Below are 288,358 nucleotides of genomic sequence, written 5' to 3'. Positions count from 1 at the left end.
ATTCCCCCAGCTTCATCCCACCACACATCTACTACTTGTGAGACAGCCAATGCCACTTTCCAAGTGGCAGCATGGAGGAGCTGCTACTGTGTGTTGTGATCCTCATGGTGACAAATACAGACAGGCGTGGGTTAGCATGACTTCAGGCTGTGACTTCATGGCTGGGGACACCTCTGTCAATGCCTGAAATGAAGCAGGTGTTCCTCTGGGACTTTTTTTCTGGGGAGCTCCAACTTTAGAGCCAAGCCAAGATACTACTCTTTAAGGGCAGGATGCTGTTGCTGGCCATCATGGCCATGATGATGGAGCAGCCACTACAAGCTTCACTCCAGGTGCCAGATGCACATGGCCATCCTTGCCTGGAGACTTGTCGTACCACCCACAGCGAAGCTGTTACTTCAGCCTTTCGAAGAGGATTAGCTTACTGTCTGCGTAAAGACCTCTCACAGCATGTTTGGATAGCAGCAAGGGGATTTTGCCATACCCACTGGTACCCGGGGGCCTGAAGGATGGATTGAGGAGTCCGGTGTCAAAGCTGATGGGTGGCAAGAAGTAGATGCATCTCATTGCAATGGCTCCTTTTGCTTTCCAGAGCTTTGGTAAGCCTAGGAGTAAGACTTTCTGTGTATCCAAGAAGGGAAACTGGAGGAGATGCTGAGCAACTGGAAAGGAGACTTCGATGAAATGCCACCACTGCTCAGAGCATACAGCTGAGGATGCATTGTGCTGCTATGTTACAGCTGATGACGACTGAAAACTACATATGTTCCTTTGGTTTTGGCTTTAATCCTAAATCTGTTATATGTACTCTTTATATGTGAGTCTAACAGTGTCCCTGTTACAGTTCATGTAGGGATTTTTGTTTACTTTGTCAGAGGTTTTATTGCACTAAAGGCTAGTGTTTTAATGAACAGCTTAGCATGTGGACCCATAATTCTAAATATGTTTTAGAAGATGTTTTAACTATAAAACATGATGTTGTGAGCAGTAGAAAAGATGAAAAAGAAATAACAAAGCAAAGTGGAAAACTCTATCATCTTTATACTAAAGATTTCATCATAATTATTTTGATTTAAGCTACACAATCCAGAGAAGCAAATGCTTTCAAGGTTAAAATTACATCTGTGTAGGATGCTCAGGAGTGTCCTCTGTTTCTTAAGGTTTTGGGATAATGGGAGAAGGAGCTGTTTCTTCTGGCAGAGGGAGCAAAATCCCCCTCAACCATACTCAGAATTGATTTTGTTTGTTTGGTTGGTTGGTTTTTTGTTACTTTGTGCAGCTAGCAAATAGCCTATCCCTGGTCACTATGGCAAAAAATGTTCATCCTAGTCTCTGAAGGCATCCAAAACAGGGGACAGAGCGCAAGGAGTTCATGGCAAAGAACTTGACTGAACATGAGGAAGCAACACAGTTTCTGTCACAACATAGAAATTACAGTCTGGACAAAAGAGATGTTGTTTTTTCCTTCTCATTTTTCCCCACCAGCATCTGCGGTGTGGTGGGTGCTAGCACTGAGTTAACACCTGTCTCCATCCTCGACTGAATGAAAGGGGACTCAAGAGATGACATGTCCGAGGAATTTGCCTGTGCATTCCAGGGGTGGCTCACACAGTGGTGGGAGAGGCGGCTGAAGGGCCAGGCAGGGTGCCTGGGGAGGATAACGCCTCCGATCTCCGAGCCCCGGGTGCAGGGGGTGCTGCAGAAAGCCGGGTTATTTGAGAATCTTTGCCTTAAACGCTCCGTTTGCAGCACTTCCGCAATGAATACAATGTGGGCAGTACGCTGTGATAACAAAGAGGAGCGGGGTGGGTGGCTGAGAAATTATTTAAAGTCCTTTAAAACAGGTTTGGAAGAAAGGAGGGAAATATTCTTATGGAGTAGTCAGGTCTCATAACATTTCACATTAGCTCAAAGCTGAGGGAACTGGTGAATCTGTGAGACACACAAATGATCTTTGTGCTTTTACTTTTCTGTACCTATTGCTACAACAGAAGCTCTTTCCTGTCAAACTCCTAATTAATCTGCATGATGTCACTGGTCTTGCTAGAAGTAAAGTTGGCAAAAAATGGTTGAAAAACAGAACTGGAGAGACAGAGTCCAAAAATTATCAAGAGTTGTATAAGTGTGTGTTGTTGCTGATACCACAGACTTACTCAGCTATGCTATGATACTTTAGAGAAGAAATAGATGGAGAATCTATGCACTGTCTGCATTTTGAACTACACGTATTGAAAGCATAGCAGTTAGGAAGAGGCTAAATCAACATGGTAGCATGCTGGCTGTTCCCTGGAATAAAGTGTTCCTGTCCCCTGTGGCTATAGTGCATCAATATAATACTATGAGATCAATAGCTCAGGACTTTAACTGTAGACCTAGTTAAGGCAGTACTTGTATTAAACACTTTACTATTATTAAAGTTTACTATTGCAGCTCTAAACTCTGAGGCAAACTTCCACTACTCTACTATTTATGTCAGCTGAACTCTCCACGACCTGTAGCCTAGTTAACTCCTTTTCATGTTTCTCATGTCACTGACAAAAATCTTTCTTGTTCTATGGTGTGAATAACTGTTCTTGCTACAGAATCACAGAATCACAGAATCACAGAATAGTAGGGGTTGGAAGGGACCTCTGTGGGTCATCTAGTCCAACCCTTCTGCCGAAGCAGGGTCACCTACAGCAAGCTGCACAGGACCTTGTCCAGGCGGGTCTTGAATATCTCCAGAGAAGGAGACTCCACAACCTCCCCGGGAAGCCTGTTCCAGGGCTCCGTCACCCTCAGAGGGAAGAAGTTCTTCCTCATGTTCAGACGGAACTTCCTGTGCCTCAGTTTGTGCCCATTGCCCCTTGTCCTGTCACTGGGCACCACTGAAAAGAGCTTGGCCCCATCCTCCTGACACCCACCCTTCAGATATTTGTAAGCATTTATAAGGTCCCCTCACAGACTTCTCTTCTTCAGGCTGAACAAGCCCAGTTCCCTCAACCTCTCCTCGTAGGGGAGATGCTCCAGTCCCCTCATCATCCTCGTAGCCCTCTGCTGGACTCTCTCCAGTAGCTCTTCATCTTTCTTGAACTGGGAAGCCCAGAACTGGACACAGTACTCCAGATGAGGCCTCACTAGGGCAGTGTAAAGGGGAAGGAGAACCTCCCTCGACCTGCTGGCCACACTCTTCTTGATGCACCCCAGGATCCCATTGGCTTTCTTGGCAGCCAGGGCACACTGCTGGCTCATGGTTAACCTGTCGTCCACCAGGATGCCCAGGTCCCTCTCCGCAGAGCTGCTCTCCAGCAGGTCCACCCCAAGCCTGTACTGGTGCATGAGGTTGTTCCTCCCCAGGTGCAGGACCCTGCATTTGCCTTTGTTGAACCTCATCAGGTTCCTCTCTGCCCAGCTTTCCAGCCTATCCAGGTCACGCTGAATGGCAGCACAGCCTTCTGGTGTATCTACCACACCTCCCAGTTTGGTGTCATCAGCAAATTTGCTGAGGGTACATTCTAACTCTTCATCCAGGTCGTTGATGAAGAAGTTAAACAAGAATGGGCCCAGTACTGACCCCTGGGGGACACCACTTGTTACCAGCCTCCAACTAGACTCAGCGCCGCTGATGACAACCCTCTGAGTTCTGCCATTCAGCCAGTTCTCTATCCACTTCACTGACCACTCATCCACCCCACACTTCCTCAGCTTCCCTAGGAGGATATCATGGGAGACTGTGTCGAAAGCCTTGCTGAAGTCGAGGTAGAGAACATCCACGGCTCTCCCTTCGTCTACCCAGCCAGTCATGTCATTGTAGAAAGCTATCAGATTGGTCAGGCATGATTTCCCCTTGGTGAATCCATGCTGACTACTCCTGATAACCTTCTTTTCTTCCACTTGCTTGATGATGGCCTCCAGGATAAGCTGCTCCATCACCTTTCCCGGGATGGAGGTGAGGCTGACCGGCCTGTAGTTCCCTGGGTCCTCCTCTTGCCCTTTTCGTAGATTGGAGTGACATTGGCCTTTCTCCAGTCCTCCGGCACCTCTCCTGTCCTCCAGGACCTCTCAAAGATGATGGAGAGTGGCTCAGCAATGACATCCGCCAGCTCCCTCAGCACTCGTGGGTGCATTCCATCGGGGCCCATGGATTTGTGGACATCCAGATCACTTAAGCGATCCCTCACACATTTTTTCCTAGTTTATATATTTATTTGTCACTTTAAGGAAAATGAAAGAAGATTCCTCTTCTATTTGTTGTCATGGGTGCTATTGTGCTTTTTGTTCCCTTCTGCTTATAAAATAAGGAGATAGAAATCAGGAAGCAGTTCAGGATTTTTGTAGTCAATAAATGGGGTATACATTTTGATAGATAATCCTTCTGTCAACAGAACTTATTCCTTTCTCAGCTGGTGTGGCACTTGTATTTAAACCAAGACATAAGAATATTGTAACTTTGTTTTGTTAAATAGTAGTGATCTTTTGTGTTTAATAAATTGAGTGAGCTGAGTCTGATTGCCTCCTCTTTCTTCTATTTAACATTGATTTTTAATAGTCAACAAAATATGTAATAGGACATCTAGTCCCCTGTAAAGCTTGGGTTTATTTGAGACTCAGGTAATGCCTCTGGCCATGACTTCAGATGTTCATGGGGAACTTCTGGGCTCCCTGTAAGCCATTAAGTTAGCCAGGTCAATCCTGGGCTTACTGTTTTCAAGGACTGGCTATGCAAAGGCTTTAGCAGCTGAGTGACGTCTCCTGAGGGTGTCGCTGGCACAGCAGATGAAGAGCTGACAGCCTGCTAGGGTGTTGTAAGTACTTAACAAAGCATTTCAGGACAGTGGTGAGAAGCTAGAGTTGGCCATGGAAAGGGATGCCTTCACATCTGTTTTGTGGAAGGCAGCTCATACCTCTGAAGCAACCACCACTAGCACCATCCAATTTAGAAGTCCAGGCACCTGGCATAAAAATATCCTGATGCTCAGCTGCCTCAACGGAGCAAATGTAATGCTCAGTGTTTCATCTAGGCAACAAGACTCATTCATCGATGACAGCTTTTTTGCAAGACACAGTATATCAGAAAGACCTGCAACTGTAAATTCTGCTCATGTGTTCAGCCTCACTAGATTCAGATATGTTTATGGGACCCATTTGTTTGGATAGGTAAGGATCCCAGTTTCACTCTTGAGAGGTAATATACTCCTTTCAGAGTATGAAATTGCTGACACTTTTTTGATGATGCCCTAGTTAGCTCTGGAAGAGCATGTCCTTTACAAGGGAAAATGGCAGTTCCCTTTCTTTGGGCCAAGAGAAGAGAAAAACTTTACTTGTGTGGAAAAGTAAGTAAATCATGTGCTCAGTGAGATTTTAGACCCATACATTTGCTGTGTGCATGGGTCTGCAGAATGATGTGTAAATAGCTGAGCAAGTATTATCCCTCCAAGGCAAAGCTGTCATCCATGACACAGTTCTTCACTTCCTTTGCTCTTATCTATTTGTGTGGAGGGTTTATTTTGGCAGACAGTGGGTGGTATAGACCATTGTGACATCCCTAGCCCTTCCATCTCTGTTATCTTGTCAGAGATTGTGTGAGAGAAGCAGAAGCAGCCACAAGTTTGATCTACGCAAACTTAGATTTGAACTCTGGGGCACACAGTACTGTAATAAATACCTCACACAGCTAGAGATAACTGTCATATCATAGCAACACACGTCAGAAAGACTACTTGTTCTAGCAGGAATTTCACAATGAAACTGAGAAATATAATCAGAGGAATCGTCTTACAGTATTGCTTCTCTCCAACTAGAGCAGCAAACCCTACCCAAAGAGACTTGGACGACAGAGCCACTGAAGGATGGGTTGGTTTTGAGGGGCCGATTCTTCACTTGGTCACCCTCCCCCAAAAACATTTAAGTAAATAGAAATTTTTAGAAATTGATAGACATTGTTTTGGGTGCTTTGTCTCTGTTCAGCCAAGAAAGAGAAAATACGAATCAATCAGAGAAAGTACTTTAGAAAGACATATGTCTTTAAGAATAAGCCTAGTTCCTGCTTTAGACTGATTGCACTGCAAAAGTCACTGACCTAAACTAGAATATCAGCTTCAGAAAAAATCAGTTTAGTAAACCAAATCATATAATTGTTCTCTTTCAGTTTTTCCTTCTTTCTGTCTTTTAACATTTGGGCTAAAATATGTTGAAGTTAATTAACTTACCTGTACCAAAACTAGGGAAATATATATTATTTCAAGGATTTCAAACCATCCAGGGCTTATTCTTGGATTCTGCCTGGGGAGAAATATTTCACTTTCCTATAAGTTTATACAGCCAGAGACAGTATCTTTCCCTTCTCTGTTTAGACATGAAGTATACATTTAGTCAATTAAACTTTAGACCAGAACTTTAAGTGTTATAATTGAGTGTACTTTCACTAAAACTACAATGGTTTATTCCAGTGCAGTATCTAATGCATTGCACAGTCATCTTGAGATAAATCCATCAACACTATACTTTTGTTAGGATTACACATGAAGTCTAAGGTTAGCAGAAGACCATTGCATTGATTAATACTTTGCGATCTTGTTCTGGAGGGTGTTCGGCCTCATCTCTCTGCTCCCATCTGCCAAATATGAATCACTGCTCCTTGGTGGAAGTGTTTGTGGAGCCAAGAGTTGTGTATGTTGCCATGAAGAATAGACTATCCAGCTTAGAAACTTTTATAAATTTCCTCTCTGTGCCGCAGCACCTAAACATGTTTAATACATTTATCCTTGCCAGCATCCTGGAAGGTTGGAGACTGTTCTCTCTACTTCATGGAGGAAGAACTGAGGAGCAGCGATAGCATGGAAACATTCAGGAAGTCAAGGATGGATAGCAATTAGATCCCTGTCTCCTGGGCACATTTCAGAGCCAGGTACTTTCTCCTAACTATGCTAACATCCTTAATGGGTCACACTGCTTTCAGGAGGAAAACTGCAACAATGTTATATGATCCATTTGCTTTTTATGGGAAGAAAGAGCTTCATAAAGAGCGTGTATTTACTAGATTTATCAGTGGCTTTTTTGCAGGTGGGAGAAACATTTGTTTAAATGAGATTTGGATTATTGGCAGAGCCAAAGAATGTGTACTTTTCCACCAGTTCATGAAAAGGAATTGCAGTTGAAAATGTGGATTTTTCTCCATTGTCTCTGAATTATCTAACACAAGAGAATTCATTTGAATAATTCATGTTTCTAAAAACCTATGTTAGAACAGGTGCAAACCTTACCCGTTCGTAGAAAGTCTTCCTGCTGGGAAAAAAAAAACAAACAATGTTGGCATTTCCAGCAGCTTTCCTGCTGCTACCTGGCAGAGGGTAAGCAGAGCAGCTTTCCATTCACTGGTGGTTTGCTGAGCTGCACCCCTCAACAGCAGAGGATCCATGCCTTGGCTCTTCCTCTCTCGCATCACGTTTTGAGTCAATACCACCAGTTTATCACCAGCTCCTCCTACTCAGTTATTGGCAGCTTGCTCTCCTGGACTATTACTGCAACCGATCTTCGGGGCAGAACCTCGGTCTGAGGTTCTTTTATTGTAATATACTTCCTACTTTATAACTACACTATTATGAGAAAAGTGAGGGAAACACAGCGAGAGAAAAGGCTTGTGCATCTCAAGCAAATTCCATCCAAGAAATAGTGAACACACAGGCAGGTTAATTGTGGATTAGCATGAAAGTTATGTTGATACAGCAAGAATGTATCTTGACATCAACTATATATTCTATTTCTTTCTTACACAGTAATAACTTACCAGTCTATTGAAGCAAGTTGCAGCTACATTGCCAAAATGAATCAAGCTTGTCTCCCCTGGAAACTGCAGTGGCAAATGTATAGATACCACATGCTCTTTCAAGAAGACTTCCCTTGTGAATACATGTACCTTCTGTACCACCAAGAAAGAAGATTCTCTCTCTCTGTCTGAATGGGCTAATTGAGTCAAAACAGTGATTTCAGGTGCTAGAAAACAAGTACAGTCATGTCATTTTTCTCTATGCAAAGGCAATTCTTTTTTTCTCAGAATCTGCGACATGTTTCCAAGGAGGTGATTCTGACTGCTACCGTCACTCAGAAGAACATAGACAGGCATATGTTTAAAAGAGCTTTTGCCTAACATATTTTCTTAGCCTGTTCTTACTAATTGTTTGACAGATTAAAGACCAAGAGAAAAAGAGTCTCCATGAACCCAGTTATGCAACACACATGACCAAGCCTGAGTTTGTACAGAAAAAGATGCTGGACTAGCTTTAGGTTGGTTAGTTCAGCATCATCTTTTTAATTAAATTGACACAGTTGTCAGGCTCTTGTAAGAATAGGTGTCCTGAATTAATTTATACGCTGATGCCCAGGCAGACATTATAGCATTGGGTTTATTTGTGAAGTTCCTAGAAAGACAGAGGAACTGATACATATCTATCTACGTGTGCATCTATCTATGAATCTATCTATGCATCCCATGCTATCTATGAAGAAACACCACAGACATAATAATGAAGAGAAAAAAAGATAGCGTTCTTCAAATTAGCAAAGTAAACCAAGAAATTCAGTGTGGTTTTATTTAACTGACAAGACAGACAGAGAGACAGATAGCTAGCTAGAGCAATCTGAATGTAGGGGGCTTCTGTTGTTTTTTTTTTAAATTCCATTAAATGTTTCAGTGTAAAGTATGGTAGCACTTTGGTGACCAAACCTTTCCCAGCCCTCCTTTAAGAAAAATAGCCCAGCGAGAGTCCCATTGAGCCTGAAAAGAGTTTTTTTGACTATCAACCAAATCATGCTCAGGTTCAAACTGAATATTTCCTAGGCTGCCTTGTAACAGCCTGATTTTACTGTCATTGATGTCAGCATCAAAATTAGGATTCACTTTACTATAAGAAGTCCAGTTCAAAGGTTGAAATGGAGAGGTTCCATGTCAAGCAATACTTTTTCCATTAAACACTTTAAGAGCTGCATTATGTGTTCCTACAACTTTTTGTAGAAGAAACCAGAAAGGACTAATCTACAGTGTAGAGGCATTGCTTTTTTTCTGCTTTGTGATATACAGATTATACCTGCTCACACTCAGTGCTTTTCCACATGGGGAAGTTAATGCACAGTGATGGACATACTAGGCTCCCAGGTGGTCCTTATTGACTTCTGCTTTGAAAGCAGTGGAAGGTACAAGTGGTACTAGTTAAAGTGATGAATTAACAACATAATCTTTTCTAGGTCAGTTGTCACCTGTTTGTTTGCTCCTTTTTGAACCCACTGGCTTCCACAACATCTCACAGTGATTTCCACAGTATTGTTATGTCTTGTGGAGTAAAAAATATTTATATAAGTTTGCTTTAAATTTACCATCTGATCATTACTCAGAGTGTTTTGTAGAAAATATTGAATAATCATTTCCTGTTTGCCTTCTCTATACCATCCATGATTTTCTACATCATAATTAAACTAATTGTCTGAGTATTTGGATTTGATCTTATTCACTTTTTCTTCTTTGCCCTTATCTTTTCCCATCCTGTATGCTGATGTAACTGCATTCTTTGACCTTTCCCAAATAAAGCCCATTGATCAGCTCCCCTGCTGCTTCTTTGAAATGTAACTTTCTGTCCCCTCCCCAAGTCCTTGCATGCCAGTGCTCAACAAAGCCAGTCCTGGGCTTGTACCAGCTTCCAGAGATAAATCCTCATTGCTCAGCTTGCCCATAGAACTTCTCAGGACCGTCTTCAAAAACATCTGAACTTGTCCTGAGACCAGGATCTCCCCCTCTTACCTGCTCTTTGCACTGCAAGGAGAAGGATAACTTCCATCCCACACCACCCTTAGCATCCCGGCTCCTGGCACCCCTATGGTGTAGCTGCCCTGCCTAGCCTGGGTTCTGGCGAGAGGTAGGTGTTCAGCTCTGTGCTCACCCAGTGGAACCCAGCCTAAGCTGGATGGTTTGGTCCTGCTTGCTTCTTGTCTCCACAATGCTGCAAGACAAATGTTGTACGCCTCAAACAACTACCACAAAGGAAAAAAAAACCTACTGTGGACAAGAGAGGTGAAGACAGACAAAAGCTACACGGAGCTTTCCTAGAGTTTCTGTCAGCCTCTAGGACATGTTCATTACTACCTTTTCCTGCTCCCATTGGAGAGGCCCCTTCCTGCTATTTGCTGTGTCATATACTGGCTCCATCATCTCATTTTCCATGTAGAAATGTCCTGACCTATTTACTCTCTCTCATTTCCCTGTGATTCTTCTCAGTATCTTTCCTGATGTTAGAATATCCTTTTTCAAAAGAGGTAACTAAAATTGCCATTAGTACTCAAGATGCAGACACACCATACAATTACATAATGTTACAAGGATGCTCTCGGTTCTATTTTCAGTTCCTTCCCTAATAATTTCCAATGCACTATTTGCCACTTCCCTGCTATGGAGCACTATCCATAATGACTTTCAGATCTCTTGCTAGGCTGGTAATAACCAATTCACCTAGCTAATAGCTAATTTAGAGTTCATCACTGTAAATATAGTTATGCAGATAGTTGTTTTCTCTCCTTCATGCACCTTAGTTGCATTTACTGACATATCATTTATGATTTTCATTGAATTTCATGTGTGATTTTATTGCCTCATGACTCAGTATTGTGAGATCCTTCCATACCTGTTTGCAGTCAATTGCACATTTCACTGTCCCAAATAATTTTGTGTCTTCTTCAGAATTCCTTGTCTCATTTTTAACCTTCTTGTCCAGATTACATTTGACAGTTTTGAAATGCACGCATCCCAGAACAGATCGTAAGGTATTCCCCTGGTAACATCTATCCATTATGAAAACTCTTACTTTATCTTTGCTCTTTTCCCCTTATTTTTCAGCAAGCTGTTTATCCTTGCCGGGACAAATGGACTTTATCTTCTTAGCTCAGTTTATCTGAACCTTTGGTGAGGGACTCTCCCAACAGACACCTCCATTATATCTTTCCAGCTGTCTTTGAGCTATATCTAGTAAACTTGTACCCTGTGGCATGCAGGCCAAGTTCCTGGGCCGCCTTGATCTCTGGAGAGTGCTAACGGTTGAAGAAACCCGTGACTCGACATGGGGAAGACTGTCTGGAGTCTCAGCACAGTGGTGATACTGCAGGGTTGCAGTGCCACCATGCAGTGCCACAAAGAGACCAAGAGGACCACAGGGATTAGATCCTGGTATCTCTCTATCCCCAAGCACTTATTCATGCCGTGAAGAACTGAATGGCTTTTGGAGCAGGGTACCAGCAAAGATTTTCATCTTGTTTTGGATGTGGCTGGTGGACCAGAAAGTGCTGCTGTTACAGTAAGTGTAAGTAATTCTAAAACTGAATTCATAGCTCATGAGGATTCACTAAGTTTCTGAAACCTTTTTTTCAGTATACACAAACATGACAGAAAGAAGTCGGTAAGGCTGAGGGGAAAAAAATGTCTTAGGTGTCTATGCTGTATTCAGGTACAAGTAAATACGTGACTCCTGGAGTCTCTTTTCTAGAGTATATGGAAACTGCTGCAGCTATGCTACTGGGACAGACAACATATTTTCCTTGTGCAAATGCCATATTTTTTTTTCTTCTACTGATGAACTAACAGCCCAGCTCAGTCTTTTTCTGAATTCTTTGTTTTATCAATATGAGAGTCAACTGTACAAAAGTCAACACAGTCTAGAAGGAAGATAAATTATTGTGTGTGTTGAGATCAATTGCAAGACAATGTGAATTACACATTCTAGCTGCTTTGGACCTCTTTACCAATGGGCATCATGCTGCAGAAACAGCAAGTTTTAAATCCTGGTAGGATTAGTACGTTATTTTAATACCTGTTAGCTTTCCCCTCTCAGTACAACTGATTATTTATTGTCCCTTTTCCAAAGTAAAAAAGTATGTCATCCAAAATTTGGCACATTAAAAAAACTCCATCCCATAACCTCCCACCCTGCCTCAGCTAGTCATTCATGTAAGGATTCATAATGATAAACATGTTTAAATGTTTAAGTGAAACAGGACAATAAAGGACATTTGGCCAACCTTCTAGGGCATATAAACCCAAATGTGGGACTTCTGTTTGCAAAAAAAACAATGATTATGTTTCACTTAACTTGACCTTTTAAGCTGCCAACCTTTTAATATATAAAACATCTTTATATGGTGGAGCTATTCTCACTGTGCTTTCCGAACACGTGTAATGTTTTAAATGAGGTCCTAGATGAAGGGCAAAGAAAAAGTAAACATCTACAGCACAATCTGAGTGCAATAACATGCCACATGTTTTCACAAAAATGTCCAACAATGATCTTACATTAGGCTGGAATTCCCAAACCATTTTGACTAACTATAATGGCCTGCATGCATTAGCAAGGAAACCTCCCATCTAGATAAAATGCAACTGCATGTTCTGGACTGGTAACCTTTCCTCCAAATGTACTGGCACAGCTCAGAAACAGCCCTTCCTTGAAATGGCATAATTTTCCATAGCTCTTTCCCCCCTGGGGTCAGTTGGGTCAAAAGTGGTTGGAAATGTACTGAAAATGCTACTAGTTAATTTTTTCAAGGGGGAAAGCAGTCAGTGATGTCAGGATATGACTCCATTAGTGGTCTTTTTTCCATGTGCCTCCAGAGACATATGCCCAAATGATATTCTGCACAATCACCTTCTGAATTTTGTCATGAAAGCGACATAAGCATGGAGGATGAATAATGGTCTCAGTATCAAAAAAACATGCCTTGGCTATTTGTGCACCATGCCCAGCTGTATATCCAGTAAAGGCAATAGAAAACCTGTTAACACTGGGGCAAGCAGCAAAGGCCTCAGAGTAATTCCTAATACTGAAGCGAATTAAACACTACCTAGCATTAGTAATAAAGAAACATGTGGCTTTTGGGAAAGATTCCCAATGCCCTTACGCCAGTTTATGGCCATCTCATCACCAGGTAACTGAATGGAGAGAGGAGCTCATCAGGAGTTTCCATGGCTGCCTGAAGCAACTACTGGTTTCTGAGAAATGCTGGCATTGAAGATATCTTGCATAGGAAGAAGGGAGATAATTTTCATGGGCTTTGATTTGTCTGCACTTGTATTTTGATGTATTTATCTAACCGTCTCAGAATCAAACAAATCTGGGACTGAACTGCTGGAAAATGGAATGTAACTCCCTTGAGTTCAGTGCCCTACGTAAGAGGCTGGTTTTCATTGCTTCAGTGAGAAATTTGTGTCCTTTGGGTTTGACTCCACTCAGCAATTTCTTTCCACACAAGCTTCTTGCTAGAGTCCTATGCCTGATAAAACTTAGTCCTCCATTCACACACTTCAACAGCTGATGTATAACCGGGATGTACTATAAACAGCTGCACCCATATGTGCATACAGCATCAGTGGCAGCATGGATAATTAGCGCTAGAAATTATGCTGCATTTTATGGTACAGCAACACATAGAGATCAAGGGCATGGACCTGGCCTGTCATTGGTGTGCAGTGTAGGAAGAAAAGCTGGAGTACAACAAACAGGGCTCCTGGCTTCAGGAAGGGCAGACTGCTCCGGGTCTCAGGTTGTGCATCAGCCACCACAGATTTCCTTCTTCCAGCAGTTCCTATTCTCCCCTATTGCTTTGTTGCTTTTGCTGAGGCCTGAGCTTTTTAAAACAAGAGAAGAAACAAAGTAGACTTTTGTTGAGAATGCCCTTGGAAATAGTAGTCAGAAAAAAAAACAACCAACATTTAAAAATATGTTCCTGCTGTCTATCATTTGGCCAAGTTAAAAGCTGGCCTGGGCCCCAGAAACTTTTCTCATTTTAGTCACACAGATAGTACCAACAACTGTGCTGGAACTATTTGTGTAAATTAGGGCAATAGGGAGGTATCTCAAGCTCAACCTAAAGCTGTATTTTAACATGTTACTCCTTCTGTATGTACGTGTATGCACTGTATACCTTTCAACTTGAGTAGCTGACATTGCTATAAATAGATTAATATAAACTCGCCATCTTGGTGCAAAAGACTTCATGCTTCCAGTCCCTTGCAATAAATTTGCCTGCAGCTTCCAGCCTCACCAATTCCTGCTTCCCTCCCACATTTTACTAAAAAATTACTTTTTTTTATCCTTTGCTTATAGCTTTTAATTTATCTCTATTATTTAATTCTGTAACTGTTGAATTTTGCTAGGTGTTGCAAATCACACAGCCTAAAAACCTTCTGAAGCTTGGACTAATAACTTATTGTCATCCTCAGGGATACTTGTGTTTTTCCTTCCTGTAAATGAATAATACCTTTTTTTTTTACTCCTTTCATGTAGAAGGCAATATTCTGCTGTGGATAAGACTTGGGAAATTAGGGAGATTTGAATTTTTTTCTAAGCCATTGACATGCTCTGACCTTGGGTGAGTCATCTGGACGTTGTGTGCTTCTGTTATCCCAGTGGTCAAAAACGAATATAAAACCCACATGTATTCAACTCTTCATATGAGTGAGTTACATGGATGGAAAGCATTAGACAAGTGCTTTGAATATCTGCTAATTTCCTTTTAAAATCTGGTTTATTACAGGAATAAATGATCTTATTTTAAAAATATTTAAGAATAGATCAAAGAAAAAAAGGGAGGACAGAAACTGAAGGCCACTCAAATCAACGAGGAGATGCACCCAGATTTCAGCAGGTTTGAAACAGGCTCTCACTGCCACATGTATTAAACAGATACTGCTGTAGGTCGAGCATTGTATATCACAATATTCACAGTCCACGTTACGGTAGGACTTACGTGATCCCAAACAAATGGCCTGGCGGAGTCCTCTTCCTGCACCAATCTTCACTGAATTCATGGAGGGAGGGAACCACCTATGTGCATCTCTTTCCAGGACCAGGGCTCTATTTTTCTTCCAACACACGGATTGGAAGAATGTCTCTTTGGAAGAATCTGAGTGTTTAAATATCCTCAAAAGCGGAAATACTGTAATTCAGAGAGCCATTGTTTTAATTAGCAAAGCACTGAAGAGCACGCTGCATCCTCCTTTAGCTGAGCTGTTCTTTGGCTCTTTGTTTAATTCTCTGAATGTTCAGTCTATGAACATTATAAGCCTGTGTGTCCTTATCCTTACTTTAAAAGCTTGTTTGTGGTTCATTACGAGCTATTAGGGAGCACACATCAAGCAATTGTTTTGGCAGGGATACAGGAATTGTTTCACATTCTGGCAGGAACAATTCTCTCCTACTGAGCATGAGACTTTGTGGTTGCATCTGCTGCTCCCTTCCTCGTCCTGAGCCTAATTACGCCAAGAGACCACCTCTTTGAAGGAGAGTATGGCAAAGAGTCAGTCTCAAAGGGTCAACTGTAGCATTAATGTGCAAGGTATTTTTCCATTACCCCACATTTTCAAAAATAACAGCACAAAAATCACTTCAGCACATCAGAAACTCAAGAACTGGAAAGAGGTGTAGGTATTAGGATATTTTAAAGTAAAGGTGTGTAAAGGTGTTGTCAGCAACCTCCAGGCTTGGGAGAAGGGCTGGCTGAAAAACATTACAAGTGCAATGTTAGGAAGCTTATGTGTGGAATTTCTAAGCTAGATATTTGCAGGCAAAACCACCCATTATACGGTGCTTCTCAGAGTGACAGCAGGTAGAGATGAACAGAGACCAACACGAGCACTAAGGTATGAAAAAGCAGTGGTTTCAGTTCTTACGTTCTCCGTCACCCCTTGCAGATGGGACAAGCTCCAAAAGGCATGGAGATTTGTCAGAAAACTACCATAAAATCTTACGAGCTTTGGTTCTGGTAACTGCTACTTTTTTGGCTGATATACCCTACTCAGAGTATAGATGCCTTCCAGATCTTTCTGTATTCCCCCAAATGATTTGCTTTCTTGGTTATTCTGCCTGTGTCCCAGGCAGAGGCTGTAGTTTCCCCCTCCGAAGGTGGTATGGTGTGAAAGACTAGCTTGGCAAGGCAGAAAGTGCCATGCTCTCTTTCTAATCAAAAAATCGTAAATGTAAAATTACCCAGCAGAAAATAGTAAAAATGTATTAAGTGGCCCTGGTATAAATTCTTGACAGTGAGTTTCCTGAGGGCAGAGACACTATCAGTGCTATGTGCACGTCTGGTGACTGGCCCAGGAGAGAGCTGATTCTCCGCTGGGAGAAAAGCAATAACTTCTTGGAAGGCTCCAGACCGTAACACTCCTGCTTCTAGAATGTCTTCATCTCAATCCCATTGGCTGAGGAGGACACCAAGGCTGCAGGAGATGTCGTCTGAGACACCCATCGCAGCACTGACGATGAGACTGCGAATACACACGGACACAACCACCAGCTGGAGCAGAGTGAGAAGGCCCCTGGGGCAGCCCAGAGCTTGGGACAGGCTAATGCCACCCAGCCTTCTCTGACGGCTGAGGGAAAAAAGAGGGACAGGGCCTAGGTCTTTGCTGCTGTCCGGCGATGTGCCACGCCTGGGAAGTTCACACTTTGTGCTGGAGGAGTCGAACCGTCCTGTTGTGTCAAAACTGTGCCTGTGATGGCAGCGGTGGCTTCTGCGCACCGTTTCCCAGCCTGGGGAGTGGGGGGGGGGATAGCTGCTGTTGCACAAAACTGTCTTGTCTAGGGGACCCTCACCTGCTGTAAGTCAGACAACCACGTAATCACGTAATACATGCAGGTAATTCTGAACAGCTATTTCAAGTCTCCAGACCTTGACTGAAACTCACTTAAGCCAGCTCCTATTAACTTCAGCCAGATTTGAAGCAGGCACTAGGATATTATTTTTAAACCTATAAGAAAGTAATTTCAGCTTTAATATTGTTACAAACATAACAGAGAAAGGCACTAATGCCTTCAAAAGCTCCCAGGTAATTTACAGAAGCTGCAACCAAGCCAAGGAGCTGAGCACTGAGACAAATCTGATAACTTGATGCAATACAGGTTTGTATCTGTTAATCCAGCATTCATGAACTGCTGCACTTTGTCAGGGCTGACTTCCGTGCAAAAACCATCCGCTGTGCCCCCTTGTTTCTTTGCACTGGGAAATGTTGCAAAAGCTGCATGCAGACTATTCCTTCCACACGCAGGCAATTTCTGTGACCAGTCTGAACTCTGGCTTAGTCCCACGTCTATGTCTCAAACACAGAATTAGTTTAAATTGGTCTAATCTGCCCTTTGTACTATTTCTGGTCATTTCGAGCCACTCCGTTCTGGGAAGCGGGAGCCTTGCTCCCTGCCCTGGGGCAGCCCAGCAGTGGGGAAAAGGGGGGTTTGAAGCAGGGCAGCACCCATGCAGGGTTGAGCACCCTCAGAGTATTTTGGCATGGCAAATATTTGGTGCAAACTGAAAAAAAACCACAACCCAAACATCAGGCATTTTTCCAACAGGATAAAAAGAGACTCAAATCTGCTTGAAGAGGCCTGTTTAGATGAAGTCCTATATCATGCTGATAATTACCCAGACCCTGCTATCACGGTAACTCACTGCCAGGTGAAAAGTCCCATGTAAAACTACTACACTTAAAACCACGTACTTATGCAAGGCAAGGCAGTGGTAGCAAACACTTCGTCCCTCTGGCTCAGAGGGCCAGACTGCTCTGTAGTGGGGTAACAAATGCAGATTAAAACCACGCAAGATAGGCATTCATATATGCAAACCTAGTCTGAGTAAGTAAGAAGTAGCAAATACGACCCATTGCTGACTGCAAACAGCTATGCATCGAAAACACACATAAATGCTTCAAATGTATGTGTGGACTTAATAGGGTAGAGCCAGAAATTAGATAGTAGGGGAGGGGGGTGGGCTGCAGGTAAATATGCTTATCAGTGATAAATTATCTGCCAAACCACCCTGATCCTTGTTTACAGTAAACAGCCAGTATTTAGCATTCAAGGCATTCAATTTGCAAGAAGACCTTCACTTGCAGCCAAGCTGTTGGCTCTTTTAAATTCTTAATTTTGCCACTGCTTGAGCTGAGATAAATGCAAATAGCAGGCAGAAACTGCCCTCTCTCCAAAACAGCAATGTTCTCAAGAAATGGCTGCATAACATATATATTGCCTGTGTTACTAGAAGAATATGAGAAAGACATCTGTCCCTCCCTTTCTGCAGTTTTCCCCAGAAGGAACTTAGGCACAGAATTAACATGCAACATCTCTGCAGAGAATTTCTTAGGTCCAGAGAAATGGTCCAGGGAAATGGGGAAAGCCTCTGTAAGTATTTGCAACTGTTTCACTTAGCAACCCTTGAAAGACAGGAGCAGAAAATTCACTTTGATACAAGGTATTGGAGTCCGATATTCAGACTCCTTCCCAAAATACATGACAAAATTTGCTATGTGGCCTGCGTGGAAATCAGCATGTAGTTTTGTTATTTATCTTTCTGACCAGGCAAGTAGCTGGTTTGTGGGCTCACCTGCTGAGTTTGCACACGGAACAGAGATGCTCACCCGCTGCGTACAAAACCAACGACCTCCGTGTCGCTCTGTTCCCAGGCGAGCCTGCAGCTGATGGGCAGGCAGCACTGGGGGAAGATGCTCATCAGCCTGGTTCTGCAAGCATGGCTACCACGCGCTCTGCTTCACTGCCATATTTTTCAGCTTTTTTCTTCTTTTGTTCTTCACAACTCTCAGTATTCAGATGCTCACTATCAATTTGGTCTGGAGCCATTCCATGGAGGCCATCAGGTCTGCGCGCAGGAGGTGATGCATTCAAAGTGCTCACCCAGCTGTAAAACCTCTCTGTACTTCAAGGTTGCCGGATGGCATACTTTCACAAGTGTCATGACTTTGGAGAAATTATACTTCGTTGTAATATGCAGGCAAATTCCTCATGTCTGAAGACTTCAGACCAAAACCTTCTCGATTTAAAACAGTGCTTGAGCCATTAGATGCTGCTCTTGGTCACCATCAGTCTAGACAGCGCTGCTAAAACTTCTTCCAGCTCTCTTCGTACTATAGAGGGCAGAAGGATGCTAGATGTGGTGTCAAAGTGGAAGCTCTTACTCATTCCCCTTCAGCTTCTGAAGGCCAGCAGCGGTGACAACGAAAAACATGTGCCCCATGCCTTGACACAGTTTAGAGCCTATTGCACTTTCTTCTGCCAGCTTGTCTTGCTAATGCAAAGGTACTGGAGAAGGTGGAATTTGGTAGGACTGGAGGCAGAGGTAATATAAAACAGCTTGATCCCAACAGTGTTAGGGAGCAGTGTCCAAACACGGAAAACACCCCAGCCCTCCACCAGGAATCAGAGAATCTCTTCACTCTGATTCTGGTGGATTTTAGTGAAAATTTTCCCCTTCAGCAAAGAGTAATGAAGGAGTAAAAAAATAATAGTAATCCAGATGACCAAAATATAATGAGGTTTCAAAAGAAAGTACAACGATCCCACAGGATCCTTTGAGTGGATATCCTGAGTTTTCAACCTGCAAGCTTTGCAGTATTGATATTCCATTAGCAGATTTCTAAGCTTTCTAGATGCTTACTCCCAGCCAATCAATGTCCAAATTCTCTGGAGTAGCTCAGAAAGCACACATCTTTGATGAGGTAAATGCTATCTTTATCCCAGTTTCCTTTCTCCTGCATGAAGCAGTGCAGTAGGACAGAGGCACAGGTAAGACTGTGTGAACATGTCAGAGAAAAAAACATTTAAACGGAGACTGGAGATGACAGCAGTAAGTGGTTTTCTTGCAATTAACATATAGTGTGCCCAATCACTGCCTCATGATGCATCATGATTCAGGATACAATAATATCTCAGTGTACTTAATCAAGCCAATGTCACACTTTACCAGGGTTACCACTAATAAAGCTGGACCTCAGAGCTCCTCAGGTGGAAATCTAGTGGCAGCCAAAGAGAAGCTGACTCAGAAAATGAGTCAGTGGTTGCTGCAGGCTGTTGCATCTTCATCTCTGCCTTTGTTGCCGAGATGAGGTTTTTTCAAAGCAGGGCAGCAAAGCTTCAGGACGAAGCCAACATCAAATAAGCACATAGAGAGCTGCTTTCTTGTACCACTGATCAATGAACAGTGTCAGAAGATGGAGAAACAGCACTGCTGCTAAAACAGCTTTGTCTCTGGGCCTCATCCCCAAGCCTTGATAAGGATGCTTCCCCGCTCCTTTCAACCCCTCACTTCCTGAAAGGGTTTCCAGGGAGCAGGCTGGAAGGTCCCATCTGGAGATCAGATGCACAGCAAAGACCTGGCTTCTCTGATCTGCATGGTCCATTTGACACTCCTCATCCAAAACAGGAGAGACTGGGGAGCTGCTGGGCAGGAGGGCCTGGAGACGTGGCGCAGAGCTCGGCAGCTGTTACTGAAGCTGCAGCGTTTTGCCGTGGGCAGAGTTCCCTAGGTCCTGCATGCTAACTGACGGACCTCAGAGGAGCATCTCTTGCAAAACGAACACCAGAGTTACTCCCTAAGGACCTTTTTAAAAAAATAAAAAAGGATGACCTCTGTGTGAATAAAATGCTTGTTTACAGCACAGTGCTACAACTCTATGTGCCAAGTTTCATAGCCTTACTGGGTTATAACAGCTATATTATAGATACACATGATATAGAAGATACAGAAGATATAGGTAATACAGATTATATGGACAACAAAGATAATAACACCCACTCCACAAGATTTTACAAACAGCCGCCCTGACATTTAATTTTGTGTTATGCTCCCAAAATACAGAACTCAGCAAAAATTTAGTCAAGATACAAGTGTAATAGCTGTACATAATAAAGCCAAAGTGTGCTCCTAATCTGTTACATTATTGCTTCTTAATTACTCCAAATATTTAATTAACTAAGGGTGACAATGCTGCAATTATATCTAAGCCTTTGCATCTGTTGTCACATATTAGATATAGAAACTGCCTTCTCTATACACATAAAGGGAGGGGTAGCCATAACTGGGGTTATACAGCTTAATATTTATAGAGAGTTTAAAGATGATCTGAGAAGTGCCTGAGAACAGCCAAGAACCTGGATTTGGAAGTATAAAACTAGCATCTTAGAGCAGTTTAACGAAGGGAAGAACAAGTCAGAGGATATACTGGTCTCCAGCTGACCTTGATGAAAATAGCAGAATGAAAAGCAGGTACGTAACAGAGGGTTTCTGGGCATGTTTTCCACTTGTGATGCTCTGCAAGAGACCTGGAAGGAGGAAAGGGACACTGACTGCAGGATGTCAACAAGGATCTCGGAAGAAACTGTTCCCCAACCTTTGTATCTGCAAGCTTTTTCATTGCCTGTCCTCCCATACATCACTTTCTCTTTGTTGTGCACTGCCGTTCTGTTTCTTCAGGCCCCAGGGCAAAGCTTGTGATTACGCACAGATAAGTGAAATTTTCTTAGTTATTACCTGTGCAAAGAAGAGAGAAATCTGAAGCTGGAAATCAACAGAGTTTGTGTTTATACAATGCTCATTTGTCTCATACAAAGGGGATCAGTCTGGCTAATATTTGGGTTTCTGCAGATGTTTCACCATCCTCCTGGGTTAAAAGTTGGCGCATTGGAATGGCAGGAGTTGAAAAGATGTTGTTTAAGTTAAAGAAACCAACCCAAACAGCATGTAAAGCAGTTTCATTTCACTACCAGAGCAAAAAAAAGGCCAACAATACTTTTATGTATGCAGTACTGAGTGATGTATTCTAAACACTACCACTGATTATGAGGATACATTGGCATTTTATTGAAAAAGTGGGAGGAAGAAAAGTCACCTTTCAAATTGTCATCTTAGCTAAACAAGTTTAGTGTAACAGTGCAATGTCCAAAACTTTTGAAGTCTTTTTTTAAAATTATTTAATTTATAGTTACAGTTTCTAAACCAACAGTTCCATTAAAAACATACAATATCTAGGCACACAGGTAACAAAGAGGCTTTGCTCCAGTTGGTAACATTCCATTACGAGTCTTGTAAAATATCACTTTTTCTTCAAAGACAGAGGAATGTGCTGTTTATTGAATAGGAACACCTCATTGTTATGTGAGTTTCTAGAATGCTTTTGACATTTCCTCTAAAATACTAATGTGAAGACTTTAATCAACAGCAGCAGCTCGTGCCTGCCCTGGACTTCAGGGTCTGCCAAAACAGACTGCTGCTTCTCCCTGCCATGGCACCCAGCAGAACTCAAAGCTCCCCACATCCTTGCACAACACTGTGGTGCTGCATCATCCGCATTTCCCTCCATCTCCTGCTTCAGTAATATCCTGCCCCCAAAATCTTCCATCTGAAAGCCTTTCATCTGGTGTTCTCACCTATTAGTTTGCAAATTTCCCGTGTGTTTTACATTTCTTTTTCTGTGGGCCTCAGAATGAAACTTGTAAATAAGCACAATTTCAGCCCTCTACTTCCCTCTCTTCTCTCAGTGCTCACCAGCTTGCTACCAAGTAAAAGGAAATTCCTTCGCAATCAAAAGAAAATGGCACTGTCATTGATGTTGGACATCAAGTTACCATGATACCGGATGTCTATTAGGAAACTGTCATATCAAGATAGCCATACAGTCAGGGCCCGTCCATATTCAGATGTTTCAAAGAGAGACAGGATAAGCCAGTGAGATAGAAACATGGGAATCCCAATAATTATGAGCTCTCCAAATGATCACCAGAGCTATAAGTGAACAGATCCCTCTCACACAGTCCTGCAGGTATTTGCTGTATCCTAAAGTGGGTGGTGGAGGAGGGACAAAGATTTTTGTGAGATACATGCCTTTAACAAAGGTTCCTTCATATTTCTAAGAAGACGTGCTTTGCTACCCAGGCATCTCTCCATTATGGCTGTAGAAGTTCATAAATTTACTGTAGCCCCGACTGAAATGGTGTATACAAATGGGATTTCACGCTCTCTTTCTCTTAGAATTAATTTCATGTGGAAGTTGCTTTTATCCTTAATTTCAACAGAATCAAGACTTTTATTGAAATTGCTACTTACTTACAATAAACCATTCACTAAATGGTTTCACTAAAGTCAGGGTAAACTGACTTTATTTTAAAACAGTAGAACACGGTGTCCTAGAAGTAAATACCTTTTCTTCTGACAAGAAGCTGAAAAATCAGGGGATGTTTCAGCTTACAAATATGAGCACTATTGTTGTTGAGTAGCCAAATCCAAATTAAACTCATTTGCCACCTAGCTTAAACAGGTGGGCCAAGAAGATGGAGGAATCAGAAAGAATTGTCTTCCCTAATTTGTCAGTTATCTGCACCTACATACAGGTACAGAAACTCCAAGGTTAGCCCCAAAACCCAGCTTATATCACTCTTTGAGGCAACTATCAGACAAGAAAAGAGAAGAAAATTGCTACATAAGAAACAAAGCCAACTTTCCTCACCTCTTAAACACTGTATCTGAGGATCCAGCAGAATTGGTCCCAAGCTGTTATGCTGTTCTGCACTAGCTGCACTTTGCTTACGTTAAGCGAACCAATGCTTTGGAGACTAACATACTTCTATTAGTCATTCATATCATCATAATGGCAGTAATTTAACTCCTTTGGGGTTTCTGTAAGATCTCTGCGAAAAACAAGTGGAAGAAAGTCTATGGCTTCTGCCTTAGGCCTTCTGTGGGTGTTAAATACATGTAGGCAAATAGCTGACAAACCACATATTCAAACTAGCACTTGCATATTCATCCATTTTACTCAGGTTTGCGTAGGACTGATTTTAACTTGGTCAAGAGAAAAGTGTTCTCCCTTCTTCTGTCTGTTAATCCTACCACTCCTGACTGTAAGAAAGTAGCACCCTAAGCTCTACTAGGTCGATGTGGCCTAAAGGACAATGAACAAGACGGGGAATATACATACCTACTGTGTGTATGTACCTCTTGTAGGGTCAGATCCCCAGCACGCCTCCTCTGCACCTGGTGCTTTTTAGCCCAGGAAATGAGCAGTGCTTTCAGCAAGTCCTCTGCAGCATCTCTTTATTCCCACATTAACTCCTGTAGCTAAATCCTCTCAAACACAGTGGAGATGGACAGCCTCTGTCAGTGGGGAGACTGAAATGTAAGGTAGTTCACAGCAGAACTGTAGTCTCTGCACCAGAGTCGTTCCAGGAGCATGGCAGAAAGGAGAGCTCCTGCACACCCTGAAGGAGTGGGTGATCACCACAGGTAACCCTGAGATGGGAGATGGGGCCACAGCTTCAGGAGCAAGCATGGAAGAGACCAAGACTCATGATCATGTGGTAGGCTCCCAGGCCATTTTTGTCATCTCTCCATAACTATCTTCCGCTCAAATAACATCATGATGATAAGCCACCAGAAGTATATGGGGCTGGAAAGGTAAAGGAGCCTCCCCCTCCATCCCCAGTGAATCAGCAACAATGCCAAAAGGATTTAAAACTACTGGAGTGTGTTTCTCAAGTTCACCTGTTCATGAGTCCTACCTGGATTGAGAACAGAAGAAGCTGAAAGTTGGTGTTGTCCCATTAGTGACCAGAAAGGGGTCCTGGCTCCTGCTCTTCAGTCTCACCTTTTCAGGAAGGTTTTAATTCACTAGATATTCGGCATTTGTGGTACCTTGTTTCACACTTTCCTTCCGTATCTGCCCTGGGGTTATTCTAGGACCCAGGCAGCACTAATAACCAGGACTCAGGTATATTTGCCTTATTTTACTGTGTGCTGAGATGGGCTCTGCAGTACACCCTGCTCATGCTTGCACTGGATGTGATCGGCAGTCTTTGCAGCTCTTCAGGCTAGTGGTGACCTGTGTCACCTTGCTTCGTGCTGCAACGGTGAGAACATCTCCTGCCTCAGTGAGATTTAATCAAGTCAGACTTGTTCTTACCTCCCTGCTGCTGCTCCTTGGTGGCTCTCTCTTTTTTGTTGACCCCGGCTGGCCCTGTTCATCTTCAGCAGGTACCTCCTCACTGTCCCTTCTCTTTTTCTTCTGTTCCCAGTCCTCACTTTCCCCAGTTCCTCCCCTCCTCTTCTATAATTCTGCTCCAAAGTATAGTTAGTTGTATACACACAGAAACGAAGACAGCGTTTCCTTTTATCTACCATTTGTCTACCTTTCAACTGGAGTAATCTTTTCAAAGAGGGCTAGTGAGTATTATGTGTAACACATACTGTTATTTCTAACCCGCATATAGAATATCTAACACAATGGATCCTCAAAATAAGATGTGACCTGTTGCTGTGTGTTTAATATAAGCAAGCATTTAATAATTGTTGAGCTCTTTTGACACTGGAATAATTTTATTAACATTTTTCCCCTTCCCTTGTATTTATACATGGATACACATATATATCTATCTACAGGGAGCCCAGAGCCAAACGATTTTTCTAAGTGCAGCCTCTTTGCTGAGTAGTAAATCAACCCTGTGAGTGGTCAAAGCTTATTCTTGGCTTCTGTGGACATTTCTCAAGCTTATTCTGTTCCAGTATCTGTTTCAAGTCATTGGATTAATCATCACGAACTTTCTTAGACTTTCTAGTTCTGATACTTTGATTGAACCTCTCCCTTGATATATGCTGCAAAACTTGCAGTAACTTTTGCTCTGAGTGGCCTTCCTGCTATGTTCCTGCCTATCACTCCAGTAAGGATTGCTCAGCAGAGGTCCTTTCAGATCTGGAGACTGTATTCAGCAGTCAAGGTCTGCTGCATACTTACTGCCTTGTACTGGCACCCAACCAGAACCTGTGGTGCTCACAGCTGCTGCACCTTTTTTGCCTGCAGCACATTCTGAATTAGCATGTACTGAAAATATTCATTTCGCAGATGTTCAGCTTCAAATTCCACTGTTTGGAAGACAGAGTCTATTAGAAAAAGAGCAGATTTTCAGAAAAGGGTCTTCCCATGGACAAGTGGAACTTCACATGAAAGATCTTACTTTGCTTTCTTTCTGGAGTAGTCTAACACAGCAAAATGTTATTACCTGGAAAAGTTTATTTAATTCATGTTAATTGTTGCTGTGTGTGTCTTAGGTTATGCTTACACTTGCACTCAGTGTACTAGTCCTGAACTAATTAGATCAGCCACAGTAGGATCTGAGCAGGGTCACCCGTCTATATTAAGCCCATATATTAAACTTAAGACTGCTGTGGTGGGATGGCTACTGATACCCATGTTCTGTATCCTCAGTCTCCTGATGCCCTTCTGATATAAAATCCTAGAATAACTGAATTAAATGGGTTTTGCTATCTATTTCAATGGAATCAGGATTTAACTTCTAGTTTTTGTTTTGCCTTTGGTGCAAGGCTACAAAATCTCAAAGTAGTCTGAAGATGTCTTTTTCCTTTCTGTTGCACAGCATAAATTTTACTTTTACCTTCATCACCAGGACAGACATTACCAGGAGCTATCCTTTGGACAGAAAGAACATGAAAAGAACTGCAAAATTCCAGCTTGATGAATGCTTGTGAGGAATATTTTCAAATGTGTTTTTCCTCAAGGTTGCTGCTTCTGTGTGCAATGGTTGTTCGTTTAATTCAGACAGCACCTGTCTGATCATGATTTTTTGAAGAGTTCTAGTAATCCATAAACTTAATCTAGAAAAGAAAACATCATGTTGCTAAAATACTCTGGTGGAATTGCACTCCTGTTTTGATTATTCCTTACTAAGGTGCACGCACTGAAGCTTTTTCTTCATTAGACGTGTATAGTCTCTTCTGTGCCTTGCTGTGGTCTTCTTCCTCCCTCTTCCTAGTTTGGCAGTTACCTTTTCTTTCACTGCTTCAGAATTTCCTTACTGTTCTCAAAGTGAAAATTCCTCTAATCCTGAAATATCAGCAGCTAATATGAGCAGTGAACATGGTGCCTTTTTATTTAAGGCCCTGTCCCAGATTGGATTGTGGCTCTGAATGCCATGAGGCACTGCAGGTGGATAGGCACGTAATGCTGAACTTCCTCTATGTCTGGAGTTATAAATGGTGTATGTTTGTCTTCTCCTGACAGCTTTTATACTCTCCATCCACACACGCTACTAAAATTGGCATTATTTCCCAGCTTTCTGGTGGTGAATATTTGCCATGAAAAGTGCAGTTGACTACTCCAGAAATGAAAAATGCAGCCACAGATCCTCCCTTTTTGTTCTTTTGATTAGGAATGCTGGTATGGACCTGTTGACCTCTGCTTCCAGTGTTCCTTCTGCCTACTGGGGTGATCATTAGAGTTGGATCTCTGTCTCAGCCATGGTGTCCTCAAAGACGTGTGTCAGACGAAGAGAGGATCTTCTCTCTTGAGTCTTCTTGGGTTCCTCCTATTTTCTCCCTGTCCTGTGGGAGGGGAGAGTGAGCAGGTTCTGGTTGGGTGCCAGTACAAGGCAGTAGGTGTTCAGCAGACTGGACTGCTGTATACACTCTCCAGACCCGAGAGACCCTCTGCTGATCAGTCCTCACTGGAGTGACAGGCAGGAACGCAGCAGGAAGGCCACTCAGAGCAAAAGTGACTGCAAATTTCTCAGAGCACTGTATCAGGGGAGAGATCCAGTTAGAGGGGGGACTGAGTGAGCAGCTGTGTGGGTGTTTGGCTGTTGGTCAGGGTCAACCCATGACAGTGGTGGTGTAGACAGCACTTCAGTGCTATTGTATGAAGGGTAGGTAATGAAAACCACTTTATGTTTTTACTCATTTGGGTTAAGGAGAAGTTTTGATGCCTTAGACTGTCTTCTGAATAAACTTACAATGAATTGCAAAATCTCATGGAAAACAGAATAAAGGAAATCCCATTATTATATCTGGAAAAGCAACCTTTCACAGCTGTGTTTCCATACATAAGAAGATTCACTTATTTTGTTACTACTGAAGCTTTAATTCTTAGGACAGAAGTGATACACAGCTATAGGTAGAATACACTGTAATATTTTACAAACCAGAGTATTTTGATTCCTTACTTTTAGGAAATGCTCTGGTGTACTCCAAAGTAGCAAAGTTTCTGCTGTTAAACTGCTATGAACTGGCCAAGTCACTACTGGAGTGTGAAATAATTATCTATATATATAGACACACACACAGAGTTTTCCAATGGAAGATCTCTTCCCTGCAGGTCGGGGGGGAGGGTGGGGGAGAGGGGAAAGACATGAGAAGAAAATTTTCATGAATTAAGCAGAGTTGTAAGACAGTGAAAAAATTGCTCTCATCATATTTAGTAATCAGATAACAGTTTGCTTAAAATTACTGAGTTTTTCACCTAAGCAAAAAGCTGAATATTTAAGTTCTCTCTTTAGAAATGCAGCACTCCCGTAACTGCAAGTGCTGAACTGTGTTTCGCTGTTTACAGCCTGGGACATTGTGGGAGAATTTAGGTGTAATGACTCCTTTAGCTGTGACCTGTGACGGCTAAGGAACAGGCTCACCCTCCTTTTTGCCACGCCTTACACAACATGGTGTAACCTGCTACAGAAAAATGTGGTGGGCTGCTGGAAGCAGTAGTTCAGTTACTGCAGTTAAAAAGACCTGAGATCAACTATTAATACCCATTAAATTTCATTGCTAAATTTTGCAAATCTCTAAGAAATAAGTGTCATAAGCACACAGACAAGCAGTATTTCCCGAGCTTTGAATGTAATTTTCCTTTCAACACTCCCACAGTCTTGGCATTTATAATGTTTCCTTTGGTACTGAAGTTGTGGATAGAAGAATGGAAGAACATATGTGCACACTTAAGATATTAATCCCAGATTATTTGAAAAAGTCGGCACTTAGGTAACATTAAAAAGGAAAGAAGTAATGAAGTGGTATGGTTTTGGTGTTTCTAGTCATGAACTAATCATGCAGCATTTGCATTTCTGCTCTTAAGGATGGTGATTCTTCTAGAAAAGGCAGAGACAAAGTAATCCGATCATTCAAATATGAGAGTTCTATAGATTTACACTCTAACTGACATGTAGCTCGAGTTAAGTATTTGTGTTGGCTGAAATGATGGGTGATGAACTTTATTAGCAAAAGCTTTGAAAAACAATATGGCCCACCATCTTTCTTGTCTCACACAGTAGCTCTCTTACAGTGTTTTAAGAACTAGGGCATTATAAAAAGTCATACCTCTAATAGGGCTGAAGCAGAAGTTATCTCTCAGTACAAAACCACAACAGCACCTATTTCATTGAATCCAGCCAAGTAGTGACTGCAGTTAATTCAGTTACACTGACAGACTGATCCCTGACAGCTTTCAGACTCCACAAATAAAAAGCATTAACTTGTCTTCTGAAGCCTCTGAACTTGTCTGAAACCTGTCCTCTTGCCATTACCCAAGTGAGGGCCCTCCTCCATGTCGTACAGTGTCACGAGTGTCAGTGTCCCCTAATTGAAGCTGCAGGCACTGAGATCTTCAGAGAGGGTTCCCCAATATGGGGGAAAGTGGGAGAATCAGGATTTCCTGAAATTGGTTCCCTTGACACTCCAGAAATGCAAAGGAGTCTCTTTCTCAGGACAGCATAAAGAGGTGACATCTCCTTCCTTAAGAGGGTGTAACACTCTTTTTCCCTTTCTACCTCCATTGCTTTCTGCATAATCGCCTGTTCTTCCTCTCTGGAGGCCCAGAAACAAGCATATAAGAACACTTTTCATTTTCTTTGGCCTTGCTCCATTGCTTCAAGTCCTTTTGCAGGTTTTGTTGCCAAGCTCTCACTTGACTGCTGTCTCTCTATTACTGTTCTTCCTGTATGAAACATGTTCTTGTAGGAGTGGCACTGGGTGCTAGGACAGCTCTGAATTGTTTGATACTAGAGGTAGTGAGTATTAAACATAATTAATTTCCCTTCCTCCATCAGCCTTTCCCTTTTACCTGTCTAGCTGCACTGCTGTTGTATTTAGGTAATTCAGTCACACAGTCACTGGCATGTACCTCTGTAAGCTGGTGTCTCCATGAGCCACCATCAGAACGGGCTCTTTGGTCAACCAGGAGACCACAGTGGGCAATTACTGTCCCTGACCAGACAAACCGGCTATCTGCAGCACCGCTGAACATTGATGCTGACAAACGTTCAGCTGGGTTACAGCAACTTTTGCCCTAATCAAGATGCTAACTCTGAGGTTTCCCTAGCAACAGGAGCTAGAAGTCCGAACTGACATCTTATTTCTACTAATTTTTTATTTCATTTTCAGTAGGTAATTGCAGGTAAATCCTCCAGTAGCTGTTCCAAAGCAGGATGAAGTAGTCAGTATGTTTCATTCTGCTGCCTGCAAATAGGAGTATATTAGGGAACAGTGTCAACAGACTTTCATCTGAGCCATTTAATCTCTCTGTGAACAAATATTATCTGAATAGGCAGGTGCTCTTTCTTTGCAAAATTATGACATGCACCAGCAGTGAAATATCGGTCTTTTCAATTACATGACTAAATAGAAGTGCAACTCACATTACTGAGGTTAAGGTATATCATTTAGATAAGAGACCCAAAAATCAAACTCTTATCATGTGTCTCAGTAGCACTGTGGACTTCCCTATCACTCAAGTGGTTTTATCCCTGTTACTATTAGCAGAAACAACAAAAGAAAAAGGGCTATTTAACTCCCCTTTTCTTTCTTGCCAGCATTAGCTAAACAGCACCCTCGGTCTTTGAATGCTGTAACAGATTTGGAAAGAGGAGTTAATGTTAGATGGGAGACTTACAGAACATTTGCAAACATCTGGCAATAATTGCAGGAGTGAGATGTTGTAAAGCACAGCACTGCTCATTCCACATTAGATCAGCTCTCTGTCATGCAGTTGCCTTGCAAAGGGAGCACTTTACAATATCTGCACTGTCTCCAGTTAGTTTATTGGGAAGTGTCAGGTATAGATTGAAAGACTGTGTCTTGTGCTCTGGGTGATAGCAAGCAGTTGTGATTAGCAGCTGTGCTAGGGCTAAAAATCTTAACAGACATGTGAAAAGGGGGTAGGAACTTTTTCCTGTGTTGTCCTTAGCACTGAAACTCATGTTTCTTGCTAGGACTAACAAAGCTTGGCTTTGTCTGAGGGATTTGACTTGGGTACGGCAGAGGAAGCTTTCATGAGGAAATGACTTAAAAGACACATGATGGTCTGCTGTAGGCAGTTGTCACTTTTCAGAGTATTCCATAAGCATGCTCTTTCTTTTTTAGGAGAGATAGATTTGGTTTTGAAAGGGTAAATGAATCTTGATAGACTTGATACTTCACTTATATTCTCATTTTGTAGATTTTTCCAAGGAGTAGAAGCCTTGGTGCAGTGATTTAAAAACTGAATCTAGAGACAAAGAGACAGAGCAGCAGGGGAAATGTTAGGATTCATCTTACCACTAACTAAAATGAGGAGTTTGTCCAAAACTGATCTCTGCTAATTTAGTCAGCAAAAGACAAAAGAACCATTTTGCTTTATTTGTCACTGGTTTGCAATTAAGGGTGAGTTTTGAACTTCCTGAATGCTATTCAAAGGGATGGAGGAGGAGCAGGGGGAAGAGAAGGCAGGGAGTGAAGGACACAGAGCTTGTATTTCTAATCATCATGGTCTTCCAGGAATAGAAGTAGCACATTTCAAGCTGCTTGCCGGTTCCTTTCAGCAGTGGGAGTCCCCTCCGGCATTTGTGTCTCAAAAGCTCCCTTTGGCGGCTCAGCCTGAGACTTAATAAGCAAGGACACAGCCTACTAACAAAGGAAGAAATGTTCCACTTGTTATTCAATCTTAGAGCAATACTTAGAGCACTTTCTTTGTTTATTTAACACAGGTAAATGTAGCGCAGGCAAAGCCAAAATAGCAGATACATCAATCCCACCCTCAGAACATTATTCATACAACTCTTGGGCATATGCCCGGGTCCTTAGCACAGCCAGTGAGTAGCTGCCTGGAGTATCCCCTGCTAAGGATTCAGACAGTCTGTTTAGTTTGTCTGAAGCTACCCAGATGGCATCTACCTATCTTTTTTTTTTCCCTACACATTCGGATTTCCTCTACATATCTGCTTCCTGACCAACTTAAATGTCTAGAAAAAGCGTGCAAACCCAAATCATCCTTTTCTGTCAAAGAGCACAGAACACAAAAGCACCGTGCTGGCAAAGACATCAAAAAGTCATCTGGTCCTTTGCCCTATCCAAGACAGGATCAACTGCCATTTCTGACAGATCTTCCTCTCACCTGTTCCTGACGATCTCCAAGCATATCTACTTGGAAAACTCTCCAATCAATGCATACTTTATCCTTATAATTTTCAAACTTTTCCTAGCATTTCATATGAATTCTTTGATTGAAATGAAATCCATTATTTCCTAACCTTTCCATCACAGAGGACTCTGTTTTACATATCTGTCAATATTGTCTTCCAGGTATCTCTTCTGGAGACTAAGGATTATTCAGGTTATTCTTTCCAGCACCCAGTTTTCCAGATCTCTGTTCTTGTTGCTCTGCTGTGGACTGTCTTCACTTGGCCTACCTCCTTCTGGAAGTTCAGTACCCAAACCTCATAGCACTCTGAGTAGAATGGAAAAAAACCAGTTTCCGTCAAGTTTTATTTTTCAGGAGTATCATGAAGAAGCTTTCTGCCAGTTGCTCAGAAACCTTTTTTCCTAGAGAATGCTCCAGCTGCAGTCCAGTGGGAAGCAATCTGCAGGGCCAAGCCGCTAATAGAGCTTGGTCTGTGGGGCCCTCTGCAGAAACTAACGGACCCTGCAGGATCAGGTAGGCTGGCTAATGGTTTCTGATGCAGCCAGTGAAATTTGCAGTCTATTATATATATCAGCAGTGATGCCAGGCTGTACTCATTTTACAGTGCCCTGCTTTACTGTGTTAGCTAGAGAGCTGTCACAGTAAGGGCAGAGCAAATGCCTGTGATGGGCAGAGTGAGCAGGCAGAGGAGAGGAAAAGCCAAGCATATTCCTTGTTTCTGAGCACTCGCAGGGACAGAACTGTGTACAGGGGAGCCTTTTGCCCAGGGCAATGGGTCCTGCTTACAACCATGTGAAATTCAGGGACAAAATAACTGGTCTGTCAAGAAATTTAGGCAGTGGAAGCACAAGCAAGCAGCTACCAAAGGACCTTTGTATTCTCTAAGGTCATCGGTAGAATCAGACTTTTCTCACAAAATTGTTTGTACATCCATGTCTCATTTGGGCAGAAAAGGGAAACATTCCAATCTGAAGGAACAAAAGCTTTACTTGATTTGCTGGTTGTCGTCTTGAAAGGCTCTTGTCAGCCTGACTTTTGCCTAGGGGGAGAGAATTGCCATGGTGCGAGGCTTCCAGGCAGATGGCTGGAAGCAAGCGCCAGGCTCAGCGCCTCCCCGTCAGCCCAGCTGTAGCTCCCAGATTGGAAGGATCTCACGCTCTTTGCCTCTAGGTAGAAAACGTGAATGATAACAGCCTGCCAGAAATGTCAGCTCCCAGCTGTGTGACAATTCCTCCCCAACACAAATTTAAAATAAGAGTCAGGTAAAATTGCAAAATTTCAAAGAAAGATTATCTGATGGACACTTATTAAAAGGGCATTTTCTACAGAAAAGAATGACATCCTTTCCATCCTGACAGGAAACTGCCAACTGTTTCTACTCGCTGGTGCCTCAAAACCTTCCAGTTCTTTTCCAGATGCTCTTTTCTCATCAGAGAGCTGTTGGCTCTGATTCCCTCTTGTGACCCCTCTCACAGCCTCTCCTGCGAGCCTCACCCTGCTTTTTCTGCCTGCGGTTTTCCCCTGCAACTCTTTCCCCTCTTGCCACTGCCCCTCTGCTTTTCCAGCAAGAAAAAAAAGGGAGCAAATGGCAGAACTTACTAGTTGGGTATCTTGATAGTAGTGTTTGCAAATGATAGCACTACCAGTTCAGTGATGCCAGCTTTCATGTTTCTTTCTTAATTCTTTTGCTCTATTCAGAGTTAAAATTTGTTAGGTCACTTATAGTCCCGTATTTATACAGCATCTTGCATTTTGATATTTCAGCTTCAGCAGGAGTCTCTAAATCCACACTTAGCTGAACAAAGGGAAACTGAGGAGGGAAGGCAGTGAGAAGAGGGAACTGTAAGGAAGCTGTAGCTCTCCACTACTTCTGTCCCGGCAGTAAATATGCTCATAGAGCTTACACAGCCACACCTGCACAAGTTCTGTTTCAATGAACACTGGTACTGGATCTCTGCTGCTCTTAGATGACATAGTTCTGTTGAAAACAGCCTAACAGCCATTTTTCTGAAATGCCCTTTACCTCTGACATGTTCCCTGGGAAGCACATTGCCAGCCCCCAGACCCGTTAGAGGTACGGTTCCTGGATAACCTCCCGCTTGCCAGAACATGCACTCCATTGAGACATCGGGGTTCTTCAACCACAGCTGCACCCTGCTGGGTACTCTGTTCAGCTTGGCTGTGTTTTATTGACAAAGCCATAAGCAACCTGCTGTCTACTGACTGCATGTTGCTGTTCACGTCTGTTGACAATTATTGACTGGCATTTAGGGAGATGCTGAACCCCAATGCTGTCCTGTCAGCTTGCCAGGAACTCAGCTAACGTCCCAAGATGCTGTAGCATTCATTGCCTGCACTGGTGCATCTGCCTGCTTTTTGCAATGCTTTCCAGTGCTAATGCTCATGGAGTGGAACCCCTCTTTAGCAGGGTGAGAAATGCAAAACCGAGACCTGTACTCAGCCTCTGCGGTTGCAGGCGGAGCAAGGTGCCACACTTTTCCTTCAGATTCCCTCTGAGTCTGCACCAGCTTCTCTGGGCCCCCTGCTGACATCTTCAGTAGGAATTTTTAATGTGTGCACTGCAGGCCTCACCTTCTGTATTTCTACATCTGTGTGTGTATTTATGAGGTCAAGTAACGTGACATTCAGCTGGGGAGGCAAGTGCCGAACACAAATAGCACGTCGGCTGGCTCTCGCTCGGGGGTTGGAGGGGTGAGCAAAGCCAGCGCACGAGCGCTGTTTCCTTCCCCTGTACATCCAGCTTCCCAAAAACAATCTACTGCAGAAGTCACAACTTTCTGCCAGCTAGCAATACCCTGTTACCAGTAATTGCAAAAGCCATTAATAAAAGAGGGGAGGGGGGAAGCAAGACACAAAAGGGAATAAATACTGTACATAGCCGGGAGGCCTTTCCCTCCCACACATATGATTCACTGTTGTTCCTTGCCTCACATGGGAAAATGTTGTCCTGCTGAATATGTACCTTAAAGGCATCTCTGCCTCAGAGACATCACATATGCATATTGATAACATGCACTTTGTAGTGCCTAGAGATGTTTTTAACGAGGCTTGCTGAAATGTACCAACAACTTTCTCTCTTCTCCTTCTGTGTGCCACAGATGATTTTTAAATGTGTTTCCTGGTGGTCTTTATCCCCTGTGAGAAAGCAAAGATGGCACAGACAATAATTCAGGATGGCAGGAGAGGGGAGAAATGGCTTTCTATCTTCCCCAGTCATTCAGGCTGGCATGGGCCCCAGGACCTCAGTTCCCCTGAAACCTCCACGTAAGCTCTTGGGTTTTCCACAGAGTGACTAGAGAGACACACCAAGCACTGCTTAACCAGATGATAGGGAGAAAGCCAGGAGAGAGGCCGCTCTGCCTGCAGAACCACTCTGTGCAGGTCACCCCATGGGGCTCACGCCATTAAACTCCACCTGCCTCTGGCTGACCTTAAGACGTGATCAGAAGAAGTCAGGTGAAGCTTTCCTGCGATCCCAAGGTGTTGGGAAGAGCAGTGACATGTGCATGGAGTCCTTCCAAGCTTTCAGTCTCCTTTTGTGTAGCCCTTTTTAACTAACACTATTCAATTAACATAGTTGATTTTCAACATTTGCCTCGTGGTGTCAAGAGCAATTAAAGCAGAAATTCAGAGACATTATAAGCATGGCCACAGAAACACTGAAATCCCACACACTCTATTCTATCCACTGTGGAATAACTGGTACTGTTGTACCCAGAAAATACTTTTCTGGTCCCTTTCCACCACCAGAAAGTACCTACAGTTGTAAATCCACTGCATTCGTGCTCTGCAAAAGGTTACGCAGATATTGTGCCTGCTCCAAAGCATGTGCCTCTGGAGAGCAAACCCACAGTGCCCACCAGCACACCACTATGGACATTCGCTGCTCAAAGCTACCAAGAAAGGCATGCTTGGTGACAGACAGGCAGCATGTCACATCTGAAAACAGGGGGAGGATGGCTCTTCTTGCCCAGGACTGTATACAAAGAAGAGCAAATACATGGCAAGATTCACACCCCCTAATGACCAGCTGCTGGGGAGCATGCTGCCAGTCATCATCGGTAGTGCACCACGTGCTGAAGCTACCCCTTCCCATGTCTAAAGCAAAGAATGTGTCTATACCACACTTGAAAGCATTATGTAAAGGTATATGAGCAAGCTTTAAATAACTTTATTAAGTCATTGGGATCAGCTGTTTGCAGTGGAATAAATTCACAAGAGTGCTGCTCTTAGACTGTCCTCATCACCAGAGTTAGTTCATTTAAAACTTGTTTCTGTGTCCCTCCACTGGGACAGGCAGGATGGAGATGGAGAGGTGGAGGGACTGCATGTGGCCTTATCTATCCCTCATCAAGGGAGACAGTTACACCAAGAAATGTTAACGGAATACTGTGAAGCCTCCACACTCCCTTATTTACCCACAGAAAATCTGTCCCACACATTTTCTTAAAATTTTGGTCAATTCTTGCTTTTAACTGCAGAACCAATGCAGATAGGGTGCTTTAAATATCTTACAAACAGCTGCTGTGATGGCTCACATATTATGATATAATTCCTGGTTGGTAGTGGAAATCAGAGAACTTGCTTAGAGTGATAGTTCCAGAACTTAAATGTAATGATTCATTCTTGCCTGAACCCCCGCCACTTTAATAAAATCAGTTACTACACGTTCCACAACTTTGCATTGTGGTCATAATCAGATTTATATGCCCATTATAGCAGGGTATTTTCCTCTTATCTGAGACATCTTCCTCATGTTGAGCCAATTTAGAAATCTAGAAAATTTCAAATATGGTTTAAAATATTTCTGAAAGACAATATTCTTCCTTCCTTCCTTCCTTCCTTCCTTCCTTCCTTCCTTCCTTCCTTCCTTCCTTCCTTCCTTCCTTCCTTCCTTCCTTCCTTCCTTCCTTCCTTCCTTCCTTCCTTCCTTCCTTCCTTCCTTCCTTCCTTCCTTCCTTCCTTCCTTCCTTCCTTCCTTCCTCTCCTTTACAAAATTAAGAAATACTTTCCTCTACTGAAATAAACTTTTGGACTTTCATTTTTTATTGTCACTGCAGATGACATTTTGCTTTCTAGGTGTATCCAAATCCACAGAGTTTATTACTAATGGAAAGGAATTTTGCAGGTAACCTCAGATAAATTATCATAGTCAGCATCATGAATGAACACACATCCATTACATCCGTTATATGATTTTTCACAGCAAAATGTCTTTGGGGGAAAGCAGATCCTTGCTTGAAATGAGCATGCACAAGTGGAACACACACATAGGGGCATGCTCCAGACTTCATTGGTTGTGAAGCACACAGGTGCTTCAAGGTGTATCTTCTCCAGCAGGGATTTATCCTTGGGCCACAGTCCCTTCAGAGGTATACCTGCTGCAGCACAGACATAACCACAGCCACAGATGCTTTGAGATGTACCTACTTTGCTGTGGACTTATTGATGGCCACAGATACTTTGGGGTGTCCTGCTCCCACATGGGCTCATCCACAGGTGACAGTCCCTTTGACTTGAGTTCACGCTGGAGTTCCAGCCTGTCTGGTACAGCAGCAATGCCGTGGCCACCTGCCAGCCCAGGCACATGGCCGTTGCTGTTATCAAGATGTTCCCAGCCACAGCCGAGTAAGACGATAAGCAGTACAACAAGCAGTGAAAGCAAAAAGCAGCCACCAATGAGCACTGGACTCTAACATACAGTAAGGCAAGCAAGCCCCATCGTAAGCACAGAAGCCTGTTAGTTAGTGTTAGTAGCTAAACAGCAAGAACAGCTATTAATTTGAACTAGCACATTCCAACCAAATCTGTTGATATCTTGAATCCTTCAAGCCCCATGCTGGGCGCCAAAAAGAACTGTCGTGGTTTAACCCCAGCCAGAAACTAAGCACCAGACAGCTACTTGCTCAAACCCCTCACAGTGGGTTGGGGGAAACAATCGGAAGGGTGAAAGTGAGAAAACTCACGGTTTGAGATAAAGACATTTTAATAGGTAAAGCAAAAGCTGTATGTGCAAGAAAAGCATAACAAGGAATTTGTTCACCACTTCCCATCAGCAGGCAGGTGTTCAGCCATCTCCAGAAAAGCACAGCTCCATCATGTGTAATTACTTGGGAAGACAAACTCCATCACTCCAAACGTCCCCACCTTCCTTGTTCTTCCCCCCGCTTTATATTCTGAGCAAGACCACATATGGCATGGGATACCCCTCTGGTCAGTTGGGGTCAGCTGTCCCGGCTGTGTCCCCTCCCAATTCCTTGTGCACCCCCAGCCCACTCGTTGGTGGGGTGGTGTGAGAGGCAGAAGAGGCCTTGGATCTGTGTAAGCACTGCTCAGCAATAACAAAAACATCCCTGTACTATCATCAACACTGTTTTCAGAGCAAATCCGAAACATAACCACTTGCCAGCTACTATGAAGAAAATTAACTCTATCCCAGCCAAAACCAACACATACAGAATCACAGAATCACAGAATGTTTGGGGTTGGAAGGGACCTCTGTGGGTCATCTAGTCCAACCCTCCTGCTGAAGCAGGGTCACCTACAGCAGGCTGCACAGGACCTTGTCCAGGCGGGTCTTGAATATCTCCAGAGAAGGAGATTCCACAACCTCCCTGGGCAACCTGTTCCATTGCTCCGTCACCCTCAGAGGAAAGAAGTTCTTCCTCATGTTCAGACGGAACTTCCTGTGCTTCAGCTTGTGCCCAAACATAGGCGCTCAGTTTCAGTTTGGGATAAAGTTGTTTAGTGGACTATGTATGCATATTCTGCAAAATGTACTTCAACTCTCATAGAACATACCCATTTGAGTGTTACCCAGAATCAGCTCATTTATATCCCTGCAGATATATGGAGATTTTCCCAGCCTTGAAAGCAAAAATCAAGAGACTAGAATTGGCAGCTGTTGGCACTCATTTGGGTGAGAGTTATTCCTGTTCCTTGCACAGGTCTATATTATTTTTATCCTTTTAAAATTCATTCTTTTATTTTAGGGACGGCTGAAGGGGAAGTTAAGAAGAAAACCAGAAGCCTTAAGGTAATTACTCAAGTAAGAGTGTTCACACCTTCATTTTCTACCTTTGTTAAAACTAGAAGGGAAGAAAAAAGGCAGGCAAATGCAGTCTGGGAAACTAGTAAATGCCAGCAGAGGCGAGAGCAGGGTGATGAGCCTCCTGGTTGAGACACAGTGCCTTCCTTTCATCACTGGTGTCATCAGTGGTTGTCACACAGGTCTGACCCCTGGGAAGGAGAGGGGTGAAGGGCTGTGTTTTGTGCAGGAAGGATGGCACCCCCAGGCAGTGGGTGTGTGGGCAGGCTGCAGGGGATGGCAACTGACAGGAGGAACTGAGGATGAAGGGGTTTCACTGAGAAGAATGGGGAGGGTATGATGAAAGAGAAGGAAGATGTGGTATTGTAAACCAGGGTCTGTTGGTAAAGAACAGGTGAGCATAAGCTATCCATGAAAAAATTCAGGCTGGAAATTAAGAGTAGTTTTCTTGCTTTGAGAGCTGTAAGCTCTGGAGCAACCTTCCAATTAGAGCAGCCTATTGAAAAGCCACTTACCATAACATTAAGAAAGGTTGATGTGTTGGGTAGAAAGCATTGTGTTTTGTGGTTACTGCAGACGGTAAAGGACTGGGCCCTGTAGCCTACAAGATCCTTTGCTGGTCTGTGTTCCTAATTATATGAAGCATCTTTTTGCTGCGTATCAAGCTAGGGGTATGTGAACAAACAACTCAAAGGCATGGTAACCTCTCTGTTCCTCTTAGAGCTTCCCCACGAGCAGTCTCCTCCACAGAACAAACCTTACTGTAAACAGTAAAATAAATGTGAGGCTTGAAGAACAAACAAGTACGCACCAGAGGGAATGATACTAAACAGTGAAACTCAACAGCTTCTGTGCAGGTTAGTAAGAAGGGCCGCATTCTGACATCCTCACTCCCTGTCTACCAGAAAAAACATTTCTTGAGACATAGAAAACTGTAACTTGGTGATGGAAGCAGACTTAATTACAAAATTGCTGTCAAATTATCAAACAGAAAGTACAAAAGGAACATTTAAGGGTCATTGAATTGTGTTCCCAAGGGCTGGGCAGAAGTGGTGTAACTCTAGACAGCATCACCTTACACTCCTCATTTCTAAGGCAAGCAGGGCCAAGATAATTGTCACCTTTTGGATAGTTGTATCATAACTTTTTAGCACCATTCCAGTGGGTTTTTGTTCGGTTGAAATCCAAAGTGATCCTGCAGTTTCTAGTTTCTAAAGACTGCTTCACCTTTTTGTAGTAAATATCATCAATCTTAGTGTCAATAATCAGAGGTATTGTAACTGCCTGATTTTTGTATTATTATAATGAAGGATAGGTTTTAGGAAGATTAACTGCAGCAGAATGAGCTGCAGCAGAAGCTGCCTGATTGATAGAAAAAAACATTTAGACTGTTTTCTTACGTGTTTTTTTTTTAATGCTAAGGTGAATGGGCATGCTGAAGTAAACATAAAAGGCAATGAGCCAGAGGGAAAGTAGGAACACAAATACACTGCAGTCAGAAATGTCAGGGTGTGCGTGCATGGCTCCTGGGCACCATTCTGAACCTGCACCCCAGGACAACAGGTCATCCCAGGAATAGTCTGCTCAGAGCAAACAGTGTCATCAGTGAGGACTTGCATGTACTGCCATGTGGTGCTAGGTTTTATTGTGATGGAGAAGCCAGGCGCCTGACAGGGGAATGCATTTCTTTTCCTCATGCACATGACATTAAGTAAGCTTTGGAACTGGAAACCTGAAGTGGTCAGAGTACATTGGATCTACAAGGCTGACCGGCAAATTGCGGAAAGGTGGAGTTTGTTCCATGCCTTTTTTTTTTGGACAGTGCCAACACACTGCAGTAAAAGACATTAGTGCCAGAGTCATAACTCTTGCCTTCAGCTCTCAGTGATATCTGTGTGATTTTAAACATTCAATGAGCAAAGGGCCCATATCAAATAAGCAAGACTGATGTGGATGTTCTCATACAAAACTGTGAAAGGATGAGCTGTATGAGTCCCAGAGTACTCCAACTATGATTTTGTGGGTTGGAAAATGCCTTGAGACTGGGAGTATCCTCAGTGAGCAGAGCAGGAGAGTCCTGCTGGGAATGCAGGGGAGCTGTGGGAGTGCTGCACTGGAACGGGGGGCTTCAAGGAGACAGGGGAGGGGGAAGGTTTGAGAAGTAAAAAGGGCAAAACGTCAGAGGCGAACAAGGTACCAGAAGCAGAGGGAGAGGCAGCCATGGGAACACACTTTTCAAAACAGGTCCAGTGACAGAATATTGATAAAATAATGTGAATACGTTCGTCATTCTCTTACTCAAAATGCTGTAGCAATACAGAGGAACATATGCAGAAATGGAGCCAGAACAGAAACATTCAGTCAACTAACTTGATGTTATCTGTTAAATGCAGTGCCTTTAACCAACAATCCTCTTTCACTTTACATTTGCCTTGGCATGAAAGCCATCTTGTCATCAGCAAATGCTAAACCTAATGACATTTAGTCTCTCTTTTCTCCCTTTTAGTTTTGTTCACTATTTCATCTTCTTTGGCAGATGAGGCACTCCTTGACTCTCTGGACATGAAGCTCAAGCCTGTTTTATAAATGTGCCACGGCATATAGAGGTAATGCTTTCTTCCCACGTTATCTTTTCTCAGGCAAAAGAAAAAGAGAAGAAAAAAAACATCTCAGCAACCCCCACCTCCCACCGCAACACCACTGTGCAAAACAGAGAGCGAAAGCAACTGGTGTTGCCGTAAGAGGGCACACTGCAGCTGTAGCTTCAACACAGCCCAACAAATCTCTCCCAGGAATGAGAAGTGCCAGTTGCTTCCCGTCTGAGACTGTACAGTGTTTGTGTACTGAAGAAAATGCAGGAGGCTTTCTGTTAAGAGTCCCAAATTTTTTTTCATCTGCTGGCTTCTCCCTCCCCACCCTGCCTCTCACCCTTGCAGTCTTTCTTTGAATTGCTTTTAAGTGAAAATTTCAAAGCTTGCAGAACCGCTGCATTTAAAGTTAGTATTTCTGTCCACAGTTTTAATGAATCTGCAATTTCTCTTGCTTAGTGTATTACATGCAGGGAGCACACAGCACTGCTTTGGAGAGTGTACTGTAGTAAGTGAACAGAAGAGAGCAGGTACATGCAAAGACATCCTACCTTGGGGAGAAGAGGTGTATGTCTCTCATAGCGTATCACAGAAGCCATGCCAGGAGAGTTTTGGGACGAGTCCCAGGCCTTATATTGCTAAAAAGCTTCTAACACTATCATTATCAGGAGTGCAGACAAAAATAAGAAAAATGATTGATGAGCTGAAGGGATCAACATGTAAATCAAGAACAGCAGGTGTTCTTTCGTTTAAATCATATTAACAAAAACCCACAGTATTTGAAAGACCCAAACTTACTAGATGGAGACAAACTAAGTAGCTCAATAGAAACAGGGCACTGGAAAACAGAAATAAGCAGAGGCTACTACAAAGCTACTCCTGACTTTCAGAACAAGAACAGCAAAGTCCTTTTGCAGGTAGGGCTGAAAAATACTAATACATCAACTGTGGGAAAAAATCTGTCCCTGACAGAGGGGTACCTTGGGTGTACTCAGAGTTCTTTTTCCCTACTTAGTGACTTCGAGAAGTATACAGGGAAGAGATTAAGGATGAATTACCTTTGTATTCAAATGGTACTTAGATTAATGATAAAGGATTTTTTTTTTTTTTGTAGCCGAAATCCCAAACACATACTGTGTCGTTCCCCTTCCTTTTTTAAAAAGTTTGGAAGCATACCAAATTCTCCTGTGTGTCCATAACATACACACTGAACTTACAGTGGAAGTTCAATCTATTGGAAGATTTCTTGTATCAGTGAGGCATTTCAGAAACCTAAAGAGAATCTCCTGCAGCTCACACTTGGTTTGACGTGATTCTTGTTTTCCTGGCTGCCTCTCCACTGTTTCGTGTTCCCTCCACTCCCCAGCACTGTTTATTTTTTCGCCTTTCTAGCCAATAGCCCTCTAGTTTGGGTGCCAGGCTTCTGGGACAGAGATAATTTCTTATTATATCTCTACACTTTCTGGCACAGTAAAGCCCTGACCTCCAGTTTACCATATTGTGGTTAGCTCCTAATAATGATAATCTGACCTGCTGGTACAGAATTGCACGTAATAAAAAGTGATAAACATTTATGTCAAAAGCAAAACTCACAGCCTTCCTAAATAAGTTGTCAAGGCTATTACCAAATCTCTGATTGGTAGAAATGCCACAGCTCCTGTGTGTTGTCAGCATGGTTGTTGTCAAGAAGATGAAACTATCTATTTTCAAGTATCAGATTCTCCTCCCCCTCTACTCTGCCCTAGTGAGGCCCCATCTGCAGTACTGCCTCCGGTTCTGGGGTCCCCAGTTCAAGAAAGATGAGGAACTACTGGAGAGAGTCCAGCAGAGGGCTATGAGGATGGTGAGGGGACAGGAGCATCTGTCCTACGAGGAAAGGCTGAGGGAGCTGGGCTTGTTTAGCCTGGAGAAGTCTGCGAGGGGACCTTATAGATGCTTACAAATATCTGAAGGGTGGGTGTCAGGAGGATGGGGCCAGACTCTTTTCAGTGCTGCCCAGCGACCAGACAAAGGGCGATGGGCACAAATTGAAGCACAGGAAGTTCCGTCTGAACATGAGGAAGAAGTTCTTCCCTCTGAGGGTGATGGAGCACTGGAACAGGCTTCCCAGGGAGGTTGTGGAGTCTCCTTCTCTGGAGATATTCAAGACCTGCCTGGACAAGGTCCTGTGCAGCCTGCTGTAGGACACCCTGCTTCGGCAGGGGGGTTGGACTAGATGACCCACAGAGGTCCCTTCCAATCCCGAACATTCTGTGATTCTGTGATTATGACACTAGTGTTCTATACCAGGGGTCACCTAAAAATACTTGGATAAGAGTTGCTGCTTGCAGACATCGCATGCTATTAGCACACACTGCATGTTGCTTTTCTATCCATCTGACTGTGGGAATGGTCAGAAATCCTCTTGAAGAAGAATCTAAGAGTTATTGGACATCATGGGCATGTTGCCCCTTTGCTACCTGCTGAGCAAAGTTCCCAGGACTGATCACGTGAATGGTCTTCAAATGTGTCAGTGCAAAGTCTGTCAGCTTGGTATAAATAATTATGGTGATAAACTGCTTAACCAAGGTTGCTTTCCACTGAGGAGCACTCATTTTCTTTTTTGCAGGTTCTGTGGGATACAGGTAATCTGGAGCAAAGTGACGGAACAGGATGATGATACCCAAATCTGCTCCCACTAGATCTCTGCAAACATGTCCAACTATCTGCTGAAGTCCCTTAGTAGCAATTGCCACTCCTACGAACACTGGAACTATTTCAATCTTAGGCACAGCAAGTGCACTCAACAGCAGCATACACAAAGAGAAATGGCTTAACACCAGTTGCCTGAAACCCGTGCAGGTGAGCATAGACTGTGCTTGTGAGAAGGTCAGTCATTGAAAACACGCATGTTGATAGTTTCTTCATAAGATCCCACAGTCTTTGCCTGTGTTGATGACAGAGGAAAGGACTTGCAGACCTTTGGGTCCAGAGCCCTGACATCTAGATTCCAGAGGTTTGCTTCTTCCAAGGAGCTTGGCTGCTTTATGGAGCACACTTCAATTGACTAACCTTAGTGATGGTAACGAGGACTCAGAGCACATCACTGTGTTATTTGAATATTTTATTTTTGCTGTCACTGGACAGGATACTGACTTATCCTCGCAGCACAACACTACAGCTTTGTTTTCCATACATCAGTTCGACTGAGTAGGAGCAGCAGAAAAAGGAGGTTTCATTTCTTAATAGAGGTTAGAACAACTTCTTGCTGCCTCTGGGACTCTGAGCTAATCTTCAAGTTGGCCTTACTAATTAGCAACATAAACTCCTGCTTCCTTTATGTGATTGGTTTGCAACTGGATTTTGACAGAAGCTCTGAGGGTCACGTAAGGAATGTTCTGAGGGACAACTTGGGGTGATAAACTGAAGAAAAAGTACTAAAATACAGCGCAATCCCTAATGTGAGATATTGCTTGGTCTGAAATATCTTTTGAAGTACCTACTTTTGTGCTCTTTATTTCAGCATCTATTTTTGAAACAAATTTTATTCTTAACACAAACATTTTTCCCATAGTCTCTTTGAATTTATGTTAGCAGGGTCACACTGCACAGAACACACCACAACTACTGCAGCATCTCTGGCAATTTTTGTTAACCATTGTCTGAGACAGCTTCCAAGCCACCTGAGGCCACCTAATATTATGCAGATCAAGGCTTCTGGTATCAGCAGATCTAGCCCGGTCCAGAGGTTTTTCGAGCTCCCCTGCCTTGCTGTGAGAGGTGTAATCACCCTAATCCCCTGGCAGCATTTAATCCCTGCGTCATTCCCAGTGGAGATACTTCGCATGCTTCATTTGTTACAGAACCACAGCATCATTAAAAAGAAAGGGCTAATGCAAGTTTGTAACAACTTGCTACTGGTAAATTGCTTCATTATCAGCCTGAGTGTATTCTTTAAGCCCTGGAGTCTCAGATCATGACGTTTCCAGCTCTCACAGTTGTAACAGATGACTACATGAGGTTCAAAAAAACAAACAAAATTTTTTTTTAATTTAAAACTTGTTTGACTTTAAAAAGAGAAGGTTGTGATTCTGAGTCTTACTGCACAAAAGGTAGTATTTTGGAATTGGCACATCAATTATTGTAAAGCTTTCCCAATGTTATTGCAAATCTGGTCTTCTTGTTTTCACCAAACAGACAACGCAAACCAAATCAAAGTAAACCTAACCTTCCCCCTATATAATAGCAGCCATATGTCCCCAGGTACTCGTCAATGATCTCCTTCAACCCCAAACTCGAATTTGTGGGTCTGGGGCAGCTGAAGAATATCAGACCACTCATTGCAGCCTTCTCAGTGAAGAGAGCTGGCATTAGTGAGCAAGGGGAAGGGAGCTCTGTCTCATCAACTAAAAAGCTATGACATCTCTGGCTGAGCAGGGTTTTTTTCTAGCCCTGCTTCTGCTAGTAAGGAGGGACAGGGAAGGCACAGCCACAATGTAATTTATATGATCAAGACAGTACTTTTGGCACTACCCTTCCTGTAGGCTCATATGTAGGCCTGCAGAAGAAAAATAGCTGACCAACAGAAATTACATGCCTGGGTTATACAGACGGCTTTCAAGCATCAACCTCACTAGTAAAGTTTAGTCTGTAAAAACAGGCATTTAAAATATCCCTGTTGTTATTTTTGTCAATGGATTATCACTGCCAGAGTCTCTCTGAGTAGACAGAAGGATCTACATACAAGAAGAAAAAAGAAAGTAGTATCTGTATTAGATAGTTCAGTTGATGTTCTGAAGGAAAGTGTCTGGTAAGACCTACAGCCATGGTTGGAAATGAACTGATTGATCTTCAGGACTTGCTGACCTGGTTTTCTTTCATGAAGGTACAAAGCAGACAAGAGAAAACCATCATGTTTCACCAAAAGCAAGTTGTATTATCTTTATTCAGTGTAGGTGTAACAGTTTGGTACTTACAGAGGACATTCATAGCTTCACGTTAAATCAAACCACAAGAAAAATACTATCCGTGTAACAACCACGAAAGCAGACAAGGCTTCCCCTTTTCAGACTTATCTGCAGAATAAACACTTTATGTTGGCTGGAGAAATGTTAACACTCATAAGAGAGAAAATACTAATGTTTAGAAATGAAGAATGGGAGTCAGGCTGCTTGCGTTTACTGTTAAATCTGTGGGGAAACCAGAGCGCTTCAAGATTGCTTAACCATTTGTAATATATGCATATATATAATTTACATACACAGACATGTATGTGTATATAAATATAAACATACAAACATATATATTATGCTGATATTATACATAACATATATATACATATATGTAAATGTAAATATTATATATATACAGGCATATTGAAATGTAACTGTAAAAATAGTTTTAACCATTTCCTAGAACTGCAGGACTCAGTATTTGAAAGCTGCTTTAGCTATAGGATTTCCTTCTGGGAATTGGAAAGCTTGTTGCTGTTTAGGTCCTTCTACCACACCCTTTCTTGGAGATGGAGGTAAGAACTCTGTTCGCATGGCTCTACAGGGGCTCTCTGGGGAGTAGCCCAGAGCAGCACAGCTCATTTCTTGGTTTGTCAAGTGCTCATCCCCTTCTCTGCCTGCCCTCAGTTTGCCTCCTTGTCAACTCTAGCCACACATGCCCCTCTGTCTATTTTTCCACCGTTGCATTAAACCCACACATGAGCTCAGACACGCGAAGTCCTGCTTGCTCTGAATCAGACACCTGGAAGGGAAAGTACCTCTGGTCTTGGTGATGGCAAAGTAACATTTAAATGTTTACATAGATGTAACTAGCGACAGGACGAGGGGCAATGGCCTCAAGTTGTGTCAGGGGAGATTTAGATTGGATATTACGAAAAATTTGTTTACTGAAAGAGTGGTCAGGTGTTGGAACAGGCTGCCCAGCGAGGTGGCGGAGTCCCCATCCCTGGAGGTGTTCAAAAAATGTGTGGATGTGGCACTTCGGGACATGGTTTAGTAGGCATGGTGGTGTTGGGTTGATGGTTGGACTTGATGATCTTAGAGGTCTATTCCAACCTATGATTGTATGATTCTGTGATTCTATATATCCTCTGAGGTGACTCAGCCCCAAGCTGTACAAGGCAATTTTTGTACATGACAAAGCACTTGGGAGCCATTCCAGGGCTGAAGAATACGTTGTGGATTTCCTATGCTCTGACAGCAAAGCTGGAATTTAGTATTCAGGTTTTCACCTCGTGTTGTCAGGATTATACACCTCCCAGTTAACTCTGAAACCTATGAGATGTTTCACTGTTGACTAGAGTTTGTGTTTGCAGGGGTATAAAATACCAAATTTTTAGGATACTTCCAGCACCTGAGACTCCATCTATGCCATATATAAATGCCAGAATATGAGTTTTTCTCTCTTTACACAATGTTTATATGTTGTTGGCACAAAAACTGCTGGCCCCTCAGGCACCGAAAATGAGAAACAAGTGGAAGGGAATACATGAAACACAAACGTTATGTAGGTGATTGTCTCAAATATGGAGCTTTAAATGATAAATCCTAAATAATTAGCCAAATGTTGAGAAAACTGATAGAAAAGGTCTGGACTTGGAAGAAAAATTTAAGTCCATCATGAAAAAAGGTTCATGGAAACTGTGTGTTTATAATATATAAATAACATCTGAATATAATACATAAATACCATCTGAAGTGAAAATGAAAAATCTGACTCATAAAATGAGATGCTTGAATCTCCATCGTAAAAACCTCAGCAGTCCCCATAGGGTCCCAAACCCGCTGAAGGGACCGCTGTCTATGCAGGCAATATAGAGAAATGGAGACCATGTGGTGGAGGTGCCATCACATCCTGCAGAGCAAAGCCATCAAACAGCCAGAAAAGTTACAGCATCCTCAAGTGACATTCTTTGACAAAGGAAAAAAAGAACAAAAAAGGATAGTGAAAGACTTTGCCAGATAAGAAAATTAATTGTTCAACTTGGTTTCATAAAATGTTTGAGGATTCAAACTGTAGGAAAGATAAAATACAGTGTGGACATCCTGAAAGAAACAGAGCTACGCAAGAGGCAAAAAGACCACCCCCCCCACTCCCCCCTCAAAAAAAGAAATAACACCAAACTCAAACACACAAAGCAATTTTTCTAACTGGGGAGAGACTAAAATAATTTTGCTTTGACTTTTTTCCTCACCACTCAGACACAATAGCAATAATTGCTATATATAAACCTTAGATGCTCTTCAGCTGCTCTCAACCAAAGGATATTTATTTTTACTTAGAAAGGCTAGTGGTAAAAGAAGTTGGGGGATATTTTATTTGCACAGTGATAAATTAACCTGTGGATCTCTTCTCTAAGGGTAGCTCTAGGAATGACTAGGATGCAGAGGGATCCAGATGGACTTTTTGACCTCCTTTGTTAAAGCTCCCTCCATGGTATTTGCTGGGCTTTTTCAAAGCTAAAGGTTGGCGGACACAAAGCTTTATTCTCACATTTTAGTCTAGAGGCTAGAGAAGCTTCTGAATTTATGCCCTAGCAATGCTTGCCTCCAGTAAATCTGAAGTATGCTGGGCAGCTGTGGAAGGAGTGAGAGAAACAAAAAAGCCCTGTGTCTAAAACATTTGTGTTTGTGTGCATCCTACCCTGTGCAGCTGGTCTGACTCAGCTCGGAGAAGATGCTGTGCAGCTGTTTCTCTGGAGCGATACCTGTGGGCAAACAGCAGCAGAGTCCAACATCTATGTACATCATCCTCATCTCCAGAGTTCATTTTGTCCCGGCTCTGTCATGTTTAATCATGAAGCATTAGGCTTTCTTTTACTGGATGTTCATGTGCATATGTTCAGAACTTACAGGGTGAATCGACCATTGTTCCAGTTTTCCTATTGATGTTTTTCTTGCAAATCAGGGCCCAAGGACTTGCCACAAGCCCAAATCCCGTCTTTTCAAAACTGATTACTTCTTTGCCGGGACACTGTTTACTCTGCTGCAATTGTCTAAGGCTGGATTTGGCTGGTGCAAACTGACTTTGTCTCTTCTGTGAAGCTAAGGCAGGATTTTGCCTGTGTACTGCACAGCTCTGGCAAGTCAAGGCACACAAGAAGGCCCCTCCCCCCCCCCGGGGCAACTCTGCTGACGCCTAGAGAAAGTGGCCCCATCCAAAGTGGCAGTAGCAGCTTGAAGAAACTCAGAGCAGGAAGCTCTAGACACGAAACCATCTCATTCCAACTCTGATGAGCTCATTCAGCTGGAAATGCAGGGAATAAAGCAAAAGAAAACAAAATATGCATGCATTCCTGTCTGGAGATGGGACCACTAGGCAGCTGGGCTCTGAGCTACCATGCAAATGGAATTAATTAAGCACTGGTACAGAATAGTGGAGATATTGCTGGAATTATCAAAGTATTTTTTTTGAGGAAAAAGGAATGAATCTCCAGTGCCCTGAGATTTGCTTTTCCAAAGTAAAGTAATAATCCCCACAGAATAAATGGTGCTAACCCTAAGGTAGAATGGGATAATGGTAAAATATTTCTCACACTAGAAGGTTACAAAATGTGTAAGGTAATCAGTTTTTAAGTGGTTCAAGTGTGGAAGAAAAAGCCTTATGGCAAATGGACCTTGAGAGGAAGAACAGCAGAACCCACCTGGCTCTATGGCAGTAGGAGACAGTCATGCCCTCTCTCCAAGCTGAAAGCCATCTGGCTCAGGAACAAATGACCGAGTCGTTAGGATCCCAGCGGGGCATGCAGCAATCTCAAATGACAGCCAATCTCCCATGGTTTTACCTACTGATGTCCACTGCTAGGAAGGAGTAAATTCAGTGGCTCTGCAAAGTTGTGCATCTCCGTGCATCTTTCATACACAGGTGTGGGCACACATAAAGTCAATTAATACAAACTTTTAGACACACTGTGAATTCCAGAGATTTTTATGAAGATTCATATCAAAAGGGAAGTAGAGATGAAACGTCATATGAATGTCATTGCTCTGCGTGAGTGGAGAGGACTGGATGGGAACTCTACTTGTCAGACACACTCTCAGAAAAACCTCTGCCTCTCCCCATCACACATGGCAAGGTGAGAGACAAAGAATACAAGCTGCTTTCACCTTTCAAAAGGACCTTGTGGTATTTTTTAAAGCCAGATTATTCCACAGTCTTTGTACCTTTAAGGACTGCTTTTCTAATGAAGTAAGAAAAGTCAAAAGAAATTAATAGCCAAGATAACAGTTATCAGTCTGATATAAATCAAGCAGCTTATGATGCCTGCAATACACCACAATCTGCAACAGATAAAGGAGTCTAAAGCCAAAAGAGGGATCAAGTGGAAACTGGTATTGGGAATACCTACACTAAAAGAATTCTCTGTTTAAGCAGATGACTGAGCCACAGTTGCTGTTTGCAGTTGTCGCTGTTGAAGCCAGTGTTGCCACTGAAGCTTAAAGACATCACTCACCCAGCACGGCTCAGCCTCTCCAATCCGGTGGCTTAGGTGTGATTCCACAAGCTTATGTGCATGTCCTCATACAACAGGGACCACGTTTTTATCACGTAAGTGATAAAGTCAGTAACCATTGGCTAGGAGGTATGCTACAAAGCTCTCCCTTGCCCCCACTGTTGCTTTCCTGTTCTTCCCAGGACCCTGCTGCATCTTAAGCCTGGAAACAGTAACATCACTACGTGTTTGTCTTTCTGACTCTCCAGACACCTAGATTCTTGTTTTGTGAGTCTCCCAAAATGTAAAAGTAGTTCCTACCTTATGTGTTTGTGACCCCAAAATAATTTCACTAGTTCTGCCTAAATTCCCTTGGGAAGCTGTTTCAGTAAGGTACCGATCATGTGTGTAGTAAGATATATGCCACGCACACAGACACATACCCCCATCTAAGCCTCTCGAGAGATGTCACTGGACCTTGGATATGAAGAAGCTGAAGACAAAAGCTGAACATCTGAGAGGAGCAAGTTTCAGGTACAAGTCTGCTCTCAGCCCTTTCTGCTGACTAGATGCTATCCCAGGTGATAGGTTTTCATATTCAGCATTTTCAGGAAACTGATTTCGTCCATGAACGGCATACATACCTTAAGAGCTAGACTTTGCATTCCAAGCAAGGAACCAGACAACCAGAAATATAATTGCTACAGGACCCAATTTCCGTTGCTGAAGTTCCTCACAGGAGCTTGGTGTTACAAGCCATGCTTTAGCAAAAAGACTCTGAAGTGCCAGTGTCTTTGCTATCACTTTTGCAAAACCTTAGCTCTCCACTCGTCCTATGAGTTTTAAAACCATCTAGCAAAACTGGTGAGGCACATGTACCAGCATAACTTCTAATTGGCTTAGCTTGTTTCCAAAAAGATATTAAATCTCTTTCACAATCTCGTCTCTTCACTGATGAGTATTTTTCCACAGTAAATCATTCATTCTCCGCTGCATACACTTCCAGACCCCTCTTAGACATGTTCTAATGGCTGGATTAGGTTTTTTCATTATATTTCAGTCCTAAGTGTCCCTGCCCTTGGCAGGGGGATTGGAACTACATGATCTTTAAGGTTCCTTCCAACCCAAACCATTCTATGATTTCCAGTGACCACATGATGTCTTTTTATTTTTTTTGGTAACAGATAATTTATTTGCAACAGTAGTGTGAGATACAGTACAATACAAGTGGGAACCAGATAATGATGTATTATTTTATAGTGTATATTTCAGTAGATTATTCCAAACATTACATATGGATATTTTAAGTCCTATAACATAAGTTCTGATATCACAGTGACTAAGTGCTTCAACAATAAGTGATCTTGTGGAAAAATCCATCTACATAGTTTGCTTTACCTCATTTGTCCTAAATTACAGAGACTGCATCAGTATGATTTAGATCACGCAAGTGGGTAACAAATAGTTCAGTCTATATTTGCATCTTGTTTATTTACCAAGTCCTTGAGAAACTCAGATACACACAGGTTGACGGGAGAAACAAAAAACTGTGCATGGTGTTTTCATTTTTCACCTCAGAAAGAAAGGGTCACAATGTAAATTCTCACTTTTTTTTTTTTTATTAAAAATACTGGATGGTGTATAATATCCTGAATGTGTTATACAGACTGCATATAAAAATGTTGCAGGGCACAGCAACAACTGCTCTGCCACCAAGCACTGGAAAGGTGGAAATCTTAAGGCTATTTAGCTTTCTAAGTGGATACTGTGGCAATTATTAACAATCAGAAATAAACCACATTTTTAAAAGCTCATATGCAAATACACGTGACAAGCCTAAACACTGCATGAGATGAGTTCTGCTCCTGCTTCTACTGAATGAATAAAAGATACAACTCCCAAATACTTGGGCAGAAGAGTTATGATGACAACTCAAAAGCTGCAGGATTCATCTGGGATAGAGTTAATTTTCACAACAAGCTGGTTTGGCTGACCCAAGCAGCCAATCAGATGGGCTATTCCATACCATGTGATGCCATGCTCAATATTTCAGTGGGGAGCTGGCTGAAGGAGAGCCTTTTGCTACTCAGGAGCAAGCTGAGCGTTGAGCGGTGAGAACACTGCATGTTGCCTACGCTCTTTGTCAGTGTTATGGATTGTTGTTTTCTTCTCCCTTTGCCATTCTGTTAAACTGATTCTCCTCCCCATCCCACTGGGGAGGTGGAAGGAGTGAGAGAGTAACTGCTTGGTTCTTTGTTGCAAATTGAGGCAAAACCACAACAGTTCTTGGTGCCCAGTGTGGGGCACAAGTACAACCGCAGTTTTGTACTACATGTGCTATAGTTATAGTTGTTATTAAGTGGCAAGCTCCTGTGTGGGTTGTGGAATTGGTTGGTTGTGCTGCTTATCTCTTTGTTTTGCTGAGCTTTGGAGCATGTTAGTACAAACAATGGCTATGTGCTTTGTCCTGCTGTTGACAGCCTTGCTGTATTGCAGAAGCTATCTTGTGGAGATGATGAGGGAATACAACTCCCTCTCCCTACCTGGGATTTCTGTGGATGGTTTTATTAGCCAGGCTCCTGAGGTCCTTGTTCACCCTTAAGTGATACTAATACTACTAGTTAATACTGTTGGCATATTATATTTTTTTGGAATGTGGTCTCATCCTGATGTAAAAGAAAACAGATTCTGGGTGAGGCAATACTGCAATGTGCCCTAAAAGAGCCAGTCCCTGGGCGGCAGGGTGTGCGGAAGGATCTGGGCAGGTTCCTAGGATGGTTATCACCTCCCATAGCCTGGGATTTTACACCTGAAGAGCAAATAACCTGGGCAAACTGATGTGCCACCTGATAGAAGGGTGGCCTTGTTTACCCCAATGAAAACCAGCAGCTTCTAGCACTGTACTGGGGTCTGGCATGTGCCTATTGAGCCCCAGTTCAGTAGTCTCAGAAGACTGTGGCTGAGGCAGGGACCCAAGCTGCATCTGAGGACAATATAGTTGAGGTAGGGACCCAAACAAAAAAACTACAGTAATTTCCTCACTAGCAAAAACCAAAAAACAGTGGACAAGGAGATCAACAGGTCCATATCGTTGATTAGTAAATCTGACAAAAAAGACCAATTGATCTGACAAAAAGGAAAAGTGTGATTAAGAAGCTGGTCCTTTGACAAGGGAATTGGAGGAATAAGTCAGAGCTCAAACAGGAAGAGGAAATTATCTGGTCCCTGACCTCAGCAGAACTTCAAGCTTGTGGAAAGATTACAGCTGCCAGCTAGGTGAGCGTATTGCTGCCTGGCTGCTCCAGTGCTGGGATAATGGGACTGACACTCAGCAGCTGGAAAGGAAAGAAGCCCAACAGCTGGGATCCCTTGCTAGAAACCAGAGAAATGAGGAAGAACTTGTAAAAGAGGCAGCAATTTGCAGTCTCTGGAGATAGCTCCTCTCAAGTGTGAGGGCAAGATACCCATTCAAGGAAGATCTTGTGAACTCCCCAGAAAAGTGGACTACTGCAGATGAAGGCATCCAGTACCTGAGAGAATTAGCAGTGCTAGAAGTCATCTACAGTGATCTTGATGATGATCAGGTCTCCAAAGATCCAGAGGATGTCCTGTGTACATGGGCCATGTGGAGGAAGGTGATTCAAGGTGCCCCAACATCATATTCCAACAGCTTGGCAGCAATGTATTGACCGGATATGGATACACCAGCTGTCGACAGAGTGTCTTCTTGGCTCCAAAACTTTCAAGAAAATCTCTGCACCTCCTTATCCCTATGGGGCAGTCTTGGGTGTCAGGGATGTCCGAAGAAATTGGTCTTTTCCTGGCCTGGTCAGAGGAAAAGGAAGCCCCAGATGCATGCTGTGTACTGCACTCTGGCTCTTCCTGCATGACCAGGAGGAGGATATGAGGAAGTGAGATGGTGAACCCACCTCTAAGCTGAAAGCCTGTGTATGTGAACTGAGAGGGAAGACAGCTGTTAAGAAAGGGCCACCCAAAAAGACTGCCGAGATACAAGAAGGACATCAGTGATCTCTCAGGACACAGAAGAACTGAAATCACCTCCCTTGATCCTGGTGAGGGGACTTCTGGTCTGCCACTGTAAGAGTCAGACAGTGAATATTCTGACCAGGAAGAAGAATAGAGGGTCCCCACCTTTGGCCAGGAGGAGGAAAGGGATGACTGGGCCTACTGGACTGTGTGGATTCGATGGCCTGGAACATCAGACCCACAGAAGTATATGGCTTTGGTAGACACTGGTGCATAGTGTATGCTGATACCATCAGGGTACAGGGGTACAGAACCCATCTGGAACTCTGGAGTGACAGGGGGATGCCAGGAACTGTCTGTACTGGAGGCTGAGGTGAGCTTGACAAGGGACAAGTGGGAAAAGCACCCCATTGTGACCAGCCCAGAGGCCCCTTGTATTCTTGGAATAGATAGATTACCTAAGGAGAGGGTATTTCAAGGACCCAAAGGGATACCAGTGGGCTTTTGGTGTGGCCACTGTGAATGCAGAGAAGATCAAACAGCTCTCTACCCTACCTGGCTTCTCAGAAGATCCCTTTGTTGTGGGCTTGCTGTGAATTGAAGAACAGCAGATGCCAACTGCTATCAGGACAGTGCACTGCTGGCAATAACGCACAAACCAAGACTCCTTGGCCCCCATTCATGAGTTGATTCATCAACTGGAGAGCCAAGGAGTCATCAGCAAGACTCACTCACCTTTTAATAGCCCCATATGGCCAGTGCAAAAGCCTGATGGAGTGTGGAGGTTAACAGTAGACTGTCATGGCCTGAACGAAGTGATGTCGCCACTGAGTGCTGCTGTACCAGATATGTTAGAGCTCCAGTATGAACTGGAGTCCAAGGCAGCCAAATGGTATGCTACAATTGACATTGCCAATGCGTGTTTTTTCAGCTCTTTCGGCAGCAGAATGCAGGCCACAGTTTGCTTTCACCTGGAGGGGCGTTCAGTACACCTGGAATCGACTGCCCCAGGGGTGGAAACACAGTCCCACCATTTGCCATGGGCTGATCCAGACTGCACTAGAAAAGGGTGAAGCTCCACAACATCTACAGTACATTGATGACATTGTATGGGGTGACACAGCAGAGGAAGTTTTTGAGAAAGGGGAGAAAATAGTTCAGATCCTCCTGGAAGCTGGTTTCACCATTAAATGAAGTAAAGTCAAGGGACCTGCACAAGAGATTCAATTTTTAGGAATAAAATGGCAGGAGGGGTGCTGTCAAATCCCAATGGATGTCATCAACAAAATAGCAGCTATGTCTCCACCAACCAGTAAAAAGGAAGCACAGGCCTTCTTAGGTGTCGTGGGTTTTTGGAGGATGCACATCCCAAATTACAGCCAGATTGTAAGCCCTCTCTATCAAGTGACCCGGAAGAAGAATGATTTTGAATGGGGCCCTCAGCAACAACAAGCATTTGAACAAATGAAATGGTGATAGTTCATGCAGTAGCCCTTGGTCCAGTACGGTCAGGGCAAGATGTTAAAAACGTGCTCTACACCGCAGCTGTGGAGAATGGCCCAACCTGGAGTCTCTGGCAGAAAGCACCAGGGGAGTCTTGAGGTCGACCCCTGGGGTTTTGGAGCCAGGGATACAAAGGATCCGAGGCCCGCTATACTCCCACTGAAAAAGAGATTCTGGCAGCATATGAAGGTGTTCGAGCTGCTTCAGAAGTGGTCGGCACTGAAGCACAGCTCCTCCTAGCACCACGATTGCCGGTCCTGGGCTGGATGTTCAGAGAGAGGGTTCCCTCCACACATCATGCCACTGATGCTATGTGGAGTAAGTGGGTTGCGCTGATCACACAGCAGGACCAAATGGGAAGCCCCAGTTGCCCAGGAATTCTGGAGGTAATCATGGACTGGACAGAAGGCAAAGATTTTGGAGCATCGCCAGAGAAGGAGGTGACACGTGCTGAAGAGGCCCCACTGTATAACAAGCTGCCACAAAATGAAAAGCAGTATTCCCTCCTGTCGCATTGTAGGGAGGCAGAGGAGGTAGAAGGCTGCTGTATGGAGCCCTACATGACAAGTCGTGGAAACTGCTGAAGGAAAAGGTGAGTCAAGCCAGTTTGCAGAGGTGAAAGCCATCCAGCTGGCTTTAGACATCGCCAGTCGAGAGAAGGGGCCAGTGCTCTATCTTTACACCGACTCTTGGATGATGGCCAATGCCTTGTGGGGGTGGCTGCAGCAATGGAAGAAGAACAACTGGCAGCGCAGAGGCAAACCTATCTGGGCTGCCCCATTGTGGCAAGATATTGCTGCCCGGCTGGAGCAGTTGGTTGTAAAAGTGCACCATATGGATGCCCATGTCCCTAAGAGTTGGGCCACTGAGGAACACCAAAACAACCAGCAGGTGGATCAGGCTGCTAAGATTGAAGTGGCTCAGGTGAGGAAAAACCACAACAGCAGGGTTTCTTTTTTTCTTTTTACCTGAGAATAGTTAGAATTTAGCTGATAAACTCCTTAGAGTTCATGCAACCTGAAAGGTATTTGTGTGCCTTACTGTAACCACCCTTAGCTTCCATCCTTTCTGTTCTGAAATCCAGTGATTAAATATTTTGAAACACTTGTGCTGACATGGAGGAGTCAGAGACTCATCCATGTTTTTTCAGGATCCCAGAATAACGACGTGCCTAGCAGACTTCCTGTGATATCCATCCATCATCATAAACAGAAGACATTTACCATGTCTCACCTCAACCAATAAATACTTTAAGCGGACACTAAGTTATGTTATGAGGTGCAATTTAGAGCTGAAGGCCTTTAGAACATAAATCTCACTCAAACAGTATTAAAGTATGTATTTTTACATCACATTAACGTAAAAGTATTTCCAGTCCATAAAAAGTTCACACTAGCCTATTATTTAACCAAACGTGACTATTGTACAGTGCTGATACCACTGCAAAACAACTTCGAGAAGCATGTGTCTCTGCAGGTCAAAGCTAAATCCAGTCCGAAGTGATGCTGAAGAGTGATGTTCCCTTATGTGAGTAGTGATCTCCTGTGGTGGGGCAGAACCATCTATGATGACGGCCACTCCTAAGGATTTTAGAGTGGGTCATAAACCTCAAGTCAAGCGCGTCTCCTTCCAGAATTAAGTATATTGCTGAAAGACTAACTTTGGAAAAAACACAGGGAAGTGCATGAGAGAAGCCATCAGGCCCCCAAAAAGCTCAGGATTATTTCCACTGTCACCAGTGACAAACTCCTCCATGAGTCTCATTCTGTGGGAGCAGGAGCAGACCTACTGTATCTTGCTTTCCTACTGATGTCCAATGCATGGCAACATTCTTTACTGTCTGGAAGTCTCTATTTTAGCTTCCCTTCTTTCTCTTAATCTTTGCAGGAGCTTCAGTATTTTATCTCCAATGCTCTCTTTAAGCGAGGAGTTCTCCTGGTTCGGAGTGCTTGCCATGCTTCATAAATACAGATTGTTGCAAGGAAAAAAATCCTCCTGAGGTGGCTGGTGCTATGCTCGTGTTATGCTTACCTCAGCAGCACAGCCAGGCTGGCTGAGGAAAATATGCCTCAAGCCATTTGTGTATAGGACCCTTAAGCATAAAACAAATCACAGATTCTTATTCAAATAACACAGTACCATGCAAAATTCACAAACTAAGAGCTTCTAAGGAGTGTCTTTAAATAAAAAAAATGCAAACCTTTGCTTAAAAATCCACCAGTGCCACGTGTATTACTCTTTACCTGTTTAAGCCATGCAAAAGGTTTAATCGAAGTATCCCTTTAACAAAAACAACATTTGAAGAGGAGAAAAAACAAAAGGAAAAACGGCAACCAGAACAAATGCCTAGACAAGAAAAAACCCACAAGAACTTTTTATCTTTCTCACTGAATCAATTTAGTATGGTATTTACCCATCTGAGCAGAGGTATGCAGGGGTCTAAACACCACACCTGTGCTGCCCTTCCCCAGGAGACTTCATCCTTGCTGTGGGAAGGAGCTCTTATCTGCGATTTGACATTGTCCCTCACAGGTCCCTAACCATGCTCACACCCTTGACGTGATGCTGTCACTGTGTCAGGCCACGGCTAAGGACAAATAACAGCTGTTTTTCAGGACTCGACAGGCAGCCGCTGCTCTGATGCTGCAATGGGTATGTGATGGGCAGCGTGCGGGGCTGTTGTCACCCATGGAAGCCCTGTCCTGCGCCCGCGTGTGCCACGTGCTGTACCTGGGGGGTGCTGGGGAAAGATCGCAGTCCAACTGCAAATGCACGGAGGAGTTGTGAATCTTACGCTCGACACAGGGAGCTTGCGCCACGCTCTAACAGGGTTTAAGACAAGAAAAGTGTGAAACCAGGAAAATGAGTATGGCAGGATGTACTGGGACTATACAGTGCTGCGAGCTGGGATAGCAGAATTGCCTTTGGATCACAGTGCACAGATTTGAGTGTAACAGTGTTTATTATCTCATTAGAAACATCTAATTCCCTGTAATAAAGATTGCATGTAGCGTAAGTCAAAGAGCAGACAAGGCTATTACAGCCCACAGTCAGGACTAATACTTTTTTCCCCTCTTATTGCTAAATAGGCAGGAGTAGCTTTTCAATTTCAAAATAAAAACTATACAATTACAGTAATAATACCATGCTCCTGACTGCTCTGCAGCTGCATATTGTAAAACCCAAAGCCGCAGATCAGAAACAAAAGCAGTAAGTCACTAACAGCTTTACAGAAATGTTCTGCTGGGGTGATTATGTCTGTCAAAATATTTCTACAAGGGAAAGACTGATTATTGAACATATTTCATGTTCCTTTCCCCCTAAAAAAACTGCAAGTGCTTGCATTTTTTCCTAACAACAGACAAAGAAACCTTTGCCAGAAGTGTAATTAAAGACTATATAACTGGAACAAGCATGGATCCTGTTCAGATAGTTAGGCATCAGTTACGACAAAAAGCCAGAAGCAGCCATATTTTTATCATCTGTTATAAAAAAATATTTCCCAATCAGTGTTTCAATACAGTTAAAAGTTAAAAACCCTCTACATTACTAATAAATTAAAACCCCCATATCTCCAACCATTTTGTAAGAAAGTAGGTAAGTAATTTAAACCTTTAGTTTACATAAATTAGCACAGAAATGTGTATTTGAACAAGTGCACTGAAAACAGATATGCCTTCTTTTCTTCCGATATCTCTTATTTGAGTTATTAAGTAACAGGAAAGCCTTTATATTCTTTGCATGACCTTGAGAGTCTGCTAACACTAAATGGTCAATAGTCAAACCCCAGGAGAATGTTTCACCAAATAGACAATGACAAGAGGGAGCACGAAGTACAGCCAAATGCTTTGCAGCCCTATTACAGTAGACTTCAACATTCAATTTCAGCGTATTTACTCCCGGGAAGGGATGAAGGTAATATATTTATACTGCAAATCACATGACTGAAATTTGATGGGTTGATGGAATTTTTTTTTAAAACCTATTAAAGTATCATTTTTTCAGAGGTAGTTTGCAAAGCAATAGTGATGTACATGAGTGGAAACAATACTCCTTTGCTTGACTGTGGATAAAACTCTTAAATACTGTTGGTGCTGTCCCTAAACCTCACATAGAACACTTAATGGATAAGATGTTCTAATCAGAGCTGACAACAGCCAATTAAGTGTCAGAAGAACAATCTGATAAGTAGATCTTCATGTCTATAGGCATTTCCTGATATGTCTTAACTGTCAATCTGAATGTTGAACATCTCTATCTCCATCTCATTATTGACTGATTTATTAAAGGAGAACGCTTTCATCTTTTTTTTTTTCCCACTTTGAGAATTTTCCAGAAAGAAGGAAAGGAAAATAGTAGGAACAACTCCTAATTTGGAATAATAGATGGGGAATCGTAATTATAGCAAAGTCCTAATATTCCAGCTGAGCAGGCGTGTGGTTTGGTGACACCACTACCACGCAGCTGCCTGCACCATACCTGTTCAGACATGGTAGATGCTCAGTTTAGAGGAGATCTGTTTCTTTAATAGGTGGAAGGATATCTGTGGACAGGGTAGCAGGTGGCTCTCTGCTTTCAGTGCTTCTTGCTAGTCATACAGAAGACAACACCTCGCTGGATGGATCTCTTCCCTTCTTGTCCTCGCCCCTGTCGATATCAATCACATGAACTATGCCAGGCTTCAGGATCAGGTCATCGGTCTCTACATGGCTCCTGTTATCATCCACCTCGATGTACTTCCCTTTGGATGGCTGCGTAGCCTTACTGAAGACATCTTTAAAGCGGCGCTTGAGTTCAACATCTGGGCAATAGACGTACTCATAAAGAGCACCAGCAAGGACGGCTCCTATTATTGGTCCCACCCAATATACCTGCAAAAAGAGGTGGAAAAAAGACAGGCTTTAAGCTCTAGAGTAAATAGGGAAGCCAGGATCTCAGAGAAAAGCGTATCACTACAGACTTCACAAAGAAAACTCTGCAAAATTCCCTGTCCCAATCGTTCAAACCAACTCTGCTTTCCAGAAGTGCATGGTCATATAGCTCCCTGGCTTTCACAAACTGAGATGAAATCTGCCATCGTAACACTTTATGAGGCAGAGAAGCATAACTACCACAGGTTTCAAAGATGATAAACTTGGAGCTCAGCAATTAAATGACTGCTCTAAAATCACGTATGAATTTGGTCAAAAGGCAGTCTCTTAGGCAGCTAATGGCATTAGTTCTTTGTCACTTTTTTTTTTCCTGCTTGCTCCCAGTCTCTCTCTCTCACATATATTTCACCCCCTTCAGAAATTCTCCCTAGTCATCTTGAATCCAGTCATCTAAACCACCTCACATCTGTGGGTGCAGCTCTCCCCTAAAAACTCCTCATGCCAGCGTTTAGGGAATCACCAGGCAGTGGACCCCACAAGGCAGAGAAGAGGGATCCACATGTTGGACCTATGCTGACATGTCAGTGAGGTACGGTTACTGCTTCCCTGATGTCTGAAAAAGATTTCAGTCTATATGTCTGGTTACCAATCTTCTCGAGCAGAAGAGCTGAGTGGCAGCAAAGCTATGGACACCTCCCATGGACAGACACATAGGCATCTTCTCTGGCTGCCCCATCTTCTGTTAATAGAAAGCAGCTATCTCCCCCCCTCTTTATGGGAGACAATTTCTTTTTTTAAACTTTGTCCAATAACAAAAAAGTTCAGGTTCTTCATCATCCTTAGTTAGATCAACCATAGCTATAACATTTCTTGAGAAAAAGAAAGGCCACAGATCCTGGTGGAGTCATGTACGACTTGTCAAACACAGCTCGGTAGTCACATACAACATATAGTTGCTCTGGCATAGCTTTGCTTTTAACTAGCAGAGGTAACATGACTGAGAAACAGGCCCACATCTTTGAAGAGAAACAGTTTGGTGAAGTTTTATTGATCCACCTCTTTCTCCTCTCAATTTTCATCAGTTATTGTCAGCTGTAGACAACATATATGGACCATTTGCAAGATGACACACAAAAAAACCACCAATGCAGAAAACTGATTTTCTTTCTGCATTTTCACCCAAGGTGACAATGAACTTTTAAGGAAACAAAACCTTTCCTAGTGTACACAGAAACAGTTCTACTTCAGTATTTCAGACTCACACTTCCAAAATAAATGCAAATTTGCCTTCTGATCCCACAGATTCCAACAGGCAGTCAGCTACCTGATTATCTAATTTGAATAAGGAAATACAACCGGCAGACACAATTTTGTAGGGTGAAATAGATCGATGCCAGATCTATTTCAGCATGACAAACAGCAGTTCTGTAATATTAGTAGGTGCAGAAGCCCATGGGCTTCTTTCAATGGCATGTCAATGTCACTGCACTGGAGGAGGAGAAAAGACCATCTTTCCCAGTGACCAGGACAGTAGCTAAGCTAAGCTTTTCCTACAAGTTTCTCTATAGTACATTAGTTTATTGTTTACAGCTTTAGTTATAAGTTACAGGCTACCACAGAGTATGGATAATTAATCTTGTGAAAAACTACGGCAGTTTTTTGTGTGAACAAACCATTCACTGGTAACTGGGTAAATCTGCCTCAATAGGATAACTCTTGGGAACAAAAAGTTACACACGGTATCGTGTTTGCAGAATTGGAGCCTTAGGGCCCGAAGACAATGCTATTTCTGTTATTAGCTGCAGTGGGAGCAATGTGGGCTTCATACTTTAAAAATCAAGAAAATCCTTATACGCACTGTAATATGCAGCTCTTACAGTTAGGATTGAAACTGTCCCTAGAAGTGCTTTCGCTGTCTTTAATTACGTGGGGCTGAGCTGCAATGCATCTCTTCCTTACAAAATGTGAATTGTTTTTTAATAAGTTTAATAGTGGGATGCTATAGCAAATGACTGCATCATTCACAATCTATTTATCAAATTGTTTCCTGTGCAAACACTCCTAGTTAAGCTGACGCTTTCAAACTGAAGCAGGTAACATCCGGTCTGATCTCCAAAGACCAGACCGCAACCCCTTCATCTCTCACTGCGGGCATTCGCGGAGGCAGGTCCTGCCCCAGGAACCGGATCACACAGGGTCCCCGCTCTCATTTCATACGTCTGCCCCAGTTTGCCTCAAAACCAGGTGAAATGTGAAGCCGACAATTACTTCCATAACTTCTCACCAGCATGACTGGGGGGGTTTGCAGTCTGCCTCAGAGGATTTTTCTCTCAAGCAGTTCAATATTTTCAGTCTTGCTGGATTGCTCTTTTTGGGTTTGAACTTTTTGTTTGGATTTGCTTTCTACTCCAGCTACTACCTCCACAAAACAGCCCCTGAATAGCAAGACACTGTTCCAAGGTGCTGCATGCTGCACCACAGTCCTAGGCGAGGAGCGTAATTACACCTAAGCTTGTGGCAGGTCAGCGCCTGCCTTCCTCAGTGATGGGTCTCTACGGGACGTACTGGGATAGACAACTAAAAGCAAACGATGTATGAAAAATCCTGATAGCTGTTTGATGCTATGGTGAAGGAAAGCATGAAAGCAGTTACCCATTGGTTTTCCCATCTCCCCATGATGACAGCAGGTCCAAATGATCGAGCAGGGTTCATACTGGCACCAGTGTAATTGATCTAAAGCAGAGACAAAATATTGTTATTAAAGTCTTGAAGACAGTTATTCAGTTTCTGCTAGTCCTTGTGCTATGGGGACACCCTGGTTTTGCATGGGTTCTAATCTTGACAGCAAGTATTGTCACTCTCCTGAGTCTTATCATAAAATTAACAAAGTCATCACATAAACAGGGAGAAAACCTCTGATACAATACCCTGTCCAAGGGGACCCTCCAGCTACTCCAAATGGTTTTGGCATAGATGCGTAAAGAATATAGCAGCTATATAGCCATAGCAGCCATAAAGGCCACAGAAGTTTCCACTTACTTCTGAAGTAGTCATAAAGGGAGAAGGGGTCTATTTTTTCAAGAGAAGCCATTAACTTACAGCAAATAAATGTCCAATTGCAACAGAAAATCCAATTGCTAAAGCTACTGAACCAGTGACATCACTTCGTTTTGAATCACAGCTGGCAAAAATAGTAAAAACCAGCTGGAATGTAATTATCAACTCCACCAGGAGTCCATGGCCAGCGGAAAGATCCCCGTGTACCTGGAAGAAGGGAAAGAAACGAAACACCGGAGATGAAACAAAGGTGATTTTATAAATCAGTAACCCACCACATACATTAACTGTATTTCAATGAAAGGTATTTCTAAGTGGTACACAGCAGAAGACAACCATGAAACTTAGAGGTTCAAGTTCCCTCCCCACTTTTCTCCCCCCCCCCCCCCCTTTTTTTTTAATTACTTTCTTTTTGAAAGCCTTGTAAAATTACTGCTGGACTGAGAAGAGAAGGCTTAACAGTAACATCCAAAAAGAACTTCAAAGTTAGACTGCAGAAGTATAGTTTATTTTTACACAGGGATTTGCAAATGCTGCACTTCCCCTTCACCATTTTTTTCTTGGGAGCACTGTAATTTACTATTCAATTATAAATTCATTAATTAGCCCTGACTTAATTAATTTAAATTTCAATTAAAAATTAAGCAGTGTGCAGCTCAAGTGCATTTTTAATAGGTCCTGCAACAGGGCTAACTGATGGCATTCCTTATTAGTTTAGAACAAAGCTGAAATCTAAGCCACAATCTCTTTTGAAAGTATGTCATTTTAAATTGATGTTTTTTCAATCCCCATCATAATGGCATAGAATTAATTTCCCCCTCCCCAGCCCATACAAAAATGGCATTTCACGCATATATTATTTAAATTTTGTATGTAAATTAACATTACCTGCTGTCATCAGATTTGCAGAACTTCTATAAAAAGAACAGCTATAGATATTACACTGCACAAACCCGTCCTAAGGAGAGCTTTAAGACCTGTCTAGAAGTTGTAAATAAACCAGCAAGCTCTTAAAATCTCTACTTGAGCTCCCTTTATTCTGCGTAACACTGATTGTATTTTCTTAGGCCCTAAGCTAGTCTAGTTCAAGAGCCGGAGGAGAAGTGATTACCGCAGTGACTCCCAGGCCTCCCACCACGCTTGGCGGTGTGACGAGGTAAAGGATGCCTGCGCCCACGATGGCTCCCAGGCACTGGGCGAGAATGTAGAAGACCGACTTGGCGAGGCTGATCTTCCTCGTGCAGACCATCGCCACGGTCACAGCAGGGTTAATGTGGCCTCCGCTGATGTGTCCAAAGCACTGCACCATGGTTGCAATGCTGAGTCCAAAGCAGAGGGAGATAAGGACCATGTCTACAGGCAGGGGCTTCTCTGCTCCACCCCAGTTGATTGTGGAGCCGAGGCTGAGGAGGACAAAGATGAGCATGGCCAAAAATTCTGCCGAAACGGCTTTCCAGAAGGGCTGAGTCCAGACTCCCTTAAACGCCACCATGATTCTCTCACACTTACACAGACGTCCACACTTACTGAAAAGGAAAACAAAGCTTCATCAGAAGTCACCAAATAAGCCTCATGCTCTCCTGTGAGGGGGTTGCTATCCAGCAGACTTTGGAGAGAAGGTGGCAATCCTGAGTATCCATGGGCTGGGACAACCACAGACTGCACTCTCTGAGCAGACTGACCTTTAAACATGACCAGTGTTTGAGCGTCTGCAGGACACAAGGTGATTAATCACCCCTTGGGAGAAGTCTGGCTGTGTATGTTTGGTTCACAAAAAGCAACCGCTGTATCTTTTGAAATAAGCAAGTAATGAAAATAAGTGTGTTACTTAAATATTTTAAATACGTTACCACACTGGGTGACCTCTGCCTGACTTCGAGCCTGTAAAGCCCTACCACATCCAGTGCCCTGTTGACCATCATACTCATTAAATCAGTGGGTATCCTCTTTTTCTAAGCAAATCTGTACTTTTCACAAAGCAGGTACGATAGTTCAATAAAAAGCAGTATCTTAGTCAAATCCTAATGGTTCTGATAACAGTGTAGTGTTGGGAGGTTGCCCTTGGAGCTATAAAAGAAAGTGAACACTCACACAAACCAAATATTCAATTTAAATTTATGCAAAGAGCAGTTTCCTCACTGTGCACGTAGGGTGAAAATTAAATTCAGCCAGAAGAATAGATGCAATCCTAAATTCTGACCTTTAAATCAATCATGCAATCAATACAGTGCTTTGATTTGGTCTAAGGGTGCCAAGTAAGCTGTGGAATAGAGCAATATTGTATGTATGTGTGGTGTGTAGAACTCTGTGTGGCAAAGAAGGAAGTGTCTTGATTTTCCTCTCTGTCTGGAGATGCTATTTATTAGTCTAGACTGCCTTCCTGATGAGTTACAATTTTGCTAGATGTTCAGATACTTATGAAAGTGGGTCACCAAAGAAAAGTTATTTGTGGTATTAAATAAATTAGGAGAATAAGCCAAAAGGGAAGCATTTTAATGAGTTTCTAAGGAATGCTAACAAGATTCTTCTCAAAAAAAAAAAAAAAGGCAAAAAATCTCCAACCCCTCCAAAAAGTAGAAAACAAAAGAAAGAATACTCATCTGTTACATATGGGAACAGAATTTCAAGTGGAAGATGGATGAATTTATGCTCAGTTATCTAAGGTAACTGAGCTACAATGCATATTTTATACCACTTACATCAGAAAAAAAGCATAAAAGGCAAGTCTGGCCTTTTCAAGTTATTGCAAGAGGAATGGCCCATGAATTTCTTAACAGGTGCAGTGAGGTAGGGCAAGGCAATTTAATCCTGTGACTGAAGCAAATAATTTGTTTCCCTGTCTCACTTCTTATGATAATTTACTGTGTATTTTGGATGGGTCATTTGAACTCTATCTCAGTTCTCTAGACTCTCAGATGAGAACAAGAAGTACATTATTTCCTGCAAATGGCTGTTGTAAAGTGCTTGTGAAGCGATCTGACAGACTTGTGCGGGACTTGCTCTGCTAGAGAAGAACTGAAGCCAGAATCTCCAAAGACAATAGTCATCCCCCAGATCTTCTGATTTTGGGTCAAACTCAAGACAAATGGACAGATGTTTTTGTGGGATCTCATACTAACTGTCTGTTAATGACCAACTATCTAGACTAGATTTTTTGTTCACAAATGGCTCCAACATCATTGCCTCCCCCAGTGCTGAAGCTCACAGGTATTTGGTTGTTTTTACCTTCATACCCTATGCGCAGATTCTCACTGACACCTAAAGGCTTACCTCTGACACCCTTACTATTTCCTCACTAATAATTTATTTTAGTGGCCTGAGTAAGACACAGGTGCTATATGCATACTGAGAAAAGCTCATTTTCCTAGGGCATGTCCCAGGTGAACATTTCACCCAGGGACGAAGCATATCCTGAAGCCCAAGGAAAAGAAACCTGGATCTGCAGACAAGGGAAGCGTCGCTCACCCACCCTTCCACTCCAGTTCACTTGGGATGCAACCTGGATTTCCCTGAGCTTTCACTTGCTAAGTAAAATGCAAGCCCTTGTGTCATATTCCAGACTTCTGCAAAATTTCCAACTACCAAGGGTGCTATGGTGGGAATTTAGGGTTTTGGAGCATGGTAGAGAGGGACATGGTGACCCCTGACTCCTTTGTCCCATTGTGCCTGACCATCGCTTTCTGTACGCAGAGAACAGTGAGATCTGCAAACTAATTACACTCCTTCGTCCTGTAGAAGTGGACAGAAAAGGTGCTGGCATTAGACAGTAAAATCACGCAGGTAGTTTCCCTCTAGTTGTGGAACATCTTGGAAGAAGACATTAAGAGCGAGTGTGCATGTGCGCATGCACGCATGTGTGCGAGAGAGATGTGGAGGACCTGGAAAACCAGACCTTCTACTGACTGCTGATGGGCCTGTCTAGCAAGAGGCTACCACCTAGGAAGGGCAGATCTCACGCTGCTTCTCCAGCTGAGAGCACGTCCGATCTATTCAGCCAATATTATTTACAGCCCTGGAAATGCAAAAATGCTGCCTGCATGGCAAAAGCATAATTCAAACACAGAAGCTTGCTCATCAACACAGAGAAAGTTTCTGTTCTTCTAAAACAGCATGCTACATGGGAAAAAAAAATCAAAATGGTAGAACCACACTGTCAGCCATACTTTGATAGTTGAGGATCTAAACGTCTCTTTTTAATGCACACGTTCTTCTGAAGCAGGCTGTTTTTCTATTATTTCAACACCCAGCAAAATGCCCAGATGTCATGGCCAAGTTTTTCTTTCTCACACCTTTCTTCCCCACAGCAAAAAAACCCCTACAAATGTTAATAGAAAGCTCAACACTGAGTTGGAGACCCGAGTCCAGGTTTCGACTCCAATCCAAGGACCGTCAGCAGCTGAGGAATCACCACCATCTCCACAGCCACCGTTTTTCCAGCACGCAGTTGATTTCAGGGCTTGAGATGAGACGGGGAGAGCGATGGCCGTGCCAGCTCTGACACCAGAACGCCGGCTTTCCAGCGCGGGGCCCAGGCGAGGGGCTCGCAGTCGTTTGCGGTGGCACCTCTGCACCCAGCGCGGACACCCCCCCCCCCCGATGGGCACCGGGCACCCCAGCCTGGGGACAGGCGGCTGCCGACAGACAGAGGCTTCGGGGTGCGGGAAAGGCGGGGGTGTGTGTTTGCGACCCCCTGCCCCCTTTGCACCGCGGGCGTTAAAACCAAAGGACGACCGAAAACCTCCCCTCCCCCCGGGGACCGGACAGCCGGCGGCGGGCGGGTGCGCGCGTCCCCGCGGGCGCGGAGAGGGGTCCGCCCCTCCCGCACCCGCGCACCCGCTCCCCGCAGCTTTCCCACCCCGGGTTCGGGTGGGCCGCCCCCTCCTCTCTCCCTATACCCCCCCCACACCCCTCACCCCGCGGAGGGCCGCGCACTCACCCGCGGCGCGGCGCGGCCGCTCCGTCGCTCATGCCTGCCCGGCCGAGAGCCGCGGGAGCGCGGGCGGGCGGCGGGGCGGGCGGGGGCGGGGTGCGGTGGGGGGGTGGGGGGGAGCTCGGCTCCCGTCCCGGCGCCGCGCTCCCCTACCTGCTGCCGCCGGCCGGCGGCGGGGCTCGGGGGGACCGGCTGAGCGGCGGCCGCGGGTCGTTAGCGATGGTGTGGGCGCGCGGGTTGATGCGGGGGGTCCGCGGGGGAAGGAGAGAGCAGCCGGGGGCCGGGGCGAGCCCGCTTCGCTTCGGCGGCAAGGGGCTGCGCGGCGGGGCCGGGGGCTGCCAGCCAGCCCGGCTGCTTCGCCGCCGCACGCTGCTCTGAAGGGGAAAAAAGGGCCAAGCAACTCCGCAGGCGGGGAGCTTGGTCCGGGTAACGTGCCCGTTAGTGCTGCTGTAAAATAGGGTACTTGGTGTGATGTACGGGGGGTACTGGTGTGCAGGGGGGGTACGCGGTATGCAGGGGGGGTGCATGGTGTGCAGGGGGGGTGCGTGATGAGCGAGAGGGTTTCACAAAGGTTCGGCAGAAAACACAGGCCTGGCTTATCGGAGGCCTCAGGCAAGAATGCGCCGAAGATGTAACAAGCACATCCCAAAGAAGTGCAGAGCAACCGGCGGACACGGAGACAAGGCACCTGAGGCATCCCCAGGCTTCCCAGTGAGCCAGCTCCTGGCCGTATCTGGGAGGAAAGACTCGGAACTCACGGGAAGGACGCTAAGAAGTACCACTTCTATACCCGCGAGGGACCACCAGAGACCATCGAGGACCCCGTGGAAGCCCCACAGAGACCCAGGCCGCATGCGTAATGACTATGCGAATATTGATAATTAGTTCCAGGAAATAGAATAAATATATATGAACATTCCGGGAAACTTAATGCGCATGTATGTAGCGGGGTTATATAAGCTTGGGGTGAGGCGACATACGGCGTGCACGTTAGGAGGAGCGATCCCTGGGAGGAGCGAACCCCCGTGCATCCGGTGCCGTAATAAAGAATACCTGCTTTTTAATGCCACATTGGCGTTAAGAAGTTTTACTCCTGACTTCGGTGACAGTACCTTACCAGAACTCTACCACTTACCAAAGAGGTGAAGTGTTTAATTTGTTGGGAGTTGCTATATCCAGCGAAGTTTTGCCTAGTGTGGAAAGCCAATGGAGGCTGCGGAAAAGAACTGTTGGAATTAGGCCATGATGCTGTGGAGAAAATTCAGATGGTCCTTACCTTGAGAAGAATCCAATGACTCTACAGCATCAGAACAATCCAATGAAAAAACAGCCCTTCATGTAATAAGAAATAACCCAAAGTTACCTGAGTTTGCAGGCACAATTATTTTGTTAGAGGGTGCATAGAAACCGTCACTTGAAGAAGACAGGGGTGAAAATGCAACAAAGTATCTAGAAAATCCTTTTTTCCCTGTGGCCTAGACCTTTGCATGCAGTGAAACAATCCGCGCGTAAGTTATATATAAAACATTTTAAACGACATGTTCAAGTGTTAAATGAGGTTAAAATAGCACACACGGAGAAACTATGTCTACTGCCATGCATCCATGCAGCAACAGAGGAAGAATCAAAGTTTGGTGTGATGATCAGCCAGCCTGTACGGGACACACTGTACCAGATAATCCTTCTGACCATTAAAAACCAGTGCAAGATCTGAAGAACTACCTTGGGCATGGAAACCATGGACAGAAAGCCCTCTCAGCTTCTGCTAGGAGATTGTAGGTAATAATTTACACTGGTGAAAAGCAAGTGTAATGTATAACACGATCAATTCAGGATACCCTGGAAAAATCTGTGCACATAGCAGTAAAAAAAAGTCATGCCCGTGTGTTAAATGCTTCCTGATCAGAGTTTATGGTAAATGCAAGGTGGTCATAAACTGCAACTGTAGGTGTTTCTCTCACGTTTGCCTGCTCTTCCCCTAAAGCCATGTCATAAAGGCTACCAAGAGACAGCCACGATTTGACGGCAAATATAAAACAGCTGGCTGGATGTTTGCCTTTCTTGTTGCCAAGCTTTGCTTCATTTGCTAATCTTTTGAGCTTAGGCAAGAAGAGGTGCAGTCATCATAACTCAGCTCTGCTCTTTCGTTTGGTGCGTTTAGTTTTTCTGTCTATGCCCTTCACGACCTGCTACCGTGATTCCAGAAACTTCAAGTACCAACACTGTCTTACTGACACATAAGGCCGTCGTGTACTTCATATGCTCACAGACCGACTTCTTCTGTCACCGCTGCAGGAGGAGTTCCTCACAGTGAAAGGATTTCAGTTAGGATGTTCCTCTGCATAAGGGTTTTTTAGCCCTATTCCCCTTTTCCCCTCTACCAGAAATTACTGTACAAAAATCTCCTTTTTGGTGCTGTTTCAAACAGCAGTAGCTTCCCTTGATGTGGCTCAAAAGTGCCACATCTTTTCCCAGATGCATTTGGCGAAGTCATTATCTGATTATTTAAGCCTTTTACACCATGGCTACTTCTGTCACACAAATCCTTTCCTCTGTTGTTTCAAAAACTACAAAAGGCACCCATACAAACCTCAAATTTCTTTCCAGTTTTGGAGCTGGCTGTTTCAAATCAGGGCTGAGCTTGCTTTCACAGCTTTGCCCTGACAACACACTTGTTCTCTGGCACCTTGCAGACTCTGCTCCTGTGGCCAGTTTGTTTGTTCACAAAAAAACCTCGCTTAGCAAAACCAATAATTGCTTTTCCTTTGCTTGTAGATAGCATATATGTGCTCTTTTTGATCTGCAGAGCAGATCACTGCCACATGGACAAGCCAGAACATTAATAGCTTCTGTCACTGCTACCATTCTTCTTGCAATAGATCTTCTGGAGGATTAGACAAAGGTTGTGGCCACATAAACAGAGAAAGGCAATGCTTCGGGCACAAACCTGGAGCAAACTGCACTGTGCCAGCTCTGATCAAACAAACAGACTATGTTCTGTTGAAAGCACAGAAGGCACGGAAGACATCCCTTGAGATGGCACTGAAAAATAGAGGAAAGCTGCCCCAGTTTGTTCAGGGAGAAATATGTCAATGTTAGGAGTTGGGACCACATAGGTTCTTTTTTTTTTTTTCTTCTTATATATTTTCATCTTTATAAAACCTGGGTTAACTCATTTTGGACTTCTGTCCAAGGATGAAATATTCCTTCTGCTGCTGTGATCAACACAGTTAAGGAAATAACTTACAAAAGAATATATATGAAAAATTTAAAAATGGTGTTAAAGCTCAATCCATGTCTGAAAGGGGGGAAAATGTGCAATGGAATCTTGCTGTGCCTCTGCTTCTCCTTCACTGAGCATTACATCTGAGTTTCTACAGTCATTTTTAGGGCACCATGAATTAAAGATCTCCGTAGGAACATAAGCCATGGTGAGAAGATGCCGCAACACGTAAGACACATCCCTGCTCCAAGCAAGGACTTCCCAGACAGTTGAAGCATGCTGGATCTGGGATTTTGGTTTGGTCTGTTATGGAGGAGAGGGCACACTGCCAAAGTCGCAGAGGAATGTGCAAACAGCTAATTCCAGCTAAAATAATATGATGGAGAGAGGCAGAAAAACTCCCAGCACTAGATTCTGTCACCTCACTGAACAGCAGTGTGGGAAGAGTCTCTTCGCTCCTATGGCGAGTCTCATGGACATCTGTCCTGGGCAACTCTGTCAGACCGTCAGGTTTATCAGACAAGACTGAAGCAGAGAAAAGAAAGATCAAAATCCAAAAAAAGGAAATAACTTAGAAGCAGTGTGTGTTTTCTCAGTGCCTCAGTCCTTTTCCACTTGTACCCAGTGGATCTGGACTGTTCGCCCTTACATTGCTGCTGTGAAGCTCCTCAGCTCGCTCTGCTCCTGTCTCAGCACCACTTCAGGCTTTCAGCTTCCAAAAGTGATCAGGCTCACGTGCATGCACTCTCTCTCTCTTCCCCTCTCTTTCTCTGGGTGTTCCTGCCCTTTCTGACAGATCTCAAACCCACCAGCCAGTTTCAGCTGCTGCTGATGCAGGATCAGAAATCCCAGAGCTGTTTAGGCTCCTGCCAGCCCGCGTGGCTGCAGTTAACCACAGCGAAAGGGACGCTTGCTGCCACTGGCACGAGAAGCTCCAGGAGGATTTTCAGAAGTGCCAGAGTGATGGAGGGACTTAGCTGCTGTTTTCAAAGTGGTGCAGACTCCTAGGAGACTAAATTCCTTTGACCTTTCTCGGCTCCTGTCGACAAGAGCATGTGAGAGCAGGCTGCAAGCCTTTCAGAAACCATTTACGCTTGCAGAAACTCTCAGACTTTCTTTTCTGACTGACTGAAAGTTTCATTCTGTTGCCATTAATAAATCCCTCTCCCCTCACCAATTTATGTTTTATAAGTTTGGGTCAAGCTTTGTCTACTAAGAGGGTCTTACATAAAACACAGCTTACTGAAATGTGATCTTTGCACATTTCTGAAGTTTTAATTTTCCTGCGGTGTAATGTTGTTACTTAGGTCATTCATTTTGTCATGCCTCGGTATCAGTCTGGTCCAGGTCTGGCTGCAGGGCTATGTTGTCCTGACATTTACAGCAAGAATTCCCTGGGAAATCAGTCAAGAGATTTGACATTGCTGCTGGCCAACCTCCAGTGGGTTTAGTTTTACTCTCCTTCTCTATTTATTGTGGAATCTGTCTGTCCACAAGCTGCACATCGAGTTCCATGCTAGAGAAGGAGAACTGAAAGGGACAACATGGCCATTCATTTGGGGGGTTCATTCAGGCTTTTCAGAAAGATTTTACAAGAAGCTGTGCACTTAGATGACTGCTGAGCTTCCTTAGCCCTGCTCTATTAAGTCCCTCACGAGGCAATTTGGACTGACTGCTTTTTCTTCGCTCTCTCTACCCCACCTCCACAGGCAGCAATTACAGTTGGAAAAGCAAAATTAAGATCTAGGTAGTATAGGAAGCACCTGGAGGCTTTTCATCTCTAGAAACAGTTCAATTTCAACATGGCATGGTCAGTCCCTTTGCTGGGAATATGGAAAAAAAGTTCATTTTCTCCCCTCCTGCCACAAGCTGCCAAAACTCCTACTGCAAAAAGCTGCTTCAGTAGCAGAGACAGCCAGGATTTGATGAACTGGAGGGGATGAGCAGGAAAGCAGTGCTGGGCACTCATGGGGGCTACAGGAGATTCAGGGGAAGAATCCCGGGTCAACTGGAAATTGGGGAGAGAAGTAGGTCTCTTGCCGAGAGGGGCAATAAGATGCAGTAGCACATGGCATGGTGCAGGAGGGTCTGCATGTGCCAGGAGGGAAAAAGAGCTCAACATGTTGGTGGCCTCTGTGCTGAGGGTTGTGTTGTGTAGTCTTTGCCAGGGGGGCCAAAGAGATTTGTCTGACTTTGCAAGGTGCTATTAGGTTACGCACTCACAGATTTTATCAGCCACAGAATATGTAGTACTCCGTATATACTGCTGCTGTACGCTTTTTAAAATCCAGCCATGCTTTCCTGACTGATCTGAGTTACTCTCCCTTCCAGTCCTGCAGCTGTTTCTAAGCTCCTCAGCTCCAAATGCTCAGCCTCTTCCCTCAGCACCGCTTCAGGCCTCTGGTTTCCTACAGAAATGAAGCTCAGTCAAAGAATCATGGAGCTGCAGACTAGATGGCAACAAAACATTTTCTAGTGAACTTTATATATCATAGACCATTACACTTTACCTCATGACACATTTGATGAGTTCAATAACTTCTATGTGGTTAAATATATGTTACAAAATACATCCTTCCTTGATTTGAAAACTCGTGGGATAGAAAACCCACCTATTCCCTTGGTAGCTTATTCCCAAGACTAATCATTATCATCACCAAAAATGGTCTTTGTCTCTAAACTGAGTTTGTTTGAATTCATCTGCCATATAGTGGTTCTTATTATGCTGTTCTCTCCCAGATTAAAAAGCCTCTTGTACTTCTACTGTCTCCCCAAGAGGGTACTTAGATAAATTGAGCAAGTCACCTCTTCATCATCCTTTAGATAAGCTAAGCAGGCTGAGCTCTCGAGTCTCTTGCTCGAAAGAAATTCTCTATTTTTTTCTTCAGCTCTTGTTTGTGCCTTCACCTCTTTTTCAACATGCTTTTAAAATGCATTTTTAATATTGGACTCCCAGCAGGCATATTCTGATGTAAAAACATTTCTTGTAGAACACCTAGGAATTGAATTAAGCCTTCTTACCACAGAATCGCATTGGGGAAGCATTCTTCCTTGCTTCTCCACAGTAACTCCTCAGATCTTTTCGGATATAGCCCTCATTCTGTACGAAGTTTTTTTTCACTCTGAGATACGAAACTTTTCAGCCATTCTGTCTGACAGGGATCATGCTAGAAAACAAACCAGTCTTCTATGTTTGGCCACCGTTTTCTCAACCTACTAATTTAAGTCATGTTTAAACTATCCTGGCAGTAATTCTGTATTTACTTCCAGATTTCCTTACTGAGGAAAACCCTGAGGCACAGGAGGCCTCACAGCGATCCCTTCAGATCCCTGCCAACTGCTATCGTTACTACTCCATTAACTACTTCCAGAGATCTGTCAGCCAGGTCTGAATCCCTTTACCACTCCATGGTGGTAATGCATTAAACAAATGATGCTTGGTATTGTGGTAGAGCCTCTAGAAACACTTAAACACATTGCTCTGTGCCGCTACCTCTGTCAGCCAATGTGTAGTTTTAAAAATAAATCTGTCCTGTGCTGCTGTTGGTTTTCTTTGGTTTTTTTGGCACAGCTGAGGCTCAGTGGCATCGTATATTTGACATGTAGCCCAATGAGAAGAATTTGTTCTTTGTCCAAGCTATCTGCTCTATGTAAGATAATGATATAATACATATATAGCTTCATAGCCATGGGATTTATACACCTAGTGGAAATGTATGCCATTTATGCAGCTTATGCAGCATGTTCTGAACAAGACCGTTCTGCTTCAGATCGTTCAGGCTATCTTTGTGGATTACAATAGTAACTGTCTTCTTAATACTATGTATTTTGCAGGGTTTTTCTTCCCTCTCAACATTCATACCTTCTAAAAGCTAAAACCTCAGGCCATAGGAGTGAAGATGTTGATCTTTTTTTCTATGCAAAGGTTCATCTTTCATTGAACTAACTGAAAAGCAGGGTCTCACTACGAATATTTACAAGTTCAAGCTCTTTTGTCCATAAGCTTCTAAGGAAAATCTGACAGCATGTTTTTCTTGAAATTCTTTGTAGAATGTTAGTTTAATTTCTGGCAGTTCTCCATGTTTACAGCTTAAAAAATATTAGGTGAAGCCTAATAACTTCTGTCACAGATGCCACATTTTTACTTAACTAGGAGAAACATTTTAAACTTCAAAATGGCAATTGGAGTTACTCATTCTCTTCTACGGCAGAAGCTGTGCTGCTTTGGAGATTCTCGTGTTGGCTCAGTTGCCAGCAAAGATAATAGAGATTAATACAAAGAAACAAACATTTCTTGCTTCCAGCTTCAGCTTTACTGATAGCAGCTTATAGCCACTGCATGGATGGATGGATGGATGGTTGGTCGGTGAACATGAGAACTGATCAGTTAACAATGTTTTGTATTCAGCTACAGAACTCCAGTGAATATGCTCTGGGAGCACATGGAGTCATAGAAAACATTCTTCTAAGGCCCATAGCTCTAGTCCAGTATTTGCATGTGTCCTGGCACCCCGCAGGGGTGGAGGGTGAGTGGCAGATGCAATCTGCAAAGGCTAGATGAAATCAAGCACAGGGCCAGGGGACTCTCCAGCTTTATGCTACTTCCACATCTTGTGTTTCTTTCTAAGCAACATTTTCTAATCTAACCTCCACGGCTGCCTTCTATGGGCAAGTGTTGATTGGCAAGTGGCTCTTCTGCAAAGCCAACAGAGGGGAAAAAAGCTGTGAGCTGTGTGAATAATTAAAAACAATACCAAAAGACATTTATTTCAGAAGACTTTGGGTATAATAAATATTTTTTTGACTTGCTTGCAGACTTGCCTTACTAATACAGAGAAACTAGTCTGAGACCATTCTTCATGGCTTACGTCTTCAGACTGGTCAGTCTTCTCTTTTCCTGCACCCATGCTTTGGATAGACTGTAGATAGCCCTGCTATAAGTTGCTGTTTGCAGTGGATTTCGTGAGTTTTGTGGAGAGAAACGGTTTTGTGAAGACAAGTATTGTATTAAGTTAGTGTTTAAAAAGGAGGCAGGTATAGCTAATCATACCTTTTCAAGGATAGATGCCAAAAAATTCTGATTCCTGTTTGTCCTGGGTTCATCTGGGATAGGGTTAATTTTCACAAGAACCATCCTCTGCTGCCCAAAAGGCAAAACTTGTGAGTTGTGATGAAAAGAGTTTAACCGAACGGCAAAGGGAAAAGAAAATAACAACAAAAATACTGATAAAAAGAACATATAACATGCAATGTTCTCACCGCCATATACTCAGCTTGCTCCTAAGTAGCAAATCCCCTTCCTTCAGCCAGCTCCCCACTTAAATACTGAGCATGACATCACGTGGTGTAGAATATACCATTTAGCTGGCTGGTTTGGGTCAGCCCAACCAGCTTCTTGTGAAAATTAACTCTACCCCAGCTGAACCCAGGACACTGTTAAAAATAGATCTACATTTATAAGAATGCACACAGAGAAAAGGAGATTTCTGAAGGGTTCATGGTTTCACATGTCACCTTTTTTACAAGTGAAACATCACAGAATCACAGAATGTTAGGGGTTGGAAGGGACCTCTTTGGGTCATCTAGGCCAACCCCCCATCGACATTACCCATCTGATTTTCAGTTTCACCCTGCATACTTGACTGACATGAGCACATCTTTCTTACCAGCAGCACAGCAGAACCAGCATACCAGTGAAAGGGATTCTTTTCAGCTACACGCCTCGCCGGCACTGTTATGGGTGAGGCTTCTGCTGCGGCGTGGCTGGTCCTTGGGGTGCGAGAGGGGGCAGGAACCACCCAGCCCGGTCCTCAGTGTTGCAGAGTGGAGTTTGCAGAATGGGCTCTTCGAAAATGATGTTTGACTTGTAAACGGAACCTGTTTGGTACAAAAGGCACAGAAAGGCACTTCCACACAGCCTCGCAATGCAATTTTTGCTGTCCAGTTCAGAAACTTGTGATTCATCTGCTTTGTCTCAAAGAGCTGACAGTGTACCTGAGAAATTGTAGGTATTTCCAAGTTTCCAAGACTATGAAGAGGAATAAAATGCATATGAAGTCCTAGTAGCCTGTAGCCAAGAAAATGTTTTTGTATTTTATTATATTTTATTATTTTTATTATTTTATATTGGTTTTTATTATTTTCATTATTTTTATTATTTTATCTTATCATATTCTATTCTATTCTATTCTATTCTATTCTATTCTATTCTATTCTATTCTATTCTATTTACTTTGTTTATTTTATTTCTTTTTTTTCCACTTTTATTTTTTACTCAAATGAGGATGCTCAAGTGAGTCTTGGAGGGAAAAAAATCATCACCTGAGTTACAGGCAAATGTAATTTATTGGAAAAAATGGAGAATGTAAGCCACATACAGAAAACACAGAGAATTTAAAGCAATAGGGATCATAGTGTAGCCCAAATATCAAACAATTGGAAAATGTGTCAGAGATTTCTAATATGATCTGGAGCAAGGAACCTTTAGGAAGGAGACTGTCTTGATTAAACAATGAATAAATCAAATGCATGTATTTCCCCGCTGTTTCGTTGTGTGCAGGAGATACTGTAAGTCCTAGACCATTTCAGAAGTTTGGGCACACCATTGATTCACTTGGGTTTTGTGATGAGGCCAAAAAGAAAAAGAAAGAAAGAGCCTGGGAAACCCTATAACTGTCCAGTCTCACTGGTTTTGTTACTGCGCCAAAATAAGAGGTCAGGGCATAAAAGGACTAGAAAAGCTCACTTGCCATAGATTTTACATAACGAGTTCCCAGCTTCTCTCATTCAGCCTGTGCCCAGTTCTGCAACCAAGACAGCATAGAGAGCAGATTTCAGCTATAGAGATGTCAGTGGGAGAGCTTGTTTTCATTCGGTAAATTGCAATAAAGTAAGGGAATGCTTGGGGGGACAGGGGAGGAGGAAGCAGAACTGAAAATGCTGAAAAGAATCTCTCAAAATGTCCCGAAATATTCCTTCCTCTTCTCCACAGCTTGCTCAGAAAGGTGTGGGTTTGGCAAAGTAGCCTCTGCTGCTTCCAGTTAAGGTATGTTTAAGGATATCTTTTTATATTAAAAAGCTATTAAGCATGGTTTCCAAAGAATCAGGCTCTTCAGCTGCACTTTGGAGTCTCACCTAGGGCCAGCCCACTTTCCAGGGGTGGCCCTCACAGCTCCTGTCGCTGTGCCTGGCAGCAGCTGTTGCTCAACCCACCTGAAAAAGTTTTCCTGCTTCCTCCAGCCTGCGTATTGAGTCGCCTAATGTATGTCAGCTTAAGTTGAGAATTTAGGTCTTCACATCACTTTTAAGTAAGGCAGACAATAAATTGTGAGCCCGATTCTGCCTGGTACCAGCCCTTCCGTTATGGGAGTCTTTGTGTGCCGAGGCAGCGCAGTGCCCAGGACCTGCTGGAGACAGCTGAAAAGCCGCCGGGAGAAACGGGAGACGGGAGTTTGTCAGCAGCATGGCTGAGACACATAACAATTTTGTTGAACTTTGGTTCTGTGTTTGTGTTTTCCCTGCTATTCAGGAGGACCTGCAGGGATCACGAGGATTTTGGGAAACATCATCCTCCCTCGGAGCTGAGCTTTTGCTGTGCTGCGGTCTTCGAGTACTTTCATCAGAGATACAATAGCAAAGCAGCAATTTCTTATTCTGCACTGTCACCTCTGGGCACAATTAACATTTCCCCTTCTCATTAGAGGTTCTCCCTCTGTCCCTTTCATGTTTTGCTTTTTTTTTTTTCTTTTTTCTTTTTAAGAGAATAGCGGAAGTCACAGCAAAGGTGACAGCTGGTGTCGATGGCTTGGAGTACATTATAGGTGGTTAACACCACCACTTCCTTGAAAGCAGAGAGATGTTGCAAACCCTTGCCCACATGCCCCCCTCCCAGGTTCCCCACCAAGGAACCTCCCCCCCCAAGAACCTGTGGCCGTACCCGTGATCAGAAGCAGGCGCAGCTGGCCAAACTGCAGACCCATAGACCTGACAGCTTTCCATCCTGGGCAAGATAAAGAAGCAAAATCCATGCAAAAGGTAAACCTGCAGTCCCTGCAAGTAGCTTAGGTTCCTTTGGAATAATGTCGTGGCTCTGCAATATGCTAATAAAACTTTTATGTGCCTACATAGCATACGATACCTTTGCATATACAATGCTACCACATTAATTCCCTGCTATAGCCAGAGATGACCACAAGGTTAATCTAAGTTCCGTCTATACATCCTGAACCAACAGATCATAGAATCATAAATGGTTTGGGTTGGAAGGGACCTTAAAGATCATCTGGTTCCAATGCCCCTGCCGTGGGCAGGGACACCTTCCACTAGACCAGGTTGCTAAACAGATGGGAACTCTTTATTTAGAGAGTGTATATTTTAATACACATTTAAGATCTTTAAAGTCAAATGCGGGACTTACGCTAAGTAGCTCCCACTGCCATTGTTGAGAAACATTTCGCTGAATGTTGCGACTCACATATATACATTGTGTGCGTGCATGTGCATTTATAAAACACGTGCATGCATTTATACATGCATTTGTGCAAGTCTGTAGGGAGGGAACTCCTATGTGGTTGAACTCAGCTCTCTGAACACGCATTTTTTCTCGCATGAATTATAACTCATAATCATTCCGAAAACATAAAAATTTGTCTCTGTGCGTGTCTGCTTTTATCAAGAATTAGGTCATTCAATAGGCAGATGATAGTAGGCCAACATCTAGTTTTTTTTACCCAAGTAACTAGCTTGGGAAAATGATACCTTTAGCATTTAATATCCTGCTGACATGCATTTACAATCCACCAAGTGTTGATTTAAATCTCTGTGTGCTGAAACACTCAGAGAAACCTGCTCTGCTCCTACACCTTATGTCCAGAATGCTCTTTCTTGAATGCAAATTATATGGGACACTTGAAATTTGCAAATCTTGGGAAATGAGCAGTATTGGGAGGTTCTGTGGAAACTGTGGTTTCTGCAAGGAATTTAAGGAAAAAATCTAACATAAGAGGAATTTCTGCATGAAAAGAACAAGACAGACATTTGTGCACAGATGGTGACTGACAGTACTATACTCTCAGGCAGGCTTATTAGTGCTGCCTCAGTGTCACGATAACATAGATGTGCTGGACTGGAGCTGGCTTACACTTGACAGCTGAGAGTGAACCGGTAATTGATCTCACCCATTTGCGCTGACATACTTAAAAGAGGGTGGGAAGTTGTATGTGAGAATACAGAGGAAAGGAAGCAACAATTATATATATTAAAAAGTAAAAGTTATAATCGTGGCCTTGAGATTTTTCCCTTTCTTTCTGTAAGGACTCTTTCCTCTCTCTCAGGGTTGTTAATCAACCACATCACTTTCTGAAGACAAACAGAAGGCGGCAACATAGTCTGTATCAATACAGCCTCCACGTTATCAGTAGCCTCCACAGAGCTGTAGAAAAAGTTGCTGTGGTAGTAGGAGATAAATCCTGAGGGTCTCTAGCAGCCAGGTAAACTGGAAATGGTCACAAGGGTTGGCAGGACCTCAGGAAGGGCGCAGGGAACACGGCCCTGGGTACCAGGTGGTGCAGCCTTGGTGTTTGGGAGAAGGCAGGAGCTTGCATACAGAGATTGGATCCACTGCTTCTGCAGAACCCTCCAGTTGAACATCACTTTATTTAGGGCTACTGCACCAAAATAAAATAGCTTCTCTTTATTTGGACTCAGAATAAAATGAGGCAACAAGATTCTCACCCTGTCTCTGTCTGCTTTCCTCTGTACAAAAGGAACCGGAAGGGCACTTTCCCCTGGTCAGACTGCCTGGCACTGGTTTTATGCTGAGGCAGTGCCTGGGCAGGCTTGACAGATGCACAGTGTTTTGAAACAGAGCTTGCATTCTTAAGGCTGCTAGCTGCCCAGAACAGAGCTGAATGATGCACTCCTCGGCTGGAACAAAGCTGGGAAGTCCTCGGCTTCCTCCCAGCCATTGGAAATAAATCATAAAGAAAGGCCATGATCATCCTAGGAGTTAAAATCCATACTAAAACCGAATTTCTAAATGTGGCTATTTATCCATAGAGCGCAATGATTTTAGCAGAAGCCATGTGGTATAACTACCTTGCGTTTACAGGACCACTTTACCAGCAGGGAAACTGAGGCACAGAGCAGCTCAAGTTTGTGCAGCAAGTCTGTGAAGTTAGAGAACTCAGAAGAGGATCCAGGTCTCTGGTGTCCAAGTCTGTTATCCCAGCCGCAAACAGAGCTACCTCTAACATACAAGAAATCTGTGGGACTTGCTGCAATTAGCTACAGCACCAAGAACTTAGCAGTACTCCCCCAAAACAGGTATTTTTATGAATACCAAATTTAATCTAAGACATCTTCATTAAGCTAAATGATACGACTGTTTCCTCCGCTCACCCACATATACATATTTCAGAATGCAAATCAGTCCCAGGTATCTGGGGTTATGGACCGACTCCCTTTGCTGAGTCAGTCAGTTATACTCCCTGGTACTCTGTGTTCCTGCCCTGTCCTCAGAACTGTAAATGATACAGCACAAGCGCATCTGTATTTTTTATGAAGTGTAATAATTTATGGTCTGACTTCAGACGCTAGGTTCTGAGGCCAGATTCATTTAGTTGGGAAAGCATCGCAGTAGGACACAGAGCTGATAAATAGGTATTAACACTACAGTTAAAAATACTTATCTGATGCATTGTTAGCCTGAAGGCACATACATCACATATATATAACCTACATATACAACACAAAGCTCTATTAACATATTTTCCTCTCACACTTTTGCAAAGTGTCATGCTGTAATTTTCATCAAAATTCAAACTACATTTAAAATTAAGGCAGTGATCTCCAATGACACATCACCAAGATAGAGCAGCCTGAGGCAGGAGTAGCTCCAATATATTTGGCCTTTTAGGGGAGTTACACCAGAGGACATTTCAAGAGGATGCGCCGTGTTTGATTGCACTGTGGCTGCACACCTCTGGCTTCCAGCAAGCAACAGTTTACCAGCAGTTTTAGAAGAGATGGGCGTAATGGCTGTGTCTGAGCTTGGCAAGCCAAATCCTACATGGGCTGAGGACATTGTCTTATGTGGGCAAATTATATCAGAATTTGAGAGTGCTCACCTATGCAGTTCATTTTTTAATTTATTTTTATGGAATTTATTTATTAATGAAAATATTCTCACTTTATTATTAAAGTAATTTAATGTTACTTAATAGTGATTAATTTTAGAAGAAAGGTAAATATGGAACATTATTTTCAGAAAATCAAATTTTTGTTTCAGGAGGGAAGCAAAACTGTCTGGTGTTCGGAAGAGACAAATCAGCCAAGGGAGCACTCTCCTCCCGCTCCAGCCCTCCCACAGACTCGCTGTAATCCCTTTACATCACACTTGACTTGCCCTGATAACCAACCTGCATTAGAGAAGAGATCTTCACATGAAGAAATGTTCATAACTAAAAAGCATTTTCTGTAATGAAGCCCCTCAAAAGAGGTTCTTCACGCTGCAGCTGATCTTTAGTGTAAGTGTAATTGCACCGAATGTTATGGAGTGTATTTTCATTCCTCTTCTGCACACGTTCAATATGATTTTCTGAGTAAAACAAACATCTGTGCACAGTTGTGGAGGTAGGATTTTACACTAGTTACAGCGGATGACCTTCAGTTTTTGTTTTCACCTAGCAGTCTTATAATATATAAGCCAAGTTACAACCCAACCTCACACTTTAACCTTTTAAAATTTATTTTTAAAAATAGAGGTTATCTTTTATGCTGCAAATTATGCCTTTATCTCTTATAATCCCATAAGTCAGATATCACAGTCCCACTTCAATTATGCTAAACTCTTATGTTAATTTTAAATCATGTAACTTAATTCCTGGCAAAGCAGGCTGGTGATTTTCAAAATGTGGTTAATGAGGCAAAGTACAATCTAGATTCTGCTACTGAGATCATCTGATTCCCTTAAGTCGCTGAAGATGACTATGGAGAGGCTGCTCTTTACAAAAGTCTGGGTTAGATTCTCAAAAAATGAATTTTTAAGTGCAGTTAGGGGCTACGAAATTTGAGGTTGAGCATACAAAGAAATTAAATTAATTTCACCAGAGCCGTAGAATAACAGTGCAGCTAAAACAATTACGCTTCTGTGCACATACATGCTTTAAAGGCCTTAAGTATTGTCCTCCCCTTTTAAATCACAAATGCAAACTCTACCAGATTTTCAAGATGACAATCCAGGGACCCGATGTCTATGTCCATGGATGCATGCAAATCAATGTCATTATCCCTTGCATTTGCAGAAGGCACACATTTGCTAATAACTTCTTTCACCCCCACCCTTGACTCAGACAATAGCTTTATCTAAGACTAGTCAGTAAATGAAATCTTATGGGATTGTACAGCTTTTTCGGTACAATTACATCCTCCCCCCTGAAAAATCTCTTTCATTCCCCAATCAGATGCTTTAGTATGTCACTAAAGCAAGCTCAAGGTTAAGCTTAAGTTTTTCAGAAACTTTGTAATTTACTGCCATTTATTTCTCTAAATTAAAGAATTCATACAAAACTCATATAAATTGATCTCTATTCTTTATTAGCATGTTAAACTTTTTTCCCTCATATGTTTTTTGGAATATATTGGTACATAAACCATTTTTTGTCTGTTAATTAGCAATTAATGAACACAAAACCACAACAGACAAGACAAAGAAAATGTACAGACATCAAAAGGCTGGCCTACATTTATTTTTTATTTAACGTCTTCAATGGCCTCCCTACAAGGCAAGAGAGATTCATTCAGGATTTGAGGTGGGAATCAATACTTACAAGAGCATGGAATCTAGAGAGCTCTGCTGCATCATTGGAAAAGATGCTTTTTATGTCAAGGTCAAATCTAAGTGAAATCTAAGCCAGTTTTCACATGAGTTAGGAAGTTGGAGGACACAAAATCAAAACTCCAGCAGGAGCTGCTCTTTAATGTCCTAATGCACAGCCCCCCCTTGAGAGCAGCAGTCATGAAAGCGCATGGCCAGATAAAAAAAACAAACACGGTCATGCTTGCAAGACACATGGGAACTCAATAATAGCCATTAACCGGCATGGTGCACAGCACTGGAGTGGCAGTGAACCGGTGCCCAGCATGGTAGTGGCTGCAAGGAACCACATCTCCAGCATGGTGCCCCAGGCTGAGCAGTGCAGCTCCAGGATGGAGCCCGCAGGAAAAAGGAGGGCTTTCTGCCAGGGAAGGTGGGAGTCAGACACCGCATCTTGAGTGTAAAGGAGGAGATTTGGGGACATGTTGTTGACCTGAGGAAAGGCATGCATCGAGGCAGGTCAGTTGTTGGATACCCTGTCCCAAACACTTCTGGTGTTAACACCTGTGGATCCATCTAGGCACAGCAGCAGCTCACAGATGTAACGGTGTGTGCGTTTACCTGTCTGAGGCACCCCTGCACCTCTCCACACCTCACGGTGATCATGGCTTATGGGCTTTTTCCTTCTCCTCCTCTTTGCTCCACGTCCTCAGGGAAGGGGCTGGCTCTGGCTATGGGTGGTAACCACACACATCACCACCTCTGCCTTGGGCTGCCCAGTGTGCTTTTACCTTTCCTCCTGAGAGCGGCTCATCCTGCCACAAGGAAAGAAGGGCAGAGCCTGCTCGGTTACACACTGGCACCGCGAAGGCTGGAGGTGGCTTCTTTCCCCTTCTGAGGAGAAAATTGAGGGAGAAACAAGCAGCGAGAGTGCGTAGGAAATGGCCTCTCCTTTGAGCAGGGTCCCACAGTTATTGCTGTGGAAGGACTGTAGCCGTACATCTACTTGAGATGAGGGAAAGGACACCAATAGCACTAGTCATGAGCAGTGGTTGGGAACAGAGGAAAAGGGCATCTGAACACAAGTCTCCTTCTCTGGAGATATTCAAAACCCACCTGGATGTGGTCCTGTGCAGCCTGCTCTAGGTGACCCTGCTTTGGCAGGGGGGGTTGGATTAGGTGATGCCCAGAGGTCCCTTCCAACCCCAACCATTCTGTGAATTCTGTGACATTTTACTTGCATCGGTTTTCTGCCAGGTTCCTTCCCTATTCTACAACTTAAGATACTGGAGCAAGATACCCCAAACCACTCCAGGAAGCAAAGAATAAGTGTCATCTTTATTTTGGAAAGGCATAGGGATTTCTCCCTATCCATTTTGCAGACATTTCTCCTCTTCCTGGGACACCCTGGCCACCCATACTATGACACCATGTGCAACCGCAGGTTGCAGGAACAACGACATGCATTGGTCAGACAGGGCTTGTGGGAGAAGAGGGAAGAGGAGGAGAGAAGGTACTTTTTCCTTTTATAACCAAGACTGTGGGACTCTGGACATAACTGCCTCTAGGGCGAATCACCAATACCCATCCCACCACACAACACTGCAGCATTCACCTCCTCCAGGGTCTGCTGGCTGCTGACAAGGCAGGAAGGACAGCAAAACACAGGTGACTTCAGGAAGCTCTGGAGACAAAACCAGTCCGTGGATTTGGGAGGGAATGGGCATACACACCTTCTGTGCAACAAACTGCCGGGAGCTGGACTGAAGATCAGACACTGGCACTTCAAGAGCGGTTACAGTAGTTGCAGTGAAGTTGCTTCTCAGTACAGACCTTATAACTTCCCATGGCTACCAGGGACTTTGCCCTGTCAATAAAGATGAAGACTATCTTGAATATTGGGACCACATTATGCATTATGTGGTTGACTGCACTTTAAATTGTTAATTTTAATGTACATGGCAGTTCTCTGAAAGGAGGGTCATGTTTGTCAACTCTAGTGCATCAGTCAAAACAGGGTAGTGGACCATGACTTCAGATTGCAGGCTTACCCAGACTTAACTCTGCTTAACAGTTGAGTTGCTGTGTTATTCATAGTTTTACACATTTGTATTCAAGAACATCCTTCAATAAAAACCAATCAGGTCTAAAACCAGCTACAGTCTAGTGGCAGAGAAACAACCAAGCCTTGCAACGGAGAATGCTGCAAACATTTTAGAAAACTAGCCAATGCTTCTTTATTTAATAAGTGATGAAAAGTAAAAAATACATTCAAAAATAGTTTCAAAAACAATTTCTAAAGCAGACACACCAAAAAAGAATCATGCTACTCTAAACGCTTATTTCTTAAATCATTATAAGAACATTAGCTAAGCTAATGCAACAGCTGGCTGCGCTACCTCTTCCACAGTATAATCCATAATGGTAAAAGCAGCTTTTTCAGGCATTTTAGTTGAATTTATGCTGTTTACAGGTCTTTTTTTTGTGCATTTTCCTATAATTTAATGTCAATTGATGTCACTCTAGCTTGTAAAATCCCCACTAAGTCAAGACAACTGCACTTAGCAGTAACTTTGTTTCCTTTCAGAGCTAATATCAAAGTAGTTGTTTTGAATCCCAAATTGATAAATACCTAATAGAAGCCTGAAGTTATTCAGGTGCTATACAATTGGTGATGTATAATTGAACATTAAGTAATCCAAGTAATAGAAGTCATAGGTCAGCTGTCTCTCCTCCTTAGACAATTCCTTTAAGTATTGCCTCACTACTTCTGCACTTGTTCTCTCATCAGAGGAATGTCTGTCTTTGAATTTAGGAAACTTCAGCTTGGCTGGAGCACCTACCAGCTGCAAAAAGTAATTGGCGTCTTCTTCCAGAGTTTCAAACTTTCCTATAAAATCATAGTTGATGAGGCAGGGATAGCAGAGCTTACTGACTTTCTCCCAATGAATGTCCATTCCTACTGGGCGATGGGAATCTAACAAATACTGGATAAACTCCTTGAACTTAACCCCTGATCCCGTTTTCATTGCCTCTTCATTTGCATTATGTCTATACTTCTTAATTATTGCCTTCCCAAAGACTGGATGGTAATAGCTGTTCGGATGTTCAAACTTATCCCTGAAGGCCGATACCAGTCTTTCCATAGGATCACGTACAAATATAGTCTTGGTGTACGTGTTCAAACGTGTGTATATCCCTTTTAGGTCATAACTGTCCAGTTTCCTTAGATGCTTTCCGTAGTGCACATCATCGTGGGAGATGTTGTGTGCTGAAGCAGCAAGTCCATTGAGCACCATGAGGACCCTTTTCCAATTGGAGCAGCCTGCTTTCGGCACTTCGCAGTACAGCACCTTGTGCCTGTCCTCCACATAAATTCTTGAGACCAGGTGCACGAGGTGGGTTCTCAGCTTCTTTCTGCTGTTGTATTTCTTACAGAAGTCATGCAGGAAGGACCTGCGCTTTTCCTGGGCACTATCCACATCCTTCCACTTGCCACCCTTGACTAGCGTCTTGTTTAAAGGGTGCAGGGCAGGAGGTAAATACACCCCTCTGAACTGGCTGAGAGGTGACTCGCTCATCTTCTGCTGGTCCGACAGTTGGCGCGCCAAGGAGGCAGCCACCACACCGAAAGGGTCTGCCTTGCCCCACCAGTTCCTGCTGCCTGAGGTGGCCATCTTGTGGGTACTGAGGCCAGGAGGAACACTCCTGCTCAATGCTGTTCTCCTCGGCATCCCTGGAGGTGGGAGTGTGAAATCCTGCAGACATGGAAAGAAGTAGAGCTTACAACGCAGCGACAGCCCAGCCCAGCCCATTCCCATTGCAACAGCAGCAAGGATGATGGTGCGTGCTCACGACAAAGCCACATTTAGTACTACGAAGTCTCTTTTGAACACTTGATCGATACATCTAATTTAGCAACAGGCTGGGCTAATTACCGAAATACATGCTTCTGGAGCTTACCTGTTAGCTCACAGTAGATCTTCCTATAAAAATAAATAGCTTAAGCCACCCTTTTTAAGAAATCAGAAGAGGTTCACACAGGAAGGCTGACAGTCCTGGTAGGGGTGGCCATGTGCTTTTCTCTACCGAACACATTTCCCCCTGCAACCACAGTGGCTGAGTTGCATGGACCCTAACAGCTCGCTGGAGCGCACCGGCACAGTCACACTAACAGCTGCCACATCTGCATCCACCGTGGTGACTTGGAGCAGGCCTTGTCCCCCAGTGGTGGCAGGGGTTGAACCTAGGGCTCCTTAATATCTGACATCAGTGAGTTTGAGTGGAGTGTAGCGACAGAAGAAACCCTCCCTCCAGAAATGTCCTGTTCCTGTCCCCCTTCAGATAGATCATGGATGTGGGATGCACTGGGCTGCATGCACATACAGGTGTTTGCTACACAGATGCCTGCACCTGAGCTAGCTGCTTTCACAGCTGGTAAGGCAAAATAGATGCCTTTAGAGCTTATTCCATCTGACTTATTTAAACATCAACATTAATGACATCAACTAACTAAACATCAACTAGTGACCCTGCAAAGAATGTGAAAAGATGAGACTTTCGCCCCAAACATCTCTTTTAATGTCCCCAGCCACCATGCAATCCACAAGCTGCAGAAACGGCAAAGCTCGGATCTGTGTTTTGCCATCAAATTCCTCAGGGTCTTGTATCATGTCAGTCGACTGAAGAGTTTCTTGCAGTATGGGTATTTCTACTCTTTCACTGCTGAGTGGATTCTTGTGTGTCTACTAAGGCTCGTAGGTTTTTTCTACTGTCAGCAGGCAAGCCTGCTGCACTGAGACATCTACACAGCTGCCTATTTTCATTACACTTCTGGAGGGGGCGGATGCTCGTCAGCATGGTTTTAAACGTCCTGTTGCAAATACCAGATATCCAAACAGCTAGATGGACACACATGCACAGACTGCCTGGCTGCTTTCGTAAGTCTAACTTTTTTGGAAACCTACATAGAAAGACTCTTCTGCCATAAACTGATTAAACATTCACTGGAAAGTTGATTTGTGGACTGGCAGACCATAAGTGTGGATTTGGGGGGATGGGAAAGTTCATAGGCCGACTCAAAGAAGGCTGTTAAAAATTCAGAGGAATAATGTAAGAAATGGTAATGCATGGAACACAGTTTGAATTCCACTTTGAAATAAAGCCTACGGAAAAACAAGCAGTTCCAAGAAAAGTTAGCCTATATTGCAGAGTCATAACCTCCAACAACAGAAACAAAACTGGGGGATCGGGCTATTCTATATTGCTGCAAACCACTGACGATCAGGTCTTTGTCTTCACTGAACCAAGTAAAATGACTTTTGTATTGGTGAAAGCAAATAAAAGAACAGAGCCATGCAGGACTTGTACATCTGTAAGTGAGGGCATGTTGGTGTTTCTACAGATGCAAAAGGATATTTGAATTCCTTCAGTTTGGTGTGGTCAGTTTTTCTAATATCATTTGTTTTTCTAATTCTCTTGTCTAATATTTCATTCTTTAAAACAAACGAAACACATATGCCTAGAGATTTATCCCTTCTGTCCTAGGACGGGAAGAAATCGGGAGCATAGTTAGTATGTAATAACAGAAGGTAGTACTCATAGTAAAGCATGGGATGCCTATGAGCCTAATGGGAATTTCAGCATCACAGAGAATGGCTACTTCCAAGTGCCACTGTAACACCACAGACTTACAAATAAATTAAATGCTTTGACCTTAAATGGAAAACCTGGAATTTAAAAAGGTGAAAATGAAAAATACAGGATGCATAGAAACCACCCACACAATACCAAGCTCAAGAGAAGTAGGAATAAAGTTACACTACAATGCTAAAGTAACCAAAGACAGTAAACTCACCAGTGTGGCTCTGGGGAATTTTATATTTTAGAAGACAGTCTCCTGTGACAGGTGACTGTACCGGTGTTCCCCAATGCAGGGAAAATTCAAGAGAGGGCAGCAGTACCTCATGGCTTCCTATGGTATGTAATCTGAATGTAGCAGTCTCTTTCAGGAGATATTTCGGTGCAAAAACACTTCAACCATCTGAATTTCAAACTAGAGCCACTAAAATGAGCCCTACACTTCAGAGGCAAGTTCAGCCTTCTGAATTCAGCCTGCCATCCTGAACCAGTGGAAGATGGCTCGGTTTCACCAGGCCAGGAGGGAAAAGGACGGACCGAAAGGTGCGTGGTCTTCATTTTGTTCCATTCCAAACAGACTGCCTGTGATCCAGGACCAGCCTAGGGGAATAACCCAAGGAAGTACAAGAAGATGATTGCATTTCTGTCTCAGAAACTGTGAATGCAGCTGTAGGAACCACTACTGAAGGATTTTTCATGGGATTAAAGACTTCAGAGAAGGAAGGGCAGAACTATTCAGAGAAATCTCAGGTAACAGCCTAAAGGAACAACATATGCACAGTGGGAGTCATTTGAAATGGGCTCCCTCCAAGCAAGATGAGGCAAAAGAAGAAAGAATCTGTCAGGAAAAGAAGCTCCAACCAGAAGGAAAAGAAAAAAAAAAGACCTAGGGGAAAAACAATGACATGGGAAGTTCTGAGGACAAAAAAATTATCTAAATATGTAAAATACTATTAGTTGCTTCCCCTCTCCACTTTCCCTTCTCATTGAGACACATATCCCATAGTGAATACAACAGTATTGGGTAATAAATGTTGTTATAAACTCCACGAGGGATAGTGTGCTTGCAGTAAATGCTGGCTGTAACTTCCTATATCTAAGAATGGGAATGTATAGTGATAATTTTCAAAGGCATAAATAGCTGTTACATCGCCATGGAAGTTTTTCAACTCAAAAAAAAAAAAAAAAAAAGAGATCAAACCTTCCTATACAGTTGCCTGAGTAACTAGGTTAGTAGCTAGTAAAGGTGAGACGAATGCAGGGATGAAACAAGTTTTATTTTGATGAGAAATGTTTAACTACTAAGTTTTCTTGGGAAACTAGCAGAAATTGCTGAACAGATAGTGCCATATTTCTTAAGCAAAACTACCTGACAATTTGGCATATTTAGCTGCTACTGCTCTTATGTGCATGAGAGGGCTGGATTACACAAAGTGCCTGCTTTGGCTCCCTCTTGGTGCCAGTGACTTTTCAATGCCCATTTTATGACACTGTAAAGATCTGAACCTCTCCATGTTATGTTGATTTTTTTCACATGAGGAACAGGAAAAGAAGAAACTTACAAAAGCAACAAACATTCTTTAAAAAAAAAACCTTGTCCATTATATCTCTGTTCCTAACAGTCCCACCTCACAAGCTGCTGAGCACCACTATTTTGGAAAACACCTGAACATATGCCAACAACAGGCAGCACGCAGGTAATCCCGTACCAGTCACTAACTCTGGATCCAGATTTTCCTATGCAAACAGTCATTAGCGAACTCGTTGAGACACGTGTCCACATGTAGCGACAGCCATTCATGGCTTTCTAAAGAGCAGCTACATTTGGGAACTAGCTGCCTGGCATGGGAGATGAAGTCCACAGTCACTTTGGATAGACACAAGGCTGTCCTTGAGACATGCTGACAACCTATGCAGCAGTTGTGTACATTTCGTCCGAGAATTAAAATCCAGTGAAGTGTTGCACCCTTGTCAGTAATCATGCAGAGTGCCTTGTTCTCCATTTGCATTAACGCATTCGAAAGGAAATTAAGAATCGGCTGTGAGTCCAATTTAGAAGAGCATGTGCATCGCCTCTGTCTCCCTCTAGCTAGGAAGGAACTGAAGATGTTTAAATTTGATTTAAAAATGAGTTTAAATACAAGGAAAAAAGGAAATTAACAGAGTGTTAGTGTGGTGTTTGGCTACTGGCAGGCACCTCAGTGAAGCTGCTGAAACAAAAGGCATTTTTGAGTCATTAATGGTTTCATGGATTTTTTTGACATTTTTATTGCTGGAGATGCCCTGCTCCTCCCGATCCACAAAAGGATTTATCATCACTGTAAAAATAAGTAGCCGATACCTTCTTTTACACACATTGAAGCTGTCCTTTCCTGTAATACCTCCACAAGCCACTGGGGTAGAAGAGATTGACTATTGCACAGAATGGTTAAGACTCATCCAATTACGCTTTGTGGTGGTTTTACAATGCACGGGTGGGATCTCATCTAGACAGTTTGCAATTAGAGCAACCTGCCATGGAAAAGGATAATGATGTATTGGAAAGTATGATATTCCAGGGCTCATTTACAAAGATTTAATGGCCTACCATGCAGACAGTGCTGTGTTTCCTGAATGCTTTAGTGCTGGATCTTCATTTTTACTAACAAGAATAATAAAACTAAGTGAGCCCAACAGAGAACATAGGACAAAGGATAGTGGAGGAAAGAATTATTCTGTTTTATCGTGCTTTTCTGTGGTGCCAGATAATTACAACTACATTGTAAGTATCAGTAATGTATGGTTTGTTTCTCAACATCTAGCTAGTACATTTTCTGTGCTAAAACACGCTTCCTAAAATAGTCCTGTAAGATGCTTCTTAGGAGCAACTGCATGAATCACCTGGGAACCTACTGTGCTCTGTGTTTTACTGTGGCTTGCACTTGGCTGTTGCAGGTTTGAGTGCCCTGAGGACCCTTTCAGCACTATTACACTAAATAGCTAATACAGGTTCAGGGGGCAATGGGCACAAACTGAGGCACAGGAAGTTCCATCTGAACATGAGGAAGAACTTCTTCCCTCTGAGGGTGACGGAGCAATGGAACAGGCTGCCCAAGGAGGTTGTGGAGTCTCCTTCTCTGGAGATATTCAAGACCCGCCTGGACAAGGTCCTGTGCAGCCTGCTGTAGGAGACCCTGCTTCGGCAGGGGGGTTGGACTAGATGACCCACAGAGGTCCCTTCCAACCCCTACTGTTCTGTGATTCTGTGCTCTGCAAACACATGGGTATTTGAAGATGACAAAAACTTCATTCTGTAAGACAAGAACAGGTTAAAATATTTTTTTGAATATGAAGCTTATGAAAAACAATTGTTTAGAAGGACAGAGCATTTGTGTTTTCTGATCAACCCAGGCAGAAGTTCTGCAGTACGTACTTACAGAAACAGCCACAAGAAGAAGCAAAGGCCCCCCCAGTGATGAGACAACAGGAGTTTGAAATACATGCTTGGAGTATATTGTATTTTCACTTACATCCCAGTCCTTTGGTACTAGATGTGTTCGACAGTGCTGAAGTTCAACATGAACTGAGAGCACAAGATAGTTTATTTCACTGTATAAATATATTTCTTTATGTTGCTTCTTATGTGATAGTTGCATTATAATGACCATATAATTTCAAGACCTTACTTGGTTACCTAGAATTTCTCGGTAGAAAACAGACAGAGAAAGGCTCTTCTGAGACAAGGTTCAATTTCTAATTCATTTTCTCATACTGTATTGATCAGGGAGTACATGGAGATCAGTCTCTTATCTTAGGTATTTAGAAGAAGGCAGCTTGAATACTGGAGGGCTATAAACAAAACATCCTCTTACTTGGATTGTAGGTACATGTGAGTATTTGAAAAGGTAATATATAGTTTCAGTCTAAACCTCATTTGTTTAAAATATCAAGTTTTTCACATAACTGGGCACAGTTAGGAGGATTTCTTCGGCTGAGGTCCCCGATTGTGGCAGATGGCTCAGAATTGAGAAGTAGTTGAAATATGAGGAAAAGTTTGCGTGACTTCTATCTTCAGCAAGCCACTGAAGCCTGAATCTATTACTACATCACCTTAGCTATAAAAACATGTAGAACTATACTTACACATGTATGTGCAAGTTTTCTTAAGTCTGCCAAAAGGAAGGATTACCCTTAACCTTTTTGTGCTAGAAGACTATTTGCAAAACGTAATTCAGAATGGCCTGACTCCTCTATTGCGAAGCTACCTGACCTAACATGTAAATATGCTCACAACTTTTTCATATCATAGCAGCTGTGTTGGTGAGCTAAACAAATCCTTTCAGAAGCTCCCAGTGAAAAGACTATCCAGGCTGGCCACAAGTGATGGGAAATATTTGCTGATGAGGTGCTTCACCTTCTGTGCAGTGGAAATAAACTTCTTGATTCATCACTTGAGCTTAAAACAGCTCCTCCAGAGATAAGCAACACTAACCCCTCACCTCCCAGTGGAGTCACGAATTTATGACTTATCTAATTTATTCAGGGCAATTCACCACTGCTACGTTCCTCACAAGCCAGGGTTGACATGTATTCCCTGTGAACACTGCAAGTTTAGGGGAGGTACTTCTGTCAGAGATACCTTGTGGCTCATACACAATTCCACTATGGAAAAGGAAGAATGAAACAACTATGCTTTGAACTTTCATAGTTCTTTTTGTCCCTAAGTTCTCAAGAAAAACAGAAAATAGCAGCAAGCATATCTTTCCTCTGGACTGAGATCTAGGAATATTTTGTATGTGGAGTCATCAGTCCTGACAGGCAAAACCTTACTATAACAGACACCACATTTTCCTGAGAGATATGTATCCCTAAAACACATGCTTGTACCAAGCATCTCTAAGATTACTGAAGTAGTTGAGGAAAAAAAAAAAACAAAAAAGAAATGAGTATATGAGGTGCTCAGAGCTTCCTGCAGAGACTGAGGCAAACTTTATAGTTCATAGCTGAAATACAATTAGGTTCAAGGAAGGTACTTGTGAACACTGAGCCAGACACAAATGAGAGTAACTGATCCTAGTAAGAAAAGAAAAATACTGCAGGTAAATTTTAAGTAACAGGTACTAGTCATTTGAAATCTGCTTTTCAAAATGCAGCTTTGTGAATCAGTGACTATTGCTCCTTGAGTCTGTTAGCAGAAAGTTCAGCATTTTACTGCAGGGTGACTTGGAGTTATGGTAAGGGCACAGACAAAGCGAGTGAAGAAGGAAAGGGCAAAGGGAAAGAGTGCTGGGGATTTTTTTGTTATTATGTGGTGTGGCCAAGTGTCAGTGAATGAGCTGGTGTGGAAAAATTTGAAAGGAGAGCACCAATCCAGAGCTGGTTTTGGAGGGGAACCACCCAGGACCACAGGCAGCGGGGAAAGTGGAGAGGCCCAAAGGGGTATGATAAACAGTAACCTTATAGGGATTATAGGAGTAGTTCCATCCCCATTTAACAAGGGGACAGGAGGAACCCATTTGTCTTTGCCCAAGACCCTCACAGATACACCACTCCTGGCTTTGCACAGGGCTCCCCTCCTCTCCCAGCCCCCTGCCTTCATCTCCAGAAAGCACGAAGTCACCCATGCTAATGAGGCAAGACAGTGTGCACAATCCACTTCCACAGGCTGATTCATATGGTCAGCAGCTTGGATGAAAGAAATTAATCTCTAATTTTACTTGCCAATTCTTGTTCCAGTCTGGAATTAACTCCCTCCTGTTTCTGCCCTCACAGTCAAAACATTTGTTTTCTCCAAAACATGATTAGAATGGGAAGGATAAGAAAGATCAAGGCACAGTTAAGAGAAAAAGTACCAATAAAGATGCTATTATTATCAGAAATTAAGTAAGTTTATGTGACAGATTAAAGATTCAGCAAGACAGCTGCAACTAAGCATTACAAATACAAACAAGCACCCCACCTCCTTATTACTAATAAAGAAATCATTGTCAAGGTCGACTGATGGTAATGATAAATTGGCTTCTGGATAGTGCAGTGCTGATGCTGCTTCTCTAGCTTTCTGACAACAGTTCCACGGGGCTGGTCCTTTGCAGTATAACTTACAGACTTGTAAATAAGCACAGAGCCATTGCAGCCCAGACAGCCTGTGTTTGGACAGAGCCTGCATCCAGTTTGCCCAGAGTGCTTGTCTCTAGATGGGTAGCTAAGATGCACTGCTAAATAAAAGGCAGCTTTCAGATCATGGGCCACTTATCACTTGGCCATATTTTAGCCAAACCTCCTTCCTATGCAGTCATACTCATTTTGGGTACAGTTAAACCAGTATGTTCAAATAGCATTTAATTCTGAGCTCACACCTCCTCCTCTGTGCATACTCTGTTAATAAAACCTAAGTCAGCCATCGCAGTCAGCGGCCAGAAATCTTCATCAACACTCACTCTTATTTCTGTACAGAGCAATGTCATAGCAAGGTAGCTTAAATAACCTGAAATTCAAAATGGACTCGAACTAAGCACACAATACTCATTTTATGAAGAATAATACTAGAAAAACTCTCGGGTTCCACTGACTGGTAAGTTTACTCTATGCATACATATATACATGAACATATGAGTTTAAAACTGAAGATGACACTTTCAGGTAATCTCTGTATGAAGCATATTGGTCTCTTATTTTAGTTCATTAAACAATGTTAATGTGCCAACTTTTTCATATTTTAAAGCACAGAAGGAAGTCAAATAAACAGTTCTCTCTGTTGACAAATCCAGTTTTCAAAATCGTTACTTCCAAGTGCATGGTAATTCATGTACACAGTTGTTTTATCAGGAAAAAATAAATAATGCCTATTGCATACTCACAACTCAAGACAGGCAGGCATTTCTGAGCACATTTCATATTTTAAACAACATATATTCTCCTCTCTAAACACAAGGGCTGATGCCTGAGGCTAGACACCAGCATCTTTCTATTCAGAGGTATCAGGGACCGTGTCTTGGCACTTGCTGATCAACACCCACCCTGCACAGGGGAGTCCTGATCCCCATTGCCCTATCTGCACAAGTAGACATATTTCCTGGGAGGGTGATCTAGCTGCTGGGCATTAATCCTGGAGATTAACCAACCCTGCAAGCTGGAACTGAAATGCTGGCTCCCCTCTTCCAGGGAGTGCTGTAACCCCAGACATTGGATGAGCCTCTGTCTCTCTAGTTCACTTCAATATACAGGAGGGACATAACATGGGTCTTACAGGTAGAAGAAGTTGTAGGTTAGAATCTGCTTGGGGAAAGGAAGAAAATGAACCTGGACTTCCCTATTTCAGGGAATCACTGACTTAGTTTTCACAGATATCCCAACACCATGTTAAGAAGACCACCCGGCATACCTGTACCTCAGGTGGTCCAATCTGGCAGGCGTGAGCTTTCCCGGCGATAGCCATTTCTGGATTTCCACCACAATGAGATAAGAAGTGCCTGGGCTGGATTAGTCCTGCCAATACTGGGGCACACCTGTACCCACAGAGCAAGAAGTCTACGAGGCTCAACTGCCTCCACTGGGATGTGATGAATGTGTAGAGGCTTACACAGATCTGAACTTGAGTCGAATTTGAGTTGAATTTAGGCACTTCAGTTTCCTTCCAAACCTGTCCCCCCTGAACTACAATGAAGATATAGCTACTTAAACAGTTGCTTAGATGTTTGTGGAGCTTGGATGCCCATTAAGATATTTGGACTAAAACCAGGGAAAAGAGCATATGTTATAGGGGGAAACAATGTGATTCTAAGCCCAAAAGGCTTCCAGTTGCGTACTGAATCATTTCCACAATTACTTTAAAGGAATTACTTCAGCTGCAAATGTCAAACTACAAACAAGCTGTTCAACAAGACGTTCTTACAAGCAGCAAGACAAGTGGTGGCCTAGTTTTGGAGCGTTTCAATCACATTTCACTATCCCTTCTCTCCCTGGCCAGCATTTCCAGTGCCTGCCCGTACCGAACTGGCAGCAGTGGGCAACGTGGCAGCTCACCACCTGTGTTCATGCTCACAGGCCAGCCCTCTGCCCTCTCCTGAAATGGATATGGAGCTGGGATGCCTACAACTGACTTTGCCCCAGTGAGGACTAAATTTCCCCTCTGACCAGCCACCACCCTTCACATGGCTGAGCTCTTCTCTTTTAACTGTACCAAAGTTGGCTGAAATTGTCCCTGGCTTCAAACGTTACTGAAGGAGGACCGAGAGGGAGACGGCCTGCCAGCATGACTAGACAGGTCTCCCTAGGGCACCCAGGGCATTTACAACCAGCGAGATGTAAAAATAAAGACAATAAACATCTGTATTCCTTCCCCACAAGCCCCACCATCCCCTTGGAGAAGAGAGGCCTGTAATGCAATGCTGTACATCTGCATACGTGGCAGTATTTCTCACATTAGTGGCTGTGGTAAGATCCACAGGGATTTTTTGCTGGTAAACAGAATCCATTTCTATCTTGTCTGCAGGTAAACACACTAATCTTCCAGCATAAATGAGACATCTTGCTCTTTTACAAATGGTAAGAAAAGTTTCAAATGAAACTAGGTTCAGCTGAAGAATATTAATGTATATTCAGGCATGAAGAATTCGATTTCCTCCAAATTGTTTTGGAAGAGATGGTAAGATCTCTAGAGATCTCAAAGCATTTTACCCTCAAACACAATTACCACTTCATTTAAATTAGATGATTTTATTGGTAAATAAAAAAATAAATAGAAAGGTATAATGCACTCTATGTTGGCAAATGTCTCAAATCTGTGTTTGCCTACATTCATACACTTTTTAACAAATTAATGCATTCAATTTTACAAAAAAAAATATTAATACTTGAGCATTGATTGCATTCGTAAGTTACTGTGGGACAAAATAGGCTGCGAATTTACAAAGGGGATTATCCACTGCACTCTCCCTCTTCACACTGAATGAAAGGTAACATACCCTATTTTCACTGAAGGGACTAACTCATGCTTATCATAGGTAAAAGAAAATACCCCAGTTTATTCTGTAGCAAGTTATTTTTGTATAGCTATCCACTCGGTATGCATTAATCTGCAAGTAGCACCACAGATGATCCGTGAGCCATCTAAACACTAACTAGGTCAAGCATCATCCTCCTTGAAACAGAGGAATGATGAGAAAGAACGACACTGTGGTTAAGGGTAGGCGCACCGGCCAGAACCACAGTGTTTGTTTTGTAACTTTGAACAAGTCCCTTGACCTTCACACTTCATTTTTCCATGTCTGCAAAACAAGGAAAAGATAATAATTGCCTACCCTCTGTGAATATTGTGATTTCTAATTTCTGATTAACACTGGTAGAAAACCCCTGCCATTTTATAGAGTGAGAAGGGACACTCAGAAATCTGAGGATCAGGATTGCAACCCAATTTCCCAGCCCATACATTGCTCAAGCCTAACATCATTTCTTTCAATACTTCTGTTGAACATCCAGTCTTCTTCATCTGTTGCATACTCTAATGCTTGTATTTTTCGCAAGAAGAATCATTCTTCATAAAGCTGAAGATATTTTTATCTTCCCACACTGCATATATCCCTGTCTATACAGCCTGAGAAATGGTTTCCTCCAAAATTATACTGAAAAGGTTCTCAAATAAAATTGTCTGCTGTTGTTATTTGACTAATATTTCCTCCTGCACTTTTCTGAGATTCACCATCTTGAAACTATATATTATCTGATCACTGAAGGACTCTTATGATATCTGAACTTGAAGAGGGCAGAAAATGCTATCAGAAGCAGCCCTGATCAGTTTGGCAGAAAGAAATTTATATGAGCAGGGCAAATTGAACAATTTTTCCTGTCCAGTTTTCTTATCTGATCAGATATCACATAATGAAGGGAAAATAAATTTGAAAAAAGAGCAACTTCTGCTTACTGGCAAGCAACATGTGCAGGGGGAACAGCAGGGAGGTCGGAATCAACCAGACAGGGCTCAGAAGCACCCACCTCAAGCATATGCATGTAAACAAGTGAGTGCCATACAGGACAGCACGATGCGGGAACCTCTCATGCCCTCTCTGGGAAACCAGCAGGGTGGGGTGCCTCTCTGCAGTGCCTGGACCCCACTAGATGCTGGATGGGCAGCAAACGGGGAATTAGAGGTCTGTGTGTAGTCTCACCGGGACAGCTCACAGGACTGGAGAGCTGCCATGGATGGATACGGGCTCTTCAGAAAGGGCAGGCTGGGATGGCAAGGCAGGGAGTCACCCTTTCAGTCAGAGAGCAGTGAGGACGCATGGACCTCTGCCTCTGGACAGGTGAGAGTCAACAGAGAGCATGTGGGTCACGACCAGAGGGCAGAACAACATGGCTAACACTGTGGTGGGTGTCTGTGACAAAGACCCGGACAAGGAAGAAGTAGATGAGGTCTTCTGCAGACAACTGGAAGAAGCCTCATGTTCGCAGACTCTGGTCTTCATGGGGGAATTTAACCACCCCAATATCTGCTGGAGGAACAGCAGAGCAGGGCACAAGCAATCCAAGTCTGGGGAGTTCATTGATGACAAATTCCAAACAAAAGTTATCAAAGAGCCAACAATAAGAGGCTGGCTGCTGGGCCTCACACTTACAAACATGGAAGGACTGGTTGCAGATGTGAAGGTCAGGGTGACAGCACTTGCCATGAGAAGGTGGAATTCAAGATCCTGAAAAGAGGGAACAAGGTAAAAAGAAGGATCACAACCCGGGGCTTCAGGAGAGCAGACTTAAGGGTGTTTAGGGATCTGCTTAGAGGAAACTCATGGGATACAGCTCTGGAGAGGAAAGGGGTCCAGGATATCTGGGTGAAGTTCAAGCATCATCTCCTCCAAACTCAAGAATGGTTCATCCCCATGAGGAGGAAATCAAGCAAAGGTAGCAGGGGTCTGTATGTGTGAAAAAGCAGCTTCTGAAAAAAAAAACCAAAACCAAACAAACATAAAAAGGAAGCACACCAGGGGTGGAAGCTGGGACAGGTGACTTGCGAGAACATAGAGACACTGTCTGATAATGTAGGAATAGGGTTAGGAAAGACAAAACCCACCTGGGAGGGATGTGAAAGGCAACAAAAAAAGGCTTCCACAGGTCTATCCACAGCAAAAGGAAGACTAGGGAAAATGTGGACCCACTGCTGAATGGGGTAGGGACCTGGTGATAGATGACATGGAAAAGGCTGAGGTACTTCATGCCTTCATTGCCTTGGTCTTTACTAGTAAGGCTGGCCTTCAGCAATCCCATGCCCCTGAGATCTATGGGACAGTCTAGAGCAAGGAAGACTTCCCCTGGTTAAGGAAGATCAGATTAGGGAATATTTAAACAAACCTGACATAAACAAGTCCATAGGATCTGATGGGATGCACCCACAATTGCTGAGGGAGCTGGAGGATGTCACTGTAAGCCCATTATTGACTGTCTCTGAAAGATTGTGGTGATGGGGGAAGGTTCCTGAGGACTGGAAGAAAGCAAAAGTCACTCCTATCTCCAAGGAGGGCTAGCAGTAGGATCAAGGAATCTACAGGATGGTCAGCTTCACCTCAGTTCCCCGGAGCATGACAGAGGAGGGGATTATTCCTCCCCAGATGCATTTCACTTTGCTGAACTTCATAAGGTTCCTGTTTGTCCACTTCTCTACCCTGTTGAGGTCCCTCTGAATGGTGCCACACTCACCTGGTGTCTCCACCACTCCTCCCAGTTTTGTATCCTCTGACAAACTGCTGAAGGTACACTCTGTCCCATCATCCTGGTATGTAATGAAGAAGTTAAAAAGTGTTTTATACAGCATTGACCCCTGGGGTATTCCACTGGTGACTGGTCTCCAGCTGGACTTCGTGCTGCATAGATTTATGAATGTGAAATCATGCCTGATGAGTCTGATAGCCCTTTACGATGAGATGACTGGCTTGGTGGGTGAGGGGAGAGTACTGGATGCTGTTTATCTCAAATTTAGTAAGGCTTTTGGTACTGTCTGCCATAACGTCCTCATGAAGTACAGAGTAGATAAGTGGATAAGTAGACTAGATAAGTAGACTGTGAGCCAGCAATGTGCCCTCGTGGCAAGGAAGGCCAACTGCCTCCTGGGCTGCATTAGGCAGAGGATTTCCAGCAGATCATGAGAGATAATCCTTCACCTTTCCTCAGTCCTGGTGAGACGCACTGGGAGTGCTGTGTCCAGTTCTGGGCTTCCCAGTACAAGAGACATGGACATGCTAGAGCGAGTGCAGTGAAGGGCCACAAAAATATTTAAGGTATGGGAGCATTTGACATACAATGAATGCTGAGAGACCTGGTACTGTTCAGCCAGGAGAAGAGAAGGCTCAGGGAGAATCTTATCAATGTGTATAAACACCTGATGGAGGGAAGTGGGGGAAGTAATGAAAACAGAGCCAGACACCTCTCAGTGGTGCCCAATGACAGAACAAGAGGCAGTGGGCACTAACTGAAACACAGGAATTCCACCTAAATATAAGAAAATACTTTTCTACTGTGTGAGTATCGAGCACTGGCACAGAGATCGTGGAGTCTGCATTCTGGGAGGTACTCAAAATCCAGCTGGACATGATCCTGGGCAATCTGCTCTAGCTGACCCTGCTTTGAGTAACGGGGTTACACTAGATAATCTCCAGAGGTGCCTTCCAACCTCATCCATTATGTGATTCTATGAAGCACATGAAAGTGAAATAATAGTTCAGTTTGTTTAGTGGGCTAAACACATTAGCTCTCTCGAAGATTTTCAAATTCATATTTTGGGAGAACAGAGTAAGTAACACTGAGGAATATGACCCGAAACTGGGAAAACAGGAGCAGGGGACATACCTATTAGATAACCTCAAAGTAGCAGCACTTGGAAGCTAGCATACATGTATGGAATGAACTTTTCCTAGCTAGGACATGTAAGAGGATGAAGGAGAGAGTACTGAAGTAAACTGTGCACAGCAGTGTACAACAAAAACCAAGGAGTTTGGACTCAACTGTGAAGTTTTTGCTCATATTGCACCATGTGAGTACCTGAACCATCCTTCCTGTCTGTACATAAGTCATTCCTCAGCATGGTCTGTGCAACAAATTTACATTGTCATTTAGTAGAGGTTTGAGTTTTCTTTCACCTCTATACTTTGGCAGTTGTATACGTACTGAGGGTACATCAGAACTGCAGTTATTCCTGGTCCAAGTCTAGATCTAGCAAGTACACTGCTTCATCACAGTCCTCTCTGTGTTAATTTCCCCAACCCCATGTGCAGAAAGGGAGATGCTCCCTGACAGAGATGTTAAAAGACTAAGAGATGGATACGCCACTGCAATAGATTCTACCTTGAGGAAAGAGCTCTTCAGGGACAAAACAGTGGGACAGATATTGTGGAGTGCTCTCACCAGCCTCCTGACCCCACCTGCAGCTTCAGTGGAGAAGGAACAGGTTCAAGTCTGACTATGCAAAAAACTTCAGCTTCATGACGTAGCTATGCATATTCATGATAGTCCTTCAGAGCTTATGAGAGGCACCGGGCAAAACCACATGCAAGAGTATACATTAAGACCACAGCACAGACAAATCTGATTGACAAGGATGAAACATAAAGGATTGTCTTCAGACACATTTTTGATTGGCAGTCTGTAATGTGTTTTTTAGCCAAGACTGTTACACAGTTAGAAGCACAAGGTTTGTTCTTGTTTCCTTGCATTTCCCTCAGCAGTAATTAACATGCTACAGCTAATCAAGCTGTACATCGGTGCCAGGATTTACCCTGAAGTTGCCAAGGTAGTTAAAAGAAGGTATTGAAAAGCAGAGTGCATACCATTTCTGGATGTCTCTGCTCAGAGTGGTAGATGACTGCTGCTGTTAAATGAACATGCATACTTATATACGTAAATGACAAAAATGGTGCTTGGGGAAAACCAGCAAATGCCTTATGATCAAAGGGAAAAAGAGACAGTGAAGGTGGTAACTGCAGTCAAAGGTTTTTGGAAGCAGATACTACCTTGGTGTTTTATCTGTATCACATTTCACCAAACTTTGCTTAGGCTTTAGAAAGAGCTCAGAACCACACAGAAACGACACTGGTCTTCAAGATGTGAGAGGTCCCAGATGCCCACAGGCAGCGAGCGGTTTACCTAGCAGGAGATCACCAGAACAGCAGATTTATCATTTTCTTATCCCCTCTCTGTTTCACTCACCTCTCAACAAGACATCTCCTGCTCTTTGCCCCTTTGCACTCCTGCTCCTGTCAAGCAGTAACATCATTCATCTTCTGCAGAGCCACTTCTCCCTCACTTCAACTTCTGGCAGCCAGTTTAACTCAGTGTTGTTACATTGACTTAAAGGGGACTACAGGATCTTAAACCAGATAAGTATCTGATCCTGCATGTAGAATTTCAAGTTCAGTATTGAAAATAAACAGAATCCTTCTACGGGAGATATTCCGTTAGGATCAACCCCAGTTCAAATCTTTTTATTGCAGTAATATTACTACAAGTCAAATATACAGTGCCTCTGCAATTGTATCCTAAATTACAGACTTGAAAATGAAATTGATTTTTAATTTGAACCATTCTTCCATTTCTTGGAAGTCCAAAGGAGGTTAGTGTGGACTGGGACATCACCAGCTTCACTAGTATCTATTTAAAAGTGAGTGTCTACTGCTTGTCCCCAAATCAACATTTTACAGCTTTATTTAGGTACACCCTCCACATATCAAGACAATGCAATTCTCCTGCAAAATTAGATGTTCTTAAGTTAACAGCAGAGAGACAGAGCAGGTGAGCAGTTTGGGGAGGGCAAGGCGCTGACATGCAGGAAAAGACGAAGACTGGATACACAACCTACGGCACCTAATCCACCTTTTGCAGCTGTGACAAAAGTCCTCTTTATCACAATACACTGTTCCTCAGAAAAGGGCAATGTCATCCACAGAGCTGATTTGTTCGCACAGAAAACGTGCAGAAATAGGTCTCCAATCAGTCATTCATAGCCCCCTCAACGTGGCCTCGAGTCGTGCTTTGAAAATACGACTGCCCCCCCTTCTGGCCAATAAGGGCTCCCAAAGTAGTTTTGCAAGACATTTCAGGCTAATTTTCAAATGCAGTTTAGTTTTTAGAAGTTAATTAGGCTTGTTTTAGGCTATAAACTCTCAGTAAAAGCACAGAACTTCCATTAGGTTTGGAAACATTTCTACACTTAGTTAGAAAAAGTGAAGATTTTCCTTTGCTTATGTAATGCCATATTCTCAGCTAAATATGTTCACCAATCAATAACTCAAGATAACAGGAAGGCTGTAACAACTCTGATGCAAAAAGGCTCTGGGTCTTATTTGGTGTCTTAGTACCAGGCTTCCCATAAGCTTCCAGACCTGCAAGAGCTTACTTAGTCAGGAGTGGTGGCAGCTCAGGCTATCACACGGTGACACCCGCGCTGTGCTCTGCCACGGCAGAGGAAATGCTGTTAGACCCAAATCAGGCTGCGCACAGCTGCCTTAGGTGGTCGGTCACCTGGCGCGTTAGTCCTCCAGCTACACGAGCAGTTCACAGACAACAGTGATGTAAAGACGTCACTGCCTCAATTTATAGGTTGGAAGGAAGACTACTTAAGGAAGGGTAATTGCTGGAATACAAACATTTTAATGACTGCTTTTTAAGTGACTTTTCAAAATAAATCTCATAAACAATATAAATATCCATCTACATGCCATCTGGATAACAGCATGCAGTAAGAGGACAAGCAGTCGAGAATGAGAAGTAACACAACGCTTCTGTATAACTCAAGTCCTTTCAATCCAGAAGCGCGTGTGATTTAGGAAAGCCAACTCTGGGTTTCCTCCTCTTTTTCTGGTTAGGGGAATTTCTGTTTAAGCATAGTTCCTATACCCTTTTCGTGATGCTGAAATGCTAAATAGCAATACATAAAGGCTATTTTCTAAACACTCTAACTGCAGTTATAAAGACAAGATAGAAAATGCCTTCACAAGCTATGTCACAGTTTAGCGAAGCCTCAGTCAAATCTCATGGTAGAAATGAAAACCTAAACAACATTGAAAGACACCGTTTACATGTGCTGTGCACGTATTTCATACCAATTGTTTTCTGTTTTTTAAAAGGAATACTAGCAAACAGGAGAAACATTACTATTTAAAAAAACCCCGTAATTCTGAGCTACAAAATTTGATATCAATGAACAAATTACCTCTAGGTTTTGTCCTCACCATCAACACATTAAGAAGTATATGCACTGAATTGCTTAAATGGCAAATCTTAGGTTTAAATCAAAATGATGGCTACTCTTGTGAATTCAACACATCTGCAGAGCCAGGCAGTTGTCTGACGTGGTCTTTAATGTGCCTATATAGTTAATATTAGACTTTCCTGTGAAGTTCTTTTCTTTGCAATTGTGAGAATTCTTCTAACATGAAAAATTAAGTAATAAAAAGTATGAAAGTGTCAAAATACCTGATTAATTATCTGTTGTTTCGACTTTTCTCCGGACTCTGAAAGAGAAAGAAAACAATTAGCTTGTACATATTTCAATGAATGTGATCATGTACATATAGTACACAAAACAGTGATTTCAGGTTAAAAAAAATTGAATCTTGTAATTAGGAAAGAGTTTAACATGTACAAATGACTTCAAACCTCAAAATGAAAATCCACTTAAAGTAAAATAAAACACAAGTCCCTCTTAAACAGGGTGTCATAAAAAAAAGACTGAGACAGGTAGCCAATCTTGCTAACCTGGAACCCCACAAGGAATTGCAGCATTCAAAGTGAAGATAACAAATTTAAAATATGTGCTATGAAGCATCCTAATGTTGTGAGATGTACTGCTGCACATATACGGGCTTGAGGGACTGGTAGCATCCAGCTCAGGATTTGACCATTGGAGGACAAAGCAGCTTCTGCCATTAACCTAAAATAAAATTACATGCCCGTGTCATGACTGAGGTTAGGCACCAGCTGGCTTGAGGCAGAAATTCTATACTGATAATATCCACAAAGTGGCAAGCTGAATTATGGTCTTGTTTCCTTATTCTGGCCTTCTTCTGCAGCGTCCTTCAGTGTGCTCCTGAAGACATGATCAAAGCCTAGACAGAACATTGCTTTTTTCTACAGCTGTCTGGGACCCTAGCAGCAACGACACCTCAAACCTATTCTTTCCTTTTAGATCAAAAGAGACAGTAATTTTGCCTCAGTTACTGTTCCCATGCACTAGTTGTCAAAAGGTCAGCTGGTATCAATTACCCTCCCTTTGCTACTGGAGACCATCCACACGTATTGGGGAAAGTCAGGAATTTCACACTTACCTATCCAGCAGGGCTACATGTACCCAGAGGTCTTTTTTAAGTAATAATGATAGGACACTGTTTATAACCTGTCAGTGTCACTATTAACTCTCAGGGGAGCCTGCCTAGCATGGGTGGCTGCCTCCTCCAACACTGGAAATGATACTCCATTTCAACAGAATTTTTTCGTACTGGTACGCGTGGCACAAGATAGAATTCTTAAAATGAGGTGAAAATATTCTAAGTATTAAAATACAGTATAAAGACTCTGTTAACTAAAGGAAAATGATCTTCCCTACTTGTCCGTGAGAATACTCCTCTTCAAGGAAAGTATTTTAGATAATTCAGATTATCACTTTAGGCTATATTATAAGATTGTCTCTTATGATAATTCCCTACATGTTTGTGTTGTGTTTTTATTTGTTAAATACAGAATTTATGCTTTTTGGCTAAAAAAAACCCAAACCCAACTATCATTTAGGGGAAACTTCTCAAAATGTATTCTATTCCCTTGTTCGCTGAGCTCATCTTTGGGAGAAACAGAATCTATTCTTGTAACTGATATTTTAACTGAATAGATTGTTGGTAATAGAAGATTAAACGAGTATGTGTTTTTAGCATTCTCTAATGATATACAAGTTGCTAGGAAAGCAGAGTGTTTGAAATCTCTGGTTAGATCAACACTGTTTTGCTCAAAGGTTTGTGGACTTTGAATACTGATGCTTTCCTGTTTCCCACTACATTTGTTTTTAGGCTATTTTGATTCACTTTAAAGGAATTTTAATAACTTTCTGTTGACAGCATGGACAGCTGGTCTTGAGAATTAGTGAAAATTCACTTGCTGACTGAGGAAGGAAGTGACATCAATGAGATTCTAAAGTCAGCCCAGGGGGAAAAGTGCTCTCCACCAGAGTAGCCTTTCATGCCATTGTATTTCCAGTGATGCCTCGAGATGCAAATTGCATTATCAATCAGACCTGAGGTTTCTACCTCAGACAAATATAAAAACCAACAGAAAGACTGGGAAAGACCTTTGTGACCATTCCTGACATTGCTAAGGAAAAAGCGAAGAAGAATTTATGGTAGTTGTTTCCTTGTTCTCCCTTAGTTCTTTCATTTTGTGATTTAAATACTGTAGTATCAAGAAAAAAGGCAGTTGCAGAAGTGTCTGTATGATATACCAGCAATGATGACAAGGGTTAAACAGGACAGAGATTGACTAGGCTGTTAAGGATAGCAGAGAGATCAAATTCAAGGTCATCAGCAAATCGAATACTGTGTTCTCCATTTATTTGCTAGATGATCCTTGTCCTCATCACAGAACAACTACGTGAATTTGGCATAGTCAGCAGTTGTGCTCAGAAGAGGTCAAGGACTGTAATAACAGGGATGCTGCAAATTAGGGTGGAAATACATTGACGCTATTATATGGGGAAGCCTGCAAAGTCCTGGTGTGTGCTGCACTTTTGTTTTAAGGAGAAAAGCTACAAAAAGCAGTGAAAAAACATGAACACATGAAATAACTCCTTCTTTCTTAGCCTGAATAGGATAGTCTCTTATTTTCCCCTTCCTCACTACTAAGAGATCATCATTAAGTTAAAATTAGAAATTCTTTCAAAACTATCAACTATCAAATAAAAGTGTCCCTCCAGAATTCAGGTTAAATAGAGAAAGGCAAAAGGAAGTTATGCTGCGACAACACCTACAGTACTCAAAGGGGACTCTATTTCCAGCTAATGGCTAACAGCACGGCAGTAGATAGAAAGCTTCGTCACTGAAAGTAACCAGAATTTTGTTTGTCCTGTTTTTTTTTTTTTAATTATTTTTAAATCACCAGAATGGTCTTACAGTGAATAGTCATTAATCTGTGTTTTATCTACAGCACCCTGAATTTCAAGAACGATGTTTCTGTATAGGAGCCTTGTGATCACTTGTGGTGACCATCAGCATTCACTAGTGGGATTCAAGAAACACCACTAGAGAGAGTGCTCCAGATTCAAAGGACATGAGGCAAAGGGACGCTGATAAAACCAGAACTGTCAGAACACATCAACCAGTCCCACAGGAAACACCTGTGTTAGTCTCACCAAATGCAGGTAATTTTTGAGACTTGACAGAAGTTTCATTACTGGTAGACCTACACATGCTAAATTCAAAATTTATGATGATTTTTCCAGAGCCACTGCAATGAGATAGCAGCTTATGCAAGATGAATGGACGCATGAACACCAGACCAACTGGGAAATCTACTGCCATCTGGAAATTTACATGGAAACTGCCCAGCAGGTGGCTTGTGTAGTCCAAGAGACACATCTTCTGCAGCTCAGACGGAATATGATTGCCTTGATCTTCAATATTTCTTCTGAAACTTCCTTTTTCTACCTCTCATATGGCATACTGCGCCTAAGTGGCCTTCACTGATAGTTTTGAGTCAAAAGACATATTTATCAGTACAGACTATGACTCTTATTTGCTGGGGCTCTGCTCTCTTGCTGCTCTAACTGAGGCTAAACTGGTGCAACTGGATTCCAACAACGTTTTTGCATGAGAACTGAAGAAACAGACCTCCCCCAATTCATTTTTAGAGATTTTCTTTTGTCTCTCCAGATGCAACAAGTGTAAAACCATACCTTTATTTGGGTTTGGATGGTTGAGATAAATGACCTTCTTGGATTGACCTCAAGGTATATCACTTTAGAAAAAATACATTACAGCAAACATTCTTTAAGAGATTTCTCTGTATTTTCACACACTAATTAGTATACTAATTCCTGTTTCCAGGGCAAGTAGGGTTTTTCAATTTTTTTTGCTTGTTTGTTCTTATTATCTGGAAGATTACCTTACTGAGAGGAATAATGTATGTTTTCTAATGTAACTGACCACTGCAAGACACAAGAGCGTGGCATAATTGATGCTGTCACAAGGGACTGCAACACCGACTCCTCAGCCTTACGCACACAACCTACACAGAGAACAACATGTAATTATGCACACTATGCCTTGCTTACCTCCACACAAAGGAATGTGATATTTGTGCAGGTTTACAGATTAATCTGCTGTAATTCCTTTTAATGTTAAACTACTTCCAGCTCAAATATAATTAAGATCACCAGGTACAAAAGATTCAGATTGGAAATACGAGTACACTCCAACGGAACAAATAACAGTTTGATGCTGTTTCTTATGTTCAAATAGTTGAACACATTAAGGATTTTGACAGCATGTTTGTTCCCTAAGTACGTAGCAGAAGAAAAAAAGGTTTAATTTCAAAAGGCAAAAGACTACTACTGCATTTAATTAGAGTGTAAAATCCCTTACACACACAGATCTGCCAATTTATGTGATGTGACTGCTAAAAGTCCTAGCAACAAAGGATTTCTTTTTTTCTTCTTTTTTTTCCTCCCAAAAATCAAACCCCAATTTATGTTTTAAGTACCCATCATCAACATCAATAAAATGAAGGCTATGGAATAAAGGTAGTTCCCTTAAGTCCCCAGACAATCCTAATATTTGCATCATGGCAGCAAGGCAAGGGACAAACAGAAGTTCTGGATTTGTGTCCCTGTTCTCCAGTGTCAGAAGGTTTCCAAGCAGAAAAGTGGGGAGAATCCCAGGGGACAAAGGGGACCCTCAGCCTTGCTCTGAAACAGCCATACGCACAGTCAGAAATAGCCGTATTCACTTAACTGCAAGTGGGAACGGCACTACTAAGAAAACAGTTTTGAAGAGGGAGTTCTATATTCTAATATCAGTTCAATTTTGGTTTTCCAGTTCGTGACAGAAACACTAACAGCTTTGGATTTTACTTGATTTTTATAGACCTAAATAAAAACATATGTGACCTATTCAGTTATGATCCACCCCACTTTCATTGCTGGTTTCCTAACCTACCAGAGCAGATTCTGAGAAGTGAAAGGAAACCAAAGTACTCATTCCTAACAAACTTCTGCAGCAATTTCCCATGGCACCAGAGCCTGAGGAAGAAACACTCTGCTTTGTTTTCCAGACTTATAACTGAGAGGGTGTGACACCAGCAGATTATCTTCTGTGAAAGCCTGTAACTTGGCACACTAGGATTAAAATATTTAGGACAGAACCATACATTTTGTATAAATTATTCACAGAATTTCCGAGATCTGTAGGCAACACAGCTCCTGCAGATGTGCATAGCATTCTCCTCCTCCTTCTAACATGAATTCAGAAAACTGAAACTGCTCATTTATAGTATTGCCTTCAAAACCTAGTTTAGCTTACTTTTCCACCTCTGTGACAATTACGCAACTGAATATGATTACAGTGGCCTAAAATGTATTAATCACATCTTCACGGTATTGCATAATCCTTTTCAGTTGTCACAACGCCAATTCATAAGTTGCCCTGGCAGTAAGAAACATAAAAAGAAACCCAAATTGATACTGATTGAAGTAAATGAAGGAAAGTTGGCCATCTCAAAACACTGAAACTCTTACAGCATTCCAAGGCCTCCCTAGCTAATTTTTTTGTGATTAGTTTTGATATGAAAACAGACCCTTAATTGTCAGTCTCTAATAAGGATGCAGAACTGTTCCCTGGGACTTTCAAAGGATCCCGGGAAACGAAACATTTACGAAAGCTCAAGTAGCCAAATGTCTTGTGTTGATTAACATACACCATTCAGTTTCCACCTAACAAAGTCAGAACAAGAAGAAACGGCAAAGGAAAAAAAAAATAATGGAACTGACAATGAAACATTAGTCTTAATTGGAGTGAGGGACCTCATTCTTTGTTTGTGTTGTGTGTAATTTAAATCCATTCCTGGACCAAGTTCTGCACTGACTAACATTGTGTAACAGCACTTACAGCAAGGAGAGGTTAGAATATAAGTTAATTAAAAATCTGAAGTTTTACCTGCCCTCTGCCTCAGCAGTATTGATAAATGTTTTCAAATGACACAGAATTGCCAGGATGCCCACTAACAGAATTACTAGGCAGGCTTGTTAGCCAGTTTTCTTCTAGAACATTGTGCTTTATATATCTGGGCAAAGGGAAAGCAAAAATTTGTCACCTTTTTCCTTTAAGGATGGAAGATATCAGATAATGGAAACATGCCAGACAGCAGATTTGGTTTTAACATCAACATCAACACAGTATTGATATCATGGTTTGGATGGTTTCCAGCTTAATGTCGTGTATATTTTCAATGCCTATTTGGCATTCATCCTGTATCCAACAACACAAATAGTTAGTTTGAATTTTGTTTTATAGCTCACTATGCAACTGCTTTGAAATGCTTTTTCCTTTTATCCAGCTAAACTACTTCACGGCTTTTTCAGATCTCTGCTCTCTTAAGGAACTGAATGGAGCAAATCATGGATTCCCACTCATCTGCAAATTAGGCAGGAAAAGATAAGTTAATTATGGCTTAGCAGATGCATTTCCTCAAACTCTATCACAACATGATCCAAATCCTTAGGTAGAAACTGCCTCAGTCCTCACACTGCAAGGGCCATTACTTTTTCATTTGAAATCACATGGATCACCAGCCTCCACTTCCATGTTGCTAGTTATGTATGGTGCTTCATATTATGATCATCTAGAGGACAGGTCACATAATCTGTTAAAATGCCTTTTTGAGTACTCTCCGGTGTCGAGCTGAATTGCTTATGCAGTTATTTTCCACAAAATAGGTTTCTGGGCTTTGACACAAAAGAAGATGTTTCCACATGTCAGCTGGTCCACAGCAGTTTCCTACATCAAGGTTCTTAGTTTGTGTTAAATGAGGGATGGTTGACCCTGATTTTTTTCCATTGAAGGAAAACTATCTGGCATTTACTCGAAGAACAGCACAGTAAGAGCTGTGATGATGTAAAAGACCACGGAGAGCAAATAGAGCTTGACTCTACATACTTGGACCCCACACAGAAATAAAGCCGTGGACATAAAGCTTTCCTTAATATATCCTGTTACGGTCTTAGGCAGCTGAAGCTTTGCATTGCACTCACAGCAGGGCTGAAACATTACAGTAATTTGGCTTTGGTTTTGGTTCCTGCTTGGTTTCTGTCCATATTAAGAACATATGGTTGCCCCCACCCAGATGAGGAATGTGACTGCAGCTGAAATTTCCAGTCAGATTAACCACGTTAAGGCAAAGCCACATGGAGTCATGACCATCCAGTCTGGCATATCCTAAAGAAGGTCAGTTGTTGGTCTTTCAATTGTAGTGAAGATGAGTTGCTATCCAGCTCTGAAACACACTATCCCCATATAATCTTAATTAGAATACCCTGGAAATGGCATACAAAAATGAAGGCGCCAGTACCAATGGGAAGCAGCACGCAAGCTCCTATGGGGTTATGCCCACAGAACCTTCTTTTGATTCACCTGCTAGGATAACTGCATCACAACAGCTGAGCTACAAAGCTTCTCTGGTGTGAATTAGAAGCAGTTGTGTGCAAGATGAGCATGCAGCAAGCCCAAACAGGGGTGGAAAAATCCAGCTTCTTGGCACTAATTACAAAGCAGAGTCCTAGCACAAAGTCTCCCTGGGAAGCCTTAGTCTACAGTTTCTGAATTTCAGAAATAAAAATGAGAAGAATTGTCTATACAACATAAGGCCATGAAGTGACCAGTGGTGATGAGAGCAAATATTTCAATTCACTGCTCATTCTGAGTTATGCCTACATAAGCAAACTGTACCTGTTTGAATATGCCGTGTTTCTTTGCTTAAGGTCTAAAAGTGCCACTTTAAGGCATCCTCTTTGCACACTTAACTTCTCTGATATTATAATATACTTCTCTGAATAACTCATATAACTTCTCTGAAATTATTCCATTTGGAAGTAAAATATTCCCCAATGAGAATATGACACTCACAGAAAGACACCATTCACGTTTACAAAGGAAGATTGCATGCACTAGAATCAGAAATTAATCCACTATTAAAGAACAGAGGGGCAAAGGAAAAGGAGAAATAGGAGCCATTTGAAATAGAACCCAAACACCTGGACAACTCCAAAAATTCTCTGAGCAGGATAATTTTATAGGGAAATAAAACTAGGAGGAGAAAGGCAGAGAGAAACAAAACTAGAACATAACCTTTCCTAATGCACGGCTCTGAGTTAAGGTTGGTCAGATACAGAAGAAAAACCTGCAGCAATCAGTTGCTGCAGGGACTACAAATTTATCTACATTTTGTATAACTAGATTATGACCTTTTGTGACCAACTCTTGTGCTTGAATTCAGCTGTAGTTTTTGGAAGTCGTTTGTAAAAGGTCATCCATGACTGAGAATATAATATGAATCCAAGATGCACAAGGGTTCAGGTTTGTGCTACTCGAAGGAAATTTGGAAGAGAGAAGGGGGTGGGAAGCTCAACCACTGCTACAGATTTAGTTCTCAAATGGATTTGGATAGCTTGACAAGAGTATTTAATCTAAGCAGTCAGTTTCAGATATGTGAACGTGAATCATTAGAGAATACACAGTTTTTATGTTTGTCAGCGATGACTACATTACTGAAATGTTACCAAAGGAGGTTACATTACCAAACAAGACTATTTATTTGCTTATTGTAATCTGAGTCTATTTTTGTTGTCTAGAGCACTGTAAAACCTCTTCTTCCCACTGTTCCTCCATTCTAAGAAAAGATTATGGATGCTCAGTTTTTATTGTTATAAAGAAATAAGGTTTTTGGGTAAAGATGGGACTTTATGGCCATATTAAACATCTATACCTGTCTTTCTGCATACACAACTTTAGTACCGTTTTTTTTTTTCTAAACAGTACTAAATGGGTGATATTTTAAGGATCTCCTTAAAAGAAGAGCCTATAACGATGTACAAGCAATCCTCAACAAAAAAAGTTCAGTAGATATATAAAAATATTTTAGTCATTCTCTGAATATCAGAAAACTCAAACTGTATCCTCCATACTGAAAAGGTACTTGACTAAGGGGGGGGGGGGGTGGGGACACAATAATTTATGGGTAGAAATAAAAAAAAAATTCACATAAGAGAACTGACAGTAGTTATTTAATCAAGATCTTATGAGACCACCTCCCAAAAATCCAAAATCAACTCTGTACACCAGTCTGCAAAGGATTCACCACCACTATAGAAGAGTATGTTTAGGCTTTTGCAAAAAAAACCCAAAAACCAACCAAACCCTCTTGTAGGCTTAATGTCTTCAAAGCCAAACCTGCAGCTCAAGCTTGTAATCTGCCCTACCACTAACTTTGGCCAGCCAAGCAGCAACTGAGTGCATATTGCACACACTAGCTAATTGCAACATCCTCCTTTCCCGCAGGTGAAACACCGTGATGCTCCAAGCCTTACAAACAGCACCATAGGCTGCTTTGTCAGGAGCCTTTTGCTTACTTTAGAAATGCCCGTTGTGCCTCTTTCTGCGTGCCATCCGTGCTACGCCAACTTGGATATTGGCAGTGCTCAAAAGTGGAAAGCGGCAGGGGTGACGAAGCAAGTTCAGCTCGAGCAATCATTATGAGAACTGAACTCACATATGTCACTGAAAACACGGTTAAATGTTTCCTTTTAATTAAACAGAGACTGAAAATAACAGCAGTAAGGTGGTACCCAGCACCCAGAAACTACAAAGTACTCCAACGCTAAAAACATAAATGATGCACTGTATCATTTTGACTCCTCGGGGAGAGTCTAAGTAGATGTTCTCAGGTAGAGCGAGCCTTTTTCACGCACAGCTGGTAAACTGTCAAATGGGCTTTAAAGCCACACCTGCAGGTTTTGTACACACAAGCATTTTCTGTCCACAAAATATACTGCTGCTGCTCGCAAAGGACCTTATGTACATGCCAAAAGCTGATACCTAGGTACAATTTGCATTCATAAAATGTGCAGGTGCAGTTTTATGGAGACCTACGAGAAGAACGTGACCATACAGCACACAACTACTATTCACACAGCAGCCTTCAGACAACAAGCTAAGAAATCTTCCTGTACAATGTGCCATGCCGGGCACAGCAAGGGGAGGCAGAATTTACAGCTGAAATTACAGCCATGTTCATGTCTGGCAGACTGATTTAAGACACAAGTCTACCCAGTTCCGGTTTGCAAACCATGAGTGTATGCTAATACTGGTAGAGATAACGATACCCCAAACTGAGAGTAAGGTTAATGTGTCTTCTGCAAAGGTGAAAAAGTAATTATGAGAGAGGCCTTAGTACTAAATGATTAAAAATAGTTTTTTATGACTGGAAAAAAACACCTTGTTTATTCTTTCTCAGTGAACTGCATTCTTTTTCAGGCACTGAAAAATAATCCTGCATGCTTGACGTGAATCAGCACGTGAATTACTGACCAAGTTAGCTTCCGCAAGTACTAAGTGACACAGTCATAATTTGGTGCCTTTATTCACAAGTACATTACTAATTTCTACTGAATTGAGCACTCCGGATGAGATATTTCTCTTTTCTTCTGACAGGTGAACACAGTCAATGTTGTACATGATTACCAACAAGACTTGTTATTGGCTTCTTGCTAACTGCAGGGGCAAGATGTTCACAGATTTCCACAGATTGAGGGGAAAAGGCATATTTCTGTTTAACTCATTATTAGTATTTATTTATAACGGACACAATTCTTTATATGAAATCTGATTAAAGATCATGAAAAGAAACACAAAGGAAATACGGCAAATTTCTCTTAAGATTAGAAAATATTTTGGATTAAAGCCACACCAATTGCTATTACTTAAATAATTAGTGATGAGTAAAAGAACCAGTTTGACAGGTCTGAATTTCCTGCCTTATGAGAGATCTAAAAAAGAAAATGTGATAACTGAGCACCATCATCATCATCCCCCCCTAGCTTTTGGGCATCACTAACATATTGAGCTACTGCTATAATTAAAGTGATTTGTGTATTTTGGATTGTCTACAACATAAAAGGAAGGTCCAATTATTGCAAGTATATAAGAAGCAAATCTTCAGAAAATTAATTTTACATCTTGATGTTACTGGCAAGGAGTGAAAGCAGTGGCCAGCTTTTTTAAATGGATAGTTAATTAGATGTACAGACAGAGACTCTGGAATAGCAAAGCTGCAAGCAGCTCAGAGTTTCAGATTTCTTCTGTTCATACAAACATATCAGTAATGTCCTTACTTTCAACAATACTTTTTGTCATCTTGGATTACCGGTAACTACCTCCCAGGATCACAGAAAAGAAATGGAAACACCGCTAGTTGCTACTGCATAGCATCAAACTTCAGTCAAACATAGTAACAAACGCACTGGAATAACGGAAGCTACGCTTACAGATCACAGGAGAAAGCCACACAGACACAAAGAAAGTCAGTCATGAAGAGATCCCTCAATTTTAATTCTCGTTTCTGAGAAAAGAGCAGACAACTTCTATTAACACAACACAGATGCCTGTTTCTTTGCTGGAAAACAAACGGCATCACACAACCACCTACTCATACTCAACACCCAAATAATCTTAGCTAAAAATACCACTTGCAGACGCATACCTTTTCTTAGGGTTTAGTTTCATGATTGGCTTAAGCTGCTCAATGACTGGCAAAAATGGACAGCCCAGCTCTTGCCGCAGTGTAGAGACATGCTCTTCCTCCTCCTCCTTTGTGCCAGCAGTAGCACAGCTGCATCGCGGGGTCAAGACACATCACAGTCCCAATTCAGCTACAAATTCTCATCTTGCTAAATAGGCTGCTTTTTGACCGTATCAGCTCAGATCAGCCACATCAGCTGTGCAAATGGAGACAGACATGTACCTGAGAACAACGGTGGGGACAAGGAGAAGTCCTCTTCTGGGGAAGCTCATGTGGATCTGCATAAACCTACTGTACATCCACATCCTCAGAGCCCTCATCTGCCCAGCTGCTACTGAACCATCAGCACCACAAAACCAAAATTTGTCACAAGTGACGGAATAGTTCAGATGAGCAGCAATAACAAGTCTTTTGCCAGCCTGCTATTTTCTTTCAGGGCTTGCATTTTATGGGACTCCACTTTTTTTATACTTAGATACTTTGTCTATTTGGCTTTCCAAAAGGTATTTGATAACATCTCTCTCACAAGATTTCTTAAGGAAAACAGGCAAACAGTTAAAAGATAAGAAACAGAGCACAGGAGTACGAGAGAACAGTCAATTCTCACCGTAGAAGAAAGTCACCAGTGGAGTCCTGCTGCCTCATGTTGAGGACATCCATGCTCTTCAACATGTTCTTAAAATCCCCCAAGAATGGGACCAAACAGGGAGATGAAAATGCTTGTTGATGATGTTAAGTTATTTGGGGTAGAAATGATGGAGGCTAAAGGACTTTTCATAAGATTGAGTTGGTAACAAAATGACATGTGAAGTGCAATTTATGCAAAGTGATGCTTGGAAGGTTTTAGGTGAAAACTTTTAATTTAAACTCAGAAGTGGTGGACTCTGAACTGAGTTCTGAGCACATTGCTTCTCAGGAACGAGATCTTGGGGTGGTAAAACTTGTGTGTGATCATCATCTCCGTGCTCACAAGTTAGAGAAAGCTAATTGCAGACTAGAGGAAAAACAACAAGAAACCACTGTGTTTCTGTATATACACACATTTGCATCAAGTCTTATATGCAACTCTAATCCTTCCACTCATACATAGAACCAGAGAAGAATAAAAGAGGGTAAGGTGGTGGACTGAAAGTATAGATGAGCTTACAAAGGAGCAACAGCTACGAAACCTGGCAAGGCAATGATCCAGAGGAGAAGCGATAGAGATCTGTAAAATTGTGAGCGACATGGAAGGGGTGAATCAGAACTGGCTGTTTGCTGCCTCTTCTAACACAAGGCTGGGGGCATCAGATGAAGCAGGCAGATGGCAGGTTCAAAACAAACATGAGGAAGCAGCTCTCTACACAACTGGGAAAGGAAACTCGGGAACTCTTCACCAGGGGATGTTACGGCTGCTAGAACTTTACATGGATTCAGGGGACAACTGAACAAGCTGAGAGACAGGAAATCCTTTGGGGGTTGATAAGCAAACAGAAGCCACCTCTGGCACAGGAAGTCCCTGAAAAACAAACTGCTGGAGTTTGAGAAAGTCACGTGAGGAGGTTTCACTCTGCTGCTAAGATACTGAGTGAGACAAATCTCTGGCCTGATCCCTTATTGCAGCTTTATGTGCAACAAGACATGACACTAAAAAAGGGCTCCAGTTTAAAATACTTCCAAGTCTGGACACCGTCGGTAAGTAGGCCCACCACAGCTTACTGACATGGCCCACTGGTGGCAGGCAGGCAAGAGAAGAGTAAAGCTGGGTTCCTTATTCTGCACTGCTCCCAACAGTGGAGATATATCAGACTAGTGAAACCATTCTCAGTTCTTGATCACTGGGCACATAAGGTGTTTATTACACTTTTTTCCAGCACTCAGATTCTCTGTGTGCATAGGAGTTGTCTTCTGGTCATGCCAATGACTCCTAAACCCTGGCAGTGCTGAGCAGTGAAGCAGCCTGTGCACACCGAAGCTCCTCCAGGTGTCACAAATGAAATGTTTGCCCTTTGCTTGTTGTGCTTTCAGGGACCTTGCTAGTGGGAGGTCTCAGAGCAATGCTCTTTTTTCATCCTACAGTTTTGTTGTTACAGCACGTGTGGCAGATGTTAAACACAGAAGGGCATGTTTCCCTCCTTTGCCGAAGGAGCACAGTGATGTCCTCCCGCTCTGGGGGGGGATGCCCTAGCTACCATGGTGTCATACAGGATGCTGTTGACCTTTCCTGTTGAGCTGATACACATGCCTCCAACCATAGGAGGCTGACCAGTGGTTAGGTAAATTTCCAGTGAAAAGGAAGAACAGACTTACTGAATACTAAAAGTATTAGGCTGTGTGTGCAAGGAAAAATAAACAAACACAATGACCTCAGTAACTTCCAAAGTTACCTAGAAAGTGTACTGAGAGCAAGGGATTGACTTGTAGTATCCTAAGCCATGTGCTAACACCAGACCATTCTTCCATGACACAGGCTGGAAAGGCCAAGTGTTTAGGAGGTATTACAGGAATTTTTTACCACCTGTCAATTTGATAGTTTTCTGATTATGCTCCCTTGGAACTACACAAAAAATCACTGCAGACAAACAAAGCAAACCTTTTTGAGAACTGAGGTGTGCTAGATGTTTGTTCATAAAGTAGACATTCATTTAAAGAATACAAATAACCCAACAGCCATTAAAATGAACTCTTAAGCAGTATTTCTAATTATACTGCATTGGTTAAATAAAATTATATTTTAGTTAAGCTTTGTTCATATAGTAACCCTCCTACGGTTTTTCCTCCTTCTAGGGGAGGAAATGAATCTCTTCTTCCAGAGATTTGTTTTCATGGCAAATAATGCTTATCACTTCATTTATTTTAAAAGTAAAAACCAAAATCTTCAGAAGATACTAAATATCTCCGTTGAGTTAGGCAAAACCAGCTGTCATCTTTAAAGTTTTCCTGCATGGAGAACCCTCAAGTCAATACCTGTGCTATTTTCATTGCTGATTCTGAAGTCCTACCAGGAGGCCCACCTTTGGGAGTTTAAGACGTTACAGCTCCAACCGTTGAGTTGTGTTAACGGATTGTGCGAGTACTCCTAGTCTATTTCGATGTAAAATCAGGTTACCTACAATCACGGCTGAAGACCAGCCGAGTGATCTGCCCAGCACCGGTACAATGGAGAAGATCTCCTGAATGTGGGCATCTACTGCCCTCTACCTGCTTCCCTTAAAACGCACACGAAGCAAAAAGAGAAAACTTCAGTTTCAAATTTTTTAAACTCTCACTCTTATAATTTAGCTGGTCAAAACCACTCTAATTATAACTGATTTCTAATCTATTTCTTTTTGATTACAAGAGTAAGAAGTGTTATACACCTCTAGGTTGCAAGCCACTTGAGGGAATGCCATTATGAAATGTGCAGCTATTTATTTCTTGCATAATTTTATCCTGGTTTCATAAAACCTAATTTGAACTTTCCTTAACCAACATCCAGTGGGACTGAATTCAGATGTCCGCCTTCTCTTTCCAGGAAATGTGGTGGGAGCCGCACTGCAGTGAAGTTCATCATGACAGACAGAGAAATAAGAATTTCAGCTTGTAAATCTTTGTCCTGCAATATGATCCGTGCACCGAAATGCTTATACAGGCCATCTGAGCACCTGGCACATGCTACAGCAGGGCAGACCTTGATGCCAGCACAGAGAAGACTGCACCATAAAGGACAAAGTTCCTACAAGCCAGAGCAGACAGCCAGCACCATGAATGGGGACCCAGAAAACGTTTGTCTCAATAGTCTTGACCTGCCATCCAGCCTAAGCGATACTACTATAATCCACAGTTATCACATCTGACTTGCATTTTAAATTCTCAGTTCTGGCCAAGAGAATTGTTTGAAATTCCTTAGCTATACAGAACAGACAGGAAATCTCTTGTTTTTTTGTTAGAGGGTACACACACACACTAACTTCTGGACTGCAATGCTGTTTCCCTCCAACCCACAGAACAGAAAATATTGCCACATCCATTTGTGGAGGGACAAAAGTCATGCAGAGGGCACTCAGAGAGCCAGTCCTGGCTTTGAGTCCATGAATGCAAAGGCAATGCTGTAGCAGCTGGTATACATTGTCCATTAATCAAAAGCAATGGTTCTAAAACAGAAAAGATACAGGAAATCATGGCAAGCTGTTACAATTTTACTATCCCACCCGCAGGTCTTCCAAAATGCACCGCAGCAGCATTCCCTCCACGTGAGGCAGGAGATACAGGGAAATATAAATGCCCACTTAGATATGTAGAGACTTGAACATGTGTTTTCAAAACTGTTTAAATTTCCAAGCTTAATATGCTTCCAGCAAAGACTTAATCTGATGCAATGAAGTTTTGAAAAAACCAAACAACCAAATGTATGCTTCCAGCACATTAGATCCTTGTCACTGCTTCTTCTTCCCAAGCTCCGTCACCAGTGGTCTGGCAGTTACCATCCCTTCCCATTCCCAGATCCATTCAGGCTCACACCTGGAATATTCACCCCTGGCTCCACCCTCTAACTACATCTGATGAATTTGATAACTAACCTGTCAGACTGCTCACAGCAGCTAAAAAACCCCCCAAATAACACTGAATCAAGGCCGTCTGTGGCAAGGTTTGGTCAGAAGCTGAGGGCAACGCTGACAAACAGATGCACTACGACCGCATGCCATGCTTGCTGAAAGTATGTGTAAACTAATACTTGTGTTCTGCATGCTTCAGCATTAAGTTGGCCTGGCAGACATGGTCCCCGAGTGCCGCCTTTGCTTGCTGTGACTGGCAGTAACAGCCAGAAAAAAAATACAGCGAACCTTACCTGCTTGGGACACTTCTCGGATCACTGTCCAGCCCACTGCGGTTGTTTAACCATCAGAGGGCTATGGAGAAAAGAGGTCCCATGGCAAATTCTCACAGCCATGCAGCCAGTAGGTAAAATGCATTGTTTCTCAAGACAAAGAAAGTTTCACTGGTGCACTGGGAGCTGCCAATACGCCCGTGTGTGGCCAGGCTGCCAGCGCACCTTAAGCATCCCATCAGCAGATCACAGGGGTACAGTGGGGTCTGGCAAAACAAACCACAGGAGCATAATGAATCTAGATGGCATGGAACGAAGTGTCAGGTATTTTAAACCCTTTTCTAAAAGTGCACTCAACTTCGTATTTTAGGTGCTTTGTGATTGGTATGCATAAATAAGGGCTCTGTTCTGGTTTGTTTTTAGCAACGGGAATTTTTGCATTTATAAAATTATAGCAGAGAGATTTTGATACTCAAGAAATGCATCTGTGTGTGTGATTATTCCCCCTCTGCTAAATATGATAATTTGTTCCACTTCAGGTTTTATTAATTAAATTAATTCTAATTGAGCAGCCTTTCGGTATGTTATTAGCCTGAATGATTTTTGCGCTAAATCCTGTGCTAAAACCTGAGTGGTTTTTTCCACTGTAGCCTCTCCTTAGCCTTCCTCTTTTATTCCATGTCCCAGAGGAAATGTTTGACTGCAGATCACTTGTCTGTGTCTGCAGATATTTATGGCTATACATCCATACTCTTGAATCAATAATAAAAAAAAATCAACAGATATTTTTAGAAGTTATTTTAAAGAATGAAGCTTTGACAAAAAAACCCCAACTCAGCCACGACTAATTTTGTGTGACTAAATGCCCCCTAGTGACAAAGTCAAACACCAAATAACATCCACAGCCACTTCCAAGACTTACAGTTTTGGTTCTCAATATCTCAAACACCTTTTTTTGGTGTCGTTTTATTTTTTTTGGTGGGAGGGGTGGAAGTAAGATTTTTTTGTTTGTTTGTTAAAGAAAATGAAGCAAAATAGCCAACCAAAATCTATCTTAAAAAAAACCAACACTGTGTTAGCCTAAAATCAGCCTTATTTATTGAAACATGACTCCAAATGCTTTGGTATTTTCCTGAGTAGGTAGCATCAAAGTCAATGTGAATATTCCTGTAACTCAAGAGATGCATAGTCAGCTCCATGGTGAGTCATTTAAATTACACAGCATCCAATGAACTGATACACTTCTTTTGGTTCTAAGAGCTGTCTGCCATTGAATGGTAATGCTGCAAAAACAGAAGAAAGAATTAACCCTGGACCAGCCCTGCAAACCTTGCCTCTCACCCCACACTGAAGCCCACCTCAACTCAGCCATTCCTCCCCCGTAACAGCCCACTCATGTGCTGGAGCAAACATGTCTACAGGGCACATGTGTAGCTTCATCTGCTCAGTTATCTTCTCCAAAGATGTAAGTGGAAAATATATACTTAGCGAAGCCTGGCTTACAAATGAACTCTTAGAAAACAAAAACACCTCCAAAAGCAAAAATCCTTTTTTTTTTTTTTTTGTCTTTTTCCTGTCCCTCAGACATTTTAAATTTGTGAAATTAGAGAAATCCCAGAAAAGATACCAATGCCCTTTGTACTGCTACTCATTAGGGTGAAAGCTGAAGATGCACAAACTGTTCTTAATGAAGAAGAAAACTCTGTACATGTGTATATATATAAACACATCACACACACACAGACACATTGCAGATCTGTGATCAGATCTCTGGGTGCCACTTCAAAACTATTCATTGCTTTTCTGTGAACAGGAGCTCCTAATTTCCTCAAATGTTGTCTTTGGTTTTTAATGTGGAGAATCTCACACTGACAATTACACTTGAGTTTGTAAAACAGCTCTGGGTCATTCTCTAAAAGACCAACAACAACTAATTTAAGCAGCACTGTTGCCTGCTGTGCATTTTTTCAAAATAGGATGTCACTTCAGTGGAAGCATATTTTTTTGTCTCCACACTTAATGAGCATGAATTATATTTTCCAGTTTCTCTAATGAAGTAATAACCTTACCACATTAATTTTGTTTGCTGCACTCACTGTTTTTGCACTATTATAATCAATGATGTTAGCTAGAAGAGCAGTTTGCCTGTGTGCTCGCAAGTTACTGTAAAACTGGGGCTTAGTCAAAAGTACTGCTATATTCCTCTGGAATGTTAAATTGAAGGCTTAAAATGCAGCTTTTCAGTAAACAATTTCTTACAGAAGATAAGGAACAACTCATAAAACATAAAAAGACACAGCAAAAGAGACAAATTGTTCAAATGTAGACAACATAAAAATGCACTGAAGTAAGTACAAATCTCCTAAGGAAATTTTGCTTCCTTAAAAAAAGAAAACACCAATACTAAGATGCTCTAAATCGCAATTTGACCTTTCAAATTACTGTCAAGAAAAGGTACAGCTTTATTGTTAGTACCTGTTCTGAAGTTTTAGCAGAGTACTTACATTGCTGCCTCTCTGTTCGTTTTCAGCATTGCCTAATATTGGTTACAATCGACATATAATACCAAGGACTGTAAATGCAGACTAACTAACTACCCAGAGGAAGGAATAAATCACCCTTTAGGATTTTCTCAATCAAGACAGAAAAATTCAATGCCTTCTTAAGGCTAATAAATGTAGACAAGAAATAAGCTACTCTTACACTTTCATGAGACATAAAGCTCTGCTGTTCAGTGTCTGCAGAAATTTCTTCTGAACATATTAAAATGATCTTAGGGCTCTACAGAAACCCTGCTCATAAAACAAAAAATCTAGGATCGTTAAAATTAATACATCATAAATAAAACATGCATTTCAGTATATATTAAGTGACAGGTCTCAGAAACTCCACCGCCATGCACACATTCACAAAGCAGCCAGAACACACGCAATTCATTAAACCCAGTCAAGTGTGCTAGTTCTTCCTGGCATTATTCATAATTGAAACATTTCAATTTTAGTTAACAGAAAAAAAACCCCTAATTTAAAAGTAAAACAAGGAAATTAGTTCTGTGTTTCTGGATTACAATCCCATAGTGCTTTCAACTAGCCACATGTAGCCTCGGGGGGTTTAATTAAAAAAAGTTGTGGGTTTTTTTTTTTGGTAAAAAAAATAGGCAACATAGCCCACTCAAACAGAAACCTTTGCAGACACAGATCTTTTAAATATCTTTCCATTATGCCATACAAAGCCAGGCAGAAAAACAATAAAATATGTCTCAACTAATATTTTCACTATAGACCTTGAAAACGCCATTCCTTAAACAGGAATGCTCTTAAATAGAAACAGACTCTCCCACAGATGGGCTTCAGGTCAGGTCCGCACAGAGGAAAATCCACTGCTTGTATCAAAAAGCAGAGTAAGACTGGCGTATTCTGCAAGATATATTACTGAGGTGACAGATGACAGGATGAAGGTGACATCCTCCCCCGACTTGTCCACCTGCTCTAACCACAAAAGCTCCCTGCCAAGCATCTCTAGAGCCCCTACACGGTCAGAACACCTCATCTGGACAGCCTATATGAAAGGAGACAAAGCACCCTGAATGAAATGGACCCGTTTATTACAATGAAAATTAATGGCTGACATTCAGATTTTACATTTCAGACTCAATATTCAGAAGCCAGAGGTGCGCACACCACAATGTCTGACCCAGGTCCACCGCTACTCGCCATTTCATTTGTTTTGACTTTGTTCAGAGAGATGAGCAAGGACAAAGTGCGTTTCCCTATTCTTGGTCTGTTTTGGGGCTCCAGGCTGCTGTCCTCAGACACAGACCCACCCCCTGAAATGAAAAAATCACCCCAAGACACTGAAGACCCCATGTGAAACACGGACACGCCCTGCGAGACTACAGTCTACAATGCCTGTAAGTCTTGCTGTGTATGTCATACCACTGCCCAGGGCGCTGGCACTTTGTGGGCAGAGCTGCCTGCACTTTTCCTAAAGCCATGCTACAATTCAGTGCCATTCCCAGAAACGACACCAGCCTTCCTCCACGCTCGGCCCTCCCAAGAATAAGGATAACAAACTCTTTTTTAAAAAAGTTTTTCTGAAACCTCATTAGAGCATTAACTAAGTGGAACTCGGAGAGTCCTGGGGGAAGGGACCACAAATTTTTGCTTTATTCCTGCATTCTTCCCTTGCAATCTGCTTATGGTCACCTGCTGGAGACCAGACAGCTCTACTCAGCAGATTTTTTGCCTGGCCCCATGCGGCCCGTTATTGTTGGGAAAAGAAGAAACCAAATTATGTCCTGCTTATATAAAATCATGTGAAAGCTATTCCAGTGCAACACCAGATGCAGGAGGAGACCATTATTCTGGGCCACAGCTGACGAATTCCTGAAACGTAGCTCTGCATTGTTTCTGTCAGCTTTTGTCAAGGTATTAATAAAAGGAAGAAAAAATCCAGAAAGTTCCTTGTGAAGATCCCAGTTTCCCTAAAAACCTGGTCTAGCTTCTGTATCTTTTCTGTAAATTCATATTGCTATGATTTGTACAGTGAAGAAAAAGCACCGTGCACACTTTTCTATTTGCGTGATAAAGAATTGATTTCTACCTGGGGTTGTAGTAACACTTGATCTCATCAGTCACATGGGGCCAGAAAAAACCCCCAGTTACCATGTTAAACAATTCCAGCTTTTAAATTTTGGAAAATTAATAATTATTATTATCCCTGAATAATATCAGTATAATATTAAAAATCCATTTATAATATCAGTAAATCTTTAACAAAAAGCCTTTTTGATCCTTCATCCGGGACAATAAATCTTTCTGAATAACAAACCAGCTAAAATAGTTATCATGCCATTGTTTAAATAGCTCCCACCACAAATAAAAATATGCTGACAAGTCTACACACGTCCAAGGTCCACGCCTGCGTAAATCAAAAAGACAGGTGAAAGTCATTCTATTCATTTAATAGTCACACGCTATAAGAAAGGAGACAAAAACCTATACTCTTAAATTTGCTCTGTCTCTCCATAAAATCGTCCTCATGAATTCAAATTGCAAGCAGTTTACCACTGGAAAGCCGGGTAAATATCTAAGCGCCATGACTGCAAAACACCAGCAAGGGGAGTAGTAACACTTTGAGAACTTCTGTCTTCAGCGATCGTGAACTAAACATAAACGTAATGTACAGAATGTTGATGCGGGGCTGTATAGACAGTGGAAGAGACATTTGTTCTACTGAACGAGTGAGAAATTAAAAAACCAACAAACATACAAACAACAAAGTCTTGCAACACTATTTGTTTTTGAGAAGGCGGCGGAAGCACACACCAACGGTCTCAAATCAGCCCAGTATGCCACCCAGCATAAAACCCAGGGCAGCAAGATAACAACCCTCTCAGATGTGAGACTTATTTCTAATGTATTTTCTCCTTTTAAACTGCAATGACTACCTAATCCTATGGGAAGGAGAGACATTTTCTAGCCTCCTAAGAACACACGTGCGTGGCAGGCCTTGGGTTGGTAGGTAGGAGGGCAGAGGCGTTTCTTAAGCCTGAATTGCAGCCCCTGCTCAGGAAAGCAGAATGTGAAATCGCTTACAGCAGGCGTTAACTTCTGGATTTTTTAGTTAGGGGCAGATAACTGGCACTTTCATAGAAGAATACATTTTATAACTGCTGCCAGACGGATCTTTTAGATGCTCCTGCCCGCAGCACTGACGTAGACCTGCCCACGCGGTGGTACGAAAGGAAGAGCCCGACATCCCTGAGCTCCCACCGCAACGGAAGAAGAAGAGGGAGCACTGACACTGCCTCTTTGCTGCATCATGCCCACTCTTCCCTTTCAATCCTACACTACTGTAAGGCACAGATACCTCTGAGCAGTGGCATTGCCCAAGACAACTACAGCCCAGCCACTGTGGAGCAGAGGAGCTCAGGTCCCATGCAGGGAAATGCTGCGCTGAAGAAGCAAAGCTGAGAAGAAAAGCTGCTTCCTGCATTCTGGTTCATCACTGCAGCCAAGGTTGCCACACTCATACCTTTTCCACACCCCCGTGAAATTTTTAGAAAGACACAAGAACCCCTCTCCCTCTAAAATGTTGCAACTTTGTAACAACTGCTATCCAAGTAGGTAACCACAGCACTTAATCAACTTGTAAATACCCAAGTGTGAAGACATCCTAAGTACTAATCATGAAATTACTATGCATGACAAAACTCAGAATAGTGTTTTGCTGTAATTGTGCATAATTTAACTCAAAAAAGCAAGGGAAGTTATATTTGGATACAGAAGAAAGAGGTCAATTTGATGAGGGGGAAAAAATGCTGTCATTTTTACTAGTCTGACAGAGAAATTCTTCACTCAGTGTAAGAATTTTAGGGAGTTGTTTCTCCAGTGTGATCCCAGGGGTACAAGTCACCAACAAGGGGGCGTCTAACAGAAGAACTAGTGTTCCAGAGCCATGCTTTTAACAAAAGAAATCCACCTCTGTTACCTTAAAGTACACTTACAAACTGCTGTTTCAGCCATTAGAGGCAGAGACACCTGTATGTTATAATCCCAGAGTACAGTTGTTACAATAAAGCAATACAAAGTTTTCTTTCCTCCTGATAAGGAGGAATGGAAATACTAAATAACAAAAAAAACCAACCCAGATGGTCTCATCAATTTCCTAATGATTTCCCGACGTTTCTGAACAGCAGCCACAGCAAATTTTGAGTTCGTAAGTGGATGTTGGTGTAGTCAACTCCAGGCCTGGCTTGAACAGTTTCTTGGTTTTCTCTAAGGGAAAAGGTGCGGGACAGAGGGTGGCATCCGTCTTTGACACACTGCAGCTAAGCTGGGAGAGGCTACCTGACCTACCCAGAGGCTACGTGACCTAACCAGAGCCTCCCAGCACAGGTTTTCAGCTACCCAGAGACAGTTTCTTCTGGCCAAGTGGCTGTTCAGCTAAGCAAGATTGTGTATGAATTGCCAAGACCAGATGAAGGGATGTGTGGGCAGAGGACTCTGAAGGTCTGCCCACCCCTGTCAGGTCAGCCTGTGTCCTCACGAACTCTGTTAACAGGGCACCAGTCACGAAGAAGAGTCATGGGCCTCCTCCCACAACACACAAATGGAGACTTTGCCCTCCTTTTGTACCCTTCCCTTCAATAGCGCCAACCCCAAACACAAATACATCTAATCCCCTTATCTGGTAGAAAGCCAGCAGAGAAAAATGAGCTGGCATCCAGCCTCAGGACTTGAGTGACAGAGAAGGGAGGGAAACCTCAGCATGAGGTGCTCTCCACCGAGAAAAGCTTGCCCCACTGCATGGGTCCAACCAGCCTAACCGATGTTCTCTGACACTACCCTCAGGATACCATTCCTCGGGAGACAATTTTTGTGCCAAAAGTAGGAAGAATATGAGAAAATTGATGTTCTAGTATCAAGAATGAGTGCCTTCTCCAAGTAATCAACAAAGGGTGTAGAGAGCTCGGAAGCTATTGTAAGAAACTGTCTTGATGCTAATGCAAACGGTCCTGGTTTCTTCTGAACACTCTTTTATCACATACCTTTCCAAGAAAATATTCTTATTAAATCATACTCAAAATTCCTTTAGATTTATTTTAAATAATACAAGTAAATTGCATTAGCATAAACATACCTCTATATTAAGAGGCAGACTCCTTGACAGGTAGCTTTCAATGCACATTAATAGCAAAAATACGAGGACCGCTTTAAAGACCAGTTTGCAAACTTGCCTAGGTTGCAGCTGGGCTGGTAGCTCTTCTAAAAGTAGTAAAATGGGTGTATTTTTCCACTGAAGTTGTAGACCTTTTCAAGTTTTGGCGACTAAAAGTGTAATTCGTTCATATTGAAGACCTCTGGAAAAAAAATCCATTTTGATTTATTTGGAAATGGTAGTAACAGGATATCTTTGCAAGAAACAAGTATGTGTAAATTCAAAGTTCTCTACACAGGCATGATATATACCACAGTCCTGGATAAGAACCCGCCTTCAGTCTACATAGACTTCATTCATTCTCTAAAATAGACCTCATAATATGCATGTAACCACAAAAAGTTTGCTCTTTCCCTGAACGGATGGTGGCTTTAGACATTGTGCTAAGTGATTCCACCTGCATGCCAGCAGCCCCATCATAGACAATTCACTTCCTTTCACAAATGCCAATTTGGACCCCACTGACCACCGATTTTGCTGGGTCCACCTAGCACAGACAAGCCCAGGCAATCCCACACGCCTGGATGGGAAATGCCAGGCATGACACCAGATCCAAATCTGCAAATCCTTCTTTTTGCCCATTTCTGTCTTCCCAGTTGTCAGCCCCTGTATCATAAACAGGCTCATGGTGACCCAGTTTTTCCTGTGTTGTTGTTGCTCTTCGTTATGTAAGTAATCCTGAAAGCCTAATTTAATTTTCAAAATGAGAACAAATACTGAAACCCATAAAGAAAGACAAGACACTGGACAGAAATACTCTGGGATGAAGCTATAATATGAAAACGAGCACAGCCGTGGCTGGCTTCTTCCCTTTCCTTTATCATAAGAAGAAAGACCCTTCTTTTCCTGAGCCTCCTAAAACTGGAGTTTGCATACACGTGGCCTTATCTTCCTCCTTCCTCTTTAAGATGGCAGACAATTTTGTCTCTAATTATCTTCTCATCTGCTAGACAAAAATTCAGATTCAATGGCATCATTCACTTTTTTTAAAAAAAGTACTATTATCAAAAATATTCCTAATTATCAGTCATCTTGAGAACTAAGAAACACTTTTCCTATCCTGGGAAAATATTTGGGTTTTTTTGTCAAAAACTCTTCTGCTCCAAATCAGGAAGAAGAGTCTAAGATTACAATGATTTTTATAACAAAAAAAAAGCACTGTTGACTAGCTGAAACTTCCAAATAATTTCAAAACATTTTGTCCTTTTTCTTAGGTTGTGGACTCCGAGAAATTCAGAATCATTAAGAAAGGATCCTTTTATTCAGAAGATGTCAAAACAATAATGTCAACACAGTTCTTCAGAGAAATGAATTTAAATAGAAAATTCATTTGAAACTTTGTTTCCCACACACTGTTTCACATTTGCACCGAATCAGCATTTCTTTCTGAAGGAGAATATTCTGTCAGAAAGAACCCTGACTTGCTCTAGGGCTCTGTGCTTACTTGTATTTTAGCAAGAGGAGAATCAAGGCCTAAAAAGATGTTTTTCTACTATAAGTACCGTAACCCTCCTCCTTAGGGTCCAGTTGCCTGTGATCCCAGGCCCAAGGCCGGTACGGCACAGCTGTGCTACCTTGGCTCAGATCTCCGAGCCGCTAAGTTGTGAGGCAGGGATGTGAGAAAGCATGCAGGCCAGAGCCCCACAAGATATGAATGGCAAAACTGCAGATAGAGGTATGGTTATTGAGCTGGGGATGGATGCCGCTACAGGATTCAAGAGAAAAAATACTGACATGAAAAGGTATAGAGGGGTGCAAGAACACTAGAGCATCTTAACCACTTCTTTCCATTCTCCAATTTCCTCAGCTAATGAGTATTCAAAAAGAAAATGCACAAAACAGACAACTGACTGAAGAAAAAGCTCAATTATAATCTGAAGTACTAGTTCATGTCTGTAATTTTAACTCATTTCCCATATTCACTAGATATAAATGTATAAAACAGTATTTAATATTATCCTCAAATAATCGTTCAGTATCTTAATTTTTTAGATTCATGCTTCTATGTATCAAGGGTCTAATCTTACCTGATTATTCTCATTTTACTGCATTATTTATCCTATATCCTCATTTCATAGCTTGGAATGAATTATGGTAAATCTGTACATGTAGTGGCTTCCTGATAAAACACATTTTCCAATATTATTTTTAAGCACTTACAATACAGTCTATTGCACTATGTGACAGATGCTATGGAATCACCAAACATTTGAAGATTACTGCATTAGTTTCGTAAGAGGTGTTATACGTATCCGCATGGGCTTGTTAGTGATTGTATTACTGCCCAAGTGGTTAGAGCAGACGAGTTACTGCAGAAACAAGTGGTCAACAGAGGTTGGGGATACAGAAAAAGCAGGTTCTACACCATACTCAGTAGTCTACAACAAGGATGTGCATTATTCAATATGTATTAATTAATTCTTCCACTGTAGATGACAGGTGACCTGCTCTTCACTAAGGATATATGTACCTTATAAATAACATGTTTTCTCTGTTCTGAATAAACTCTTTTCTTGCTTTAGGAAAGCCTACTGGTCACCATATAAGCCTGTCATTTCCAAACCTGGCTTAATACAAGGCAAGATGGGCCAGGACAGGCAAAGAAGTTGATTACCATCATGTGATCCAGGTCACGAGACATCAAGATTTAGCTGGGAGAGCACAGTTTGTGGGGCTGAATGGGAGAGGTTATTTCTGGCCAGGGCTCTGCAGCATGTTCTGCAAGGAAGAAGATACTTCAGGCATGTCCAGGGTATAAGGCACCTTCCAGATGACCACAAGCAGATCCGGTGAAAGATGTGCATCAGAGCCATCACGGCTGTGGCCCTATGCTGGGCTTGGCTCTGCACTAACATAAATAAATATTTCACTCGCTCTCATAACTTTAGTTCAAGAAATAGAATTGTTCTTCTGTTGGATGTTCTGACCTCTCACTTCATAGCCAAGACCAAAATGAACACAGCCAGTTCCATTTACTTAACACTGAACTGGGAGGACTTTTTCCAAAGCACTTTCAAGAAAGCATGCAGTCCACACTGACCTCTAGCAGCTGTATGCCACAACTCCAGCTGATCTCAAGTAGAATCTCATTCACTAGCCTCTCTCACCATAAAGAGATAAAGAACTAGCCTATGCACTAATGTATACTTCAGTTTCTTCAGAAACTACACATGTGGGGCTTCATTTGCTGAACAGCATCATACACAACACACTGCAGTACCGAATTTCTGAGACAGTAGCGATTTCCTCCTGAAATCATAAGGACGCCAGGGTTAGATGTAGAGCAGGACCACATCAGTTACACTCTGCTGTTGGCATGACAGTGGATGATAACTGGCATAATATCCATAAAAACAAAGCAAAAGGTTCACACTGATTTACTGGATTAGACACCAAGTTGTTTGCATTACAAAGTCATCGAACAACTACTTCTAATGATGCCAATGTAAATTATCACAAAACAAATCGTTTGTTTCACAACTGATATTGTAGAAGTGTGCAGTACTACTAGATATCCTTTGAATACAGAACAGTTGTCACTGTCTGCCAGTCTTTCAAACTAATTATTTAGTTTCCTTGTGGCATTATAGTGATGTAGAATCTACATGCAATTCACATCTTTTACTATTCTAATTGTATTTTCTTCCTTTTTCTAAATTCAAGATATACACACAACTAAAGCTATATTTTCACATCTGATTAATTTCATAATCACTTGTGCTAAGTCTGCTCCAACTCAACCTAAAAGACGTGGAGGAAAACAGTTTTGTTTTTCTTTTAGGCTAGATTTAAGATGACAAGCAGCAGCAGCAGGGTGAGACGCATATAATAGGCCTTAATTGCATATCATACAGGCTTAATTACAAGAAGTGGCAGAAAGAACCTGCAACATTTTACTGCTAGAGAAAAGTTATCAACCATGTTTCCCAAACTATTAGTATAGAAGTGTTATGAATTGCTTACTGCCTGCATACAAGATTCTTCTTTGCTCTTCAGGCTGATACACACATCACAACTGCCACAAGAAATGGATAGCAAAATTAGTTTGATAAATTTTGTAATAACAAACCTAGAATTTCCTCAAGATGCTTAGGGAATTGGAATCCTGCATTTACAAGTTCAGATTTCTGCAGCAACCGGTTCCCCCTTTTTTCTTCTTAAATTCGGCATAAAACAGCTACTGTCATGTCCTCTGATATCCTTGTTTAGCTCCCAGTGCATAGACAAGATATTCTGTATCCCAACATAAGTAAAACAGTCATTTCAGAACTAGTTGAAATACACAATTTCATCCACAGAGGAAACTTTAAACACGGTGGTTTCTGGACATGGAAACGGAGGAGAAAAAAAAAAAAAAAAAAAAAAAAAAATCATCTTTCTTATACAAGACAATTTCAAGAAATTTTTTTATTGCTAATTTCAATCTTCCATTATTTCATGACACATCACTTGCAGTTGTACACTTTTATTTAGGTGCAAGTGATAACCTTTCATTACAACCCAGGAGGGACAAATTTAGATGAAAAAAGCCAGAACTGTGTTGATCATTGTATCATTGTCAGATTCACACAGGTCTTTTCTATACCACTTGTAACACACCATTAGGTGTTCACCTTATGTTATCCATTACGTGATTTATTAGGGAACTATTAGCTATTGCCTAATAATATTTTGAAGATACAAACAAGTTCCAGAAAAATTGAAATTATTATTTCAACAAGCGGTGGCAGTCTGTAAAAAAAAACATTTTTCCAACAGTGCTGATTTTAACAAGAAAAGTACTTTTCACTGAAAATAACCTGACAAAAGAATTCAGAGCAGGCCTAATCCATTCCTGCCTCCTTTGATGGTATTTAGTATGGGATCATTTTGTAGACATCCTGCTATATTATTATTGCTAACATCCTTGAGCAACAGCACTCCAAAACCAGTTATTCAGCCTAAGCTATTTCCTGGTCATTCTTCATAACACAGCTGAACACTTCTGCTGTGCTGCGGAGAGCGTGTATGAAATGCTAACTGGGTGCTGACAGTTTCATTCCACATCTTCAAGAGAGAAGGTGTAAACACCAGGGGAAGACCACCAGATATCTGGCTTTGCTACAGGGTGTCACACCTGGTGGCATCAGAGTCGATACAGAGGACAGGACTGTTTGAGGGTGGGAGCTGGGATGGGGTAGTACTTGTACTTGCTGTATAGGACACTGTTGGCCAGCTATCTGGGGGTCAGACCTGTAGAGAAAGACTATAGAGACAGAAGTTATTCACATCACCTTCCTTCACTTGGCACATTCTATTGCTTTTTTTCCAGTGCAGAATGCTCAAGCATCAAAGCTTTAAGTAACTTTCTTTAGGAAGCTGCTCAATAACTTGCAACACAGCCCTGACAGAAAATTAAACTCCCTTTATTTTAAGGATTCCTGGAACCCAGCTGAACACGGCTGCTACTCTTCGGTCACTCAATTGTTTAATCCCCTATTCACTACACCTTTCTACGGCTATCAGCATCTAGGGTCTGAGCATTTCTAATAAACACTTGATTCTGTCTTCTGTCCAGGGCTAATCCCAGTAGGTGCCAATATTTCATTTATCTGCCTCACCAGCATTTTTGACAAGGGGGAAAATCAACAGCATGCTGAAAAGATGCGGTAACGAAGATGTTAAAGAAGAAAAACTTGAGCTTAAATCCTCACCCCTGCAGAGCCTCATTAGTACAGCTCACCCTGTCTCAATTCATCACCTTTCATCGCTGCTCATTACTTAGTCCTTCAACTCATCTACAATCTGTATGACCATGTTTCCATCCAAGCCAACATGTATTAGTTATTGGTGTATGCTTTAGTGAGATGGTATCAAAAGGCTTACTAAAATGCATGTATTCTATCACTTGCCTTTCATCTGCTTATTTTGTAATCTTATCAGAAAAGTAAAAAAGCAATCTGGCTAGATTTATCCTTTCTAAGCCTATTTGTCTCATTGCTTATGGTTCTATTATTAAAGCTGAGGAAAATAATCTTCTTTACTCCACCTCTCCATGCATTTATCATTTGCCTACTTTTTATGGTTCTAATTTCACTAGCTCTTCCATTTATAATCACAAAACACTCTCAAAAATGGAATCTGCCATGGGAGAAGCAGCACCTGCACAACCAGGATAAGGTTTGTGGAAAGAAGTCCAGAAATAGAAGCCAAGGTATTGCAAATTTTGTTCCTAAATCTGCCTTCCCTGACCTCAATAAACTGCATGCACTAAAACTCAGTTCTGCAGCGAGAAGCACAATTCAACCAGACCGAGCACTTCAACACTCTCTTAGCTCTAACCACATGAAAAGTCTCTCTTGACTTCAGGGTCTACTCAAGTGTCAGAAGCTAAGCACAGGCTTCACAGAAGGAAAAATCAACTACAGTAAATCACAAGCCTCATTTATTACCTTTGACGGCCTATCTCCTGTAGATGATGGAAACAAGAATACCAAGCATGGACACTGGTGCTATGAGGAGCTCTGGGCTTCACACCTGGCTCCACATGAGACAGTTCTTCTCATGTCTTTTGCTGTTACTCCTCTTGACCAGCGTTCATTCATATTCCTCATTCTCTTTATTATTTGCTCTTGGGTTCTTGAGCTTTGTTTTTGCCATTCCCTGTGAGGACTTGTTGTATGACCTCTGTGTTCTACTCTCCCCTTGCTACCAAGTTCACATGCACACAAGCCCCTCCGCACCTGCAAATGGCAGAAAGGGTTTGAGATGTTATCCTCTACACCAAAGACCGAGTAGGGGTTCTTCAGCCACGAAAATAAAGACCAAAAGTAAGGCAACTGGGGGCCTCTGCGTGTTTTAAATAGTCACGTCAATTTCATCCACAGAACACTTAATCAAATGAGGCTGACAGTGAAGAAATGTAGTTTTTATATCATTTTGCAAGTGCCACGAGACTCTAAGACTTACTGAGTACAGCTAGAGAATTTTTCCTTAAATATATTTTCCTTGAGCCAAAATAAGTCTTCTCAACAAAAAAACAAGCCACCTCCAAAAAATCCCTGGCTAAAGCCCCCAAACCCAGACCAGTAGTCCATGACAACACCTACCCACCACTACCACACTACAGTAACATGATGTCGCTTCTCAAACGGCCAAAGAAAAATCAAGAAAATAAATGAATGATTGTAAACTGAAAGGGTAAGAACATCTGTCAATCCAGTTTCACATGGAAAAAAAGAGCTTCTCTTGGCAGTGGAAGGATGATGATGTTGTAGGCCAGTTAGAGAATCTCTGACCAAGAGCTGGATTTTCAGCAACAAGAGCAATGATTGGAAATGCTCAGCAAGAGAAATGTGTGGACACCGTTGGAGAGGGAAGAGGAGAAAGAAGATTGAAGAGATGAAGACAAGAGATGTGACTCTTAATACTAAGATATTTAAAAAACCACGATATTAAAAACAATCATGATAGAGCCTTATCTAGAAGAAAATACAACCAAATAAAAAGCAATACAGTACAGAAACAGTTGAAATCAAGGAATACTAAAGCAAATGCTGAAGAACAAGCAGTTACAACAGAGGAACAGCAGTATTCAGCCTGAACCGGATGCAGAAGCAATTTGAACCACTGCATTTACTTTCTCTTGTTTTTTCTTTTTCTTTTATTAAATAAACCACTTCTGCTTACTCCAAGGCAAAAGAAACAATCAGCATTTCAGACATCTGTGAAACTGAAAACTCTGCAAGGCCATCCAGGAACACTGTGGATATGTTGAACAGGATTCAGTGAACAAAACAGATTTGCTCAGACTTCTGTGAAAGTCACTGACCTCCGCAAGAGCGAAAATATTAAGATTAATGATTGCATCGTAAGTGTTGCACCATTGGATAGATCCAGTCGACCTCTGAACACATATTACAGCGATGAGCAGCTCTAATTCTGTCTCCTGCTACTTCAGCTGCATGGAGCGTGGGGTCCGCTAACTGGTAACAAGCAATTTAGGAAGTGGATCTCCTGGCTGGTGCAACACCTTCTCACAGCATAGGGATCCTGAGGGCATTTTGCAACACAGTAGCTCCCAGTTGAAACACAGGGACGCCTATTTCACTGATGGACGCACAGAGCACTTCAGCGCTAGTCGGAGGGATACACGCTAACTTGTTTTGACAGCTGAGGTAGCAGGCAGAGAGGGGCAAAGCACCCATACACGTGCACTCTGAGAATGCCCAAAATCCCACGCATCATTCCCTCTGCATTTCTCAGCCAAACAAGTCTCCTCACCCTTTTCAAGTCTGTAAGAGAAAAAGACCCACAACTGTGATTCACATGAAAAGGAAGAAAGGATGCGGCTTTCCACACTTACCACTTTGCCTCAAAATTCAGGTAAGGTTTACAGCACTTTGAAAAAGAGGTTTCTATGAGGAGTCTCAGTTGAGTTACAAAAAAGACAGAGACCTTCCAGGCTGCACATGACTTCTGAAAATGTAGACTAGGTAACGTGTTATAAACATGTAATTAGTCTTTCATTTGTAATTACTCAGGAGGCATAGAACTTACAGTTACAGTTTACAATTACAATTCATTTTGTTGATTATTGCATCCACCTATTCAAATACAATGGGTTGTGGAGAACTGCACGGAAACATTTTCACATCTGGCTTTAGTCAATGTAAATCTACATATCTTTTTATTAAATATTAGTCATTTTAACTTCAGAATGGTTTTGCTTGTTTAGATGTACTATATTTCAGAGCTGCATTATACAATAAAATCTTATGCATTTGCAAAACTGTAGCTCACAGCTGTTTTGTTACTTATACTCCATCTTAAAATTGACTGGTTGGAAAATAAGGTTTGTCTGAAAACAATGACTTCTGATCTCGTTTAAGTTTACAGAACCCTTTATGAAAGTCTCGCTTCTTTGAGCTGCAAATGTGATTCAACAGCAAAATAAATGCTGCCCTGAAACTACAGTCCAGAAAGAAAAGGGGATTTCATTCTTTTCTTGTTTGGTGGTTTTCAACCAAAAACCTACAAATGTGTTTAAGGGCAGAAGATCCAGGCAAACACAGCTCACTCAAACTAAGTCAGTAAAGCTGGGAAACATCTGCATCAATATCTTGCACTAACTAGAAGCTGTAATTCTCAGAGAATAGATAATTACCTGAGATCCAATTCAAACTAATTCTGTGAACAGTCTTTGCTGAATGTTGTTTTAAAGAAGGAAAAGCATCAAAAGTTGTTTGCATAACCATTTAGTTAGGATAGGTTACAAGCAGAGATCTAAAGAGATTTCATTCAACAGAACTAGAGAACTCAGGGCACCATCTTACCTCAGGTAAATTAGTGGCATAACTTATGGCAATTTCAGAAAGAGGAGTCTCAGACCTTAAGAATAAGGATGGTATTTGTTTCCTGTCCAGAACTTCTCTCCACTAATACTAGAGGGGTATGTTAGAGAAATCCCTCAAAAATTATGAGTTTGGTGTTTGTTTGAACAGAGAAAGACAAACATGCCTTTATGCCTATGTCATCACCACGAGGTCAGTCCACATCCTTACATACACTACACTGAATACTGGGCAACAAAATCAGTGCCTCCCATGCAACAGGTAGCTGCAGGTGCCTGATAAAAGGATCAATGGTTTCCAGTTCCATATTCAAGAAGGCACAAGGAGTAATACTAGGCAGCATTTAACAGTGTCCTGCCCCACCATTTCATCCTATGGTGTAAATTGACTGTTCTCAGCTTCAAGCCTGATGGTGGTAAACCAAAGGCAAACAGATCTACTCTTCCAGGAGGGTCCTGTCATGCCTCCTGCTGTCCACCCCAGCCGTGATGGCTGAGGAGCTGCAGAGCCATGAAGCAACATGGTCACAGGGGATTAAGAGGAGACGCAGCAGGCAGTCCAGGGGAGGGTAAAGCTGTTGGTGTCAGCCAAGTGCCAAATGGATTCAGGTAAAGACTAAAAGGTGAAAGAGGGAACATCAACGAACCAAGGAAGGAGTACAAGATAAGGCCACAGTCAAATTCTGGGGAGAAATCTTACAGAAGGAAAGTTTTCCAGCAGAGAGCATTATCAGCCCTAACAGCTGCCAAATACTGGGGCCTGACAATGTCGCAGGAGGGCATTTCAGCTAACGAGTGGCAACCCTCTGAGGTATGAGACAGACATCCCCTGCTACACCTCTAAAACACACTAGCACACCAACATCTTTGCACAATAACTGGAGGTGGCAGCTGTTACAGAAATAGGCAGCAACTTTCTTTTCAAAAGAGTCAGTACTTAAATAGACCTACTTGCTAATTCAGAAAAACAATCACACTTCGACAGCAGGCTACCAAACATGAACAAAAAAGGAAATTTCCTATTAAATGCAGGAAATCTTCCCTCTCTGTTTCAGAAATAAAACCTGGACTGCCACTAGGCACTAAAGAATTAAACTGTGTAAAGCAAAAATAAGTGATGACTGAAATGATTGCTGGTGGATGTTTGCCCATGACAATGCATTAGGACAGATACAAGGAGCACTACCAACAGTTAACCTTCCACAGTATTACCCCTACAACTTCTGTAATACACCGAAACATTCACTTTGTCATTGAACAGCAAATACAAATATATACACCATCCTGTGAACTGTAAAAAACATCTCTACTGATTTCACACAGTAGATAATGCATAATCAGTATAATTAAGTAATTTGAAAATAGAAAAAAAAGCAGGTTCTGAAGGTTCTGAAGCTCAGGACAGAAATCTGTGCTTCTGCATTGTAATAGGTTATTTCTCCTCTAAAGGTAAATGTTTACGAATTTATGCCAGTCCATGGGATTGTCTCAATATAACTAGGTCTTCTACATTCAGCACATACATATACTACTCCATTTTGTTCCTATAAAAACAGCAATTTCCCACTATTACAAAATGAGCACACAACGAATCCCATATTCATCCTACTCCCATAGTGACTCTTCTTTATACAGAACGAGTACAAACTGGGAAAGAATTAAGCTTCTGTCACCAACTCATATTCTAACACCTTTTGATTTCTTGAAAAGTAAATATCTCCAATCTCCTATACAGATACAAAAATCAAACACATACAGATAAAATTCAATTTCCTTTTATTTATACATATACACAAAATTTTACAGAAAAGTTAAATAATGCGGTATCATTTAACACGGAATGTCCATTGCAATCTCCCTTCTTTTCTCTGCTAGAAAATTTTAACTACAAACTTAATGCCATAACCAATGTTTTGCATAGTTTTTAAGTACAGCACTCAGTACAAAAGTCCATTTCATCACTAAAAACACTTTTATGGTAATATAAAGCCATTAACTGTATATTAAATTATACTACATTTCATCTATACTACATTTCATTTCAGCTGTGATGGCCCAGTAATTACTACTGATTGTTTCTGATCTCTCACATATGAAAAAGCATGGCTGGTAAATTAGTGATGGTAACCAATAATGAGAAGCAAGGGCATTTATACTTTCTCTTAGTACACCATTTAATTGTTATTAAAAAATCCATTATGCTCTGTGTTTTACTCCGTAAGGCAGATCCAACCCATTAGATATATCTTTCGTATTCTCTCCTTTTTTCAACAAAGATCACAAGATATTATCATATTACCTTTTCTCTCTCACTGCACCGCCAGGCTCTGGCCAACCAATTCTGAATTTGCTTTCACTTTCAGACATTTATCTGCATACAGATAGGTGAAAGGTATTATTAATCATATCCTGTTGCTAAGCTACGTGGAGATGTTCATTTAAGCTTAATGTTTCTCTTTGTTAAAAAGTGCCATAAGGAACATACAGATTTGAGACAAGAAAACTACCCTGTAGAAGCTGCTTTAAAAAATAAAAAAACCCACCAAGATTCAGTACACAGTATGCATTAACATGAAAAATAATTTTTAAAAACCCAGCATAGTCTACAGTTTGCATACTACAGCTTCATTTGGAATGTGGACTTTTTGGATAAATGAGATGTACAATAAGCATTAAAATTGAGGTTCAGTGTTCAACCTCATAGCTGATGGAAGAGCTTTAAGGACACTACAGGGTCTTTATTTAGAAATAATTCAGCAATGAGAGCATTAGCTAATATTCAGTGAAAGGAACAGAAACATATTTACTCCATATATTTTGGAGAAAAATACTGTATCTGCCAAGTAAATTAGCATACTGTTTGTAAGTTTATTGGTATAAGCTTATGTGAACTTACACTTCTGCATATAAATTCATGTTCATTGTATGCCTTTACTACACTGCAATACAAGATACTCATTTCACAAACACACTTCATCAAGTAAAACAACCTGATGAAATCCCAGCAACCATACCCACCAGTCCACATTCACCCACTGAAGAGTACCATGTCAATGTAGCCACTCATTCCTGTAGACATCCTACTCACATATCTGCCACATCTAGGAAGAGTTACCAATTACTTCTAAATTGTAACTTAAACCCATTTCAAAGTTCTGTGTAAGAAAAAGTTTAAGGAGGATAAGAGTGGGATGTGACTTAAATGTCTCTACTTGGTGAGTAGCAGTTGTTCAGGTGAACTGGAAAACATGAAGCAAAATCCTAGCACAGACAAGGCCATGCATAATTTTATTCCAAGAGCGCAGGTTGAAGTTCTCCGACACTCCCTCAGTCTTTAATACAACCTGCTCCCTCGTGTAAAAATCTGCAAGCGGCCTTGTCTATGTTACAGCTTAAATCAGATTAGTGGACTGAAGCAAGACAGGCCACATTGTTTCCCTTCCACTCTGTCTCATCTTGTCTACACAGAATTAAAGGCCAATTAACTCACACTGTGAAGCTGGTGTACATAGCTGAAATACGCTACTCTTACTCAGAGGACTGGCTAAAAAAACCAAGGACCTACCTGAATCAGTTTCCAAGACACTTGCAGTGCTGATACCCATTATAATTCAAGCAGATGAGAATAAAACCCATTTACGTAGGATCCCTTTCCAGCACTGAAGACAGAAAGCAGCAGATTTGAGAGTATCAGTATCAGGTATATATGCCCATTTGGAAATCTGGGTTGTAGCCCTTAAAAACATATAAGCATCAGCACCCTCTCAACACAGTAGACACTCATAACATCCTAATTCCTCTGTCCTGCTGAAATGTAAAAATTCTGAATGTCAATGTAGAAGTGTAGACTGGCAAATCTCCTGTTTCTGGGGAAAGTAAGCCTTTTCCTGAAATTTTGCCCTGAAAGCAAACACAGCACTTTGACAAAGTGACAGTAAGCAGCACTACAGAGTTTTCAATACAGATTCCTGACTTCAATACTGGTTATCACAGGAAACACACATGGGTGCAGACAGTACCATCAACACCACAATGAAAATAACCTTCATCCTTCATAGAACTAAGAAACCAAAAATGTCCTTCAGAGACCAGAAGTGACACTGGATTCTTCTTTTAACTCCTGCTGCCTAATGTTTTGGTGCCTTCCAAATAACAGCCGCAAACAGTTTTCTTCCCGATTCTTCATGTGAAAAATGGATGTAAAATACGTCTGGAGGACATTACTGCAGTGCATTCATGTCTCGCCAAAAACCAATACAAAAATGTCTGTAGTATGGAAAAGTGATTTTTCCAGTTTCCTTTTTTAAAGAATTTGTTTCCAATTAACTGTCTTTTTTGCCCTAACTTTATAGGTGTAGAGAAGTTCGCCCTCAGCATTTTCAGAAGTACTAAGCACTGGATTCTTATGTGCTTAAGTAGAGATTGTTTTTAAAAGTTGGGTTTATATCATTTGGGCTTTGAAGTGTCTACTGGTTAGTTTAAAAAGAGTTTGTTTCTATCAATGTTCAATTCTATTTATTCTTCAAGGAAAAAGACAAGAAAATGTTGTTATCCAAAATGAACCTAAAAGCCTGCAGGCATGTTCCTGGCACCAGTTCTGGTCTAAGATTCCTGACTGAAGTCATGCTTTCCTTTCAGAAGGCTGAGATGAAGCCAAACAGTCAACACCGTAGACTAAGCTAGTGATGGTGATGTCATCGTAAGAATTTTGATTGTTTGATAGAGAACAAACTACTTCATGCCTTTAAGAACAGCAAATACGAGGACAAAAGTCAGTTGAGAACTTGTCATAATAGAAGCCTTCTCCCACTCATGTTTCGAGAGGTCCAAAACATGACTGCAGCTGCTCTTACAGAATAAGCAGAGACGTAGTGAACAAAGTTAGGAAGAGCATGTCCTGGACATGACAGCATAAGCTCTCAAGTCTAAGGGTAAGCGAGCTTTACAAACCATGGCCAGTTTACAGACACTCAAATTCAGCATTGAAAGCATGAGGCTGGTGTCTTGTTCCAGCATCTCATCTGTTGTCTCAGGCTGTGTTCTGTGCCTAATGTTAGAGAGGTATTCACATCATTCCATGGTCAAATTCTCAAATACAGGTAGCATGAAAAACACAGAAAGAGATGGTACTTTTTACTTTGGACACTAACACTGAAAAATGTTGAGTTAGAACATGCAACTGCTTTGCATAAAGCTGGAACTGGCTCCTGACACACACAGTGAGGAACAGCTTCTCTTCCACACTGCTGAAGTGGCCAGAAGGACGGAAGCCATGACAGTTTAGGGAAGGAGACCAAATGATGTCCTGTTAAGCGCTTTAGGAAAAGATGAAGAGGATGCAATACAGGCTTGGTAACTTCTGACACTTTGGTTGTCTTGAACAGGGGAAAATATTCCAGCAGTTCAAAAATCCTTTTGCTTGGTATGCACAGAGATGGTGCAGGAATTTCAAAAAACTGAAAGATCAGAAGACAGTTGGATCATGACTACCACATAGTTAGAGAAGTAGGGTAAGTCATGAGCCCAGAATTATTTCATGCTGCAGCAAGACTGCTATTTACACACAAATTACCTATCTTGAAGCTAAGTCCAGGTGTCCCCCAGCACACTGAAGTTGTTATTTGTGGATGCAATTTAGAGCACTATTGTATTTGTATTTTACATACAAATATATAAAAGTATCACTAGTTAGATTTACAAAAATAAGTTAGATTTGGTTCTAAAAGTGGAACATGTCAACCTCAGAATGCTTTATTGATCAATCATTTTTATATATATCATTTCTGACATTGCACTAAAAGTCATATTGAAGAAGACTTGTACCCTTGGCATTGGTTTTTATGGTAAGTGTACCAGATAGCTATTTCATCAATGAAGTTCTATTTGGTTTAAAAGCTTGCAAATAAATTGTTCTGACACTGCAGCACATTTTAAAAAGTAATTCAGTGAAGAAGAGGTTCAGTTTCATTTAGATCAAGCATTTCTTCAGAGAGAAAAACACCTAGAACAAATGTGGCACTGCTTTAAGTTTACAGGACTAATGCTTTCTGGTTTGGTATTTCTGCTTTAATAATGCTTTGGAGCAGTACTATCTCCACATTGCTACCCAAGTTATTTTTCCCCAGTACTTCAGATTTCAGGTGGGTGGGGGAGAAAGAAAAAACCCAACAAAACATCCTTTCTTGGTACAAGACACAATTAGATAAAAGCCTTCATTTTTAACTTATCACAGCAGTTTTAACACAGGAAAAGTATACCAAAACATCCAACTTACAAGAATTAAAAAAGATAGCTGTGTATGTATAATTTAGTCTCGAAGCTGGCAACAAATACATTCTGGTAATTATATCTCACAAGAAGGAGGAAAAAAAAATTAAAAACAATGTAAAAATCTTGCCTGGTGGTCTGATAACCACAGCTACCACACTCATCTTGTGAAACATACCTCTCCATATGTCTTGATGCCTCAATCAAAAGCATAAATAAAGTTTATGCCACAGCATGGCAAAAGCAGAGTTAAGATTCCAGGGCAAGAAAGTAATGGAGTAATGTACTATCATTGCCTGATATTATGCAGGAAAAAATAAAAAAGAAGATTTCATGAGACTACCTCTAAAAAATATGAGAACCAAGGTACTATCCCACATCTGGTCTGGTAGCATGTAACAGGAACAAGTGTTGCATGATTCTGTACAGCACAGGGAAACCCTTACAGTATAGATAACAAATACACTGTTTAATTTCACACTCACTTCCTGGATTTCCGTTCCCACTTTGTCTTTAGAGAAAACGACTTTATAGCTTACCCCCCTTTTTTGGCCTGTCCTTCCTTTCCGGAATTGCCTCGTTCATTTTTCCCACCAGATTGTACTGGATAGGTCAGTTGACCTTTAAAAAGCCAAAGAACAACTCGGTCTTCTTGCCAGTAGAGTGGGAAACTAGCCTGGATCCAGGCTAAAATTTCGTAAAGTTTTACAATGTTAAGTTAGTGGCTGCTCTCCCACACTTCAGTAGCACTGGGCTTAATGGGTGGGAAGAGCTAAACATCACTTTTATTGGAACGGATTTACTGGCTTGGAGGAAGAAGCCCTAAAGTTTTGCATGCAGATTTTCATCTCATTCGCTAAATTTAGGTTTCCTGCTACCATACTCTCCTACAGCTATTGGTGGCTGTTTCAGCAATGAGACATTAGGATGGCAGACAGATGACATAAGCACTCCTAAGAGTAAGTGCAGTGATATTCCAGTTGTTTTCCCAAAAAGCATCACTTTGTTAATGGGCAGGACTGTCAAAGGGGCAAGGGATTGGAGTAGACAAAAGACTTGAATCCCTTTTTCTTTAAGCGCCGCTCTGCTTTAAGTGCTTGAAAAAAAAGCACAACCAATTGTCATCTGTCCCTTCTATTATTTGTATGACAGCATTTGGAAGTGTGGCAGTATTTTAAATAGGTAGTATCCTGTTGTAAGGCACCCTAACTAAAGCATGCAGGGCAAATTTAGCAAAGAATACATTTGCTGCAGCCTCAGCATCCTGAAATACAACAGAGAGAAAGCAGTGGATAGTTTCCCCCCCAGCCAGAAGATAACTTCCTCTCATCCCACAGTCCCCGACAAGGGGACCACACCAGGGAAGTGCTGCTGTAGGCAGTGTCACATGGAGTCTTTGGTAGCCCATGAACATTACAGTAACTTCTACAGCCATCCAAAACTGCTCAATTTATGGCCACCGGCTCCGCAAAAAAGTATCCCTCAATCAGGTGTTTGTGAGAGTGATTTAAAGCTAACAGAAATTACTTTCTTTCCTAATGAGCAACTAGTTCTTCAAGAACCTAAACACACCACACTTACTATTTCACCTAATGAGATGACTCACTGATGTGGTGAGTGAGTAATCCCACTACTGCTGCTATCTTCAATGACCGGACTTGAATTTCTACAGACTTAGCTATGTGGTACGAACCTCCTTACACTACTGTGCTGAGCATGCAGCTTTAGTTCTCACTTCTACAATTTAATGTTCTACCTGCAAGCACTCAGTTTTCAAGTAACACCTAATGCATTGAGGTTCTCCACATCTGTAACGATGCCTTATTTTCATGACACACTTCTCATCTTACAACTCATATTCAACTTTTTGCTGCTCAGATAAAAATGCTGACTCGCCCTTCACCAAGGGCCAAGAACTGCTTCTGTTTCACAGACATCACCGAGACATCTTTCCGACTTTGTTGCTCTTTATACTCCTCACTTCACCAATCAAACAGAATCTGCTTCCTGTAACTATGCGTTCAGTGAAGTCCGTCCTTTGTGTGTAGGCTTTGCCTAAAAGATTCTCAATTCTTCTATGGCACACTTCAGGTCTACTCCCTTCATTGTTTCCTCAGGTATACAAAAGAGCCTCAACGTCTCCTGTCTTGCTCTGCTGGCACATGCAGCCGAACACCTCAAAAAGTTCCAGGTTCCTGCAACAGGAGTAAGATTTCAGTTAATACCACAAGTGTTATGTTGTCACAGCAAATCCAGATGTCTTGGCATGCTCCAAGTTTGAGAAGTGGTTCTTATCTTCTACATTAATTGAAAATGAGTTCTGTCAAATACAGTTTGTCCTTCTCAACCTTTTTTATCTTCATCCCTCATGAAATATATCTCCTCATCTAGAAAACTCATTCCACTTGAATTCCACTCTAGTTCCACCTGACAGCATCCCTCTATACTTTCCGACCAAACAACCCCTGTTCCACTGGCTCCAGAGATGTGGCCTTGAGATATGGCATTTGAGCTCTCTTGGCCACATACCAGAATAATTGCAGCCTGAACTGATGATTATAATTTAAGCCACAAATATTTGTTAAGAAGAGGCAGAGGAATATAACATCTCTTCTGCATAGTAAAATAAATGCAAAAAGATTATTATCTCTGAAGTACTCTACAAGCATACAAGTTTTAGGGCATGCTTTGAAACACACTTTCAATTACTGTTAACTGCAAAACATGAAGGTCATGGTATGGATTATACATCTTCAGAATGTTTATTAAAGTAGCACTGATCATTAGCTTAATTAGTCATATCTGCAGTACTATTTTTCTCCTGTTACCTTCCTTCTCTCCACGGCTTTTCAGATTCACAGCACATTTTTTATCAGCATTTCTCTGTAGCAATTCTAGAATTTATGAAGAGAAATGACAACACAGAAAGACTAAAGAGTTCCGATTTTTCTAGGAAGTATCAGGCTATAACAACATCCAAATATCAGTGCACCTTTTAAGTTAAAAACATCAAAATAGGACCTAGTCTGAGTAAAAGTACTTTAAGCAAACTTCAAGAATCAACGTCTATGCTGTTAACACCTGTCGTAAGCTAATGTTGAAACTCTGCTGTAAATCACCTATGCCAGTTGCAGATAGATGTTCGCATCAAACTCCTATTATGTCCTGCAGTTTCTTCCAATCCAAGAGTTTTTACTGCTGCTATACAAATAAACCGAAAGATCTAGAAGAATGAACAACTCAGAAAAATAAAGTACTGTAAAAAGACAACTGTAAAAAAAAGTATATATAAATTAGAAGCACACCTTCCAGTACAGGTAGTCCCCTACAAACTATCAAAGCCAGAAAATAAGATGGGAGGACACAGACACACACAACCAAACAAAAAACCCCCAAACAACTGAACATCAAGCAAGCCACCTTTTATATTACGGCTTAGGTGTTCTCCAGAAAGAGCAAGGGGTGTGCCATCATATTCTAAGGGAAAGAAAGGGGGAGATCTAAAACATCATGTGTATTCTGAGGTTTCAACATCCAGTGAGGAATTTAGCAATCTAACAACTGTACGTTCCATGCCTAGAAAAACATGCACTTTACTGGTTTTTGCCTCTTAAGTTTCTTTAAAACACAGGGATGATTTTTCAGAAGATTTAGATCTCAAATGTCATGGAAAGCTTGGATCACTACTAAGATGTTTTACCCAAATAATAAATTTTTAAGATGTCAAAATATTGAATGCATAAACTATTTATGTCTGGAGATACAAAAAGGGTAAGAATAGCACTCTAACTGCTTTGTTTCTACATACCCTCATGCTCCTGCTCCTATGAAGTTGCAGATAAGCTCAGTAACCCATGAAGAATGTAGTATAACAAAGCATCTGTGGATAACTCCATCCCCATTTTTTTCTCTTTGCTTTTATAAGGAGTCACAAAAATACTTCACGTCGTTATTTTGTAGCACCTACGAGCAAAGTGTACTCTGATTTTTGTCAGCCAACCAACAACTAAACTACCAGAAGTTTAATCTTTTAACATTCAAAGTGTCTTCTTATATTCAGTTCCTCCTGCTCCATATATATAAAACATGGGTGTAGAAGAACAGTTCCTGTAATTACTAGCCAAAACGAACAAAGCATACATCTGTCTGCCAACCTCTAACACTTACATCACTTACAATACTTCATATGTTCTATTTTTTTATAAAAAGTTAAAAGCATGGCTGAAGCTAACTCTTGATAAGGAATAAATGCTTTCCTTCAGTAAGCATAACAAGAAAATGAACTATACCCACTTGTATAAAAAAGTAGTAAAAATAAATCACTGAACAGCTTTAAGTTATGGATGCATCAGAGCAGAGAAAATAAAGAACAAACATTTTGTGCTAAACCCAAGATGATCTGGAAAGAAAAATCCAAAAAAGCTGTAAAAGGTAAAAAAGTTATCCATATGTCATGTACTCACAAAAAGATACTCTTTTCCCAATACCCGAAGATCCTAATGCATATACAGGTTAAAGGGATAAGAAATAACGTATAAAATAATAGTGTATCTATATGTATTTAAGAAATCCTGGTACCAAATGCAAGTGAAAACCACAGCACAGAGATTTTTATTTTCTTAAGTTTCAAACAGGTAATGGAATTCTTCTCTTACCCAGAATTAAAAGCTCTTGCTGTTTGCCCATTTTCTGAACTAGGACAATTGATTTTCCTTCTGTTTCCCACTCTGGACTCAACATGTGCAAGACTTTTGATATATTGTTCCATACAGCGACGCAGTCCGTGTCTCACCACTTTTTTTTTCCAAAATGAGAAGTGCAGGGATTACCTGCAGAAAATGCTGAGCTATTGAGGTCTCCCTGAACAACTGAAAAAGCTGGTTTTGTAGGAATGACACCTCCACTTTGTCCACATGAGATAAAGCCATTTGCTAGGCTCCTAGGGCCCTTCTGTACCGCTGCTCATTTGCGAGGACAACAGAGACCTTCAAAACTATAAATCAGCTGCACATTTCTTGAAGACCTCTAGCCAAGCATCAAATGGCTGGTATTAGAAAAAGGCAGAACAACACTCAAAGCAAAACCCCACTCTACTTCTAATTAAGGTCTGTGTATGTAAAACCTCAGTATCATTTCACTCTCTGTAACTTAATGAGCAAATATTTCCTGTCAGTGCTTTCTAGATACAGATCTATCTGGAACTTCAGTGCCCATGGATAGTGGGAATTAAAATATATAGTTTCAGCTAGCAAGAAACAAAAAGATTTGAAGGTCTTCCATTTAATACCACCAAGCTAACCAGATATGGAACTAGCATCCAAAGCAGTAAGTAATAGTAAACTAGCTCCACGTGTCAAATGCCATTTGTTTTTAATTTAAGGACAGAATTGGTTATCCTGTTCAAACAAAACTGCTATTGAAACAAGGTCTTTATGATTACAGGACTTTGGACACCACAAGATACATACAAATAGCCATGCTTTGTACTTTTGACCACTAGTAAGAACATAGTTTTCCCTAACTGATTACTGGTATAGCTGGACTCCTTTTTCACTTTAGTTTATATTGTAAACATTTTCTTTTAAAGTATTTTTGGCACAAAACAACATCCTAGCAATAAAATATTACAACCTTTATGCAAAAGAAGGTAGTTTGAGGCTACTGAGCTCAGATAAGAAAAGTGAAAGAAGGTAATGCACTTAAGCTAACTTGCTCTTCTTTATTTATCGGTGCCTATTGGTTCTGAATATTTTTCTTCTCCTTCTTTAATACACCTTATTATATACAGCAGATGGAATTAAAATTATAAACAAAGAACATTCTGCCTGAGGGACTGAAAGAGAAATGGAAGAACAAAACCAAGCAGTGAATCTGTCAAGCTCAGATAAAAAGAATACTCAAAGAATTATGGGTGATAGTCTGGATATTGCACAGAAAATTTAACAACTTTGTCTTGACAAGGTATACTCTTGATAATACGAAGCACCTGTACCCATGTCCATTTGAGGTGTTAAACACCACAAATTATTACATCTACCACTGCAAGGTGCATTTTCCACTGTCTTCACTCTTTACCCCTTCAGAACAATCCTTCTTTCAAGCTACCGGTTTACAGCTCAACTGTGTAGAAAACATGAACAAATCCTTAAATTTTTCTACATTAGGCTCAAAAAAACTTCAGAAATACAGCTACTTTCATTTTGATAATGAAAGGCAACAGAAAGGGAAATAGAACATAATAAAAATGTAATATATGTAGGAGTATTGGGACTCTGTTAGGACTTTATCTACCCGATGCAAAATGTTGAAATATTAACATTACCCCTCCAAAAAGTAAACAAACAATGCAGATATATGTAAAGAAGACTATATCAGGCTTATGAAAGAACTCTTGGTTAGACCACTGTGATCAACATTAATACCTTTAATATAAACAGCACTGAAACATCTTCCACCACCACTTCTTTTGCAGGAGTAGATGGTGAAATACAAAATTGGAACATTTGTGTTTCTAGTTTAAATGGTTAGTGAACTAAAAATTATATTTTTCCCCTTCTTTTGGTCCTTAAATTTGTGAATACTCAAGTTATACACAACTGTCTTACAGATACTGACACAATATTTAGTGAAAGTCCAATTGTGAAGTTACTAGATTGCGTTTTAATTTAATGCTTTATTATTTAATGTTTAAATTAAATATTTAATATTATTTAGTATTTCAAACTAAGCAATGCACAATATGTTTGTTGACTTGTTCGCTTTTTTTAAAAAAATTTGCTTTATGGGGCCAAATATACAAGGACATACAGAACCAGAAAATTTGAGATGGTAAACAGAATTGGCTTCTAAATGCAGTAAACTAAATATTCATACTGACATACCAGTTACTGACAGTTCTTAAACTAGGATAAATAAGGAAATATTTATACAATTCACAAGGAAATATTTATATAATTCGCATTTTATGCACCACCTGTCCACTTTGCAACCCCAGCTACTGAACCCGTATATAGCAGCCACTATCATTTACAAGAAATCATTTTATCTGAATAGATAATACATTTTGATAAGATAAATGAATTGGTTATATGAATTTTGCAAGCAATGAAAGCAGAGCATGAATCTTGAGGAATGGCAAATTCCAATCTCAGAACTTAGTTCATAATGACCCCAGGTTTTCTGAGTTTCTAAGAAGAAACAGAATAAAGAGAATTTCATCTTTCTGTGAGGAATGTTCTCATGCCTATGTAAGCAAGGGTCTCAAAGCACTTTGTTGAGCCTAAGGTGATATGCCCCTGTTAGCATGGGATCCAAATACCAGAGGACACCTGCGAAGTAGGACCTGGCATCAACCCTGCTTTGCAGACAGGGAATTCAGACATAAGAGTTTTATGTACTGTTGAAGGTTTCTTATGGCAGGTTCAGACAGAACGTGTGATCTGCCACCTTATCCAGGCCTGTGATTAAGAGCTCACCCTTCCTCCCACAGGAAAGGGAGGCAAAAGAGTTCAATGCCACAAATCTCTGAATTTGCTGTTTACCAGGTAAGCACACCACACATCAAGGGAAAGCCACCTACCCTCGTGAAACAGAAAGCAACTTCCTGAACGTATAATGGCTGAAAGAGGATGCAGCACACTATATAAACCTTCCCCTTACAGCATTTCATGTTGTGGATCTATTTTGCATTATTTTTGGCTTCCTATATTCACAGAGGAGCATCTGCATTTGATTGATTAGCACCTGAACTTGAAAATGTTAGCTTGAACTACACAACATACAAAGGGTTAACTAAGCTGAATAACCATGGAAGAGCCTGGCAAATCTTTGCGGTTTTATATAACCTGGCAACATGAAATCCGTTTCTATTCTTGGATAGATTTCCTTTGCACACCCTCTTTAAAATGTTTACATACAAAATGAACACAAACTGCAGTACCTCTAGGAGGCATTCACAAGGCTAATTTCAGGCAGAGGAAACCAGTCTCTTCCTAGACTCTCTCTTAAGCCCCTAGAAAGACAGTGGCTCCACAACAGAGATCAGAAAAGGATAATTAAAAGTTTAATCATCCTTTCTTTATTTATAATTTGCAACCAGCAAACAAACACGAAAACCCCCCATTGTTATTTTGAAACTTCAAACCAGTAACTCACCTGCATCTGTACCTGCCGGCTCTCACCTCATTTTCAGCTTCACCCAGACAAATGTTCCTGTTCCTCCCAATCTGCCCACGCTCCAAACAACTAACACTACCAACTTTCTGCCCAAACCTTAGTCTAAACCAGTGTGTGACACCAGCCTCAGTGACACTACACGACAGGAGAGACCAAGATCTGAAGTTCTCCTGGAGGGCAAAAGGAAATGTCCCCCTTTCCACTAACTGCAGTGGTCAGGAAGATGAGCCTGCTGACCCTAACACTTGTTTTCCAAAATTCCTCCTACACATCTTGCCTCCTTCTTTCTCCTATATTTCATGACTCATATGCCTAGGCTTAAGATGCAAATTACGATTTGAAATCTCTTTACATCTTCCTTGATGAATCTCTACACACAATTTACAAAGCCTTCCATAAGTCCACTTAGACCAATACAAAACATTTCCCTTATTCATGTGTCACCACCATGGTCTGCTTAAGAGAGTATTGAAAATCTTGATCCTCTGCTACTAAACTGGGAGTCAAATGAGCCTAACAGCCATGATCTACTGATGTTCTAGGCTAAAAAACTGCAGCAAATTTCCATTTTAATTTTTTTAATTTAGGACTTGTAAGAGGAACAGCATGTACCTAAGCAGGGGCAGAAGAGCAGCACTATCCACTAGAGGCCTATTTATACCCAAGGGCATCCAGAGACTCTCATTTTGAGATTCTACCATCAAGGGCTGAAAGCATTCAGTTGTCTTCGCAGCAGCAGCCATGTCATGTTCAATACCATGTAGGAAACGTCTTACAATGCTTTATTGCTCAAATCCAAAATACATCAAACTTTTCAAACCGAAAGTGAGCTATGGAAGTGGTCTTATTTGCTTAAAGCATGAAAAGCATAACACTGAAGTAAGCTGACATTACCCTCATTTCCATAAACCACTGCAACTACTGACTGACATTCTGCAATTTAAGCAAGAGAGGAGTCAAATTTATACTGGCATTTCGACTGTCAGGCAAAAAAGTATGAAGCACGTATAAACCCGCACTCCCATCTACTGCTTGTCACTGTATCAATGAAAACCAAGTGCATACGTCACTTTCTCCTATCCGTTTGCATTACACATACAGAAGGCACAATGCTGGGTATATTCTCAAATGCTGCTTTATATTCAGCCGTGAACCTTTACTGTTTTAGTACAGTACCCACTAGGACAGGATGACCAACAGAACTTCCAGGTTAAGTCATCCTCAAAAATCTGCAACATATATTCTTGCATCTCTACATTGGGCAGTTACTAAAAACAGACTTCTCGAGGACTTCTTCCTCAAAAAAATTTACTCTGGAAGAAGGAATTTTTTTTTTTTCCCCCTACAAACACAAGGTTTCTCCAAACAACGAATGCATAAAGGAAAGGAAAAAGAGTGAGAGGACTTATATTACTTTCTGAAAGCTTTAAAATATTTGATCAGCTCTATTTTGGAGATTATTTAATCTGTGACTGAATGTTGCCTTTTCTCTACTTTCAGGAATTGAACTAAAAAGGAATGCAATCCTTATCTATCAGTTCCAACACAAGACAGTACAGTTTCTATCACAAAATGTAACTGAGTAGAATTAAAATAAAACCACACAAGTTCAATGAAGGGTGGACAAAACTGATTTCTCTATCAGACTCTCTAATTCATGCTTCAATGAACTGCACAGGCAGACTTTGCTCACAAAATTCTGAGGTCCCTTCATCTCAAATCAAAACTTAATCAATTGCTGTTGCAAGGTCTCTTTATGAGAAATCATTCTTTAGAGGACAGACCGCAAAATATTTGCTAGTCATCTATGAAGTACTGTAGCTAATTAAACAAAGTACATTTGTCAAATAAATTAAGTGATACATTATCACTTGCCTTCTCACTCTTAAATTCAAATACAGTAATCTATAATGCATCTCTAATATATCAGCATGAGTTTAAGGGGCCTTTGTTACAACTAGTAAAAACCTCAATTACTCTTCTAAAGGCAAGTCTGACATTCTAATTTTTTTTTTCTATTTTTAACAGGACACTGAATTTAAGCGACACCTCATATATTGCTTTGAATCAAACTGTTCCTTACAGAGAAAATCCAGAGATTAAACAAAGTAATCTTTATTTTCACTCATTTTTTCTTTGAAATCAACAAGAGCCTCTAATTTTTGTTTGTATTTAGTTTCTACTCTGATAAAATGATAGTTTCCCATAAATGTAATTCTGAAAGATTTTCAGATAACCTTAATCTTAACTTACTTCAGCATTTTTCTTCTGGGATTCAAAGAAAAACACATCCTTACAAAATTCTAAAGAAGTCTTTAGAATTTCATTTTCCAAATTGTTTTTTTTAAAGTGTAAAATCTTGTCAGGAAAATAAGTGATAATTTTTTATAAAGGTTAATGCAGTTACTTGCATCTATTTAGTGTTAAGCATAATTTCTCTTCCAGGCTGCCTTTGACCCCCTGGGTGTATCGGTTTTTTCCCTTAAAAAATTTGTGGTCATTGGTGGTTAGCTAAATTGCTTCAGATTAATAAAGTTACCTTTTTCCATTCACGGGTCCCTGACATCTGAAAATTTCATTCAGTAGTGACCATTTGATACCGCTGTCACCTTCTTCATTAATTGTCGGCTAAGAAAAGAAAACTGAATTTTTGTCTGCTAAAGTTCAGGCAGAAATTTCATAGCTAGAACACCCTCAGTTGCTGTCAGATGCTCAGTTTCTCTCAGTTGGAGACGTGATTTGGCACACCTACACCCACTAATGACAGACAGCTCTTCTGAGATGAAATGGCAGCAGGTCAGTTCCTCTAAGCAGCCGAAAGGGAGATGGCAACAGCTTCACAAACACAGTTTAATTATTATTCTGTTCCCAAAGGTGTTGCAGGTGATTGATACACTAAAATTTTATTCTAGATGGTGATAAAAAAACCAAGCTATTCTACTATTCTATTTGCTATCCACACCCAGCAACTGTTTTTCCCAACTCAGACTGTCAGCTCCGTTTCTAATCACTGTACAAGTAACATTAAGCAAATGTGGCATTCGGAACACTTGATGTTTTATACAAACACACAGAAATCCTCACTTATTTCTCTCCCTCTCAATCTCAGTCACTGAGAGATGCATGTTTTTTCAAAAGCATGGAAAAACTATCCATCTAATCAAAAACTAATCATTATTTCAGTCATGTTACTGACCTCATTAGCAGAGAAGTGCAATTCTACCTGTTACTCATTTTTAAAATATGCTGATCTTCCTCTTATGGAGAAGGTGCTTTATACCCAACATCCCCTCCCCTCCAACATCTATCAGATCTCTGACCTGCTGTTACCAAAATCTCTTCCCTTGAAAGACAGTTTGTTTACATGTGAAGGAGTCAATCGCAGAACAGTCATGAGTACAGTTAAATAGATATCTCCCCCCCTTTTAAAAAAATAATTGGAAAACAACATTCTCCAAGTCATTATCAATTGTTTGATAGGCACAAATCCGAAGCTTGTCTGAAGATGCAATCAGTCATTCTCAACTTACAGTTTTTCTTAGAGAAAAGCACAAAAAACTACCAAGAAAGTAAAAAGTAGCCAGTATTTTCTAGTGAGCCAATCACCCATTAGTCACTTTCTTACTTTATGATCAGTAAATGACATTCTTACTTGGACAGAAGGTGGAAAACCTGTTTTACTGATCCACTGATATCACACATTGGTCAATATTTCCATAGAATTAAACAGCATCAAAAGACAAACGCTACTAGGAGTCTCCAGTATGCTCAAGCTGGGCACTCTTCAGAGGAATCCCAGAGGAAAGCCATCAGTCAAGACGACGTTGTACAAATTGATGGTAGAAGGAACAACCCAGGGCTACTGAACACATCTCCAATCCAGGAAGCCTCTAAATTATAAATCACAAGGGCAAAGAAAGTTCTCCAAATTATTATTATAAACTTGCCTTATTTTCACACAGTCTACTCTAGGCACTGTTGCAGAGATAATATGCTAAGCTTGAGAAACCTTTGGACCTGAGCTGGTTCAGTTTTTCTTCTTCTTCTCTGCCAAACAAAACTGTTTTCGTAAGCCTCTGCTTGAGATACCTGGAGCTAGAGGTGACCTGATAAATCTTACGTGGCAGAGGATGATCACCTCGCTCCCATACTAGCCCTCTGCTTAGCTCAAGTAGCATTTCTCCTTGAAACTTCCAGCTATCAGGTTTGTAGCAGCCACAATGTCTCCCCTTGCTGGTATTCACGACAGTCTAAGACTAGGTCATTATGTCCTATAAATATTCCCTATTTAAAAGACTACTTATGATCCACTTGATTAAACTGCCCTGTTCAGAAAAGAAAACTCATCGGAGTCTGATTTGGGCTTTTTGCTTTTTTTTTTTTTTTTTTTGGGGGTGGGGGGGTTGCTTTTCTTTTTTTGGGGGGGGCTTTTTGCTTTTCTTGGACCTACCTAGTTCATCAGTCCCAGTTATTTATTTTTCCCAAAGGGCTGTATGTCATGCCACCAAACCCATTTTACCTCCCTTTCAGGTTCTGCCTTCCCTCCCTTCTGTCTTTCCTCATTCCCCAGCTCACAGCAGCATGACAAGGCAATGTCTCCATGTACAAATGCTTATTGTTACCTTCCATTAGATGTTTAAACAGCGGATTAGGCCTCCTTCCCCCATAACAAATATTTTATCAGTAGCTGGAAAACACTCCTAGATAGGTGCAGTTTCAAATGAACAATTTTCATGATACAGTATTTGGCATTACATGAAATGCAAACATACTTATTTGCTCAGTTTTATTGCTATTTTTTTAAGAAAAAAATGTGACTGTCTATAGCAATATAACTACCTGGAACACTACCTCTATGCCACAAACACTCATTGTACAAGTGCACTATAATATCAAAGGAAAACAACAAAAGCCAAAGAAAAAGAATATTTAGAAAGAAAGCAGGAACAGACACTTAAGTCCTTTCAAATGGTCAAACTTCAGTGTTCTTTGCACAAAAAAAAAAAAAAATCTCTGTTAATTCTGCTGATCACTTCTATGATCAGTAGCAGCATCATCATTCTCTGAAGCACAGACCTTTTTGGCACAGGGTGATCTTAACACGAGGAAAATATTTTTACTTCTCACCTTAAAAAAAGGTGATACTTCTACACATTCACCCATTGTAAGCCTTTACAAACTGCAGCTGCATTAGCTTCTTCCAGACATTTGGAGGGCAGGAAAAGAAACAGCATTGGGAACTGCAGCTCTGAAAAAGCCTGAAATATCAGAAGTTTTCTCAAGGCAAAACTACAGTTTTGGCCAGGCTAGTCATAATGCACCTGCAATATTAATTCTGCATTTTCCACCCTTCAGAATGGCTCTAAGATGACAACCTTCTTCTAATGGTGTCACTGGAATATGATTTAATGATAGAGAATTTAACTAATGATTGATGCGCGAGAAACAGCACAGTCAAAGGCCAAAAACATTTTAATGATAGGAACTGCCAAGAAATAGTTGGACCAAAGTAATATGTAACCATGCAAATCATTAACATGCACCTTAGACATGTAATAGTATAAAGTAAGTTTACCACATTTCTCATAACAGAAGTCATAATAGAGTAAGAACTAATAGTATCTGGCTTACCCTCCTTTCCCACCATCAAGCAGCAAGAAACCACTCTTCTCTGCCATTTCTGGAATCTCATTTTTCTACGGTTTACCTCAGGTGGTAAACAAAATATATTCGTTAGTGAATGTGTCAACTCAAAGAAGCACATTACTGAACACACTGAACTAGCCTTTTTGATCCTTTCTTGGATCTTTGGACCTCGTAGGGGGGACGAAACTAAGAAGGTGATGCTCTTGCTTTGAAGTTGGATATTCTGGAAGTCCTCTGACCCAGAGGAAATACCTGGTTTTCAGGCACAAATGAATGCTGAAAATACAGCAAAAAATTCCAAAATAAACAGATGACTTCTCAAGAAATTCATATGAATGGCTTAAGGGGATACCAGTCTACATGGAGTAGCCCATTTTAGATACCCAGATTAACATCTAGATTTCAAGAAAGTCGATTAGTTATTCGTACTGTGGCATTGCTCATTACAGACTAATCTTTGCTTAAATTGACTCTCAACTATCATTCAACTATGTTTTATTTACAGCATATTAGTGCCAGCCACACAATATGCATATTTTGGTAGCTGGAGAGGCAAGACTGACTGTTTGCCTAGAATACACTGAACCCATCCGTCAGTCACAGCATCTGGCAGTTTTATTTAGGTTATATTTATACATACATTAGTCCTAAATCTGGTGCCAATAGAGTTTTGTTATATTTCATGATCAGTCATAACTTAAGAGGTAGCACACCTCAGCTATTTGCAGATTAAGTCTACCAGAAAGGGACTTCTGCTCAAAGGTTAAATAAATCATGGAGTGTTTATACCTCACTGCAACTACCTCAGCCTACATAAGCCCAGTCTCATCTGCCTATTCATCTTCAAAATAGACACACTGAAGTGTAAAATTCTAACAGAAAATAAGTAGGGTGAAATTAATTTTGCCATGTGTAAAAGGACAAAATAAATTTTTAAAAAATCCAAAAAATACAATAATGATGTCCGTATTGTTTGTTATATTTCACGTATACTTTGTGCTACCCCCCTAATCCAATGAAACTAATTTGAAAGTCACAGGCAAAACCAGTTTTGGGTTTGTTTTGTTGCTTTTTCTGTTTTGTTTTTTTTTGAGATATTCATCATCTCCTCTCTATCACCAGTCCCAAGACTGCAAGAGCAAAACTTTGACATAAGATCAAACAGAGGAAGAGGAAAAATCATCAAATAGTTCTTGTAAAAATACATTTGTTTCACATTTTGTTGCTTCATTGGATATCATTTAATCAGCGGCCAGTCAGTCAACTCTCACTCTATGGTTTTGCTGCTACAAGTAATTTCTTTCATGATTAGGAGTCTATTCATATCTAATGGACTTTATTATTGCATTAATAATTCAGCAACTCCCATGGCAAAAGAGTAAAAAAAGAGAAAAACACATCCAAGTAATTTCCAGTCCATCTACCAACCTTCCTGCCCCATTTCTTTGCCTCCCATCACAGAACACAAGAGATTTGTGTCTTCCCCAGTGTCAGGATTTTACATATTTGATTACCTCTTAGACGACTGCTAGTAGGCAGAAAAGATTAGACATCTTGAGGATTTTATATTCCTATGGAAATTCTTGTTTCTAAGGAAAACATATTTCTGTCACCTTTATTAATAACTGTTCTGTGGAGCTACTCACCTTGAGTGTTTCTAAATAGCTTATAAATCAAGCAAAAAGTTCATGAAAAGTCTTGATTCTTTGGCCCTACATCAAGAGGAGAGCTGCAGATCTTTCTGGAAAGTGTACCATAATTCTTGACTGCAGTTACAGAATCATCTTAAAACAATGACATTTAATGAATTATGTACATAACACACCTAAAGTAACAGGCTGCATTTTACACACAATTCGAGCGTCATGACCTGTGTCAACAGATTGTAACCCGTTAGTTCTCAGTAGCAGGCAAGGCATATCATACATCAATGAATCTTTAATGATAGCGAGAGAGAGCCAGAAAAAACGAAAAACTAAAATAAAACTAATGCATCTACATGTGTTTTCTTCATTTATCTTACCATGCTTCACCTGAAAAGTGTACTTTAATACTTCAATATACTGTAGTATGGGGTTTTTTTTAATACAGTAACACTATTGCAACAGAGATTCCACTGCATTATTTGGCCACTAAATGGTTTTCCAGAAAGAAAGAAATAATTTTGCGTAGACTAGTGGAGCAAAAAGTGAAATTCTATTGATCCAGCTTTATAAAAGTTTTGCTAATTTAATCTGCTCCTTTAACTGCCACTGTCATGAGGCCAAAGTCAGCAAGAATAAATTTTAAAAATACCAAGGTTCAAGGATATTAGGTGGAAGAAACCAAAAGCTTCCCTGACTTTTAGCCATCCTTTAACAAAAAAGCTACAGCTTTTCTTACTCCACTGTTATCTCCAAAGCTCTCTACAAAAGCTAAAGCTGGTGGCTTTTCCCCAGCCAATCTCCATCAATAACAGCTTTTTGGAACCCTCCTGTTTGCGTCCGTCAAGAGCACAGACCTGATGTTGTCCCCTTCCGGAGGAGCAGATGACCCACCCATGAAGTCTGCATAGTGCGCGCCGCTCTATTTTCATTCCCACTGAAATGCTGCCAAGAATGGCCACAGCTTCTGGAGTGAAGGAGGACAGCAGGAATCACACTGCAACTCTCAGCTACACAGAGAAAACATTGTTTGCACATCACAGCAAATGGGTCTCTTCACTGGAGATCCACAGACCCCATCTCAACCCAAGAAAGCAAGACCCTTGTTCACATTAAGGCTTGCACAAACACATATTTGGGAACCATCAACAGCTGCATAAGAGCAGGAATGTACTTTTCTTTTTAAATAACATTTGTGTCCTATCTATACCATTCTCTGAAAACACAGTATGGTTATGCAAAGTCAAAGTAACCTCTCCCGGTATACACCTCTGAACAACAGAAAAACTATATTTTTGGCAACAAAACTATTGTTTTGGCAACAAAAAGAAAAACTCAGGAACAACTGTGTTTTTTTCTCTTTCTGGGGTCTGTCTGCTCTTTTTAAAAGTTTAAGCATGATCAAAAGCCAGAGAGAAAACTGCCTTTGTACACAATGCTTACTTTTATTATTTCCTATTAGACATATTTTCTTTCCTTAACAGAGCTATTTTGTGGAAGAACAGTGAAGCATCAGGCACTGATATTATCCTGTTTCTATTTAATACAGCTGAGTGCTTCCAGCTGCAGCTAATAGAACTCATGCACCGCATCTCCCTAGTTGATCATAATCAAAACCAAAAATCCCCCAAACCCTCTTTTCTGTTACAAATAATTTACCAAGAGGCAATATGGACATACCTAGGATACAACTGCATGACTTTAAATAACCCCAAGTTCACTTGAGCTATTTCTAAGTGCATGTTTGTATTAAGCTTAGATTATGATATATCTTGGCAGAAAGTATTACAAACCTTTAACAGCTTCTTCCTCCATCTATCTCTTATACACGTACGTACAGCTAGACAAGTTCTTCTATTGCTAGATTATAATTGGTACTGAAATGACCTGGTCCATTCCAATCACATTAAATATAAAATCAATTAACACCTGCTCTTCTTTCACCTGGCATTTGCTCACAGTGAAATTTAATATTGATTCTGAGTATTCTTAACCTTAGGCTGCTGATCTTTAGTTACTTTTCTGGATGTTGCACAGTGTCCATGACATGCAGAAGCTGTCCCCTGAGGTGCATGTCAAATTCTGTGGCTATTAGGCCATCATCCAATATGTTCTAGGGCAATGAAATTCTTTTCCAGGAGATAAGTATTGCCTTACTCTTGCTCGAGAAACTCTATGTTCCAACACCAACTACTTTCTTAGAGCCTTCCCCCCTCCCCGTTGTCTGCTTGGCTCACAGCAGGTTTTCTGCCTGTGAACCGAACTCCTTACAACCACTGCCTCAACTCCAGTTACCCTGTACCCCACTCCCCGCCATTCCAGGAACTTCTGAGCTGCAGCATCTCTGAATCCAAACAAAACCAAACCCCAAAAAAACCACAACAAAAACACCAGAGTGAAAAAGTAAATTTAAGTCAACGATCTCTACATGACTTTCCTCTACCATTAGTTTGGAAAGGGCTAGCTTTGACCATGTCCTGCTTTTTTTCTTAGAATATTACAGAACTGTAAACAGAAAACTGATTATTAAACAAGTGATGTGAAGTCTTGAATTTTCTTTGCTTAGCATCCTTATTCACCTCAACAACAACAAAAATTTCTGTCAATCCTCAGATATCTTGATAACTCATGTCATTGTCCCTTGTAGATGGTGCCAAGCATAGCCCCTAGGAAGCCAGAGGATCAAGAGATAAAAACTGTGCCTATTCAGCCTGATTTTGCTAAAGCTATGCACTGTGAATTCCTGCCAGGATCGTGTGATAGAAAGCTGCATGGTCAATATAAACAAAATCATTTGAAACAACAAAGCAGTGAGGGACAAATTGTATTTTCTGGCAGGTACATCACAGGTTTAATAGAGGTCAGTGATAGTCTTGGATGTTGTTACAGTGTGGAGGCTCTCAATGCGGTAAGGAAATAATCGTTTTCGGTGGATATGAGTGGGACTGGAATGAGTGGGAGTTCCTACAGAACTACTGTAGTGGATAGTATTTTCTAGGTTGCAAAATACTGTTGTTACTTGCTGCCAACTACTGCTTTCCAGACAGTACGGGACACTGCTACACATCTTCACTAAATCAAGATGAAACCAATCAAACTCCAAAACAAATGGACATGTGTGATATTTTACTCCCCATCACTTTACATCAAGTGAGGCTCATACATGCCCGGGAAGTCTCATCCATATACAGGGCAATGCTTAAAATATAGTATATTTTGCCATTTTCTTGAGTAACATTTATAGTTTTAGGAAAAGACAACACTTCAAGGTGATTTGGTCACTGACCCTGACTTTGGATAGACATGAACAAACTTTGGAGAGTATTGTTTTGGTGTGGGTTGTTTTTTTTTTTCATTTGTGGGCTTTTATTCAATTTTGGGGTTTGGGTATTTGTTTTGGTGTTTTTTTATCTGTTTAAACATCTCATCTGATAGTACCCAACTAACTTTCCTTTGTGGCATTCACTCCGCATTCACTCCCACAAGGCTCAAGGCTGGAGGAGCTGAGGAAGGAAAACACTATATGCTGATGTGACGTGAAGCTTCCCAGTTTCCAGCTGACAGTTATGAAATGCCTTCCACAGAAATATTGTAAAACATAGAAACATTCTTTTTCTTTGAATGTGCCATTAACATAAACACAACAAAAAAATACAGAAGTTATGCGAGACGTTTGTCTGAAGCAGCAGGGACTCAAACTTGAAAGCCCATCCAATCTCCATGCTGCCATGTCATGATGATTGCCTTTAAAAATAAAAAAGAATAAAAAATAAAACCAGGTATTCCATGTATAAAAAACCCTAAAGGATATTTTCTCCTTTCTTGAACCTTTTGCTCTGAGAAATACATCACGTTTTTTCCAAATAAATCATACACTTGATCTATAGATCATGAATCTCTTGTTCAATGAAATGGCTCCCTTTACTTGTAACCTGTCAGCCTCCTGATATTTAAATGGTTATTTCACAGATATTGCAAGATTATGAAGAATTGTCCCTAGTTTATGGCAATAACGTGTTTACATTAACATCAAACGAGTAAAATGGAAGTAAACAGACAGAAAAAAAGGCTCTTGAGACTGAACAGCAAAACAATTCTTCCGTATAAACTGATCCCCATGTATCCAAATATCTGACTGCAGTGAGAAGACAGGTTTCAGTTTTCCTACCATTAGTCCCTACTCCCACACAAAGAAGGGAAATAAAGAGGCTACTAAATATCCATGCATACATATACGTATACACACACACTAAAAACAAATACCAGAATGTCTAATTTAATTCTAGTAAGAAACCGAAGGTTTCCCTTGGAATTTTGCAGAGACCACATCACATGCTTTAATAGGGCTGTTTCTAATCAAGCAATATATCAAAGCAGTTCGACATCAGACACACAGGTAAGCAGCCTTAAATGTACTCTAGCAGCAATCACTTGCCATTCTGAGAATGTGCAGCAGACTTACAGAAAATAGAACAAGTCAGGAACAGAGAAAATTTTATCTCAAGTTTTTTCTGCTGTTATTTCTAAATTATGATCTGCCAGATAAAAATCAGCTTTCCAGCCTTCTTGCTTTCTAAGGCTATATGTGTGTCTTAAATGCTACTGCATCATACAATCAGCGCACTGAAGAAACAAGACCGCAGGGCTTCATTACCAGAATGATCAGCTTTTAAGGAAAGGACTTCCTGGAACCGAAGAGGTGCTATGAATTTAAAGTTATTAAAAGTAACAACAATGGTGGACAATAACTGAAAACTGACCACTCAATGACAGCACATCTGTTAGAAAATTATGCAAAAGTTGAATAACTCATAAATTGTGCAAAAAACCCCATAGCTACTTAACAGAAAGAATGATTGCTGAGGGCTCCAAGTAAAATCACATTTACAAACGTCATCTAGATGTTCAGCTCCAAGGATCTGAATAACTGCAAAACAGTGTGAAGACTACCTATACACGTTTTGTATCCAATTCAAAAGAGCACTTTGAAGACAACATGACTGACACTCAACCTTCCCCAGAAAGAGGACACCCCACTTCACAAGTGCTCCAATATCAAGCCAAAAACTCCTCCAGCAGGAGTTACAATACAAATTCTAAAGTGAATTCAGTTACATACTTATAGATATAAGAAACTTCTAGTAGTCCATTTAAAAGTCCTGTTGGAAAATAGGCAAGGAAGAGTATGTTCAGGTGCCCTCAGTACAGTTAAGATACATGCTATACCTTTCTAGAAGTAGACCTCTGCAGTCTAGGTATGAACAAGGGTGGGTGGGTTGTCAAAAGCTTATACACAATAAGAAAGGAAATGTCATCAGCTTCCCCTCAAACATGTTATTGAATATATATCCAAGAGGAACCCCCCAAAAATGATCCCATTTAGTTTCTTTTGTACAACTGGAACATGGAAGATAAATACCAAAGGATTAAAACATACCACCAACACAGACACACTTGTCCACTATACCCTCAAGAAAACAGCATTGCAGAAGTTTCTTTTAAGAAAGAAGGATTTCTAAAATTAGATGCAATTTAGCTATAGGAATGATAAATGTAAAATGAATGAGAAGCAAGATTCAGGGCGGCTAAACAGCCAGACCTAGGAAGAACATCCTCACAAACAGATAAATACAGCCTTAAAAGTTATATGCTGCAATATGAAATTTTAACTTCTTTTTCTTGAAGCTTCTAGGTTTTGCAGCTGCTGAAGACAGGGTGAGACTCTACAATCACTAGAGCTCTGAGAACCATCATTTCTTATATTTCGTTTTTACTTGTGTTTTTAGATCATTACGGTTTGACAAAGTATCCGTCCCTACCTGTTTCTTAACAGAATTTTTTGTGCAAAGACAATTGCTCTCTCCCTACAGCTAGCATCCACTTCAAGGGGGGGGGGGAAAAGGAAACCAATTTTATGTTATAAAGTGAAATTCACCTAACAAAATCTTCTAGTATTTCTGGGACTTCAACAACTCTATACTGCTCACCAAGCAGCATTTACTGAGCTTATTGGATCCTTTTTGTTTCGTGCTTCAATCCAAAAATGAGGCAGAAATTCAAAAAAAGCAAAGAAACAAAAACACTTTACACAGAGAAGACGGCATATTCTGACTAGAAGGTTAAAATCTAAACACACCCAGCCTCATTAGAACAGCCTCGTTAGTACTTGGGCATTGTAAAACAGGAATATTTGCTTGCCATACCACTGGTATTCTCCACTGAGGTAGCAAGACTCCCACAAACTACCCAAGACTTCGACAACAGAAATATTTCAAGGTTACTAAAAGAACTAAATTATTAATCATTAATAACCATTATTGAGCAGTGTCCTTTTCTCCTTTATTTACAAACCCAGTTTCTACAAATGTATTAGTTTAATGTATAGGAAAACTATGACTTCCATGTAAACAGTTGCATTTGCAATACGTTACATCTGTGTCCTTTAAGTCACATCAATGTTGCTCCACTTAGGCAAGGTTTCAATAAAAAAAAATAAAAATCAACCCACACAAACAGCAAAGACTAAACATTACCGTATGTATGCACACATTCATTTGCTAGTTAGAGTATCAAGATAAGGAAGAAGCTCACTCGACAGACTCAAAATATCTTACCAGACTACCAAAGGACCCAGAAGGTCCTCTTAGATTACCAGGTCTGGCAAAGTGGGGAAAAAAGCCCACCTGCTTACACCGACTAGTATGGATACAGCCTGGATGGCTACAGCAATAGCAGACTAAATTGAGAAAGCTCATGCTAGCTCATGGGATTTCAAACTTTTCTTAAAATTGGATTTTTATCTGAATTTTTCTTCTGATTCTTCACAAAAAGAAGAGCTGTGGCCTGAGGAATAGGGATGAGGTCTGTGTGATGAAACTACTCAGGAGCTGGATGCACAAAAGCACACAGGCTGCAGAAGAATGCCTGCGCACCTGCAGACTGCTGTAAAGCTGGTACCCTGAACAAGAAGCAGAAAGCATGCAGAAAAACCTGAAAATCCTTAAGGTGAGATACAAAGCTGCTGAGAAAGAAAAAAGGCAGAATTTATCACCCTCAGAAACCAGAAATCTATGGGAGGACACAGGCAGTCCAGCCTTCTTCACGTTAATCAGTATTTCCTGGGGGGCAGTATGACCACTAAAGTAGTCCTTCATAATAATGAATTTACTAAGCATACTTCACAAAAAAATTATTATGTAAACTTTAAGAGGAGGAAAAAAAAAAACCCCAACCAAAACACAACAAAACCCCATACAACAAGCCCAGCATACAGATCTATTCACAGTGAATATATTTATATATGGAGAACTTCAAGTGCTCCATATATATTACATTATCATTGTTAATGTCGATGAAATTTTCAGCCAGATAAAGTCTGTATGTGTTGGCACTCATGTCGGACTGTTCTCGACCAGTCTGTTCCCCACTGCTCCACTGAGGTGAACTGAAGACACCCAACAGAAGGGCTCTGCTACATCTAAGTAAGGATCTATCATCCTGTCTTTACACCCTCCATGGGCAGAGCTAAACCAAGAAACTCGACTGTTCTCTGTCTGCTAATGTCTCTGAAAAACCATCAGAGAGAAGCACCAGGTAGCTAGCAGCTGTTTCTTACACATCTCTAAATGAAAGATTTTCTCTTTTTTAAGGTAGAGATGATGAACGTGACGAGAAATAATCTGAGGAGTCCAGGCACTGCAGGAAGAAGCAGAAGACATGGCTGCACTAAGAGACACATCCAGTTGCCAAGCCTGCGGGTGCATCTGAAGTAGACGGACAGTATGAAAGATTAAGGAAGGTGTTCCTGGGCTGGATAAATTTGAGAGATCAGAGGAAAATAAGACAAATGGGGGAACAAAATCACAGTTATGATCTCAAAGATGTGAAGAGCAAGTAGAAAGAAGAGAGAAGAAAAGAGAAAGAAGTCAAACTATGAAAGAAAGTGGCATTAGGTCTAGCATGAAAAGTTATGAACAGCAAAAAAGAAAAAAGGTGGCAATGAGAATGGTGAGTATGAAAGCAAATAGTCTGACTTTAATACAGTAGGACAAACACTAATAAGGAATACCATATTGCCACATAATTTTCCGATTCCCTACAAAATCTACATCTGATTGGGAATCATTCACACCACAGCTAGCAGAGCCTGAGAAATGAGCATTGCAAACAACAATCAAGTAAAACGTAGCATGTCTTCCAATGATTGTGATTTATAAAGGCTCCAGGTCAGATATTCAGAGGAATGGGGTGGTAGGCAGCAGCACCTCACTGGTGCAAACCAGATACTTTCCTAAACTCACACACAGCCAATTTTCCATCCTTCAGCAACCAAATGCAAACATGAATGCTGTAGGTCTTAAGCACGGCACTGTGGAAGATAAAAATAGTTCTGCCTACAACAAACACTTGTCTCTACAGGCTCATAGCACAGCAGGCACGAGAGGAGCACGAGGCACACTTTCCATTTCTTAGTAGAACATCAGATCACATGCTCAGTCACTTGCACATCAAAACTAGCTCTCTTACAGCTGTGCGACTAGTGATACGATTAAAGGAGCACACAAAATCCTTGTAAAGATACTTGCCAATTTGCGATTCTCCAGATACAGCTCATCCCCAAAAAAGCCACGGTGCATAACACATGGCAATATGAAAAACACGGGGGGAGTGCAAAATGCCCATAAGTAAACTAATGTACATGTTGAATATGCAGATACGCTTTATTTTGTATCAACTCATCAGCAGCATACTGGAGGGGGGGGGGGAGGAACGTTACAGAACTGAGCTGCAGAAGGTTTAGAGGAGATACAGGTGTTTGAAATAAAAAAGAATGGCTCTCTACATGTTACATTGGAAGAAGAGGAGGCAAGAGCAGACACCAAAGAATGATTTTTTGCCATGTTCTTTCCGACGTGCATGACCTAGTGACTATAGAGAATGCCAAAATTAGTTGCTATGGATCTTGCTGAAGTGCTGTCACAACAGCAGTCCAGTGAGATAGAAGAGCACTCAAAATTGCAGCCACACTTCAAGCTCACTAACCATTCTGTTATTCTCCAATAGTTTCTATTTTATTATGGAAATGTTTTCACATGGGAATGACTTATGTATACAAGAAGCAGCCTCTCTTACAAAGAAGATTATGGCAATACATCAAAGAAAACCCCAAAGAAAGCATCTGGTTGCCCAAAAGAACACGGTATGTTTTAATTCCCCCTTTATTATATTTTTCCTGTTTCTTCTTAATGGTAGATACATGCAGACAAAAGAAAGCAGTGGAAAAAACACAGTGAAAAATAGTAACAAGGAGCACTGCAGGGAAAGAAAGGTTAATTACAGCACAAGAAAAGATGCAAGGAACGTGAAGAATGTCAGCAAGTAAATAAATCAATAATCTACAGTCATCATCTACATTCCTGAACTACCTTGAAAGCAAGGATATATGGCTTTAGCATTCCTGACAACAGTAGAGATTTTCAAGGAAGATGGCCTCCATAGCTCACTTTGTTTCTGCCAGCACTCTTGTGCCAACAGCTGATTACAAGGGAACTTTTCCCAAGGGAGCCTGCACTACCTCTTTTAACAGTTTTGTTAATACGAGCTTGTAAATACACTGGACCAGCCCAGAAACATTACCAAGCTGAAATTAACGTTGGGATCTTTGCACTTAGTTGAAAAAAAACAGTAAAGGTTATTGTCAAACAATTGCAACAATAATACACTGGGTCCCCCCTCACCGCTGCTTTCTGAAATATACCGGAGCTTAGCAGCTCATACAGCAGATCAATAAAGCCAGAAGACTAATGTGGTTTTACAGATGTATTTCTTCACAGTGGTATCAGCATACTATAAAGTAAGAGTTTTACAGAGGAAATGGAAGCTGAGCAGTAGAGACAAGAGGACATAAAAGTCAGGACTTCTTAACAAGCTGGAAACATTCCATATTGTTAACAGGAAAAAAAACCCTGAAAAACAACCAACCAACCAAAAAAAATCCCGAAACAAGTATGCAACTAAAGTCAAGAATATACCGTCAAGTAACACAGCACAACAGAAGTGGGTCTCCAGAGCAAATAAGGACCTTTCTGACATCCACCGTATCCACATTTTGGGGGGCAGGGGGGTTACCTCAGACTAACTCTAGACTGGTCCTGTGAACTGAGCATCCACTAGAGGTTGAGGTAAATAGCCTGGTTTAGTTTCATCCATACAGGAACCTAAATCAACCTGTTGTATAAACCAAAATACCATAAATGGGGAACAACAGAAGTTCAACTCAGAACTGTAGTCCTGAGTTAATGCTAACACAGATTTACCCAAAGCTGTAAGAAGGCTCTGATGCCATACATAAAAAAGTCTTGTAGGTCCAGTATCTAACTGTGTCTCAAATGAACAACAAAAAAAATTGCATGATTCCACATGAACATTGTTGCTTTTAAGACATAGCAGTAATTCTCCAAAAATTGCTTTGCCACACAAAAAATGTACAACGCCCACAGAAAATCAGCATACAGAATTATTTCTAGACTGGACTTGCTTGGCTTCATGCATGCACAATATGCTTTTGCAAATGAAGCTGATACTATACTATTAGGTAGCTGGGGGCATCTTTTCACGTGACTCAAGAAATTTCTTAATGCTTATATGAAGCATAGCAACTAAAACAAGTCTGTTTTCAATGCCATTCTACTGCCAAACAGGGTGACTCCCCTCAACTGTCCACAAGTATTCAACAAACTTTATAATCATCTTTTAAATAACAGATGCACTTACATTAAAAATCATAGAATCATTAAGGTTGGAAAAGACCCCCCAAGATCATCAAGTCCAACCATCAAAAACAAGGAGGAAAGAAAACCTACTGTACCTGTATGTTGTTCTTCAATCCAAGCTTGCAGATACATGAAGAGGAGTAAACCAGCTACTCCAAACATCAGTACAGACACAAAGACTTGTCTTAGGTTCATGACCCTATCAGAGGGCTACTTTTCAGCTTTCAGAAGGACGCATGGCTCATTTTTCTGAAGTTTCAGCGTGCCTGTATCTCCTTCGGTGTCTGCCCCCGAGAGACTGATCTGGAATAACAAGAGATGGAGCTAGTTCTTGTGTTACATTTTTATTGTTCACCAGAGATTGTGTAAACAGCATACTATATACACACTGAAGCTCTCAAACTATTACTTTCAATGCTTAGATTTGTGTTCACGATCTCGACAATCTTTCCATCCTTGGATGAGTTTCAAGAGGAAGTGCCTCGGCATTGGTTTAGCCTACGCTTTGGGAAGTCATACTCTGATGTTTACCCTCAAACATGAATCCAAACTGAGTTTTGCAGGGTTAAGGAAGGTCAGCATAAGACACTATCTGTAGCGCAGTAGAAAGGGAATTAGTGGATCATCTTTTACCCACCTAATCTGCAACATGGGAAACAGTTATCAAGAACCCAATTCTTGCCACTAAGTTCAATGGAAATGACATCAAATGTAAAATCTTACCGAACAACCTCCTTTCTTGTACAGAAGAGGGCTCAGAAAAAGGAAGTAACTTACCTGATACCCTGGCACCTGCCACAAAGGGACCATAACAAAGGGGCCAGTTTATAACAACAGAACATAGAAGACACTGTGGATCATAAAAAAGCCAACCCCTTAAGCTGAATCAGAACGCGTTCACTTTGAAAGCACGTTACTAGAAGCCGAAGGGCAGCTGTTGAAACTTGCCTGCACAGTAAAAGAAAACGCGTTGAGATTCAATACAATGGACACTCTTGGAAGTGAGTATCTGATACAAGTGTCTGGTAAACTCCCTCAAAGAATGCAAAGAAAAACTCAAGCTTTTAAAGGAAGACCGCCTACTGAAAAATACTTGAAAGAGAAATCTGTTAAAAAAAGAGAGCTAAAGTACATGTGCATCTAAACAAACAGAAAAGAAAACGCAGGCATTTAACAGTTATTCTGAAATGTACAAAGTACTGCATGTTCCACAAGTTTATAATTTTAAATAACTCAGCACTGTTACATCTATAATTGCTGAGTTTCTAAAAATACACATAAGGCTTAGCAGGAACTCCCATTACAAATAACTGTTGAATGAGCAAAGTAACTATGTTAGAAAAAGACCAAATATTTCAAGAACAACAAAAGCGTGTTCAGAACTTTACAGATTTTTTCCAGTTCTGTGCCATTAAAAGTATACACTTCTCTGAAGCACAAACTTGTCTGCAGAAAATGTAAACCAGAGTTTAAATATTAATCAATTTATATGTAATTGTTCTGAAGAAGACAGATAGCTAGACATTAACAGAATGTCATTGTTCTGTCTGAAGTATGGGTCATGAAGTATCTGGTTCAAACCTGCAACACGGAAGGAAGATGAATAAGTGCTTTATTCCACTTAGTTCTTTCTGCCTTGACTCTGCATAGATGGAATTTCCTACACAACATATACACGTGCCTGTTTGCAGCTGTTGTGATGATGCACAGGATTGGAAGAAAGCAGTGAAGATTAGGCAAAAGCAAGGAAAACACTTGGAGAATTTTCTGTGAAATGCATTTTGCAAGGATGTGGGTAGCGGAGTCTCCTTCCAGCGAGCTCTTCGTTAGCTGTTGTCGCTTGCACCTTTTCCTACAGTGCCTTCAGCATTCTCAGACTCCCAGTCTTCCTTATCTACCCTAAAAAGTTTACTTAGATCTTTGCAACTAACTTCAGTCATGCAGCAAATGCACTGTTTGCATGTCCTCAGAAATCACTCTGCTGATGAGGCAGAAGCCTCCCAGCATAGCAATGCTTCAAGAACCATTAGTCAAAGGACCAACAAATACAAACCTCTTCTGTCTTCCCCCAGACAAAAGCTGTGTTGTTCATGTAACAGGACATCGACAGCATCTGGATTACAAAAAAAAAAAAAAAAAAAAGCCAAATAAATAAGACATGAAGGCCTGAATGAGTATCTCTGAAAGAAACAAATTAAATTGCAGGTACTAGAAAGCAGGAATTGGTTTCCTTTGGAAAAGATGTTTGGGATTTGTAACTTTCTTATAATAAAAATGCAAGCAATCAAGACACGCACAATGAATGGTGGCATGCTTCCAAATAAGCCCACTTGTGTGGTTTTGTCACTTGTTTCCATCTCTGACTACACAAAACTCTTGCATTTGCAGACCTCCCTTCTGAAAACCAGCGTCCTTGAGTGGGCAAGAAAAGCTTTCTCAGGCCACACGGATGGTGCTGAAAGCAAAGTATCTCGCACAACATCTCCATCAACATTTCCGACATGTGTAGGCTGGTACTCCTGCTCTCTCCAGCCACTTACTCTCACTACCCCTGACTGCTCATCTCTTGCCATCACCTTGAGGGCTTACACACCTGCACAGTAACATTCAGAAAGCTCATCCAGCTAATAACTGCACCAGAAAGAAGGAATGGGGACTTTCATGCCAAAGGAAGTCAGGAAACACTGGTTTAATCAAACTACAGCCCACAAAGGATTTACACAAGGAATAGTGCCGATGGTTTTTCCTTTCGCAACACCAGCAGCCATCGCACGTATCCATGGTGCGTGATGGCATAGGATATACTGCTGACCTTCCCAAACATCATCATGGTTGCATGCAGCACCATCTACAAACCCTGCATCATCACCTTTCAGATGCACAGTAAAAATTAGGAGCATTTCCAAGCAATTTAATCTGTGAATAAGAAAACAGACATTTTTCTACTAGGGTAGTTTCAGTTTTGAGTGGACTGAAGTCCCTGAAAGGCAATAGCCGTTCCAGGTACATTTTTTTTAAACTACCAAACACACCCTAAAACTAATTAACTCCACCATCACAGCCACTACATTTATCTTTGTACAAAGAGTTTTCATGCTGCTTGCAATTAGTTTAAATTATTTAAATTTAATTTATATGAAACTGTACTCTTTTTTTATGTGTTGGCTAAGTTTTAAGACTAGTTTTAAACATGAGTAACATTAGTTTTAATTAATACTACCTATTTTAGCACAGGTTAGACTCCAAATACATTAAACCCATACAAAATCTGAAGCTATTCTGCTACCTTATAAGATTTTTAAAGGCTTTTCAGCTTGAATAAGTAGGTTAATTTATTTAACACAGTGATTTGTCATCCACATACGAAAAAATGATAGCAGCATTAAAAAAAGTCTGTGCCTACGAATCTGCTAGCAGACCTTGAAAAATGGCCACACAACACTGACAAATTTGCTCCTTTAGTATTAAAAAGCAATGGTCATGGATAACACTCTCTAGTGTCCTGGCAAAGAGGAAATACCTGCAAATATTCTTTAACCAAGATGAATGCTCTCTTGTGGCTGTGAAGGAAGAGCCAACAAGCAATTACTTTCAACCTAAGTATTTTCAGAAGAGATCAGATGTATCCAGACAGAGGCTCAGCATCCCTAGTTAAGCTGTAAATCTTTCACTGCCCTGAGTTCTGGGCAACATGGCTCCACTGCACGATAGCTTGACCATCCTGCTGGATAGGATGCTTGCTATGGGGAAACTAATGCAGCCTAAGAAACTGCTGTGTCCCTCTCACCTCTGCTGAACTCAGTTCTTTCTTTAGCCCAACCTCCCCTCCATCTCTTTTGGAAGTATGGACCCAGTGTACTATTCATTTCAATTCAAGTCTTCACAGAACACGTCATAGTGACCCACGCACCACAAAATCTCAAGTCCTTTTGAGTACTGAAAAGAGATTACTACATATTGTTCTTATCCATCGTGGAGAAACAGTTAATCTGGCAGACAAAAACACTACATGCCTTAGACAACACATACCTCTTTGCGGCATAAATTTAGAAACTTGACAAGTTTATATTCATTCACTTCTGAAACCAAATTGTTTACTTCCATTGTCAAATTTAAGAGTTTCAGGAATCCACATTCCACTAATGTAAAACCCTTGCATTTTTCCCTGTTGTGTTTTGGGTCCAGTTCAAAGAGGCACATTCCTGTACAGGGCCAACACAAGCAACTGAAATAGCACAGCTACCCAAAAACGGGGAAGACTGCATCTCCTGCTTTTGTCATGATTCCTCATTTCAGTACATAGTCCACCTTTCCTGGCAAACTAACGCACCTGCAGCTGAGGAGAAGCACCTCCAGCACTTGGGTACCATTCTTTGCTTCTTCCTATTCCAGACCACACAAAACCAACGGAATCTGGTCACAGTATGTTTGGCTAACTTAAGATTTCCTTGACACGATTATCTTCACCATCACCTAGTTCTAAAATCTAAAACATATAAAAGCAAAACATCAGACTGCCTCAAACTATTTAGAAACCTTTCTTTTTAATTCCCCTCCACCTTCTTTCCTTCACCTGAAAAAAAGGTGATCAAGATGAGCGGCGAGCCAGCAGAACACTGATGAAAAAAAACAGATGGTCTTTATAACGGTCAAAGCATTCATATTACTGTGGGTGACCACAAATTCCCACCCACTCAGCATCTCCTTAGACACAACTGCACTAATGAAAACAAAATGAGAAAAAGGACACAGAAAGATATTGCAACCCCACAAGGATTTTTTAATTCCCTCCTTCCATCCTTACCCCAAGAAGCAATACATTTTCCAATGCCTCCACTGCAGTACCATGGGAAGAAAATTTTGCACCGAGGAATGTCCTGCTGGACACTGGCCCAGGCAACTTTGAGCTCAGTCAGCGGAAGAAGGCAACAATATCTTCTCATTTCAACGCTCCCCCTCCTCCTTCATTTCTCATCTGTTAGCTTGTGTCCTACTTCACGCGTAGGTGATCCTCCAGGATCACCTTTCCACTCTCCACATCTCAACTTTCTGGCTTCACAACAGCGCAAGCAAGGCACAGCTCCAACTCCTAACAATGCTTACACAGTTCCTCGTGTAAGGCAGTGAGACTCTTTGTTCTGGTTTATTCCGGTGGTTGCTAGGAATAAACATACAATATTTGCCATTTTCTCTCTCCAGCAAGTTACGCCGAGTATTATGGCTGGGTGAAATCAAAGCCCTAACAGAAATTTGAATTCAGTGTGTAACCAGATTGAGATAACCAAACACAGTGCTGCTGACAAAGTTTGTAGAAAACAAACAAAAAAATGAACCAAACCAAAATCCCCATAATGCAGCCCTTCCTCTCCGTAGGAATCTACTGGGGGTATCAGCGGGGGGAACAGTTAACAGTCTGGGAGGCCTTACTACAGGGGCTGAGTAGGGACAGGGCAGCGCAGCAAGGAGTTTCTCTCACCCCATGACAGGCAGGGTTTCAGTACCTGGTGCCAAAGTGGGCGATACTCCACTCAGGCCCACTGGTACAGCAGCCCTGCTGACACCTCTGCAACGTCCTCACCTGAAGAGCTGCTTACAAGAAAGTTGTGTTGAAGTGTAACTGAAGACACCATCTGGCCTGTACAACTTTCATCACTGGCAATAACAGAAGATTACTACCTACCAACCTTGCAAATCAAGTTAAGAGAATTTTGTTAGAGAGTTCCGTAGAACAAAAATAATAAAATATTTTGTATGAAGTATGTAGGGATTTCTTTTCAAAGGAGAAAGCTGGTTAAACAAAGTGAGCATCCTTCACTCACCCGGTGAAAATCCTAAAACAATAAAGCCCTTTTTTAAAAAAATAGATTTTAAAAATTTAAAATTTCAAGAGCAATCAGGAAATTCCAAATATCATTACCAGCAAAGTAACTTCCCACCCAGCCAAATTGCACATATTTAACATTTTTCTACTCCACGCTCCCTTGTTACACAGCAGACCACAATGTTGTTACAGCAATTATTTGTTCTTATTAATGTGCTTTATAGCATAGAACATGTTATACAAAATTAATAACGTGGCAAAGAAAATATGGTTTTCATTTGGACATTTTAATCTATTAAAGTCACTAGTTCCTCATTATCCAAAGAAAAAAACTCTTTCTAACAAAGCAACGGATGAAAACAAAACAAGACTCATTTTAGTAGAAGCACACGTTGGTTTCTGATGCCATTAAGTCTTTGCACAGGAATTGTACCAGGTGACTGAAAGCAGTCTATAACACCTGCACTGCTTCTGAGAACATGCACAAATACACCCATTTTACCTGGCCCTGCTCCTCAACCATAAATCCTTTTGAATTTCAGACTGTATCAGTTTAATACGCACAGCGACCCTCAACCACGTGTAGGCTAATTTAAAGCCGCAGTGCTAATAATTATCCTTTATAAAGAAACAAACAAAAGCTTTGCTTGTGTTAACAAAAGCGTTGTTAATTCAGCATTGTCCTACCGATGAGCGTGTAGGTTAACACATCAGCATCACACAAAGTTTTGCTTGCTTAAAGAGAACAGAGAAGACACTCCAGTACTGAAAGTGTCGGGTTCAGAACTTCACCAGTGTACCAGAATATTCAGTGCCGAGGGTTCCATTCTGCAGCTGCAGGACATCTCTCTTCAAAAAGGAAAAAGCATTATTACTCTTTGTAGCAGCTCCCAGTCAGGACTGGGGGACCCTACTGCACCTCAGCAGACACAGACAGGTGAGACATACCCAGCTCTTACCTGCCCGAAGCACTGCCTGGAGTCAGCGAGCAGTCCCATGGAAGTCAGCTGGGCTGGGGGAAGTTAAACAGAAACGGGCTCATGAGTCAGCAGCCTGACGGCTCTCAGTCTTCCAGCAGGACCGCAGGTGGGCTTCCTTCCCCCTCTTAGGACCGGGCAGATCTGTGCCAAAGCAAGATCTTCCCTTTGTTAAACTGGTGAAACCCCACGATCTTGTTTACCGAGCGCAGCGAAGCGAGGTGCTACCGGCACGCCGGGCAGGCTCGCAGCCCGCCCCGACCGCTCACTCCGCCGCGGGAAGTGAGCACAGCCACGGCCAGCCAGGTTTTTTATTTCGGAGACGTGCCCCGAATTCCCGCTGTGTGACGATGGGGGGGGGGGCCGGGACTCGAGGAGTCAGCAGAAAAGTTGGTCCTTCTGCGGCGCGCTGCCTCGCACCGTGTCGCGGCGGGGGGCTCAGCGTTCCCCCCAACTTCTGGGGACGCTCCGGACCCCCTGCTCCCACGACGAGCCGCAGGCACCCCCCCCACCCCGCCGCTCCGGAGAGCCGGGGTCGGGCGAAGCAGGGGCTCGGCCCGGGCCACCCCGGTTTGCCAGCGGCGGCCGCGCCGGCTCCTCCCGCTCCCGGGGGCGAAACTGCCGGCGCCCCGGGGCTGGGCCGGGCCGGCCCGGGCCGTGGGGGGGAGCGGCCACCGCCGCTTGCGGGGCCGGGGTACAAATCCCGCGGCAAACCAAACCTGCCCACCCGGCCCCGAGTGGGACCCGTCTCCCCGCCGCCCCCGCGGCAGCCCCTCACCCGCCCCGTAGCTCCCGGGAGCCGCCGAGACACAAACTTTCACCGCAGAACTTCGGCGGCCGGCCGGGCTGGGGAAAGGGGACCCCCCCACACGCACCCCCCCGTCCCCACCCCGGTGACGGGGCGGGCAGGTAGAGCCGCCGGCCGCCCGCCCGGCCCCGGCCCCCCCGCGGCCGCAGAGCCCGAGTCACCGCGCGGGAGCCGCGCTGCGTCCCCGCCGCGCAGCGCCCCGGGAGCCGGGCGCGGGCTGGTGCTGTTCGCCGTCCCGCACCCCGGAGGTGGGACGCAGTGGGCTCTCCCCGCGCCGGCACACGGACGGATCTAAGCTGCCGGGCACGTCATAGCTTGATTTAGCTGTTGAAACGGGTAACGTGAGAACTTTATTGTCGTCCGTGGGAAACGGGATGACAGAGAGAAGTGTCGAATTAGTGCTTACTAGCACTGCATATGCGCCTTGCAAACATTATCAGCTTCTTGTGACAACAGAGCAGCCACGTAGATAAATGACATTATCTCTCTCTAACGGGCACATCACTCTGCTTACATTCCTTCAAGGAAGTCCGTGAAGAAATAGCTCTAGCTTTCGCAAAGACGGAGTAAGCACAGAGTTCTGGCTTCCCAGAGCTGTGCTCGAACCGCTTCCATCCGCCTCTCTCCCGTTTAGCTGTTTTGCTGCAGTTCTGCGTCCCTAGAGTTACCCCGGCACTGCCTTCTGAAACGCTCCCCCGGTCACTGCCCCAGTCCTCGCCTATGGCACAAGCCCTTTCTCGGAATCGCAGTCGCGTAACGCTTCGCATTTTCACAGCATCTTTTACCCTAACAGGTCTCACATCATCTCACACACCGTTGCAGTCAGCGCACGGGCATCACTTCTCCAACCAGCGAAGCGTGACCACCTTCGGCGTGAAGCTGGACGTCGCCAACCAGCTCAAGATGGTGGTTCAGAGCAGGCAGTACGGAGCTGTGTGCTGCTCTGATTTCCGGGGGGGCTTAACTAAGCAGAGTGTAATTACCCCGACCAGAGCTTAGGCGTTGGGGATAACACATGTTCATTGAAAAGTGCTCCAGGATCCGAAGCAGCTACAGGCAGCCAAGACCTGTGCTCAGCAGTGCTCCCTTTGGTTTTCCAATCCAAGTGCTAAGCCGTCTTGCTCCTGCTTAGTTAGGGTTGTGGGAGTATATATAGCCTCACCGTGGTGCTATGAATTTTCTCTCGTTTACTCACTTAATGATGTCCCTAATCACAGTTCATTATGGCAGCTAGCAGCTCAGAACAGAGCCAGGGAGCAAAGATTTTTCCTTCTTTTTCTTTAAAGCCAGCCGTGGATCCTCTTTTAAAGTTCGGGCGAGTAAAGACTATCTCTCACACCTGTAGCTTGTCTGGCTCCCTAGCAGAAATAAAAGGGGAGGAAAAAGTGAAGGAAACAGGTTTAACAGCAGACTGCATGCCAGTTGCTTACTATTTAACAAGAGTAGAGCACGTTTCCCCTTTTAGACAACCTGGCAGACGTGATACTATGATAACCATATGCCCTAACAAAAAAATGCAACATGAGATCTAAATTACAGATCTATTAGTCCCTGATGGCCAGTGAGATTTTAGAGAAAAACAACATGCCTACTGAATTTTGGTTTCCTGAGGTAATACACTCAGAAGATTGTAATGAAGGTCACTGAAGCTTCTAATAAGGATATACAGATTGACCTGCTGAGTGTTGTAGATATAATTTTGCTCAATAAGTACATGCTGCAAACATATTTTTTCAGATTGATCTACTCCGGCTGTACCCATCAACTGATTAAAGTCATATATAACACTGAAAAGATCAGATGTCTTAATTTTTTTTTCAGTTAAAGGAATAAATTAATTGCTTTGGGATAAAGCCAAGTCTTGTTTTAGAACTTAATAAAGAACTCCCATACACTTTGCTTATATAATACTTGTTCCACCACAGGTTCTTCCAGTGCAGAGGGCATGTTACAGCTATAGATTTAAGAATCTTTATGAGATTAAAAATTCCACATGCAAGTGAAATTAGACACTGGATTAGGAAGCTCATCAACTACGTAAATGTAATCGGCACCTTTTGAAGCCTGACATGTAGCAAAAAAGAAACAAATGACGAAAGGGTGGCAGCAGTCTGCCTGTGTCAGCAGGGCTGATACAGAGCCAGTGCCTGCATCAGAAACCCTATTCTTGGGGGGTTTCTGCGTGTTTCCTAGGGCTTCTGCTAGACAAGCGGGTCGATGGTTAAAGTAGCAGAGGCATCTGCCGAAAACAGTGCGGCAGCGGCTGACGGTGATGCCTCCTCGCAGTAACAGGAGCAGTCACTGCAGTTAGAGAAGGAAGGTAACAGGCCATGAATGGAAACCGAAACCTGCCAAAAACTGCAGGTCAATTTGCTGAAATAAAAACGCCTTTACAGTAAGACCGATTTAGGCTCTTTAAGCACATTTTCTGTGTAGTTTTTCAGCTCCACCTCACAGAGACAGCCATGGAGGAAAGTTTGGCATGGAGAGTAGGACACAGTTACCCAGGCTCAGAACTGTTTCTCTGTGGACTGCTGAGGCACACTGTGTGAGCCCCCTAAATCCCTCCGTGGGCCCTAGGACCATTCCTCCGTGAGAGTTGGGACAGAAACCATGAGTGTCAGTGCTCTGAGCTGTTAGGAAACCCCTCGCTATTGCTGAACTTCCTACACAGCCCAGGTTTCCATTTGACATTTTTCAAAGTTTATGGCAAAGCTAGCTCAGCCACCTATACAGATACACAAGTCAAGGAGTCAGAAGTCAAGATTCTTATATTTAAAGAAAAATTTAATATGAAAACCGTGACTCAAGTAACATCTGTGACCAAAATGTGCCTGTTTGGCCTGATCCTTCTCCAAAGGGGAAGGATTAGACCTTCAGAGTTTTTTTCAGATTGGGCAAACTCATTCCAAATGCCATTATCATTTACTGCAGTGAATTTTGGGATGGGCCACACTGGCAAAGTTTCAGTGCTGTGTGTTGTATGTCAGTATAGAACTGATTAGACAAACCTTTGGTGATTAAAAGCATTTTATCATTATGAAGGTGTTTTTTGCTCTAGGGCATAAATCATTCAACAAGTAGTTTCATTTTATTTCCTTGAGCTTTTTTAATTTTCTGCTAATTATCTAGAAATATACCACCTATAACATGCTCTTTTTCTTAGTTTGGAGGTTAAATTTTCCTTTAGTAAGCATTGCTATGGGGCATTTGCTTGTTTCTTTAAAAAAACTGATTGCAGCTTGGTATAAAATTCATTTGCTCAGTAACTGGCATGCTGGGGTAATTATCAAAGCCTTTCTAAGCAAGTTGGGTGCTTGTTGAAAAATAAAGGCAATTCAAAGTGTCTGTTGTTCTTCAGCTATTACAAAGTTTCAGTTTTAAGAAGTCTCTGCAAACAAACCCAAGTTGACTTAAACACTTCAATGGGTTAACTGTGAAGCTATTTTATTGTAACAGGCTCCTGTCTCAAAAGATGGCCGAAAGGAAACAGTAGCTGCAATCTTTTTTTCTGAAGGTTAGCGCAGTATCTTACTCCAATTCTAAAATGTTCTTCAAATGGCAGCTACTACCCTGTCAAGTGCTGCAGGGCTGGAAAATGCCTCAAGATGTCCTGAAAATTTATTTTCTGAAAAAGTTAATTCATTCTGTATCTAAAAGGCTGGTGAGGGATCCAGCCACAAGTGCAAACGGAAAGGTTAAGATTAGCTACCCTTCTTTTACTCTCTCTGTCCTAGCACTGGGCTAGCAGGGTGTATGTATGTTCTCATGCTATTATATGATACATTTGCATCTTAGGCTGAAGTATATCCAGTTTTGCAGGCTCCATGCATGGAGGTTTTCAAGACGAGACTGGATAAAGCCCTGAGCAACCTGGCCTGACCCCGTGGCTGACCCAGCTGTGTGCTGGAGGTTGGACCACAGGCTTCCTTTCATCCCATCCTATGTGAGTTGTCCTGTGCAGCCTTCCTGGATAGCCCATCTAAAAACTGGGAGGTTACCCTTTCACCAAAAATATCTCATCTCACTCTGAAAATGAGATTTGAAGACTGCTACCCTAACCACAGAATCACAGACCACAACTGAATGAAAGAGGTCCTTAACTAGCATAAAAAGGCTTTCTGTTCAAATGGGGTTTGTCAAGCAAGGAGGAAGTTCCTCTGAAAGCCTTCATCACTTTCGTGAGAAAATTCCAAGAGGTCTTTCTTCCCAGGCCTTTCGATCAGTGGTTGTAAAAGCTATGTAACATTGTAGTTTCTAGTTCACCTAGTTCTTGAGAAGGGGGTAAATTTATCTTTGTTCTGCCAAATAATGCTTGATTATGGTACCTACTGGAAGAGAATAGCCTATTGTATTAGAGTGGCTAGCTGGGACGGTATCTTTGGTGTTTCAGTTATCAGTTTCATGATGTTCACACAAAATTAATTATGCATTTCTTAACCGTTTCATTCAAATGCTTTAAAGGCATTCATAAAGATCTTGAAGGGTATGATATTCATGCTTGTCTTTGAATTTTGACTGAAGGGACATTAGCAGATCGTCTCCATCCTTAATGTGGAGTCTGTGTTTTTCAGCTCCAACTGACTGCTCTTAGGCATTACATAGACTGAAAAACCCCCCACTGAAACCCCTCTTAAGGTGACATTACTGTCTTTTACATGACTACTAAATCTCATAGAAGTAAAATCTTAATATTGTGCTTTGGCCCCTACACATCCCCTGAATGTGAGACAAACAAAATTGTCTTACTCCCAACAGCACTCTTGACAGCAGAAAGTTCTGCACTGATTCAACATCTACTGACAAGCTGTCCGGATAAATCGACAGAGAAGCAAACTGATACACGAAACTGAGTGTGCCTCCGAAGTGATTCACAATCTGTTGAAACAAGACACCATACAATTAAATATGTAATTCCAGTGTTCTTGTTCCTCTTCTATCCCAAAATACCTGGAATAAAATGCACAGGTACGGTGACATGACAGTCTGGCAGCTGCCCTGAAGCACAGGTAAGGGAGGATTGAATGAAATAAAACAGTATAGAGTTCTTTTAGTCAGTGTCAGCGTTGTACTACATGTTGAAGGTCTGCATTGCTTATTAGGACAAAAGGACATATTTTGAACCCATTCTGACAGCCTGGATTCAAACAGTGAGCAAACTGTGACATTATGGTATTCATATGTGCCAGAAAAAAAAAGTAACTGAGAAATTCAAGGGCAAATGAGGATGGAAAGTAGAATGAAGAGTAGGCAGACTGACAACCAGACACCATACAGTAGGAAAGAGACAGAAAGAGAATTACAGATTAAAAAAAAAAAATCTAGCGTGGGCAGAAGTCCCAAGTGTTTGGTCACTGTGTAATGATTCACATATGGCCAAGTGTCAGTACTGTCCTACGCCTTTGCACCTCTGTAAGGCATTATTACAGGGGCAGTCTAAGGAAAATGAGGTCAAATATTCTATGCGAGATGTAGGATGCATGCTGGCTAGCCTGAGATTTGGAAGAAATTTCACTGCTCATCACACACTTCCCCTTCCCATATAAAACAAAAGATAGGTTTTGGGGGGTGTAACCAAGAGAGGCCTATTATTGCCTGTGTTCTGCCAAAAATATTCTCACAGCTGGGATTTTAGATGAAGATATTACACTGAGACAACAGGGATTGCTCTGGTGGGCCATCTTCTTCTACCTATAAACTTTTACTCCAATTACTATGCTAATATAGCTAGATCTGTTGGCAGTATTTGATGGAGTTGACCATCATGTGATGCTGTTTTGCATGAGAGCTATCAGGGTGGATAAAGCTGTACATCTCATTATCTTATCCCTCCTCCTAGCTGGATTGTTGTTTGGAGTTACGCGTGCTTCTGGTTCTGGGAACGTCCTCACGTATTAAAAGCTCTTAGTTAAGACTGGGAGACGAGACGGATTTGGGAGTCAGCAGCATGCAAGGGCAATTAAACTCTGTATCTTCATAATAGCATAATCAAGCTTTCCAAACACGAAAGTGCATAACTTTACACTCCAAAAGGAAGAGTAGCCTGGGAAAACTAAACTTGCCTCTAATATTGGACAGTTCAAAGAGGAGAAGATCTGGAAGAATTGTTTCAGCTCAGGCTGGGAACTAGGCTTGGAGCTATTCTGGGGCGATAGCAGGCAGTTCTCTAGCCAATCGGATTTCCCTCCTGTCACATCCTTGCAGCCATTTTTCCTTCCTTCATGCTCTGCTGCTGCAAATGCTGCAGAAGAAAGTGCAAGTGAACACCATGGTGGAGCCCCAGGATCATAAAATCCTAACACTTCTCACAGGTTTTCTCTTGGCTTGGCTCAGCTCAACTGTGTATAAACCATGTTCTCCAGGATATGGCTTACTTTCTCTTTAGTAATTAGGTTTCCCAAGAAGATTTTTCTTTATTTTCAGGAAACTTGTTCTCATGACCAATCTAGTTTTCCCTCATTGATTCCATGCCCTTTTCTTCTTGTTCTATTCCCAAAGGAAACAATAATAGCTCACTGCCTTCTTTGTGGTAACCTGTTACATGGTGAATCATTGCTTTCTACTAAGGAAACCACTACTCAGAGTAGATTGTTTTCTTAATAGGAAGAAATCATCCTTCACCCTGTGTTGGAATTCTACAATGAACTTATCTCACTCATGAATTCAGTGTAAGCCACCTGCTTTCTGTCTCTGTCTCATTGTAATGTGCCGAATAAAGGTGGTTTTCTCAAAGGTGCTTTAAATGACCCATTCTCCTGGGCAGGACTTTCTTTAGATTTGTGACCACTGAACTCACCCTTTCCAGATGGTATCGTAATTTTCCATCTCTCCGTCTTCGGAATGAAATTTAAGAATACTTGATAGTAACTTGGGACAGACGATAAACTTCCGCATATGCACTTGTGCAGTGCTTTCACTGCTAGAGACTGTTATTTCACATCTGGAGAGGCGAATATGATCTGTCGCTTCATCCATGAGAGAATCTAAAATCATGTTAGGGTTCATCTTTATGTAACAAAACATCTACGTGCGCAATTGAGCACCTGTAACAACCAATGGAACTGTAGCATATTATCAAGTGCCTTTCCTAGCGCACAGCTGATTTGGGCTTCACAAATAGAATGAATGTTTATAGCTATTTTTAAGTGTTCTTCAAAAAAATGTGTGCTTGGGAATTGAATCAAATTTTGGAAATGGAAAAATGTTTTTGTTGTTATGTAGTTTTTGGGGTTATGTTAATTACTGTGGGAAAACAGCTAAAGAATAAACAAAGCAACCTGTTATTCTTTTGTTTGCTTTACAAATAAATGCTCTACCTCATAATTACCCCTTTAAAGCTAAATGCTTAGGTACAAAATACATTGTTTAGGAAAGCTTTACAGTTGTAATGGCAAATATTTCACAGTATTTGTAGAACTAAAGCATAGATCGAACTGTTTATTGTGCTGTTTACAAACTGCGAAGTTCTTGGTCAGTAGGAATTGAAGTTTTTTTGTATGAATGTTAGACAGGAGAAGAAACTGCAAGAAATGTGGGCCTTGTACACATTTAGCATCCTTAACCTAACATTTGTGTGTTGTCGTCAACTACATTTTCCAACTACAGCTGTCTTAAACTACTTTTTGATCATATGTGTTGAGGTCAACACATGTTTAAGTCTACATACATACATGACGTTGTGTAGTCTTTTGATTTATAAATATATCCGTGTGTTCCTCTGTTTCAAATTTGCAGGTCATCTAGAAAGATCTGAGCTTATGAAGCCGATTGAAACTCCCAGAAGTGAACTAAAGTAGCAGGAATTTTTGTTTATTTTCCTTAATCTCTTTCACCGGCATCAAATTGGTGTTAGGTACACTGTTGCTGCTTGTGACAGTGTAATAACACCGACTGCCAAGCTATGTTTTCAAAAGCAAATCAATTGAAATAGTCAGGATCTTCAGTCTCATCTGCTGTAAAAAAATCCCATATGCTAGGTAGCTCACAGGGAAACCATTATCAGCAAATCCTGTTGACATCCTGCTGTCAGAGGACCATACACCACACAGAACCAGATATATTCTCTCACTGCAATTCGGATTTATTAACCTGGAAGTCCAGACCTCCACAACATGAAACTCGGCTCCTATTCTGTCTGCAGCCTGGGCCACTCCAGAATCTTCACTTGTGATTGCTCTTCTCACACCCCAGGACCTGCAGACAAATTACTGCCACATCCTTTCTTCCAGGTGGAATAACTAACCAGCTGCTAGCTGCCAGCTGTGAAAGAACAGATTTTAAGGAGGACTGCCCCAAAACCATCCGCAGGGACTAACAAGATAGAAAAATTCAGGCTCCCACTGAATCACCAGTTCTGATACCACCAACCACCGAGTTACATGGTGGGGTGTGTGTGTGTGTGTGTGTGTGAGAAGAACGATGTTTTAGTAAAGGAGGTAAACGATATTTAGCAAGTGAGATAAGGGACGGTTTGTCTTCAGATCATCTTTTCTCTCCAAGTGCCTGCAAACATGCTTTTAGAGCATATTTTTTAATATAAGGGTAAGGAAACCTCTGTCGAAGGTTGGACGAAAAGAGTTAGCAGCATTTGCTCAGGTCTCCTTGTCCCCAGGTGTATGCATACTGCTGTAATACTACTCTGGGGCTGCAGGCTGTGGGTATGGTTTCTGTTCTGCCACCCTACCAGTAAAATGGGGCCTCTCATTTAGCTATATCTGATCATGATTTGCAATTGATGGATCAACTTCAAATAACATGTATGAAATTCACCTTGTGACATAAATGTATCTTGTATTCAGCACCTGCCTTCATAATGCTCTAGCAGCTGCCTGTGGAGATTGTATTATATAGAAAGAGACTTCTAAGCCATCAAAAAGGTCTGAATGCAATCCTTTAAGAAGATGACAGTAGTATGAAACCTAGTCATTTTCAATAAATGAGTTACCACACCTTTCAGGTATTACATTTGCCCCTGAGCATCCTTTTTCATTTCTGCATTGGTACAATTGCACTTGCTGCTTCAACTAGGTCTTTTTCCCCCTTGTCCTAGTGTTAGAAAGCCAGAACCACCACCATTACCGCTATCACCACCACCACCAAAAGATGGGATAATTTTGACAGGAGAAGCTGCAGTATCAACTACATGCAATTTAACATCTTGAATTGTACAGATAAAATGAGTTCTGCGTCCTTTTACTGTATAGTAGCTTTGGGTGTATGGGTAGGTTGAATATTCAGACAGAATGGCTTTCTTCTGGTTCACAGGCCCACAAAGACTGATGCTTCATAACATGAAAATTTCCTCTAAGTGAGACAATAAAATACCCTGTATTCCAGGAATATACACTTTTTCATTTCAGATGATATTAATCACTGATGAGAGCAAGTCAACAAATGTCACATTTCTGATTTCCACTACATACAGTGTTTCTTGTAAATCAGTGTAAATATTTGCAAGCATTTACACACAGCTACTGCATAGCCTATGAGGAACACATGTCACGGCAGAAGTAGCAGTTTACAGCACTGGGAGACTAAAATCCTGTTACCGACTGACAGTTTCTAAACGGAACAGGTAACGTATTTTGTTCTGGCATGTCCATGCTCTTCTGCGTGAGCATGAGTAACCACTATGTGAATGCTGCCAAAAACTTTGGGTTGAGAGTCCTGAAGGTAATGGTGGCTGTGGCTCACTCTCATCACCCAAGCCAGTGCCCTCCTCCATATTCATAGAGGCTGAGTCATTATTTCCACGGAGAGTCTGACAGCCACTGCAATTCCTTGTTTCTTTCGCTTCGAGCACATCTAGATCTTTATCTGCTTCTTCCAGGACTGTTTCTCAGAGGGAGTGTAAGTCCTGGTGATGCTATGATTATTTAGAAATTCCTTTTAGCTGTTGTCAGTCCCTTTCTCAAGCAGTGGAAGAGCAGCTCCTCAGGCTCTCTCCGAAGAGACAGTGGCCAGCCAGGAAACCGGTGCAAAAAGCTTAGAGTTTCCCACTACACGTAGCAATCAAATGCTACGTGCTTGGAGGAACTGCAAGGGAAAAGGTATTTTATCTGTAAATAACTAATCCCACATTTAGCAGTACCTGTGTAAATCTGCTGGGAGTCTTCGGAGGCTGATGGGGCAGCTCTAGAGTTACGTCGTTTTGAAGAGCCCCACGTAAGAAACGAGTGCATGCTCAGGAGAACAGTGGCTCTATCCAAAGGTTAAGGTAGACAAAAACATTTCAGGAGCTTGAGGAAGAAAATTAGTGTGTGAACATGAAAACCTGAGGAAGGAATGAAGAAATTAATTATCAGACCAAGGGAAAAACAAAGAAGCATGAAGAAAAACAATTAGTAGTTGAAAATGCTCTCGAGTCTGGTAACCTTGGAGAATGCATTGAACTAGTAACGGTGGTTGCTGTCACTTAAGGCAATTACTGGATATCATATAAACCTTTTTTCAAACCAAGACACAATTGTTTATGTTTTAGGAAGCAGCCATCAATAGTGAAATTAAATATCTGAATGAATGCAGGAACATGTTCTAATAAAACATGAAGGAAGTAATCAGGGAAGATTATCAGTCTTGTCAGCCTGATATTTAGCAGTGATAAAAAAAGCAAGCCTGGTGCCAATGTACTTCCCTTTTTTGCAAGCTGAGTCTATATAGCATAATATTAAATGGCAGAGACTTATAAAGAGTTTAAGAGCTTCTCTGCAGGATGGAGCTGAAAACACGCACAAAACTGAGATTTACACTAGATTATTAAAATGGTTTACTCTTAATACCAAACCGGGGCACCCCGGGATCAGGAATAACTTCCTGTGATTGCACAGACCAGGCTCTGGTCACACAGTTGACCTGAACAGAAGACTAATGAGCTGCGAAGAAGTGAGGCTTTATACTCTGGCCTAAAAGACAGCAAGACTTGAGCAGCCCAGGACAGGAATACAGCACCCACTTGCAACCCACTGATCTTTTTTCCGTTGTCCCAAGGGAACAAGTGAATGATGGCGGTGCCCAGCTACAAAATGTTGTCTCAGTCTGGAGGTTCCTGATACAAATCCCCATGCAGGCAGCCAAAAAGGAGGTCACTGCTTGCAATTACAACCTGACACTGTACCCAGGATACGAATAACACCCAGCGACAGAGTACGGCCTCTGCCTGCAACTATAGCTCAACAGATGGAGTAGCTGCTAAGCTTAGCCTGCAGGATTGAGAAATGGATTTTTTTGTTTTGTAAGTAAGACCGCGCGCAGATGAACTGAGGATTGCCTACAGATCACAGAAATAAAATCTATTACTTAGCTTTTTTTTAGGTCAACATACTGCATATCACCCTCCTCTCATCCCTTTCCTGCTTATTTTATTCCAGAAAGTTGTTTGCTTGCTTTTCTCTAGTGCTCCAGCTGAACTTCAGCGACTGAAATCAGCGTCCCTTGCTCAAAAAGCCTCCTAAAATTATTAATGCTCATCTTTGATGAGATGGCTTAAGACAGGTAACACAATATACTTGCATGTGATTTCACTTTTTTTTCTATGCTTTTATTATAATCTTTAAGGCACATATTTGATGAGGTGGCTCAAGCAGGTAGTAAAATATGTTCGTATACAATTTCATATTCTTTTTCTGTGCTTTTATTGTAAATGGGATTTGGATTAAAACCCAAAAAATCCCCACAGACGCTTTTGTCAAAGTTTGTGTCAAAGCTTCAGTTCTCAGCAGATTCTTCCTGAAATCTCAGAAGGCCATTTTAACAACTTCGGAAGTTATGCACTTCGTACTGAAGTTCTAATCTCTTTCTTAAAACACCGAAGTTTCTACTGTGAGGTGGTAACCATTTTGGATAATGTCTGCACTCCTCTAGGCCCTTTATAGAACCTTATGCAGCTTTATTCTAGACCAGGCTCCAAATCCCTGAAATATCAACAGAACAAGTTTTGTGAGATGACATCTTCAGGCTAAATCTTTGTATCTACCTTAATTATTAGTGTAAGTATTAAAGCGATCTGCCTGAGTGAGTTTTTCATTTGCATGAAGACAGCTGTCTCTGTCCCTATCTGCTTCTTCGCTTTAAATTGACACTTTTCCTAAGTTGATCAGAATGCTAAAATTGCTTATCATGAGTCAAATTTCCAGGATTAAGCTAAAAAAAGGTAAGTATGTCTGGAGAGAGCCTCATGTGCACTGGGTAGAGACCCACAGAGGGAGTGCAAGTGAAAGATGTAACTGATTCATAATCTTAAAAGCATAAAACATTGCCTTCTGAATGTAGCTGCTGCAATTTGTGATTTATGTCAAACAATATATTGATTTCTCTGTCTTAAGAATCAGCAGCTTTCCCTTCTGATTGAATTCTAATTACTCACTCCATAGTTACATTGATTTTAACAGACTTCTGGACAATTTTGTACCAGGCTGATTTCAAATTACGTGTAATGAATTCGTCATCACTATGTATATATATCTTCCATTCTACGCCAACTTTAAAAAGAAAGAAACTGCATTTCCTCCCTTCTGCACAGGCCCAACTTGTGCTCAGCTTGTACTGCACTCACCCAGAATGGTCAGCTGGCCTTAGGCTGCACTTCGTCATGTCTCTGGGGAGAAAAGCTAGAAAGGAGCAGTTCATTTCATTTGTCTGAACCCAACGATGAATACTAGTAAACTGTGATTAGATTCATCATGTAAGTTAGCATTTTCAAACAAAAAATTCAGTCACTTTCCATGCATTATGCCAAAGTCAAGAAAATCTTCCATCTGCACTCTCCATAGTATGAGTAATGCAGGTTAAGGATAGGTAGGTCATATTTGTGCTGGTTATATACTTGTGTAAGGGACCCCTTAGCTTGTGTATGGGGCAAAGTTCCCCACCAACAAGCAGGCAATATATGAAGCATGGTAAAGACTAACAGCAAAAAGTTTAATTATAGCTTTTTGATCTGTGCCCTTTGCAAACATTTGGCCACAGCCCCTCTCTGTGTGTGTGCATCGGTAGGGGAGAGACATGGATTAGACATCCAGGTGCCACTTGGGTGCTCGGGGTCCGCCTTTACACCCTGAAGCCACGGGTCACAGGTGACGGGCAATGAGGTGCCCGGTTCAGTCCCATGGGGCTGTCCCCACACCCCTCGGCCTGCTCCCAGTGTCACCCCTCCATCAGGGATCCTCTTGCCTCCCTGCCACGCGTACGGGCACAGGCATTTGCATAAATCAATACCACAGCCTGACTGTTTTGCACTTAACTTCAGGGAATCCTTTTCAGCCTCATGGTTTTATTTCCATTTACCTTGGGCAATGGCTCCCTACTCTTTTGAATTATTGCTGTATAAAGGAGCATTCAATATTCAGTCAGGTTGAAAGCTGCTGATTGTATTCATCAGCTTTAATAAGATATGTTATTAGATCTGATTTTCTTGAATTATCTATAGATCAAGGATATGATCAATGGTAGCCTTTAAATATTTCCAAGTCAATATTTCCAGAGATGTTTTCATTCAAAAGGACCTGGAAGTGTTTTACAGCTGGGGGCCCAGATTCTACTTGCAGGCTTCCTTTAGGATTCGTTTTCTTTCTTCTGAAGTTCATCATTTTGGATGCAGAAGTTCTGATGCCAAATGTGGTTGAAGCAGTAGAATATCCACAGGTCCAGACCATACCTGATGTTCTTATTATACAGACGCAGTAGTAACCTGGAGTCCTATTCATGGATGCATCTACCCTGTGACTTCAAGCCCATGTTGGGGTGAGACACGGGCATGGCCCCGTCCACTCCCACCACCGTCATTTCCATGGGAGGAAAGCAGGTGGGCAGAGCCTAGCTGCGATGTGCACCCACTGCTCTGCCCTTGCCCTGTATCCCAAAAGGACCCAGCTCCTGCCCTGCCCCTGCTGCCCTTCAGAGATGGACTGTTACCTGCTCTCTGCTGGGAGGAATGCAACTGCAGAGCATAATTTTCAGTGTAAATGGTAGAATTGTGGGTGTGATACAGCAAAAAGAAATTAATAGAGAAAACAAATTAATTTAAAATCAAACACATTAATTTAAGATCAGACAATGATTTTACAGCACATACCTATTGTGCTTTCAAAATCGTGCACTTACTACACACACCCGTTCTGGAAGAGACATACAGAAGTTTTACTGCAATGACAAGTTGTTTTCTTTTCTAATGAGGAAATAAACAATGAGTTATTCTCCTTTAACTCTGCAAGTAGAGAATAATTCCAGTAGGCAGGAGAGCTCAATGATTTTACATGTTATTTTCTAAAGTATAAAGCTTCCCATGGAGATGAACTTTCTTACAGTCTCTGGCAAGCTATCTGGTGATTACTTTGCTAAGAGTAGTAAATGATCTAAAAATATGTACATCATCTGTTGAAGAAGAAAGCAAATTAAAAGAGTTCTTTAAACCTGAGAGCTGAGTGGTTTGTTCTCTGTTAAGATAAATGCATCAAGTTAGGGTTTACTCTGAGCAACCTAGCAGAAAACAATCTGCATAAATAGAAGAAATTTTATCAGACAATGAATAAAAGATTCAAATCGAAAATTTGTTTTGTTTAGTTTCTATGAGGACTAAAAAGAACAAAATTACCAGGCTATTTCTTTCCCCTTAAAATCTTTTTATAGATAATGGTGAACAGATGATTCCATCAAAGTTCAGTTGTGATGAATTCAAGACAGTATAATATCATCATCCATCTTCTTGATGAACCTCATCATCTTATCTTTAGTCTAAATCCAGGAGAAAAACTGAACAAGCCATGCATCTACACACCTCTTCATTTAAAAATTACACCTGAAGGTTAGAAAACGTTTAAGGTCAAACTTCCAAGCTACCATCTGGAGCTCATTTAACAATTGCCAGGAACATCTGCCACTACCACACATGCCTAAGACAAAACTTAGCCAATATCACCTTTGCTTTTAAGGGCATAATCTTAGAGTCACATAAGCATCGGCTGAGATGCTTTGCTGCCAGCAGTCAGAGTTTAGTGCAAATTTAGTGCAGTTTGGGAACCAGTGGAGCCATTAATATATAAAGACAGTTTTTAGTCCTTAACGCAGTGTTCACTGTCTAAAAGCCCCGTCTCACAAATAGTAGTGTCACTTACAACTTTGCAAGACGATACATAAAAAACGTTGTGGACAGGGGATATCTCCTGACTGGTGAGGACTGAAATGCAGTCGTGAGGTAGTCAAAGTGGCCCATGACAGAGGGACTGGAACTAGATGATCTTTAAGGTCCTTTCCAAACCATTCTGTGATTCTATGAAAGTAAACTCCCACTACTGCTGTTGGAGCCGCCCCTCTGCTGCGGCAGCAAGGCAGCTTCAGCTCCCAGATTGTTGAAGGCAGTATTTTTGAAAAGTGCTGTAAGTGAAATATGAATGCAGACACTTAAGAGCTAAACAAAACAAGCCCTCAGAGATGGGTATAATATTCTCTGAACTTTTATGACAAAACTGAAAGATATAAAAATCAGAGAAACACATGACTTACAAGGTCTAATTCCTCAGAACTCCATGTCTTTATTCATACTTTAAGATGCAGAAAATCCCACTGGCTATTAATTCCTTACATCGGGAAAGATATTTAGAGTTTCAAAAATACTGTAAGGTTGCTATTCTTTACTTGCATGAATTCCTGGCAGCAAGAAGTAGATGATGTGAGAAGAAGACCGGTATTACTAAATACAGGAGAAAGGTGGGGTTTTTTGATGGCCTGTGTGAAAATTATCCACTCTAAATGATGGACCTGACATATAAAATGTCAATAAAGATAAGATGAAAATTTTAAGAAGGAGACATTTTACATGAGTGCATCATTAATTTAGTGATTTGATCACAGAGGACAGATGCTTTCAGACATGCTTAGTGTCTCAAATATCTGTAGTTTGGTTAAATGTCATGCATCGGATTATTTTCCATAGGTGAAAAAGTAATACAATATATTAAGTGTTTAGTGATTCATCTAAGTATATAGTGATTTGTCTGTGCTATGTAATAACCAATTCAAGATAATGCATGTGTGTATTAATAGGTATAATGAATAATTTAATTCCATTTACAGAACACTGAATTTGTATTTGAATGGTGTCTGGAAAGCAGAGAAAATTGGAATGATTGCTTTCATTCAGTTGAAAAGCTGTGGATGTGACTAAAAACCCCACATTGATTCTGGATCAATTTTCCTTTGAAACTGAACAACAGGAGTTATGCTCCATATCTTTTCTTTATGAGGTTTTAAACTACTTGTATTTTAACAGAAGACAGAATTTAAATCTTACCAGAGGGACAGGAGTTATGGAGAAACTGGTAGTTGTCTCGTGGTGTGGAGAAGATTAATGGAAAGTATTGTGTTTTGTTTTTCTTTATTATGGCTAAACATATATCTGCTAAGAGATTGTCATCAGATTGTGTTTTTTACAGAATCTTTATGTGTCTGTATGAAAATGAAGAGAAAGGTGCTTGCAACCAAACATCCAATCAAGCAACTATTTGTTTTCCAAAATGCAGTGCACTATTGTCAAATCCGTGACACAGAAGACATTGAATGTGAGCTCCACCTGGGCTTATCTTTCCTGTTCTGTTCAGGAACTTTAACTGGCAGAGGAAGCTGTTACTTGGAATGTGTTTTTGCATTTTTACTTGATGTCTAGAAATTGTTTATCTTCAGTAGGAGCTAATTTTTTTCTTCGTTTTTGAAAGGCCTCTAGTCTGAAAAGTCTGCTCACGGCTGAAGCAGAATTTGTAAGCAGGCTGGGTATCACGGTGCAACTCTGAAAACACCTCCTCACCTGGTCCAGATTAATTTAGACTATCACTGAGTCCTCAGCCTGCTGAATCTTCCTGGAGTAACTTTTCTATGTTATGAAAATTTAAAAATATCTGCTTTTGAGAAAGAATTGACAAGTGAAAAAGTGATAGCTCTTCACAGCGTACCTGCAGATGTAAAGCAAAATATCTCCAAAGCTCTAATTACAGTAAAAGGAGAGAGAATGCTGCTATTAATGGTAAACTAGATTTATGAGATCAAATATTTAAAAGTTAGAAAAGCCTAGAAGTTAAGATTGACAGGCAAACTTTACATGATTTTGTCATACATTTTGCATACTTTAAAATAGCAAAGAAAGATCATGCTCTGTCTTTAGCATGGAGCAGGAGAAAGAGAAGTCTGAGCAGAAACCTGCATGGGAGTTGCGTATAAGAATTCAATAATGTTCTTTTAAATAGACTTGGAGCTTTTTACTGGGTTATTTTAGTTATTATTTTTTATTTTGCAAATAATGCCATAACACTAACAAAGCTAATGGCTAAAGCTATGCTTTGTTTGTTTGTTTGTAGTTGGTCAGCAGCTGTATTTGCTGTCCATGTTTGCTAAGATGCATTTTTTGTATTGTTGAAGATATGTAAAAAATAGTCACTATTTATTATGTTAATGCATGTCTAACATCAGCCAGCATCACCAGCTACTGCACAATACCTTCTTTGTCCCTCTGCAAAATAGGGATGATAATACTGTTTACATCTGGTTTATCTCAATATTGTGTCATGCTCATTAATCATGTCCTACCAAGCAAGCACACTTAAGCATTGGAAATCCTGGAGGAAGAGTGAAAAAAAAAAAAGGAAAAGAAAAAGCAGAACAATTTGAAATCAAATTACATTGGAGGGTGGGGGAACTTTAAACCTGGGGCAAACTAGTATCAGCTGGATGTTTTTGACAGAAAGACGTTGTGTGGCCAATATTTTCCCTTTGCTTTTATTGAAGGTATTTATAGGTTTTAATAACTGCAAAGACTCACGCTCCGCATCTGATGTTACATGCTTTGTTGTGGTTATAATGCTGATAATGCCATAAACATATTGGGTTATGATACCTTAGCGGAAACAGATTTCTGTATGCTGCAATGTGACTTGGGTGGTGCCCCTCTCCCGCAGCCCTGGCTCTGGCCCTCTGTCACCTCCCTGCTCCCCAAGGGTCTGCCTGGGCTGCCTGGCAGTGTTTTGGAGCGGCTCAGCAAGTCACAAAATGATCTTCTTTATTCATCCTGCCTCTTGCTAGCTCAGCTACATCTCTTCGTGCCACCAACGGCAGACATACATTTGAAGAAGGATGGTGCAAATCGGGGAGGAGTTGAACAGCCATGTCACATATACCCTCCTGACTCCCAGCTGCTGAAAGCTAATATTTCAGGATATTCCCTTCCACCATTAGGCAGAGGCTATTGGGGAGATAACCCAGTTTGTGGTGAGGTTCAGTTGGGCTAGGGAGAGAGGGAGTGGGGGAAAAAAGCGTGGAAAACGGACCGGGTAGTAATGGGTAAGGAGGGAAAGGTTAGAAGAAAACTGGAGATTACAAGAAAGAGGGCAAAACAGAAAATGAAGAGACTAAAATGTAGGTTAAAATGTCTGAGTTGGGAGGGAGGGAAGAGAAAGGAAAGGAAGTACTGAAGGTTGGTTGGAAAAGCTTGCTGACACTGTCAAAAAATGTGTAGTATCAGGAATTCCCCAGAACTCCCCAACTCTACAAACAGGAGAAGACAGGCAACGGCTGAAAGAGCTGGTCTTGTTTTAATTAAATGTTTTTTTTAAATCTAACACACTTGAAAATTATAATTGGTTTCCCCCAGAAATGCCCTTAACCAAGCCCCTTTCACAGAGATCTTTGAAAAGCAGTCAATTCATGAAAAACCCCAGTTGGCAACCCTTTTTCCCTGAAAAAGGAATTTACCAAAATCTTCAAAGGCCGGAATCTGGCATAGTTTTCTCTTGGGTGAAGTTAACTGTGCAAGTTGAAGACCTGCCAGGAAGCTTGACATGCTCCAGCTAGCTGCAAGCATAGTCGCTGCATGCCCAGACCCGTGAGCTGGAGTGATCGACCTTCCTGCCCAGCCTGCTGTAGGTGACCCTGCTTCGGCAGGAGGGTTGGACTAGATGACCCACAGAGGTCCCTTCCAACCCCTACCATTCTGTGATTCTGTGATTCTGTGATTCTGTGATCTGCCTGCCCGGCCACTGATACCTCAGCTCATGCGACCTGCCCATATTAATGGAATCATAGAACCATAGAATGGTTTGGGTTGGGAGAGACCTTATAGATCATCTTGTTTCAACCCTCCTGCCATAGGCAGGGACTTCTTCCACTAGACCAGGTTGCTCAAAGCCCCATCCAACCTGACCTTGAACACTTCCAGGGAGGGGCAGCCACAGCTTCTCTGGGCAACCTGTTCCAGTGCCTCACCATCCTCAGAGTACAGAATTTCTTTCTTATATCTATTCTGTATTTATCCTCTTCCAGTTTAAAGCCATTACCCCTTGTCCTATCTCTACATGCCCTTGTAAAAAGTCCCTCTCCAGCTTTCTTGTAGGCCCCCTCCAGGTACTAGAAGGCTGCAATAAGGTCTCCCTGCAGCCTTCTCTTCTCCAGGCTGACCAGCCCCAACTCTCTCAGCCTTTCTTTGTAGAAGAGGTGTTGATCCCTCTGATTACTTTTGTGGCCCTTCGCTGGACTGGCTCCAACAGCTCCATGTCTCTCCTCTGCTGAGGGCTCCAGAGCTGGATGTAGAACTCCAGGTGGAGTCTCGCCAGAGTGGAGCAGAGGCGCAGAGTCACCTCCCTCGACCTGCTGGCCATGCTGCTTTTGATGCAGCCCAGGTTATTGTTGGCCTGCTGGGCTGCAAGCGCACATTGCCGGGTCATGCTGAGCTTCTGGTCAACGAGCACCCCCAAGTCGTTCTCCTCAGGGCTGCTCTCAGTCCATTCACCACCCAGCCTGTATTTGTGCTTGGGATTGCCCCGACCCACGTGCAGGACCTTGAGCTTGGTCTTGTTGAACTTCATGAGTTTTGCACAGGCCCACCTCTCAAGCCTTTCAAGGTCCCTCTGGGTGGCATCCCTTCCCTCCAGCGTGTCGACGGCACCACACAGCTTGTCGGCGATGTGAGCAGTGGGATTGGGTGCACCATCAACAAGTTTGCTGATGACACCAAGCTGTGTGGTGCCGTCGACACGCTGGAGGGAAGGGATGGAGATCAATTGTCTTAGCAGGCCAGGTGGCAAACTGCAGCCATTCAGTAGCTGTCTCGTGAGCAGCTGAACTATCTCTTTACCGCAGCCAAGAGGGACAGCTGAGGGTAGTACCAACACAGCTCTTCAGTGTAACCCATCCCTGCTCGTGGACTGATACTTGTCCAACTGTGGCACCACAGACCGCGGTCTGTACGCAGGAGCATAATCCCACAGTAAGAACAAAATAAATCAGTCTGCATGCGGTTTCATTCTGCAAAGGCTAATCTGCTCCTACTGCCCTTCGGTGTCAGTGGAGATCTCTGGCACTAGCAGATGAAAAATAAGATGCAGTAACCGTACACCTGAGAGGACTCTTGTCATTCAGAGACCACAGAGCTAATGCCTGGTTTAAATCATCTTTTCTTGGACAAGGCTTCTGCTGACTGTGATCAATTTTAATGTGTAAGAACAAATCTTTCAGAAGAAAGAATATCGCATTCCTACTGTAGTGCAATTCAAATTCATAGAGTTATTTAGGGAAAATTAAAATTTATGACTTTGTTGCAACAGGTGCAAAAATGTATGGAGTGACTTGTTGCCTAAAAGCTCAAGCTGACAACAAAACTTCTAAATATGCCTGATGTTGGGAAACCACGCACCTGACATGCTGAAAAATTGGGCTTTTTTAATGTGTTCTAGGTAGGCTACTTTAATATTCACGTCACATGGTCTTTGGTCTTTTTAATTCTGATATTAGAACAGGCACAGAATAAAGGTCAAAAGAAAGAAAACCACAATGATAATGAAGCAAAAATTCATATGTATTCATGTCTTTAGCAAATACACAATGGAGCTGGATGGGCATATTTAGAGGAAGCCATTTTTCAGACAGAAAAATAGATTTGTGAAAGGAAGCTCTCAACAATACTTTATATACAGTTTTAGTGTGGAAAGAATTTCTGGTCAGAGTACATGTACAACCAATTATCCACTGGCTACAGCTCCGCTGGGAAGGAGGAATAGAAAGGCACAAGTCCTTGCTGTAGTTCATTTCGTAAAGGGACCTGAACCTCCATCTCAGAGGGGCGTGCCCAGACTCCAGGGCTGCAGCGGGAAACGCTTTGAGAGGGACATTTAGAATGAGACTGTACGTCTCTCCAGCTTCTCTGCCTCGTGCTCCCTTCTCACCTCCAGCCCAGCCCAAACAATGCTTGGTGATTGTGGCACTTCTCTGGGATGTGAGTGGGAATCTAAAAAGCAATGTCTCCCGTGCTGTTGGCAGCTGCTGAAGAACTGGAAGAGCCCCCAGCCCACCTGGCAAGCCTCTCAGTTAGAAGCATCCTCTCTCTCTCACTCTTGGTAGTTGTTAACAGTCAAGGAGTTCATAAGAAGAAACTGAGTTTTCCATTTCTGAAGAAAAATCAAATGACTGGCTTTTGAGTCTGAACCTAGGCAGGCACAAATATATCAACTATAATTTTGTGATATCAATTTAATTGCATATTTCTTTCAAACTGTATGACCACCTGGATGCAGTCACAACAATAACAGCAGCAAATCAATGTTTGTGAGGAAATGCAGTTAAGTATGAAGATCTAATAATATGCTCTCTTGGAAGCAGCTGTAAAATTCTTTGTTTCCCTTTGCAATCAGAATGTTAAGAATGCCAAGAACCAACAAGTGTCTAATATTATTCTTTCCCCGATGGAATGAAAAGATATTGATCTCTACGAAATAGATTCCCTAATATGTAAACACATTATTCTAAGAGTTAGAAGAATCTTATACTTTTATTTCTGCTTTTTTCTGAAAATACTTGCAGGAAATGTTTTATCAAAAGAATAAATTAAAATGTTGTATATGTTTCCTGAAAAAAGCCACCAAATATAGAATGCACCTTTTCACATAGTGAGCGTACACATTCCTAACTTCAATTTACATTTACTTGAATAAAAATCATCTCTGAACACTAAAAGACATGGGTCTTGCAAGGTTACTTCAGTGTGATTACATGATGTCCAGTCATGAGGTTGGATTTCAGAAGAGGTTCTCCTTCTCACTTCTTGCAAAGACCACTCATATGCTGTGTATTTGAAATGGTGATTTTACTGCTTACATCAGCATGAAGGACCACAGAAAATATAAGAAATAGGGATGAATCAGGTACAAAGTACCTCCTTTTGCTGAAGTGGTTTTGCAACTGAGAGTTGAGGATATCTCATTAGGTTAGTGATTCCTTTCATTTCCTTGAAAAGGGAAACCATTACAAAGGCTGTGGATGATGTCTACCTCGACTTCAGCAAGGCCTTCGACACTGTCTCCCGTAACATCCTCCTAGGGAAGCTCAGGAAGTGTGGGCTGGATGAATGGTCGGTGAGGTGTACTGAGAACTGGCTGGATGGCAGAACTCAGAGGGTTGTCATCAGCAGCGCTGAATCTAGTTGGAGGCCTGTAACTAGTGGTGTCCCTCAGGGGTCAGTACTGGGCCCAGTCTTGTTTAACTTCTTCATCAATGACCTGGATGAAGAGTTAGAATGTACCCTCAGCATGTTTGCTGATGACACAAAACTGGGAGGAGTGGTGGATGCACCGGAAGGCTGTGCTGCCGTTCAGTGAGACCTGGACAGGCTGGAGAGATGGGCAGAGAGGAACCTGATGAGGTTCAACAAAGGCAAATGCAGGGTCCTGCACCTGGGGAGGAACAACCCCACGCATCAGTACAGGCTTGGGGCGGACCTGCTGGAGAGCAACTCTGTACAGAGGGTCCTGGGAGTGCTGGTGTATGACAGGTGGACCATGAGCCAGCAGTGAGTCCTTGCTGCCAAGAAGGCCAATGGGATCCTGGGATGCATTAAGAGGAGTGTGGCCAGCAGGACGAGGGAGGTTGTCCTTCCCCTCTACACTGCCCTAGTGAGGCCTCATCTGGAGTACTGTGTCAAGTTCTGGGCTCCCCAGTTCAAGAAAGATGAGGAGCTACTGGAGAGAGTCCAGCGGAGAGCTATGAGGATGATGATGGGCCTGGAGCATCTGTCCTATGAGGAAAGGCTGAGGGAGCTGGGTTTGTTTAGCCTGAAGAGGAGAAGGCTGAGAGGGGACCTTTTAAATACTTATAAATATCTTAAGGGTGGCTGTGAGAAGGATGGGGCCAAACTCTTTTCAGTGGTGCCCAGCGACAGGACAAGGGGCAATGGGCACAAACTGAGGCACAGGAAGTTCCATCTGAACATGAGGAAGAACTTCTTCCCTCTGAGGGTGATGGAGCCCTGGAACAGGCTGCCCAGGGAGGTTGTGGAGTCTCCTTCTCTGGAGATATTCAAGACCTGCCTGGACGTGGTCCTGTGCAACCTTTTGTAGGTGACCCTGCTTCGGCAGGAGGGTTGGACTAAATGACCCACAGAGGTCCCTTCCAACCCCTAACATTCTGTGATTCTGTGAAAGATCTCAGAATTTTGTTCTGTTAGTCGTTGACCAGTTAATGGGATAAGAAACAGAAGTGCCCCAAATACTACAGAGGAAGGATGATACTGGCATATTTCCACCCTTGCTGGGTGGAGAAACTGTCAAAACCCTAGATAACATTCCGAAATATTTTTCCAGTGCAATCAACCATTGGAGCCCTTGGACTCCTTAGAGTAATTTGTCCATTTTGATAAGCATATCAGCAAATCTATGACTGCATGTAGCTATTTCTATCCATACATAATGAGAGAAACTTTTCAGATTTAAGCATTTTAGAAACATACTTTGCTCCTTTGTTTTTTCTTCTATCTTTTTCTCAGAATGGGCTGCCATTATTCAGGTTTAAACGAGGCACAGGCTGCTCTAATCCATCAGCTGAAGTACCCTTCTTCAAGAGGCTTGGTCACAGACACTACTGTTTCATAAACATCTTCCATTTCCCAGCAGCTTTGCCTTGTCTTGAGCACATGCATAATGGAAAATGAAAGGTCCATAAGTTAACAGCTGCTCAGTAAAGGAGAAAGAACATTCCTATGTCTGCAGTGCAACAATGCAAAAAAGCAAAGAAATTTGTGTTATATTCACGGTTACTCAGGACAGCAAAAGAAGGAGGTAGCCATGAGAGTAACAAAAATAAATGATCCAATTTGTGATGGTCACAATAACTAGATGGAAAAAACCTATATATTACAATTCGAGTTAAATAAAAGCCAGTTTCTGCCTAATGCTTTTGAGAATTTATCCATGAGCACTTCATTATTTAAACAGCGTTCCTGTGGTACAGCCAAGTTTAGAAAGGATTTATTTAACATGCCATTACAGCAATTAGCCCCAGGGAAAGTTCAGCTTCCATACCCAGCTTCTAAATATGTCTTAAGTTTGCATTTATCAAGTGAATTTCCTTTTCACCCCCTACTGAGTATAAACTTTCCCTTTTTTCCTCATGTCACAGCTCCTATGAAGCTTTTGACCTGAGCTCATTTCTGAGCACCTGGCATGTTGGAGCCCCATCCCAGAGGCCCCCTTCCACTTCTCATGAGGACACTGACACAATGTCCATCCTCAGTAAGGTACGTGTGCCAGGTTGGACAATGACTACAGGATAAGTAGATAAAGACAGGATGTTTAAGAGACAGAATGGAGATTCAGGACACTGAAGTTCAATTTCTAGCTCTAGCGTGACTTGAGGCAAGTCATTTAGTTATTACCTGTATCTCAGCTCTCCAAGTCTTCATGGGGATAGTAACAGTTTATTTGCACTTTGCTTATTCAGTTCATAGTGGATGAATGATCACTTGCAATGTTGATTTACAGCATGTAGCACATCTAAAGTCCAATTTCACTTCAGGCCTCCAGACACAACTGTTCTTCAAACAGCTCTCTGAACCCTATGACCTTGATCAGACCTTCACGACAAAGTAAGTGTGACAGCCTCCAAGGTAGAAGGAAATGGGTTCCAGTGCCTAAAAATTTCTGGGTTTGAGTTTGCCAGGGTATCATCTTAAAAGAAAGAAATTACAGCTTTAAACATTTTATTTTTATTCCTCACGTTTTGGCTGCATGTCAGAAGAATAAAGAAACATGTGAATGTTCCAGAGACTAGTTTATACTAGTGCTGACGTGGCAGTTGCCGCTGTGCCCTGAATGCCAGGGAGCTAGAGAAGCAGTACCTCGAGTCGCTCGTCTGCCAAATCCAAGACATGGCTTCTGTTGCCTGTACCCCTCTCTGGGCGACAAGGAGCAGGAGCAGTACTAGTCTCCCTCATCACAAATACCTCCAGGCCTCTTGGCTTAGTTTTTGCTTTTGCTTTCCCACCATCCATGGCAGCCACTCTCCAGGTTCCCTAGGGAACAGGAAAGGAAGAGATTTCTTACAGGTTTCAGCTGAAGGCAGCAAATGTCACCAACATCCCAATGCCATATTCCCACTTTCATCTGCCATCGGTTGATACGTATCTCGCAGTGCGTGTGGCAGGGGCTTGCACTCTATGCCCTGGCTGCTGTCTCCGACTCAGGGTGGGACCAGTTCCTGCTACCTTTTCAGCAGGATTTCCAGCTACATTCAATGAGAAGAACAGACGTGCTAGGAAGCAGAACTAAGGTTGTCTGAACAGCTCTAAATATACTGGTTTTTAACTCTACAACTGAAGTTAGGTGCTTCTAACAATTTTTGATGAGTATGCGTTTTATAGTCATAAAGAATTGTGAGTGCTGCAAAACAAAAAGGGTGTTTTAGAGCCTCTGCTTGCTGTACATATTAGCAGTGGGAGGCTTAGGGAATGTCACTGCCTGGGTTAAAAGAGTAATGTTGCTTTGGTTTTGCAATATACTTGAAAAATCAACCTTTTTCACTGTGCATACTCTTTCTGCACACCACGCTGAACATACATTCTTTATATACCAGCTCTGGACAAAGCACAGTGAAGCCATTGTACAGCGATGCCAATGGAACTTTTTTTTTAAGCGTCAACAGGATTGGCCAAACTCTGATTTGTTGGAGGCAAAAAAACCCATCTAGTTTTATTTTCTACCACTTACACTGTCTGTGTCATAAACATGAACCAAAATACAATAATACTTCTAGCAAATGACTCAGTCTACAAACCCATAATTCCCTGACAGTTTCAAACACTGGACTTCTTTTTTAGCAGTATTTTGACCCTTATGCTGCAACTCAATAAATTAATGTCTGAATATTTCCCAATCTATTTCTCAGCATTATTTCCTTCGGATTACATCTGAGCTGTTCAGGATGAATGGCTATGGCAAGAAAAAGGAAGAGGACTTTTAAGGGTTCCTTGAACACTACCTGATGTATCACTGCAGTTTAAGATTAACTGACATTAACTTACCCTGCTTCGGCGGGGGGGTTGGACTAGATGACCCACAGAGGTCCCTTCCAACCCCTACTATTCTGTGATTCTGTGATTCTGTGACATCAGCTTGACCCACTACCTGCCTAAAGAAAAACGGTCAGAAAGCATTTGGCAAAGTTTATGAGATGCCAGTTCCCGCTGTGGTGTATGCAGGTCTTTAATTTACTGTAATTTATGTCTGGAAGTCTCCCTAGGCATACTGCTTTGTCACAAAAGTGGCAGAGAATCAAACTTCATGCCAGTGATCTTTTTTTCACTTCCCCCAATCCCCCTTGAAAGGAAAGGAACGTGATACAGAGAGAACAACGCAAGTGTGATGAATAGTCTTCATGGGGCAATCATGAATAAAATAGAAAAGAGTTACATAAACATTTGGAGAGAAAATAAATGTAGCTATTCTCAACTACTTGCTTAGTTGCACAAAGCTTACTAGGACACATGATTTAATTTCATTTTAAATTTCTTTTAAATTTAATTCTACTAGTTTTAAAAGAAGAATAGTTCTATGAAGTCTTGTTTGGAAGAAACAAAAATTGTTCTCCTTGATCATAATTCTATGCCACATTCGAAGCACTCATTTTAACAAATGCAATGAAGAAATACAGAGACAAATTTATCCCAGAAAAATGAATGAACACAAGCCTTGGAACCCTAATCTGGCTTTGCTCAAGAGCAAACTTACATGTAATGTTGAAAAATTACTCATATATTTTAGTGGTAAAAGCTGTCTGGTTATAAAGAAAAACAATCAAATCTGTTTTTCCCTCACTGAATTCCTGAAATTAATAGTGAATGGCACAGTGGCGCTCAGCATTTCATAGTTTCTGAGGTGGAGGAGGGAGCATTTCTCACTGATTTCTACTGACCCCTTGTGGTAGGCTAAACTAAACTGAGCATTGCTGAAGAAGACTGGCTTCCTCATTGGAGGTACAGTGTCCACCATGGGCAGGGAAAGTCTTAAGAGCTGAGTCGACCATCACAGTGACCTCCTAAGAGCACGACATATTAGGCCGTCAAGAGCCCAGAAGATAGTCAAAATTCAGAAGTTGCTCTTAGTCTATGAGAGGAAGATATCAGATTACGAGCAACAGTACACCCTTCTTAGTATACAACAAGGTTCTAATACCTTAAGAGGTGTTGTAGTGACATCTTAAACCATAAGGCTGAAATTCAAATAATTTACTCCAGTCATCAAAAACACAGGAGGAAATTGGAGGCTAATTTATGTAACTTCTATTGTACACTACTGGGGAATACAATTGTCTATATAAATGTCTTTCCAAACAAAGTTCGTCACTAGGGTAGACAATTATTCAAAACAAGGCAATGCCTGTGTGTTGGGTAATTCACTTAGGGAGTGAATTCACTTAGGGAGACAAGACAAGATATAAGAGGGATCATTTCAGATATTCCAAATTTTAGCTTTTCTAAAATAGTAATTAAATCCAGCTTTAAGACAAAAAGTTTAAAAAATGTCTACTGGAAAAACAGATTTGTTATAATATATATTCACTCTCAAGGACCTGTAAATGCTTTATAAATTGCATACTCACTACACAAACACTCCTTCAGTTGGGAACAAGCCAAGGTTCTCATTGCTTCCATTTGTCCTAGCAGTAGAGACACTTGCAGAAGAAAAACAAGCTAACAGAAATATTAAAGACAGTATAGCAAAGGGTACCATTTGATTTTTACATAAAGAAGATAAATCTAAATCTCACACAATCCATATAGCTAGGAATTGTATGTTACATATTTTGTCAGCCGTCAAAACTCATAATGAATAGCTGAAAGACACTTATTGTTTATTGATGAGAGAAAAAACCCATAAGCAGTTCCAAATCTTACGTCATGTTTCTCTAGTCTTTGCAAAAATTAGAGGGGTGCTACCTTACCTGATATGCCTTCGCTACAGTTGTTGGTTAGTTACATTAACTGGGAATCTGTTCCAGACTATATTTAACACACATGGAACCAATTCAATGGACTTAGTCAGTACTGCTGTCATTCTTCCTCTTCTTAAGAAAAACAAAAAAGAAAGAAATAGCTGGAACTAGGAATAAATTTTACATATGTTGGCTAAGCATACTGGATACTATATTCATAAACTCCTTTCTCCATGTGTTTTTACTAGTTTCTTGGGCTGCTTGTATAATTACTTGGGATTGTCTTTGAACAGTAAGAAAGAAGAATTTCTAAGAGTATTTTAGGTCTCTCAAAACTGAACAAAGATGACAACAAAACCTACCTTGAATGGAAAAAGTTAGTTACAAAATCTGAGAGCAGGTAAATGGAGCTTTTAAGCCTCAAGCAAAGTAACTGGGCAGCAAAGGTATCTAGGAAAACATGTTTACTTAAGACCTAAATGAATCTGGCCCACACTAAATTTCCCTGTCCTTCCATATTAAGGAATGTGCTCCTGAGAAGCATCTTTCTGCTTAACTTTTGGACATGGGAATAATACATGACAGTTCTGCCTGATGGGCCACCCACAGTACGCAGAACGGAACTTTGGCACCAAAAGAAATAGGGAAATTAGGCAAGCCTACTTCTTCCCTGTCAGTTGCAACAGAAATAAGATTAAAAGTCTGATAAAATCATCCTGAGCAAATTTTAATCGATCTTGGGACATTGCCCTGAAAAATTGCAGTTTTGATTTTTCCAATTAAAAAAAATATTTTATTGGAAATTTCCCAATGGTTCCATGGATTCAGCAAAATAACCAAGCCATTCAAAAGATAGAGGTGCTTTAAGCTTGGGATCTAATCTTTTCCCATTTGATCCACGCTTCAAAACCCCTCAATAGATATATTTCTTCAAACTACAAAATCTACAGTTATGATCTCTACATTTTCACAAGTTTGTCTTTAAAGTATTGTTCTAACGTCTACAATTAAATTTGTCATCCACTTTTCCTTTTTTAGTGTTTCATATACCACTTCTACTTTAGTATACTTTGGGGCATTTTTAGGAGGGGTGAGTTTTCTTTTCAGAACAGATTAAATATCTGAACAGATGTAAAATTAGCCAACGCTGCACAGTATTACCAGTTTTATACTGCAGACACACTTGTCAGAAAATTCTAATATGATATTTATGAGCTTTTAAATGAAAACACAACTATCAGCTTCGACACAATCTAGGATAATGTAATGTTTACAGCTGAAGAATGACTGGATGCTTATACTTACAGAGGTGTTTGCTTTTAATGGCCATATTTTCCAGTCCCATGACACAACAGTACAAAAAAATCTTTCTTTCTCTTGTGTATGCTAGGTTATAACAACAATTATTATGATTTTTATATCTATACAATGCTGCCTACAAAATATTTAATACCTAAGCAGCTGGTGCACTGTGGCTGATGCTTACAAAATGAATAAATGTTTTGTCTTTTGTTTCCCCCATGTACTTGCATCCATCTGTTGTCTTGTGTCATTTCTGATTGAGGCCTAGAGGCACTACTGCAAAACAAATAATGTCAATTTTGTTCCCATTATTGTGGGGCCAAGAACCTTACTTCCAGCCTAAGAACACTCTGGCGCTTGGTGCTGCACAAGCACAAATGCAGAGAGATGTTTTCCACACAGACACGAAAAATGCCATGCAGTAGGATGTGTTTACAGGACAGAAGTTTGCATGGGAAGTTTAAATTGGTATTCACTACAGGACAAACAACTTCATCGAGCGCGCAGTCTGACTGAAAACAGGTTTACCATGCTGGCAGAGGGAACTGTGGTTCCCCCTAATGAGCACTGCAAAGTGAAGCATGTTCTCTGGGTCAAATGACAGGCGAGCATGTGTTTCACTTCGCAGCCTCCCCATCCTCACTGCGCCTGCACCCTGCCCTCTTCCAAGAAGAGAGCTCACCAGCTCCGACCCGGAGACACATGGGGCCACGTCGTGTTTGTTCTTAGCCCTCAGTTGTGTTGCTTTGGCTGCTCCTCCTCCCTCTTGAGGGTAACCCAACACGAGCCTGTGTAGCTGATCCCTGTAAGTCCTTTTTAATATAGAGAAGGTAACGTAAAGATAGTTCTTGTCTGCAGGGCTATTGCAAACAGCAGTGTTAGGGATGGGGATGGCTGCTCATGGGGGTGGTTTCCCATTTTCATCAACTGCAGAGGGAGACTGCCTGGTTAACTAAGTCAGTTAATTCAGGTGCTTGAAGTTGACACCCCGAAATTCTTTAAATGTTTGAAGATGGCTATTGGGTCAGAATCAAACCATAAGTTTTGACGGCTTATCTGCCTAGCCCTGGCATTACATGAGTACCTGCGTTTGGATGGTGGATTTATACACCCGTATGCACATACAGTTATATATAAAGTCTTTCCATTTTTGTATAACTCATGAAAATACATCAGTGAGGGTTACACGGCAGAGTGTTTGCTGGCAGGAAAAGAGAATTTCTGTAACATCCAGCACAACTCAGCAACCTGAACTTCTGAAACCCAACCTGTCTGAAAGCAAACACTCCTCTTTTCCTTTGAGACAGTGGCACACAGGAAAGAGATAGAGTTGCAGCAAGAGCAAGAATGAAAATGACAGAGAAATGCGACTGGTGAACTGGGGAGCCCAGAACTTGACACAGTACTCCAGATGAGGCCTCACTAGGGCAGTGCAGAGGGGAAGGAGAACCTCCCTTGACTTGCTGGCCACACTCCTCCTAATGCACCCCAGAATGCCAATGGCCATCTTGGCAGCCAGGGCACACTGCTGGCTCATGGTCAACCTGTCGTCCACCAGCATACCCAGATCCCTCTCCGCAGAGCTGCTCTCCAGCAGGTCCGCCCCGAGCCTGTACTGATGCATGGGGTTGTTCCTCCCCAGGTGCAGGACCCTGCATTTGCCTTTGTTGAACCTCATCAGGTTCCTCTCTGCCCAACTTTCCAGCCTGTCCAGGTCTCGCTGAATGGCAGCACAGCCTTCCGGTGTATCTACCACTCCTCCCAGTTTTGTGTCATCAGCAAACTTGCTGAGGGCATGCTCTAACTCTTCATCCAGGTCGTTGATGAAGAAGTTAAACAAGACTGGGCCCAGTACTGACCCCTGAGGGACACCACTAGTTACAGGCCTCCAACTAGACTCAGCACCGCTGATGACAACCCTCTGAGTTCTGCCATTCAGCCAGTTCTCAATCCACTTCACCGACCACTCATCCAGCCCATGCTTCCTGAGCTTCCCTAGGAGGATATCATGGGAGACTGTGTTGAAAGCCTTGCTGAAGTCGAGGTAGACAACATCCACGGCTCTCCCTTCGTCTACCCAGCCAGTCATGTCATCGTAGAAAGCTATCAGATTGGTCAGGCATGATTTCGCCTTGGTGAATCCATGCTGACTACTCCTGATAACCTTCTTTTCTTCCACTTGCTTCATGATGGCCTCCAGGATAAGCTGCTCCATCACCTTTCCCGGGATGGAGGTGAGGCTGACCGGCCTGTAGTTCCCTGGGTCCTCCTTCTTGCCCTTTTTGAAGATTGGAGTGACATTGGCCTTTCTCCAGTCCTCGGGCACCTCTCCTGTCCTCCAGGACCTCTCAAAGATGATGGAGAGTGGCTCAGCAATGACATCCGCCAGCTCCCTCAGCACTCGTGGGTGCGTTCCATCGGGGCCCATGGATTTTTGGGTGTTTATATCGCTTAAGCGATCCCTCACACAGTCCTCCTTGACCAAGGGAAAGTCATCCTCTCTGTAGGCTTCCTCTCTTACCTCCGGGGCCTGGGATTCCTGAGGGCCTGCCTTAGCACTGAAGACTGAAGCAAAGAAGGCATTCAGTAGCTCTGCCTTCTCTGCATCCTCCGTCACCAGGACACCCGCCTCATTTGTGATTACAAGTATGCAGGAACTTCTGCTCCCATGTGCGTGGATAGCAAATTCTGTCTGCAAGAGCGATCCAGCATGACTCAGGCAATACTTTCTAGGTCTAAGCCTTGCTCACATTACCTGTTTAAGACCAAAGAAAGATTCATGTAAAGGCGAACGGGGCTTCATCCCAAATGTGAGGACTCTAGGACGGGTCTGTTGCCAGTCTCGTAGTCTGTGAGCTCAATTTGCTCGAGAAACATCTTGGAGTTGTCTGTCTCTGCCAAGCAAACAGCTTCAGGGACAAAGAGCTGAATCCCGCATTGAGTGAAGTAGATTGTCCCTGACACCTCTGTCAGGATAGTTTTTTCTCAAGAGAAGGAGATGATCTCTTTCTCTTGGAACTGCGTAAGAAATCATTCAGTATGGCCATATTTGACAACTAAAACAAGTATGGCTGTATTCAAGAACTTCAGTTAAGTAACTCGGTATTGCAGAAATTTTTAGGCATAGAGGTAAAGCTGATGACCCATTTTCCATTCTCTTAAATCCCAAATAAGTCATATTAAAAATTCATTTTCTGTCTGTTTGAGAGTATATGTGTGAACTTTGAAGACCATTCCTCTTGGGGAGGAGAAAAAGGAGAAAGGGGAATTCCTTCATATATTCAGAAGAGGATTTATGCTGTTTCATATGATTGCTGGCGTGGGAGCAATCCTTCCCGTCAGAGATGGCTACATGTCATATATAGCCAAGTGGTCTAAAATACTAAATGCAACTGAGCAAGACAGATACAGCCCAGGCACAGAAATTTTGTGGGAGAAACTGATGGAACATCTGTTTCTTCACCTCTGTCCCCTTCTTTCTTACATAGTATGAAGCCATGCAATGGACCTCATGTTAGACTATCTGGTTATTGGGATTGAATAATCTCTGAAGAGATTTTGGTTTTCCCTGGGTCTGCTTTATCTGGGGCGGTGGTGGAAACACTGACTCCTGATCATTACTTTGCTACTAATTAAATGTATGGCAAAGGCTCTTAGAATCATGGATAGTTTCTCTCCTTTTCTTTTTCCGTTTCTTTTTTTTTTTTTTAAAGAGTCTAAGTAAATGAATAAGTAAATGCTTTATTAGCCCATGTAGCATGAGCTCACCCTGCATCACTCAAGTGAGCCAGAGCCTGACGGTGAGGCCAGATCTCAATCCCTGAGATTATTATTATTACTCCAGTAGCATCTACCCCAATTAGGAACAGACCCCCCCTGTTCCAGGCACCCCGCACTACACGGTAAGAGGTATTTGCTATTCCACAGAGCCTTCAGCCTAATATGAATAACAGCCAAAGGCTGTTCTGCCATTCAACACAGAAGCAGACTGAGTGGTTGTGTTCTGTGGATTTTGTGTGAGAAGAGTCTGTGACTGCCTGCATTGCTGGCCTTTGTCTGATCCCCAGAGCATAACTAAGAAAAGGGGGAAAAAGGTAGGAAGATGAAGGTAAAGCCAGTTACAGAGTTGTATATTTGATAGAAAGCTACATGGGGAGTAAAAACAAAATCATAAAATGACAGGACACAAATGCAGTGGGAGTTAGGGAAAGATGAAAGAAGGAAGAAAATTGGATAACAACAGTGATCTGAAAGAATAAAGGCAAAGACAAATAATGACAAGCAAGCAAAAAAAAGAGGATTAGAGGTGAATGATGAAAGCTGTGGAAATATGGATGGTAGCTGCTATCAGAATTACAGAAAGTTTTTTTATTTAAGATATCATTGTTGGGAGTCAGGAAATGTGGGTTTTTTTAAACCTAGACGATCCTGAGAAGATGAAGATTTCAAGGCAAAAGGGACTTTGGGGGAATGTACAAAAGCAACTGAGAATGTGTTTAAATGGCACTAGCAGCTGCTGGCGTTAGCTGAGAATGGCCTGGCTTGGTCTACTGGCAAAGGTAGAGCTTGTGTTAGCACAGACTTTCACACAGCTTGAGCAGTCCTGTAAAAAATAGGGGTTTATAAAGTGCTATTTGCAAATACTCTTAGGTGCTTTTCAAAATTTCATCTAAACAGGGTCCACTGTCATTAGTTGTTGTAGTTACCTTCTTCTTAATTATTCAAAAACGACAATTTTTGTACAGGATAAAAAGTCACAAAACATTCTCAAGAACATCGGCAAACTTCCTTCTGAGTAGCTGATGCAGGCAGAATAGCGTAGGTTTTGGAGTTTGTTTTACAGGCACAGTTTTGACTGACTCCGAGGGAGTCCAAGCCTGAACGCATGCAAGGGGTTACAGGCAGAACGTCAGGCCCTCAGCCTGAGAAACCTCTCTCTCTCTTTCTCTCTTGTCTCTCTCTGCCCAGGCCAATCCTAAATGGACACCCAAGATGCTCTTGCCAATAGGCTGTGCTTACATCATATAGTACTGAATGCATGAGTGATTTGGGGAACAAGCACCTGAAAATCCAGTTACCACATAAATACGGCTATGAACATCTTCACCCTCCCCATGCAGCTGACTCTCTTCCCTGCATTGCAGCGGGAGATCCTCGTGATGGGCACAGTGCTGAGACCCAGTGCTTGCTACAAACATGTGTCAGCCCAGCCTCATTTATCTCTTGACAAGAGTTCAGTGGGAGAGCGAGGAGAAAGCCAAACACAGCAGCAGGGCCTCTGCCAGGCCAGGAGCAGAGGAGCCTGGGGATGCCACCATGGCTGAAGCATTTCCAGTGTGTCTGTGCCTGGAGGACAAGGCGTGTTTGAGATCACGGTGCTGTTCCAGGCCTGCTTCCAGCTGCCTGTGCCTAACAACAGCAGCAGCAGCAGCATGAGTTTTGCAGCACCTGGGCTCTGTGACTGCTCAAGGGTGTCTCCAAACTCATCACCAGAAATGACTAATTAAAAAGGTGTAAATTGCAGTCAATGCACCAGCCATCTTAATTTAGAGGAGTCCCACAGAATGTTATTTGTATATCCCGCTGCTGAGTTCAGCAAAAAACATGTTTCTCTTGTTCCTTGTGATAGTGTTTTGTTGTCCCCAGAGAAGAGTCCTCCTTAACTTAATAGCAGTACATGTGTAGTTAATAGCTGGAGTTTGTAAAGGTTGTAAGACCTTGCTCTGCTTTCCCAAATGCCAAGGTACACTGAGTTTCTAAGTGGGGTTGGTTTACCACAATACCTTACAGTCATACTGGTTAAAACAAGCTTAATTTCTCTGGGGCTTATATTTCATGGGATTCCTTGCCATTCAGGCTATTTCAGTGCCATTAATTTATTATGAAGGTGAAATTCTGAAGACCTGACTCATCCAAAAGCAGTGTTAAGGATTTGGCTATGCACAGGGACTTACGGCGCAGAAGAGCCATACGTTTCTGTGACTAAAATGACACAATAGCAGAGATAATATCTGCAGATTTTTTTCAGCCAAAGCTCTTGCCTAGATCAGCTGACAGAATGAGGGATATCTGGCTAGAAAGAGATCCATAAACAGTAACTATCAGAACTGGGTGGAAAAAGATAATTCTAGCTCTGGGAGGATTTCAATATTTGATGACTGCTTTCATGCTGATTTAAAATGAAAGCTCAAAACGTCAAAGTTTTGCTTAGCCAGACTCCAAGCTCAGTTTAAAATCCTGGACAGATGCAAACTGCTCCTGAAGCACCAAAAATTCTGAAATGTAAACCTTGCCAATTAGTTAATCTTTCATGTGAAGGGTTTTCCCACTAGGAAGGATAGGATTTCTGAGGCCAGGCTCTTTCAAGCCCACAGCTGGCAGCCTGGCATGCACAGCTGGGGGCCAGCGGTAAAGACTCTACTTTCTCAACAGTTTCTCGCAGTGAACTCTGAGCCCTTAAACTGACTTGAGGGTGATCCTGCCTCTGATGAAAGAAGCCCCTGTGAGACATCACTATCCAGAAGGAACTGTCTAGAAAATGTGTTCCTTTTGAATCCAAAAAGGGTACAGAGACTGCCATGTTTCATCAGCATAAATAATTAACTGCAGAAGGACATGTAATATTCCTAGTTGAAAATCATTAAACAAAATAGGCTGGGAAAAATATCTTAAACATGAAGAGATATTAATCATTTAGCCACAGATTCAGTTTAGACCTTCTCTTTTGTTTAATACAATTATTATTTTTTTAAATCTATTCATGGACAGATGTTGCTCCGCAAACCCACACAACTAATTCCCACATATGAGACAGTCAGCCTGAAGTTTAGCCTCTTGCAGTATTAATTAACATCATGAGGCATTGTTAATGATAGTGGACAAAGTGAAGATGAAGAATTTTCTATGCTTGGTAAAAAGGGGATGATAACAGAACCATAGCATCATAGAATCATAGAATGTTATGGGTTGGAACAGACCTTTAAAGGCCATCTAACCTGATCCTCCTGCATTGAGCAGAGACACCTTCAATCAGATCAGGTTGCTCTGAACCTCGTCCAACCTGACCTTGAATGTTTCCAGGAATGGGGCATCTATCACCTAGCTGGGCAAGCTGTTCCAGTGTTTCATCACCCTCGTTGTAAAAAATTTCTTCCTTATATCCTGTCTAAATCTGTCCACTTTTAATTTAAAACCATTACCCCTTGTCCTATCAAAATAGGCCAAAAGAACACTGTTTTTCAAACAGCTGTGTTGTATGCTCCTGGATGTTATAGTTTTTGTGAGGTGAAAAAAACCCATCTCTAGGTTTTCTGTATCTCCAAGCATGCACAACAGGATATTCTCAGAATGAAGATATTTAAAAACAGAAAGGACCCCAGAAGCTTTATTAAGATTTCCTAGCTGGAAGAGAAGGAAATGCTTCTGCATAAGAGCTGAATTAGTCACAGCAAGCAGAGATATCCAGAACTACGCTGCTTCTCTCACCGAGGACGTGATGCCAGGACAAATCCCATGAGCTGGCATTGTTCAGCTCACGGCCCAGAGAAAAATCACACGCAAATTAACTGTGTTAGATTTCACTGAAGGTTTCCTTGCCCTCCTGTCTTCCTGACATCCCTTCCCTCCTTCCTCCCCTTTCCCTTGGAAAACAGATCTCAGCCTGAAACTGGACTCTCTGTGAGGCGGTTACAGTTCTGACAAGTAGGATGATAATCTATAAAATAAGAGAAGTGCAGAGATGGACTGGTTGGAAAAATCGCCTCTGGATGGACAGGGTCTGTGGCTTTCTGTCCATCAGGAGGCTGCCAGAACATCAGCTTAAAGAAGAATATGGTTTTTCTTCATTTTTTTATGGTTACCTTGGATTTCTGGAATAACTGCAGCAATTCTTAACCATGACCAGTCATGCCTTCTGTGTTGCACAATGTTCTCAGCCAGGTCTAAAGGCTGTGTTTACACAACTAGTCCCTGCAATGCCAAGGAGCCTCTGCAGAGGGAGAAGACACTGTGCACCTGACTTCTGAAGTGTAACCTGCTTGAGGAAAAAGACATTATTCTCCTAAGTTTGTTGAATGCCCATTGAAGTACAAACATCCAATGCTTGTGAACTGTATTTGTAGTACTATATGTACTCCACAAGCTTAGGCTGGAGCCAGAGACAGACCTTGGACCATGCAGAAACCCCTTCATACCGCTACAGATACACAAAGAGTGGCGTACAGCTACCCTTCCGGGGAAGGCGATTGCTTCCTTGGGCCTTGAGTGTGGTCAAACTTTTGTCAAACATGCCAAGGACTTAGGGCTTCTTATAGTCCCTTGTCTTTTAGCACATGTATGCTTTGGAAAGGAGGTATAAAATCTACACATTAAAGATTCTCCACTCACTCTCACTTCACAGTCATGTTTGTTATTTACAGACACTTCAAAAGACTGAAGAGGACTGCATGAAAGCAAAACAGAGCAAGGGCTTATGCGCTTGCATGTCATACACTGTTCTTTCATGAAAGGTGCAATCATGTAAAACACCTACAGTTAGTATTTCTTCTACCAAATTGTCTGTGACAGTGAAGTGAGACATTTTTTTTCATTAGCTAGCTAAACATCATGCCCTCATGTTGAATATTTTATACTTCCATAAGGGAGTTAGAGATGCATACATGCTTTTCTGTCTCATCTGCAAGTTTATTCAATCTTGAAAAATAAACAAGAAAATTTTGATTATGCTGTGGTAATTCACTGTACTATGTTGGGACATTATCACTATATTGTATGGAAAAGGACTTTTTGTTCTGCTTTAAATGAAAATCATAACACAGTCTTAGTTACATAGAGGTCACCAGTATCTCCATGGCAATTCTCAGATGTGTAAGTGGGTGGCCAATGACAAATTCCAGTCAGATAATTTTGCTATGAGTTTGTAATTATCTTTCCCTATTTATCCATTCTTTTGTCCAGCCTACTCTGTTGGGCTGCGCTCTCACCCGAGCTGTGAGGTCTCTAGGGCAGACTGTGTGTGTGGACATTGCATACTGCAATGTCTGCTTGCCAGTTTCCTGAGCTCTCACTTAGCATAAATAGGTCAGCTAGCACGTTACTTGCATACCAGGATGGTGACCAGTGAAACTGCAGTGTTAGTTTACTGCTATAATATGATTTTAGGGCAATATTCCTACTATTAACTGACATAAAATTTGAGAGAAAAATACTTTGCCTTTCTGGGAAAGAAAGGCAGCAAGGAGGATGGGGTAGAGCTATGGAAGGCACTGTGTTCTGTAGACAGAACAAGTTGGCAGAAATGGATGCATCAAATTTACTTGTGCTAAAAAATGATCAATTAATCTGGCATGAACAAGGGCTCTATTTCTACTATCAAGATCTGAGGGCATAATTACACGAGCCACAGCACTTGTAAGGATCTTCAACCCAGACATGAATTTATTAGAAAACAGGGCAAACACATTTGCATATTGAGTTCATATTTCTAGAGAAAGAAATCTATGCACTATGCCAAAATAAGAATTTAAATTATCTATTATGAAATTGTGAAATATAATGAATGATTTAATAACATCATCGGCATTAGCACAGATGGCTCACCATGTTGGTGCTTCACTCTGCCTTGTGTAATGGGAATGGTTGAGAAATGCCACACATCTCTATCACACAGTATTACTCTGGGTGCCAGCACAGTGTACCACTAAAGAAGTTCTAGTGCCAGAACATGAAAGTTGTCACTCACATTTCAACTGCAGAGGAAAAGCCTTCTTGTTTTATAACAACCACGGAGTGGCTTAGAACAGGACAGAAGCAATCGTTGATCTTCTCTGGGAGTCATGCTGTGCCAAACTCATGTGAAGCAAAGCGGAAGTTCTTACTGAGCATTACTGCTAAAAAAATTTCTTTCTAAGGAGGACAAAAAATTAACAATGAGCTCTGAAGCTACGGGGCTGGACAGTAGCCTAACCCTAAAAAGTGAATAGTGTCTGAGTGCACTGCTACCTTTAGTCAAGTTATCTTTTAAGGAAACAAGATTTCAAATAATGACTAGACATTTTCTGAAATTTCTGAGATTTGCAATTGCTAGCAATTGACGAGATGAGAACTGATGTATACTTATAACAAAAAAAAGCAAAAAAAGTAGGTATGTTTAAATCTCTGGTTTGGTTAACCATGCAGTCTTACAAACAAGCAGAACTTGTTCTTTGGGGAATTGGTAGGAGAAAGAGGAATGGGGATTGGTAACAGGTGCAAAGCTGTGAAGGTTGCTTGAACCAGGACTGTCACCAAAACAGACATTTGTTAAATTATATAGATAAAATCTGATGGATAACAATCTAGGTAAAATATAGGACTCATTTAAGATCAGTTCTTTTGTTAAAAAAGAGTGGTAGCAAATCATCAGCTGCCTCAGATTGGATATTAACTTGTCTTGGCAGTGACAACTTGCTTTTTAGCAAATTTAAACATATCATTTATGGTTAGAATATGGGGAAGTTCAGAAAAACTTTCCACAAATCTTGGGAGCATGCAGATGACCTTCCTACTTCAACCTGCATTGCAGATTGTCTAAACAAACAGAAAATTATTTTTATTTTGATATTTCATTCAATACTGCCTCTTCTGGTTTCATTAAAACATAGAATTATTGTAGAAAACAAGAGAACAAGGAAGAAGCTCTGATTCCCTGTAAGTTCTTGATGAAACTGTCATTGATTTCAAGAGAAAAGAGATTTGATCTTTTTCTGCAGTGCTTATCTAAATCCTTGCAAAACAGAAGCTTTTAAATTTTGCACTAGGACGTATCTAGGACTGTCAAGCCTTCTTCAGAACAGCAATGTTTCAGCCACTATTACTATGAGTGAAGGCAATTACAGGTTTGCTTCTGACATCCGTGTGTGTTAAGGCTGAACTAAAGCGGATCTTGGTTAAACACCATTGGGGTGGCAATAGGGTTACCTCACATGTGACAGCTATCGCCTCCACTTTCATCTCCCCCTGAGAGTGTCCTCTGATGGCTTTCACTAGAATGAGTTGTCCCAACACCTGTCCACACAGACTGCACAGTGAACACCAGAGCAGTGAATTAGACCGCAATTTTACTTTCTGTAAGAGTTTCCTTTTGATGGAGAGCATGGCTGGAAAAATTTGAGACAGTGGGTCAGGAGAAGCCACTTCCATCTTGAAAGCACTATTGCCTGGTAGGGGCTTACATCAGGTTTAACAAGAGTAGATAAGACATTCAGTGTTGTACTTCATTGTAGTTAGCAAGCTAACTGTTAGAAGAGACACTTTAACACAGTTTAAAGCCAGTATCTGAGCTACCTTCGAAGGTAGTAACTGTCGTCTTTTAGCACAGGGCTTTTGAAAGCCAGACAGCTTTTATCTTCATGTCATGGACGGTGCTAAAATGTGTTGTCTCCATGTGACAAATGTAAAAAGCAGCAACGGACGAGTGAAGAATTCTCCCTGAAGTCTAATGTTCTGTTATTCATCACTGTTTATCAGTGCCCCAACAATATATTTGCTGTGCTGTCATGGAAACAGCCTTTCACCCAACCAATTAAGAGCAAATTAAAGTGACGCTGTCAAGATAAGCATATGTTGGAAATTAATTTCCTACCTGTTTCACAAAAAACAAAAATCCCAAAAATATTTTTAATTCTTAAGAATCCTATTTGCATTTGTCTTTTTGAACAAAATAAAGACAGAAGCTATTCCTTAAATACACATTTCAAGAAAAGTTATATGGAGTCTGTGCCTTCATAGAACCTATATAAAATGGATCAGGAGCGACCTTACAAGTGAATTTAACAGAATTACTTCAACATCCTTTCCTTTGATTGTTTTCCAGTCTTCATACAGGAGCGGTAGACACCACCTAGATCAGCATGCCACCTTTTTTTAATATGGCAAAACAGCACAGTAGTGCCATTATGGCACATTGACACATCACACCATGCTGGCCCTACAGTGTGCCACAAATAGTCACGAGACTTGTCAGTAGCTTCTCCAAGGGTGCAGTTTTATAGCAGCATTGGAAGTGCTGTGACCCTGCCTTCCTCTCTCTTCCCATTGCCTATCCCTTGCAATGGTGTGGATACACGTTTGATCTCCCTGTGACAAGAATGAGCAATACCAGCTTGGGTTCATTTTCTTCCTGAACCTGGTCAGATGAGCACCAGTAGCAGTACATAGCAAATGGGAAGAATGTTACCTGGAACAGCATCCTCAACTTAGGATGTGGCTCCACAGCATAAATACAAGGATAAGAAGGCCTCAAAGATGAAGTCTGATGCAGTTTAACCTCTCTCAGCTTTCTAACTCTTAAATATTGTATTATTCCCTTTACTGGAAAAAATGTTCTATCCAGTCACCCTCAGTCAAGTTCCTTATGATGAGAAGCAGTCTTCTCTGCCACATCTCCATTGTGTCCTCTCTTGCCATTGAACTACATTCTCTCCCCTGCTCACGTGAAGGCAGGCAGATATGCAGTCGAGGAGTCAAGCTAGGCAGTTTTCCATCCTAGGGGATTCTCTCCTAGCACTTTGCAGCCCTGTTAGAGCTTCTTGTTGCTGCCTTAGTGGTGCAAAAAGCTGTGCTGCACAAGGGAATCTACCCAACGGACCCTTACTGAAATGTCACTCTCAGGAAGACAACACAAAAGCCATCGCCAAAGTCACTAGAGTCAAACAGTAAAACTACACAGAAAATAAGCGGAAATCAAAGCCTGGATGGATAACTCTTTCTGTGCTACTCTTATACTCAGATGGAGAAGGTGAAACAATAAATCAGTGCTAATATATGTGGAGAACTGGAACATGCCACATCTTTCTCCAATGATATATGGTCGAGAAAAAGGCTGATGAAAGTAATTATTTATAGCAAGCATAAAAACAGTGCTAGTTAGAACTCAATAGCTGTCAGCATTACTTTAACAAAAGCTTGTGAGAGTTATACCAATTTGATGGTGTCTTAAAGTGAGCCGAACTGTAGAGTACTGCAGTTTTGTTTCAGATATTAAGAAAATCATCAGAGTAACAGCAGTAATCAAAAACAAATGAACCCTACAGAAATATAACAACTATAGAGCTGTCAGTATCTTTTTCCCTCCTGCTCTGGTAGATCCCAAAGAAGAGAGTACTGAATAAGAATCCCCTACAACTATCCAGCATGGTACTGTCCATGTTAGACTTCCTACTTGTTTAATTCTTTCGCTCACCTGGGAGTACCTAACCTTATACACAGAGTACAGAAGCAGTAAAAAATAATATTTTTTTCAATTATCACTTGGTTTTATGACCAATATTTATGAATGTATTTTGGTTTTGCTTATGTTTTTGCCAAAATTCATTGTCTGTAACACTCAGCCACACCAAGTGACCTTACCCATTAAGAACAGAGAATGTTAGCTTAATTATGTCTTCAAACTATGTACGAATTCCTGCAGTGGCTTGTTTTCCTCTCTATCTGCATGAATAGTATTGCCGGAATATATTTTACTTATGTCCTCCTCAGATCTCAGGCACGCTCTTGTGTTAAACTTGCCTTAATTCATGACGATTATTTTTTCAGCAGCAGTCTAATCTAAAACATTACACTGATACAGCAGCATCACTTTGCTTCAGGAATAGAATTGTAAAAATTATGCCCCTGCAACAAAGTTCTCCTCTTGTTCCAGCATATATCTTAGGATCACAGTAGTCCTTTCCTGTTGTGTCCCACAATCTTCTTCAAATGACCTCCACTGATGCTCTCCGCCTTCAGAAGCTTCAGACAGATGTGTCACTCTTTTATCAAAAAACACAGATGCTGAATTTACTCCAAAAGGTAATTCAAGAAGACTCTAGTGACTTTATATGACTTTCAAAGTATTAAACATGTTAAGCACATCTAATGTAAGACACCAGACCTACAGCTTGCCTCTGATTCAGAAATGCATTGCATCTTTGAAGCCCTGAAGTAATTTAATCATGTATGGATGTGTGCAAGTCTGAAGGAGCCACAACAGTCCTAAACTTTGTTCTGGATTCTTCAAAATGAATCAACCAGTAAGCTTGTTTGTTTCATTACTTCTACAGTAACTTTATCGCTTGATCTAATTTTGTTGCTAATTTTTCTCTTGGATGTGGTAAAGATCAAAAGGGATAAAAGAAGTTATACACCTGTATATAGTTCAAGGTGATACTCTATTTCTACTAGCAACATTATAGTATTTTTACATTAATCGTGTCTTGCGATACTTGTGATGATGTTTGGTTATTCATATGCTAGCTTTTCAACTGTGTTGTACAACATTAAGCATACCTCTGTTTTTATGTGGTTTATGATCTCATAACCCATTTAATTCTTATTTTTAGAAATGGGATTTTTAAGCAACCAAACATTTAAAAAGCTGCAAGAGCTGCTTAACTGTTAATATTACTCAGAGAAACATTGAATTCATCAGCTTATAGCGGTGGTTGCTACGTGATATCAAATGTCCTTGGAATATTCTTCTCCTTTGCATTGAATCTGGGCAGTGTGTCACCAGCTTTGAGCTCCCTACTGTGCTGGAATTTTATTTCAGAATTGATTGCAATCCTGCTTTGAGATACTAACTTTTTTTCCTTTTTCAAATGAGACTATAGTACACTACCTTTCATACTGCTCCCACTGCAATTTTTGTGTATAAATATATGTTCATGGAAAGCTTATCAGTGATCAGACTGCATTTCAGCATATACAAAATAGTACAAAGGCAAAATCTTCTGCCAGTTTATTAGATAGAAAGGTGTACGTTGCACAGAAAAATGTGGAGGATGTAAAGGGCAGACCATGGCGTTACCTCACCTTACGAGCACCCCTGCAATGTTGTTTATTTGCTATGGAGGATGATTACCTCTTGACCGCACTGCTTGAGAAGAAGGGCTGGGAGATCACTTGGCTGCAGGACGACAGCCCCGGGTCCCCCTTCACCCTGCCAAGGGTGCCCATGGCCCTGCTGCCTTGCCCCTTGCAGCAGGCACCCCAACAGCACCAGCCTCTCTAGCTGCATCAAACGGCTTTACAAAGCAAATCCACTGGGTTTTAGAGCATTTTTCTGTTAATCACTAGGTGTCACTAGCATACTCCTAAAGCAATCTGTTGGAAAGGGCTGCACGGCACTTGTTCAGCCGGGTGCCCAAATGCAGAAGGCTTTTTCAGGGCTTGCACCTCACTGGCAGAGGCCCCTCAAATCCTACTCAGTTCAGGCATGAAGGTGCTTGCGAAGAACCCACAGCGCAGGGTGCCTACTGGAAATAGGTATTTGCATGGGAAGCAGCAAGAGCAAGTATTTTGACAAAAACAATTTTCACTGCTTTTGTGTATTCTCATTGGTCTCAGACAACTGCACGGTTACAGGAAAAAAGTATTGCTTATGCAGGGACAAAGAATTAATTACCTGGTTATTACACCATTAGGGAAAAGACTAACCAACCTGGTCCTGGCCTGTACCTGAAGGAGAATGGCTGTCCAGCACAGTGACCACGTCATACCCATTTATCAGTGTTGTGGAGAACACAAAGCAGAGTTTTGCTTTGGAAGAGCCATAAACAAGGATGACATTTTAGCTCTAGTGTAATCAAACTAAAGTATTGCCAGAGGTTTACAAAAGAAATTACCTTGATCATGAAATCAGGTCTGAATAAATGATCTTTGTTATTTTTCTATCCTTTGGGTATATTTTAACAAGTTCTTTGTACCAAGATTTATACAACATGCTCCTGTGTCATTCTGCAAGTTCAACTTCAGTGCAAGCTTTTTTGCCTCTCTTCAGCAAGTCTGTGGCTGGTAAGAGCAGTGAGGAGTCCTGGCACGGGCAAGGTAAACACAAACAGTGCCCGATGGCACGCTAGAAGATACCTTTCAGCTTTTGCAATAGTCTTTGGAAAGAAATGAGGCATCCTTTTCTCAAGATCTGCTGCCAGACACTGGAAAATGTGCAGGGTGAAGTGCAGACTGGCAACAGGCAGCACAGCAGCTGTCCCTCGGTCCAAAAGTCGAGGAGAGCTGAAAGTGGCCTGGCGTGGATGAGAGCCTATCTAAGAACTGGCAAAGGGCATTCCTCCCCTGTTTACTTTTTTTATGACCACACAGGTGGAGAGTTGCCCCCAGTTTTTCAAAGAATACAAAAGGCTACATAAACGTCTGAGCTCAGAGGTCTGACCGACTGCTCTTTATGCCTGTGCAGAGGTGATCACACCCAGCTTCGATTCAAGACATGTCTGGTGTCCATCTCCCTGTGGTGGGTTGACCCTGGCTGGGCACCAGGTGCCCACCAAAGCCTCTCTGTCACTCTGTCACTCCCCCTCCTCTGCTGGGCAGGGGAGAAAATATATGACGAAAGGCTCATGGGTCGAGATGAGGACAGGGAGAGATCACTCAGCAATTACCATCATGGGCAAACCAGACTTGACTTGGGCAAATTAGTTTAATTTACCACCAATCAAATCAGAGTAGGATAATGAGAAATTTAACCAGATCTTAAAAACACTTTCTCCCCACCCCTCCTTTCTTCCCAGGCTCAACTTCACTTCAACTTCTCTACCTCCTCCCCACCAGTGGTGCAAGGGGATGGGGAATGGGGGTGGCGATCACACATTGTCTCTACCTCTCTTTCCTCCTTAGGGGAAGGACTCCTCACACTCCTCCCCTGCTCCAGTTTGGTGCCCCTCCCATGGGAGACAGTCCTCCATTAATTTCTCCAGTGTTGGTCCTTCCCACGGGGTGTAGTGCTTCAGGAACAGGCTGCTCCAGCGTGGATCCCCCATGGGGTCACAAGCCCTGCCAGCAAACCTGCTCCATCATGGACTCCGCTATCCACAGGTCCACAGGTCCTGCCAGAAGCTTGCTCCAGCGAGGTCTTTCCACGGGGTCACAGCCTCCTTTGGGCATCCACCTGCTCCAGTATGGGTTCTTCCACAGGGTGCAGGTGGATATCTGCTCCACTGTAGACCTCTATGGACTGCAGGGGGACAACCTGCCTCACCATGGCCTTCTTCACAAGCTGCAGGAGAATTTCTGCTCTGGCTCCTGGAGCACCCCCTCCCCCTCTGTCTTCACTGACCTTGGTGTCTGCAGAGCTGTTGCTCTCACATATTTTCACTCTCTCCAGCTGAAGTTGCCTTTGCCCAGTGTTTTTTTTCCCCCTTCTTAAATATCACAGAGGTGCTACCACTGTCACTGAAGGGCTCGACCTTGGTCAGTGGTGGGTCTGTCATGAAGCCAACTGACATTGGCTCTATTGGACATAGAGGAACCTTTCAGCAGCATTTCGCAGAAGCCACCCCTGTAGCCTCCCCACTACCAAAACCTTGCCCTGCAAACTCAGTAAGGTCCACAAGTTACATGTACTCAGACAGGAAGCCCTGAGGTGCCCCTCCATCCTTGTTCAAGACATCCAGTGGAGGTTTCCTGATCATTGAGGATAATTTTGGTCATCTGATCCAGGACACGAAAGAAATATTTTTAATCTCCTCTCCACTCCCTTATCTTAAGGAGAACATATAGAATCTCATTAAGGATCAATCACATTAAGCTGAACGGCAACTATTAAAACCTCAGGAATTCCTTCCAAAAATTAAAATACGCCCATGTCCCCTCTTTCCTGTATCTCCACCTCCTTCCCCACACATCAAATGCTGAGTAAGGAATTGAGTTCATACCATGCTATAAAGACTCATCACCTCTGGCCCCAGTCTAAACACTTGTTACCCAGGGACCAGCAGTCTACCTATGTTGCGGGCTTGGGGCTGTCAGTAAAAGCATAAAGGCAGAGCCCAAGCTGTCTTATTCTGGCTAGGCAAGAAATGAAAATGAGTAGAAAACAAATGACGCTGTTCAAGATAAAGCCATCTAAGGATGAAATCTGTAATAAAGTCTCTATTTCTGAATTCTTCACGCTTCCTTTATCCTTGCATTGTGAATAAAAATTCAGTATGAAAAGAGGAGTTGATTTACACAGAAATCAACCAAGAAAAATTGTGTATTTAAAATATATTACAAATTTATATAGTGGGTTAGTACAGACATTATTTTTTTTAACAAATTCAATGAATTTTATATATTTAAATATGTGTTCCATATAGAAAGCAAACTAAGCTTTGTTTTTTCACCAGAACTAACCCATCTTTCTGATCAAAGGGAAAACACTGATATTAAAAGTATTGCCAATCTCTTTATTCCTCGTTCCTAATGTAGAGATTCTCACTAATGACTTTTTCAGACTGCCAAGCTCTGATATAGCGAACAAAGTCATACATTTGAAAATCTAATGCAACTTCCAAGGATGATACTGCTCTTGTGTGCATACATTTGAAAATCATTTGTTTACTTGTCTTGAAGAGCTTATCTTGTCCTCATGGCACTGTGCCACACACACTCAGCAATATTGATGTCCTTCTGTCTTACACAAGAAGGAGACATTAGCCTAAATTGGTGGAGAGAAAATTTCCATTAAAACCGCAACAGCAAAGAAGTTTCAAAGTACGAATATCTTTCCTAATCCCATCTCCCACTCTGCCTTAAATATGTTTCAACAGCTTTCTAAGGTTCAGTCTCAGAAGCAGCAAAATCAGAAGAGTACTGTTAGCATTGTATTTATACTAACTCCAGTAAGAAGATGCTTATTTTTGTCCCAAATATTTCACCTTTTAAGTCTTAACTGAAGTGCTAATTCACCAGTGGTGCATATTGCACAAAGTTTATGTTGCATGTAAACTATATCTACTTACTCAGAAGAGTAATAAGACAAATTATGAAAAACAATTGACCATTATTTGATTTATTTCAACATCATCCGTGAAATCCTGATTCCACTGAAATCACTAGGATCTCTACAAATAATTTTAACAAAACCATCATTTAACCTCTCTCTTTTTCTCTCTGTGGCCCAAGGATGACATTACTCTTTTATTAAAATTCCTTCAGGAGAGAGACCTACCCAAAAAGTGTGATTCACGAAGTAACTAATCTGCTTACCTAACAGGTAAGTGAACACTTGCTGTTTTGGCATTGGACAGCTTCAACTCTACCTTTGATAGCAATACTAGCAATTTAGGATGCGCTGAGAAATCCACAGAGCAATCAGTAACGTGCCTGTGACAATCACTCGGCACCATCTTCAGAGTGCTACAGCACTGATGGGGATGCAAAAGGTGGGGTATCACTTGCTCCTTCCCACTGTGGTCCCACCTCCAGGCCTCGTGTGCCCCCACTCCTGCAGTGCCTGCTGCTCCCCCTCACTGCAGGCTTTGTTGTTCAGAGGAAAAGAGGGTATGTGTTCCAAGCCTGCCTGGTCATTCCTCTGTTCCATATTTCTTCCTGCACCTTAGGGCTATGTTGATTCCCTGGAAGGTGTTACAGTTTCTTGTGTCCTTCCCATCACCTTCTGCACAGTAAAGCTTTTAGTCTTCACATTTATAAATATTTTCAAAGATTTAGCTTCTTTGCCGTGTAAACTATTGGACACAGTCTTCTATTATCTCCAGTTATCAAACTACTAAACTTCGTTCATCTTTCCTTACAGTCTGGGTTATTAGCAGACTCACCTGTGTGGTGTGCCAGCCTGTGTGATGAGCACACCCTTCTTATTCAAATCTGTTGATTATCTGAGGATCGAAGTCTCACTTGACTATGGCCGTTAACACCTTTCAGCACAAGAATATAATTAAAAATGTACTTTTGCTAAGATTTTTTTTTTTGATGCTAAAAATCTGTTTCAGGTGACCATTTTTTTGAGGAAAGTCCAAGCTCCTAAATGTTCTTGAGAAGTGAGTTAAAAAAGAGATGTGGGGGCATATTTCTGTGGTTGCTTATTCATCTTCCAAGAAAAAAAAGGGAGGGACTGTCAGCATTTCACAGTCAACTTGTATTCCATCTCCAATGTGTTAGGCACAAACAGTATTTTTCTTGCGTGAAATGTCTTGTGCTCCAAACCCACCTTCCTTTTTTTCAGTCCCTCTCAGGACTTTGTGGCAACTGAACTTCCCTGCTTCTTAAATGTGACAAAATGTTGCATTTCTCACAACAATAAAGTGTTCACATCAGCTGTCAGACTCCACTGTTTTAGCTTGAAAATTTTGGTTTGAAACGATTAAGATATTCCTGTCCCTTCATACTCCAGGATGGCCACAAATTAACATTTGGTATGAGAAAGTCAACTATTTCATTGCCTTTTGAAGTCAGATATATCGATCACATAATTTTCTATTTGAATCTGCTTGGTAAAGCTCCTTTCTATTTTAAGCTCCTTGGTAAAGCAACACTAGATCACAAAAACATTGGCTGAAGTGAATCCAAGCTCAATATGCAACACAGAGCCCTAGTAAGAAGATAAATCTTTCTGGGCTATCATCTTTTTGTTCTCACATTTCACTGAAATATGTTACCCGCTGTGAGGGGAGGAAAAGCCTCAAGGGCTCTTGATATTTCTCAACTGTGAATTTCCAGCTACTTGCTGTATTTAGGGCTACATTATCAGTCTTCATCAGGATGCAGTAAATACTTTTGCAGAGGTCACTATCTTGGATTTAGTTCAATTGTTATTTTCAGTGGTGATAGGGATTTTACTTAAATCACTCCTGTCATGCACTTGAGACACTCAGCTTGTTTTGCTGTCTCCCTCTCCCTTCTCAAATGAAGGACAAATCCCCTGCTTGGAGCCACTGAGAATAAGAAACCTTGCTTTGTTGCATTACTGCCAGCTCTCCTTCATTCTTCTTGTTCTCCTAGAACTGATCTGATCCTTCACAGTCCATAGATAATCCAGTAATTTCTGCTTTATCATAACCTCTTGGCTTTCCATCTCTCAGTCTGTGTTCTTACACTTCCTTCATTTAATTTCACCTTGTTTCACAACTACATCCTCTCTCTCACATGGCCAGTGTCCCTGAATCCCGTTCCTTTTGGCTCCCCCTTCCTGCTTCTGTACCATTATCATTTCCCTTCCCTTACTCCGCTGTCCTCTTCTCCAAAAGACAACAAAAAAAAAATCCCAGAAGACCTTGGAATAATACTCAGAAATGCATTTGTCTGAAAATACATCCTCTCCCATGTACACCTGCAGTCTTATATTCAATGTAACACAGCATTTTTCCATGATTCAGGCTACCTCCAGTTTCAACACTGAGCACCTTAGCACCCAGCCACACAAGATTTCTACAGCATAGTGATTTTCTGATTTTCTACTATGTGGATTCCTGTCACTTTATTCTGAGTGAAAACTGATGCTCCCTACAAAGACTTTTTCTCGCATCTTGCCATGCCTGTGCCTTCTACTCACCTCCACATGCTTCACATTTGACACAGACCTCTAATTCGCCTAATTAATTCAGATCAGTGTGTCTCCTTTATGGGAATAAACTATGTATTTCAGAAAAAATGGATTGGGCTGAAATATAACCCCCCTGGAACATTCTTGCTCAGAGCAGGTGTCATTTATAAAAATGTGCTAGCGGCTTGCCTGCCTGAGACACAAATCTTCGTCCCTCCCCCCGAAGCTCTTACCTCTGCTGTTTCTTAGTCACCTGTTGTAATTGTTTCAAACTCCAACCCAAAGTCCTCATTAATCTCCACCTACGAGAAATACATCCACAACCGTTGTTCCCTCAGAGAGCCGATTTCCCCGGCTTCTTGTCATGTTTCCTCACTTTCACTTGTTCTCGAGTCCTCTCTGTGATCTAGCAGTTTCCATCAGCCTCAGACAAGGTTTTCATTACTTGCCCTAAAAATAGCAGCCTTTTCAAGCTGTATATCTTTCTTCTTGCCATTATCTCCAATATCTTTCTTAGAATCTCTAATCTGGTGCAGAGAGAATCACATTACCTTCGTGTCAAAAGTCCCTCTTCTCTGGGGACTCCTTCTAGTCTTGTTCCCAGTGCTCCAGACAAGTGTCTGGATCTCCTCGAACTCACAGGACACTGTCTCCTTCTCCTGTTACTTGCAGGTGGTCGGTCAGCTCAATTTACATGCATTTAAATACCACCCCTGGCCTGCGAATGTGGAAACTGCCAAACCTCTTTCCCTTGGCTTTCAGCCTGCAGGCCTCTGCAGCATGGTGTTTTGTCCAGAGCAGTCAGAATGTCATCTCTCCTATTTGCTTTTTAGGGCTCAATAACAAACATTGGCTATATCAAGATTTCCTTTTCTATATCCAGTCAAGCCCTTCACAGTTCTATCAACCATAAGAGCGCAAAAAGTTAGTGTTACTTCTCTCTATGCTTACCTCCTACTTTCTTCTGACTTCTTCAAATCATGTTTCTTCTTCCTTAACCTGCAAAACTCTTCCTTTCCCATTCTTCCAACCAAACCCTTTGGCTAAAAAAAATCCATCCACTGGAACAAACGGGTCATGTCTTCTTCTGCTGCTTATTCAGTCGCAGCACTCCCATTTCTAAGAACTTGCTTTCACCAGCTGTGAGACAAAAGGGACCACCATGTGTACCTAATGAGACTTCTGGTACATCAAAAGACCATCAAATATGCTTGTATTTCAGAGAATATCCTTTAGAAGAAGATACAGGTTTAGTTTTTAACCTTTCTATTGATAGAGAATCCACAGGTAAACATCGGTAAGTTGATTCACTGTAACTAAGAGAGCATTTTTACTTCCAGCTTTCATCCATTGGACCTTGTTATGCTTTCTGCTGGAGAGCAAAGAGCCTGCTGTAATCCAAGCAGAACAATTCCCACATTGGTCCTTCCTTAAAATAATCAACTTAGAACCCTAAACTACAAGTGATGCTTTCCAGGGCTTTAATAACCCTCAGAACCTTCTCCCATTTTTTAAAATCTTTCTTTAATTGTGGAAATCACAACTGACTGGACACAGACACAGTTTTCTAGCATAACTTGCACAGTGCCAAATAACAAAACTGTCGCCGCTCCCCCTATCCATGTCGCTGTACTGCGATTTAAATACCAGGATCCCCAGACCTTGTAGCTCTGGAAAGATAAACATGCTGAGAGCCCTGTTCCTGTGGACAGAAGCAAAAAAACTTCTGTTTCCTAATGGGGTTTTTAATACTTTTACAAATATTTTTTCCTTTGGAGTGCAGAAATACAGAAAGACCTTGACATTATTCTCTCGCTTAATTTCCTTTTCACCTGAATAATTTTGAAAGCATTGGTGAACGTGTTCCAACAAATTAAGCTCTCCATTGACCTGTGCGCAATTTGTTTTCTGTCTCATACAGAATTTCCAAACTCTGTGATCAATGGAAACAGCCACTAGAACCAATGGAAATCCCCTTTCCTGGGTGTCCTCGACAAACCATCAGGTCATCAAAACTGCTCTCGAGACAGACAACTATTAATTTATCAGTCTCGTGGGTAAAATAAAGTTTCTTGCTAGGGCATTTCATTAGCTTAGACACTCCTATCACATTCACAGACATCTTCAGTTGGTTCTTGATAGCTCTTTCCCTCGATTTCTTTTCAGAGATTCTTGCTGGAAGTAGGAAACAGTCGAAAACTTGAACAATACTGTGTCATACAGATAACTGTTTGAAGAGAAGTTACGAAGCGCAAAATTAAACGGGTAAAATGTTTTATATAGCATTTCCTAAGACTTACACCAAACTTTCCAGAGCTTCACACAAGGAAAAATATTGATGGTTCCACTCTAGATGCTCAGAGAATTTCTTGGCCATCTGTTTTTACACTCTCAGATACAAGATACTTAGTCTTGCCAATTAATTATTTTTACCTGCGGGTGAACCTTAGGAGGTGTTAGAATGGAAAGCATTTCCTGCTTATGTGTGACCACATCACCTGGACATTTCCCCAGACACAGAGAAAAGTAACTACTTTTAGTCTTTTTTACACTGTTCAAATTTTACCATATGCTTTTAGTAACAAGACCATGCCATTGTCACAAAGATTACAAAGAATGGTGTACAGGAATTTCTTCTTCTTCATTCTCTTGCTACTATTTTGTCATTTGACTTTACTTACCAGTTTTCTGTATTATCCCATTTCTGATGTGTCCAAAATACTACATAAATAGAAAAGACAAATTTGACAGTGTTGTACTGTCTTATTTTCTTTTCTTCCTAAGTGGCATACTCTCCCTCCTTATTTACAGACTGTGTTTTTTCTGTATGTGGTAGAATGCATTTGAATGTTCCCAGGTAATAATCATGTTTTTTCTGAACATTTTGTGAGTTTTGATTTAACTTCCATCTTCTTTTAAAGTTGAAAGTTCAAATTTGTTTATTACCAGCATTAGATTTATCCTGTTTGCTCGTAACAAATTTAAACAGGTTAGAGATCACTTTGCTCTGAAGTTACCACAATACTTGGCCTACCAATTAATTCCTTTTTATATTTCAAGATGAAGTCTATTATAGAAGTCCCCTGAGCTGGACACAGCACTTATTGATTTAAGAAATTGTCATCTGTAACATTTAAAAATTCTGAGGATATTTTATTATTGGCAGCGTGAGACTAGCAGTACAAGATGCCTAGATGGAAGTCCCCCATGATAAAATGATGCTTTTGCCATAGATCATAAATAGGTATTTAAAATATCAATTACCCTGATCTCAAGAGCAATGTCTGTGGCAGACATTGTCTTGAGCTTTTTCTGTTGGAGCACTGGTCCTTAAACATTCAGGGGCATTTGACTGTTATGTTGCCAAAGCTTTGATCGTCATCTGCCTGCTGATCAAACTCAGGCTCTGCACAAAATGCCAATGTCTCGGAATTTCCATGTCTTCTGCTGCTCATTCCTGGATGTTTATGTTTCCTTTCTTTTCTTCCCTGTTCCTTCAAAGACAGACTTTCCATCCGTTTCATACCCTTCTCTGCCACTTTCTGCCTTTTGTGTCCCCCACCTGCCCCACACCCCACCTCATACTTTCAAGTCCCAATCACTCTACCAGTAAATTCACTTCCAATATACCAGGTCCCTCATACCTTATCACCTCCATTTCTTCTTCCTCATACACCATTTAGATGCTAGTTTTCCCACCAGTTTCCCCATCCAAACTCCTCTTCTCCTGCTCAGCTCTCAATTAGCGTAAAAGTTACCTCTTGCTCTGCCTCCCCAGCTACTTTCTCACCAATAACATTGTCCCTTTCATTTGGATCTCAGCCACCTTTGTCTTGTTACCATGTTCCCTTATTCCCCATTACCCTGCTTTCTTACAAATCCTGTTAGAGCAATGATCTCCGAGCAAATAAATTAAGCTAAAGTCTCTGCTCGACAAAGACAGCTTCAGGAGGGACTGGAAGGAGCAGAAAGCTTTGTTTGCCTGCAGCACAGAGTGGTTTGGAAGCCTCGTGACTTCTCAGAACTGGGGTTTCCTGAGTTGTGCCAGTGTCAAAAGTTGTTCCTCTCGGTGCCTGGGACATCTGAGGTTTGTCACAGGAAGCGTTCTGGACACCTCATACTGTGAGCAGAAGTCATCAATTTGATCCTTAGACCTGGCTTTTCTTGACCAGTCAAAATAACAAGAAATCCACATGTGGAGGACTCAGGAGAGAAGAAAAGCGATAGATTCATTATTTTTCCTTTAGGAAAAAAGATAAAAAAGACTTCTTACCTTGCTCGAGGATTATTTGTTTTAATATGATTAATAATACATTTGAAAAATTAACTCCATAAATTGTTTGGTTCAAATGCAAAAAAAGCAAATATTTTTAATTCCAAAGCAGTATTAAAACAGTAGAAAGATAATGAGGCTTTTTTCACAAAACTGTGAAAATTCATTTAGAGATAAATAAAAAGTACAGACAGTAAATTCTGCTTTGAGACAGGAAAGAAAAATAGCAGGAACTCTTACAGAGTCCCTGATGGCTGAATGTGTGAAATTAATCACTGACAGGTGGAGAGGACAATTCTCCACGCAGTGTTGAGCTTCCTACTCTCTGAATGACAGCCAGTTAGAATAAGAGAGCCAAAGATAATAAGAGGTGCTTTGCTGCATTAACTTTCTGATCACCAGCTGTGCACCTGCAGCAAAAAGAGGTTTGCCCAAAACCTGAACTGGGAGTACATCTTAAATAAGTATGTATTAATCCTTTACTTGCATTTCCTTTGGAAGTCTCCCAAAGTGCTGTCACCACTTGTCACAACCCTGGTCAAACTCCTTCCTCCCCAGCATCATGAGACTTGAATGTTCGGTGCAGGCACTGAATTAATGCGATTTTGGCTCTCCTTCATTCTGTGCAGGCTCCTTGATCTTCAACCTCAAGACTTATTTTGGGGGAGTATCCTACCTCATGAGACCCTTTGATTCAGCCTCCCTGTGCTTAAATCTTCTGCATCTCAGACTTTCTGTGAGTTCATTCACCATCCTCGCCAAAAAGCTTCACATATATGTTTCTCTGGGGTACCTAGGAAAAGGTGAGTGTAGAAGCATGACAGAGACATCAAATGAAACAAGCCCACGTCAGGTTCAGAAGAAACAAACAGAGTCAAACTATGGAACTCGTTGCAGTGGTGTGGTCTGGATGCCAAACAGAGCACTGGCATGCCTACTACTAGATAAAGTAAGGAGGCAAAACCAGCCCCCCAATGAATGTTAAAAACAAGCTGAAAATAGGGGTTGACGAAGTGTCTGAGTTGCAGATCACTGGAGATTGGCATAATAAGCATCACAGAATGCTCTGAATCTTTTTCCTGAGCATCCAATATGGTCCTCTGTCAAAGAAGGATGCTGGACTGGATCATTTTTCACTGTAACTCAAAATAGTTGTGTACTTACAGTATAAAAGAACAGGGATCTGCAAAAACAAAACAACAAATCTGCAAGGGATTTTGCAGAGAAGTATCTAAAACTTTTTTTTTTCTGCTTAAAACAATACTGGAAACATAAAGACCTGGAAAATGATAAATACATTTAAGCAAATGGGTGTCTTTGTTTCTTCACAGATACTAAATGTCTTCTCTGTTGCAGAGAGAGAAGGATTTGTTTTGTTTAAGCTTTCCTCTCTCTCCTCAGAATGGTAGTTAAGAAATTCTCTTTTGTTTATACCTCAGTCTTTTGCTAGGATGAAACCTCCCTCTTCAGCTCCAAATCAATATCAGCTTAGTGAAGTCCTCCAGCCACCGGTCAGTTGTCTTTTAATCAACTCATCCCAAAGAACACACATCAAATCAGTGGTGGCCACCCATTTCTCTGACAGTGCTTCCCATTGAATGAATGATCAACAAGACTGCTTTGATATAACGCAGACATAAAGTTAGCTGTAAGCTTAATTCCTCACACTGATACATCTGTGGTTTAAAGGAATAATGTCACCTGAATAAAGGTAGATACTTATAAGACGAAATGTGGCAAATGCTGGATGTACATTATCTGTCCTGACATTTAGAACAGGAAATGAAGGGTAAGTATCAGAAACTGCAACTACCAGGCAAAAATATTGATAAATAACATGTACTCTTTACAGAAGGGATTTAGTTTTCTATGCATACTGTTAAACATTTGAGAAGCTTTGTGGTTCATTTTAATTTGTCATGGATATGTACAAACATGTACAGGAAAAATTATAGTGTTTGAAAGTCATACAGGACACACAAGACAAACTTAAAAAGCCCAGTTCTGCACGCATGTGTGCTTACTGAATTTCTTATCCAGATTTTAAAGTACAGCTCTATGTTCCATGTCACACAGATGGCAGTATTTAAAATCACTGCTAACACCTTCAGAAGCTGATAAGCTTGTTTCAGTGCTGTCAGCTAGGTCCCTATACCTTTATCTGGAGTTTTCATATGCTGTGAAGCTCAGTGACTGCTTACCTCACATTCACAGAAATATATCAACAGTTTCTGCAGCTCAACGAAAACAATCTTTCAGGATCAATATATGTCCTGGGGCAAGATTAAGCCAGTGCTTAGTAGTGCACTGAATTAGTCTTTCATGTGGCCTGCTTTAATCTCTGTTTAAAAATAAAGCTCACATCTATAAGAATATGAAGATTTTTTATAAATGTGAACCAAATGCCAAGACTACAAGCAATTCACAAAGTCTTGTCTAAAGTGTATGGCCTTCTCAATTGACCTCAATGGACCATTTATTCTGAGGTCCAGCTATTCTGGCTATCTCACTGCTGTTTATTCACTAAGCAGCACCAGGGTTCCCTGTTTATGAAGCAGTGATTAAAGGAACATTTGCAGTTCATTCCTGCATCCAGTCTTACTTCTATATGTGCTACTGTTGCCCTAGCTGTGGTGGAATTAGTTTGGCCCTCCAGTCACCGAAGAGAGATTGTGTGGGTGGGAACACTGCTGCCACCTGCTACTGCTGCTGTATCAGAGCCGGGCCTGAAAACTAATGCCTGCTAAAAACTGAAATGAGCTTCCCATTTTTTCATGTGGGAACACAATGAAGCAGAGGTAAATCAGAACTTCCCGCTTTATTACAATGACAAACAATAACAGAAAGAAACCAGAGTACCAAGTAAGGGCAGGGGCAGGTCTTTATTTGGTGTATATTTATGCTGCTTCATTTATTTTGGAAGAATCCATTCACTTCAGTTGAGCATCTGGCCCTTGGAAACATCTTTGAAATTTTGAAGAATAGTTATTCATAAATAAGCAAATTTGCTGCAAGCTCTTTTCATAATTTTTTCTTTTAGTATACATTTCAAGAATGAACAGAGTTTTTAAATGTTATTATGTATTACTTTTTCTTTGTTTGCTTGTTGGTTTGTTCTTCTGCTCGACAGTGTGTTAGTATGACATTTTCGATGCAAGCCAGTTCCTGCCTGTATTTGGAGCTGCTACACCTTGAGCAGGGACAAATTCTAGACTGATTAATGCTGCATGGAGTCCGTGGAACATCTAATTCCTATGGACACCAAAGTGACCGACACTATAATGGGGTCTGAGGGATATCTGTCCTGTCCTGAAAAGCAGCGTTGCCCACACTGTTTTTATTGTGTAATTATTATTTTTTAAATTTGGATACAATAAAGAGTTTCTCTATATTCTGACCTAATGTTGTTAAAAGTTAATGCTGCCCACAATGCTTGGTGTGCTTCCTTCCATAAACTGAACAAAGTGGCTGTACTCTTTTGCCAGCCACAGATTTATTGAGGTATGGATTACACATATTAAACACAGTCATCAGGCCACAAAGGTTCCATCACAATCTGCCTACGAGCTAACATCATTAAGAGGCAGACTTCATATATCTTCATGACTGATACGCTGACCTTTCCCACGCCATCGACTAATGAATTGACACACACAGTGCTCTTCAGCATTGGTGTGCATCCCTTTGATTTACAGTACTGAAGTATGGAGGGGCCTGTAAGTGCTCAGATGCTGATGAATTCCAGACAGCACTTGCACCTGGCTGAGCAGGACACTTCCCTCCGAGGAGAACAGTGCTTGCATCCCAGAATTGTACGTAATAGACATGGTGGGCCTCACTCTGTGATTTCACCTCTACAATGCCATCAGACTGCTTGCCTTCCTGAGCCAGATCCCCAGCTGCTGTAAATCACTGCACATCGATTTACATCCGTTGTTCTCTGAGCAGTGTGTTTCAGCCTTTTGGTTTGTCTGCTTTAAAGATACACCTGGGAGCCAGCAATGTATGCTTGCTCCCGAGGTTTGTCAGCACCAGGGAAAAGGGCTTCAGAGAAAAACAGTGGATTTCTGCCTACGATGGGTAGGCAGAAATCCTACCAGCTCCACCAGACTGCAGCTGTGGAGGGAAAGTGGTGGCTGCTGGCCCAACGCTGCCCCTGTGAACGCAGAGGAGGAAGGAGGTTGTGGAGAGAGTGAAGGGAGATTTGGCCCAGAAGCTTTTGTCTGTTGGACTAACTGGCTGGCTACAGGCTTGTGTTTTGTTAGCAGCCTCATATTTAAGTTACCCACAGCACAGACTGCCCAGTTCTAATGACTGACATGAAATACAGACTAATTTCCACCCTTTGGAAGTTACTATCACATAGAACATTCATCTCCCAGTCTACTACTAAATTCATCTGATGAAACAAAAGAGCCATTCCAGGTACTATCCTTTATGTGAACAGGGCAAGCAGGAGCAATTGCTTGAATGTTTCCTGGATGAAAGACTGATCACCTTTTGCATTGGGAGTTTGTGGTGTACTGAGCAAAAAAATAGCCAATAAAAGCATTTTCAAAGTTAAAATAGGAAATCCTTATTTTATGTAGAAAATAAATCAGAATTTTAAGAAGTCTGATAACTGATATACTACTATATCATCCAGATCTTCCCACAAAGAGATATTTTTCAGCTTCTGACACAACATTTTGATGATGACTAAAATATATTACTCTTTGTAGAGTCTTGGTTGGTTTGTTTATTTTAATTTTGAGATGCCTCATATATTTATACAGATTTCATATCAATAAGATGTCATAGATTTACGCCTATTTAACCAGAGGATTTGGAGACACAGGCAAGTTTCTTCCTGCTACTCATGGAAAAACAGCACACGAAAAATGATTTAAAAATCCCTGACTGGACAGTCTATCTAACCTGAGAGAAAGAAAGAGCTCTTTCATTTGACTCACTTGCTAAGATGGTCACCTCGCTTAAAAACTTCTAGCAGACTCGTTACACAACTAATATACTGAGTCACACTTTGCAAATAAGGAATGTGAGGTTTGTCACTGAAAACAGAAAAATGTTCTTCTGGATAGAGAGAGATGTTAACATTAAGGGAAGTCAATTCCATACCCCCTTTAAGTGAAAAGATCCATAATTTCATTGAAAATACAGGAAAACAAAGAAGTTCAAATAGTTTTCCACGCTTTGATTTTCTGGAGAGAGTCAAAGAATAGTTTGGGTTGGAAGGGACCTTTAAAGGTCATCTAGTTCAGATCTAGGTGGTAAATAGAAACTGTTTTTTTGTGTTTGTAGCCGCCAAAATTTGAGACTGGAAAATGAAGAAAAAAAGATCAAATCAAGAATTATGTCACAAAGGAGAGAGTTACACTTCTTGCAATCAAGATTAGATCATTTCTCAAAGCTGCTTGATATGAATGTAAGCTGCTTCTGGACATCTTTAATTCAAGTGACGGCTACTGGCAATGCAAATAAGGTATTTTTATACTATTCTTCATAGCATTACAGGGATAAAAAGTGTCACAGAGTGACAATGTCCTATACAGCACTGCAGCACCAGTTACATAGAGAGTAGAAAAACCTTTCCTTTATATATCTAGTTCCTATTGTCCCTCATTGTGGATAAATTGTACTTATTATGCTGAACTGAGTAGTAGAAATGTTTTAAAAATCTAGGTAAATTGCACCAAATTTCTAACATATACTGACCAATGCTCTTCAGATAATCTTGACAGAGATAATCATGGGAAAAGAGGCTGACTTGGGAATAGAGCTGAATTTCATCGTGTAGAAGCAGCAGCACAGGAGCTATCTGGGAATATATTGTACCGTCTGGAATGAAGAGACGAACCAGTGGGTGTGAGAAGAGGATAAGACCTAGAGATGGGTGCTGGGAGTAAGACGTGCCCTATGCCTGCATCTAGGTGTTACAGGGGACAAACTTCTAGCAGAGTGTGGGGGAGATTAAAGAGCACATGTGCCAAAACAAGCCCACCCACTCACCAAAGGGGCTTCTCCTTGCCAGCGACTGCAACAGGTCTCCTCAGAAGAAGAGCAGCAGGCGAGAGACTTGCAGACACCAGCAGGACCTCATCCCTGAAGGACCAGTCCAAGTGCTCCCTTCCATGGCAGGAGTCCAGTCTCTCATGCAGAGGACATCTACTCAGAGAAAAGGACCAGGGAGCCCTGTGGGAAATAGATCCCTAAAGAGTGGAAGGAGAGAACACAAGTGGATGATTACTGAAATAAGCAGTCTTTACATTTAAATAAATCCCCCCTAAATCTCACTTTTAAAATCTTCTTTGTTAGTGTTATTTCTTGGCCTGTGGGAGTCTTGCTGTCTTGGCTTCCTGAAACTTTCAAGATGCTGTGAAAAAATACATGAACTTTTACTGAGAACCCCTTTGCTGAGTGTTATTAAACTCTCTTGAATTTCCCATCTCCTGCTGTTCATCCTGCCTTAAGAAGTTCAGCTCCAAAGAAAAGTTCTGTTCTGTCCCAGTCTGCTTCAGATCTGCAGACTCCTTCACTATTTGTTTCCCTTAAGGCATTGCAGTAAAGAAGAGTGTAGCTAAATTTGTCAGTCTGATGTTCCAGGCTGGAGAGCAAAAAAGTGGATAAACTCAATAATGCCCAAACTGTGCTCAACCTCACTTGCACAATTTCCCCACCTCTTTGGAAGGTGTAGGAATTCTTTCATGGAAAAAAAAAAAAGTTCCATGGGAGTGTGTGGACCGCCAAGGCAGCAAAAGAAAAGAATAGGTCTGAGAAAGCTGTTCTTACCATGAAACACAGGTTGGATTAATTTGCATAAACAAACTTACAGAAAAAGTCTGTTGGTCAATATCCTGTAAACTGAAACACAGTACAAAATTTTAAACTCTCTAAGTTTTCTGTGAAAAATGTGGTGTGTACTGAAAATACCAACACTTTTATTTAAATATAGCAATATCCTACACACAGTGGCCAGTGAAGTAGAGCCAGCCCTTCCCTGTATGTCTCTGTAAACTTTCTACAACTCTTTTTGAATCTCCAGCAACATCAAACATACACTGCTGCTGTGACTCCTGTGATGGGCTTCTTCCTTCTCATTAGCTGCAATTTACAGATGGAAAGAGAATAAACTGCAGGCAAAGTTTGATTTGAGATGACAAGGCTAATTTTGAGAAAAATATCCCTCTACTTCTCCAGTTGTCAGATTTAATCTAAAGCAAGCACAGTGTGCAGATAGTAAACGTAATATCCTCTTAATTATATTAAATTACCTCTCAGGAGCTGCTCTGCCCTCTTGTCACAGGGTGGGAACTAGCTTTTAATGATGAATGTGAACCTCAGTGGGACATTCTATATCATCATTTAGTTTAGCAAATATACCCCAAATCAGTTGTATGTGTGTAATTAGATGCTGAAAAATAATTACCTTGGCCTTACCATTAAAAATTTCTTGCTTTTATCCCCTTGTGATCTATGAACAAATTACTTTATTAGGAAATCATTAGAGCTCAATTTGTCTCTACATACTACAGACATCAATATTCATTTCTCATAATGGAACCACACATTCTTGCCATAAATTCGTACAACTACATAGCCAGATTGGAGCGTCCATTTGGAATCATTACCAACCTTAACAAAAAGACTGGTTTTACACAGTAAGATGTTTTTCTTACGCATCAGCTTCCACCAGAAAACTGAGCAATATGAGCTTTATTGTTAGGCCATTAGCTCAGACAATCTCTGTATTTTTATGCCCTACTGCAGAGGGAGAGATTTTTACGTGACTGATCTCTTTGTGCTACTGCAATATTCAAGTCTGGGTCGGCAGGAGCAAAATAGTCCATCAAATAAATTATGCTCTTTTGAGAACACTACTGTGGTCAACAGCCTGAGAGCATCCCACTCGGCATCGGTGCCAGCTCTTAGCCTGTGCAGGGCAGGAGGCATCCCCAGAAGCCCTATGGACAGACCCTCCACAGCCGACCTGTCTCACGAGAGCTACTGGCCTTTACGCTGCCGTGATAGTGAGCTCAGGGCCCCTTGGAACTTTTATTTGGTACCTATTTCTCTGCAGTTTTCTCTAAGCACTGAGAAAGCAGGCTGCCCCAATGCCCTTGGGGTGGGGACATGGTATAGTTTCAAGTCATATCTAGCAGTTAACCGATTTATTGACGATTAGAATTTACAGAGCAGATGTGAGGAGGAAAGCAGACCATCAGTCAGACCCCAAGTCATCTTCTGTTATAAATTACTTTCATATAGTTAATCTTTCAGCTTTCACACAAGTGCAGGTTCTCACTGAAGTCTGTCCTTGCAGGACTGAGTAAAATGACAAGCTCCAGCTAATTCTCTACAGTGGCGGTTGGACAGTCACTGGCTGTTGAAATGGGCCAATATATAGCAGCTGCCATCTCATAATTTCTCTGAACATCACACATGCTGATACAAGTAATCCTTATACTGGGGCTTCTAAATTTCCATTCAGATGTGTGCAAGCAGTCCTCCATTTTATAAAATGGCATTTTTTCTGGATTTGGTGTGCCAGAAACACTTGAAAAAGATATATATAAGAAGACTGTCTATATGCAACAATATATACGAACACTGAATTCATAATCACTTCAGAAAAAAGCAGCTGGTGGATTTTAAAAAATACTGCTTAGAACCTGATAAGGACTGAGAACATTCTTCGCTTACTTATCTTTCTTTTCAACAGGAACATACAAGAATCTGTTTCAAGTTATACAGTTGTCAGTCTAGAATCATGCCTGTCACATTGCCAGTACTCTTGCGGTCACTGTAGTGAAGGTCCATCTGCCATGTCGCCATGTCCCTTGCTCACAAACAACTGGAGTCCCAACTTCTCCTTTCAGCACCCCTTTGACTGTGGTCATGCAATAGGTGTCCAGGCTGTCCAAGCCGCTGAGAAAATGCAGCACAAGTCATGGCACTCAGCTGGAAGCAGATGAAATGCCAGACTCTCTGTAAAGCCCTTGAATGTACTTTATCTGTGGGACTGAAGTTGTTAAAGTAGTGAGTAGACAATAAGCATTTCAGGCCAGTTCCTCACACAAAAGGAACAAAGTGCTAAAGTCATCAGTATAAGCAGTGTAAATCAACTGAATAGGCAGCTGGAAAATGACAGATACCTATATTATGAGGCTTAAAAAGGGAAGATAAAATATAGGTGGATTTTTATCTTTTGGGTTTATAAGGCCGTGTTTGATGGACCATAAGGTCTTGCTAGACTTAATGGGCCAAATTCCTCCCTTGGGTAACTCTATTAGGTTCGATTGTCTTCCATCAGGATCGTTTGAACCAAGAGAATTATGTATGTTACAGCAGTAGTTTGAGGTGCTCCACTTTTAAGAGCTGCCGTGCCTCAGATGGTACGTTAATTCCAAGGCCAGGAAGCATATATTAAAAATTGCAGAAAGCAGCAGAAAGAACAATGTGGTACAGAAACAAGCAGAGAAGTGATGCTCTCAAGCCAGTACAAACTGAACGGCAACAAAAGAGCTCAATTCGTTACTTCCTGAAAATTGCCACTTCCCATTACACTGATTCTTTTATCTTTACCTTTCCTGTCTGACTTCCCTCTCCCTCTTTTTTCCCTGTTGAAAAATACAGAAGAAGTGATTGAGTTTCTTACTGCAGTCTTACAACAAAGTAAGTTGTAAGACTGACTTTTCTGCGAAGACAAAAAGAGGTTTTGATTGTGGAACAGAAGATTTAGCAAATGGAGGTCATAATATAGTCTTTGGTCAACAATTCCTTCAGTTTCACATGTCATTTTTACCTGCTCTGTTTCGGCTTGTGGGTCCAACTAGGTTAGCAGTCTGGTCCTGGCAGTGACTACAAGCAGATACCAAGAGAAGGAAAAATACCTTGTACGCACATGACACTCACCAGTGCACTGCTGGTGGGTAAAGAATCACTTTCTTTTGTTTTGAACCTGGCTCCAACAAGTGCCATTTGTTGGCTGACAGTTCTTGTGCTGGAAAAGACAAGGCAGAGTCAACACCTATTTGTCTTTGCCATATTCTCCGTGTCAGGATGTTGTGGATTTCTTTTATCTGTCTTCCTAGACTGCTCAGTCATTCCTTGCCTTTGGTTATACATTTTGAGATACAAGAGCAATTGATATGTTTTTTCACGGATCCAGCATGTTCCCAAGGTTTTGATGAGAGCCCATCATTTTACACATAGTATGGGAGCAGCTCCCTACCCCCCCAGATGCATTGTTCTATACTTACCTAAACCGATTTTCTGCTCCATTTTGTTGTTGTGTACATTAGTAAGTGAAACAGCTGAGCAAAAACAGATTTTAATGTGACCCAACTTTAGAGTGAACCAGTCAATGATGAGAATCCAACATCCATAGTATATGTGTTTCAGGGGGGTGCGGGAGGTTGCTTGGGACTTGCCTGGGCACATGGATTGAAAAGTATCTAGTTGTTAGAATATATCTTCCAGCTTAGTTTCTCCTAAGCTGCAATCTAGATTGTGCACTCAAAGACTTTTTGAAAATGCAAAATAAAATTCAGCAATTGAGAATCATAAAATTTGCTTAAAAAGCGTATTTCCAGTAAAAAGCAAAATGCTAAAGTGGAGGCTCCACCAACACCTTCTTTCTCTGTTACACTGAATAACTTCTTAGCATTAGCAAACTTTATACTTTGTTGCTCACTGTGTTTTCAATGTTATCTGTAAATACGTTGAATCTGAGAATGTACTCCCAAATTCATCTCAAGATAACACTTAGATCGTCCTGCAAACCAGACACTTTCGATGGATGAGTCAGCTTTATCTCCTAACCCTCTTGGAATTCAAATTATTTGGGCCATGAGTCATATTCAGAAGTGACAGTTTCAGCTGTTAGTCTGACAACTTTACGTTAACTTTGTTGGGCTAATTTTTTTTTTTCTCTCACAGCAAGTCAATCCACGTCAGTAATGACAAATTGTCTGAGTACCTGATACCTATCCTACCTTGAAAGTTTTGTAAGTAGCAGTTATTTTTACTTGCATTGTACAGGAGATCTAGAAATAGATGTAGAAATAGAGCAGAATTTTCCCGCTATCTTATTCTGCATGGTAACTCAGTCCATGGTACTCCGTATCTGATCAGATTTGCTAAAGCCCCTTTCACCCCTCTCATGCATGTTGCTTTTCAGCTGGGTGTGTTCTTTGCTGTGGCTTACTATTTGGCAGAATAAACAATTGATCCAGGACAGCAGAGATGGGGACAGGTAAGGTGTGAATGAGCAAATAACAGCCCAACAAAAGGAATTCAGCATATCTTATTCATAAATAACAGCTTATCTACTAATAGTTTGAGTTGCATTCATGTTTTCTGAAAGTGCTGATACATATTCAATATTCTGAAAATTACTGGTGTGGCACGCTGTCACAAGCCGACCTGTTTCAATCACTTGAAACATGACTTCAAGGCATAGCTTCTACCTTGCTGGGGACAGGATGCACGGCTTAGTATGGGAATGTCTTAGAAGTATTTAATCACAGAGGTTGGAAAGGCCCTGGGAGGTCTCTAGTCCAGCCTCCTGCTCAGAGCAGGATCAGCTGTGAGATCAGACCAGGTAGCTCAGGGCTTTAGTTTGGTGAATCTTGAAATCTGAATCTGCCTCCCTGGACAACGTATTCTGTTGCCTGGCTGTGCTCATTAAGAAATAATTCTTCCTTAAATAGCTCTCACTCTCTCTTATTTTAATTTATGACACATCACCAGTCTGTTCTTTTTGCGACCTCCCTGCAGGTGCTGGGGGGAACCTGCTAGGAGTCCGTAAAGTAATCTTGACTCCAAGCTGAACTGGATATGATCCCTCATCCTCTACTCAGAGGGCAAGTACTCCAGTCCCTGAGCATCCCAGTAGCTCTCCATCGACCTTCACTTCTTAACAACCTTCTTTTCATGAGGGGGTGGGGGCAAAACTGGTTGCAGCGTTCTTGCTACCGTGTGACCAAGTGCCAGGTAAATCATCACTTCCGGTGATACACTTGCTATCACTGAGCTTAGCACAGCCCAGGATGCTGCCAGCCCACCCTTCTGTCAGGACACACTGCTAGCTCCTGTTTAGCCCACTGCCCACCAGCACCTCCAGCTCCTGTTTGACAGATCCGCTCCCCAGGGTCAGTGCCCAGGCCATACTGTTGCAGGCAGTTAGTCTGTCCAAGGTATAGGACCTTGCACTTGTCCTTCATGAGTTCCTTCTTGGCCCGTTCGTCCAGTCTGTCTAGGTCCCTCTGAAAGGCAATTCTGCCCTTGAGCACATTGGCTGCCCCCTCTGTTTAGTGTCATCTGCAAACGTGGTGAGGGCACACTTCACCTCCTCCTCCGGATTATTGATAAAGATATTGAACAAGAGAGGTCCTAGCATGGTCCGCTGATATACTCATTACCAGCCCATGGCTACAGTACCAGCCATGTAGCACTGTATACTCTAGTATTGTGTGTTCTAGTATACTACTGTGCTATAACAAAAGACAGAGGGCTTTTTTTCATATACAAATAAATATATTTGTAATCATGACAGAATTTATGCAAAAAAAAAGGGTTTTGGTATCTGAATTTATGGCTGTAATAAGTATGATGGGGTGGTAGAATGTTTTCTGTTTAACAGAAAAGGTCATTCAAAACTGCTATCATAAATCTCACTCAGGAGAGCACTAAATTAACAATATTTATTTGTCCTTGTGCCTTTGTATGAAGTCTTATGATGTGAACTGTTAAAAGGAAAATGTGGTAGGAAAATGACACATGTAGGAAGACATCAACATAGTATTAATGGAGCAGCAATAATCCAGAAAATGAAGTTATTATTATCCTTATTTTGAAAGACATTTAGCATTTGGGAAGGAAAAACAAAGAGAGTGAAAGAAGATGCTCATTTAAGGCAGCTGATTTCAAGGAAACACTAACATTGTAATTATGTATAATTTTACACAATTACTTATACACACACTTGCATGCACTTTTTTTTGTTATACAGAATACAGAGACAGAGATGAACCAATCTGAAAAAGAAAACAAGCTGAAAGCTCTGCATTCAGCATGGATCTTCAGACATTCAAGAACTGTTGTTTCTTGCTGTTGGTCTTTCATTTTATGTTCCAGGCTTGGGCCGAGGGCAGAAAAATATAAATACTGTACGAAAGCTTGGAAAGGTTTTTTTTTTTTGACAAGCAAAAGTAAGAAACAACAGACGTCAGAGGGAAAGATGTTATAGTAGTTCATGCTCAGTTATAATTTTAAATGTAGTTTGGTGAGGTATTAAGATGTGTTTCTAATGGGCTTTGACAGACACCCCTTGACAATTTTTTCTGCAGTGCATACCTCCCTAGTTGTCCATGTCACCTTTCTGAAGAGGGATACAACCGGAGGGCAGAGTCTGAAAGAAAAGAACTGCTGCTAACACCTCAGATGCTCCCAAAAGCTCACATCTTAACCAAAATAAACAGTGAATAGGTTTATGCTGGAATGTCAGACTGCAAACTGGAGAACTGAACCGTGTAGCTCATGAAGATATTGACTTCGGTGGCTTTGACCATCACATTAAGATGGTCCTGCCCATTTGCTTTGGCCTAATGAATTATTTCTCTCTAAGTTGTTGCAGATGATGGTCTAAAATTGTCTAGGTTAAAAAAAAAGAAAATAAAAATACAAATAAAAAGTTAACTGCCTTGCAAGGCACAGCTGCTTGAAACTATAAGCCAACTGTCTAGTAATTTTGATCATATACAAGACAAATAGAAGTAATGGACACATACTAGAATATTGGCATTTGCTCCTGCCATCAGTGTATACATACATCATAATTATTAGTATGCAGTTGATAAACAAAAAAAATCACACTATATTACTGGCTAAAAATTTAATTATGAAAGTAGGCTGATTTGAGATGTTGGCTTTGCATGAGAAGTCAAGAGAATTATGAGAACAACTGTCTCCTGCCATGAAGAATTTCAGAAATGCTTTTTGTATCTGCATTGAAGAAAAATATTTCCACATCACCATTAAAGAGACATTACAGAATTTCAATTAATTTTTGCATGTGAAAACTTTCATATAGTTTTAGCATTATTCTGTAACAGAAAAAAAGAATAGTTTTAAAAGTGAAATATTGAAATCTTTTGTTCTGAAGGCATGAAAATACGACATTGTGCCTTTGCTGCATCTTACTTCTGTGTTGTGGGATTTTATTTTTTTGTATGTACAACACTGTCAGAATTGGCCTAACTTACAGAAATGTTTGGTTTTGATGCATAGCCTCTTAAGAACTGCTCAAAGCACCTGTTTCTGGAGTAATATTGACACACAACCAGATACAATCCATAGCTAGAAACTTGCAAATATATTTACTGACTCAAAGTACAGGACAGAGAGTGAAGTAACTTGTGATGTCTTCTTTCCTTAGAATTAAATTAATGTAAAACTGGCTTCAGAGAGTCCAGACTATACAGTTGATGGGTAGTTTGAAGCAAGGTCTTAAAGGAAAAGGTGAAATGTTATTTCTCAACTGCCATAATGTTGATAATGCAACAGTGTACATGATCCTGACTGGTTTTAATGCATTCAGACTACCTCACATGGATGATATGATATGGCACTTACTCGGCTTATTTGGTTTCCTAAGGGTTTCAAGTGGTTTTAAAATGTTTCAGTAGCTCTCTACTAACGATGGAAATAAATTCCATTAGATGAGCGTGATTAAGATTCAAGATGTGGTTGCTCCTAAAAAAATTGTAACAGGGTTTTTTTGGCAAGGCTCCAGCTATAGCACTATTCCAGTTGAAGTACCACAATTATGAAGGATAGAGACACCAGAAAGACAGTTCATGAGACAACACAAGTTTGGACAGAAGACTAAGAAACATGACTTATTTGGGAAAAATTTGGGGCTGGTTAGTCTGTGGAAGAGAAAACAGAGAGAGAAGGATGCATAACCAAAGAGAAAGTTAGTAACTGTCCTCTGAGTCCACTGCTGGTAGGATAAGATGTAATGAGCTTACCTTGCAGTGATTTAATTGCAGTCATTTAATTCAAGAGATTTAGTTTAGACATTAGGAAATACATTCTAATTAAGGAAGTAAGGTTCTAAATGAATATGAGGACTGAACTAGATTGTAGGTTGCAGAATCTCTTGGAGTATCTTAAGAGCAGGACAGATGAACATCTGTCTGTAGTAGTTTAGTCTTTGAAATTAAGAACTGGAGATTAAGATCTTCAGAGTTCCCTTCTGGAATGTGTTCTGTGGTTTATGAGTCTGGTTACAAAATTCTCTGGAGCTGAAGAGACACTGGAAAAGCAGATGAACACCCCCTCCACTTTGCCATCACCCCCAACTCTCCACAAAGTAATTCCCTCCCCAAACCTCGCTGAGTATACACGCACATTTTAAAACATTGCTGTGTTGACACTCTCTTCTGTGGTTGATTCGATTTTTACAGATTGCTGTGATCAAACTCTATTAACCACAAGTGCTCAGAAAACACCTTAAAGCTGCTATGCACAAATACACCTTGAAAGTGAATAGAAAAATTCACAAGAAATGCTATTTACCCTAGAAGTCTGAATCATATGACAAACTCATCCATTCAGAGAACAAAAAGCCAAGGGGGTGAGACTGCTACTTCTGATCACAAGGCGTAAACAAGCTTCATGAAGAGCTTCTGGGACAAAACGTGGAAGGGAGTTACAATCTTCACATGGACTGTTTGCACACAGAAACAAACATGGTGGATAGATTTTTAAGGGCTTAATGAGTTAAATTTATTCACTGTTTTGCCTTTTGGTTTGTCAGCTATCCATGAGTCTTAGTGTTCCCTTTAACTCAACAAAAATTGCTGATTAGAGAAAAGGTTTTGAGGGGTTAACCTGACAGAGGAGGTACAGTTTTATTGTGGCCAGATAAACAAGGCTCTAGGAAGGATGGCAATGAGGAGATCTTTCTCAAAGTCTTGACTCCAATCAAGCCCTATTTCTTTCTGGTCTCCTGAAATGGAACCTGAAAGCAATGACTTCAGCTACCGTGAACTGAAGGACACCCTGTGAAACCCAACGTGAAAAAATGTGGACCAGACTGTGCTGGAGGGGATGACATCCGTATCTGTTAAAAACCGAAACCCTAAAAAGCACGACATACCACCCTGCCTCCAGAAGGCAGCAATCCTGCTGCGGCTGTGACTGCTACCTGCAGTTTGGTGGGGTGGGTGGCTACTCTCCCACTCTCCCGCATCTGCTCCCACATCTGCCAGACAGCTTCTCTTTCGTGCCCTTACCCCAGAAGACATGACAGACATTCGGCAACAGACATCAAAATGCAAGTGACTGATGAAAATTCACTGCTTTGCATTTTCTCATCGCCTTTGACAACAGGGAGAAGAGAACATGCATTTGCATGTCCTGGCAAGGGATGTCAAAAACAACAAGAAGGGCTTCTTCAACTACATCAGCAGCAAAAGGAAGGCTAGGGACAATGTGGGGCCGCTGCTGAATGAGGCGGGTGTCCTGGTGACGGAGGATGCGGAGAAGGCAGAGCTAATGAATGCCTTCTTTGCTTCAGTCTTCAGTGCTAAGACTGGCCCTCAGGAATCCCAGGCCCCGGAGGTAAGAGAGGAAGCCTACAGAGAGGACGACTTTCCCTTGGTCGAGGAGGACTGTGTGAGGGATCGCTTAAGCGATCTGGATGTCCACAAATCCATGGGCCCCGATGGAATGCACCCACGAGTGCTGAGGGAGCTGGCGGATGTCATTGCTTAGCCACTCTCCATCATCTTTGAGAGGTCCTGGAAGACAGGAGAGGTGCCCGAGGACTGGAGAAAGGCCAATGTCACTCCAATCTTCAAAAAGGGCAAGAAGGAGGACCCAGGGAACTACAGGCCGGTCAGCCTCACCTCCATCCCGGGAAAGGTGATGGAGCAGCTTATCCTGGAGGCCATCATGAAGCAAGTGGAAGAAAAGAAGGTTATCAGGAGTAGTCAGCATGGATTCACCAAGGGGAAATCATGCCTGACCAATCTGATAGCTTTCTACGATGACATGACTGGCTGGGTAGACGAAGGGAGAGCTGTGGATGTTATCTACCTTGACTTCAGCAAGGCTTTCGACACAGTCTCCCATGATATCCTCCTGGGGAAGCTGAGGAAGTGTGGGCTGGATGAGTGGTCAGTGAAGTGGATAGAGAACTGGCTGAATGGCAGAACTCAGAGGGTTGTCATCAGCGGCGCTGAGTCTAGTTGGAGGCTGGTGACAAGTGGTGTCCCTCAGGGGTCAGTACTGGGCCCAGTCTTGTTTAACTTCTTCATCAACGACCTGGATGAAGAGTTAGAATGTACCCTCAGCAAGTTTGCTGACGACACCAAACTGGGAGGTGTGGTAGATACACCGGAAGGCTGTGCTGCCATTCAGCGTGACCTGGATAGGCTGGAGAGCTGGGCAGAGAGGAACCTGATGAGGTTCAACAAGGGCAAGTGCAGGGTCCTGCACCTGGGGAGGAACAACCTCATGCACCAGTACAGGCTTGGGGTGGACCTGCTGGAGAGCAGCTCTGCGGAGAGGGACCTGGGTGTCCTGGTGGACGACAGGTTAACTATGAGCCAGCAGTGTGCCCTGGCTGCCAAGAAGGCCAATGGGATCCTGGGGTGCATCAAGAAGAGTGTGGCCAGCAGGACAAGGGAGGTTCTCCTTCCCCTCTACACTGCCCTGGTGAGGCCTCATCTGGAGTACTGTGTCCAGTTCTGGGCTCCCCAGTTCAAGAAGGATGAAGAGCTACTGGAGAGAGTCCAGCGGAGGGCTACAAGGATGGTGAGGGGACTGGAGCATCTCCCCTACGAGGAGAGGTTGAGGGAACTGGGCTTGTTCAGCCTGAAGAAGAGAAGGCTGCGAGGGGACCTTATAAATGCCTACAAATATCTGAAGGGTGGGTGTCAGGAGGATGGGGCCAAGCTCTTTTCAGTGGTGCCCAGTGACAGGACAAGGGGCGATGGGCACAAACTGAGGCACAGGAAGTTCCGTCTGAACATGAGGAGGAACTTCTTCCCTCTGAGGGTGACGGAGCACTGGAACAGGCTGCCCAGGGAGGTTGTGGAGTCTCCTTCTCTGGAGATATTCAAGACCCGCCTGGACAAGGTCCTGTGCAGCCTGCTGTAGGTGACCCTGCTTCGGCGGGGGGGTTGGACTAGATGACCCACAGAGGTCCCTTCCAACCCCTACTATTCTGTGATTCTGTGATTCTGTGATTTGTGGGTACGCGTTGTTATGTGTAGAACAGAAAGACTCCATTGGCAACTGCTGCTCCTCTGAGCAGGTGATGATCACCATCCTGCTTACAAAGATTTGTAATTCAGCTGCTATTGCAAAGAGCCCTTCATGAACCAGGACTAATTTGCAGTTGGAGCAATGATTGAAGAATGCTTCAGATGTTGAACTTGCTTTGCTTTTTACCATACCGAGTGTTTTAGACTTAATTGTGACTTATTCTAATGTAAATCAGAAGAGAACTGAGAATCAGGCCTGTAACAACTAACAGCCTGAAGGCTTGAACAGTCAGTTAGGAAAGTCACTCTATTCAGTGACCTAAAACAACCAGAAAAATAGTCCAGTATGCAAAAGACCATCACCTCCTGATCTCAGCAAATCAAATTTGACTAATGTACCCTGAGTATGGGTACAAGAACTGGCCTCCTACCTCAGGTTCTCTGTTCTTGCCATTGAAGAGAAATGCTGCCAGGACACAGGGTCTCTTGGACACCCCTCATGCTAGTACCCATTTGGCAGGTTTCTTAGCCTCCAGCCACTGCATTTTGGAGAACACTAACCACTGCCTTTGGTGAGAAGGAGGAAGAGAACAGCTACCTGACCCAGAGGAGACTTCTGTAAAGTAGCAGCTTGAGGAAATATCACATGCTGCTTATCTTGTTCAAGGGGATGGGTGATTTGGTGGGTTCCCCCTGAGAAGCAGTAGTGGATGGGAGTAATTTTTATTTTCAGTCTCGTGTGACTCCTACATTTCACTTCAAAGAAGTCCCTCTCCTTCGTAAGGTATTTTGAAGTTCTCTGCTTCCAGAATCACATTTTCAAAATTCTCATGGAATCAAACTTATGTCCTAGACATTGGTATCATGCAGCTGGAATGGAGGACACGTACTTTCATCACTCCTGCAGTGCCTTTTCATCTTTCTGACCACATGCATTTGCACCAGGGATTTTCCTAGGTTCGTCTTCTCTGGTGCTGCCTGTGTTGTACTTACTATCGGTAGTAAATAATGTCAGTATGGTGTTAAAAGAAAGGGAAAAAAGGAAAACACTTCCTAGGAAGAAACAAGACCTTTTGACCGCCACTCCCAAAGACGCACCTGCAGCGGTGTGTCTCACTGATTGTTCTTATAAACAGAATTTGTATGCATGAGCGTGAGAGAGAAGGATAGCAGGAAATGAATACCTTTCAGTGCCCTATTGTGCGAGTTTTGGTTGGCCTCCTGAGTCCTCAACAGTAATGGATCTGTCAGTCAGAGACACTTTGCATTCAGCCCACATTGCAATCTCAAAACTGTTTGAGGAGCCCTTCCCCACTGCAAGGCTCACTCATTTCTTGGCATTCAGTTGCCACATGTGATTCTGGGAAGGATGGAAGCAAACTCCACTTATCGCCAGGGGACAGCCCTGAGCACAAGCTGAACTTTGTGACTTTCAGGAGACAATTTTAGAGTAAGACACAATCTCTACCTTATGTACCTTTACAGCATGGATTTTTATGTACACAACAGCCCCAGAGGCAGTTCAAAATCTATATGGAGACCACGGTCAGCACAGTCTCTGAATTATTATTCTGTCTGTTTTGCTTATTAAGATCATGCCATAGTGACTAAACTCATTATTATACAGTGCAGGCAAAACAGCTTATGTTGTGTCAAAGCAGTGAACACTTCCCTCAATATAAAAAGAAAATTAGTTTTGCAACACTGACCAAGACAAGTGATGAACCACTCTTCTGCAACATTTGCAATTTACAGAACCTCAAGCTGGCACCGCTCCACGCAATGATCATTTGCTATACAGTGTACATTAGGAAAAAAATTGTAAAAGCACTAAGTTCTCACTTTCTCCATAGGCGATATAAAAGGGAAAGATAAATAAGGTGAATTCTTGATGGTCCTTATATCATGAATGTTTCTGCAGAATGACACTGGTGATTATTGCCTTCTTTCAGTTAGCATTGCCTGTAAAGATACACAGCTAAGATAAAGTTCAGCACTTGTTTGAATCTTCTCCTGATAAAACAAAGTACAGTTTCTGCTTTCAGAGTTGCCATTAAAATATCTCCTCTGGACATGACTACTCTAGTTTTGGTTCCCTGTGCTGTTACCTGAAGTACTGATGGGTGCCGTGGAGGGCATAACAAAAGCAGACCACACATCATCATAACAAGCTGACACAAGACAGTGTTAGATGAAGGACCTTTTCAAACCTGATGCCTCCCAAGACACCCACTAATAGCTGAGACAGCAGAGATTTAATGTGACATAAAGCAATTGGACAGAAACTGGCTTGTGTGTGTGTGCCAGTGTGTGCATGTGCAGTGCTAAGAGATGTCACAAACTTCTGTTTTATAACTCAGCCATAAACATTTGGTCCAGGCAAAACACAGCACACAATGTTCCATCTAGGGAGTAATTTTTGTTTAAACAAATTAAAAAATATCAATTTGCTCTTTTTTAAATTTATGAATGCCAATATTTCCTGCTCTCCTCTTCTACCATCCACCCACACAGCTCTGCACGTGACTCAGTGGGGATTTGATTTATTGGAATTAATTTGGCAAATGATTAGTTCATAACACAGAGTAATGGCTTTGCAATTCTTTTTGGGGAAGTGCTAGAAATGTGGTTGTAGAACAGAGGAATACCCAATGTGAGGGGAGAATACCTGCCTTTAACACTACAGGGTTTCCTAAGACTGTGTGATCTCATCTTTGCTTGTCCCTGCACAGAAAGTAATAACTTAATTACTGTCCAGGAGAATATTCCCTGTTCCTGGAAATGTCATGGTAGCAAATTGACCTTGACAGCCTGGGATTTCCAACTACTCACATTTACAAACTTGTCAGGATTTGCTATGCCAGCATATTTGGATTTGTTAACTCCAGAGGAGCAGAATTACCTCAGGCAGCTTACATTTTCCTGCCTTTTCTTCAAACATTGGATACAAAACAAGCTGCATTCCAACAAGAAAAAGGGAAGCTCTGTACTGCAAAACTGAAAACAGAACGACAACAAGAGATCACAAAACAAAGAGAAGGCAGGCTTGGGTACTCCCTGATGCTAGTTCCCTGGTCCTTGCTGGTAGCTGAGACAAGACTGTGGCAGTAGAGAACAGAAAGCCGCCTCTGTCATACCAAACTCCCCAGTCCTGCCTTCCAAAATGGGACGCTGAGGCTTCACTGGAGCTGACAGTCCAGTTTGAAGCAAGCAACACTGTTAAGGACACACAGATGAGCTATTAGCAGATTGCTGATGAGTAACTGAGAGTTCCGATTTGCTTCAGACCAGCCTGACATGGGATAGGGTGGGAAGCCAGAAGCAGAAAGTGCTGAAATTTCCCCCCTTCAAAACGAGAGAGAGAGGAGAGAGGGTCCCTGACAGCATACTTCTCTGTGCTGGAGGTGCCACTGAGGCCCATCTCCCTTGCAGTTCAGAGCTCTGTGGTTCACTAAGGGCTGTGGCTGCTTTCTGGGGTGTTGTATTTGTGCGGCCTTCTGAATACCTCGGCATCAGTTTTCACCTTGGGAAGGATGCTGGTTCATGCAGATTTCTGAACATACAGTTCTATAAAGTTGAAATATTTGAAGCTCTTGGAATCTCAATTAAAGAGACACTAAAACTTTCTCCTACTTTCCTTTTATTGTCTCCCCTTTTCTGGTTTAAAATATCTCCACAATGTGTAGGGTATAATCGTAGAATCAAAGAATCATTGAATAGTTTGGGTTGGAAGTGACCTTTAAAGCCATCTAGTCCAACCCCCCTGCAGTGAGCAGGGACATCTTCAGCCAGATCAGATCTCTGAGAGCCCCGTCCAACCTGGCCTTGAATGTTTCCAGGGAGGAGGCATCTACCACCTCTCTGGGCAACCTGTGCCAGTGCCTCACAGCCTTCATTGTCAAAAATTTCTTCCTTATATGGTCTAAATCTACTCTTTTTAAGTTTAAAACCATTACTCCTAGTCCAATCACAATAGGCCCTGCGAAAGTTTGTCCCCGTCTTTCTTATAAGTCCCTTTTAAGTACCAAAACGCTGCAATAAGGTATCTTCAGAGACTTCTCTTTTCCAGGCTGAACAAGCCCAACTCTCTCAGCCTGTCCTCATAGGAGCGGTGTTCCAGCCCTTGGATAATTTTTGTGGCCTCCTCTGGACCTGCTCCAACAAGTCCATGTCCTTCTTGTGCTGAGGGCTCCAGAGCTGGACACAGGACTCCAGGTGGGGTCTCACCAGAGCAGGGTACAGGGGCAAAGTCACCTCCCTCAACCTGCTGGCCACACTGCTTTTGATGCAGCCCAGGATACAATTGGCTTTCTGGGGTGCGAGTGCACCTTGCCTGCTCATGTAAAGCTTTTCATCCACCAGCACCGCCAAGTCCTTCCCGACAGGTCTGCTCTCCATCTCTTCATCCTCCAGCCTGCTATTTATCAAAACCAGGGATGCTTCTCACAGAATTTGTGAAACTCCTCTGAAAGACATCTCTTCTTGGGTGGCGATGCCTCCTTCCTGGGAGAGGTACTGGCTTCCTCAGCAATAAACCCAGCACAAGGAACATCTCCTGTCTGCATACACACCTTCATACCCATGCCTGCCAGAGTCCAGCATGCAGAAGGGGACTTGCTGTGTGTTCTCTCTGTCTTATTGTTCTCTGCCTTGCATTGCAAGGGAAGGGGAGTGTGAGAGCCTGTATTGCTTCTGGACTTCACAAACACAACATTGCTAAAATAAACCTTAAATTGCTGTGAAGCCTGCAAACCTTGATACAGATGATGGACAGGGAACTTCAGTGAAGTTGCTGTTGTTTAGTATAGTCTTTGACTTTATGCTGATCATAATCAGTTTCTTAGTCTGACTGCAACTAGAAAAGGATTATTTCTTTGCTCTGGTATTTAAGATTGAGCACATTTGTTCAGAGGATAGACGAGACCAAATTAGAACATGCTATCAGGGCATAATAAATTCACAGTAATTGCAAGCTAGTGTTCCTTAATTCTTCAGACACCATCATCTGCAAATATACTGATCTTTTCATAGTTAGCTCATTTGTGCTTTTGTCCTTATTGAATTAACTGTTGTCTTTTCTTTCATGCTGTCTCCGGAGGGAAACCCCTTTTAAATCTTTTTGGTTTAATTCCATTAATTGGCATATTGTCTGGTCTTATGTTTCCCCTCCTGGGTCTTGAACTTATGTTCCCTCAGTTCTTAAACTCCTTAGCTATATTTCTGCAGCTTTGACTGACAACTTGCTTGATCAGAGGACAAAGCATGTGCTTTCTTATCTTTTACTTTCAGGCTAATGTTTAACAATGTAGTCAGTTTATCAGTCAATTTGTTAAGCCAGGGTGAGAGTTCTCTGTTCTGAAGTCATCACAAAAATCAATAATAATAAATTCATTTATTCTAGGCTACATTAAATTATTAATAACTATAATAATTAAAAAGAAATAATTTAAATGTCCTCAAGCCTCTACTGATTTATGGATCATTCTTGCTTTTGCCCTTTGTTAGCAACTTACACAGTTTTAATCCTTTTTCAGTTACACTAATGAAGACAGCAACTAAATCATACAGCCTTTTCAGTATGAAAAAGCAGAGGGCCAAAGTTTTGCTTTCAGCACCGTAACTTCCCATCTAATATTAACAGAAGAATGAATGTGCAGGAAGTATGGAGCATGAAGGAGAAAAAGAAGTAGTTTTGCTGAAGCATTATTGCAGTCGCAAGAAAAATGGGTTGAAAAACCTAGACCTAACACTACTCCTAGTCAATACATTTTATGGTTATAATAAACTGAATTAATGATACATTGAAAACATTTTGCTACTGCTTTTTTTTACAAGGCACACAAAAACCCTGTAATAACTTTACTGTAAGTTACTCACAGGAATTATATCAAGCTATAGTCTTGACTATGTCTTATATGCCATCAACCAAATGAAAGAAAACCAGGACAGAAAGATCTCCAAAGCAGTGATGAGGTTAGCAAAAACAGGATGATCATATCCTTCCCAGATGCGCCAAACCTAGTCACCCTTATATCAACATGTCCCTGATCTTGACCAGAGTATAAGGTGCAATGTTCAAGGGTGAGAAGTGGTTCCATAAAAGCTTTCCTTAGGACCCAGGATGATCCTGATATGAAAGCCAGAAGTACTCTAAACATCGTGGAGTCTTGCTTTATGTCTGCTCCTTACTATAGAGCAGGACTCAGACAAATGCTTATTTTTATATGTCTGTACATAAAAATATGTGGAGACGCAACTGCTGTGTAAGTTCTGCAGAAGCCAGCTCAGTGAGAACTGTTCATTTGATGGCTCACAGAAATAATGACCTGTCACTTAATCAGCAAAGACCACATTCAGATCTCTCCTCAGGCAAGCTCTCATTCAAGCCAAGGCTTGAGGAAAGGGTGACTAAAAATTTGTGAAAAATGCTGACAATGTAAATTGCTGCTGGACAGCTTCAAAGGGGATTTTGTTATTATAAGACTTCAGGGTATGGCACAGGACTGTATGCATCTATTCAAATTTAATGAAAAAGAAATTGTATACGTCACCATGTTTCACTTTAGAGGTGTTTTGTTGTTGGAAGTGGTGTAAGACCCACCTGGCTTAGGCATGCATTTGTTCACAGTGCCCCAATGGTAGCAGCTAGATTAGAAACAACAGACATTCTGGGAAGCATATGAGTTGCTCAGCCTTGTCAAAAGCTCTGTGTTTAATTTGGATCCCATAATGACAAAATGTAAATAAATGATCACAAGCAGTGTAACTTAGCCTTGCACAAAAAGGAAAGGACTTTTAGACATTGTTTTCAGCGGCCATTCTTCTCACCTAGACTTATGACAATTCTTATTTGTAACTTTTTTAGTCATGCCTATGGGCACGTGTAATATTATCAGTTTTAAATGAGGGAGTCTGTCAAGCTGCAGAAAGTAATCTAGTCTGTCCTCCTGAACTACTTCAAGGTGAGAGTACATATTTTAAAATGTAGTTTGAAAACTTGAGAGAAGGGACATCCTGGCTCATTGTGTCTGTATGTGCTTGTTATCACGATCAGCATTTGCCTTAAATTCTTTTCATGAGCCTCATCATAAAACTTGTTCAGGTTTTTCATCCGCACTGCCGGTCCTAGAAGACTATGTCTGAATTTCAGTGCTCTGCTCTTTGCATTTCTACTCTGAATACATTCCTTTTTAGTTTGCTTGTGCTTGTGACAACACAATAAGTTAAGCAGATCCTTTGTTATTATGGTTTAAAAGAGCTTTTCATATGGGTATTTGTATATGATGGACAGAAAGACCAGCTGAGTGAGAAACTTGAACTGAAGTTCACTGTGAGTAAACCTTCCCATGAAATCTGCACCTGCATAGTCTTTTAAGGGGGAGTTAACATCTCCTCACTGTCAAAGTCATACTTTTGTTTCTTAACAGGGCATCTGTGCATTTTCAGTTCTCAGCTTTCTGAGATACCCATCTCCATGAGTGCAGGTTCAGATACCAGACAGTGCTGGATCCTCACAAGTGTGCTGATTTCATTGTCTTAAGATTCTAGGTTTATTTTACCTAAATATTCTGTGCTTGCTCCATGCTTTTCCATGCTGTGTTTTAAGCCAGCAGATTGCCAGGGGAGCCACAAGAGCTTAGCGGAGAATAGTGTGCAGGCAAGAAGTGACATTCCAGAGGGTGGATTTTCAGCATGCCAAGATAAACAGCACACAGCTTGTAACCACAGCCAAGCATAACACAATTTCACACATCTATTGGTATAGGCAATAGGCAGCTCCTGTAAAAAGACTTTTCAAGATGGGGAGCTATTTCAAGACCAGTGTTTCTTACGCTACTGTGCCTTGCTTTTAGAATATGTATGCTGCCAGGAAGGCTAACAGAGGTACCACACATATAATTCAGTTGATCTTCCAAAATATCAGCCCTGTCCTCATAAATTAAGCAGCCAGTTACACTAATATTAGTGTCAGGTTTCAGTGAATAACAAATTCTCATATCAAATAATTCACTTAATTGTACCTATTATGGATTTGACTGTAGCCAGATTTTTGATCATCTCTAACACCATTGGTCTGGGACAGTATTCTGTTATTAGAGTAATGAATATGGATATAGCACCTCTGTATGGCCCAGCTGCATTCCCTGGGAACTGGAGACTTAAGTCAGTTAAATTACAACAAAAGCAATGGTGCAGTTCAGGCCAGAAAGATAAAACAAAAACAACAGGCCACAGAAAATGCTGATGTCAGAAACAAGGCTGCATCTACCAAAAAACATAAATCAAAAGCCCTACTTTCTCTGACTCACGAGAAGCTAGATCAATTGCAGAACAACAAAACCTACAGAATTTGCTGGTGGTTTTAAGATGAGCAATCATATGATTACAAGCGATCATCTTTCAGAACAACACCCACTCAACCCAAAGCAACAGAGAAAATCAGGACTGAGCTCATATGGCTCACACAGAAGGCAGAAAGCTGGACTATACAGAATTTTGTACCATTGCCATTAAAAGATGCATTATTTTAATAGAAATAGTTTGACATATACAGCTCTAGTTTGAACCCTAGTGGTAACAGTAGGATGGTATTTCGTATCTGTGCAGCTTATTCTCCTTCCTTCACCAGAAAAGGTACACAAGTATAAAGATTTCTTTTAGTGACTGTAACAGTAACCTCTTGGTGCTAGAGACTTATGTACCACCCTAACACCACATCAGGGGCAACTAAATCACTGTGGCATTTCAACATGTTTCTGCTCACTGGCTCAGACGTGGTAACACTGTGACTTTTGCTATGAGATATTTAAGTTACATAAAGCCTTAAAAAAAAGAGGTATCTGTATGTTGCAGCTCTGCCATCCGAAAATAGCCAAGACTGTTTAGAAGTCAGCCTCAGCTACTCCTGCTTTATCTGTTTATTCACATCCCTATCAGGACACCTTCAGTTCTATCTTTCATTTTCCATTGCTCAACTTCCCTTTGCAAGTCCCATGAAGGCAATTCATGTAATTAGCTTAGTGCACACTTATACTTCAAACACAGATGCTTGAAAAGTGCGGGTAATAATCTTTGCAAACATTGATCCATTTCTTTTTACCTGAAACTTAACAATTTTAATAAAAATGGAACTCTAGTTCAAATTTTGGGGGTTCAGAGTTATATACAACTAACTGCTAAACACACAAAGTAGCATGCTATTGGAGGGCACCTTCAGAGTACGAAAAATTTTTTGGAGGAGGAAGGAAATAGAGAAAAAGAGGAATAATAAAAAAATTAAGTTTAGCAGGTATCCTAAATCACAGTTCCCTACTTGTTAAACATAACTTCTGAAATAGGTGACATATATTGCAATCCATATGTTCTTTCTGGAGAAGAATTATTGATGTTATTTCGAGGGTACCCAAAACTTCAATCAAACTGACTGTCTTTTTTACAACTATTGTTGTTGTTACTATTGCTTTCATGCTCTTTCTACTAAAGGTGTCCATGAAAATTTTTAGGCTTCGCATGTGGAACAGTCGCAGCATGACCAAGTAAAAAATCTGTAGTCCTTCTTGAGAAAGAGCCCCAAGCTTAGAAGTATGACTAGGTCAAGACATGATAGATTATAATTGCTTTTAAGTAGACAGTGTTATGGTCTCACATCAAGAAGAGGCTAATTACTAAGGGCATGAAAAGGGTGTTCTGGCACTAATGTATATTAATCACATAAGGACTAATGTACACATTCCTAGATAAAAATGATATAACAATAAATTAGATTAATTCCCTTTTTGTTGGTTGGCCAGTAAGTCTCGTTCTAAGAAATGCTGATATATATGTATCAGCTGGAACATTGTGCTATTTTACTATTTTATTAGTTATTGCCCTCATGCCATAAAGTCATCCTCCCTTTTAAAATGCCAGACCCTGTCAGATAACATGTGATGTTGGTAATAAAACCGATGAATACAAATAGGGGGCTGAAATTAATCCATTATAAAAGTGTTACATTTTCGCTGCCTGTTTTTGTCATTAATGTTAAGGAAGTAAGAAGGATAGAATGAGAACGTCATAACCTTTACCAGTGTGTAGCAAAACACCACAAAGGCAAAAAATGTTCTTTGATCATCCTGTAGGGGCTGGCAGACTCTGGATGATGGTTAAAAATTACAGTTACATTTAGAGGTAATTTTTCAAATCCTATCTCTTTTAGCATAATCTATAATACATAAGATTAAGAGCTGGTTCCGGCTGGTCCTTTCAATCCTTGTTCAAAGACAAAACTTTTAAAGAAAATATTTTACATAAACCAGGATCAGTGCCCTTTGGGTAGATCAAAGACTAATGGGTAGTTAGCAGCTTGGTGGCCACCCATCAGTCCAGGGACTGCTAATCAAAGCAGCCCCCAAAATTACTGTGGTTAGATATGAGGAGTGTGTCATCAGGATGGCCATGAGCACTGACTGGGCACCAGGACAACGAGCCCTCAGCCACAGGGTACAAACATTCACTGGTGGAGTGTCTACTGGAGAGGAGAGGTGGCTCAGCACCTCTTTGACCTCCTTCCAGGTGTGTCCTTAGAGCAGAGGAACTGGCTCTGGTCCCCCTTTTTGAGCAGAGTAATGTCATGCAGTGGCTCTGGCTGCAGACCACGCTCCCAGTCATTTCCAACAGTGAAGTTCTCTAGCACCATTACAGCATTTCAGTCTGTGTTTTTCTGATAGGAGTCTAAGGGCTTTGAAAAGTCACAGTTTTCACAGCCCATGTTGGCAGACACCAGCAAAACAGGACTATTACGATCATGGTTAAGTATTCCACCCCTAATAACTGTAGCATTAGTAACGCTTAAGGGTAATCTTAGTAATACTTGTGGAACTGAAATAGGAGAGAAGAATGCTGTAACATGATGCAAACCTCAGAGATGTGGAATACTTTGCAGTTCACTCAGAGATGCTTAGCACACTGCAGGATCAGGCCTTATCTTTTCCAAAGACCTCTATGCTCAGGGACAATATCCACACTATGCAGCAGAGCAAACCTATACCTGCTGGCCAAATCTGTTTCTAAAATCAACCCAAAATAGTCACACTGGCAAAGCATTAGCAGAGTACAGCCCTTTAAAAGCCCAAGTGTGTACCCACCATGCTGTTTGGTTCTGTGCTGGGCACTGGCACCAGCTCTTGTTGACAATGACTCGGGACTGCTGCAGCATTTCATTAGTGTTTGTCTACACGATTAAAGGTCCTGAAGGTGTGCAAAATAAAATCCTGTGGAAAGTAAAGAGACATTACCTCAGTCCAGAAACTAATGAGGATAGTTACTCCCAATCTGAAATTGTTCCGCTATGTGACATGGCTCCATCTACTCTGTCAGGAAAGGATTCGAGACATTTTTTTTAATCCAGATTTGGAGCAAATGTACACTGGCTGAGTTGGAGAATATGTGCCTGCACTTCTCTTTTTTACAGCTAAGGAATAGCTATAGAATAAACCCTGCTCTGAAGGTAAGCAAGTTAACCTCAGTTTTAATGATCTTGGAACAGAGTTCTGTGGAATGGCATGGGCTCTGAAGCAAATGCTGATTTATGTATTTCTCTTTTATCTTTTCCTCTTGCCAGGCAACTTCAAATCATATTATGTGAAGAATGTTGGGTAAATAACCCCTTTTGAAGAGCAAAGTTTAGTAAATATTTTTTAAATAATGGAAGATGGTGGAAGAAATAACGAATTAAACTCTGATTTTTCCAGAAAAGCCTTGGTACGTATATATATAAAAAAATTGTAACTGTTTCTCTCAACAGATAGTGACCTTGTCACTAAGAGGGAAAAAAATTCCCTACTTAATAACCATCATTTGTAATGCAGAGAGAATTGATTTACTGATTTAAAAGCATTCTGACAGTCTAGAAGTTCTTATAATATCTAAATCAATGTCTTTCAAATGTCTGTGGAAGCAAAACAAAGCCCTATCAATTGAACAACCAAACAACTTTTCATATTAATCAGTAGGAACTTGATAAATCCTACTGATGTAGAAAATTAGCACCTTTGCATATTTCCCAGATTTTGATTTCATTTTGGACACTTGGTCATGCATTATATGTGCTGCCTGGCTGGCTGTAACTCTTTCAGTTGAGATCCATTATTTCTATGAGAATTATGTGCCTTGTTAGGGAAATGCCAGCTATTTCCATTCTAGCATCTGCACTGCAGTTGATCTATTATTAACATTGAGCTCATTAAAAAAATGAAAGAACCTGATTTATGTCTTTGGGGTGGGGGTTACTGAGGCTTCTGTTGAAACAAATAAGCTGGCTGTGGTTCTTCCAGTTGACACAGCTGTCAGGAAAGCGTTGGCTGCTGCTGCACTGTATTGGGATTCTCGGCTATGAGGGCCTTGTAGCCATATGTAAACAATACCGCGCCGATGACAGGTTTACTACACTGAAGACAATATGTGCAGCTGTTAGCCACTGGTTTTTATAGTGCAAAACAAATGTTTTTTGGTTTGCAGGCATTTGGCTCTGCGGCAGCAGCAGTGAGAAGGGGGGGACGGGCGGCTGATGGTAGCTTTATGCCTACCTGGCAGCACGCTGCCCCACACCATGCCGAGAAGGGGGCTGACGGACGCCTTTGCTTCTACTCGCCTCCTCACCTTTCTCTCGGTGGCTCTTCAGAGGAGGCTGGGCTCCTGTTGACCGCATGCATGTGTTCTGTAGTTTAAAACACTGAAGGTCTCCCTATGAGAAAAGAGAGGAACATCACTCTGGGATGCTCTGGGAGCAGCTGATTTGAGCCATATGTCACCGAGCCATATAATAGCCACATTTAAAGGGGGGCTTTTAAAAACAAGAGGGTAAAAAAGGGGTAAGAGACTTTGGAAATTCTGACCAAAAAGTCTTGAATAAGAGTGTACACAGTGGCCTGAAGAGGAAGCCAAGGAGCAAGGATGTCCTGGAGTAAATTTTATCCTGTACTGCTTTTGTGTTAACAATCCCAAATGCTAGTTGCTTTCTGACCCAGCAGACAGCACACAGACTGCATGTTAGAAGATGGTAAAAAACAAAAGTGAAGAAAGTTACAAAACCCCCGTAATTTTCCTGTAACAAATATCAGTGACATTCTCATAAACCACATCCCAAGACAGTGACTATATTTTACAAATATTTACTACATTGTCAAACCCCTGTGTATAAGGGCTTGGTACACTTCAGGCTCAGGCACATCAACAAGACAAGCCATGTTAAAGTATAGCTTTGTCAGCAATGTAAGTTTAAACATGTCCTTCAAAACCTGGCTCACATACCTTTTTGTGACAGAAACATCCTAGCACATCCTGGTTAATATGCTCTTAGACACCTAAGTCATGGTAACCCAGTAGGAAATGCTAGTAATGAAATAGTCTGGGACCTGTTCTTTAGCTTTGCATGCAGGCATAATTTGTGCCTCAATAGCCAAATTCTCTTCCACTACACTGCTTGGATCTCAGTGATGTCCACTGGGATGCTCCCTGGCCCATGCTATCCTCTCGCCCTAGACTGGTGTTGGCTGGGAAAGCACCAGTTGCCATTGCTCAAAAATATACGAGGAGTACAGGAACAAATAAGAGCATCATGTGCCAGGACTTGCTTGTGACTATGCTGTAGTCATGTTTAGTATACCAGTATTGATGTAAGTTTAGCACAGATGACTGTTAAAACCATAAACTCTTAATGCTATAGGACAATGGGCTGCTACAATATACTGGAACTCCCTTTTGCAGCGGGGGATATTTTGCAGTGCACTGAGGCAGATACAGTCCCTTGGATCTCAAGATGTGTCGTTCACGAAGGCTTTCACAAAAAATAGAAATAGTTGCTTGCTCAGCAAACACCAAAACTACAGAAAATACACTATCCAAGGAAGCTATTGCGTATTCCCATCAGCAAATGTTCTGGAAATTGGAAAATTAATCCAAAAAGACTGCAGAATCAACCATTTGTGAAAATCTTTTCTCACTTCTTCTTAGTCCGGGTGTGCTGTCTTCCCCATTGATTTTTTTTACCTTCTTATTTTTAGAAAGAAGTCATATTTCTGAATGGAAGAGATCGAAAAAGTCAAGAAAATTGAGGAAGTGAGTTTTCAAGAATGTGATGAATTCAGAATGATATTTCCTCTTTTACTTAAAGTTTTTTCCTCTCCCAGGTAAATTCAGCTTTCAGACCATGCTTTTGCTAAACAAATTTTTGTCTATGCCTCAGAAGCAAATATAGACAAACTTACAGACTTATTTAAAAGTAATTTTTATCCTCCATGAATTATTTTAAAGAGAAGACTAAATATCTCCATATGACTTTAAATAGTTGCAGTGTGAGAAAACAGTATTCAGCAAGAAATGTTAATATAAGCAAAATAATTACGCCGTTATATAGATGGGGGGGGGAATCATAAAGGGAATGATCTTGATTTGAGAGATAAAGATATGTAATTATGCTGTATTTTATACTTAGCAGCATGTCCAGATGACTGGGTAACACATTTGCGAGAATTATTCCATCATCTGGCTTTTGGAAGTGCAGTTAGTTATTGCATTCTAAGGCCTTCATCTTCTATGTTTCATTTTTGAAGTTGTTCATATCCTTTTGAGTATTGGTGGTTTTTTAGCGAGTGCTGGAAGTAATGACTGTTTACGACACATCGTACTTACATAAAGCCTCTTTTTCTAACAAGGTCATAGCATAGTTGTCTATAAAAATTGTACATTCTTGCCACATAAAGCAGATGCAGCTGGAAAGAGAACTTCATTTTGAGAAACCATTTGTGAGTGTGGTGCACAGTTCCATGAACAGCTTACAGCCTACTGTAAGTGCTCTGCCTTTTAGCTCTGGGTGGGGTTTTATAGCCACCATAAACTTCATCCTCTACTACATAAAAGCCTGCAAACACAGATGGATGATGAGATTGATGTTAGTGCTCTCCCACAACTGCCCTCTCTTCATTCCCCAGCAAGTACTGGGAGATGACACAGGTGCCCACATGAGGCATGTGAGAGGTTTGCTCCTATTTTAACTCCATCTGCTACACAGGTGGATTGTGTCCGGTATCCACGGACAGTCCTAGTGCTGCCTCTCTCACCACAGATGACAAATTGCTCCCTTTGCCTTCCAAGGCAGTGACATACCCTGTGGCATCTGGAGCTCGACTCCCATGGGAACATCCCCAGGTCCTGCAACAGGGCTGGGCGGTAGAGTAGCATGTCACAGGTACTTTGTCCTTTGCTGCTACCCACCATCAACCTTGGCAGGGCCATGATCTGGGGAACTCTGTGTGTACTTACAATTTCTTCTGAGGAGTTGTTCTTCGATCAGCTAGTTTGGGTTAGCAGAAAATGAAGAAATAGATTCCTTACTCTCACTGTCTGACGGCCTCTGGCGTGACAACAAGACAGGACCTACTAGTCCTTCCATTCACTCCACTGTGTTTAATTCCAGTGATGTCATACCCCAAAAAGATGACCTCACTGCTCTAAACACCTCAGACAGTAATTGCATCTGCCGTTCTACTATTTGGCTCGCAAAAGCTGCTCAAATGTGAGGAAAGTCCTTGTATTCCTTAGTGGTTGCCTAATTGCAAATCCCTTCGTCTAGTTCAAGTATTATACTTCACTTCTGAAGTACTGAATAGTGATTTTTTTCTCATTCTTTTTAACATTTTTTTAATAACTTGATGTTCTTGAAATATTGCTTTGTCAAGTCATCTACTGATGTAATCCATAACTCACGTGCTACCTTTTCTCTGTTTGTAATGAGCAGCATAAAAAGAAATAAGGATGCTGTAGATAATATGGAGTCAGAATAAAGGTAGCTAAATGGTATAATTCTTGTAGCATTAGTGACTGATGATCAATAGAAACAACCAAAAAAAATGGCAGAGCAAAAACAGAAGGCAAGAACTATCAACAATCATGTCGGTCTGATATCAGAAGTTGAAAGTCTGTGCATAAATATGTATGTAAATTTCTTAGATAAATTAGGTCCTTTTACTCTGCCCATATGTTGACATTGTGCATGATCTTGAGGCCTTTTTCCATGTGTGCTTGCGGATTTCTTCACAGCAGCACTGCTTCTGTCATATTATTTCAAAGTCACATCTTCTTAAGCCTTCAGCTGAAATTTCTGATTACGTCTTTATCACTTCTTGACTATTACATGTTCCTTTGCAACCTTCTCAGATAACCATTCCCTACCCCAAAGAGGAATTCAGTACGTCTTTTTAGTGGGGTGGGAAGCCAAACCCAACACTTTTTTTCTTTCAAAAGTAAAAACTCAGGTGTGTCAGCAAAACTTGCCAAATGGTTTAGAAAGGGACATGCAAATAGTCAGACAATATATACACCCTTTTGGTGATTCACCTGTAGGTTGAGAACAGCAGAAACCATCCAGCAGCTTCAGGGACCACAGCACTCAGTACCTGCCAGCCTGGAGCAGGGACTGCTGTAGCTGTCAGTATCGCTGTCTTCCTCTCAGCTATCCAGCTGGGATATCCCTTGGTCCCAGCTATCCCTTGGTCCAGCAGAATCCCAGAACGACTTCCTGACACAGAAGGAGTGCCCTGAGGCAAATCTTTATTGCTTTAGCAACATTTCAGCTAAATGCAAGGGAAGTCAGATGAAACATGAGCAGCCATGGAAGGACACATGGCCTTAGACAGCCCTGGGACAAGTTAGATTTCCTAATCACGAGAGGAATGTTTGTGCTGTCTGTCTCCAGGATGGAGGGTATAGATCAAGGAAATGAGTACTGCAAGTTTAAAAACTCCAGGAAACCAGGAGTGGAATGGAGTGTGCTCCAAAGTCTCCCTCGCTAACCCTCCCACCGCAACCCTCTGAGGAAAGTAACAAATCATTTGCACATCTTTAGGAAGAGGAAGAGAGGCTCCTTAACTTCCAGAAATCAAAGTTAGCAGGAGGTTTCTATCTTGTATATAACACGAAGATGATTTTAATGACACAGCCAACAAACAACTAAACTACCTTCTGCACAGTATAATGAAAATCTATAAAGTTTGCAGGAGATGATCAACAGTTCAGTAAAACCCAGCCACAGCTCATCAATATTCAGTGAATGCTTGATGTTATTTTTCTAGCAGTTTCCCTCACTTGGCACTGGCTTGATACTAGGGAACAGAAACACTTCTGCAGTTGCAGATCACTGTTCCACCTCATGAGCAACTGGCTGCTTCTACCAGACACAGGCATTTCCCCTTCCCTCAGAACAAAAGCCTGCTTTTGTATGCCTACAGAAATGTGAGGATATAATGCCATGATTCTCAAGCCAGCCTATCTAACTTGCAGATATGGCCCCCATTGTATATTGTAACAGGAGATTTTATGCAACCATAATGAGAAACTACATACAATTACTATTATATATTTGCTCTTATACATCAAACTCTGTTTTTTTAAGTTTTATCCCCCAGCAAGGAAGGTTTTTTAAAATGATCTTGCTAGTCTTCTACAGAATAAAGGCCATTTTGGGTCTATTAAAATGCGGAAGATTGTCTTTCCTGTGGAAACTGTGTATTGTCTACCACATAACAAGTGCTGTCAATATAGTCATATTATTGCTATGTTCTTGAAACATAGAAAACCTGTTTAACAGGGAGCAGAAACAGCTTGAAATGAATAAAAACTGAGAAGTCCAAAGTATTATGAGAGCTCTGGTAATCTGCCAGTTTTCCCTGGTGAACACTGATAGCAGAAGTTTATGAAATAAACAATGCAGACAAGCAGCTTTTCGCCATGACCTGGCTTGCAATTTGCACCTCTGGAAAAGCAATATTCTTTTTTCCTTTTCTTCATTCCTTTTAATCATCGTGTCTCATTCTACTCCATGGCTGGCACTTCAGCAGCAAGAATCTAAATTTTCATTCAGATATGCTAAAAGTAACATGACCTCCAAATGAACCCCTTCTCTCTCTCTCTCCCTCTCCCTCTCCCTCTCTCTCTCTCTCTCTCTCTCTCTCACACACACACACACACACACATATGCACAATCGCCTAAAGGAAATCAAGTATTTTGAATTAATTTGTTCTCTGCTTAGGAATGGACTGGTTTGCTGACCTAAGCATGAGGGTACAGATAACTTCTGCATACTGACATAGTTACTTGCTAGTGCGTTGGTTAAGGCAGAGAGTTTTAAATATCATTATTTTAAATCAGCAAGCTGAAAAACACAACTTAGATAGTGAATTTTTATCTTGTTTTGTACAGGGCTTTTTCCAAAGAAAATGTTGATTCCTTTCGCTACCACACATGGTAATCTATGCACACTTGTCTAGGCAAGTTACGCAGAGTTGTGCCTCAGACCTTCTTCTGTGTCAGAGGAAGGCTGGCCCATTAATAAGCATCCACGCTTATAGTGCATGGGGAGCAGAGGATCACTGTGAGTTCCTTCAGTCTCTATCCTGCCACACACCTGGATGTGCACTCCCCTGGTGGCAGCATCCCTAGGAAAGAAGAGAGCTTGGACAAAGCTTCTGCCAACGGAGCATTTCTTCCGCCTCACAGGTTGCTCCTGAGAAATCGCTGGGAAAGACAGCAATGAGGGATGGGCAGTGAGCCAGAGGAGCTGTCTTGGCAGACTGCACAGATCCTGTCGATCACAAGTCGAACCCTCCTGATTCAAATACTGAAACAATAAATAGAATTTATTCTTATTCTCTGTCTCCACTACTTCTATCATATTATAAACTGTGAAACCACCTCATTGCTTATTTATCAGATGCTAGTTCCTTTCCCATGATTTGGACCAAGCTGCATATGGACTGCAACTGGAACTTAGTTAGCATTCACAGAAAGAAAGAAAACACTACCTGAAATGTACTAAGAACATTCTCTAAATGGGGGAAAATAGGTTTCCATTTAAACTAGCTGACTTTTGAAAGAAAGGGAACAATATCTACTAGTGAATTGAACAGCAGTAGTTCTTTCTGGTCACAATCTCGCTAAGCTTTCAGAAGTGGTAGTAGATCTCCTCCTCTTCCCCTCCCTTTTTTTTTGAGAGGTCTGAGGAGGAATATCAGCCTTTCTGCTTTTTCGACTCCCAGCTGCTTTCCCAGGTTTGAATTAAATAGTCACTGAATGGAATGAAGGAAATGCAGTGAAACAAAAAAAACATCCTCTCTGTCTTGCAAGAGGCTAGTGCTGTCAAAAGCCAGTTTAGCACTTCAGCACACTCTCTTCCCAGGTTCTTAGCTGTACAAGCCATTGTGTATAATGTTTGGGCTGGTTTCGACAGCAAGTTGAGATTTCTGCAGGTTTTTTTTCCTGTAGATACTGTCAGTTGAGACATTGTCATTGCTTGCCATATTTTCACAGTTCATTGTACATAGACTCGCTTTTAACATAGGCGAAGATAAAATTTCAGAAATATGAATTTGCTTTTACACTGGTTGCTTTCTTTTCTACATCCGCCCTTCAAACAGTTGACACTTGTTTAACAAAAAGATTAGCCGCCAAATTGGAACTGCAGGGGACTGAAAGGCTGAGGCACAAAAAGAAGCTGCAGGCGCACAGTTTGCATCCGAAAGCAAGACTAACTGCATCTGTGGGTTACTCTCCCTCAGCTAATTAATGCCTTCACGAACAGGACTAAGTAACTTGTGTACAGCCCCATGGCAAAGTATCCATGCAATGATAGACAGCCGCTAGACAATCTGCATGATCTCTTACCACATTTTGCAGATTTAATAACTCTGGTCCCTGCTTACTGCAGATATGCAGTAAATATACCCTCAGTCTGCTGCCAAGCATCTGTATAGACTTCAACATCTGTAGAGCAGGAGTTTAAATGGATTGTGTAATATAATGAACAGCAGGCTACATAATTACACTTTATTTACTTGTAACAAATCAGTTACTACAAAGAATCCTATTTTCTAAGCTGAAAAAGTGCTGCATCAATTAAATTGGAAACTGCACTTGTATTAATTCTGTCAACTAGCAGTGTAATTTCAAAGTGGACAGGGTGAGTATGAGGACTCAGAAAACAGATTTTTTCTTTTGAAGAGCTGGCAGTAGTACACCAATTCTTTTCAGTAATTCCAAAGAGTTATTGATTTTGGAGCCAAAAAGAACCATTGCATTCATCTGGCTTGACCTCTCCAAAAACAGAGGGGTTTGTACAGCAAATTCTCCAATAAATCCAGTAGCTTTTTTACTTTGATTTTAAAGGCCTGAAAAAAAGTGCCCTAAAGTAATGAGGGAACTTCAAACTGCAAGTTCAACTTATGATGTAAATTAGAAGTGAATAGAATGAGTTTGATACTTCTGCCCAGATTGAGTTGAGTCCCACATTTAGAGTCTGTCATATTTTCACACAACTTCTGACCTTTTACTCTGTCAGTCAGAAAAATCCTTCCCCTTCGCAGTACTACTGGAGAGAAGGGAGAATACCACATTTAAGACTCATTTATTCTTGGGCAGTATGTGTGAGTAGTGCCAGATGGAGTATGCAGAATTTAACGTCCACAGCAAAGCTCTGGAGTGAAATAACTATGATCTAAATCGATCCAACAATCCATGTTTCTGACTGAAAAAGAGATCAAAGGAGAGCTAGAAAACAGGACTAATGCACTGAAACACTGCCACTCACCTGAGTGCGCAGAGAACGTGAATGAATAGCTCAGAGGAATAAAACCTCTTGCCTGTAACTCTGCTCAGCACAGCCTTGCAGAGGACTGTGGCTTGCAGTACAAGCACATTGAGGCTTTCTTGGCCCATTTACCTAGGGAGAATTCACCAAAATAAGTCACCTGATTAGGAGGGTATAAAAGTTACTATGACTTTGTCTGGCGGGGAATACAAAATACAGGACCTCTTAAACCTTTCCACCTCTTTTCGGACTAGACCTTCACACTCTGTCCCTACCCTTCCTATTCAATGTAGGAAGCAGAGCCGGAGATATTTTGTGTCAAGGTGTGACTGCTTTGCTTTCATTCAGCTCTGTTTTCTTGAGAATTGAGGAACTGTAAAGCTTTATGAAGCAGAATAAACCAATGAAGCATTATTCACAAGCTCTTTCACGCACCTGCTCAGCTCAGAAATGATCTTGTTTCTCCAGGAGATCTTAAAGTTTGAAGTCACTGAACTTGGCAGGAGGGAGCTATCTAATGGGTCCAGATGTTGCTGAGGCCTGCCCTACCCTAAAGACCCCAGGGTGGTGTTGTGAGTACCACACTGCCTGTGATTTACCTGAGATTTCCCATCACTGAAGAAAACCAAAAAGACCACCTACAGTCAGAAGTTATTTTCCTTTATTCCTTTGACATGAATCCCTGACGACATACAAACAAACAGCTAGAACCACAAACAATAGAATAAATAATCTTACAGTGAAGCTCTGAAGGTACATTTAGGTCTAGTACTGAAAAAAAGTACTTTCTCACTGATTACAGAAGGTTGTGTGATGCCATTTGAGTGAAGCCACCGAGGCGAAAGGCTCCGGAGTGGACAACCGCGCCGGGGAACCCTTTCCCACAGCGGCAGTATCGTGCAGTCAAAAGCGCAGGGAGGGAGAAGGCACCCCAGCCCCCCCTGCCCCTCAGAGCAGGCAGGAGTCAGCTGCTAACGAGCGGGCAGCTCTGACTCAGCGGGGGCGGAGTCAGCGGTGACGGAGGCGTGACCCTCCTGAGTACACGGGCAAACCCTAGGGAGCGCGAGCGACCAGGAGCGCGGCGAAGAGGGCGGGCAAACAGGGTGTGGCACGACAGAAGGGAGCGGCGCGGCAGTTTGCGCGGCAGTTTGCGCAGGCAGGGCGTGCAGGGAAGGAGGAGGCTACCGAGGCAAGCTCAGGCAACTCGTCTGCAGGAAGGAAGCCCAGCCATGGCACCCCGCCGTCAGAAGGCTGCTTCTTCCCTGCTGGTCAGAAAGGAAGCTGCAACCCAGACTGAGGTCCCTAGGAAGCACACAGCTGTCCAGGTCTCTGGCTGCAGCGAGTGCCACCAGCTAGCACTGGAAACGGACAGTAGCAAAGGGAATATGTGCATAAGGTGTGACCAGGTGGACTGTCTACTCTGCCTGGTGGCAGAGTTAAGAGAAGAGGTAGATAGGCTACGGAGCATCAGGGAGGCCGAGCAGGAGATCGACTGGTGGAGCTGTGCCCTGACAACCCAGGAGCGTACCCATGAAAACCTGTAAAAAAGGCCCAGGACCAAAGGGCACTGGTAACATCCCCCCATCAGGCTGAAGGAAGGGACGCAAAGGACAACAGCGAGTGGAAGCGGGTCCGCAGTCAGGGCAGGAGGCGAACCTTTGCCTTGCCCACCACATCTCCACAGGTGCCTCTGCATAATAGGTATGAGGCTCTAGATGTGGGGGACAAGGTGAAGGATGGTGCAGGGGTTGACCCATCCACATCGGAGGAGGCACAAAGATCAGAAGGACCTCCCTCTCGTATTACTACCAGCTCCACAAGGAAGAAGAGAAGAGTCATAGTTGTAGGAGACTCACAGCTGAGGGGAATAGAGGGTCCGATATGCCGGGCAGACCCTCCTCTCAGGGAAGTCTGTTGCCTCCCAGGAGCACGGGTCAAGGACATTGCTAGGAAACTTCCTAGACTGGTCCGACCCTCAGACTATTATCCTCTACTGCTCTTCCATGTGGATGCGGACGAAGTTGCAGTAAGTAGCCCAAAGGCAATTAAAAAAGAATTCAAAGCCCTAGGACGATTAGTAAAGGAATCTGGAGCACAGGTTATCTTTTCATCGCTCCTTCAAGTGGTGGGCAGAGACATTGAGTGACATAGGCAGACTCAGTCTATTAACACATGGCTCCGTGACTGGTGTCATCGCCACAACTTTGGGTTCTTTGACCATGGGACGACATACACAGCACCAAGCTTGCTGGCATCAAATAGGGACCAGTTTTCTCAAAGGGGGAAGAGGATCTTTGCCGAAAAGCTTGCGGGGCTCATTGACAGGGGCTTTAAACTAGAGGTGAAGGGGGAAGGGGAACATATCAGGCTTGCCAGTGACAAGCTAGGGGAGGATACACAATGGTTAGAGGGATGGGGGGCTAGTAGGAGCCCTCAATCTGTTGCCCAGCAGCAGGTGAGGGACACTGCAGCAATGTGGAAGTCTTGCCGAGGGGAGCTGGAGGCGCCTGAGGTATCGGGTGCCAACAAGAAAATACCCATGAAACACCTCTAGGGAAAAAAGGGGTGCTCTGCTATGAAGGTAAGAAGGCCGACAGCTCAGATGAAATGCCTCTATACAAACGCACACAGCATGGGAAACAAACAGGAGGAGTTGGAAGCAGTCGTGCTGCTGGAAAGCTACGACCTGATTGCCATCACGGAAACTTGGTGGGATGAATCCCACGACTGGAATGTGGCTCTTGATGGCTACAGGCTGTTCAGAAGCGACAGGTGAGGAAGGAGGGGCAGGAGCGTTGCCCTTTACATCAAGAAAACACTACAGAGTGAAGAGCTGTCCCTGAAGAATAGCCACGAGCAGGTCGAAAGCTTATGGCTAAGAATTGGAGAGAGAGGCAACAAAGGGAACCTAGTGGTTGGTGTCTACTACAGGCCGCCAGATCAAGAGGAGCTGATAGACGAAGCGTTCTTCCTCCAACTCCAGGAGGCTTCGCGCTCGCAGGCTCTCGTCCTACTGGGGGACTTCAACCACCCCGACATATGCTGGAAAAGCAACACGGCAAGCTGTAGGCAATCCAGCAGGTTCCTAGAATGCATTGAAGACAACTTCTTAAGCCAGGTAATAAGCACCCCTACCCGAGGGGATGCGATACTAGACCTGGTAGTCACCAATGCGAGTGAGCTCGTTGGGGATGTCAAGATCGGAGGTAGCCTGGGCTGCAGTGGCCACGCGCTGGTGGAACTAACGCTACGGAGGGAAATGGGAATAACAAAGAGCATAGTCAGGACCCTAAATTTTAGGAGGGCAAACTTCCAGCTCTTCAAGGAGATAGTCAGAAGGACTCCCTGGGAAACGGTCCTCAGGGACAGGGGAACAGAACAGAGCTGGCAGGTCTTTAAGGATGTGTTCCACAGAGTGCAAGAGCTCTCGATCCCCAAGTGTAAGAAGTCGGGCAGAGAAGGGAAGAGACCGGCATGGCTGAGGCAAGAGATGCTGGTCAAACTAAGGAAGAAGAGGGAACTGCACGGGCAGTGGAAGCAGGGACTGGCTTCCTGGGAAGAGTATAGGGAAGCTGCCCAGTTGTGTAGGTATGGGGTCAGGAAGGCCAAGAAACAGCTGGAGCTGAACTTGGCAAGGGATGTGAAAAATAACAAGAAGGGCTTCTACAGGTATGTCAGCCGGAAAAAGATGGTCAAAGAAAGCGTACCCCCGCTCATGAGCGAGACTGGCGAACTGGCAACAGCAGATGAGGAGAAAGCTGAGGTACTCAACAACTTTTTTGCCTCAGTCTTCACTGGCAACCTCTCTCCTCACCCCTCCCGAGTCGATGAATGGCATGAAGGAGACCAGGAGAGTAAAATCCCTCCAGCTGTAAGTGAAGACCAGGTTCGGGACCTCCTGCAGAACCTAAATGTACAGAAGTCCATGGGACCTGATGACATGCATCCCAGAGTCCTGAGGGAACTGGCTGACGTAGTTGCCAAGCCACTCTCCATGATATTTGAAAAGTCATGGCAGTCAGGGGAAGTTCCCAGTGACTGGAAAAAGGCAAACATTGTGCCCCTTTTCAAAAAGGGTAGAAAGGAAGACCCTGGCAACTACCGACCTGTCAGCCTCACCTCTGTGCCTGGGAAGATCATGGAACAGATCCTCCTAGAAGATATGCTAAGGCACATGGAGGCCAGGGAGGTGATTCGAGACAGCCAGCATGGCTTCACCAAGGGCAAGTCCTGCCTCACCAACCTAGTGGCTTTCTATCATGGTGTAACAACAAGGATGGACAAGGGAAAACCTATGGATGTCATCTATCTGGATTTTTGTGAAGCCTTTGACACGGTCCCCCACAACATCCTTCTCTCTAAATTGGAGAGCCACGGATTTGATGGGTGGACCATTCGGTGGATAAGGAATTGGTTGGATGGTCGCAGCCAAAGGGTAGTGATCAACGGCTCAATGTCCAGATGGAGACCAGTGACGAGTGGAGTCCCTCAGGGGTCCGTACTGGGACCGGTGCTGTTCAATATATTCATCAATGACATGGACAGCGACATCGAGTGTACCCTCTGCAAGTTTGCAGATGACACCAAGCTGAGTGGTACGGTTGAGACACCAGAAGGACGGGATGCCATCCAGAGGGACCTGGACAAGCTGGAGAGGTGGGCCTGTGTGAACCTCATGAGATTCAACACGGCCAAGTGCAAGGTCCTACACCTGGGTCGGGGTAATCCCCGGTATCAATACAGGCTGGGGGATGACAGGATCGAGAGCAGCCCTGCTGAGAGGGACTTGGGGGTACTGATAGACGAAAGGCTGGACATGAGTCAGCAATGTGCGCTGGCAGCCCAGAGGGCCAACCGTGTCCTGGGCTGCATCAAGAGAAGCGTGGCCAGCAGGTCGAGGGAGGTGATTCTGCCCCTGTACTCTGCTCTGGTGAGACCTCACCTGGAGTACTGCGTTCAACTCTGGAGCCCTCAGCACAAGAAGGACATGGAACTGTTGGAGCGGGTCCAAAGGAGGGCTACAAAAATGATCCGAGGGCTGGAGCACCTCTCCTATGAGGACAGGCTCAGAGAGTTGGGCTTGTTCAGCCTGGAGAAGAGAAGGCTGCGGGGAGACCTGATTGCAGCCTTTCAGTACTTAAAGGGAGCCTGTAGGAAAGATGGGGACAATCTTTTTAGTAGAGACAGCAGTGACAGGACGAGGGGTAATGGTTTTAAACTAAAACAGGGTAGGTTTAGGCTGGATATAAGGAAGAAATTCTTTACAATGAGGGTTGTGAAACACTGGAACAGGTTGCCCAGAGAGGTAGTGGAGGCCCCATTGCTGGAAACATTCAAGACCAGGTTGGACAGGGCTCTGAGCAACCTGATCTAGTTAGCGGTGTCCCTGCTTGCTGCGGAGGGCTTGGACTAGATGACATCTAGGGGTCCGTTCCAACCCAAAACTTTCTATGATTCTGTGATTCTGTGATTCTATGTTGTAGCTCTGTAAAATACCTAACAGTCCAAGGACATTTAAAAACCATTAACAGAATTATCAGAGTAGCTTTGTATTTAAGTCCTACTTTTCAACTAAAGTGGCTGTGTCAACTTAACTCATGCCAAGGCAAACAACTTCTTCTACAGGCTACACATGTACCTTGAAAGAGTATTTACAGCATTGGAAATGACACGATGGTATTTCAGTGCCCTGCGAGATTTGATACCTTTGATCCTTTGATCTATTTTGTATCCACTGCAGAAGAGATGCCAAATTATTGAAAGCACGAGACCTTAGGTGCATCTGTAAAACCTGAGTGTGTGCACCTGTCATAAATTAAATGTATCTTTTTGGGTTCCAGCTGGCATTTGAACATGAAAAATGGGTATTTTTGCATTTTGAGGAGCTTATGAGCCCAGTTGTAGTTATCAGTTTTGCACACATGCTGGCTCTTTAAGTACTAAATGAGACATGCTATTCAACAGGGATAAGCAGTAAAATATCTATACTTCCGACCAAACCAAATAAATAATGTGTCTTGTGTTCAGAACAAGCCAGGAAAATGTTCATTTCTAGAAATATAATTTGGTACTCAGCTACATTTTTTTTTATATTGAATTGCAAGTATCTTAAAAATAATGTTAGTAAATCATAATTTAATTCCTGGATTCCAAGCAGGACTACTAAAGAGTCCACATGCTACCTGCCATATGCTGGATTTTTAATTCCTGTTCTTTTCTTGATCCCTAGATTACATGGCTATTACATTCTCCAGCTCCCAAATGTAGTCCTTCTGTTCAAGCTACAGAGAGTCATACTTTTAGGGCTGGAAATGGCTGATTCACTTCCTCCTAGTGGTTAAGATAGTAGTTGCTATACATACATATGTCTTAAATGAGTGAAGGTATGGTCCTATCACTGCAACACTTACACTTCCTCAACCACTGGTCCCAGCAGTCATAAGTACATGTCATATTTTAAAACGTAGTCTGAAGTGAGAGGGGTTGGTTATTAATACTACTGAACAACTACATCATCCTTCTCTACTGATGAGGGAAGTCTCCTGTCACTAGCAATTAGATTAGAAAAATGCAACTCAATTCTTAAATTCCAGCTTTCTTCCTTCTTCTGGCCTTGTCAGAAAGCAGGTACTGGATAAGAAGGACTTACTGCAATAGTGATGATACTATGGTTTTGGAAATCTTAGCAATTAAAAGTGAACAAGCAAACAGGAAAAGCCTTCTTTATATTATTTTTTAACCAGAATATCAGAGATTTCAGTGACATCTGACACCAATCACGAGACCTATTCTGCTGCTTTGTGGCCCCCAAGTACAGGTTGGTTCCCCATCAACATTTCTGTCCAATACCAGTGACAGCAGACTGTGGCAAAAGTCTAATGCATTTGTATTAAAAATCTTTTCAAAAAAGATTTTATTGTGATAGGTGGATCTTTCTGGTGTTGTAAGGTGGATAGATGAATGAAAGTCGTAAGAATAACATTTTCTGTAGTATGTGATTTTTGGCAAGACATTCTGCCACCTCAGAGGAACACAATTTATAGTAACCAACTCTGAAAACATTGCTCTTGTCATTGCTGTTGCCCTGTGATAGCAGACAAAGAAACAGTAATAGCAGTAAAGATACTGTAGTTTCAGCTTACCAAATGTGTACCTATCTTACAGGATGGGAGTGTACTGCACACTAGAAAACAGGTTGCACTTTCATCTTTGCCCTTTTACTTCCCCTTTTATAAGTCAAAATTTTATTCCTCTAAATTATACCTATATGCATATAGACAGAAAGACACACAAATAACCCTTATTTACTGTATGAAAAAGTAGTTATACGAAATGTAACTTTTGCAGCCTTGCTGTCTACCTTCTTAGCCAGAGGAACATGTTATGCCACTTCCATGCATGTATTGGGCTCAGATGGCCAGAGGTTACCAGCAGCAGACAATGCAGAAGTATAGAAGAGATATAGACCAGGTATAATTCTGACTAGTGTACTCTGGGACACCACCTATGTTTAAATATAGAACTGTATTTGGTATTTTGTTGAAATGTTCCCCTGTTTTTAATAGTTACTCTTTTATCAAATCCTGCAGCCCAGAGAGCTCCTGATGACGTCAAAGAGAGTTTTGTGTAGATCGGGATTTCAGGACTTAGCTTATAATAGAAAAGATGATTAATGTGAATATGAATACAGATGCATTGATCTGTTGATGATGGTGTCCAAAAAACAGTCTGGACAGGTCCAGTTGGCAGAAATTAAAATGAGGATACAAAAATATGGGCATTTATTTCCTGGGACTTAAAAGCCTTGCCACTTGAACCAACAGACTACGTAACATCCTAATGTACTTGGCCAGAGCAGCAGCCATCAAGATTACCATTCATCGACTTTGAAATGAAACACCCTTCACCCTGTTTATGCCTCATGCGTGAATAAGTGCAAAGAAAGCAAGCTGTATCGGTACGACAATCTGTCAAGGAGAGGAACCTTTTGCACAATGACAAGACAAACATCTAAACACATTTGCAGTGTAAAACCTCTTGTGTTGTTTGTAGAGTATTACATGAAAACTGTGTTAAAAGGACTTTAAGGCTGAAAAGTCAAGCTTCTCAAAGTCAGGAAATAATGGAATTCAGACTGCCTTGAAATGAAAATTTTGTTCTTTTGGAAATATTCATTATTACCCAGTAATTACGTAGCAATATGCTGTACTATGGCATAGGACCCAGGCCTTCCTCAGAGAAAAAACACTGATGGCACTCACTGAATGAGAAGCTATTCAGTATTCGGTTTTATGCTAATTTTTCAGTGAGGTTTTATTTATTTGCTCACATACTTATGAACATGCTATCCAATGTCACTTCATACTCTAGCATCCCTTATGTCATGTCATAAGTTGATGGGATATGTTGAGTTGGAAGGGACCTCAGGAGCCCTCCCATCCAGCTGAAAGCAGGGTCAACTCTAAGACAAGATGCAGTTGCCCACAGCCTCTCTGGGCAACCTGTTCCACTGCTTGGTTATCCTCTTCGTAAGAAATGGTTTCCTTAAATCCAGTCTCAACCTCTCCTGATTCCACTTATCCCCATCTGCTCTTGTCTTCCTGTCATGCTGTAAAGAGCCCGGCACTGCCTTTTCTTTACCTTCCCATAGCCACTGGGGGGTTGGTGTTATGTGCTCCCAAAACAGCCTCTTCTGCAAGCTGAGCCTGTCCTGGTCCCTCAGCTTCTCCTTACAGCGTGAGTGCTCAAGTCTCCACTGCCCTGGTGACCCTCTGCTGAACTCCTTCCACTTTATCAGATCTTTCCTGTACTTAACCAGGAGCCAGAAAAGGACACAGTACTGTAAGTGTAGTATAACAAGTGTTGAGTAGAGATGGATACCTGGATCTACTGTCTATGCTCTGGTTAATACAGCTCAGGATACGTCTGGCAGCCTTTGCTGCCAGTGCGCGCTGCTGGCTCATGCTCAACCTACTCTGCCCCAGGACCTCCAGGTCCTCTCCTGCACAGGTGCTCCCCAGGCAGTCGGTCCCCAGGCTATGTGGCTGCACAGGGTTCTTCCTTCACAAGTGTAGAGCTTTTCACTTGTCCTTGCTGAATTTCATAAGGTTCCTATCAGCCTATTTAGCACCCTGTGAATGGCAGCTCTGCCCTTAAGTGTATCAACCAGTCCCTTCCAATCTGGTGTGATCTGCAAACTTCATGAGAGCACACTCCATCATCTCTTCCAGAACATCAATAAAGACAACAGGATGGCCCCCGGGATAGATCCCTAAGGTACTCTAATGGTTACAGGTACACCAGTAGAGCAAATCTGTTAGAGCCTACCTTGTGTGACCCACCATCTAATCATTTTTTTTACCTATCTAGTTGTGAACCCACCCAGACCTTTATGTCCTGTGATTGCTGCCATCACCACCTTCACAGAAAACGGATATTGGGCAAAGGAATATGCCATTTCTGGCAGAGTCTCCCTCTGCTCTTCAGTCTTTCTTGCAAGACTACAAGCCTACAAGAATGCCTCCTGCCTGTGGTTCACTTCTCTCCTGAACGCTAGTGCTGCTGCACACTTCTCCCACATAGAATCACAGAATCACAGAATAGTAGGGGTTGGAAGGGACCTCTGTGGGTCATCTAGTCCAACCCTCCTGCTGAAGCAGGGTCACCTACAGCAGGCTGCACAGGACCTTGTCCAGGCGGGTCTTGAATATCTCCAGAGAAGGAGACTCCACAACCTCCCTGGGCAGCCTGTTCCAGTGCTCCGTCACCCTCAGAGGGAAGAAGTTCCTCCTCATGTTCAGACGGAACTTCCTGTGCCTCAGTTTGTGCCCATTGCCCCTTGTCCTGTCACTGGGCACCACTGAAAAGAGCTTGGCCCCATCCTCCTGACATCCACCCTTCAGATGGCCTCTCTCATAACAAATAAACAATACTGGGTTTTTTGTATTGTGCAATATGTGGTCCTATGACTCATTTACTCTATGCTATTCAGTTCTTCTGATTAGATATGAGAGTATTTCAGCATAGGTTTTTCTGTGGAGCTCACTTCTATCACCTGCGAGTAGCAACGCTTTCATCTCTGTAGACTCCAGGAGAGGTAAGGTGGTGGATATGGAATTGTTCTGATATGGAATTGTCTCTGCTGAGATCAAGTTACATTTAGAACATGTAAGACTGATTACTCACATGATTTAGCTTTATGTAGCACATTATGCATTCAGACAGCAACTCTCAAAAGTTTTTGGCTGGCACCAGGAATAGTCTCAGAGGCTAAATTTGTGCACCCAGGAAGTGAGAAACACGTACTGAGAATTATTCATCCTTTCAGACACCTGTCTTTGGAGCTGTCAATCATCAACCCTCTCCAGTGATTGCATAGAGAATTTGGGCTCTGAATTTTGGACAGTTGTGGGAAGTTTAGTGGAGCCTCTCACTCTGGAGCCTCTGTTCGACCCTAGATCTCCAAGGGAGCACTGAAAGCTACAGAAGCATGTTATTGCAGTCCCATCCTGCCTCAAGAGATGTCACCTTCTGCCATACATCAGAAGACATCTTACAAACAAGAGCTGCTTTCGGTAGGTGTTCTTGCCTAATTCCCTGAACATAGTCCACCCACTCACTGAACAGTTACACGTATCATCTGTTACACGTATCATTAGGCAATTGAGGACCATGACGTACCATGTATAGAGATGGTTTCCTGGATTGTCATCAAGTCTGATGTTTCTTTAAAGTATTTAACTTCGGAAACCTCAGTAGAAATTCTTTCAATAAGTTCAAACATTTGTGTGTTTGCTTAGGTCACTGTTTATGAAACACCAGTTATGCTCTGCATTTCTTTCTCACTCTGGAGGTTATGTCTGTGTGTATGTGTGTGTGTGTGTAGATGTAGAACATTTTAGGCTCCTTTACTTGCTGAAGTTAAGGTCAGTTAAACACTTCTTCTGGATGGCTTTCAACATAGTAGCCCATCTGAGGTGAGTCAACTAGATGACAGCAGACTCAGGTCTTTCTCAAAGCCTAAACAACAACAAAAAGAGGTACACATCTGAGGTCAACAGGAAGGCTGTCAGCTGTATGGAAAGATAAAGGAGAGAGTTATGGGTGGGATAGAGAGACATAAGGAAACACAAATTGATTCAGAGTTTTCAGATAAAGGGGAAATGAAAAAGCAGCATAAGAGACATTCATAATATTCTGCAAGACTGAATGGAAAACATAGGTCTCAGATGAGCCAAACCCCAGCAGAACTTCCTATATGCCTGGAGGTAGGTTCAGTATCAAGTATTTGCAATGAACCTACCTGGGTGATAATTCAGGGAGATTCTTGTATTACCCAAGCCACTTCCACCAGTAATAAATACCCACCTCAACAGCAGCACTGTTCTGTACTCGTAGAAACATTTTCATTGGCCAGTGATTGTGTCCATCACTGAAGAAAAATTTACATACTTGAAGCAGCTAGGAATTCATTGAGAAAGCCAGACAAGGATAAGCATGTTAGGATAAAATTAAATTAGGACTGTGAAAGTCTAAGCTTCCTTTGGCTACAGGCTAAACGCTGTTGCAGCAAATTTTCATGCTTAAAGATTTCTTTTAAGAGTGGCTTGTGATGGGTCTTGTCTTACAAAAAAAAGCCTGAGCCAATCTACAGACCTCTAAAACCTGGCACCATGGTTAGCTTAACATATCCCCACTCTTTTCTAAAATGAGCAGCTATAAAGTTACGTGACAGAGATGCCAGTAACCCTTCTGTACTAGGCACTCCAGGTACCAGTGAAACAGCAGGAAAAACAAATCACATGTTGCTAACAGCAGACTAAATTAATTGAATACTAGTGACAAGTGGTGTATAACAAAAGGTTTATGAACTGAAGACAGGCCAAAAATCCTCTGCTGTTACAGATTGCTGCAGACTGGCCATGTCAGAAATGCTTGCAGACAGAAATATCAGGGGCATCAAGCCATTAGGAATAAAGTATTTAGAAATGATGGAGTATGCACCCATAATTTAGTTCGGCACTCGGAGTGCAGCACTAGAATGGATGAGGTAGTTTGGATTTTCAGGCTTACAGTATCCTCAGATCACCTTTTCCACACGAATCACCATGTTTTATCAATGGTTCCATCCTAAGAAATAGCTTTCAGGACTCATGTCCCAGACTTTTGAAAGAGCAGAAACATACCACTAGGGAGTAGAACTGGCTGGGAAAACTGTGGCAGCACATTTCCATGCCTGGAATTTGGCAAAATAAAAATGCTTGGTGGAAATGTTTCAATTTTAACTATGGTTACACAGCTAAGTATTTGTGAAAGTTTGGAATAAAGTGGGAGAACTGAAATCAAGAGGTTTCTTAAAATCTTGATTATTACATGAAATTCTGAATAAGAAAGAGCACGTTGGCTCCCACTGTGATTGGCGATGGCCTCTATAGAGGAAGCGTCCTTCCTCACCCCTGCACACTGTGCAGGAGGTATCAGCTGAACAGAGTCACTACCACATTTGGTAGGTATTACCAGAAGGTTATTTTTCCACCTTCAAATTAAATTTCTCTTACTGGCCCGAATCATTCACAGAGATGTATGTGAGAGCACCCTGGAGCCCTGTGAATAAGAATAGAGAAAATCCTCCTGGAGCAGCTGAAAAATAAGGAAAATTAAATTCAGGTGGTTGGGGGAAAGCAGCAAACTGCTCTATATTTCTTTCTCTCATACTCTGGAGATGGTGTGTGTATGTTTGTGTGGATGTAAAACCTTTTAGGCTCCTCTGCTTGCTGAAGCTAAAGAAAAGCTGACTTTCCTCTCTGGCAGACATACCAAAAGTCTGACATCCCAGTGTGTTCTTCATTTGCACTCTATGAGTCATCGCCTCCTCTCTTAGTCAAAGAAAATTATTGTGACCAAGGGGAAAGGTGAGAAATAGACTAAAACAGAATTATAGGCCTCTCTGTATCATATTTTTTTAGCAAGCTGACAGCAGCCATGCGTCAGGATAAACAAGGAGCTGACCCCTAGGACAGCAGACAACTAGAGATGGTAGTTTTGGCCCTCGCTTGCATACATGCTTGTGGTATTAATTTCTTCTCTCCAGTGTCCCAAGCCTTGTACATTGAAAGTTTCTCAGTACAATATAAAAATTTGCCTTCCTAAATATGTTGTACTGCTAAACCTACGAGATTAAAAATAGTTTAGGACAAATGTACCATCCCTTTATAACATTTCATCAATAGGGCTCAAAGCATTATTAAACAGCAAAACGCCACTGAAATCCTGGTTATTTGTAAAAGTGGAAAACAGAATCTCCCAGCCCTGTTCAAAGCCAGTCCACAACTTTAGGGAGCAGAGTCAAGATGTCCCAATGAGCAGAAATCCTTCCAAAGCTTACAGCATCTCCATTTTATACAGATTGCTTTAGCTCTTCTTGCATCAAAATGAGGATTGTTAAGATATGCAGACAGATACAACTATTAAGGAGAAGAAAGGGCAGCTGTGTTGTAATCTTGAAAACA

At 41.8% G+C, this 288,358-nt stretch overlaps 2 protein-coding genes across 22 annotated transcripts; both read right to left on the bottom strand.

Moving 5' to 3' along the window:
* Positions 1 to 59,534: 59,534 nt before the first annotated feature.
* Positions 59,535 to 69,791, bottom strand: AQP4 (aquaporin 4). Of its 2 annotated transcripts, none has more exons than XM_075416283.1 (5): positions 69,603 to 69,791; positions 65,631 to 66,045; positions 64,562 to 64,726; positions 64,115 to 64,195; positions 59,535 to 61,462 (listed from the first exon to the last, which is right to left on the bottom strand). In XM_075416283.1, the coding sequence occupies exons 2-5, from the start codon at positions 66,009 to 66,011 to the stop codon at positions 61,184 to 61,186; spliced, it is 906 nt and encodes a 301-aa protein (XP_075272398.1). In that variant the 5' UTR covers positions 66,012 to 66,045; positions 69,603 to 69,791; the 3' UTR covers positions 59,535 to 61,183. The 2 variants fall into 2 exon arrangements, with proteins under 2 accessions (XP_075272398.1, XP_075272397.1); XM_075416282.1 differs by lacking the exon at positions 69,603 to 69,791 and adding an exon at positions 69,456 to 69,533.
* Positions 69,792 to 85,256: 15,465 nt separating this feature from the next.
* CHST9 (carbohydrate sulfotransferase 9) lies at positions 85,257 to 232,334 on the bottom strand. Of its 20 annotated transcripts, none has more exons than XM_075416269.1 (11): positions 232,233 to 232,334; positions 207,178 to 207,284; positions 205,534 to 206,169; positions 204,610 to 204,783; positions 190,951 to 191,133; positions 180,035 to 180,196; positions 175,308 to 175,367; positions 173,350 to 173,557; positions 107,561 to 107,598; positions 101,719 to 101,793; positions 85,257 to 89,244 (listed from the first exon to the last, which is right to left on the bottom strand). In XM_075416269.1, the coding sequence occupies exons 8-11, from the start codon at positions 173,447 to 173,449 to the stop codon at positions 88,147 to 88,149; spliced, it is 1,311 nt and encodes a 436-aa protein (XP_075272384.1). In that variant the 5' UTR covers positions 173,450 to 173,557; positions 175,308 to 175,367; positions 180,035 to 180,196; positions 190,951 to 191,133; positions 204,610 to 204,783; positions 205,534 to 206,169; positions 207,178 to 207,284; positions 232,233 to 232,334; the 3' UTR covers positions 85,257 to 88,146. The 20 variants fall into 20 exon arrangements, with proteins under 20 accessions (XP_075272384.1, XP_075272396.1, XP_075272379.1 ...); XM_075416281.1 differs by lacking the exon at positions 207,178 to 207,284 and having other exon boundaries at positions 85,257 to 87,353; positions 88,330 to 89,244; XM_075416264.1 differs by lacking the exon at positions 207,178 to 207,284 and having other exon boundaries at positions 205,534 to 205,825; positions 205,996 to 206,169.
* Positions 232,335 to 288,358: the final 56,024 nt, after the last annotated feature.

Source organism: Opisthocomus hoazin, chromosome 3 (assembly GCF_030867145.1).
Source record: "Opisthocomus hoazin isolate bOpiHoa1 chromosome 3, bOpiHoa1.hap1, whole genome shotgun sequence".
Classification (NCBI taxonomy): Eukaryota; Metazoa; Chordata; class Aves; order Opisthocomiformes; family Opisthocomidae; genus Opisthocomus; species Opisthocomus hoazin.
The sequence above is the reverse complement of the archived record's forward strand: the minus strand, read 5'-3'. Positions and strand labels throughout refer to the sequence as shown.

Excerpts from the sequence above, each read along its gene's own strand:
- CHST9 (XM_075416269.1), bottom strand. The coding sequence starts at position 173,449 with ATGAACCTAAGACAAGTCTTTGTGTCTGTACTGATGTTTGGAGTAGCT. Across the intron at positions 107,599-173,349 it reads GATTGAAGAACAACATACAG|AGTCCGGAGAAAAGTCGAAA; the intron begins GTACAGTAGGTT and ends TTTCTCTTTCAG. Across the intron at positions 89,245-101,718 it reads CAACCAGTCCTTCCATGTTT|GATTTCACACTCCCACCTCC; the intron begins GTAAGTGTGAGG and ends CCATGTCTGCAG.
- AQP4 (XM_075416282.1), bottom strand. The coding sequence starts at position 69,487 with ATGAGCGACGGAGCGGCCGCGCCGCGCCGCGG. Across the intron at positions 66,046-69,455 it reads GCGGCCGCGCCGCGCCGCGG|TAAGTGTGGACGTCTGTGTA; the intron begins GTGAGTGCGCGG and ends TTTCCTTTTCAG. Across the intron at positions 61,463-64,114 it reads GGAGATGGGAAAACCAATGG|GTATATTGGGTGGGACCAAT; the intron begins GTAACTGCTTTC and ends CTCTTTTTGCAG.